The 288,358-nt window shown below is 40.7% G+C and overlaps 10 protein-coding genes across 17 annotated transcripts; 3 read left to right on the top strand and 7 right to left on the bottom strand.

The window, feature by feature from the left end:
• Positions 1-6,218: 6,218 nt before the first annotated feature.
• On the bottom strand, positions 6,219-22,722 carry ntn5 (netrin 5). Its single transcript, XM_079371513.1, has 7 exons — positions 22,606-22,722; positions 15,163-16,619; positions 13,590-13,778; positions 11,987-12,136; positions 9,238-9,288; positions 7,743-7,823; positions 6,219-7,444 (listed from the first exon to the last, which is right to left on the bottom strand). The coding sequence occupies exons 2-7, from the start codon at positions 16,607-16,609 to the stop codon at positions 6,876-6,878; spliced, it is 2,487 nt and encodes an 828-aa protein (XP_079227639.1). The 5' UTR covers positions 16,610-16,619; positions 22,606-22,722; the 3' UTR covers positions 6,219-6,875.
• Positions 22,723-27,332: 4,610 nt separating this feature from the next.
• Positions 27,333-30,001, bottom strand: LOC306841880 (zona pellucida sperm-binding protein 3-like; the record flags this gene model as incomplete). Its single annotated transcript, XM_079371902.1, has 7 exons — positions 27,333-27,525; positions 27,610-27,692; positions 27,784-27,901; positions 28,091-28,262; positions 28,858-28,955; positions 29,319-29,434; positions 29,570-30,001. The coding sequence occupies 7 exons, from the start codon at positions 29,999-30,001 to the stop codon at positions 27,384-27,386; spliced, it is 1,161 nt and encodes a 386-aa protein (XP_079228028.1). The 3' UTR covers positions 27,333-27,383.
• Positions 30,002-30,045: 44 nt separating this feature from the next.
• On the bottom strand, positions 30,046-32,677 carry cnpy4 (canopy FGF signaling regulator 4). The gene is made up of 6 exons (XM_079371903.1): positions 32,483-32,677; positions 32,185-32,311; positions 31,934-32,030; positions 31,670-31,792; positions 31,474-31,591; positions 30,046-30,551 (listed from the first exon to the last, which is right to left on the bottom strand). Exons 1-6 carry the CDS (start codon positions 32,565-32,567, stop codon positions 30,418-30,420), a joined length of 684 nt encoding a protein of 227 aa, XP_079228029.1. The 5' UTR covers positions 32,568-32,677; the 3' UTR covers positions 30,046-30,417.
• Positions 32,678-33,867: 1,190 nt separating this feature from the next.
• On the top strand, positions 33,868-44,818 carry LOC306841551 (calpain-5). 2 transcript variants are annotated; one of them, XM_079371505.1, is made up of 14 exons: positions 33,868-34,194; positions 34,705-35,022; positions 37,231-37,400; positions 39,305-39,436; positions 39,518-39,729; positions 40,874-41,066; positions 41,147-41,337; positions 41,650-41,727; positions 41,996-42,425; positions 42,500-42,622; positions 42,714-42,910; positions 43,195-43,313; positions 43,478-43,614; positions 43,699-44,818. In XM_079371505.1, exons 3-14 carry the CDS (start codon positions 37,236-37,238, stop codon positions 43,873-43,875), a joined length of 2,154 nt encoding a protein of 717 aa, XP_079227631.1. In that variant the 5' UTR covers positions 33,868-34,194; positions 34,705-35,022; positions 37,231-37,235; the 3' UTR covers positions 43,876-44,818. The 2 variants fall into 2 exon arrangements, with proteins under 2 accessions (XP_079227631.1, XP_079227630.1); XM_079371504.1 differs by having other exon boundaries at positions 39,305-39,729.
• Positions 44,819-46,186: 1,368 nt separating this feature from the next.
• LOC306841555 (transmembrane protein 272) lies at positions 46,187-50,016 on the top strand. The gene is made up of 5 exons (XM_079371508.1): positions 46,187-46,501; positions 48,521-48,614; positions 48,710-48,760; positions 48,848-49,054; positions 49,413-50,016. Exons 2-5 carry the CDS (start codon positions 48,551-48,553, stop codon positions 49,619-49,621), a joined length of 531 nt encoding a protein of 176 aa, XP_079227634.1. The 5' UTR covers positions 46,187-46,501; positions 48,521-48,550; the 3' UTR covers positions 49,622-50,016.
• Positions 50,017-61,750: 11,734 nt separating this feature from the next.
• pcolceb (procollagen C-endopeptidase enhancer b) lies at positions 61,751-70,467 on the bottom strand. The gene is made up of 9 exons (XM_079371514.1): positions 70,376-70,467; positions 68,562-68,670; positions 66,726-66,984; positions 66,412-66,536; positions 65,010-65,146; positions 64,197-64,885; positions 64,016-64,096; positions 63,416-63,586; positions 61,751-63,038 (listed from the first exon to the last, which is right to left on the bottom strand). The coding sequence occupies exons 1-9, from the start codon at positions 70,459-70,461 to the stop codon at positions 62,908-62,910; spliced, it is 1,788 nt and encodes a 595-aa protein (XP_079227640.1). The 5' UTR covers positions 70,462-70,467; the 3' UTR covers positions 61,751-62,907.
• A 1,329-nt stretch (positions 70,468-71,796) lies between these two features.
• per1b (period circadian clock 1b) lies at positions 71,797-87,957 on the bottom strand. The gene is made up of 20 exons (XM_079370879.1): positions 87,744-87,957; positions 81,717-82,545; positions 81,360-81,613; positions 81,129-81,250; positions 80,178-80,379; positions 79,884-80,078; positions 79,250-79,328; positions 78,890-78,996; positions 78,625-78,778; positions 78,171-78,447; positions 77,930-78,038; positions 77,637-77,799; positions 77,428-77,540; positions 77,057-77,203; positions 75,966-76,310; positions 74,505-75,328; positions 74,214-74,400; positions 73,800-74,013; positions 73,500-73,650; positions 71,797-73,373 (listed from the first exon to the last, which is right to left on the bottom strand). Exons 2-20 carry the CDS (start codon positions 82,121-82,123, stop codon positions 73,041-73,043), a joined length of 4,383 nt encoding a protein of 1,460 aa, XP_079227005.1. The 5' UTR covers positions 82,124-82,545; positions 87,744-87,957; the 3' UTR covers positions 71,797-73,040.
• Positions 87,958-92,849: 4,892 nt separating this feature from the next.
• Positions 92,850-142,511, top strand: rell1 (RELT like 1). 5 transcript variants are annotated; one of them, XM_079370841.1, is made up of 8 exons: positions 92,852-93,297; positions 100,525-100,737; positions 105,541-105,612; positions 107,778-107,835; positions 112,055-112,303; positions 114,250-114,382; positions 116,482-116,516; positions 142,500-142,511. In XM_079370841.1, the coding sequence occupies exons 1-8, from the start codon at positions 93,273-93,275 to the stop codon at positions 142,501-142,503; spliced, it is 789 nt and encodes a 262-aa protein (XP_079226967.1). In that variant the 5' UTR covers positions 92,852-93,272; the 3' UTR covers positions 142,504-142,511. The 5 variants fall into 5 exon arrangements, with proteins under 5 accessions (XP_079226970.1, XP_079226967.1, XP_079226969.1 ...); XM_079370843.1 differs by having other exon boundaries at positions 116,485-116,516; XM_079370842.1 differs by lacking the exon at positions 142,500-142,511 and adding an exon at positions 116,615-117,398 and having other exon boundaries at positions 116,485-116,529.
• Positions 128,662-150,042, bottom strand: LOC306841148 (uncharacterized protein). Its single transcript, XM_079370845.1, has 3 exons — positions 149,721-150,042; positions 136,098-136,149; positions 128,662-129,477 (listed from the first exon to the last, which is right to left on the bottom strand). The coding sequence occupies exons 2-3, from the start codon at positions 136,127-136,129 to the stop codon at positions 128,733-128,735; spliced, it is 777 nt and encodes a 258-aa protein (XP_079226971.1). The 5' UTR covers positions 136,130-136,149; positions 149,721-150,042; the 3' UTR covers positions 128,662-128,732.
• Positions 150,043-155,220: 5,178 nt separating this feature from the next.
• On the bottom strand, positions 155,221-211,736 carry nwd2 (NACHT and WD repeat domain containing 2). 3 transcript variants are annotated; one of them, XM_079371339.1, is made up of 9 exons: positions 211,230-211,380; positions 210,933-211,050; positions 210,046-210,217; positions 197,877-197,965; positions 185,338-185,454; positions 174,164-174,367; positions 171,348-171,498; positions 168,537-169,126; positions 155,221-162,877 (listed from the first exon to the last, which is right to left on the bottom strand). In XM_079371339.1, the coding sequence occupies exons 3-9, from the start codon at positions 210,194-210,196 to the stop codon at positions 158,981-158,983; spliced, it is 5,199 nt and encodes a 1,732-aa protein (XP_079227465.1). In that variant the 5' UTR covers positions 210,197-210,217; positions 210,933-211,050; positions 211,230-211,380; the 3' UTR covers positions 155,221-158,980. The 3 variants fall into 3 exon arrangements, with proteins under 3 accessions (XP_079227465.1, XP_079227466.1, XP_079227464.1); XM_079371340.1 differs by lacking the exons at positions 210,933-211,050; positions 211,230-211,380 and adding an exon at positions 211,654-211,736; XM_079371338.1 differs by lacking the exon at positions 210,933-211,050.
• Between the last annotated feature and the right edge of the window lie 76,622 nt (positions 211,737-288,358).

Below are 288,358 nucleotides of genomic sequence, written 5' to 3' on the forward strand. Positions count from 1 at the left end.
GGGAGTCTCTTTTCAATCACACCACCTGGGCCGCCTGGGCTAGTGTTACCCCCCAACCTTTTACCCCAAAACACCCCCCCTCCACTCCCCCTCACTCTTTTGATCGCTAATCCTAGACCCTGACTCAGGCTCTGCAGTGCTAATAGACATGGGAACTGTTTAAGGACGCCATAACAACATCCAGAACAAGTCCTAAAACTGAAAAAAAAAAGAAAAAAGGTGAGGGTCGCTGTGGCCCCCCAGTGTCATAAATCACCTGCCCCCTCTAACACGGTGGCTGCCAAAATAAAAGCCCAGCCTGACGACTACAAAGACAGACTGAGGTTCAGACTACAAAGCAGAGGAAGGTCTGAGACATCGCAGACGCTTGTGATGGGAGCAGACGACGGGTCGACACCTGGAGAGGGCGGGAACCTTTTGAACAGGAGAAGTCACACATCTGCACGTATGACGACACTTGTTCCACACAGTCTGTACTCCACACTCACTTTGCAGATTGATCTCTTTGACCAGCTGTAAAAGTCACAGGGAATTTCTTGGCAAAATATTATGTTGGATTTTTCTGTATAAAGCAGTTTTAAAGGTTGTGACAATAACCAATATGGGGCTCCAAATCCATGTTGTCATATACACTCAACAAAAATATAAACGCAACACTTTTGTTTTTGCTCCCATTTGTCATGAGATGGACTCAAAGATCTAAAATTCATTCCAGATACACAATATTACCATTTCTCTCAAACATTGTTCATAAATCTGTCTAAATGTGTGATAGTGAGCACTTTTGCTTTGCTGAGACAATCCATCCCACCTCACAGGTGTGCCACATCAAGATGCTCATCAGACACCATGATTAGTGCATAGGTGTACCTTATACTGCCCACAATAAAAGGCCACTCTGAAATGTGCAGTTTTGTCTCACAGCAAAATGCCACAGATGGCGCAAGCATTGAGGGAGCGTGCAATTGGCATGCTGACAGCAGGAATGTCAACCAGATCTGTTGCTCGGGCATTGAATGTTCATTTCTCCACCATAAGCCGTCTCCAAAGGCGTTTCAGAGAATATGGCAGTACATCCAACCGGCCTCACAACCGCAGACCACGTGTAACCACACCAGCCCAGGACCTCCACATCCAGCAGGTTCACCTCCAAGATCGTCTGAGACCAGCTACTCAGACAGCTGCTGAAACAATTGGTTTGCATAACCAAAGAATTTCTGCACAAACTGTCAGAAACCGTCTCAGGGAAGCTCAACTGCATGCTCGTCGTCCTCATCGGGGTCTTAACCTGACTCCAGATCGTCGCCGTAACAGACTTGAGTGGGCAAATGCTCACATTCGATGGCGTCTGGCATGTTGGAGAGGTGTTCTCTTCACGGATGAATCTCGGTTTACATTGTTCAGGGCAGATGGCAGACAGCGTGTGTGGCGTCGTGTGGGTGAGCGCTTTGCTGATGTCAATGTTGTGGATCGAGTGGCCCATGGTGGTGGTGGGGTTATGGTATGGGCAGGCATCTGTTATGGACGAAGAACACAGGTGCATTTTATTGATGGCATTTTGAATGCACAGAGATACCGTGATGAGATCCTGAGGCCCATTGTTGTGCCATACATCCATGAACATCACCTCATGTTTCAGCAAGATAATGCACGGCCCCATGTTGCAAGGATCTGTACACAATTCTTGGAAGCTGAAAATGTCCCAGTTCTTGCATGGCCAGCATACTCACCGGACATGTCACCCATTGAGCATGTTTGGGATGTGCTTGACCGGCGTATACGACAGCGCGTACCAGTTCCCACTAATATCCAGCAACTTCGCACAGCCATTGAAGAGGAGTGGACCAACATTCCACAGGCCACAATTGACAATCTGATAAACTCTATGCGAAGAAGATGTGTTGCACTGCATGAGGCAAATGGTGGTCACACCAGATACTGACTGGTTCTGAGTCCCCAGACCCTCAATAAAGCAAAAACTGCACATTTCAGGGTGGCCTTTTATTGTGGACAGTCTAAGGTACACCTATGCACTAATCATGGTGTCTGATGAGCATCTTGATGTGGCACACCTGTGAGGTGGGATGGATTATCTCAGCAAAGCAAAAGTGCTCACTATCACACATTTAGACAGATTTATGAACAATGTTTGAGAGAAATGGTAATATTGTGTATCTGGAATGAATTTTAGATCTTTGAGTCCATCTCATGACAAATGGGAGCAAAAACAAAAGTGTTGCGTTTATATTTTTGTTGAGTGTAAAAACCGGGAGCTGATACATTTCCCGAGAAGCAAGAATCCTTCAGGTTAAAATGCTGATGGTAACTGTATGAAGCGTCCTTGGATAGAGTCATTAACTGGGTAAAGAGAGAGAGAGTAGGGACCGACGTGCAGGAAAGGAGCCACCGGTCGGAAATGTCAAAATAAAGAAGTAAGATTGAGAGTTTTTTCTGGAGGAATGAAACTGGGGATTCTTGACGTTTCACTGAGCTGCAGGAAAGGAACATCTTTTCCTTTCCATTCATTTCTTCAGCAAACACTTCTGGTGTGCACATGTTTTGTAGTAGTGCATAAATGTGAGTTAGTGTGTCTGTGTGTGTGTGTCTGTGTGTGTGTGTGTGTCATAGTGTTACTGACCGGAGCTGTGCCATGCTTGATTAGTCCTAATCTAGCTGGGAGTCAGGTTGCTGTGTCGGCGGCGTGTCTGTATGGAAGGCATGCAGGCCGTGGATCACAGGGATTGACCCTCTGCCTCTCAGGTTAACAGAAGCCCTCTGTGTGTGTGTGTGTGTGTGTGTGTGTGTGTGTGTGTGTGTGTGTGTGTGTGTGTGTGTGTCCTGAAACTTGCTGAACTTGGACTTCTCTGGTGTGAAAGAAAGTTTTGGAGTGTCTCCGTTCTTTCTCTTTGCAAAGAGAAATAGATGTAAAACCTTTAGTTTAGAAATAATAATAATGTGTGTGAGAGAGAGAGAAACATTCAATGGAAATCATAGTATCAAGGATATAAATAAGTGTGTGTGTGTGTGTGTGTTTGTGTGTGTTGGGGCCTAGTTGAACTTTGGCTCTGGCTGGACTCACCTCTCATAAAGCGTCCCCCTCAGCAGGTTGTAAACGTAACACCACACACTCACACACACACACACACACACACACACACACACACACACACACACACACACACACACACACACACACACACTGCTGACTCCAAAACCAGAGAAGAAGAAGCTTAAACAGAGAAGTTTGTGTGTTGTCAGTTCAAACTGAACAAAGACACGTATGACGCCCCCCCCCCTCCCCGTCCCCGCTGTAGGCTTAACTTGTCTGTTAGTGTCTGTGTAAGTGTGTGTGATTGGGGAGTTTTAGGATCAAACCCTCATGTCGACAGAGGCTGCACCCAGGAGACGACCGCTGACAGGTGCTTCCTGCAGCTACGCAGCAGGTGCTTCTCAAACACACACACACACACACACACACACACACACACACACACACACACACACACACACATTTACATTGTCTCTTACCCTTCTCATTCTCTCTAATGATACACGTTTGTATCATACATGTGTGAACTTAGCTTCACATGTTAACTGCTGTAGCTGCTATGTTGCTGCTGTTGTCAGAAGTTTCATTTATTTGAATTGTTAAAAAAGTCTTATGCAGGCCTGAAGCTAACATGTATTTATAGTTCCTTTCATGTCTTGATTTCTTCAACTTAAATCACTTTGTGTCTCCCTCTTTCCAAGTTTTCAAACAACATTTCTGAAGGCTTTCAAAGGCTTCTGAAGCTTCAAACACAGAGCATCAACACCGAGAAAAATAATCCAAACTAGATGTTTTGCTAGCATTAAACCTTAAATCTTTATCTTTTGTGGGACACTTTAGAAAAGCAAAGTTTATTTGATCAACTTGTTATTTATTAGCAAATAATTCAATACCCACTCCACTAAGACACAAGTCCTATATTCACTCTCTTTTTATTCTTTTTACTATTTTGGTCCACGCCAACAAGGTAATACTTTAAGCTCATTAGTGGTAAAATGCACCTGCGTGTTCACAATACGGTTCCTACTTTGTCCTTCGTGTTTGAGCTCAACAGGTGACTTGAATTCAATAAATTTAATCAATTTATTTTCAATTGAAGAGCATTAACTTATAACAGACGTCATCTCAAAACACTGCAGAAAGAAAACCTTGATGTTAAGAAACCCAGAGTGTGAGCGAAAGACACTTAAGTCGGCGTTTTTAGCGGTTAATCAGTTTTTGATACTTTGACAAAGAAACATCTATAAGACAGACATGATGTTGACTGATTCATTTATGTTAAAATTGTGTTCTGTTGTGATTAATCTAAAAGACACTTTTTTTAAACCATGAATCACGATGTAAATAAGCGGCCCCAGTTAAGTAGTAATATTAACAAGAAACAAGAAAGTTGTAAAAATTATGACATCTAAATTATTTTATGGAAAAATAAAAACACTCCGAAATGACGAGAATAAAGTTGTTATTTTAGACAATGGTTACCCTATACATTTTACTATGAAGAGGAATATCACACTGAAATAACTGAATACTTAATCTTCTGGCACATCAGCATACATATGAACTCTGAAAAGAGAGCAACATAAAGTGTATTCTGAAAGCAGCCTGAATATTGAAATATTAAAATGACAACTTTTATTCTGGAAATCTCAGATAGCTTTTCCTTATTGTGGCCTCAATACAATTAGTAAATGGACTTGAGCTTGTTTTGTGCTTTTCTAGTATTTCAAAGTGCTTTTAGATCCATTCACACACTGATGGCTGCTATGTAAAGTCACCATCAGAAGTAACAAATCCCTTTCATGCACAACTTTGGGTTAAGTGTCTTGCCCAAGGACACATCAGACATGTAAGCTGGGCTCTTGTAATATAGCCATCAGTAAGGTCCTTTACCTGCTTTTGTAAAGTGTCTTGAGATAACGCCTGTTATGAATTGACGCTATATAAATAAAGATTGATTGATTGATTGATTGATTGACATGTGGCTACAGGAGCTAAAGGAAACGAACCCTCCACCTTTCCATTGAGAGACGACCGACTCTACCGGCCACATAAGCATCTGTTTTTCTCTAAAGTGTTCTGAATGAATGTTTCTGTTAATGAAGAAAACACAAAAGGTCAGATCATGCGTGCTTTTGATGACTATCAAACGTTTCTGTTAAGATGTGCGTCTTCTTCCACATTTAGTTGTTGACTTGATGTTTAATGGTGACCATATATTTTTAGCAAGTCATCACAAATTGGTGACAAAGTGCCGAGTAAAGAGGAGTATAATTAGAGAGTGTCCCTGGGGATTCTTCTAACTTTTTAATCTTGTCAAAAACTAAATATGGAAGTGTCAAGGAAACAACATGTCTTTATCACAACGCATAGTTTCTGTTGAAACAGAAAGGATTTCTCTGAATATACGGAAAGGGTCTGAATGTGTTAGTGAGCTTAAAACCCCCCACAAACATTCTCTCTATGCACGGTGTGCTCAGTCCTAAATAGTCATCAGTCAGCCAGTCTATTTTTCTCTTTTTATTTTCAATCCTAGGCTTCATCAGCAAGTCGAACAACCAATCGCCGAACTGGCTGCGGCCAAAACAACACGGTTGCTCAACAAATAGGAGCGCTCCCATCTGTCCTGATAACCCTACACACACACGCGCACACACACACCTACACACACACACACACACACACACACTTCCAGCACCATTTCCCCTGAGCTATGACGCCACGTCTCCCAAATGGAAACACAAGTCATGACGTTATGTTGGAGTGATGTCTTTAGATCCATATCTGAGGATTCCTGCACGGTTACAAAATGAGGCAGAGGTTAGTTTGGTCTCTGAGCCAGCTGTCCAATGAGGGAGCAGATTATAGATAGTGTCATTTTCCACAAATAATGAACAGTTTAATGTGAGGAGGAGGTAAGTCCACATGTGTTTGAACTGAAGCTGCTTTCACTTGTATCGCAGCTAATGATGATAAATGTAGCCAAAACTCTATGAGAGATGATGAGATGAAAACTTAGAGTCAAGAAAACTAAAAAAGAGAGGAAGTTTTCTTTTTAATTCACATCTGCTTGTGACCACACCAATATTTAAGGTGGTTCAAGTGAAAGAAATGTACATTTGGATGATGACTAAACAACTTCATTACAGCGTCTGTGCTTTAAGTGCTAGTTTCCCATATACGTGAATTACCTTTCATAGCGTTTCAATATAATAACAATTTAAAGGCCAACATTTAAAAACGTATATATGAAAAGTCATATTACGTACTGTAGCTCATGGTAATGTTTGGTTTTAAACAAAAAAGGAGCATCTTATTGTGAAAATACTTTGGTTACTTTTTAGGCAAATATTTGATCAAATATTTATCCTCTTCTTACTTTATAAATCTGTACCTAACATAATTAAATTATATATTTTTTATAGTGTGTGTGAGTGTCGTGAATAAAATATAATAAAACACGATTTTTGATAAAAACCTTTATAGGACAACAAACAATTCAATATTATTTCCAAAGCCTCTTTAGTAGAAAATATTAAAACTCTTAATGTATATATAACAAATAGCCCCAATTTTGTTGGTGGAATTTTTGTATATTATGATTTGCAGTATTTAAGATTTAATCTCCCCCCTAAAAGAAACGGCTATATAAGGAACTTGTGTGTTTCTTCACATTCGCTGTGTCTGCTCCTTGTGGCTGATCATCCTGCTGCCTTCAGTAAAAAGGGAACTGTCCTCCCCTTGTAGTAATTCCCTTTAGATAGAAAGTCTGGAGAGTACGAGGATAAAAACTCTTTTTTGTATGTCTCTTAATAAATTTGGCTTTTCATCCAGGACTTTGAGTGGAGCACACCAGAGCTGGTGTCGTAGTCGAAGGAGATTTAACCACGCTGTCTGTGTGAGAGAGTGTAAGTTGTAAAGTTTGAGTATCATCCACTTCTACAGAGTGTGTGTCCAAACTGGGAGGCTGTGTGTGTGTCTCAGTCAGCAGGTGTGGGGGGATGTACCCAGTCTGGGGCTTTGCCTGCTCCCTGTGATGCTGGTGGTTTTTGGATTTGGGTGGACAGCGGCCTCTCTTATCCTGTCCCCGGAAACCCCTCAGTTTTGGGCTCCAGTGTTCCCGCCACTGGAGGGCCAGGGTGGAGCGGTCCACTACTAGGCGACTCTCCTCAGGGCCCCAACCCCGCTCCCCTTCCTCTGCACCAATCAGGAGGAAGGTTCGGCCCACCTGGAGGGCGGGGCAGCCGCAGCTGAGGTCGCGGTCGGGAACCCAGAGGGACTGGGGGCCCCTGCGAACGCGGGAGTTGGACCCTGTGCGGAAGACTGTTTGAATGGAGATGGAGAACTGCCACCAGGGACCTGAACGCTCCATCCCTCTCACCTGCACCTTCAGCACTGAGGAAAACAAAGAGGTAGCATTTTATACAAAACACAATTTTTAAATAATATTTTTAACATTTGGTATAATAGTTTTATTCTTCAATGTTAATAACATTCGATATATGTGACCATGATTTCCATTTAAATTAAATAACTGTGTACATGCATTGTAAAAAAATATACATAAACAATCAAGTTTTGATATTGATTTAACATTTACATAAAAACAATGAGAAATTAAGGAAAAAAAAGTTTTTGTTTTTTTCATTTTTTTTAAGCTAAGACGCACAAAAAATTAAAACATTATACCTACCAAAGTCCTTGAGACAATACGTCTCCAAGTTCATCCTGACTTTAACCTGAGAAGGCTGGCAGTATGAAACACACTCCTCCGCTGTGGGGGTGGGAGGGGTGGGGTGGGGGGGGGGGGGGGCATCAAATGAGAGTGTATCATTTCATAGCCAGCATATCAGCACATGTCTTTTCCCCTAATTACAATATGGCTGGTTGTATTTGTCATCACAGTATCCTCTGACTAACAGATGACTCGGCTGCAGCAGGTGGGACATTCCTTAAGCTGCCACTAGGAGGGAGTGCTTAGCTGCTTTTGTTTTGACATATGAGTACGCAGAGGTGATACAGTAATGTTTGTTGTACATGAGGTGACATAAATAGAGTTGAAAGAGGCGCTTAGAGCGTTGTATTACATTTGAGCAGGAATAAAGAAACAGTATTAAACAGTCTTGATACAGATTTGACATTTTCATAAAACATTCAAAATACTGAACATGTATTTCGTGTCATAACATTTGTCAAAATATCGATCCATCATTTCTCAAAACTGGTTGTTAACATGTGAGACCTTTCATCATTTGAACAGTAGCACATTTTCTTTTTCTTGTTATTTCACAACAATTCTAAGTTGTCCTGAATATTTCAGATTATATCAGATTTCTGAAGCTCTCACTCATAATATACAAATAAAGGACCTACCCTGATAACACACATTTTCTTTGTGGGGATATCAATTGAATTAACTGTTTTGACACCAAAATCCAGTTTAGAAACATCTGCAAAAACTACCAGAGCTGCTTATTGATTCATATTATCAATCACATAATACAACACATTTTGAGGAACACTTTTGTATGATGATATTATTATCATAATGATCAAAAATGATAGATAAAAACACAAACTTATGGCCAGGGGTGTGCCCATACTTTGTTAACACAGACTTCCCATCAGGGCCACTTATTTATCGACTCATGGTTAAAGGACTCGAGTCGAGCGTTTTACACTGCACATCATTCTATTCCACTCCACCACTGAGCCACAGTCGCCTCGTCTTCTCTATATCCATTAAACATATCTAGGCTTAAGTAACACGAGAAAACAGCAACATGTAAATATGATCCTTTTTTTCGAACATGTAATCATAATTGCCTGTCGTCTTATGCACTATTCTGTTGTTGTTGTTGTTGTTTTTTTTGGCTTGGAAAAAAAGTATGTGTTCAAATAAAGACTTCAATCAGTCAATCAATCCTTTATGCCAATCCAGATTTTTGAGGGGGGCCCAATGACACCCTGTCCACCCCTCTTGACACGCCCCTGCTCATGGTAGAAATGTTCATGTTGTACAACCCTTAGGAAGAGTAAAATCAATAAGTCTATAGTTGTTTTAGATTTAGTAGATTTTTTTTAGATTATGGGGCAAACGATAAAACAACCAAAAGATGAGGTCATTATGATTTGAATGTAATCATAGATAAGTTTACATTTGGATCATCTCTGCTTGATAAGCTTACCTATGCTGTATTGAGGTTGGTACACAGGGGTCGGAGCAACCTCTTGAATTCCTGCAAACATAAACACAGTTTCAGACAGGTAACATGAACACACACGCACACACAAGCGCACACAAGCACACACGCGAGCTGTCAGGTTGTTGCAGATTGAGTGTGTTTGTGTGTGTTATGTGTGCTATGCTTGGATGCCTTTCATTGCATGGTGACATGTCTGCACAGAAGATAAGCAAGTGTCAAAAATGTGTGTGGTCCTTTATTTTATGTGGCCAGAAACACACACACACACACACACACACACACACACACACACACACGGACACAGACTTTACATTTGGTAATTTAATAAGGTTGAAACATCGCTCCTTGAACGGTTTATGTTTAAACATTAAACCCAGTCTAATAAACCTAGCTTGACTCTGTACATGAACATGTCAATGGAAAATTAATAACCTGTTGGTCTGTACCTATATTATCCAGGCCTCTTGTAAAACTGTGTGTGACAGTGCGGCCATATTTTACCAAGCTTCACACTCCGTCCCCCGTCCATGTCCTGTCCTCTCTGACACAACTGGGACAGTGACACCCTACACCCCCCTCCAGCTGACTGTCCCCCTCTTTTAAAACACAGCATGGTGCTGTGTGGTAAATACATAACGTACATCTGAGAAGGTGATGTTTCAAATATAAGGAAACTAGTGCTTATAGTTCTGTAAAATTTTAGTTTTTATTCATTTAGCTTTTTATCTGATAAAATTAATACAAAAAACAAGATTTATCTAGTTAACAGGACACTGTTGGTTTATATCGTAATCTATATAATTTCAGTTTCCATACTCTTGACCTTCAATAATCTTCACAGTGCTACAGGGGAGATGCATTATCTGCTAAAAAGTAAGTCGATGAATTCAGCTAGTCCTTTGTTTTCACTGTTCATAAATACAACAAGTATATCCTAAAATTTGGTGCTTAAGACTTACTAGTAATACCTGTTTTTTTCCATCTATAAAAAGTGGACTGCTTCCTATATACCCATGTGATGTATCAGCATAAAATGTTCACTTAAAAAAGTTAAACTTGATAAAAGTGGATTAAAGTACTGTTAAATATACTTTATTTAATATATTTTATTTTTAATTCATTCATTTTTATCTGCACAGTCACAAATATGGAGAAAGTTGCTACACACTACAGCCTGTCTCTAGATGGACCTTTACAACATATACACATGTACATAAAATACACAATATGTGTTTGTCATTGATATATTACTGTGTATTTTATTTAATACGTCTTGTAAACGCAGCGATAATAACATGTATTACCAGCTAGCTTTTTCTTCATACAGCTCTCTAATTTTACTAACTTAAAAGAAACGTCTGTTTGTTTTTTTCCCCTTAACTTAACTAAAGCTCAATTTTACAACGTAGAATATCCAACTGAATTTCATATTTAAGGATAAAAGCATGCACATTTGATGTTAGCTTTAGCTTAGGCTCGCCATGGCTTTCTTCTCAGCTACCTTTCTTACAATGCTTTGATAACTCTTTTTTACTTTGAATGCTGTTTGATTTGTGCATAAAAAGGCTCAGTGGCAGCTACAGCTTTAAGTTTAGCTTGTCTGCTGTGTGCCTTCTGGTCTGTCTGAAAAGAGGAGTGAAGGAGGGAGGGTGTTAGAGAGGAAGGTGGGGGGTAAGAGATGCTATACATAGCCGGAGATGGTCTGGCAGTAAAAACAAACAAGGTTTTCTTTCACTCAGTCCTTTCACTGGGAGAGTTATGAGTCTGGGCCCTGGGATGGGGGGCGTTGTGAACTGCACAACAGGTGTGAAGCTCGCCACTGCTGTGCTTCCTATGTCACCTGATTGGAGCTTACACAGTGTCAGTGCCTGTGTAGTTGTCGGCACTTGTACGATTAGTTGGGGAAGTGCACGTGGATTAGCGCTCGTGGCTGAGGTTCGGTGCTGGCCAGGGCCAAAGATTGTAGCAGCAAGCCACTTGATATGACTCTGATCCCAGATCAGCTGGTGATGAGGTTTCCTCATAGCAGTCATGCAGCACATCTCCAGGCTGCTATGGAAACCGTCTCTAGGGATGATGAAAACGGGACACGCTGCATGATTAGGCCAAATTAGTCTGGACAGCAGCGGCCCCTTTTGTACTGAGCAACTATTTTATAAAGGCTTAGAGAGCCTGATAGAAGGTTTAATCCAGTAAGGCCGCAAGCAAATCGAGTTTGAAGGAGAAATTAAAGAGGTCACTTTGTCATTAGTGACAACCAACTATTAAAATTAAAAAATAATTTTATTAGGGTGGGCATGCAGAGAATGCAAAGACACATTTTTAAGATTCCTTATCCACATACAAACGTTGTCCAATCTAAACAACACAAGAGGTCACACTAACTTCAAAGACGATCTGATCTAATGTCTCATTGATTAGTCGTACTTTCAAAGACTAAAAAGCTGTTTCCTGATCTGCCCTCTTCACAGTTAATGTTTGGTTAAGTTGTACCTAACCTACATAGATATGTTTATGGAAGACCAATGTCAAGAGAAACCAGCATTGGAAATGTGTCTCCCATTGATTTTCGGTGCCAAGTACTTATGATACCTCTGTCTGTGCATTTTGAAGATGACTGTCACCATTTATTCACCTTGTCAAAAATGTTAAATACCACATGTCCTCATACCTATGATTACAACTGACAGTTTTCGAGATTCAAATTAAAACATAATGTTTGCTGACTTACGTATGCAGGGTCGCAGAGGGGACTTTCCTTGTGTGTATCCTGGGGCACAGCGGTTACACCTCAGGCCGGTCACACCTTCTCGACACAGACACTGACCTGATGTCTGGTTACACCAGCGACCCACTGCTCCCAGAGGATGGCACTGACACGCTGGGAAAAAACCCAAAAAACATAAAGCTACTGATATATTGAAGCGTTTATGGCCACTGGAGATCGCAGAACAAGCTAAAACTTTAAAGGACATTTTATTTTTTTATCTGACACATCAGAAATTATTTGATCTCTGTTTTCTAGGCTGCTAGATACCCCATTATGTCAAAAAGATGATTGCTGTTTTGCCTGTCAGCTGTTTTGTGTAACAGGCTGGTCAGGTACATACAAAAAAGACACAATCATCTGACACAAAGCCAGTATAAAATATTAGCTTAAAAACAGAAAACATTTCATTTTTATGAGCATGAAGTTGTCCTTGCTTGAGGTGAAAAACTAAGTTGGAAATATTATTTCAGCAACTTCTAATGTGACTACTGCACAGAGGACAGACAAGACAATAGACAGGCTTAAGAGGACCATCTATCAGTAAAGCAACCCGGGTTTAATCCCACTTGACAGATTCCATCCCGAGTGTCCTTGAGCAAAGATGTAAGACCTCTATTAACACCATAAAACCTATTTTGTAGCTGTCTTATGAGGGAAACAAAGACAAATTCCTCCACAGAGATATCAACAGAATGCCATATGAAGGTCGACATTACGGTTTACTGACAAGACTAATATATAGCGAGTGTTTCAGGAGTTTGTATTGCAGAAACAAGTCCTGGATTTATTGACATCGTTGTCTCTGTTCCTCTTAGCTCAAAAGCTTTTTAAAAAAAAGATTGTTAGCAGGCATTTATTAATCAAAATGAACATGTTTACTTTTTTTCACCTCAGTGTTAGCTGTATGCCGCAGTGTATTAAGTGAATTTGCTGAGGTTTACATAGTAAAATGTTCTATTTACTCAACTGTCACACAGATGACCAAATGAGAGAAGACAGATAGAAAGGGGAAACTAGACTTTAGCAGCACTGTTCTCACTCTTAAGTAATGTTTAGACATATGCTCACAATGAATCCAAACAACATGAATAATTCGCCTTTAACGGCAAATCCTGTGAAATATAGCAACAATAAATCTTAGCTAGCTGTCTGGTGGAGTGTATTAAATGCGCTTCTGTTTTATGCATAAAAAGTGATACATTGTGGGGATGTCATCTCATACATTTTCATCCCTGCATGCGGGTAAAGCTCAAAGAGTGCCCATTAACTTTGGATATATTAGGACTGTGGTGGAACTTCCACATGAGCATACCGAAGTGTCACAGTCACTTAGGACATGTGACCAGTCAAAGATCAGGGGTCAGGGCGCATGCCAACCGCTGGTAACTGTGGAGATACAGGTGGCTGCGTGGGTTGGTTTTGTGTGTGTTTTTGTGTCGCTAACAGGAATAGCTGTCCACTGTCACAATGTAAGCACCCCATAAACACTTCTGTACGCTCTGACTGAGACACAGAGCAGTCCGACATAAGCACACACACACACACACACACACACACGACTAACGTTGGCAGGCCTTTCGGTGGTTCAGCGGCTTGCTGTGGTCACGGGTGTATCCGTTGTGGCAGTACTGGCAGTGGCGTCCAGCTGTGTGGTGGCGACACTTCTGACACACACCTCCGCTACGACGACCTGACTGCTGAAACACCTCCATGCTGAAGCGACACTTGTTTGAATGGCCGTTACACTCACAGGCTGGACAAGAGAAAGAGAAAAAAGATTTACAGCAGCCCTCGCAAAGTAGAAAGTTTAAGTCATCACACAACATGACACTGAACACTGCCTTTAAACGACCCCTTCCAGTGTTTCTTCTCTTGTCATGATGCATTTGATGCCATGTTTAAAGCACCTTGCTGCTGTATAAATGAACGTTCCTTGCTTTGTTGTGTTTGCAGGAGAAAACACTAAATAAAGCACCTTCATGTGAAGAATCTCTGAGCCACATGACGAAGGGTTCGTGTAGTTACAAAAAGCCAGTAGCATGTTTGTCGGTGCTCTGCATGTTATTGAGGACTAAATGCTGATCTCTCTCAATTTTTTCACCTGGAGCCCAATTTTCCAAAGGTCTTTTCTCTAAAATAAGCAAAAGCCAGTAATTAAAGTCAAGAAAACACAGTTTTAGATAAAGAATTGAGTTTTTTTTAACATGGCTATGAGGGCTGTGAGTTGAGCCAATAACTGAACCTTCATGTTGCTACATAGTGACAGTGGCATGACTTTAAACTTTAAAAAATGATGTGGAAACTTTTATATCAATCCAGAAATTGGCACTTATTTAAAAAATGAATTGTTTACTATTGTTCTAATTAAGATTACTTGGCATGACTCCAAAGGTTACTACTGTTAACTATTTACACTCTCCAGGCTACTTTGCTTACTCTGACAGTAAGATGTAAACTACATATACATGTATTTGCCTTCTCCAGCTCATACAAAAGAATACTACAGAGATGAGCCAAGTATCACAGCCTTTTCATTCGTGAATCATACAATGAAGACACAACCACTTACACATTAATCGAGCTTGTACATAACATTTGTGCATATTTCTTTCATATGACAGTAATAAAATCAAGCCGAAATATACCAGCAGCAATGAGTTTAAACCCACTTAACTAGAAATCTAAAGTGAAAGATTGTTTGATTGGTTGCTGTGGTGCTTGAAAAAGAGAGACCACTCAGCGAGGGTCTATCAAAAGACACAAGTCAAGTAGCATGATGAGAAACACCAGAGTTATGGGGGGCTTTCCCCCAGCTAGAAACAGTCCGGATGTTGTTGTATTTGTAATTTGTCTGAAACACTGCTAAATAATTTTGAAGTACGTACAATACAATATGTGTCGTGATTTATATACATTTTATAACATTAGTTGAGTGTTTAGCAGGAGAACAATGTATGTAAAATGAAATAAATCAAATCAATAGCATAATAATAACATTGATTCCTCAGTTTACATAATGACATGGGTTGCATATATATATATATGCCTTCTTATATGTGTCTTATATGTATAAGCCTTTCCTTATGTGTGAAGCATGTTGAATTGCCTTAATTATAGTTTCCTTCAGTTTAACTCACCCACACATGGGTTGGGGTGCGTGGGTGTAGCTCGATGCCATGGTCTGTCACAATAAAAATCCTCGCACACATCGCAGTCTGGCCCCGCTGTGTGGTGCTCGCACATGCACACTGCTCGGCCTGTGTCGTCACGTCGACACCTGGAAGCGTGTCCGTTGCATTTGCACCTGCCCCCAACTTGCAAGTCCGAGAGGGCCAGAGGAGCTCGGACAGCAGTCAGAAATTCAAAGTGGGGGGCCACTTGCAAATCCCTTGAGCTTTTTTTGGAATTAAGATTATTGTTCCTCCTTTTCCTTAGTTCCCGCCCCTTGTTGCTCCTGCCCCGCCCCTCAACTGACCAATTACAACCTCCATTAGGACAAGGCAGCCAATGATTGTTTTCTTTCTTGCGACCACGCCCTCTGCCTTTCCCACTTTTCCTTGGAGTGGCGAGTATGTCTGTGCTCAAACTATCCCTTCCTTCCTTGCTGGTCACGTTGTGTCCATCTTCATCTTGACCAGAACCTTTGGAATGACCCTTCCCTCCGTGTTTCTCCTCTTTGTTCCTCCCCCTTATCTCAAAGTCTTTTGTCTCCCTATCAAAAAATGCCAGTGTATTTTCTGTGTTTAACTTGTTAATGCCTTTGGGGCTTGCTCTCCACCTCAGAAGCCCAGTATCTCTGTCTTCCTCTGCACCGGCCTGCCATGGTAAGTCTCTTTTATCAGAGTTAACCTCCTTGGCCATTTTAGTCACTTGGTGGAAGACTATGCGGATATCCGTGGCTGTCACCCAGTCCTGGAGTGTATGGCTATGGTCAAAGTCAGGTGACGATGGACGTCCATCCAGGGCGGAGAAGGCTAGAACCATGCCCCCTCTTTGCTTTTGAAGTGGGCGAGGATCTGAGCAGAGGGGCTCTGTCTCCTGGTGCCGACTCTGGGCTACTGTCTGCGAGGGTAGCCCAAAGTTCCCCAGGCAATCGTTAGAGTAGTGCTGCATTGGCCTCCACGTTCGTCCATTGTCCATTGACTTTAAGATGGATATGGAGATTGGGTCCGAAGGCTCACCCTGCTGGCAGAACTGCAAACTTATGTAGGTAATCTCAAAGCGACGTCCAAGAGGAAGCGTAAGGATCCATTCCCCAGTTTCAGGATTCCCATGAGCCGTCCAGCAGGTGAGGTTGTGAGGGTTGTGGAGGTCTGTCAAGGTGGTGATGTTGGCATCATAATCAAGGCCGTGATGCGAGTGGCTGGCATTGACCGGGACTCCATAGGCAGCATTGATGAACTCCGACAGGCAGTGGCGAGGGCGACCGTCCAGTTGATAGCAGGGGTCATGAGGGGAAGTCCAGCTCAACGGGGCGTGGGAAAGGGAAGAGGTGACAAGGGATGGAGGAAGGAAAAGAAGGAGTAAAAGGAAAACAGGGAAGAGAGAGGTGGCGGGGGGAGGGGAAAAGGGTAGGTTCATCATGTCATCCAGCCTGTGGAGGGAAAATGGACAATTTTTTAAGAAAAACCATGGGAGCTTGATCATAAAACAAAAAACCCACAAAGTGATGGATTTATAAGACTTGAATTCAAAGCCAAAAAGAGAGGAAAATCTAAGAGAGACCACCTGTGCCTTTATTGAAAACACACGATACCAATTCACTGCATCCCTTCAACTGCACCTCGTTGGCTTTCAGGGGATGCCAGTAAAGATCTCATCTCATAAAACCGTGATCTGGGATCTCACAGTAGTGTCCGCCACTGGTTTGAATCTTTGACCCTGACAGTTCTTAAGAACATATCCGTCTTAAAACTCCCCTCAACCCAAGAGAAAATGTGGGTGAAGAAGGGCCGCGCACCCAGCGGGTCTGTCTGAAATGACAAAAAACATGCCCGACAGCTGGGGCTAAACCCCGAACTGGACCACATCCATCACATTTATGGCTCTCCCCTTCAAATCACTTTACCACCGGCCAGTGCTGCAGGCAAGCGAGGTGCCTGAGCATGAGTGGATTGAAGTGTTGTTGAGCACAAAAGAGGGTTATGAGAAAAAAAAAGACTGAAGTAAATGAGCGGAGGGAGGGGAATTAGTCTTGAGGATGGTGGCAGATGATTTATAGATCAAAATGTGTGTTCCACTTGAGCCCCTACGCAGATACTTCCGTGGTGAGGACAAATACAGACTTGTGTATATCCGCTGCTCGAACAAATCCCTTCCCGTCTCTTACAACTGGTGATGAGTGTAATTTATTCCTCTGTCAGGATTTGATACGCAAGAGTGTTAATTTTGGCATGTGGACAAAATGAACAATGAGTGTACTCTCTCTGGAACCAGAGGTTTATTGTTTTAACTGCTCAAAAGAAGACCAGATTCACATTACCAAGCAAGCACTTTATTCTCGGTTGGCTTCAACACCTGCTGCTTATACTTTTGAGACTTTCTTGTTTTGTTTCCGTCCATATAGGACTATCATTTTCAAACCACTTTCTCTTTGCTCCTCGGTCTCACTGCCCATCTATCACCTGCCCCCTTCATTCTGTTCTGAGAATATTCTTAACTGCTGCGAGATTGATGATGTCCTAACAAGCGTTTGACACTGACAGCAAAGTCAGCAGGGCTGCATAAACCAAACCCGTAGGAGAAGACGGGGCCGAACGCCTCTGCAACCTCGTCATCTCGCTCAATTAGCCAACCCACGAAATATGAGGCTCCCCTCGGGGACCACACAGCTCTAAGAGGCCTGTGAGCAGGACATGGCATTCCCTCTGCGACCTGCACTACTCCTGACCTCAAAACGCAAAGACAACCTCGAAAGTGGACCAACCAAACCCGGCCGAGGACAAAAGCACAGATCAGGCATATCACGTCACTCTGTTTTTGAAGTGTTGCTGCAGGAAACGCTACGAGCAAACAGTGCATTGATGAGCCGTCTTACTGTGACCCTGGTGCCACAGAGCCACATTCCTGATGTCCAGAATGCCTCGGTTGGTCATTCCTGACGTGTCGAGACATGCCCCATGGGAACCTGAACTCTCTGATAAAAAGCACAACTTATACGTTGATCGAGTGATTAATTAGTTCTTGCGTTTCATAGGGTGTCAGTGTCGTGGCTGTGTAAAAAAAGGGAAGGCAGTGTAAGAGGGATTATGAGGAGGGTAAAGGTCACTGGAGGATTCAGGGACGTGGTGGAAGAATTCATTCTGGTTGGCGAAAGCCAAGCGAGTGTAGAAGGGAGGGGGTTCACAAGAAGGCTTGGTTTAACATTCCCTTGACATACTCCTGCCCTTGTCTTTGTCACATTACATCTCTAATTAAACATCGGTCCATTACAAGCACTTTGATAAATGGATGCCCATCTGAGCGAGGCCCCTGAGGTTTTTAAAGCGCCCCTCAAGGCCAAGCTCAGACTTTGACTTCTTCCGAAACCAGATCATCTGTCTGGCAGCGCCACTGGTAACCCACCGGATATGATTTCAATGTTTTTTCTCTGCTGCTTTCCATAAATTCACACAGCTGGGGTGTCTGAAGAACCTGTTGGAGATGAGGGACCCTTTTAAGTGCCGACTGATGGGAAGAAACTGAAAAAAACTTCAAATTGCGACTATTGAACAAAGACTCCCCCCCCCCCCCAAAAAACCCCAAAAACAAACAAAAAAAACCAGACTGTTTTGAAGAAACCAATCTCCTTTCCTTTCTCCCCAGTAAACCTCAAATTTTGTAACAACTTGGCCGCAATCTCTGTCTTTAAAAAAGCTTATACAGCCAAATAGTGGTAAGATGAGATCAACATCTCCGGCGGGTGATCTTTAGAAGCAGCTATGCTTGGCTGGCAAGGGACTGGAAAAATACTTGCTGACAACCTGGGGGCATGTTTACAGCAGTCGTACAGAGACCAACGCTCATGTTTGTGCTCTGCAGACTCTTTTTATTTTTCCAACCTTACACATATATCCATGTGTTCTTCTTTAAGCTGTATCTTAAGGGAGCATGAATATTGACGTCAGATAGAGAAACCAATGCATTGTTTCTGGACTCAATAAAAGATGTAGCAACATATACATCAACTATAAAGAACTATCCTCACCTCAATAGAAGCTGATGTATTTTATTTTTTTACAACATGAAATTCAAGAAGATTTATTGAAACTTTTTGGCACTGAAGAACAAAACTTTAATAAAGTGAACTTAATGAAGTGCAAATATAAAATAGGAAAAACTTGTTCTCGTCAATATTAACGCCCTCCAAGTCGGTATTTTATTGACTAGTAACATATTTTAAGCGTATGATGGGGATATCAGAAGAAATGTGACTTCATCTGGCAATAAAACAGGAAAAACAATATGTAAAAGACGCCACTTGAGGGAATGCGATCTGTACACGTATGTTTGTAGATATGCTGCACCATGTGGTTTTTGGTTGTTGCTGTTTTTTGTAGCGGATACTTCTATATCTATTTTTGATATACTTTATAGATCGATCACATATTTTCTATTAACTTTTTCAGTGGCTTGTGCACTGTAATAATGCAAGAGGACAGAAAGTCGTAGAATATGATCGAGATGGAAAGTAGTTTGTGTTTTGACCTATAGAATTAAATGTGAGGGCTTTGGTGTTTTTTTTTTACGATCCAAAGAGTACTAGACTTGTACATATTAATGTACATTATAAATCATAGTTTTTTTGTGTCTTTTAATAACACATTTTGTATAAATTATCTATAGTTTTGTGTTACACTTTACTTTTTCAGTGTTTTTCTATACAGTATGTCATTGATTCATTGCAACTTAAAGCTAAAGCTTAAAGCTTTCATTACAAATATTTTGTAAACAAAACTTATTCTGATTCAGTCTTTATTGCAATAAACTTGTTTGTTGTGGTTTAGCAGGACACAAGCTCCTTAAACCATTCAGTGATGAGGACTCTGGTGTGGGTCTCTCTCTCTCTCTACAGCTACCTGTTAACTCTCTTTGTCTGTTCACACTTTAGAGCTGCGGGCCTGTCCGGCTCTGGAGCTGTTCTGGTGAGCAGATGAGCTGGATTTGGCTTGTCTCACACGTTTTAACATTCCTCGTCATGGGCTGCAGCCATGGCCGCCAAGACGGAGGCAAATATTTGAAATTCAAATTGCTTTTCTTCTCTGTGCTGAGTTTTAAAAGCCTAAGTTGTTGTTTTTGCAAATAAACACAGGATGGCAGTTTAAAGGACTGTTTTATATCAGGGTGAAAGTCTTCCAGGGTTCAACATTGCAGCTCTGCTGTAAGACACGGAGCCTTTAAATAAATATGATCAATTATATAAGCTCTCTCTTATAGGCCACATATTTGAAGCTGAACCAAGGCACCTGTTGGCGCATGTTACCACACTGACACCTTTGTTAATTTGCAATTGTCCTCAGCCAGTCAGAAATACAACACTGGAGAGAGGCTACATATGCGGTCTGTAGTCTCTAACTGCATTCCTGCCCGCACAGTTGAAGCCCATGTGTGTGTTATTCCACACGGAGCGGATTCCAGGAGTTCTGTTTTAGGTGTAATAATCTAATTTTAGTGAGGCAGCCCAGGAGGTGAAAGCAACAGACAGCACAAAATGGATTATCACTGCTTGTATCTTTAGCCGAAGGCCTCTATCCTCCACGTTTACGCTTCAAACGAACCAAGAAGGTGCATGAGCGGGGCCCCTAGGGGCCCACTGCACCTCCACAGACACATCGAAGTTGTCTATTTTCCTCATCGTTCCAATTCTGACTTCACTTTTTAAATTCAAAAAACACATGTTACCCACTTCTTGTTTAAAAGCAAGTTTCCTGTCAGCCCCTCCACTCCAGCCCACCCCTCTTTATAACCTCATACAAGTTGGCAGGACGCGCTCCTGCCGCCCCGGCTTCACATGTCGATATTAAAAAACAGATGGAAATGAAATCATTGTGATTCCATGTTAAAGGCACGCCAAAGACAACCTCGGGCATGATGGGAGTAAAAGTGAGGCCTCTGGTTGTAATTGTGTGTTCATTAAATCCTCACAATTATATGCAAACAGGTTAATAAAGTGTATGTGACAAACCCCCCAAAAGAAAGCATTCTGAGTGCAAAAACAACATCAACAACAACAAAAGAAAATGAAGCTGACTTAATATTTGTCAGCTAAATTCATGTTAATATCGATTGTGACATTATAGATTAAGAAAAAAATAAAGCCTGTTTAATTCAGCACCTTAAAGCCCCAGACTGTATAACTGCTCCATTGCATATGTCATTGAAGAAAATTGTATATAGTCTATTAAAGCAAATAAGGTATATTTTATCTTCCGTTAAAGTGCTCTTAGGGGATTTTTAAGCAAACTAATGAATTCAAGATTACAGCCTGCAGAGACACGCACTTTGCGGGGCGTTGCATTCAGTGGAACTGGGATTAATGATTCTCTTGCTTCGGTTCATTAAACACAAATGTTTATCATATTTAGTCTGATTATTCTGGCATTAGCTAACAGCAGAGCCCGGAGGCTGAAAGCCGCAGTGCTGCACAGCTAATTGCGTCTTGTTAGGCAGAAATTGGCCGCAGTCAATGAGCTTTATCTCCCAGAGAGGAACAATAATATTTACAGTGTGAGGCTATCATAGTTTGATCAAACGATAGCGTTCACTTTTTTTTCCTCTTCTGGTGCTTGAATTGTTGTTCTTGTATGTTTGCCATTTAGTGCTGATTTATTTATATATTTTAAGAGCACCTTATGAAGACATTCATATCATGATTCATATTTATTTTTGTCAAAATAGAAGGAAATATTAGCAAAAATCCTGGAAATAAAGAACTTTCATTTATTTTGAATAAGCCACATCATAATGTATGTGAGCTGTCAAGGCGCAACACGCATTAACGATGTGTTTAAAGTGATTGAAATTAAGACTTTAAAGGAAGCCCAGCAGGCTGTATTTGTTGTATATTTTCAGGTGAAATTGTAGCATAATTAATTGAATTAATTTTCTCGAAGTTTTAGAATAATCAATTCATACAACTTAAAGCGAAATAATTATACAAACAAGACTAAACAAAGTCTCAAATAACACTTTATTATCTCTTAGAATTATGCAGTAAAAGCAGGAAAATAAACATTTACTGCTAAATATTTTCTCTAAGTAATAGACTACAGAGTAACCAAAAAGTGCATTTTGGATCACTTCAAGCATTTAGCGGACAATTTAAGAATATTTAAGCAGCATTGTCGGGGAAAACCCGTCAACTTAGTCCATGTAGTGCATTTTATATTTTTAACAAAAACAGATGATGACAGCCCCTCGCGTGCTTTTTTAAGTTGACCTTTCTTTGCCCTTTCAGTAACTGTGATATCATATAGAGAATACAAAGGTTGTGGCTCTGCTTCTCTCCCGCGCGACTTCAGTAAAGATAAAACTTTCGTAAGACTCATTTATCCAGCCTGTGAACATTTAAAAAGAGGAAGACATAAACGACAGCAGCTCACCATGTGCGTCCCAGGGATCCTCCTTCTCCTTACTTCTCCTGTGGTTCCTCCTGATCATGAAGAGAAGCGCAGCAAGTGTCCGGACGTCAGATTCATGCGCGTCTGCGGAGGAGCAGAGACGGGAGACAGACCTACCGAGAGGGGGCAACACACCGGCACTGCACGAGGAGGAGGAGGGGAGATAAATTAACGGGATCAGGTGGGAGGTGCGTCTCTCCATATAGAAACTAAAAGGAGCCAAGTGCATGCTTCTGCCTCGAGGAGTCACATCCTGCTTTACGCAAAGCTGAAAGTAGCTCACATAGGCAGAACGTGTCCATCAGACTCAGCTTTACCACACTGCTTTTTAACACATTTAAAATACATTTTCAGTTCTTGAACCCCACTGGTCCTCTTCTTTCTCTCTTTTCTTTTGTTTAGCTGATCATTTGAGTAAATAAGGTGCATGGATTACTATATTCTCATCTGCTGAAAACACTTACATAAAATAACAAATTGCCTCTATTTTACATTTATGTCTCTCTAAATGTAAACATTGAAAACTATTTTGAGGTCATTTTGTGTTACTTGAGGAACTACTATCTTTTGTTACGTTCACTTGGAAAGTCGCAGTTTAATTATAAATAATTTGCAAAAGTTGTGACAGGAGTTGCTTGTTTTCTAGCCTCTTTTAAAGGAACTGCACCACTTTACTTTTCAATAGTTTGGAGTAAAATTATCTTACTTTCCTACTTGTTGAAAAAGCTAACGTATTTCACTACTAAACAGGATAAAATGAGCCCCCAGCTCAACCACCCAAACCTTTATGTATTTGCACAAGTTTTAATGAGTATGATGCTGCATTGAAATACTGGAAAACTTTTTGAAATTTTTTTTTAAAGTACACAATTTGGCAATACTTCTGTTTTATCCGAAGTATTCTCCATGTACTCTTGTAATAACTTCAATATTTGATTGAAAGAGTTCAGAGTTAAAATTGGCCAATTATCAAGACGTAAACTGTTAAATTGGTAAATGCTAAAATGTCACTGTCACTTTGTCCTGATTGGTTCTTGAAGATACAGTGACATCAGCTTGTTCCAATAAAGCCCCACCCACTTACAATCGTTAAGAAGAGCCTTGACAGAAACATAAACAAAAAAGCAACCAGAACTATTTTAAGTTTGGCAGATGGTATTGTGCTCTTGCAGTAACCTGTTGCTCAGAATAAGAACTTAATAAAAATGTTTTTAAGTTTAGGATCTGGATTCATGTGGTAACACAATACAGTCCTTTGATGGATTTGAAGCAGCATATCATAATTTATCTGACAATAGAGCATTGTGCTGTATTTGTTGTTACAAGCTCTGGAGGAAATTAGACACGCCAGTGACAACACACTTGAGGGGGAAACGTTCCAGAGACAGGTTGATCTGCTCTCAGAGAGGGACTCTTTTCTATAAAGGATGGGGCAGTTTTTTCCCCTTTAAAACAAAACTTTAAAAAATCAAGACTGTGTTAAAAATTTCATGGCTTGTTTTTACACCTTGTAGATCTTCCAAGTTCAGGGTTTATTACAGCTGGCGGACAAATTGAGGGCACGGAGGAGAGCCAGTTGCGATTGTCTTATCTCCTATCTCGTCCATGCCAAGATCTCACTCTCCAGTTTGTTCCAATTATCCCTCAGCGGAATAGGAAAAATGGTTGAAGTTAATTGGCCAGACTGGATCGTTCTCAGATGTGGCCCAAAACTGATACAGATGGAAATATAAGCGAGAGAGGATCAAGGAAGGAGGGAGGGGAAGAGGGCGGGAAGACGCTTGATTGGAGTGGAGGAAACTTTCCCAGAGAAAGCCATAAAACTGATTGATGACTCCCCTCGAGGAATGTTTCCCCAGGTGTGCTTTTGTGAGTGTGTGTGTGAGAGTGAGTGTGTGTTTGTGTCTATTAGCTACAGTGCAGTTAGGCAATGCTTTCCTTGGATGAAGTACAAGTTCAATAAAGTAAATTGAGGGGTGAAACGGCACGTTTATGTGTCAATATTGCACTCTAGCAGCATGAAATAAAAGACGAGAGATTTCACAGAGCTGAGATTAAGTTGGAACTGAATTGGTAAAGTGTCAAGAACTAAAAAAATAAATACAATAAAGCAGATGCTTTGGGATAACAGAAATCATTCCTAAAATAATGAAAGAAGAAAATCTTTAAGTGCTTAAAGCACTTCAGGTGGTCCCTGATTGGTGCTTGTACTGCCAAACTTTGCACCCTCTGGCTTAGGGTGTGCTAAATGATTCAAATAATAACAAACCAAATACCGTGAAGGGATAATTATAGAAGTCAACATTGAGCCATTAAACGTGACAGAATAAGAACACGTTTCACAATACACCGCTTTTTAATTGATTAAATAGACAAGTTTAACAGAGTGCAACAGTATTAAACTGTACTTGGATTACATGATCAGACATGATTGGGAAAATTCAATATAAAACACATTTTTTCTGTAATCTTCCCTTTGTGAAGTAAACAAACACCATGTATTCACTTAAATGTTGGTTTTAGTGAATCTCTTGGTACCACAAATAAGAGGATGCACGGTTCTCTGATGATACAATAAAAGAAAAATACTTACTGCATAAGTCCAGAAGTAGTCCAAGAATATTTATATATTTCTACTCGTTTAATACAAATGTGCCAAAATGAATAAAACAACAGATGCACAAAGCTGTGAAATCACATCTGCATCATCTTTATCTCACCCAGATAAAGTCAGGTTGATGAAATAAAGTTATTGAACAAGTGAGACTAACTCAATCTGTGTTTGAACAAATGAATAACTAAAAAATCCAACCAAGCATTAAGCATGTGACAAAATATAATTTTCCTTTTAGGATCAAAATGTTGGGGAGAATCTTTTCACCAGAGAAAAATAGTGAAAGAGAATGGGCGTACCTCAAAGATCCTTATTAGGTCCCCACAATTTTTCCTCCATATCACTGATATGGTACAGCACTGTCAAATGGTAGAAACATATCAGCAAAAAAGCTAGCATTTGCAAAGCAATATGCTATGGAATATATTACACAGTAGCAATATGCAAAGCAATGAATAAATAAATAAATAAAAAACTCAAACCTCTTATAAGCAGAGTTGGCAAAGTAGCAACATTTTGTCCAAACAATGTTCAACTGACAAAACTCCCAATCAGCTATAATGAATATGAGGAAATCAAGTATGTGAAAGAGCTCTGCATAAGGATTGAGATAAACAAAAAAATCATTCTTTATTTGTACATTACCGTTTTGTTTGGTTTTCTCATAGAAATACTATCGTTTTCCCCAAACTTTAACATTATTTTTTTTTAACATGAACGTTACAACATCATCCAAATAAAGAATATCGACAAATTATAGTGTTTTCAATAGGATCAAAAATTACTGTTTAAAGAAACAAGCCTTAAGGGATAACACATTTCAGATGTAAATTCTCAATCAACTCAGAAATGTATGACACATGTCCTGTACATTTCCCAGGATCAATGTCCACCCAGAGGTGCTGCTTGCCCGACAGGCGAGGTTGGCAACAGCTTGGGCCCAGTGCCCCCAGTGTGAGAATCACCAGTGTCCACCAGTCATGCCCTCTGCTGACCCCAGCTTGCCCTCAGCTGTTCATCTGTATAGATATTTAAGGATTGAATTCTTCCGGATAATAACTTCATGATCCAAAGACCCGCCAAATCTTCACAATCCACATTAAATATATCCTTGTTGCATTGTAACTAAGATGATTTGTTTACATGTTTTTTTTATTAATCTCTTTTGAGAACTCAACAACCTGGAGTGAAGGCTTTGGCTCTCAAAGCTGGTTGGCAAGAGGAACAGAAAGGAAAATGATCTTGGTTGCTATGGATCTATAGTCAGTGTTTTTGTTTGTATTCCAACTTTCCCTCACTTTGTCTCACAAGTGTTGACAGGTGCTGGATGGAGAAAAAGACCTACGTCAACCTGCTGCTACATGTGAGGGTCAAGGATCAAGATTAAAGATTGTCCAGAGAGCTTTACCTTCTGCTGATGATGGTAAAACTTGAGTCATTATCAGGAGGGTGCAGGAAGACGACTAAATGCAAGACATAGTTTAATGAGTTTAAGTTTCATTAGAAACCAGTCAGAGATCAGTTGATGCAAATATTCCAACATCCAGTAGAGTTTCATTACACTGCTGGATTATATAAAGTGTAGACAGATCACTGATGTTACAGATGCAACCGCAGGCAAAAAGAGCAGAAAGCATCAGAAATACGTTCTGTTCTGTGATAAAGACTTATTTTATGGCAACATGTTTTTATCCTTCTCCTATCTCTCCTAATTGTACAATTATCAGTTTTATTTTGAAAATTATATTTTTATTCAATTTCTTTTTGTTTTTCATGTTTGATTTTATCCCATTTTAAAATGCTCTTCATTCAGTTATAAATAGTCATGTGTGTAAATGTAATATAAAAACAAAACAAGCAACACTTCAATATGTTTTCTCACTCGTAGATATTTTTATTTCACTAAATAAATCCATAAAGATTTTGAATCAAAAACATCACTGGACCCAAACTGCTCTCCTTTTGCAGCTCTGCAACACACACACACACACACACACACACACACACACACACACACACACACACACACACACACACACACACACACTTTAAATTGCGTATTTAAAAAAACAACCTTTTGTCCACTGCATATTTGTCTTTATGTTTCACATGTATTTAAATTATTAACTTTTTAGACAATATTCAGTTACACAAACGTTGAACAGGTGTTTGTTGTATTACCAGTCCGACTGAGCTGTGTTTGGCTCCTCAGCGCCCTCTCGTGGTGAGATTTGGCACTGCTGTGGCAGCTCTCACAAACACGGTCATCACCGTCCACTGACCTCCATCTGACAGATACAGAAGATTTTTTTGTCCTTTGTGTTTGAGAGTAAGTTTCTATTTTTTTGTTAGAGGATGGAAATTAAACTGACCTCCCGTTAATAAAAGAACAAGCCTTCTTCAATGGATCAATGTTTGAAATGGGCTCTGCTTCCAGCTGACAGGTTATATAAATCTACAGGACAACAGTATGGTACACTCTCTTTAAGGCATTTCTAAATTACCAACACAAATAAGTTTCAACACTAGTTTAAAAGAGTGCTAACAGTGCGTCTGTGGTCCTGGTGGAAGAGGAACGTGTGGAGTTGAATTTGAAGGACTTTGTCTTGGACTCTGGGCAGGAAACGGGAGCTCGAGTCGTGCAGCTGTGAGTCAGTAAAACATCTGCAAAGAACAGAAACACCCTTATCAGATTTGTCCTCCGCCCGCTGCATTCATTATATCACTGATTCGGGTTCATGTAAGTTACAGGATAAAGAAAGCAGCCGGATTTGTCCTGCTTCCATGTTCACAGGAGTGGTTCTGATTTAGGAGGATTAATTTGAGGAACTGCTGGAGACTTTGAAGACTCACCCGTGGTGGTCTATGAAGGCGTATCTGGGGTAAGAGTTCACCTCAGAGGATAAAGTGGCCACACAGCTGTTTAAAAACAGACGAAGAGGACGACGATGATCGACAGAGGCCTCGATGTTGACCGTTTCACCCAGGAAGTACACCGGTGACCTTCTCTCACCGCTCCAATCATCTGAGGAACCACAACACTGAAACCACTCAAAGCGTGTTCATTCAGAGGAATCGCATGTAGCTCAATGAACAAGGTATGTTTTTAGTTCTATCACATGTATGAATTATAAATTGGATTGTGTTTAACACATTCTATAAGAACGCTCTTATTTTGTATGTATTGATGAAGAGGAGGAGGAAGATGATGACGAACATTTTGAAAATGATTAAAAAGAAAGAAAACACATTTCTGGGGCAGCTGGCTCAGAGTTGTCGTCTCTCACCAAGATGGTTGGGATTTGATCCCCACTACACTTTAGAGCCTCTGCCATCAGTGTGTGAATGTGTATGTGCCCTGTGGTGTAAAAGAGCTTGGTCTAAAGAGAGTAAAAAAAGCTAAGCAAGGCTACACAAGCTAAACAAGGCTACACAAGCTCAAGTCCATTTACCGCTGGTTTTCCTGAATTCAACCTGCAAACAACTCATTACACGACTCCTTTGTCCTCAGTGGTGACTAATTCTGATCCTTCTAATTTTTTTTCAACTATCCCAAACAAGAGCACACTGTAGACTCAGAGGACGATTGCTATTTTTCCACCACAGTGGAACAAACTCCCCTGTCATGAGCCGAAGCTGAAAGTGTAGGTCCAGGTCCTCAGGCTGGCTCAGGGGGCTCCATGTTGGTTTCAGGGCCCCGCTGCTCACCGTGTACCTCCTGCAGGGTGGCGACACAGTGTGAAATGAGACAACATGTATAGAGTTCAAGCACACGGCAGACACTAAAGGAAAATAAACTATCCCAATAAAGCTTTCAAAACATCAGTTAGAAGTGTTGACAACGTATTGACAGTGATAAAAATACTTTTCTCAACCTTGTGTGTAAAATCTTTTGAGGCCTCTAAGTTGCAGTTTTTTAATTATTTAACAACATATTTAAATACAGTGTATACACAGTATGCATGCATTCCTCTCTATTAAATATGTGTATTCAATTATTAAACTGTTTACTTTGGGTTGTAGAACCCACTTCCCCTGCAACCCATCGATTTTAAATATTTTGTTTTGCGTGTGAAAGCACCTTCTGTATTCACAGTGGACTGTAACAGCAGCTCCTTGTTCTTGTAATACGTCGCCAGGTGATGAAGGAGGAGAGTACAGCAGCAGGTTTCTGTACAGCAAGGCACTCTGGGTAAGCTACAGATAAGGCACTGTCAGAATCAAACCAGTAGGTGGCAGCATTTAGCAGCTATGATCCATTTAAGTCCCTTTTATGAAACAAAACATGTTGACTCCATGGTCACACTGATATGTCTGATTTGTCTCACTAACCATCACTTCACTCCCACAATCAGTCAGCAGCGCTCGGATGATGTAATCCCCGTTCCCTGACACTTTCGCTGTGCAGTGACTTTGCACAGAAGCGCCAACAGGTCCAAGTCTCAAGTGCTCGGGCTCCACAGGCGGCTCCGGGTGGAACAGATGAGCTTTCATCACGACCTCGATGCCGTCCTCGTGACATTTCAAAACAAAGGTCTTCTTGAGCCTCTGTTGAGCTGAGGGAGAGTCAGTCTGTTTCAAAGAGCTCTCCTCGAGCGCGGCCAAGTCAGGGAAGGACAGAAAGAGAGGTTTGGTTTGGTAAGTGTAGCACATCATTGTTCCTATAAGAGAAAAGGAAAACAACCCCCAAGCGAGAAGCATTGTGGGCTCCTCTGATAACGTCAGAATGTGGCCGTCAGCAGAATCACACCTGAGATTAATCATTTGTGATTAGACACCTGCAGAAAATAAAACACAAAACTGAGACATGTTGTACAAAAGTATTTTATTCACAAAGATAAAACTGTACATGTTACATTCAGTGGCTGCAGGTTAAAAAAAAATACTGATATGTACCATATAATGCTCAGAGAAGTAACAGCTGTTTAAGTTTACACTGAATATAACACGCTGGTATCTAAATACCAAACAGTGATCCATGTAGTGTTTAAGAAGATCAGACAGTTCAAAATTCATAGAAAATATCACAAGACATAAAAGAACAAACATTTTAAATCCCAATGTAAACGTTGGCACCAAATGTGGTGTCAGTGAAGCGTACGTCTCGTCCAGCTAAAGCTGAGATCGAGGAGGTTTCATTGTCTTCCGATGGTCTGTTAAAAAAAAAAAAAGCTTTCTCCTTAAAGCTCTCCGCCATCGTGAGTCTTTCCTTCCTCCTTATTGGCTCCCTCCGCTCCATCTGTGCTGTCGCTTTCTGCCTGCTGGGCTCCTCCTTTGTTCCCCATGTCTCCTTTCCACACCTCCATCATACATTCTGAAGTAGGGTGAGAAACACAGACACGCACACACACACACACACACACACACACACACAGAGGAGGCGGTTAGAGCTACATTGTTTTTAAGCAGTTTTACAGAAAAACCTTTTATTTAAAAGCCTTTCAAAATAGCGACCATGTTTATGTTCAGGTACCAAGCTGCATGGAAAGTGATGACAGGGATTTTTTTTTAAAAGGTTATCTCGAGGGGGACGGATGGATTTTTCAATTATGGGAGTTTTATGCATTTTTTAGCACTTTTAAATTTAAAAAAATATTCATGTTGTTGCAACAATATCGGATTTGTTTGATGACAAAAGCTTTCTTGAAATGTACATCGTCATTGTGCAAACTCTAAACTATCTCCTTGAATCCAACCTATTGACCTTCTTTCCTTGTTGGACACGCCCCTCACCTCCCTGTTCATTGGTCTAACCAACCATTCTAACCAGCCCACCTTTACAGACATTGGTTTGTAAATGTCTGTCATAGATATGATTGATTATCTGCATGGATTTTTTTTTCTTCATACCTTTATAAATAACTGAATTGAATTTATTAAATCAAATGGCACAATGCAATTTAACATAGTTTCAATACAAATCATTAAAACTGATTGCTATCAATGTGTTTCTTGATGATCCTGATGAAGGCCACAAGTCGAACTACGTCTGTATAATCTGTTAAAAAAGTGTTTCTGGAGATTTTTGTATCTGTGTCGTCTTCCACACATCAAGTCTTTGATGTCAAAAAGATGTACTCTAACATCTTTTGTTCTAGTTGCAGAATGCTGCTCCAGTTAGGCAGGGACAAACATATTACTCATATTTCTATCTTCATTTCTCATGAAATGGTTTTATAGCTAAAATGTTGACTCAGACAAACAGCTGCTATTTAAAAAGAAGCTGCTAGCTGTACCTTGCTCAGAATCATCGAGGACGTGTTTCTGACAGAGGAAGTTCTCCAGCCTCTGGTCCTGATGATGGAAGTACCAGTCCTCCACGACTTCCTCGTACTCCTCCAGCATCGTCTCACACTGAACGACAAACACAAACACATAAACACATGGAAACTGAATGTTTCATTTCATGTAATTAACTGCACGTCCTCCTACCTGTTTTTTCATGTCTGACACCTCCACAGAGGGTTCGTCCCACAGCTCAAACGGCATACCCAGGTCCACTTTCACTCCTTTGTGGACCAGGTTCTTCAGAGTTGACATGGTCTGACTTGTGCCCTGAATTACACACGGTGCAAGGATTAAACAAAGATTGGTCCGCTTTAATCTGGATTCTGAAAACGCAACGAGAGAAAGTATCTCACTTGGGCATAAACCTTCAAACACCTATTTCAGAGAAACCAGACGGATGCACTTCACCTTGGCATATCGGAGGCTGCCAGGTCTCTCTGCATGGACACTATACTGCAGGATACGTTCACAGATGTTGTCCACAGCCTCAGTCAGACGAGTTTCCCTGCATGCAGAGCATGGATGCACACACTGTCAGCTTTTCTAGCAGTAAAAACAGTTACTAGGCATGGGGAAAAAAATATTAAACTCATTAGACCAATAGCAGAAATCCTGCGTGTTAGTATTTATTAAAGTGAAAGTCCACAGACTGCACTCACGAGGTGTTGTATTTGATCTTTCTTCTTCTCTTGCCTGTGTCCAGCACTTCTCCGACCTCCAGCACTTCTTTGGAGCGACCTGTTTTCTCCAGAGCATCCTGCAGCTCCACTGTCAAGAACTTACAGACTGAAACACACATAGAGTTACATAAAACAAACACTTTTTTATATGTTTCTCTGTACGTTTAAGCAGACACTCGAAGTCTCACAGGTATGTAAACAGGATCTATGTTGCGGTTTCGAGTGGATTGTTTTACAGTAATCGTAACAGCTTGCTTGTAAAACTTCTTCGTCCTACCTTCGCACTTATTTGGCAGCCTCTCGTCTTCGAGCGATGAGACGAAGGCGCACACACCAAAGAAAAGGACGATAAAAATGTTCATTTTACAAACGTGTCCTTAAACACACTGGCAAACTTCAAACTTTAAAGCACAGCAGCCACATCGGCATTTTTGAATACGACGGTGCATCTGCGCATGCGCAGTGTATACTTACAGACAAGAATAGTAGAGCGCGGTGGCTGGATCTCAGGGAAGAGTGTCGATAGACGAAAACATTATACAGGTACTGCTCCATTAGAAACATTAACTAATACAATTAGACATAGCTTAGGTATTGTGCAGTTTTTTTGAAAACAAATTGAGGGTTTCTAAATAGTCACCTTGCGACTATATTTGGCTTTTGCGTTCCTTCCATATGTTTTGCGTTTCCATTATAAAGTGTGTCTGAGCCATATAAACACCAACAACATCACCTGATCATTTTTCATTCATATTTCGGTCTATGGTTGTCATGCTGCTTTCTTTCAGCCTCCTTGGGTAACATCAAGCAGAATCCTTTCAGAACGTCTCCACCAGAGTCATACACGAGAAGGAGTTTTGGGGTAACCCCATAATAACACAGCCAGTATCGCTTTTGCATTATCTAATACTTTTCTTGTTTTTGTCCCTCTCCTTAGAGAGAGTATATTGTGAAAGTAAACTTAAATAAACTAATTGATCTAAAAAACATGGAAGAAAGCATTATGGTGCTCTGCTCTCATCTAGACTAGTTCTACCTACCTACCTACCTACCTAACTACCTACCTACCTAACTACCTACCTACCTACCTACCTACCCTCCTACTTACCTACCTACCTACCTACCTACCTACCTACCTACCTACCTACCTACCTACCTACCTACCTACCTACCTACCTACCTACCTACCTACCCTCCTACTTACCTACCTACCTACCTACCTACCTACCTACCTACCTACCTACCTACCTACCTACCTTCCTACCTTCCTCCTACCCACCTACCTACCTACCTACCTACCTACCTACCTACCTACCTACCTACCTACCTACCTACCTACCTACCTACCTAACTACCTACCTACCTACCCTCCTACTTAACTACCTACCTACCTACCTACCTACCTACCTACCTACCTACCTACCTACCTACCTACCTACCTACCTACCTACCTTCCTACCTTCCTCCTACCCACCCACCTACCTACCTACCTACCTACCTACCTACCTACCTACCTACCTACCTACCTTCCTACCTTCCTCCTACCCACCCACCTTCCTACCTACCTACCTACCTACCTACCTACCTACCTACCTACCTACCTACCTACCTACCTACCTTCCTTCCTTCCTACCTTCCAACCTTCCGACCTACCTACCTACCCACCCTCCTACCTACCTACCTACCTAACAAGCTTGAGACCAGGTATATCCCTGCAGGAATGGGGGATAACTATCTTGATGTTTGGCAGTGAGACGGTTAAAATAGAAGCTGCTTGCTTGCCTCTCGGTTTCTCGGGTGTCAGGGGCAACACACTCGACGACAACAGATACTCCAGGAGTGTGTGCAGGAAAAGATAGAGAGGAGAGGGGAAGAGACCACGATGATCAAATGTGAAGCAAATGCTAACATAAGGACAGAGAAGAAAAACACAGAGTGATGCAAGAGGGGGAATGTGCTCAGTCACAAACCAGAAGAGCCCAAGCAGCAGTAAGTGACACACACACACACACACACACACACACACACACAGACACACACACACACACACACAGACACACACACACACACACACACACACATGCTCCCGCAAACACTCACACTCCTAGAAAACACGTTTGTTTATGTCCTCCAGCAGCAGGACCGTCTGTTCAAAGACGTCAGATGACAACGTGTCTGTAATACAAGAGGGACTGCTTAACTGTAGTAATGTATAACTATAGTGTGTGTTATGTCACTGAAGGAGTAGACCGTCTGTCTATTGTCTGTGTGGAAAGAGATCCAGTTACACAGAAGTGTCACCCCGATCCGGTGTGTCACGCCTGTATGCACACACAAACGCATACACACTTGTGCATCAACTCTAGGGACTATTACACACACACACACACACACAGATGAAACATAAGAGATGGTGTGCGGGAGCATGCAGCACTCGCTGCAGCATCAGTTTTCCTGTTAGTGTTTTAAATTTGCTAATTGCAACTTTTTTTCCTTCAGGTCGACTGAAACAAAAATCCAACATGGTTCAGAAATAAGAAGCAGGATGAGACTGATTCAGATCTATTTGGCTGGTTTAGAAGACAGAAGACAAAAGTGTTGGCCGGCTTTTAACAACAACAACAGAAAAACGAAACAGGAGAGAGGTGACACATCGTGCCTTTTTGTTGCAACCCAGCAGGAATGGTTGTCTCTGAAACATTAGGATTCCCTAAATGACCATAGGAGGACAAACAAGGTCCTCGAATCGTTGCCTGAGCAAGAAGAGAAGTTCGATTCCAGGAAACCAAGGAGAGAAACGTCTACACTGACTGCAAGGTAAAGACATTAACTCAGAGTTCAGACTGTAACACTTGTAGACAGTCATGTATCCCAAAATTATGAAGGATAAACAAATCATTAATACTTGTTTTTTAACTCCTGGGACTGCAATAACTTTATGATAAGGTTGCTAATATTTATATCTGATGAGCTGCCTTCAAATCCCTCAAACTGTTGAGCGCACTTTTAATACACACACTAACGCTCAACAAAAATAAACCTGAATGTCAGATGTTTTCATCTAAAATATGTAGTGTATGCATTTTCCCTGTAGTGTAATGCTGTTATTTTCATATTTGTAAAAGCAAAATTAAACAGATTTTGTATGAAGAATTTGTCTGTTTAAATGCAGTAAAGTCAGTTCATAGTTGTTGAGGCAACAGTGGAAGACCCTATTCTTTTCTGAACTGTGAAGCTGCCTTTAATGCATGGACATGGTTTATATTTACACCTTCAGTTCAGTCTGTATAACTCGCATGTGGATGAACCTCAAAAACCCACACATCAGAGACGTCTTTCTTTATTCTGAAACTGAACTAAACCGAATCACAAATGTAAAAAAAATTGAAGCAATTTTTAATAACTGTTAATACGCCCCAAATAATCTAATAATGATGATAATAACACTTTTTATTTGTTTGATGGCGCATTTTAAGTCACCCAAGGTCACCTTAAATTACATAAAAGCATAAAATAAAAACATCACAGAATATTAAACCAAACATTGACATAAAAAAACAGAAAAGACGAGTGTAGTGCCCAGTGACCACTGAGCAGTCAGAGTGAGTATGCCAGTCTGAACAGATGGGTTTTGAGTTTGGATTTGAAGGTTGTAAATGAGATATTCATACAAAGTTCCTGTGTAAAGACGGCGTACAGCTTCATCATATGATGTTGAAGGTATTTATGAGTCATACCTAACGTGTTTCTGCAGCCACTGAGCGGTAATAAGTCAAGAATTTGTTAAACATTTTATTCCTGATGGATGTGTGTTCATGTTTTTTTTTGTTTGTCTGCATAAATCTGATACAAGAAAATCAAAACCTCACTGATAATTGATCACACTGACCATGTGTGCATGGCATCTGCAAACGCAAGCACCTGCACACAGCACGGCCCTGAGATGACCCTGAATACACGCACACACACACGTACACTAACACACACACGTACACTAACACACACACACACACACACACACGTACACTAACACACACACACACACACACACACACACTAATGCGCTCTGAACCTGGCATACTCCTGCTGACACAGAGAAGTCACAGTGCTTCACACACACATCAGACGATATTCACATACACACTCGCTGCTGACTCAGAGAACCCAGCAGGTCATATCACTGATGACTGAAAGGGTACCATTACCTTACACACACACACACACACACACACACACACACACACACACACACACACACACACACACACACACACACACACACGTGTGTAACCCTAGTTGTCTTCAGCAGTTGTACAAAAACTCAACTCATCTGAACTCAGTCTTTATTAGAGACACAAAAACAAAAGAGAAAGTTGATCTGTTGAGTTTGGCTTATGGCTTAGTCTATAACCTATTTTAGGGTAAATATTTTATCTATTATAATGTTGATAACATCATCATAGGTAAGAGAACAACACATGTTTTAAGCGCAAACCCAGAATTTCTAAATACTTTAATTACTGCATTCAGCTCTTTTAGACTCTTTATATTGTCTAAAATAAGTATCAGAAATTAGCTACGCCTTCTACATGTACATATGTGTCCATATTTATGTAAGTCTATCAATTTAGTTCTTTTTATTTTTGAATGGATGACAATTTTCATTGAGCCATGGAGCAATGGCAATAAATATATTATGTTCTATTCTTATGTGTTCTATTCTATTTGTTTATATTCTATTCTGTTCTAATGTGTTCTATTTGTTCTATAAATATTCTGTTCTATTTGTATTCCATTCCATTGTGTGCTTTTCTATTCTATGTGTTCTATTTTTCTATTTGTATTTTATTTCCTATAAATACAATTTGAATTAACAGAAGTTCACTTTTGAAGGCGTCAGCCAAATAGAACAGCTTTGTGACTCTAATCTAGTTTCATAATCAGATAGCAGCAAACATCATGTCAATGCTGAGTGGGCATTCCCCTGTTAGATATTAATGTTTTCCACTTTCTTCTTCTCTCCAGTCACGATGCCTGAACGAGTGCACAGTTTTCAGGGTCAAAACTTCCACAAACTGAGGCGAGCCTGCCTGCGTCGAGGTGCGCTCTTCAAAGACCCTTTGTTCCCCACCACCGCTCAGTCCCTTTTCTATAAGAGGGAGCCCCCGCCAGGTCTGACCTGGAAGAGGCCCAGGGTGAGTCTGTATAAAAGCATAGTCGTATTATACACATTGTCCTCGTTCGCACCACAACAAGTCATTCTAAAAATATACATATTTCCAAGCAAGCTTCTTCTAATGCAGCGGCCCAGCTCAGTATGTTGCATTACCACCAGATTATGTTAATTAAAGCGCCTGCTATTAAAAGTGAGGCATCAGGCAGTGAAACCTTAACCTTCAGTGAGCGGCTGGTGAAGGCTGCTGATGGACCGCTCTATAATTGTGTGTGTTGGTATTCACACAGACTATTTGTAAAGGCAATTTTTTTATAGCCCAGGTGTTTTTAGCACAGTGTTGAGATGGGTGTATCTGTGTGTAAGAATAAAAAAGCAAAGCCAAATGGCTTTGAATGGAGGTTATGAAGACGAGGTCAAAGGTGAGGACAGTTTATTTATTGTCTGAATAGATTTTATGTATGATTAAAAAAAATGTCATTGTAAAGTCAGAAATCAAGATTTTATTGTGGTAGACTCACATAAAAGAGATTACAAAGGAAATCAAAATAGACGTTTTATGTCAAAGCAATTGATTTTTTTTCTGATGTGTTTTCCTCACAAGCACATTCTTCCCTTTTTTGGGAGAGTGTTTTTCTCTCAATTTGATCAGGTTTTTTTTTTTTTTTTGCAATAGCCTTTAAATCTCCAAGTTGGTAACCAAGTTGAAAGGCTTTTTGAATAACCTTTACATTTTAAATACCTTGTCTTTCAGAACAATCACACTCGACAAGTATTATGAAAACCCCATGGACAATCATTATTAACAGCTAATAAAACAGCTAAGCTATTCGTTGGTTCATTAATGTGATTCCAGAAAACTGGACTAAAATGGACAACTTGATAATCCTTTTGACAAAAAAAATGCCAACAAAACATTGAAGATTTTCTATATGACATTTTTACAATATTTAAGGGACTTTAAAAAAAACAACAACAAAAAACAGCCCAAGTCGAAGCTTTCTTTAAAGATATTTAACTTTTTTTATTTTGGTGAAAAAATGAGAAATGAGAGCTTTTTATGTGATTACTTACTGCCAGTTAATTATCTGACTTAGGCCTGAAGGGTTAATGGTTATGAGTGCTATAGATATTTAAAGTGTATATCAACAGGGAGTTGGATGATAGAGAGAGACACACACACACACACACGCACACACATCCACTCCCTCACACACTCTATCCAGGTGGCCTTGTTCTACTTACGAACTTGATATGATCACAAGGCAGGTTTATATCTCTTCTACGGTTGCATTTAACGAGTGAATGGCCACTAAGTGTGTATTTCCCTAAGTGTGTGTGTGTGTGTCCAGCAGCACTTCTTCTATTACGTGAGCCTGTCCAAACGGAGATCAACAAGTCCACACACACAGGATCTGTCTCCTCAGCAGAGCGCTGACACCCTGAATCAGCTTGACTCATAAAATACGCTCTCAATACTAACTGCTGCAGTTATTCACAGTTTATTTAAAGCTGTTTTATTAACAATATTTACACTGCAGAGATTTTTTTTTTACAGCCTGTAGCTAATTGTTTTTGTGAAGTGAACCACTTATTTACTCAACTACTACTCAACTACTCAACTACTACTTTTTCAATTACTACATAAAAAAAAAAATTATATATATATATATATATATTTTTTTTTTTTAATGTTTTTTATTATTATTGATATTTTTTTTTTGTTGGTGGTTTTCCCCTCAAAAATTTCCGTCTTATCTCAGATGTGTTGTCCAACAACCTGTCTTATGTTTTTTTTAAGCGTCTTTCAGCTCATTGTTTCAGATGTTTAAAAGTCAGATGGAAAGAGTTGCTGCCTCAAAGTGGGCCATGAAATATATAAGCACACAATTTATGTATCTTCTTTTTCTCGTGCTTACGCATTAGGAGATCTGTAAGGATCCCCGCCTGTTTGTCGATGGCATCAGTACTCGTGACTTGCACCAGGGCAGTCTGGGTAACTGCTGGATGGTCGCTGCCATTTCCTGCTTAGCGTCAGAGCCGTCCCTGTGGAAGAAGGTGGTGTATTTTTTCCCTTCCTGTTGTCCTTTCTTTCTTCCTTCTTCAGCTCCTTGTATCTTCATGGCTTCATCTCCTCAGGTGATCCCTGGCCACATGGACCAAGAGTGGAATCCAAAGAACCCCAACCTGTACGCAGGGATATTTCATTTCCGCTTCTGGCGACTCGGCAGGTGGATGGACGTCGTTGTGGACGACCGCCTGCCTGTCAGCAGGGATGGAGCGCTGCTCTTCTGCCGCTCAGCTACACCTCGAGAGTTTTGGAGCGCTCTGTTGGAGAAGGCTTACGCAAAGTGAGTCGCCTCGGCAAACACTGAACCTTAAGTGATGGGACTGGAGTCTGATAAAGCTTCTATGAGGATTTGTCTCTGTAAAAACTGAACCTGTTTTTACAAGCAATACTTGATCTCTGTAATCTCCAATCTCATTTCTACTACATATTTGTCATCCTGTGCCATATGTATTATAAAAGAACTAAAACACTGCACTTCCAAGCAGGGACAGAAATGCCCCAAAATTGACACTTTCTACTCTACGTATTACCAAGGTCTCAAAGTTGTAATGATGAAAGATATTTTTATACCCTTCTATAAATCGTGACCTCACCATACTCTTTCCCTAACCTCTAGCACCTAAAGCCTAACCCGAGTTATTCAAGAATCTGCCGCCATGGCTCTCTCCCCTATCAATTTCACCTAATGTGGAATCAATAAAGTTCATCTTATATTATTTCTATCCCTAACCCCCCAAATGTTGGAGGCCCTGTTCCTTTTTAGCAGCCTACAGAGGCTGCAAGTGGTGACAGATAAAAGCAGGGCTGGATTAAAGGCCCCTGATGCATATAGTGATGAAATAGTTTGCAGATCAAAAAAAAAGTGCAGCATAGATATACTGTCTGACTAAACATGTTCAAATATGTGATTTCTTACTTTATTTTTTCGAAGACACCCCATTGTGTACACAGTTGAATACTATTTCTGCATTACATTAGATAGTCTTTCTCATCCTTGTTGTGCATAAGTTTTATTTAAAAATAATAATAATAATAATAATAATAATAATAATAATAATAATGATAAAGGCCCATCTGGTATTGACGCCTGTCAAAAATAAAATCAGGGTCATTTCGTAGACTAAGGTAAATATAAAAGCCTGGGCTGTTAATTGAAGTTGTGGTACTCAAAAACATATCCCTAATTTATTGACCTTTACAAAGACTGTGGTAAGATATTTTTAAAAAACATTCATCATCAGAATGTTGGCCTCGATGTAAACAAATCCACTGTTCTTTAACAGTGAAGTTGTATCCAATTGATAATCTTGCCCAGTGAAAGGGTTTTAAAAACTTCAAATATCATGAAGTTCTACTTTTTCCTTTGGACGAGAAAAGTGGAGAAGCCATTAATCCCTCCGCATGCCTACATGGTTGTTCTTTAGGCTGAACGGTTGCTATGAGGCCCTGGAGGGAGGAAACACTGCGGAGGCTCTGATCGACTTCACTGGAGGGGTTTCGGAGCCCCTGAGTCTGGATCGAGAGGCCCTCACACAGCACTGCGAGCAGAGGAGGGCGTTCTTCCAGACGCTGGCTAAAGCACATGAACGCAAAGCCCTCATCACCTGCTCCATACGGGTAGGATTACGAAAGAAACGCAACAACATGTTAGAAATGTTGCGTCTCAGATCTAATCGAGTATTATTGATACTCTTCAGCCAGCAGAGGGGGAGACTGTGGAGTCAGTGCTGGATTGCGGTCTGGTGAGAGGACACGCCTACGGGATAACAGCTGTGAGAAAAGTGAGGCTCGGGGAGACGCTGAAGAATGGCGAGGTGTCTCGACTCTTCATGGTGCGCATGAGGAACCCATGGGGGACCACAGACTGGACGGGTGCCTGGAGTCAGGGGTGATGGTCTCTCCTCTTCATCTGCTGAGTACATTAAACAGTTTGCAGGAGAAATGGGACTAAAACCTTTTTTTTTTCTGGGGACATTTTCTAAGATTTTACAGCAGTGTTGGATTTTTTTTATTTTTTTTTTACGAGCTGACATCTGCCATTTACATTTTTAAGGAATGAGAAAACTTCCAACATGGACCTTTAAAGTTTTGCAGAAGTTGAAGCATAAAAACTGCTGTTTTTTTTATGACATTTGCAATATGGAGCTTGGCATTATTTCCTGCTAGCTTTGACATCATTGTTCTTGACTGCCCCCTGCAGGTCGCAGCAGTGGCAGCAGATGAGTCGGGCGGAGAGGGAGAAGATGGGTCTCATTGTTCGGGATGTTGGGGAGTTCTGGTATGTTTCTTTAATCTATATTATCCAGTTACTTCCAGTAGAGTAACTGTTTTTTTTCCTGTGGTGTCAGCATACAATTATACATTTTTATGTGATGTGAAAGATTAAAAAGGAAGAAGGAGCCAAACAAAACATTAAATCCAAACCCTTTGAGCTGATTTAACAAATGAAATAAAACAATAGTGTACAAAAAGAAATAGGTGGGGAAAATCTAAACATGATGTTTTTTTTACCCTCTTACCTTTAAATGGTGTCTTCTGCTCCTCAGGATGGATTTCCAGGATTTCTGTCACTACTTCACAGATGTCGTAGTTTGCCGGCTGGTGGAGAGGACTCTACTGTGGCCAAGCTCTCATTGGAGAGAAGTGCGCTGCTACGGGGAGTGGGCTCCTGCTCCGATCTCCTCGAAAAACCTCCAAACTCCTGTCCTCCACGTCAGCCGCCAGCAGAGTTTGGGGAAGAGCGATGCCAAATCTGGAGGGACCAAACAGCGAGGAAACAGAAAAGAGGCCAGACTCGGGGAGAGTCAGCAGCAGGGTGGAAAGAGAGCGAGACGAGGAGGAGACACGGCAGTGGAAAAAGTGCGAGCGGAGGAGGAGGATGCAGGAGAGGAGGTGGGATGGGAGGCACAGGTAGATAGGAGGAGTCGATGTGGGGGATGCATCAACCACAGGGACACTTTCCTGCACAATCCACAGGTAAAACTCAAGAGGAAAATCTTCAGTATTTCAAAGCATGTGGGGGGGGGAAAAGTAAATTTCTTGCTCTGTAGTTCATGTTTGAGGTGAGAGGCAAAGAGGAGGAGATGCTGATCTGTCTGCAGCAGGAGGACAGGAGGATGTGGCGGAAAGATGGAGGAGGAGAAAACCTGCCTATTGGGTTTGAGGTGCTAAAGGTGAGCAGTTTAAAAAAAAAGACAGAAACAACACAAGCAGTTTCCACAGACACGTAAAAACATAAACCACGTCCCGTTTGTTGTGTTTCAGGTGGAGGTGAACCGCAGCAGCAGGGTGCAGTGTGTGGTGGAGCAGGCAGCCAGCTCCATCTACATGGACTCCCGCAGCGTGACGCTGAGGGGGACGCTGGCTCCTGGTGGCTACGTCGTGCTGCCCACCACCTTCCTGCCAGGAACCACCGGACGCTTCCTGCTACGTCTCTTCTCCCATTCATGCATACGACTCAGGTGTGTGTTTAAGCTGACTGATTTTAGATGGCAAAAAAAAACAACATTATGCAGCCATAATGTTGTTGTTTTTTGCCATCTAAAAGGAAAACGTTTTCTTTTTCCATTCATGAATGAAAAGGTCACTGCCTTCTCAAACTAAATACTTTACCAAAGTATCAATATTAAGTGTAATAGGCCCACATACATGAATGATAATGACAAACTGTTTCTAAAGCTCATCGAAATTCAAACCTCTTTTACCTCCTGCTAACTCATTTTGGGATGCTTTTTTTTCTGTGTAGGGAACTAAGGGAGGATTTGCCATCTCCCTCCGTCTTCCATTGTTTTCTACCTCAACCCTCAGTGGTGACCACCGTCCATCTCCGGAGGGCATCTGGAATCAACTATCCCAAACAGTCAGGTGGGGTGGTGCAGCCTAACATCATATCCAATATAACACTGCCATTTTAAGGCGCAATATTTACGAGAGAATTGATTGATGAATATCCACTACCAAGATATGATATTTTTGTTTTTTTTAATTAAAACTTTTTGTGCTGTGTTTAATGCTGTGCTGGTCAACAGCTCCTGATGTTTATGCTGTTGTGCGCTGTGAGAATGACACCATACGAACACGGGTTTTCGAGGCAGAGGGAAACCCTGAATTCAACCTACGAGCAATCTTCTACAGGAGACGCCCAAACACGCACATCTCCATAGAGGTTTGACACATTTATGCTTCCTCTCTTACACAAAAGTCACGTAGAGTCACACAGCCGCTCATTTGCGCGTCTTGTTGTGTGCAGTTATGGAGCCGAGGTCTGCTGTGGGACTCGGTGCTCGGCGGAGCTCGGCTCAAGGCGGCTGAGTCTGAGAAAAGTCGGAGCCACGTGATCGATCTCCGAGGAGGCCGATCACGTTCAGGATGCAGAGGGTGTATTTACGTTGAGACGTCCTCCAGCGCCTGCCTCACAGACTTATGACAACAACACGCAGCCCTCTCAGGGGCTAGCAAAGATACAGGACGGTACAGACACACACACACCCGTGTTCTAAAGATATAAACAACAAATGTGCTGCTTTTTCAAACTAAAACTAGATATGATATATGATATATATCTGCTGGTCAGATACATTGGTGCACATATTTTCTGATATCAGCAGTCAGAAAAAAAATCAGTCAAGCTGCTGCCAAATTACACATTTTGTGTATAATCATTTTAAGTTTCTATCAGGTCTGTTGTTTAATGTATTTACTTAAATTATACTATACTGTACTTTAAATTGTACTTTTCATGATTATTAATGTTACTTGTATGCAAGAGCGTGTCCAGAGGGGTATCCAGGGGTGGCATGGGCCCCTCTTAAAATCTAGCTGGCCACCTCAGGTGCCACCCCTTAACAATGATTGGCTTTTTGGGTTCAATCCCCAGCCCCTGCAGCTACATGTCCAATGTGTCCTTGGGCAAGGCAAGCTGCTCAGCTGAGAATTGGATGGAATTGGTTACTTCTGATGGTCACTTTGCATAGCAGCCTCTACCAGCATCATCTACCATCCATTTACCACTTCTATTTCATAATGGGACAATTTCGACAGTTGGTTGCAAGTCCCTGTGACTTTTGTCATGCATCCTATTTTTGAGTACCTACGTAAAGACTTGCTGCTGCTCCATTGAGTCACTTTTTAAAGTCAAGAAATGATACACTGATCGTGCTATTTATTTGTTTGTTTTTGTACACAAACATCTGGCCACCCTGCATGCAAGTCCAAGCCACTTTTGGGCCTCCCGAGTTCATAAATCTGGACACGCCCCTGCTTGTGTGCTTGAATCTACATGGGCAAAAAATGACACTTGCATTCATTTAAAGAAAAAGTTGTTTGATGTCACTTCTCTTTTTATATTTCATTATCATGACTTCAATAAATATTTGTCAATTCATTCTTTTTTTGGGGGGGGGGGGCTTTTAAATTGTTTTTATAATAATTTTAATATTTCACTCAATTTAACTCTTTCTCTTAATACAGCGTCTTGTACTGTATTTAGATATAAGATACAAGAAAGTATACTTTCAAAGTTTAGGGTTGTGGAAGGGAATGTTTTCCAGAAGGTGATGCCATCACAAATGTTTAATTTTGAGATATGGTGTCGGTCTTAAATTAATATACGCTTAAGACAAGAGCACCAAATATTTACTTTCTTTTACAAAATATTTGTATTCATGGAGTTTCAGAGAACTTTACTGCAATATTATTTCAACTCATACTAATATTGCCACTACGGCTCGTGTCCTTGCTCTTTTTGAATGCAAACTCAACGGCAAATAAAAGACGTGCGGGCTCTTTAAAATGTTATCTCTACTAATTTGAAAGTATTTGTTTATCACGAGCCTGGAGCCTGCTGCTTTTCAAATGAAGGATTATAAACTACCATGACCTGTTTTCAAACTGTAAAACACAGTTACTGTTACTGTGCAACTTTAAACCACAATAAAGACCAGTAGCTCCATTCAAAATCTGTTATTCATCAATTGATTGATTCAATTGATTTGATAAAACAACTTACTGTTTTAAACTGTAACTGTAAGACACCGTTACTGTGTTTTACAGTTATTAAAACTTTAGTTACTAAAACTTTATAGAACTCCAAATTAAAGGGATACTTCACCCATTTACATGAAGCTGTGTATCATTAGAAACATGGTAGTAGTGTTGAATGGTCGTGAGTCCAGCCCTCATTTTGCCCTGAGACGAGAAAAATGTGTTTTTCTTTGCTTGAAAGTTTTCTTCATATAATGCAAAAAACGTCATATTGCATCACATGAATCACATGTTTCTAATGATACACAGCTTCATGTAAATGGGTGAAGTATCCCTTTAAGTTTCTAACTGTTGCGTAGCAGTTAGGTGGGTGTTCATAATTTAGACTCAGAGCCTTTGACACTGTTTAAATTTACAGATTAGATATCGTGTCTCAATGCTGTAACACACTTTAAAATATTCAAATGTGATGCTTGCCTAATCAGTACGTAGCTTTTTTATGACCTACAACTGACTCCATCTGTCAAAGCTTTAGCACTTCTGAGACGAGTCGGTTTCTCTAAAGAAAATGGGTGAAAGCAGACCTGGTCCTCCAAGATCATGTCTTACACGTTATTTGAATTGAGAGATTTATGAAAATGAGGGTTTTAAAGACTTAGTAACTTAAAGACAACTCGAGGAGGTACTTTGACGTACTTGTGTGTACATTCCTGCAACGTTGTGCTCATTTGCATTTCTTTGATAACTTTATTTCCTTTGCAGAATAAAACTAAAATTCAACAGTATAATCAGCATTTGTATCATGTTGTATCATAGTTATTATAAAGCTACATTTGTTAGAATACATTTTTGTTTATGTGGAGGCTATGTAGGTATTAAATAGTACAACTTGAATGGGTCGCTCTACATGTAGTGAGAATTTCGCTTTTGAAACTTTGTGCATTTAAAAAACATTACTTTTCTGCGCATGCGCGCTCGTGGAGAGGTGCGGTTTGGCATCTCCTGAGGGAGCGGCTGACTTGTCAGCAGCTCAGAGTCACAGCAGCAGGAACGAAGACAGAAGATTTCAGGTAAGCGGAGGGGGGTATCTCTCGAAACTGTGACTTTCCATACATCTAATTTCTGTCTGCTGTGGTCACTTTTTGCTGTTTTATTTGTTTAATGAAGCAAAGTTTTTGCGATCAGGTGTTGACTTTACGTCGCGGCTTCAGTGCGGCGGGGCGCGAGCGTCTGTAACTCTGAGCAAGTTAAAGGCGGGGCTGTGATTGCGTGCCATCTCTTTTGGTGTGTTTGGTGTGTATTGTTTGAAATAGTTTCACCCTGTTTATGACTGAGGTTTTATTCACTTTTTTTCATTTAGAAACTTTCTGCTGGTCAAAGAGAAACTCATTTGTCCCTGCTGACCTTTACTTTTTAAGTGACAAACTGCTGCTTTTGTGTTCATCTGTTTCTTGTCTTCTGTATTGATTCATTGTCAATTCTATGTTGTATGCTGATTGCCCTCTAGCATTGATAATAAAAACAACATTGAACCTTCCCTCAGTAGAAAGTTTTTAAAGTTTTTATCCACCTGTGGGTTGTTTTTATTGTCTTAATTGAAACTATTTAATTAAAAAAAAATTAGGCTGTTACACATATTTTGTGTAGGCCTATTTTAATTCTTTCTACATGTCTCTTCTCTGTTTTCTTTTTCTATAAGCTAATGTATTTTCATATTGTTTCTCGTTGCTCTTGTTCCTTTGCAAATTGGTCAAACTGGCTTTGATGGGAATGCAGTCAAACCTCTTTGGAGTGTCCTTACATCACAGTCAATAATAGCAGACTTTTTTTGTGTGTGTGAACAATAAACGTGCCAGTATGTCCCCTGTTTTCTCATATGTTGTCAGGCTGAAGTAACAAATGAATAATCATAATCAGGTTTTATTACCAAGTACATTTACATATACAAGGAATTTGAGTTGGTGTATTGGTGCAAAAACATTTAACATAGGACAGAGTGACACTGTTTAGCCTTTTTAAAACATTCACTGACCCCACTCCTAAAAGCCTCCTCCTTTTCCCGCCTTCACCATCTGGTTTAGCTGTTAACCAGGGCTATAAATGTGTGTAGCATAATAAAGGATATAAGTAATTTGCATTTTAAAGAAGTGCTGTAATCATGAGTCAGTTTTTACTGAGTCAGGCTTAAAGGAAGACGGTTACGGGTCTTGGCCTGGAAGGTGGAATGTAAGTTTTCGAGTTTTTGACTACGTGACTTCACCTGTGGCTTTGGAGAATTGCACGGTGCTATTTTCAGATCACAATTTTTACCTTTTATATCATTATTTGAACATGGAGGCAACTAACATAATTATTTTCATTAAAAGTTCCTCTGCGGACTATTTTATATAAAATCAAGAAGAATAAAAACCTTTTAATGAGCTAAAAGTTTTTGACTGAAAAGAACATTTTGGCATTTTTGCTTAAAACAGCACTTATATCGTTATTGTGCTGTTTTTTTTTTTTTACCCCCTACAGTCTTCTGACTACTCACAGCACTTTTACAACGCATGTCACACGTACACATTCCCACACTGATGGCAGAGGTTTCTATGTCAAGTGACTAACAGCAGTAAGAAAAATGTGATCTTTTAAAATTGGAGGTGTGGAAGCATTTAGGCTTTCCCAAAACAGGAAATGAAAGCGGTGAGAAAATAACAGCCAAGACAAAAACTGTGTGCAAATATGATAAGAAGACAGGGAAGTACACAAAAAGAAGAACCACCATGATGCAGCGTTTAATTGACGGCACAATGAGAAGCTCCAATCACCTCCCCTGGTGGAGAGAAAAAAAAAAGAAAAACAATAAAAGGCCAAACCACACTGAGAAGTGGGTTAGCAGTCCTTAAAGGAATCTGTTTCAGTCTCATTTAGTAAAATAAATCCTGAGAGAATCCTATTGTGAACGCAGTATCGTGAGTTGAGTGAATCGTTACATCCCTATTATTTAAAAAATAAATGAACGAATTTTGAGCTATGATCATGTTTTTTTTTTACCATTTCTTCTTCTTCTTCTTCTTCGTCTTCTTCTTCTTCTTCTTCTTCTTCAGGTTAAAGTCCCTCTACAGTCCTGCTAAACAATGTCGAACAGCAGACTTGTTCAAAATATCCGCAGACCTCCTCAACCTCCAGCACCCATCCTAGGTGAGATTAACTGACACTCAGACTCACACTCACTCACACTCACATGGTTGAAGCTCGATAGACTAAGAAAGTCTCTGTTTTCTTTGTTCTGTCAGGATGTTCAAAGTTGTTTCTCTGTATCATGCCCATCGCTCAGATTGCTATCGGTGAGTGATTGATGCAACATTTACAGACATTTTCAAAAAAACTTTGCTGTGAAATTATAGAACCACAAATGTGATGTTCTCCCTCAGGTGCGATACACCTTCATGACTGTCCGCGGCAGCACTACATCCCCATCTATCTGATCGTGGTGGGGGTCTTCGGCCTGGTGCTGGCTGTGCTGTCATGCCTGCCCTGCGCTCAGGAGCCCAAAGACGGGACCCCGAACCCGCTCACTCGAGTATGCACCGTCTGGAACTCTCTGACCTCCTTCTTCCTCTTTTGCTGGTTTATTGCTGGTAAGTTTGAGCTGCTGCAGCCTGATTGGTCACTCTTAAAAAAAAAAAAAGAGTAAAGTAGAGATTCCCCGATCTACTTTTTTTACACGTTCGGCTACAGATTCTGATATTTTTATTGTCGTAACTAACAGTGTTGTTGTTGTTGTTGGTATTATTTGTAAAGCTACTCAAAGCTGGCGTTGCATTGTGCTGGCGTCACATACAAACAGGAAGCAGCAACAACTGTTGGAGTTTTCAACATTAAATCTTTTAACAGAAAGTGTAAGAGTAGTACTTGTGATAGTGTAGAACTACTCTTTACGTACTTTCTGAAAATATTAACGTTTAAATAACACCATGTGTGTGTTTTTCCCTCCAGGTAATGTGTGGATCTACTCCATCTACCAGCCCAACTACAACAAGAACTCCACAAATATAGATTCCTATTGTAATAAGACTCTCTACCTGTTTGCCTTCTGGACCACCACCCTGGTCTACATCCTGTTCGCCCTCTTTCTGGTCGGCGGGTGCTGCGTCCTCGGCTGCATGTTCCTGTGTGGCCGAGCTGACCCCGACGACGACGTGTAGGGACAGAAAACAATCGAGCCCCACGTGTTGATGCTGAGCCTTTGCTACCTCTGCAGAAGTTTCTCTCGCCGCCTTTCCAGTCTGTGCACGAACACTCATTGTTTACATGTTAGCCAGTAATCAGGCTTTAACTTGATTTATAGTTTAAAGGTCCCATTTATTGTTTGTCTGGTTTTATATGACTTTATTGTGTTTTCTAGATTTCTTGTGTTTAGGCACATCTATTTGCAAAAATTCAATGTCCACAGAAACGCGGCTTCTCCTACCGCCTCCTGTGAGCAGTAGCAATAGCTGCATTAAATGCTCGGCCCAGAGCTCCCCTCCTTGAAAATTTGTGTTGTGACATCACAAGACAAAGACTTCACTGATCCAAGCCCGTTGGCTCGTAACAGCAAGCACAAACGGGAAATATCCGAGAACAAAACCAAACGACGGACCAATTATGAGAGAGCAGATCGGCTGATCAATCAGATCAGACTGTGGGGACCCTCTCTCTCTCTCTCTCTCTCTCTCTCTCTCTCTCTCTCTCTCTCTCTCTCTCTCTCTCTCTCTCTCTCTCTCTCTCTCTCCGTGGGGATTCTAAGCATTAGAAATACAGTCAGATGATAGAGCCAGCATGGAGCGGCAATACATGAAAACGGACACTTTTTTCAAACATTAGTGATTGTGAACGTACTTTAGCAGACACAAATTACAAAATATATGAACCCCATCACAGCATATGGGACCTTTAAGATATAATGTGAAAAATATATATTGTGTGTGAAGTAAATTTAGTTACCACTTATATTTGTGCAGAAAGATACTTTAAAAACATAAAAAATTGATATATGTAATACAATGAAATACAATTAATGCTTATTTAAAGTCAAATACAAAACAGACAATTAAAACATGTAAATATAAAAAAGGTTTTGTTCAGACACTTATTGAACCAATAATAACAAATGCAGACTTTAAAAGATCAATAACTATTTGTGGACTACTTTGTGCACAAGGGGGCGCTAAAATCCACACAAACTAAAATTCCCACAGCTACTATAAAACATCTGTTTGATTTTGAGAATATGAAGCTTCCTGTGTGACAAACACAATGATGGTGCGCTTCTACACTGCCATCATTGAATCCATCCTCTCTCCTCTACTATCACAGTCTGGTACACTGCAGACAGCAAAAGACAGGTGCAGGCTGCAGTGTATCATTCGCTCTGTGTATGTGTAGATGTGTGTGTGTGTGTGTGTGTGTGTGTGTCTGTCTGTTTGTCTGTTTGTGGACGAAGTAGTCCACAAATAGTTCTTGATCATACATCTTTATAATATTTTATAATAATTTATAACAAACTTTGATGTAATGTCCTTAAAATAATAGAAAATGAGGCTCAGTAGTGTGTGGCCTCCACGTGCCTGTATGACCTTCCTACAACGCCTAGGTATGCTCCTGAGGAGGTGGCGGATGGTCTCCTGAGGGTCAGGAGGTCACCCGGATGGAGCGAGACATGTCCCAGATGCGCTCAATTGGATTCAAGTATGGTATGTTATGTATATAAATATATGGTATGTAAGTACATACATGCATGTATATTTATACAGTATATGCACACAAATACCATACACATGGAATATATAAACCTACCATGCATATACACATGGCATAAAATACCATGTGTATATACCATATATAAAGATGCCATGTAGACTTTATTTAATGGTAAAGAAGTATGGTATGGTTATGCATATAAATTTATGGTATGTATGTACATACATGCATATATTAAAAACAACCATACATTTGCGCATGTGGTATATATAAAGATACCATACATATACACATGGTATAATATACCATGTGTATACACCATATATAAAGATGCCATGTACAGTATATTTTGTTATATAAATGGTGTATATATAAATATATGGTACATATGTACATACATGCATATATGTGTATATATACACATACAAACAAACCATACATGTAGACACGGTATAAAATATATAAAGATGCCATGTATACTTTGTTATATAGATTGTATAAAAGTATGGTATGTTATGTATATGTGTGTGTGTGCGTGTATATATATGTGTGTGTATATATGTATACATGTATATACATATATATACACACATATATGTATATATACATATATGTATGTATGTGTATATATGTGTGTGTGTGTGTGTGTATATATACATACATATATATAGTATGTATATATACATGTATACATATATATAAAAAATACCATCCATATACACATGGTATAAAATACCATATGAGTATATACCATATATAAAGATACTGTGTATACTTTGTTATATAAATGGTATATATGTATGGTATGGTTATGTCTATAAATATATGGTATGGAAGTACATGCATGCATTTACATTTATACACATATACATACATATATAGACAAACCATACACATCCATATGGTATAAAATATATGTAGATGCCAAGTACATTTTGTTATATAAATGGTATATGGGTATGGTATGGTTATGTACATAAATATATGGTATGTCTGTACATACATGTGTATATGTGTATTTATACACATACATACATATATAAACAAACCATACATATACATATGGTATAAGATATATGTAGATGCCACGTATATGTCGTTCTATTGATGGTATATAAGTATGGTATGTTATGTATATAAATATATGGTATGTATGTACATACATATGTGTGTTTATATACATAAATAAATACCATACAAATACACATATGGTATATATTAACATACAAGACATATACATAGTATACAATACCATTTGTATATACAAATAAATGGTATGTATGTATGGTATGTTATGTTATGTATATAAATATATGGTATGTAAGCACGTATTTATATACACACCCACATATATATATATATATGCCATACATATACACATATGGTATATATAAACATACCATACATATACACATATGGTATAAATAAACATACCATACATATACACATGGTATAAAATACCAGTGCCCATCTCTTCTCCCTGGCCTTTGACACCGAGTAAGATGAGGATTTTATTTATTTTATGTATTTTACTTATTTTACAGCATACCATGAGTCATGTTTTTATATCTTTTAAATTATTGTGTATTGTGTATTATGTCTTTTATTGCATTTTATTAAAACTTTTTGTTTTATTGTACAGCACTTTGGTCAGCTGTGGTTGTTTGAAAGTGCTTAATTAAAAAAAGTTGGATTGTAAGTGTGGTATGTATATACATACAGGCATATATGTGAAAAATACCATGCATATACACATATATTATATATCAACATACCATACATATACACATGGAATATACCATCTATGAAGATGTATATTTTGTTACATAGATTGTATAGAAGTATGGTATGGTTATGCATATAAATATATGATATGTTTGCACATACATGCATATATGTACATTGATACACATGTGCATACGTATATAAACATACCATACATATACAAACGGTGTAAAATATATGTAGATGCTGCGAACATTTTGTTATATGTATGGTATATACATATGGTGTGTTATGTATATAAATATATGGTACGTATGTACAAACATGCATATATGTATATATATATATATATATGCATATATAAATACCATGCAAATACACATATGGTATATATGGACATACACGACATATACATGTATACAATACCATGTGTATATACAAATAAATAAATGGTATGCAAGTATGGTGCGTTATGTGTATATATGGTATGTAAGCACATAAATGCATATATGTATGTATATATAATACCATACATATACACGTATGGTATGTATAAACATACCATACATATACAAATGGTATTTTATACCATGTGTATACACCATACATAAAGATGCCATGTATACTCTTTTATTTAATGGAATATAAGTATGGTATGGTTATGTATATAAATATATGGTATGTTGCACATACATGCATGTACATTTAAACATACATACCATACATGCACACATGGTATAAATATATATAGATGTCATGTATAATTTGTTATATAAGTATTGTCTGTTATGTATCTGAATACATGGTACGTATGTACATGCATGCATATGTATATATACACATATACATACACACATACAAAACAAACCATACATATACACATGATATAGAATATATAAAGATGCCATGTATATTTTGTTATATAGATTGTATGAAAGCATGGTGTGTTGTGTATAAATATATGTATATACTGTACGTACATACACACACACACACACATACATATATATACACACACACACACACACAATGCCATACATATACACATATAGTATATATAACCATACCACACATACACACATGGTATTAGATACCATATGGTATATACCATATATAAAGATGCCATGTATATTTTGTTACATAGATTGTATAGAAGTATGATATGATTATGCATGTACATACATGCCTATATGTGCATTTATACACAAATATGTACATATATAAACAAACCATACATATACATATGGTATGAAATGTATGTGGATGCCATGTATATTTTGTTATATAAATGGTGTACAGGTGCGGTTTTGTATATAAATATATGGTATGTATGTGCATACATGCATCTATGTATATGTATACACATATACATACTGTGCACACACACGCACACGCACACACGCACACACACACACACACACACACACACACACATATATATATATATATGCACATACACATATATGCATATATATACACGAATTGTGCATATACATATGGTATAAATATATGTAGATGTCGCATATTTTTAAAAATAAATGGTATATAAGTATGGTATGTTATTTATGTAATAAATAAATGGTATGTATGTACAAACATGCATACATATGTGTATGTATACACAAATATAAATACCATACACATATGGTATATATTAACATAGACATGCATACATGTGTATGTACACATATAAATACCTTACAAATACACATATGGTATATATTAACATACCAGAAATATACACAATATTTTATACCATATGAATATACCTTATATATGCCAAATACTTTTTTTATAAATGGTATATATGTATGGTATGTTATGTTTGTACATATATGGTTTGTATGTACATACATGTATATATACACACAGATATTTATAAATACCATACATATACACATATGGTGCATATTTAAACATACCATACATATACACATGGTATAAAATACTATTTGTATATACCATATCTAAAGATGACATGTGTATTTTGTCACAAAAATGGTATATAAGCATGGTATGTTATGTATATAAATATATGATATGTGTGTGCATACATGCGTACATATGTACATTTATACACATATACATAGATATGTAAACAAACCATAGATATGGCATAAAATATGTACAGATGCCATGTATATTTTGTTATATAGATTGTATAAAGGTATGGTATGTTATGTATATGAATATATGGTATGTATATACGTACATGCAAATATATATAAAAATACCATACATATACACATAAAGTATATATAAACATACCATACACACACACACACACACACACACACACACACACACAACCTACCACATGGTATATACCATGTATAAAGATGCCATGTATATTTTGTTACATAGATTGCATAGAAGTATGGTATGGTTATCATATAGATACATGGTATGTATGCACATACATGCATATATGTACATTTATACACATGTACATACATATATAAACAAACCATACATATGGTATGCAATATATGTAGATGCCATTTATATTTTGTTATATAAATGGTATACAGGTATGGTTATGTATAGAAATATATGGTATTTATGTGCATACATGCATATATGTATATTTATACACATATACATACTGTACATATATACACAAACCGTACATATACATATGGTATTAAATATATGTAGATGTTGCATATAGTTTGTTCAATAAATGGTATATAAGTATGGTATGTTATGCATAGAAATAAATAAATGGTATGTATGTACAAACATGCATACATATGTGTGTATAAACATATATAAATACCATAAACATATGGTGTATATTAACATAGCGGACATATACACAATATGGTATACCATGTGAATATACCTTGTATATATATATATTTTCATAAATGGTATAAAAGTATGTTATGTTATGTTATGTTTGTAAATACATGGTTTAAATGTACATACCTGTATATATACACACACATATTTATAAATACCATACATATACACATATGGTGTATATTTAAACATACCATACATATACACACATACCATATGCTAAGGTAAATTTTATACCATATACCATATGGTATAAAATGCCATATGGTATTTTATACCATATGGTTTCTTTATACAAGGTATATACATGGTATTAAATACCATGTGTATATGTCTGGTATGTTAATATACACCATATGTGTATTTGTAAGGTATTTATATGTGTGTATATATACACATGTAATTATGGCTGTACATATACATGGCATCTTTATATATGGTATATACCATATGGTATTTCACACTATGTGTATATACTGCATGTATATATGTATGGTATTTATATATACATATACACACATACATATATATATATGTATGTGTATACATGCCATATATCTATATACATAGCAGACCATATATTTATATACATAACCATGCCTCTATACAATCTATGCAACAATGGCATATTTATATATGATATATACCATGTGGTATTTTATACCGTGTGTTGGTATGTCTACATATATTATATGTGTATATGTTATTTTTTATGTATATATGTATGCATGTATGTATATACATACCATATATACAGCTACACAACACACCATACTTATATACCATTCGTATGAAAAAAATATACATGGTATATGTATGTATGTATATATGTATATATGTATGTGCGTGTGTGTATATATATACACACACACACACACAAACACACGCACATATACATTGTGCATGTATGGTATGTGTTTAAATGTACATGCATTATGTACATACATACCATGTATTTATATACATAGCCATACCACACTTAAATACCTTAAATAACAAAGTATACAAGCATCTTTATGTATGGCATAAAAACATGGTATTTTATACCATGTGTATATGTATGGTATGTTTATATACCATATGTGTATACATAGATGTATTTATGTGCTTACATACCATATATTTATATACATACACCAAACTTACATACCATTTATTTATTTGTATATACACATGGTGTTACGATCTCCTACTGGATCGGACCCAAAAGCACAACTCGCAAACCAGGTTCAAGCAAGTGTCAAATTTAATGAACAAGTAAGTGACAGTGATGGGGAGGGGGTGATGCATCCAGGGATCCCAAAGCTGAGTGTGGCGTGAGTTTCCAATCCCGTGGTGAAGTTCCTCCTGAGTAGTACCAGCAGGCAGTGAGCAGGTAGTGAAGTAACACACATGAATCCAAGAACAACGACGATCTGAAGTGGGGAAGCACAGAGGAGTTAGTAACCCAGCTTAACCAAGCTAGATAAAAATACAAAAGGCCGTGATCCACAAAACACTACTACCACACTGGTAAGACACAACGATCTGGCGCCGAGGCAGAGGAAATCCAGGTTTAAGTCTCTGAGTCACCGATGAACAGTTTTAATCACACTAATAAAACGTTTGTGCATAGACTTGGTGCAGGGTTTCGAGGACGTCTGACACAGAAACATGACGTCTCCATCTTCTGATTCTGATATGATATGTGTATATATACACATATGTATGCATGTTTGTACATACGTACCATGTATTTATATACATAATATACTATATATATATACCATATATATATGTGTGTGTGTGTGTGTGTGTGTGTGTATATATATATATATATATATATATATATATATATATATATATATATATATATATATGTGTGTGTGTGTGTGTGTGTGTGTGTGTGTGTGTGTGTATATATATATATATATATATATATATATATGTGTGTGTGTTTGTATTTGTATGGTATTTATATATGTGTGTGTGTGTGTATGTGTGTGTGTGTGTGTGTGTGTGTGTGTGTGTGTGTGTACGTGAAGGTTTGCGAAGAAATTCTGTAGTACCACATCTTAACCACAAGATGTCACTATATGAACAGGTTGTTTTTTATAGCTTTTCATTCTGAAGCTTTGGTCACAATGTTTTGCCTTCAGTTACCTGAACACCACAGCGTAGGTTTGTAGTCCACTGAGATGTTTTTAAAGACTGTGGACAGAAAAATGTCTAAACTGAAGAAGGCAGTGTAATAACGAGCATTCTTGCCCCTTCATTCTTAAAATCTACACAATTTATTTACTTTAATGTGGCCTCAATACTGTGCTGTATTCCTATGATGCACTGCAGTTATACTTCAGTAATATTAAAATTACACATGAAAGGATGTTCAATGAAAAGTTGCATAATCTGAAGTTGGATTAAAATTGGACAAAAAAAAAATTCAGATTACATAATTTACATAAGCAAAACTAAATTTCTGTTGGGCAGTGGGCCCATCAGAGAATAAACCTTCATAGAGGCAAATAAGGTGGTGAACAAACACATCTGGAATGACCTACACTACACAATACATTAAAAAAGACAGGAAGGAAAGCGGTGTGGAAACTGTAGCTCCAGGAAACTATTGGGTTATTCTCAATGACATGTGTCAGGTTTCACTCAGATTGAAAGAGATAACGGGAAGTTGGTTCAACTCAAATGGGGATTACCAACTAGACATGGGAATGATGTTTTTAAGATTATCTTGTTAATGGTTAGCTTGAAAACATGGAAACTGTAAAACAGAAAAAGAAATACAAAAGAAGAATCCTGTTTGAAGCTAAATATACACAGGTAGTCTTCTTATTACATTTGATATGTTTGGTTCGTGTTACAGTTCAGTGACTGTAACTGGTGTGCCTGTCCTGCTGCAGTTCTAAACTTGACTGCATTCACATCGGTTACAGTAATGTCTGTGTTGTGTTCTGTTGTTGGGAAATAACTCTGATCACAAGATGAAACTGACACGTTATTCTTTGTTGATTGGTAAATGTTTTAGCACTGTCGTTCATTTGCTGCTCTGTGTGCCCCTTGAATTGCACCACAGGGACAAATAAAGTTTTTTGAATTGAATTGAAACTGGTTCCTCATTTTATATGAACTGGGCTGGTTGCATCTGTTAAAAGTCAAAAGAAAACCACCAAAGTGTCTGTAACATGCAGCTTCATTCATCTACTGTTTGTTTCATTTAGCTGCTTGTTGCATTAGCATGCTACTATCTGAGCAAACCAGCGGCATTTGATCAACAGAGGGTTAAATCAACGAACGTCCCTAAAACAATAAAAGATGAGCACTTTATTTTTAACAAGGCTCACGTGCTCTAACAGACAGAGAGAGAGTGAGAAGTGTTGAGAGGGAACTCTGTACAACCAAACTGTGACCACACTACGTGTTTAATCTCATGTCATCAGCTCAGGTCTCACTCACAGGGAGAGAAACAAGGGGAAGTTGTTGAAATGAAATTCAAATAGCTTTTTTATAATTAGTCCGGCCAATAACAAGGGGAAGGTATATGGAGCTGGATCAGTCTCAATCTAAGAATAATGCATCTAGAAGGATTGATAAATATATCTGAGGATTGATATGATCTTTTTTGTTTTGTTGTCATTTAACCTTTATTTAACCAGATTGTTCTGCCTGTCTTGTCGAGATTTCCCTTGGAGAAGAACTTCTTAACCTCAATGGGACCAATCTGTTAATCTGTATGATAGATATTGTAGTGTGTGTATACTGTAGATGAGTGAGTCAAAGTCCACAAAGAAAGAAGCTGCAAGTGGGGAGATGGCTTCCCTCATTGGCAGTCCATGCTGAAAGTGTGTGAGAGAGAGAGCTCTGGGTCTGCAGTGAGCCCGGTGCTCTTCATTGGCCTGATGACCCTCTTCTTCTCCACTCACTCTGCAGGACACACAGACACAGCTCAGAAAATGTGCACACCAATCAGGAGAACCTCAGGGTTGTCACAATGAGAGATGCTGCAAATTGAAGAGTCCATTGACAATGATGACATTTTTTACCTCATATTAAGTGATTGTAAATAAAGAAGCTCTGAATACATGATTCAGTTTGTCTAATAATGAATCAAGTCATCATTTAGCAACACCGCTGTGTAAAGAAAAGGAACAGAACAACAGCAAGAATAAAAAAAAAACAAACAAGACGTTAATGTAGGAAGTTGAGACACACAATCAAAGGAAGGGTTTTTTCCGCATTTGATGCGACACTAACTCTCAGCTGCTACATGACATTAGTTTCCCTTCTAGCCGTGTCAGTGACAAGACGCTGAGGAGCTGCTCACAGTAGGGTGACTATCTGATATTATTCTAAAATCCTATATGTATGAAAATAATTCATTTGCTTAAATTTTACTTTTACTGTATGTGTTTTTTGTGATTAACTGTATTTGATTTTTTTTTTTATGGTCAGATGCTCATACACACAGTCAGAGAGAAAGAATCTTTTACTAATAAACAGTCATCTAACCAAACATTTTGACGACATTATTATGTTGATATGGAAAAGAAAATAAGGAGCACTTCAGAGCAGGCACATATTGTTTCTTCTCTTTGAGCAGAATATGGCGGAGAGTCTTCAACACCCCCGCAGACCTCCTAAACCTCACGCACCAATTTTATGTGAGTCGCAGCAATATGTGAAAGTCATGCACATTTCTGTTCCTTTCAAATGAACTTCACCACATGTAAAAGTCCCCACAGAGTGCATTTAAAACGTTTACCTCTTTGGCTTTACCACAGTTTGTTTCAAGGCGTTTGCATGTGTCCTGCCTTTTGCTCAACTCGTGATAGGTATGATTTTATTCTTTCAAAACACAGGCCGATCAAAAGTGGCAAAAAAGGATAAAACAGAAATGAATGTTGTTGCATCTTGTAGGAGCAATGTACCAGTTTGACTGCCCGGCCCAGCGTTACATTCCAATCTACCTGTTGGGGTCTGGAGTCACCACCCTGCTGCTGGTCGTGCTCAACATCTGTCCCTGCACCGCCGGCTTCGGGGATCACAGCAAAATCTGGAGCTGCTTCTACTCTACCTTCTTCTTCTGCTGGTTCATCGCTGGTAAGATGAAACACTGGAGTATTTGCAAAGTAATGCACAATTAATGCACGTACAGTTGTGCAGTTTAAGATACACAAATTAAGGTGTTTCACTGTGTCACGGTGTCTTTTTCTCTACACCTTCAGTTCTCAAAGTTCAAGGTGCAATGTTTCTTTATTGGAGCCCAGAAAGGTCAAATTTGTTCTTTGAGGCAAATCATGTTGCTCTACGTCTATTGTCTTCTATGTGACATTTCTTTGGAAAACAATGTCCTTGATGGTTTCAGGGGCTGCCAGCTTTAAACAATCCAAAGTATATAGACAAATGTGTAAAGTCCATAATGGCCTGCCAAACCTACATTTGCTCATAAAGCAGTGCATGATCTTTTCCCTAAGTGAGGCGCTGGGTGAGAAAGATTTGGATTAAGTGGCTTGATTATACACGTGTTTTATGGGAGTAAGCTGAATTGAACTGAATGAGAGACATTAAAGAAAGGTTAAACAAAAACTCAAAAAGGTCCAAAGTGTCAGCAAATGCACAATCATGGTAAATCTATTCAACTCCAACAAACAAAGTTGGGGCATTCAGCAAGTCTTACCACAAATCTTCTGGAGTTGGTGGAGACCAAAAAAGAGCCAAAGCAAAATCATAAATGTACTATAAAGGTGATTCTCCTGTCCGCTTGCTAACCCACAACATTGTATGTAAAATGGAGAAGGAATGATATAGGAGCATTTTTTTTCACAGACATTTGAAATGTTATAGCGTTGTGTTTAATTTCGGTGGGAACCAATTGTCTCTTTCAACAGGTAATGTTTGGATTTACTCAATCTACGAACCAAACTACAACAAGACTTCGACCGCCACAACCATCTACTGCAACAAGACCCTCTACCTGTTTGCCTTCTGGACCACCAATGTGAATTACATTTTCTTAGGTCTCCTCCTTCTATCTAGCTGTTGCCAATGCTTTCTGTGTGGTGATGATTAAAAGAAAACAAACTCTAACACACGTGGATTTGTTTAAGGATTTAATGACAGTAAAAATGAGAGTATTGATCTGTGTGTTCATACTGGTCAGGCGTACAATCCCATCACTTCAAACATGAGCATCACATGGGTTTATTGTTATGAATGTTTTTCCCCCCACCTTTCATGATTTACACACAAAATACCAAGGACTAATTACAATTGTATATATACCCTGTTTAAATATATAACATCTGACAACAACTGCCCTGTTCAAACATTAAAAAATGTTGTCAATACCTTTTAGCCTTGTGTGTGTATGTTTAAAATTTCCTGGTAACAAATGAATTATTAGTGGAGCTATTCACAGGTGAATACTTTGGTAGAGTTTGGGGGTGTGGGGTTCAGAGGTTAGGGTTACAGAGTAAACTGCCCTTTAATGACATTTCCCTACTAAACCCCTGAAAGGTAAATAATCTGGTTTTAGGCTTTAATAATCCTGGCTTTTAATGGCGGAAACAATAATTTGCACATACATTTAAAATCAAAACAATTAGCTAAAAGGTGCTGAAATTTCAAATACATTTTTTTTTTCAAAGTTCCCGTTGCAAATCACAGTACTTGGGACAACTGCTCCATTTTTTTAAATAAGAAAGTTGATTATTTAATCCAATATTTATGACAGTGAAAGGTACACTTATGTGAAGTGTACAAGTGAAACAGCATTTCCCTCAAAAACACAGTTCAAAAATAAACTATTTTACTCTCCAATAAAAGATAACTTAAAAAAAAACTTGAAACAAGGAACACAAGTAAAATGAGGGGCCATTAAATCTGTTTTTCTTGTCCATTTCCATTCTGATAGTACCATTCTGTCAAAGAGCCTTTGACTTTGTATTTTGTATCTTAAAACTGGCAGCTATCTTGAGGAATACAGAAATGTAAGGTCAAGTGGTGTTATCAATGCTAAAAATAATCTTAAGTATGTTTATGTTTATTGTGTATTGAGATCCATCTTTAGCACATTATAATTTACATACAAAATATTATATTGAATGCCTGTTAAGTCTTTGTAAGATTTTTCTTACAAAATTTGTGCATTATGGCAACAGTTAAATTTGTATGTAACATAATATTTTTACTTTAAATCTAAAGTAAACTGGCTTACTGGACAGTGATGTCAGCATGATTTTTTGGAGAGGTTGAGTAGTGCTTTCGTGTGGATGGGCTTATAGAGAAGCGTGAAGCTGGAGGGGGTTAGGAAACCACTGCCCTGTGCGTCGACTTTTCCCATCAATACGTAGTTCTTTCCTGAATAAAAGACAACAAAAATAATTTGTCAGAAAACAAGAAATATCACAGTAGATAGATGGCCTTTTGGTTTGATTCCCTCCACTAATACTCCTCTTTAGTTAGGATTTTCTATACTATAATACAGTACATCATTTGGAACACAGCGAAATCACATTATCATGATATACTGTATTCATTTGACACTTACATGATTCCAATTTTTGCTGTTTATATTAATGTAAGATAAAGAATCACATCATCTGCATATAAAGAGTTATTTAATGGCATCTTTAAGGACTTGAAAGGTGATGACTCATTGAGGATGGTACAAGAGTTGAATCGGCTTGTGATGTGAAGAGGCAGATGTCTGTAAATACGGACAGGTTTCCCCATACCTTTGAGTATCCCAGGGCATCTCTTGCAGGTAGAGTTCAGTGTAACAGACATGACGGGCCCTGCTTTGGTGATGTTCAGGCGTCCCGGCTTATAGGCCTTGATCAGGAACACTTCAACTGTGGCTGAGCCCCCAGGACCAGCTGTCACAGACGTAACCTTACCCGTAATGACTGGAAGAAAAGAGAGTTTATCATAAAACTTCTCAAGGTCAACGTGTTTTCAGCTTTTCAAAGTGCATTTCCATCCTCAAGTTGTCATAGAAAATTGCTTATGTTTTTCACTATCTTGTCTCAATACTTTTCTCTAATACTATTTCTTCAAAGTTGTAATGGCACCAAGCTCAATACTCCTACTGTTTATCCCAATATACCAACGCCACAAATTTGCATTTCAACAGTAAATTAAAACTTGAAAATGTGAAATTTCTTTCCAGGTTGTTTAAAAATTAAGTTTAAATTTATGTAGAATTTGAATGGAAAACTTTTCTAAAAAAGGAAAGCAACAAACTAAATGGGTAAAGTGCATGTAGGAAAGACAGAGATGTAAAAATACATGCAGAGGAGATCTGTACAGTCTACAGGGCAGCTGATATGGCTCACCGAAGTCATGAGGGCAGAAGCTAGACTGGAGAGTTCCCGTCCTTTTACAGGGTTGTGTACACAGTGGGTTCAGTGGTAAAGCTGATGCAAAAGCAAATGAAAACATGTTAAGCTCCTCAACCATCTTTTATGATACAGCTGTTCTATTATGCCGTACATACATGGAAGTTTGTCCACTTACGTTTCTTGCTCACATTTGGCTTCTTTGTCACTGTCTTGATAACTTTTGGTTTGGGTGTCACTTTGGGCTTCATCTTTGGTTTGGCTGTTGGTTTGACTCCACTCTTAGATGTCGGCTTTACTGGTTTGACGTTGGGTTTTAATGTGGGCTTGAGCTTTAATGTAGGCTTACGTGTAGGTTTAGCCTTGATGCTTGGTTTCATTGTTGGTTTAATAACCTTAAATTTTGCTGTAGGTTTAGCTCCAGGCTTAGCTGTAGGTTTAGCTACAGGCTTTTTCACAGGTGCTCTGGGTGTGGGTTTGGCTGGTTTTGGTTTTGGTGTGGGTTTGGCTGGTTTTGGTTTTGGTGTGGGTTTGGCTGGTTTTGGTTTTAGTGTGGGTTTGACAATGGGTTTTTTCGGTGGAGGTTTTAGTGGTTTCTTCACCAGTGGTCTTTTGGTTGGTTTAGGGGTAGTTTTAGGCTGAGGGGTAGGTCTAGAGGTGGGAGTTGGTTTGGTTGGTTTTCTTGGCTTCAAAGGGGTATTTTCTGGAAATGTGGTGGTCTGAGGTCCATAGATGAAGTCTCCTCCTTCTGTGGGCGACCGAGTACCACGGGGCACACTGGAGTAGTGGGCCATGAATCCATCTGAGGTCACGCTGAGGTCTGAGACAAACTGGATCAGGAGCTCATTCCCATTCGTCACTATAGTTCTAGGCGTAAAAATGTATGAGTGAAGGAGAAAAAAGATGGTTGAGCTTAGCTAGACTTAAAAAAGGGAAACTCTAAGCAAAATTTTTTTACTTTTCAACACCCATTTCATATCAATTATCTCACCCTGGTACTCTGTCTCCACAGAACTTCCCAATCCGTCGCGAGTTATCCCTTTCACCACCATTAAACAATGCCACATAGTCGTAGCGGCAGTACGTGTCGGGCTCCAGGTCCAGCTTCACAAACTTCACCTCAATCACCTGGAGAAGAGGTGGTAATGAAAACACACACTTTGAATGGTATGATGGGAATGAATGGTGTGAGCTAGTTTATTCCTCATGAATCTAGTGCAGATATACTGAAGGTGGTGATGTTGGTGCAGGAGGAGGAGGGCCAGGTTTCTGAAATACAGAAGGGCATTTACTCTCTCCCTCGCTCTCGCTTCCTTCCCTCTTTCCCAACATTCAATCTATTGGCACACACGAACACCCCTCAGGCACTCAATGAAGCCTTTCATTTGAACTTTGTCACAAGGCTGCCATCATTTTTAAGGAAATACGCACATTACATTAGGGAGGAGAGGGGAACATTTCCTTCTGATGGGCCCCTTCATTAGCCTTACAATTTTTCAATCCTCCTCCCACATCAATTAGTCTTTTGCACTTGGTACATATGTAACTATTTATGTAGAAATATTGTGCGATGTAACCTTTTTTAATTGAGAAAAAAATGAATTAATATACTTTAGCGAAGACAATGTTGCAGGCAAAAGTAAGGTAAACTTATCTGATAGTGGAAAGTCACAAAACCATATCTAACAATTTAAATGACCATTTTTCTTCTTGACCTCAAACCAGTGTTGGCTAATTAACTTCCTAACAGGCCCCAAATTATAATGATTTCAGATGCCTGTATACACACAGAGTTTTGGGGAAAATTTTGCTTTTATAAGTATCCCGCTCACGAAGATAAAACAAGGCTAAATATCTGCCATTGGAGAGGAAATAACATATTAAAAAGTGAGTTCTATATTTGAAATTTGAATATTTTGCTACTGAGCTTAACAAGCCAAGGTTAGCTCATTGTTCCAGCTAGACATTACTTTATGCTCCCGCTATTTCATCTCATGCTTCAACGAATCAACACTATTAACACACAGCAAGGTGGGGGCTAGGTAGCTTAGCTATTTCCTCAGATGACAGGATGGGAAATTATCTGGTTGCTCAAACGAACAGAAAAAAGTAATCATAAGTGTTTGTACCTTATCTTGTACATACTGTACATTTTGTCTTATAGTTGGTTTACTTCTTTACTTTTTAGGTCATTTTCAAACTATTTAAACCAACGTGAGAACACCAACACAACTAAAAACTAACTGAATCAACTACAATTATTTTGATGTTTAAACGTACCATAACCCACCACCCTTCACATTAAAATACTTACATTTGGCTCTGTGAGTCTATAGACACGTGTTGAATGTGTACAACAGAGAAAAGAAACAGCCTTTTTACTGTTTGCTCACATTGCTTGGTTCAACAGAGATGTGCCAGGAGCAGCTGATGCCCGCTGGGTAATTAGAGTTGGGCCAGTTTGGTGTCTTGACGGAGCCCTGTGATTTGATCAGCCTTCCTCCACAGAACTGGTTCTCTGTGGGGGAAAATGAAAGAGACAAAAAAAGTCTTTGGTAATGTTTGCGTTGTATGTTTATGTGGAGGGGGGTTGCAGAATGTGTTTATTTCCAAGAGGGTTGTTTTCGCCTTGGATTTCTTTTTCACAAAACTAAAAAATTATGACAGAGGACCACTAAATAAGGCATCCATGCTTGTTGAATTATACCTTCCATGTGTGGCTTCCCAGCACTGAAAGCAGCTAGAAAACCTCTCCCTCCGGTTGCATCGTCTGACACCATCTCTAACATCATGGTGTTTGAGGTGGAGATAAGAGCGCCGGGTCTGAATGTCCCACAGAAGCGACCCAGCTTCTGGACCAGGCGGGAGTGACCATTGTAGACGTCAAGGTAGTCATATCGACAGGTGGGGTCAGCCTCCACGTCGAAGAGGCGGAATGACAGCATGACCACATGACCCTCTGGGACCTGAAGGGACAAATAGGTGTAAAAAAAGAATAGTAGGGAAAAGTCTTGATAAGACTTTAACTTTAGGAAAAAGGTTTCACAAGAAACCAAAAGTCAATTAAATAATTCTAAAAGCTTTAATCCACGAGGACACCATAAACTAGCTCATTTGGTAATTTAGCATATTTTCTTTGAATTTGTTGTAACTTTTGGTGCTGATTATTGGCTTAATTAGCTAAAGTGAAACAGGTGTGCGTAATTAGCTTGGCAAAGTAGAGAGTAATAAAAGAGTCTGAAAAGTGCGGCAATAAAGCACAGTCAAAAAACATACAGGTAGGAGAGGTGATAGCAGTTAGCTAATATTAGCAAAAATGAATGGTGCTGACATTTTGAATCCTGTTGTCTTGTGTGTCTGTTAGATTGTGTGTCAATTTTAAAGGTTCTGCGTCGGCTCCTGATCGTACATTACAAACTAAATCAACTTTCAGCTATATAGCTATATAGGTGAACAAATGGATGTCATGGAAACATAGCATAAAAAAAGACTGAAGTTGAACCAGGTAATGTAGTCAGACAGCCAAGACCATTATCTCTGACACTCTGTATGTATTTAAAGCTGCATGAATTTGGCTTACTAGTTGGAACCTCCTTTCTAAATATTAATTGTATCTTTTTAATGATCTAATATTCATTTTATTATTTTATCAGTAATTTTATCAGATATTTGGCCAATCTGGTCATACATTTCTTACCCAAAAAAATATTTACAAATGTGTTCTTAATAAAGGTGTCTTGTAAGATGAATAAATAAAAAGATTTAAATCCAAGTCCTGTAGGAAAATCCTTAAGAGCTGCTTTCCACTTCTTGCTGGAAAAATGGCCATGCCCACTTTTGTAAATGTAAAAGTAGCTTTTTTTTTTTTGTTGATTTCAATATCTTGAATACAAGTTAAATAATGTTACACAATGTCAAATGTATATCCCCTTACTATGTAATGCAAAAATAAAAATAGAAATGCAATCAGGGTTGGACAATAGTTGGTTAACAATTTATACTTTTATATACTGTTAATTTATTCTGCCAAACTCCTTCATTGTTTAAATACAGTGTAGGCTACTGGCCCTTAACATTTAAACAATTAGTAATAAATGGATAAATTGACCCCGAACAGGAAAAGCAGGACAGATAAGGATGGATGGAAACCATCATGAACTACTTAGCTTTTTTGAATTTATCCAATAAGAAAAATAGTTGTTCTGGACAAAGAATTCCCATTTTAAACTTACACAGGTGTTTTCACTTATCTTAGCTGGTAAAAGCTCTAATCTTATACGAATCATTACACAAGTTGAATGAACCTTGGGTGCTAATAAGGATGAGAAAGGTGTAATTAGCCCGCCCTAATAGGAGGTGTTTGCGCAGCCACACATAGACTGAGAAAAGGAAATAAGGTCTAAACACCAGCTGTGGAGGTTGACTTTACAAGTGTAGGGGTTTGAATGTTTTTCAAAACTTGCCTAAGACTGATGATATTATGATCATAGCAGTGACACTGAGACAGATGTAATGACATTAAAGTGCGATTAAAGGGACTCACAGTGATGAACCAGGTGCATTTACTGTTGGGTTTGTAGGGACTGGGGAATCCTTCACTGGCCACAATGCCTGAGTCTACAACCAGGTGGCCTCCACACAGGAAGATAGGCCTTCAAAACAAAACAGAAGGAAAATGTCACAACCAGCAGTTTCAATATTTAACTTTGCATGCTTCACCAGAGAAAAACGCAGCTCGTTTTTGCAGCTATACTCATAGAAATACACCAGAGGCCCTGCATACATGCTGCAAACCACAGCGGCACAGTCCGTCTCTGTTCTCTGAGTTTTGGGAGGTTCCCTGTCGGCTCTCCTGGTTTATGTTTTTTCATCAAACTTTAAAGCATGCACACTGTCGCCATACAGTGTGCATGCTGTAAGGTGTCTCTACACTCTTACTGTACCATAAGAAAGCTGCACGTTGATGTAACATTAACTTTACTTTAAGAAAAGAGCACTTTAAATTGCTGGGGGTTTAGTGACATACACACCCACTCTTACACATACAGATAAACACAGATCAAAGCAGGGGCCAGCCTCCACTTCTAATTTCAGTGCTTGTTAACAAAGATGTCTGCTGCTCTGGCATGTGTCAGAAAATAGCTCTGTTGTGCTAGCTTCTATAGCGAGAAAAAGTCCAAAATGAATCATCTTTCTCCTGCTGAGGTAAGTTGTACGTGATCAACAAAACATTTAGCCCCTTACAGTTGTTGTTATGTACTTCAGGCATGTGTTTTGTGTCTGCTGCGGTGCTAAAAGGCCACATTTGGCAAAAAAAATAAAAAATGAAAAAGCCTAGTGGCGGTGCAGTCCCTCCCTTCTGACCCTCCAGGGCTAAACAGCCCACAGGCATGTGTTTGTGTCTCATGTTCAATTTACACCCTGTATATGTGTGTGTTTGAGCAGTGTGTAATTCAGGTTCATAAAGCATCCGGAAAATAATTTATTTTCACCTTTTTTTTTTGTCTCATACCACTAGTGAAATTATAATCAACGTGCAACAATAATAATAATAAAGAAACAAAAAAAAAAGTGAAACATTTTGATTTGTTCTACTTATTGTTCAATCCTTGGTGGTTTTCAGCAACATCAATAATGATCAACATGAAACAAAAAGCCGAAAGTCAAACATTGTGGGAGAAAATGTGATGTGGTTTTCCACAGCGGATAATGATAATAAACATTTTAAAAAACCTCAAGGAATAAAACAAGGCAGATTTTTTTTTTCTGAAATATTGAAGGACTCGTGTTTGTAGCACATTAACAGTTCTTAAAATTACACTTTATGTGATAGGCTGCCACATGAAGAAAGAATCTGCTACAAGACTAACGTAAAATGTGATCACCATCAGAAACACATGATCAGGTGTTTATGATGGACGAGACACTTCTTGCTAATTCAACCAATCAGGTGAAAATCTTAGAACACACCTTCTAACAATCTTAGAAGACTTTGAGTGAAGAGGTAAACAGGGACATTTGTTGCCAGTTTTCACAAAAACCATCATGTGATGACAAGCTACTGTACATGAGCCCAGTTTAATCACTGCATCAAGTACAGCGTACTGTCATTTCGTGTGTTTATGGGGCGCTAACCACATCTTCCTGAAAAACAGCAGCCTTCTAATTCTACTTCACTTTTCTGTAATCATTCTCCTGCAGCCAGGAGATGAAATAACACACAGTCGTTTAAGATGTGGGCTTGAAAACGGGTGGCATGCCACATGTGCAGAATGCTCTTTAGGGAAAAGTATGCACAAAAAGGACATTGAAAGCCATCTTTGAAGTCGTTCTCTCTCACACATACAAGCTGCTTACCTGGTGAAGTTGGTCTCACTCTGCGCTTCGGTCCATCCCAGTGTCAGAATGACAAAAAGGCACACAGTCCACACCCTGTCCTCCATCCTGTTGCACAGATTAGGGAAAGACGAGAGAGAAGAAGAGGAAGGAGGGAGAACGGCACCCAGAGGGGCGGAGAACGATGCAAGGTTCGAGAGGGGAGGAGAAGGGAGAGGTAGGGATGGTGGAGGAGGAGGTGTGTTATGAAGAAGAATTAATGTGACTTTGAGTGGACAAAAAATCTTTTTAACACACAGGCAAAATAACATTACTGTAATTACACTGTAAACTCAGCCACAGCCAAAAGCAATAAGGATATACAGTCCAGTCCAGAGTAGTGTGTGTTCTGTTCTGGCTCTGTGCTGTTGTTGTTGAACATGTCGCGTAATGGAATATATGGAAAATATATGTTTCTGCAGCTGTGTTAATGGACTGCCACTTTTCATTAGCCTCATTAGCATCTAGGCAGCCATATTTGGAGAAGTTGGGCTTTGGTCCACACAGAAAAATCTCAACCAACAGATGTTTTTCTGGAAGATTTTTTTTTTCCATTCTTATCTTGATTAGGATTGATTTTCTTTGACATTCTGTTAACAAAACAAAAAAAACGAGCTGGATTTTAAGCTTGTCATTGAGATGAAGTAAATATCTGTTGAGTATTTCAATTGTTTGTGTTGAATAAACACAAATACTGCGGGTCCACAAGACCCATGAAACACCACACAAAACTTTTAGTGTAGCGCACAGCAGGGCACAATATACAATGACTTGGGCGCACAACTCGCGCTTAAAATAAGAGTTATTATGAAGATTAAATTCCTTTAGATTAAATCATGCTTAAATAAAATTAGTAGCAGGTTAAAGAGTTGAGTTTAAATGTAGGAAAGAATGAAAAATACAGGTTAAAAAAAAAAGACAGAATGGACCAATAAAAGTACATATGAAGGGAAAGAAGTTAGATTCTACTGCGATATGAAACATTTGGCAGACAAAAGTCCTGTCATTATTGTAAAGAAAGCAAGTTTATATACACTGAAGTGACTTAAAACTAGTTAAAATCATTTATTAGGATAAGACATGAAAATGATTGCTGCCACTGTTCATCATGAAGTTCAGTAACGTCAGCTTTCCAGCGTTGTGTTGTCTTAAAAGAGGGCATGCCTTTGTCTTTTTTAGGCTGCGGTGACCACTCGGGGTTAAGGCTGCAGCTGGATAAAAGCAGACTGCGGTTCTGTAAGGAAAGCAGCTGCCCTGATCCACTCTCAGTTCAGCTCATTCCAGAAGTTCTGCGTCTCCACGCCAACTGTTGCAAAACACCCGCTGACGAAAATACGCTGCGCAAAGATGTAATCATAAAACTAACTGCAGGAGAAAATAAAAACGGAGGCAAGATTCCAATGTTAAGTCTTTTAAATTCATTTTATTGTCGTTTTTTGTACAAAGAATTTTCACAAAAATATTAAGAAACTGTTGCAAACACCACTGACAAAGAATAGGATATCACATGACCAGAACAGAGAAAGAGGAAAGAAAGATAGTGTACACTCTCCAAGCTCTCCAGAGAGTTTAGAGAGTCGAGTCCTCCTCTTTCACCATGGGCAACACCAAAGCCATGTCAGCCTCTTCGGGGGGGGGAAATTCTGTCTGCGATTCTTTAAACAGACTTGTTCTTTTCCCACACAACTGCACGTACTAATGCCCGGCCGAGGAGTAACCTTAAAAAGTCCAGGTTGGTCTCCAGGTGACCCCCATGATCATAAACGCACATTGCTCAAGAAAAGCGTGCTCAAGAAACGCCATCTCTTTCAGAGACAGAAGTGATTGTGTTTTTTTTCCTGCTGCAAATTCAAAACGGAAAGATTTCTGTCCTGTTTTTTTTTTTTTTTTTTTTTTTTTTTTTACCTTTTACAGTATTACACATACCTCAGTTTGCAGTGGATAAAGTATAAAAATATATACATCGTTTACAAAATAAAACTTGCTGTACATTTAGACTTGTGAGTCAAAGTTGCTTTTTCCATAGTTCAGAAAAACTTGACTTAAAAAAAAAACGGAGTCTGTGAGTGAGAAAAAGGATCTTTGCTGGAAATCATTCAACAAGACAAGTCACAGGTTAAACTCCCTTCTTTCCTCGTGAGCAGGAGCGATGAGGTCATCGAGGAGGACACTGTGGTGAAGAACATCCATCTTTAAGTAAAGGCGCCTTTTATGCAACACATTCCCCTTTGTCCTCTCTGACCATTTTCAATAAATATTTCAGGAGCTACAAGAGCAGCTGAAGAGAAACAAAAAAGGGAAAAAATAACTTGCTGAAAACGCTTGTGCGTGTCCTGTGGCTTCCAAGGCGTCTCGTACGACTGGCCTGGTGTCCCGCCGTTATCACTTCACGGAGAACGAACGCGGCCAAGTGTCCGACCTGACCCGTCGTTCATGGAAGTTTTCTTACTGAATATGCACCTTTAACTTTTCACATCTTACAAGTGTAACGATGTCCTCGATATGTAAAGGTCTTGGAAGGTGCATATTTGACACCCGGCACCCTGTGTAGTGCTGCACGGGTGCCGGAAGGTTGTGGAAGGTGCATTTTACCTGCATATCAGCAGCGAAAAATTCATGATAGTACTCTTGATCTTTGGCAACCAACTCAGTGAGTCATGTGAGATTCAGGCTGTTGTGCCCCTGCGTTTTCCCCAACTTCAGCTGAGCACGCTCTCTGCTCCTCCGCCGGCATTTCCTGGTTGCTATCAAGTGTTTTTGTGTCCTTCTGCTCCACTAATTCTTCCTCCTCCTCTTCTTCTTCTTGATCCACATCATCAGGATGAGCTTCGTCCATGGCTGTCTCGCAGAGGTTTTTCTTCCCTTTGCTCGAGTCCACATCCTGACCTTTCAGCACGCTGCACAGCTCCATCTCGTGGATCTCTACGTCGAACGGAGCCACGGCAGGCACAGTGGGGGGAGACTTGCAGCCTGCACAGCCCTGAGAGAGAGAGAGAGAGCGAGAGAGAGAGAGAGAGAGAGAGAGAGAAAAGATAATTATTAACTTTTAAATTCTGTGTGTCGTTTGATTCATGCTTTATTAATGTAGCCAAATAAAATGACTCACAGAGATGTTGATGGCTCGGGGCAGGCGTCCTGTGCGGATCCAGGGGTGCACCTGGCTCAGCTCCCTCTTCTGCTCCTCGGTGAAACGAGGCTGGTGCTTTTGCATGCTCCTCAGGGCCTCGCGGTCCTCTCGCAGCACTGTCTCCATGTCCCTGGGAGGCAAAACATACAGGACATTTGTTCATTTCGGCTCGTCCGCTCGCTGTTAAATGTAAAGTGTTAGGAGGGGCGCATTTAAGACGGTCTGTAAAGTAACAGTAGTGCTGCTTTTTTATGGTCACATTTATGCCCAGTGTTGTACCTGACAGGCAGCTGGTACGTCATCATCACTTTGTCATCAGTGTTTGCCAACAGGAGCCAGATGGGGTCCTGCAGGACGCACTTGATAAACTGCTCCTCGCCACCGTCTCCTCCGCCACTGCTGCTGCCCCCTGCTGTCTGTTTACGGGAGTGATCGTTCTCCGATGAGTCGATGCTGCCAAAGTACTTGCTGGTGTGGCTGCCCTGACTGCTGCCTGGAAGCACGAGGATGTCAAAGTCGAGTTAGGTAGAAATCAAAAATCTATGAGTTCAAAGTAAGTACAGTAAAGTTCATCCTCACTGCTGCTTTAAAAAGAAAAACTCCCTAGCACAAGATCCTTTCTAACTACATTCCTTTGAGACTTCAATCTCGTTACATTGAGTGATTTCAGTCCCTACAGATTCATGTACTTACTGGTGCCGCTGGTTCCCGAGGAGCTGCAGCCATTGGACCCGGACCCTGAACCAGAGGACCTGGTTCCTGAGGATCCTGAACCAGAGGCAGCTGAGCCGGTGCCGGAGCGGGAGTCTTCATGTAACAGCATGTCGAGCAGGTCGCTGGAGGTCGACATGGCGTCTTGGTTGGACTCATTAGTTTCACCCTAATGAGGAGAAAAAAAAATATATATTTTTTTTTAAGTTCTATCGTTTCTTTTATTTTGAAAAAGTAATCTTAACATCCATGTCTGAATTTCTGGGCACTTACATTCTCCTTGGAGGTCTCATCAGAGCTTCCCTGATTGGCTGAGCTTTGGAGCGGCTGCGTTGCACCGCCTTGCGCAGAAGGCGCGACTTGCTGTGATGCAGCAAGAGCCGTGGCGACCTCTAACCGGTTGCTCGGCGACTCCTCCAGCTGCAGGAGGTTTAGCGGCGAGGAGCATCGGGACTGGAAGAGAGGGGACTCTGCACCCTCGCGCTCGGCTGGTGCCTGACTGTACGACTGAGGGGTGCTGCTGCGGGAGGGGGCGCAGGGGGTCGGGATTTGGACGTGGACGGGGTTGGAAATGGCGGCAGGGGCGTTGATTGGGAACGGGAAGTTTGGGTTGTAGAAGTGTCCGGGTGTGGGGACTGCTTGGGAGATCGGAGCTCCCATCTGGGGGAACATGTAGTTGGGCAGCACCAGGGCCATCATCGGTGGCACCATCTGGGCGGGGGGGACCATCTGAGGGGGAGGGACCATCTGAGGGGGAGGGAAACGTGAGGGATCGGGGATGGGGACAGTCTGAGGGAAGGGCTGCGTGAGTGGGGGGAACATCGGGTAGATGGGAAGCATTCCTGGAGGGAAGGGGGCAGAGGGAATGCTGGCCTGGGAGCCCACAGACGGCCAGGAGGAAGAGTTAGTTGGGGGTCCCAGGGGCATGTTCAGGGGGAGGGGGGCTGCGCCGACTCTGTTGTCCTGCTGGCTTCCACTACGGCCCATAGAGCTGTGCTGGTCTGAAGACTCCTGGTGCCTCAGCCTTTTACCGCCGCGCCCACGTCTGTGACCCGTGCTGCTGCCTGCGGCCGGGTAATCTCGGGAACAACGCACTCCTGGGAGAAAAACAAAGGGAGACTTTGTTACATTTAGAAATGTGTACAACCAATTTCAAACTCTCTGACCATACAGAGCCAGGCCTAAAACCAGCAGATCTATTCTTCAGCTGGCTAAAGAAAACTTTATTTATATAGCAATTCAACAACAAGGCAAAAGTGCTTCATACAAGACATCAAAAACATCACGGCAGAGGAAAGAAAAGATTTAAATTAAAATGTAAAAATCACTGAAATTATTAAAACGAAGATTTGCTCAAGTAAAAATAATTCAAATAAAATTAATTGAATTAAGAATTTAAAAAGAATTAAAAAGCGACTGTGCAAGTGACAGACTGAGTGAAAGACTTAAATCTTTATCAAAGTTGCTCAAGTTGATTGGGAGATTATTTTCTGCAGTAACAAAAATGCAAGAGTGAAAGTTTTGCTCATTTCTGTTTTGTTGTCAGAATTCCGACTCAGGAAATGACATCATTGCCCAGTTTGAAAACTTTACAGCATGACTGGAATCAAAATAGTTTCACTGATTTGAAATGTTTTGACAAAATGCTTTTGGTTTTCTTGCCGTTTAACTTTCTGCTCTGCATGTTGAATAATAAGACTCGTGGCATGGCGCGTGTGAGCGGTGTGTTTGTACCTCGTGACAGAGGGTTGGCAGCCGCGGTGTGGCATCGAAGGCCCGAAGACGTCTGATCGAACACTCGCAGCTTGCTGAGGTCTTTGAAGCGGTCGAGGAACGCCTGCTCCTCCTGCTGCGTGTGGGCGGACAACACCTCTTTGGTCAGACCCATCCGCCCTCCTCCTCCGCTGCTCCCGCCGCCGCCGCCACTTCTCCAGCTGTCTCTCTCCGGCTGGCCGGTTTGAGGGAGGGGCGAGGCGTGGGGAGGGGGAGGGGGAGGCGGCGTAACGGCCGGGCGAGCCGGCGTGGTGGTGCAGGGAGCGAGCTGCGGGGAAGTCGTGGGAGCTTCCTCCATGACGATGTCTGAGACGGGAGAAGAAGAAACACACAGAGCAGTTTTAGAACGCTGCGTGGCAACTTTCTGAAAGAGGAAAATTAAAAAAAATAAATTGAAAAAAAAAGGAGAATTATCTTTCTGCTTCTTCTGAGAAATGAAAAGTTAACACTCATTGATGCTTCATCCTTACTCTATCTGCTAACATCACTGGCATAGAGCTGCTCATTTTAGCCCGTAGGTTTAGATAGAGCTATGTTAGTTTACAGAATAGAAGAGTCTTTAGTCTAACGTGAAACTACATGTTCTCATTGAACATTAAGAAAAAAAAACATCTTAAAGTAAGAGACAAAAAGAGAGGAAACATACACGAGGTAAAAGAAATAAAACAACGAGACGGCAAGAATTTTTTATAAAAAGCAAGCAGAGAGAATAAGGATAAAACAAATGAAAGCATAAAACAGGTTACCTTCAATCTGCAGTTTAATCATGCCGCTACACGTTTCTGAAAGATAATTCTTAAGACTTTTTAAGATGTAAATACCAAATCTGAGCTTTGTGTTTGCAAAGAAAATCAAGGTAGTACCATGAAAAACAGCATCAAGGTGGTTTTGATCAACAAAAGAGAAAGTTCCCGGAGGGGAAAAAATAAAATAAAATCTGGGCAGATGTTTTTAACTTTTCAAAGATTCAAGGACATCATGTTCACAGAAACAAGGCTGCTGAGCGGCACGCTGGAGGGTTCAGAGAGTGTTGAGTGTGAAGGGGTCCCCACCTGACTCAGGAGGCTTCTTGTCTCCCACATGCACGATGGTGCTGCTGAAGCTACACTGCGAAGGGTCTGAGGCTACGCTCTCTGCCTTTGTGGCCATGGTCAGGTGGGGCAGAGGAGGTGGTTCGCCTATGAGGCTAACTGAACCACCTGGAGAGACACGAGTGTGACAGGGTCAGTTTGAGTCAGTGGAATCGTCTGGACGAGCACAGACAAACACAAGCATGCTTATCGGTGTCCAGACATTCCATATTCAGTGACAAGAACAAGTCACAGCATTTTTGTGGGTAAATACAACAACACAGAATGATGAAATTAACATGCAACATTTTCCACTTCAACAAGTTATTTAAGGAAATAAGAAATAAAAGTACCTTTGCTGTTGCATCCTGCGTCCTTCTGTCTGTCCTCGTCAGAGGTGGAGGTGCAGGAGGACGAGCCGCACTTTCTTTTAACCGTGTTCGGAATGTTACAACTGTCCAAGTACCTGCACGGAGAGGAGAAAGGGAGTGGGATGAGTGACTATGAAAGTTAATGTGCGAGTCCTTAGAGAGGGGGGGGCTTGTTCTGCTCGAGCGCAGACCTTATGATGCTGTCCAGGCAGTTGATCTGCTGGTAGGAGTATCCGGCGGGAGGATCCTTGCGAACGAGCGCGGCGGGGACCGGAGCTTTGGCAGGTTTGGTCAGATCGTCGATCAAACTGCCGATCGGATCCCTGGGGATGCACGCTCGGACGCCTGCTGCACCTGGACGAGGAACGAAGGGGAGGATATCAAACAACGGAACATTTCCATGACTGGTTTTCCCAATCTGCTCTGTGGGCACCGTGACCCCGATTCATGCCTTGTTTTTGTTTGACTCGTGTCTCTGATTTACCTCCATTCAGGTTTTTTCGTGGCAGTGGTCGGTTACGGGACTCGATAAACATTTGCTGTCCGTTCGTCTTCACCATGTGAACATCTTTGCAGATCTGCTGGAATGTCATCTGAAGAAAATAAAAACAGCACATTTTTACACATGACAGTCTGAAGAATCTGGCACATTGTACCAAATCAGGACAACCTCCCCCCCCCCCTCCATCACTGGCCATTTAAACAGGTTTCACATGTAGACTCACTGGTTTGTGAAGCACCACGGCGGCAGCGGCCTCCTTCATGGCGGGTCCGTTGCTGTCGCTGGACGAGGCGGCGGAGGCGCTGAGGTGCTGCTGATGAGAGTGTCGGGAGCCTCTGGAGCCGCTGGAGCCCAGAGAGCTGTAGCCCTGAGAGCCGCCGCTGTGCACCGGCTGCACCAGAATCCGGTGGATCTGCTCGCTCAGCTGCACCACGTCGGGCGTGGTGACCCGACTCTCGCAGCTCTGCGGCATCGTGAACACGTCTTCGTTCAGAGGGCTCCTGGAAAATATGGAACAGCTGGTGTAAAGACCAAGACTGGAACAGAGATTTAAATCATCCTGATCCAAATAGTTTGAACATTTGAAATGAACACAGCGTCTCCGGCGCCTGGAACTTCAAACTTTCTCATCTAGCTTGAAATGTTTTTTTCTGAGAAGACAAATAACTCGATCTTACGTTCTGACTTTGTGCCGTCCGACAATGAACGCCACTTTGCGGCTCCAGGGGTTGACGAAGGAAGACCAGCTGGTGTCGATGGTCAGGTACTCGCCGCTGCGGGCGCACATCCTCAGGGCCGAGTATTCAAACGGCTGCCCTGCAAACTGAAAGACTGAAGGCGGGCGACAGAGGGGGGAACGTTTAAAGGAGCTCATAGAAAATAAAGACAGATGCTTTCATGCAAACAACACTAAAGCAGATATGAAGTGATGCACTGACTCACTTTTTTCATGAATGGCTACCATCATGGGCCTGTCGTCAGGGTGGATGTAGAGCAGGGTTGGTGTTCCCACCAAGTCCTGAGGCAGGTATCCTAACAGAGGAACCGCCCTGAAAATACAAGATTACACACTGTTAGACATGAACAGACTAGTACGGAAGCCCGAAGTGGACATAAACTGAAAATGTTGTTGCTGCAATGATATCGTCATTTATGTTTACATTCTATCTTAACTTAAAAAGTGAATGAAATCAAGAAAAATGGCTGATTACGCCGAACTCTGTCACAGTAATTATTTGATCATTTTGAAAAACACGTTTTCCCCCCCAAGAAGGCAGCACAGCAGTGGCTCAGCTCACTGACCTCTCGTCGACCTCCTGGAAGAGGCAGCTGGGCGTGTGACTGGTGGTGAAGATCCTCTTGTCTGGAGGGATGCGAGGAGCTGAGGGACAGATTGGAGAGTGGTGTTCAGAGGACGGGCCGAAAATGCAGAATCTGCACTAAAGATTTGGGACGCAGTTTGGAGAGTTCGGGAGAGTTCTGAGACTCACTCTTTGATTTCTGCACATACTAATCGAGTCATGAGCGTGTTGACCGCCTTCAGAATGATCGAATGACAAGGTAGGAACACCAGCGCTCGTCTGGACTGAACAGAGCTTTATGATTAAGGAAGAATCTAATCTTGATAGTCAAGGGCATCAGATGAGATTTCAAAGAGTAACTGTGCGCTGTTGTCACTTTATCAGAAACCTGCTGTATCTGTAAAGCCGGGGTTACTGTGACATAACTGTGACATAACTGCTGCACAGCCACAACGTGTCCTTTTGTTCTGTAAAACAATCTAAATCTGTTCTCTCTCTGTGTTCCCCTTTTCTTCATTGTGGTTGAAAAACGTTTGACACTTTGCTTCTATGCGTGGAATCATCAAAGACACTCCCCCTCTCCTCTTCTACTGCTCACATGCTGTGAACGCTGTACGGATGGGAAGGACGGGTACCTTCATATCCAGAGTGGACTCTCTCTGCAATGAGCAGGCAGCACGGCTGAGGCTCGGCGATGTCAGAGTCTTTGATGGTGAGCTGGTACGGCGTGAGGCGGAAAGGGTAGTAACGCATCTCCCGGCCCTGCGCCTTGTCTGCGCTGATCCGACAGAACATCGACTTCTCCTGGGTGCAGTCTGCTGGAGAGGAGGCTGGAAAAGGGACCGGAGACGGGACGTGTGAAAAAAACGGCTTCTGGTTTTCTGCTACACCACACTTCTCCCCCTTTCCCTAACTTCCGATCTGCTTACCAGAGCCGATGCAGGAGGCCCAGGGTGGCAGGCGGCAGGGCGCCGTGCCGCTGTAGAAGGTGCTGACGTCCTGAGGGGCTAAAAGCTCGGAGAACATTTTCCCCTGGAGACACTCCGGTTTACAGCGCAGCAGAGAGGAGCCCTGAGGTGATACGTACACCACCTTGCCTGACAAGAAGGACACTGCCATGGTGAAAGTGTCCTAAAGAGAGAGAGAGAGAAAAGAGGAGATGAGATAATGAGATTTTGAGTTTGGTGGCTAAATGAACTGATTAAAGCGAATCACAAAACTCGCTTCTTTGGAATCGAGCAGAATCTAAAGCTGTTTCCACCGAGAAGTTCGGATCGGTTAGTCTCGGTACGGCGCGCATTTTGTGACTAATCCGGGAAAGATTCCCAAATAACCGATCCGTACCCTCCTACTTTTTGGGACCCTTCCGTTGGGGTGCCGAGAATGTCGAGCCAACCCGAAAAAGGTGGAGCTAAACACTGCAGTCCATTGATTGGTCGAAAGAATCGTCACTTCCTGTGTGACATGCAGACAAAACTCTGCCATGTTTAAACCATTGACTGTAAACACACAGCTGATCGTTTACTTCTGTTTTTCTCCTCGCCGTTTGTGTCACGTTTTTCTCCTTTGTTGAACGTATTAGTTAGCGGTTAGCTGCTATTACGTAGCGGCTATCGGCATCCAGCTTACCAAATAGGGCACGGGTGGCTATGGAAACACAAACGGGATCAGGCTTAATCGAACAGAACCAAACCAAACCGATCTGTACCGGATTGCTGTGTGGAAATGGGCCTTAATTCCTCCACATTTTTCACTTTAACCAAGTAGAGAAGTATGCTGCGGCCTCTTATTACAAACACTGAACCACCACTGGTTGCTTTGATTTACTGCACTGGGCTGATCATACTCTCTCCTGCTCACCATTGATGGTGTAAACTTACGGTGTTTTTCAGTGTGTATTCTGAGGTGATGTTGTCAAGCTCCTCAATAGTGAAGGCAGACAAGTCCAGACTGCAGCCATGACACTCCTCCACACTCCACTGATGGTAGAACTCCTTGTTAGCTGGAATGGAATAAAAAAAAAAAAAAACAGTCAAGAGGGTGAATGGAGCTAAAAGATAAAAGTGGCACCACGCACAGAGCGCAGAAGGATAAAGTTCTCACGGTCTCACCTCGCACTTGTTTAACGCACTGCAGGGCGTATTTGAGAGCGTTCAGGGTGCTGGAGTGACCCTTGGTGGTGCGCTCGCTCGGCAGGCGCAGCTTCAGCTCCTTGATGGCCTTCATGAGCTCCTTCTGGGTCTGGACCCGCGCCGACTGGTTGCTGCTGCAGCCAGAGGTGGAGGGGGGGTCCTGCTCGGAGCCGGTGGACAACAGGCTGTAGGCCAGGGAGCCACTGGGGGGGGAGAGGCTCTGGGAGTTCGAGCTGTGGGAGAAGAAAGGAGGGTAGAGTGAAGAGACTGACCGGGCTCGCTCTTTTCTTAAAGACAAAAAAATAAAAATAAAAAATAAAAAAAGTCTTCACTCACCTCTTGTTGCTTGATGTCGTTTCTAACATCATCCCCGAGTCCTTCCCGTTCGAGCTGTTGGAGCTTCGCGTTGACTGCCGCCCGCGTGACCCATTCTCCCTCTCCATGCCGCCCTCGCTCTCTCTTTCTCCGGAGTCGTTCCCGCTCGAGAGTCCGTCTGTGTCGTCCGAATTGGCCCCCCTGCAGTGTCCGGATGAACTCCCCGATCCCGACCCCCTGCTGGGAGACGAGTCGCGCCTGGCTTTGCCGCCTTGCTCCTGAATCGTCGCATTGGCGCCGCTCTGGCCGCCGGCTTTCTGAGAGTTCAGCTCTTCGGACTCGGCGTCCTGCTCGTTATCTTTCTCCTCAGCCCTCGCCACTCGCCCTCGAGTGCTGCTGCTGGGCGTTTTAGAGTTGTCATAACTCATAATAAGGTAGGATGAGGCTGGTGCAGCTTAATCAAGATGTCAGCCGGGGGGGAAACAGGAAGAGTGAGTTTAAGTGGGACTACTATGTATACCTGGATGAATCATAGTTGCCGTTTGTTAAAAAAAAAATTAAGCAGAGAAATTCATTGTTTCTCGCTTAAAAAAAACTAAGAAATAAGTCCAGGCTCTCCGCCTGTAGGTAAGGGATTGAAAAGATTTTCAGACGGCTAAATGACCAAAAAGCAGTTTTCTCGAGGGAAGAAGTGTCACTAAAAGATGAATTTCTGCTTATGAAACAGCCTTGGCGTGAGTGCCTCCAACAGATGGGACGAGAGAGAGAGATGGTGAGAGAGACGGCCTCGCTCTGCGTGCGCTCTTCTCGCCTCTTTTGGAATGTGTCGCTCCCGACGGTTAAAGGCCACCTGAACAGTCAGAAAAAGGAGAGAAATGGCGTTAGCTGCAGGACTACAAAATATGTCGTCGTATCTCCCTGCAGCTAAAAGAAATGCTTATCATCAGTTTATCATGTTGGCCTTCGAGGACTCAAAACATGGCCATGAATCGTTTTCATTGACTCGTGAATGTCTCTACTTCCAGCTGGTCGCCTGTCACCCAGATTACCAAAAGGGAACAACCGGCCCGATCTTACAGGAACACAGAATAATCTCTCATTTAAATGCAACAAGTGCGTATGTATGCCTCCAAATATAGAGCAGCTGAACCTGTGCTGAGGCCAAATTAACACGGACATTTGTTGGTCGTCATGGCTTAGTCCACTTTAACTCAGGTGGTGGCGGCGGCGACAAACAGAACAGCAGGAGGGTTGTTTCGAAAATTACAGTTTGCTTGTGAATGGCGGTTTATATCTGGCCTTCACCTACGCAAGTGAAAGTCCCCCGTCTATTTGTGTCCCGTATGAGGGAGACGTCCCGTAATCATTTAATCCGTGCAGACGCAACCAAAGTCGTCAAATCCTTTTAAACGTATCCTCCTGGCTGCCCTGCAACCCCACCTGCCTGGCGTTGTGCTGTGATGCGTTTAGGGGCCGAATTTGTTCAGGACATTTACAATTAGGTACTGAGGGCTCAGACAAATGTAGGCTTTTTGTGACGCATTAACAAGGTAACGGCTAATAACAAAGGGAGGGGGAACTAACTGAAACAAATGTCACAGCCGCAGGGAGTTTAGAAAGTTCCATTTCAGGTTGACGCTGCTTCCATACATGCAACTAGAGAGCCTTCATGTAACGCTCATCAACAGTCTGTTTGGTTCGATGGATGATGCACACTCGCACATGTCAAGCTTGCGTGTTGTTTTTTTCGCCGGACCAGACGGGAGCCGGAGTAATAATGATATGGAAATATGTAAGCAGGACTTGAGTGGGCGTCGAGGCAGCCTGGCAACCATGCATACTTCCACAGGTGATGGTAAGACACACGTCTGTGGGTAGAGGTGGCAGTTGGGGATGCATGTTCAGGCTACTCAAATACCTACCCACTTGCGAAAGCTTACTGTAGCGGCTAACTTGTGAAACATTGAATGTCCAAAATCCACGGCTTCTACAGCCGATCGCCTTTAAAATAAAATAAAAAGGCACACAATTAACCTTGGGGGATAACACACACACACAGGGTTTTTTTGAATCCATGAATGTGAGGTAACAGTGCACGCCAATGAGCTGCTCTGACGCCCACCTGCTCCGATTATGAACAGCAAATGCACACCTCGAGAGTTGACGGCCCACTAGTAAACACTGCTGCGGTTTGTCTAAAAAAAGAAAAGCCGCCATTCTAGCAGTGTATTAAGTACAGTACAATAAATCCAAGGTTGATGTTGTTTAAGGACAGCTGTGAATGAAAATACAATATGTGCAAACTTGAACTTTATGTACATTTCCCTTCTTTTGTCCCTCCTGATATTTCAAACGCACAAAAAAGTAAAATGTTTGGTCTTGGAAGGAAAAATAAGGCTGCTTGGTTAAAAATCAAAGTGATCATTGATACAGGCCTTGTGCATTAAAATACAATGAAAACATGCATCTGTGTCTTTAAAATACAAAGCACAACATTTCCCTTGGTGGAGGGAATCTAAAGTGACTATACATTAAAAGCAATGCAATACAAATGTTAATTTTATATGCCATCATACAGGTCTATAATATCATTATAGTTTTGCAGAGAGTAGTTCTGACAGAGAAGCTCTGCGTGTACAGTCACTTTGAAATACTCAATAACAATAGGACAAAAGGACACTCCTTATTCAGAACAATGACCCGAAACAGACTCGAGCTAACCTGAAACACTGCTGCAGAGTACAGTCAAGAGGCTGCGGGACACTGTGGCGTGGCTCCGTGCGTGACCATGTGAGCCCGTCTCCGCCTGTCAAACCGCTTAATCACAACGCCCCGTATCAAAACGCTATTTCAATTTATGACCAAAAAAAACACGTTTAAAATAAAAGTGAGTATAGTTTTAATCCTTTTGACGTCTCTGGACTTCGTATAGATTAAAAACCCGCTGCACGGTTTGCCGTTGTCCGGTGTTTGAGAGTAAGCGCAGCGCGTCTCGGTGCCGCCCCTCTCCTGTCCACATACTGCACGTGTACGCAGCAGTGCTTTCTTTGAGCCTCGCTGGCCGCTGATTGGTCGGAGCGCTCGACCAATGAGAGCAAGCGTCATGTAGAGGATTGCCTGCCTATGCCTGCGACAGACTTTCTGGCTGACAGAAAGTGTGTCAGAAAACTGCTCTCAGATCAGACTCGAGGTTTGTCCTTTTCAACAGGGAATAGTGGGTGAAGCGCGCGAGCTGATCCAGGAACAGTGCGTGTGAAAAGGCGAGGGGAGTGTACACGGTGTACATTTATAGGACAATGAGACACGCGCATTGCATGAGTTTGATAGGAGGGGGAAAAAACTGTTCACACCAGAGGCATTTTTTATCTTTATAGAAGGAGTAATTACATAATAGGGAATTAAGTTACTAAAATATTGTATTGTACGACATATCTGCGCACATTAGATTCTGCCTATATTTCACCTTCATGAAAAAAACAAGGCATCGGCCTCCTTAGGATGCCACCAAACTAAGTTAATTCTTATACAAACGTTGTAGAAATGAGCAGTAGAACTGTTTTTGGAGTTCTTGAAATAAGGTTCATGAGATCAAATCTTCTGCTCATTTCAGTAACAAAATCTTGCAGGTTGTAAAAAAAATAATAATAATTTTAACTGTCCAGAACCCAGGTGTCTGTAAGGAATCGGTGCAGGTACACTATGTGCAGCTGTACCCTTCATGATATTCCTGAACCATCTGATTAAAATAGTCCATCTGGATCATTGTAACAGTGTGACGGTTGATACTAAAACATGGATCAAGCTCTGCAGCCTGGATGTTCATTCAGACCGACATTTGTGTCCACACCACAAGCAGATCTTTAAAAATGACTGGTACCACCTTATTTTCAAGTTGCCATTTCAGACAGAATCTGCCACAAATGAGTAACATAAGCTGTCATTGGCTGAGACATTTGAGTGACAATGACAGAGCGGATGGCTTCTTTAACATTTGGCAATAACATACACAAACTACAGTGTGTTCTGTGACACTTATTTAGTGAGAACTGTCTCAGTATTATGAAAATAATGAGAATAATTTCTACATTCAGAAACTATAAAAAGTATCCGTAACACAACATGCGTTTCCCCACTGCAGATCAATAAAGAATAATCTTATATTATGAGTAAGAGTTTCCAAGTAAACGGAACAGTAGAATCTGAGTTTGTATTCATTAAAGTCTCTAAATCCTCTAACTACATGTAGCACTACTGTGGCTCTAAGTAATGTAGTTATCATTTGTCCAAATTTCCCCATTGGGGATCAATAAAGTAATATCCTATCCTGTATACAGCCAGCTTTGCCTTAATATATAATTAAAGAAAAAAAACCTATCCTGGCTTCAGCTTTGTACTTTTTTTATTTCCTTCTCAATAATAGAATTTGTAAAACTTTGCCAACACAATTTAAAAAAAAAATCCAACAGATTACAAATCCATGGGCAATGAACCCACAGATCTAGAAAAAAACTAAACAAGTGTTGTATTTTCTGCAGGGCTTTTTACAGATTGTTTTATTCAGGTCTAAGAACGCAGAAGGAGCAGCTACTCCCTACTCTCCTTTAAATGTTCTTCCCTTGTTCTGCTTTTCACCATTTGGGGACAAACTAATTGAGATGAAGAGCATCATAGTCCATGACTCAGCAGGTAAATAGCTCATTCTTAAGTAGTGGCATATAAATGTGTATTCCTCTTCTCTGCAGTGATGACTCAGTCCCCTGGATACATGTGATGATGAGGTTTGTGACACCTCTGCCATGCCTGTAATCTCACCTCACCTCTAAGTATTTGTGTCAAAAACGACAAGCTGGGCTGCCTTGGACAGAATCTGGAAGACTCGTCCCCATGTTGTTCATACATACGAGTCTCTCTGCTTATTAACAAGTCACACATTAAATGAGCGATTACTTATTTACTACCACATGAATACTTTTGAGCTTGAGATGTTCGTGTGCATTTAGTAGAGGAGTGGTGGCGGCTTGAGAAGCAGTAAAAAATGCTTCATTGATTTTTCCCCTCATGTTGTACTGGACATCACAGGGATTGCAAGTATGGATGCCACCTTGTAATTTTTCTGGGTGTGGGGGGGGGGGGGGGGGGGGGGGGGGGAAGGGCATTCAAAGTGGTCTGCAAACAAACGCACAAGCATAGAAGCCACAAGAGAGCAGCTGATTTAGGAGGGGAGAAATCTGGGATACAACAAGCAGCAGCAGGAAACATGCATATGTGTGGACTGTAACAGCTGCCAATCATGGATCAGCATCTGCTGATTGTTCATTTTCTTCAAGTCGGGTATCTGAAGTATTTTTTAATGGAGCTTCTAGTTGAGCAAAATTGAGTCAAGTAGTGTTTAAACAGATTACACGGTGAGTCCGCCATGATGCATAGGATGAGTGTGGGGCTGCAGGCTGTACAGAGGACACATTTTCACTAATACACGACCTGCTATTCCAGATATTAACCCGTGAAATAATGCCATGCTTTCATTATAGTTCGAACAAGTGGTTAATTCTTTGGTATTTAACCTCTGGAGTTCACAAACACAACATGTAGACTACAGTACATCATGAACCTAAACCTGCACGTTGCAGCCTTACTATAGCTTGTGCAATGTCCATTTTTTTATGGCCAATCTTCAACTCGAAAGTCCACAGAGCTGCTTTAACAATAAAACAATAGAGTTTCAATAATACTTCAGTCAGTATGCGGTGTTTACTTCCTCCAAAGCCATGTTTAATAAATAAACCTCATGTTTGTGTTATGTACAACACCCAATGAGTAAACATGGAACACAAATGTCCTCTTTAACTTTCGGGAATTACTCGAAAGTGTTTATCTCGTCTCCTGTAATACTGCTGTTTTTCTAGGGACTTTAAAATGATTTAATTGTTAAATCAAAAGCTTTCCACAGTTTTGACTCTAGTTCAATGATAGCCTGAGGTTCGTTAGCATGCTAACTAACATTAAACAGAAATAAACACGACAACAAACCAAACCCAACAAGCTTACCTTCAATATGATTCAAGTTGACAGAAGCTTTGATATTTCGCGATAAAATAGCTAAAGTCCAAAGAAAAAACAGCATAGAATCCGGCAGCGTCGACTGTCTTTGCTGAATGGTCTGTACTGATACCTCAACGTTTCTGTTCCTCCTCAGTACAAGTTTACACGCAGGGATACACGTGCCAGTGTACGGTCTGGCAAGTAACGTTGAAACACTTACTCCCATTGGACAGGACAGGCTATCGTCCCCGCCTTAACAAAGTTGAATGCGTTTTGATTGGCTGAAAGAGGCGGGGCTTGGTGCACGGGGCTCTGAAATCACGTTGTGGAGTGTCTGGTCCTGAGTTCTTTTTCATATGTACTAGAACACAAAGGGGCGTGGCCTGCTCCCACACTTGTTGTGGCATATTTGGATCTACCGCAAACTTTGTAATAGCACCGCAATGATATTGCTTTTGGAATAGCTGCCGTTTCTTTGTTATTTATTTTTATCTCGATTTACTCTTAAACGAAACAAATACATATTTTAAAACGTGATCAGCATCACAATGAAACTCATATGACTTACAAGAAACAACAACTATTCTAGTTAACACAAGTTTTTAATAAAATGAGGGCTGGACTCACAACCATTCAACACTGCTACCATGTTTCTAATGATACAAAGCTTCATGCAAATGGGTGAAGTATCCCTTTTAAGGTTAGAGCTTGGTTTAACGTCAAAGACAATGAAGGGGTTTATTAGGGGCCATGCCTTGAGACTGTGAAAGATAACAATTCGGTATTGAAGTAAAATCAGACCCTCAGGATACATTGGGAGATAAGAAGTCACCCCTACAGTGAAGCGTAACCTTTGACGTTATATGTCCTGAGGAACCACAGGGCCTGCAGGAATGTAGGAGAAGATGCTTATCTGAATTGTTGATTAAAGCCCAAGTAAGATCGTAAAATGTTCTGATGTTGCTTTGACCAATGCTGTATAAATACTAGTGTCTTTGTTCATGGGGGTTCACAATTGGCTGGTGACTCTCTCAATTTCTGCTGCGCGTTTATTTCGTGCCTCCGGCTGTGAAAGTCTCATGCATGCACAGTTCAACGTGCTCCCTGTACGGTGACGTCACCTGATGTTCTTCCCCTCTCTGAAGGCACGTGGCAGACGGGGTGGTTCAGTCCCAGTAAACAGTGCAGATGTAGGGCACATGCCGGTGAGAACATTGGCGTTATTACCATAATAACACAGTTGTCTATTTTAAAAGTAGATTCATTGTACCTGAATACACCTAAATATGAACAAAGCGGAGTTTTAAATTTCAACATTGGAAACATAGCCCAGCATCGATTACAGTAAAGGACAAATATCTGGTTTTGAGGTGATTTGACAATACATGTGCGGTTGTAATTATAAAAAAATTAATAATAAAGAACATTAATATGTGTTCTGATGTGCACTGGATAACACGTAAACATCGTTGTTAACTATGTAAGTGAAAGGTAAGACACATTTCTATGAAGCCACAGTCCTGTTGTTTACAAAATCAACTTAAATGATCTTCTACTTTCTTCTTCAGTCAGTGGTTTACTTGGTCATTTTGCCATTGGTTGGTTTCACTTGGCTTGTATGAGCTTCTTTTTTGGGAGAAAAAAAAACAGCTGTGAAAAAAAAAATCCCAGCAATAGATCTCTCTGCAGCTATGGAGTTTTAGAACACTGAACCTTAATGATTATGGTGTACAAAAGGCATACACAGCACACCCTGTCTGGATGTTTTGTTTTTGTTTTCGTTATCTTTGCAATAAAGTGTTGGATTTATATTGCTGCTGCTTTAAAGATATGTTTCCATCTGACTGGTTGGATATGATTTTGGATTTACAGCATTTCATTGGCTAAGCGGCACTCAGCCGTCTGGCCAATAGTGTGGTGTGTGTGTTTGGCACCAGCTACTGGCAGGTGCTTGTGTCCAAATCTTTTGCAGATAAGAACATTTTTACTGCATTGACTTGCTTACCAGTTTATTGTGCTAAGAACATTTGAGTGTGTCACCACATTTAGCCAATTCTACACACACTAATTGAAATGTGTCTATGTGAAGATAAACTTGATGCAAAACTGTAGAGGAAATTGTTGTAGTTAAACATGAGCCGTCTAAAAATTAGAATCCAATAACAAAACATCCCTTAAAAAATAGAAGGGGAGAAATTATGTTAAGGTTAAGAGGTTAAGAAAGCTCTGAACAGTGCCTACTTTGGATGCATGAAGTTCAGAGGATTAATACATTTGCTTGAAAAAATGTGCACATGGGAGTGCCTGCTTGAACAGTGTGGGGAATGTGGACGTGCAGATTTAAATGTTAGTAGTCTCAAATGTGTCCACAAGATGGTAGCATTTCTTAACATTATTTACACTAATGTGACTCAAGAAGAAGAAGATAGCCTCAACTGCCCAACCTCAGTTACAGAGTACACACCATAGACTGTAAATAATACACCTAAGAGGCCTATAATGAGGTCCCTTTTAAAGTCCCCTAGACAGAGGTGGGAGTATTGCTGTCGTTTTGAGTTTGCTTTTTTGATTTTCTCCCCTTAGAGTTGAGGGGCCCATAATGATTAATGGGCTTATAGTACTTATTTGGACCCTGATATTGACATGATACTGAGCCCTTCAACTTTGCATCATGAAGAGTAACAGTGACTTCACAGAAGCTCACATAGAGGCTGCTAAATCTTGTTTGGGGGGTTTGTGGTATACAGAGGGGAGGGGGACAGCGGGTGTGTATTGTAACTAATGTCTTGTGTCCTGCCTGTCTGTATACTGCGACTGGATGCCTTGAATTTCCCTCGGGATCAATAAAGTATCTATCTATCTATCTATCATCTAATTGCGCACACAAGATAAAACCTTGGGAACAATTAAATTACTGTGTATTGTGAGCACACGATACCTTTTGCATGCAAGCTTAAGGGGCTCCGTACAACTAACAAATAGAATAAGTGTTTTTTCTTTAAACTGAATTCAGAGCCAAACATTTTTCATATTATTTAGAAGTAGACCATGTGGCATAAGTGTAGTTTCAGTTAACACTTACACATACTGTGGTATCATGAATTTTGTTCCTATTCTGATATTGGTGCAGAATGGGCTATGTCTCAATTATTGGCTTCATTAGCCAAGCCTGCTAAAATCTAGTTAAAGAAATGAAAGTGTAACTATCTGGAAAAAAGGAGCTGTATAAAATACATATTTATAGACTATTTGTGCATATTATTGTTTTATTGGTTTTTCTTAGTTAGGGTTTATTGTTTATATTTAATGTTATGTTCTTTTACATAGAGAGCACAGTTCACAGTTTGCTTGTGTGTGTCAGCATACATGGCCAATAAAGTTTATTCTGATATGAATCAGTGCTTGGTCCGATTTTATTTACATTATATATGCTTCCTCTAGGTAGTATTATGAGAAAACACTCCATGAACTTTCATTGCTATGCAGACGATACTCAGCTCTACATAGCAATGAAGCCAGAAGACGCCAACCAGCTTCGTAAACTAGAAGCCTGCGTCAAGGACATCAGGACCTGGATGACCAGAAACTTCTTACTGCTCAACTCAGACAAGACTGAAGTTATAGTGATTGGTCCTAAGAACCTTAGAGAGACTTTCTCTGCCGATATGACGGCCCTTAGTAGTATTAGTGTAGCCTCTAGTACCACTGTTAGGAACCTAGGAGTTCTGTTTGATCAGGATATGTCCTTTGATTCCTACATTAAACAAATTTCAAGGACAGCTTATTTTCACCTTCGTAATATCTCTAAGATCAGACAGATCCTGTCACAAAATGATGCTGAAAAATTAGTTCATGCATTTGTTACCTCCAGGTTGGATTACTGTAATTCTATTTTAGCAGGGTGCTATGGTAAATCTCTAAAGACCCTCCAACTCGTCCAAAACGCTGCAGCTCGTGTTCTTACTAGAACGAGGAAAAGGGACCACATTACTCCTGTATTGGCTTCTCTCCATTGGCTCCCTATAAAATCTAGAATAGAATTTAAAATCCTTCTGCTCACCTACAAAGCTCTAAACGGTCAGGCACCATCGTATCTTAAAGAGTTAATTGTACCGTACTATCCATCAAGAACATTACGTTCCCAGAATGCAGGCCTGCTCGTGGTGCCTATAGTCTCTAAAAGTACTATGGGAGGTAGAGCCTTTAGTTATCAGGCACCGCTCCTTTGGAATCGTCTACCAGTCGGGGTCCGGGAGGCAGACACACTAGGTACTTTTAAGAATAGACTTAAAACTTTTCTTTTTGATAAATCTTATAGTTAGGGCTGGCTTAGGACCAGCTCATAGTTATCCTACTATAGGCTTAGACTACCGGGGGAACTGGCACCAGGATCTCTTATCTCTCTCTCCCTCTTTCTCTCCCAGCTTTCTCACCTTATAATAATAAGATATGTCTATAGTGACAAGCAGTAGCTTGTCACTATCTTTGTATTCTAACCTCTCCTTTTGAGCTCTCTTAGGTTCCTTGAGCTCTCTTAGGTTCCTTGGGACTGTTGGTGAGGATGGCCTGCCCAAACAACCCCCCCCCTCCCCCTCCCCCTGAGGATGGCCTGCCCAGACCCCCCCCACCCCCCCCAACCTATCCCATCCTATTCTTCTTTCTGCATCTTGTCCCATCTCCCCCATCCCATTTTCAAGCCCAGCACAGTTTAGCAGATGGCTGTTCCGTCATGGGCCCGGGTCTGCTGAAGATTTCTGCCTGTTAAAAGGAAGTTTTTTCTTGCCACGCCATGACGGATTAAGCTGGGCTCTTGTAACATAGCCATAAGTAAGGTCCTTTACCTGCTTTTTGTAAACATAACAATGAGCATGGTCTTGTTACCTGCCCTTTTGTTAATGTTAACAGACAAACAGTAAGGTCCTTTACCTGCTTTTGTAAAGTGTCTTGAGATAACGCCTGTTATGAATTGACGCTATATAAATAAAGATTGATTGATTGATTGATTGATACTCCTTGGACCCCATGTGCAGATTTTATTTTTTTAACAGGATAAATCACTGTTGAGCTCGTGTGTCTGCTTAAGTGTTTTACGTTAAAAGTTGATTCTTAATCAATCAGACAACTTGAGTGGTAATGTAGGCTTTTGTTTGCGTTTTGTTTACTAAAACAAACGCGGTCGAAACCGCCCTTTCTTGCGAAGCCATCGAATGCGGAAGTGGGTGTCAGTGCACCATCTCTCTTCGCTCTCTGATTAACACGACGAATGCGGAAGTTGCAGTCAGGGTAGCCAATTTACTCTCTTCCTGGTTTGGCTACTGCTCTCTGTCGGAGGGAGTAGGTAGCTTACTACTTTAAGGACAGGGCGTATCCTCTTTTGGAGAATTAGGAAATGCGTTGGTGTTTGTAAGAAGAAGAAGAAGTCCCTCCTTTATTTTAGTTTGACTCCGCTCACTGCTGACCGTCTCCGGTAATTCAGCAGCCGCCTGTCAGACTCATCATCCCGGATCCGCCGACCAACCACGGTCCGGTCCGTCAATGGCTAATCAAACATCCGACTCTCGTAAGTTTTCTTTTTCTTTTTTTAACATCTGTACAGTGAAAACTAAACATGTTGTACTTCTACAAAGACAAACTCGTTCACCCTTATCTCCCTGAACCTCCTCCTCGGAAAAAAATGTATTTTTCTAAACGAGTGCAGTTGATGTAAAATCTTCAACTTTATAACAACATAAAGAAGGAGGAGGGACTCCTCACAATGTTTAGAACAAAGGAAATCCATGCTCAACATGTGTAAAATGATAGATAGATAGATAGATAGATAGATACTTTATTGATCCCGAGGGAAATTCTCGTTACAGTACTATCTAATGCAAACTTAAACTATATAGCGAAGTGTACTTATTATTTTAAAGGAGACACATTTAACACTAATTACAAAATCCATCAATCAATCACTCAATCAATCAAATCAATCTATATTTATATAGCTTCAATTCATAACAGGCGTTATCTCAAGACACTTTACAAAAGCAGGTAAAGGACCTTACTGTTTGTCTGTTAACATTAACAAAAGAGCAGGTAACAAGACCATGCTCATCGTTATGTTTACAAAAAGCAGGTAAAGGACCTTACTGATGGCTATATTACAAGAGCCCAGCTTAATCCGTCATCGCGTGGCAAGAAAAAACTTCCTTTTAACAGGCAGAAATCTTCATCTATCAATGACTTGTTGTTCTGTGTTAAACGACCCAAACTTAACCCCCAAAACCTTACACCCCTAAAGTCATCACTAGTTTCTGTTTCTGCAGGAGTCTGCAGTGTTTCGATGAAGCAGCTGAACTGTAATTAGACATGATCACGTGTTTACAGTTAAAGTTGTTGCATGTTTTAAAACACTGAGATCCATTCACCTGTCAAAGAAGAGTCCTGTGTGTGTGTGTCTCCGCTTCAGTGAATACTTGAGTCAGTGTACGCTCATGATGACTGGGGTTTTCTTCGTAACCTTTGGAAACACTGTGTCTGGTTCCAGTTTTCCACCGAGACATCCAGAGAAGGCCACGGCTGCGTCCTCCTCGCGTCTGTTTCATGGCACACATTCACTGGGTAGAGTCACTGAGTGATGCAGATGAGAAACAGAATCAGCAGTTGTGTCTGTGAGCGTTCGCGCCATGCAGCAAGATCAGCTTCATTTACAGTTTGAGGAATGCATCGTGTTTTCAGCCACAGTGGTTCCCAACCCTACTGTCAAGACACCAAGAAAGGTCAGACCTTAAACGTGAACAGTCGGAAAAATATAAAGTTGAACTTTCCCTTTTCTTGTAGTTTCAAGATACTTTACCCACATACCCTCGAGCAGTTTTCACATCTGCTCTCCTGAAAATATGTAGATCATTACAGTGGGGGGGGGAAGACTTGACGTAAATAAAATGAGTGTATAGCAGCTTTATATCAACGCTGCGTGTAGTTTAATGGAATCACAATTTGGACAAAAGAGGAGGACAGAAAACGTCCTGCACATTGATTACGAGCACGGAGACGGTGACGGTCGCATGCATGCATACAGTGTGTGCACTGGCTCCAGTCACAGGATGTAAATGTCACTTCTTCCCTCCCATTGGCTCGAGATGAATTCTCCTGAGAATATCCTGCTGCGTCCTCGCGTCCGCTCAACTCGTCGGCGTGCTGCAGAAACAATCAAAATTCTCGGCGTCTGGCGTGAGAAACTCCAGGAGACGCCCCACGTACAGCTCCTCCTGGAAATATCTGGAGTTTTCTGGCATGTGCGAAAGCCCCTGTATGAAACGCTAATGAATAATGAGTAGCTGGAACTTTTTTCATTTCATTTTTGTTTTTTTTAAACCACTTTTCAATGTAGCATTTCAAAGAAGACATTTAAAACAGCCACAGAATCAACAGTTCTGGCTCCACATCACTCAAGTATTGATGAGTTTACATAAAAGATGAAGTGTATTACTCATCTGTTGCTACATTATTGAAGCTGACGCAGTAGGAAGGTCCTTTATTGCTGTGTCTTGGGGTCATTATGAGCAGCTATTCTTGCCTCACACGGAGCGAGAGCAGAAACTGTGTTATGATTGATGGACAGGAGCATTGATTTGAAGTTTCCAATTAATTTCTTGAAAAAACCCCCCCCAAAAAAACCGGCAAGATAAATCAAATTTTAAACAGGCTGACTTTCAATTTGACACAGATGTTGTCTTTTAAATATTGCCGCTCTTTTTTTTTTTCTTGGATCACTTGTTGGAGTCTGGGCTCCAGAATGCAGTTACGCAACACAACAAGTGCACGCTTGTTATCTTTGCAGAGCTGTTTAAAGACGGAGGTAACAAGTGAGCATTACATGCTGCCCGACACCTCGCCACTCCTGTTCATCACAGCAACTTGAAGCAGTGACTGTAAGAGGTTTCACAGCCGCTTACGTGCTGTACGAGCTCATATTGATATTTGGCCGGGGGTTTGAAAAAGCAGGGCTGCTGTTATTTAAACGTGGTGAGTTTGGGTCAGTGGGGATCAGATTTGCTTTTTCAGCTGCTCATGATTCCTTACATAAGAGGAAATGGGCGAACGACAGACCGCCTTTTAACCTAGCATTGAGCTGCAGGCTGTACATCCCTGCACTGATGTGTTACTGTCATACAATGTTTTGTGTTTGTTGCCTCTTTCTCTACAGTTTAGAACATATTATTTTTTGGGGGGGGCTTTGTGTGCCTTTATTGGAGAGATAGGACAGAAATCAGAGAGAGAGAGAGAGAGTCGAACCCGAGTCACCCAGCGCCCCCCAAGGTTAGAGCATATCCTTGACAGCAGTGTGTTACATCTTTACAGATTCTCAGATTGTATAGAATTTATTTATTTTTTTTGTCATTCCTGAGCACCAATCCAATGGATGAAAAAGAGAACAGAAACACACTTCTGTTTCCTGACTATTCTCTGTGTTCAGTGAGCTCAAAACAAAAAAACTACTTCTTTATATAGATTCAGAACATTTTCATGACATTTTGGAGCAGTACAGCGACACTATTCCACCCGAGAAGAAAGACTCGATGATGTCATTATTACATATGAACGATGCCTCGTATGAACTTTACAAACCAAATAAGTCTGAATAGAAATACAGCGCAAATGCTCCAAATGAATGAGGTATAACATGAACTGTAATTCAAGTGTCTGCCTTTTTTGTCCTACATACATTAGTTTTCAGTAGAGTACATAGCTTTCTTTTTAAATGTGACCAAAACAAGCATGTTCATGACATTCTTATCATGTATACACATGAGAGCCCGACCGATTCATCAGCCAGCCGATTACATCAGCCCCCCTTAGCGTATCCACTGACTATCGTATCGCGTTATTTTATTGAGGATGTACGCTGATATAACGAGAAATATTCACCTGACAAATAGCGTTTACAGTGATGTTAGTGTTTATTGTATTCCAGACCGTGCTGTATGGATTACCAACCAACAATTCTGTTTGAATTCTCGAACCCAAAACAGCTGAAGCTCCAGTCCCACCCTGGAACATGTTACCCCAAGGTCCCACAGAGTCTCAATGTAGATACAACTTAGCTAATGACTTGCGCTAACGACGCACACTAACAACTCAAGCTAACTACTCAAGCTAACGACTTGACCTAACCACTCAAGCTAACTACTCGAGCTAACCATTCGCGCTAACCACTCAAGCTAACTACTCGAGCTAACCACTCTCGCATGATGAGTCATCCTTGAACATTAGCATGCTAATGATCCACGGAGGCTTACAGCTCCGTCTTAGTTTAAAACTGAAGACGCTTTTTGGAGGAGAGGTGAAACGTCTTCAAGATCTTCAACCAAGTCCAGTTTGCCGTCGGATGAAGCTTCGAATATTGCACAAAGTTATCGCACAAGGCAGGCCCGAGAAACTCTTCTGTCCAGTTGACAAATACTCTTTATCTTCGATCTTCCATTGAGTCTTTCTAACATTTTGGCGTCTTTTGTGTTCTAAAGATTTTCACTGAGATAGACATTGTTGTATGAAGGGAAGCCGAGGTTATTGACTCGCCAAACAGAGGTGAACATAAAGACGTGGAACAGTTCCCACATCCTCTCTCTGCTTCCTAATATGAGTCTGAAGACGAGAGTGATGTGGTTACAAATAGAGATGGATCCAGTTACAGACGGAGTTTAGCCACCAGTTAAAGACAAACGGCTAAAAGACCTGATGTCCATCTATGAACACTTAAGCAAAGAAGTGATTCAGAAACCGTGAAACGATGTGGAAAGAAAGACGAAACTATGTGTCCTTTAATGACAAAATGTGCTTTCTGGTCTCATGCAGTCTTTTGCTGATATCAGCAGGCAAAGACATCCTCTTTTCTGACGTCCCCTTTGACACTGTTATGTTGTTGTGTTGTAATTTGATCTAGTTGTTTGCAAAGATCGGACCAACACAACGTTCAAGATTTGAGCAGTTGTCAATGGATATGCCTTTAATAATGGCGAACATATTTTCTACCATGAATTGAAGCGCAGAGGTCCAACAATGGGGGATTGAAACTATCTCTTTTTGTTCTTCAGTTATAACTCTCCCTGCTTTTTTCCCCCCAGAGAATGATTTCACATCATTTCCAAAGAGCGTCCGTGTAACAGAACCTTCAGAACAGACGGAGTAAATCCCCCCCCCCCAAAATAACTGCAGGAAATTAAATCAGTAATGCTGACCTGTTCCGCCCGGGCTCTGCTCCAGCGGACGATTCAGCTGAAGGATTTCACAGGACAGACAGAAAAACACTTTGGCCGGTACTGCAAGGGGGAAAACCCCCTGGAGTGTTAGTCGTGATTGTTAAGGTGCTTGGCCGAGAGCCAATCATCTTGTCCGATGTTTACCTGCTACAGTCCTGAGGACAGCTGCAGTGTAAGACTTGATTTGTCCTCCGATGGGAGAATCTCATCTGACCTCGCCACAAGTCTGACAATCTAGAGAATCAGGAGTCTCTACCACAGGATGTAATGTACACTTTGCATATATTTCTTACGCCCAGGTTCCGTTTTCATAAGCCCCCTCTTTATACAAGCACATCACTCCTGAATGCTTTCTTTGCTCGAGGATGTTTTCACGGTACTGTCTCGCTGGTCTTCCTTGTGTTAACCCAAACATCCTCATTTTTTGGCATCCTTTTTTTTTTTTCCTTTCAGCCTGCTCAAATGTTCCGCTAAAAAAATGTAAAATGATTCAGTGCCGAAATGTTTTGTCCCCACCCCCAAATGTTCATGGTGTTCATGTCCTGAAATTAAACTGTCGGGAGTTCACGTGTGAGTGGGGGCGGGGCTATAATCAAATCTTGACACCAGATGAAAATAAATTCTTCTCTTCAACAGCTCATCGTCAGCAGACTTTTTCCATCACTGTCACAAAAAACCCTTTTTATTAAGATTGATGCTTTGCTGATTTTGAACTGTATTTCCTGTGTTAGGTATGAAGAGTTAACACAGCCTGCAGATGTTGCAGATGTTAGAGATTTTCCAGCACTAGTATGATCAATTAAGGTTTCAACTATTCAGCTATAGCCATACCTCTTTAAGGGAAGTGTGTCAGATATTATTCTGATCACCAAGACATTCACGACTAATCTCTAAAATCCCCCTCGCGTCTCTAATTTACTGGTTTGACGGTAAAGAGGGGCATGATGGGAAGGCGTCGGTGTGTTGGGTCTGCAGCAGCAGTCGTTCACAGGACGCTCAGCAGGCAGACAATGCTCTCTGTCAGTGTGTTTTCAGTCTGCTGCTGCACCAGAGCACCGGGACAATGAGCGAGCACAGACGCCTGTTTGCATGAAGAAGAGGCACATGTGAGGTATGCAGACGCTCAAACACTGAGCTGGAGGGCGGGGGGGGGGGGGGGGGGGGGGGTTATTTACATGGAGGGGGGGTTTATTTATATGGAGCAAAGCGTTTGATAAAAGGCTCAGAGTCATCTTCTTTTCTGTTCTCAGCAGCACAAACTAAGAGAATGAGAAACTTTGTTTCTACCAAACTGATTGATTTAGTGTCCACTTGACTGGATTCTGTACATGTGTGTGCATGGAGTTTACTGCCCTCTTTCAGGGATGGTAAAGACGACCTTGAACCGTGTGTGTGTGTGTGTGTGTGTGTGTGTGTAAGAGACACACACACACTGATGTGAGCAGGAGAAGAGACAAAAGCTCCGTTGTGTGTTGAGCTGGAATGTCTCACGTGGCGCTCAAACAGCGGAGCCAGGAGGTCACAGTCCGCCCTTTGACCTTTCGACCTCTTCACTCTCAAGAAAAAGGATCAAAAATGTCGTTTAACCAAATCAGAACAGGTCAATTTTCAAGCCTCTTTTTTTTTTTCTTTTCTCTTTGAAGTCATGTATAATTCCCTTTATTTTGTCATGACGATGGTTAATGTTCCTCTTAAATGTGAAGATCCTTTTACCGCTCTTTGTGGTTTAGTATAATAAAATGAACGATATGAGAAGACTGTTACTCCTTTTTCTGTCCCCTCAGAAAAAAACAATCTTTGGCTCTTCAAATGAGGACTTGTGGCTCAGTTGTCCGGACGGTCGTGGATTGATGTCTGATGTGTCCATAAGCATGATCAGTTACTTCTGATGGACTTTTTATACAGCAGCCTCTGCCATCAGAGGAAACACTCAAGCTATTAACCGAGAGTTTACATGAAGATAAGAACCAAAAAGAAAACGAGCTCAGGCCTCCAAAATGTGTCTTTACTTGTTTGAATTAGTCGTGAGGATCCGTTTGCCGAGCTCATGGTCTGCACTTAGCACCTTTCCTGACGAGTGTTGTGGCACCCTAATGAGTCTGAAGTCCGTTGTGTGTGTGTGTTATGGGCAGATGGGAGTGGGAGAGGGAACCTCGAGTTGTAAAGTGTGTTTGCTCTTCTTTCTGCCATCAGACAACAAGATAACCAAGCAGCCTCCGCACCGTCCTTCATTCATGTCGTACTTTCTTTGCCGTTGCCTTTTCACACACAGCTTCTGAGATTAAATAAGCTGTTAGGGGGGTGGGTGGGTGGGTGGGGGGGCACCTTGTGTTGACAGAGACATCAGCAGACTCATGATCCAGAGAGAAGAAATCTCTGTCATGTTGCAGCTGATGCGATTTTAATCCCCTCAGCTGCTCGCCGAGGGGGATCCGGTTGCAGTCAAGGGCATTCAAAACATCCAGTGTTTCTGTTTTCCGTTGCAATAATAATCAATAATCAAATGAATGATTTTTTTTTTTTCTTCAAATGTATCATTCCAGCGAGTCCGACAGAAAAAGGCGAGGGGGACTCCGACAGCTCCGACCCGAACATCGCGTTCGTCCTGTTGCCCGTTTTCTTCCTGCTGGGCCTGCTCGGGGTCATCATCTGCCACGTGCTGAAGAGGAAGGGCTACCGCTGCACCACCGAGGCCAGCGATGAGGAGGAGGAGGAGTGTGTGGAGGAGGACGAGAAGGACCTGGAGCGGGGAGGAGGTGAGGACGTCTTTGGTGTTGAAATGCGATCTGACGCGGCAGAGCGTAAGACGGCGTGTCATTGTGTTTGTGCCAGCTTAACGCGACTGTTGCATCTACGTGAGGCATCCGTCATCTGTACACAGAACACACCTTAGACTGTTGCTCAACACATTGTTTTAATATGAGGAGATGGAAAAGAGATTAGAGAACATAAAGGACGGAAATGACAATAGGTTGACGAAAGAGAAGAAGTAACGTAACCTTTTAAAAACGTGCTTTACAAGGGCTACAAATAAAAACAAGACAAGCTTTTTGTGCTGTTAGTGGAGAGACAAGATAGTGGATCAGGTTGGAAATGAGAGAGAGAGAGAGGGGGGGGGATGACATGCGAGAAAGGAGCCACCGTTCTGGTTCGAACCCGGGCTGCAGCCTCTGTACATGGGGTGCACGAATTAACCACTTGCCCACCCCGAAATGTTGAACTTAAATGAAATGTCTTTTAAAAGTGGCCAATGACATAACAATAATTCTCTCTTATAATTTGAAGCGTCTCCACCTGGTGTTTTAACCTATTCCAAGACAACAAGACAGATTCAATCAGAGGTCACTCTAAAGACGATGTAAATGCTACAGCTCTCTGCATTCTGACCGTCTGACTGATCAATCAGCCAGCCGATGATATCGGCCAATATTAGCTTATCCAGGGACTTGCGGCATGGGCTAATTTTATGGCAGATATGCGCCGATGTTTCTTGATTTATTCCCCCATCAAAAATGATTTCATTTGCGTTTCATGACACTTTCTGGCTGTCACCAGCAGAGGGCGCTATATAGGCGCTATATGGCGCTATATGGGCTACAACAAGTGTTATCACTTATCACAACAAGTGTTATCACTTGTTGTAGTGTCAAACTGACGCACGTACATACACAGTTACTTTCTAGTTGTGTGACCATCTTGTGTTTGATAACTGCATTTGAGTGATCAACACATTCAGAAATTAGGTGATAGAAAGATATCGGCCGATAGATTGGTGTCAGATTTTTAAAAATATTAATATCAATTTCGGTATGGGCCCGACAAAAAAACACATCCTCAAAGAGTGTCTTCTTTTCTTTTTTTTTTTAACAGTCTTACTCTCCAGGTTTTGTTTGAGAACCCTGAAATCAGCTAGCATAGCATTTTCTAGTTCCTCAGTCACCTTGTTAGTGTGTCATTGGTTGAGGTCTGTGGTTTACATGAGCCTGTTCCCCCAGCCTCAGCCAATAGCAGCATTACTAGGAGCTGGTACATACTGTACGTGCACCACTATAAAGAAATAGAAGTAAGGCTATGCATAAAGATTGGTCAATATTTCAAGAGAGAATTAAACGAGGGTAGAAGATAGCTAGCTTGACGTGACTGCATCAACATGGCGTAAAAAAGCTTTTTTTAAACCTACAATAAATTCACTTTGTTTGTGTTGGTTGCAAACACTCTTCGAGCCCTATCAAGGATTTGATTGTCCTCAACTTTTCTCCCTCTTTGTTTTTCACAGCAGCTCAGGATTCCAAAAAATTCCAATCCAATCAAACATTAACTCGTGGTCAGTATCTGACCTCACTCTCGTCACTCAATCACACTGTGTGTGCTGTTAAGCTTCACTAAATGGAAAACACATGCAGAGGAAGTTGTTTTCCAAGTCAGCCTGCGTGAAGATCTCCTGTCATGTGACAGTGAATCTCAAGGTCCATTCACTTCTGTGTTCTCACCTGCCCTCTAACAGTCATAGTCCTGAACTAAATTCCTGAACTTATTGAATAAGCTGGATGCCAGGTACTGAAGGGGCTGACAGATCAGATAAAAAAAAAATACACCAGTGTGATACCTAACCGTTCCAAGGCCGCTCATAGTGTAATGTTACTGATTCAAGCTGACTTGAAGTGATGTCTATCACTTCAGCCCTTCTAGGCCAGAAATCGTGTAAACCACATGTCGATAGCCGCGTCAGCTACATAATAGCAACACATGATAGCAGCTAATAGCTAACGACTACCCCACAAATAAATTCAACAAGGACGAAACTGGCATGTGGCTCTTTGATACAAAATACAATCAAGCTTTGTTTCAGAGAAGACCAGTCATTTGGGGATCTTTCCTGGCTTTAGTCGTTGGAAACGCCAATGTCAAATGTGTGCCGTACAGAGACGAACCAATACTGAACCGCTTGGTTTGCCTGGAGTAGTGCTGCAGTACTCGAAATCGATCTCGGTCTCAAAACCACTTTTTCAAGGTCTCTGTCTCGTTTCGGAATCAGAAGTATTTTGACTTGGTCTAAGACGAGGTGGATTTTAAATCAAGACCACCACTGACAGGTTACATTACTGGGACTGGAAGGAAATCACCCCTTTCTTAAAGAACAAATAACTTCAATCCAGTTGTAATTAGATTTTTATTGAATTAGCTCAACCTTGTGAGTGACACACAAGTTGATGATTTTTCATTGATATTTATGGTCTGGTCGTGTCTCAGTCTTGAAGCGCTCTGGTCTTGGGTAAATCTTGAATAGACTGGTCTTGACTATATCCCTAGCCAGGAGGCTAACCTTTTCACTGGGCCTTTTTGGGTCCAGGCCTGCACAGGCCTGCACACAAGTAATATGTTACTTCTTTTTTTCTTAAACAAAAACCTGTGCATGTAAGATTCATTGGATGAAAAATCTGAAAGAAAATCTCTGAAATATTGACAACTTAGCATTTGATTAGCTTCATTAGCGTCGCAGTCTTTTCTTCTTTAACAGTCTCCTTTATTTTTAAGGAATGGAGGCCCTGTGGAAACCAGGAAGAAGCATCGCTCATGCTGTGACTCAACTTCAGGCGTGTTATGTAATAGGAATCCTCCAGTTTAATTCCCCTTGGCTCACAATGATAACTGCTGACGTTGACGTATTGGCATCTTCTGTGAGCATTTTTGCTTCATGCGTTGCAGTCAAGGGAAGGTACAGAAGGGAGGATGTTGAAGCATAGTTCATAAGAGTGCATTATTTCCTATGGTGACCAAAGCCCCTCTGTTACATCCTTTATCAACCCAAGCTGTAAAGTGCAACAGGTTTTTGAAAATTACAGACATAAATCCAGATTCTCTTTTGAGTGTGAGCTCTCTGCCAAGCAGCACAATGGCCACGAGTGCTCCGGGGTTTTTCCCTCGCTGACTCTGTCAACAGGGCCCAACCCTCTCTCTCTCTCTCTCTCTCATAAAGGACAACAAAAGAGCAGGGTATAAAAAAAAACAAACCCTGAAACTTTGCTTGTGTATTCTAGTGAGCTCGCTCATTCAGTCGATCCATGCTCCTCTTGTTTCAGAGAGATCAGGTTTCCTTGTTTCTTTCTCGGTCTGCTGCTGTCACTGCGAGCAGCTCACACTCGCACACAGCCAGAGCATCCGGTAAATTCTGCCAGGTTTTAACTTCATCAGTGGTGAGAAGAGAAATTGGGGCGCACACAGGAAGCTCGAATAATTGCCTCTGAGGGGAACTGCGTTCTGTTTTGTATACAGCATCTTTTCATTGGTTCTAACCAAGCTGCAACTTCTGGACTTAAAATATGAAGCCAATGAGGAAGTGAAGAATCCTGCAGTTGGTTGAGTGTTCGCTTAAAGCTGGCTGCAGGAACATTGGATGACACATACACACAGCAATCAAAAAGGCTGTTTTACAGCATAAATAAACATGTTTACAGCCTGGTACAAACAATGAAATATTGAATAATATTGTCATCATGGGCACACACTGTAAACATCCCATACTTGAATTTCCCTCGGGATCAATAAAGTATCTATCTATCTATCTATCTATCTATCTATCTATCTATCTACACCCCCTGTTTACATGAAAGGGACTATTAGCACCCCCCAGTGGCCAAAACTATAAGGTCTTCAAACAAAAGATTATTTTATCATATTTCAACATGAAGAACTCTTATATAACAATATTCACAGTAGAAGAAATGCATGACTTTAATTGGTCTGCATAATGCTGTGTTTAAGTTTCAGTTTTTAGATGTATTGTTGGCATTCCTGCTCCATATGAACCTGTATATCCACAGGACTCTTTTTGTTGTTGGTGTTGTCCTGATTATTAAAGGAGCATGGTGCACTTTTTGGCCTTTATGTGCCTTTAGCTTAGAGAAAGGACGGTGGATAGAGTCAGAAACTGGAAGAGAGAGAGCGTGGAAGGACATGCAGGAAAAAGAGCCAGATCGGATTTGAACCCGGGCCGTCCGCTTGGACGAGCATTAACCTCAGTGAGGCTAATGGCGCCCCCCTATGATGCATTATTAAACTCCTTTTTTTAATTGAACTTATAGTAGATCCTCTTGGTTTTGCTATTGTTGTATCTCCTAGCCGAGTTTCATACCAGATTAATCATCATAATAATGATTCTTTTTTTAAGTGTGTGGCACTTTTCAAGACGGGAACACAATGTGCCTTCCAGAAACGACTTCAAAGAAACAATCACGCCGGATAAACCAGCACCACGTAGAGGGGCTGTAGTTGTCGTCACAGCTGCCGTGGGTTCGCCTCGGACCTCATTCCCCCCATCTTCTCTCTCTCCTCCCAACGTCCCCTTTCTCTCCTCAGCTGTCTTCACCAATAAAGACAAAAAATGGCCCAAAGACACAACTTGACAGATGTTGATAAAAAAACAATACAATGAAGAGATAAAATGAAGTTTTATCTTGCACACCAGAAGAGCCTCTAAGCTGCAGTCTAAACAAAGACTTAAAGACTTTCTTGTGACACTTTTAAGAGTCTGGATCAAAGTGTTTCTGTTTGTCTCGCAGACCTGAACAACACTTTCAGTGACAACGACGACACGTTGGGACAGATCGTTCACTACATCATGAAGAATGAAGGTAAGCGTCCAACGTCGTTGAACCCAAATCTCACAACAAATCTGAGCTTTTCTCACTTTTTTTTTCTTCATTAACAACCTGTTACCTGCATCTTTTATAGATGTCTTTATATGCCTGCGATACACTTCTACAAAACTCTAAAAAACCCTATTTAACGCAGTCTGTCCTTCATTTAAGCCGTGCCTTTAATACCCCCTCTCTCTAAAGAAGTTATTGATGCTGGAAGTCTTGGACAGGTTCTTTGTTACTGTACACACTATTCAGGAAGGAAGTGTGCGTGTTTCTTTGTAGCAGGCGCGGTGTGTGATTGTGCACACGGGAAACAGGAATCTGAAGTTCACCTTCAGGACAAACCTGAATGACTTCAAGAGACGACTGCAGCTGATGATGTCATGGTTTTCCACTGAATATTTTCTACTTCATTAGAAAGGCTGGAACAGGCAGGTTTATTTGTGAAACACTTTATTATCAGGGTGCTTTTAATATGTGAAGGTACCTAACTTTAGTATTTAAGGAAAACAAGTTGCTTGGATATTTTAATGGAAAATTGTGCGACTCCAGTAGATGTCGCCCTTGAGCACCAGCATGAAACCAAAACAACCCGAGCTGCATTGTTGTGTTAGCAGGCTAATGGTAGCGCTGTTTAGTTAGCTTGTAACTCCACATTACATGTAAATTTACACAAAATGACCGTGATGTAAAAACGCTGATGTGACGTTCAAATAAGAAGTGAGTACATAATGTTCTTCTTTTCTCTCGTCCCTCACTGAAACAACTTTTATACGTCCATGTAAACACAGTGTAGACTCAGACAGAAGGACTCACACAATGAGTGAGACACTCATTATGAACAGTCATAACTCACAGAGACACTTTTAGAGGACATTCTGGATTTCAGCTCTATTTATATGTCAAAAGTTGCTCATTCAGACTTTAATGTTGAAATAGAAATTGCAGTTTTTTTATGAATTTATCTATTCTCATGTGAAATCATGTCATGCAGGTTCAATGTTGAGTTTAATTTCAGGCTGACAACAGTTTTCTGTCACCTGGGAGGGATTTATAACAGTTCTGTTCATTGAAGGTGCAAAGTCCTGATCTGTGATGATAGGAGTTTAGAGACTGAACATTGTTATGTTCTTGTAGAGAAACATGTGTCTTGAATAATTTATCCAGCACAAAAGAAAGAAGACAAGAAGATGAAGGAGAAGAGAAAGGGGAATAGACAGTTGTTCTGTAGAAGATTAAACTCAGTTGCTGCTCTCTTGTCGGCTGTTCAGGAAAAAGCGAGTTCTTCATCTCGTTTATTTTACGAGACATAAGGACAAACAAACCGTGGTACAGAGGACTCGGCTTGTGACTACCAGTTTCCATCCACAGTAATGACTCACACTTCAACTCAAAGTCTGGTTTAATTCCAACCCTCATCCCCTCCTGAAAAGACTCGTGAACCTCACGTAGCATCAACGTTTGTAGACTTGGAGTCCCTTAAATCGTGACTCACCCCCACAGGGTCACTCAGATGAGTCGACGTGGCTCTGGATTGCTACTTTAAGGATAAACAATCGTATAGGATAATTATGGTGCAGCCTCTACAATACTTCACCCAGACAAAATGTACACACACTTTACAATCTGGCTCCTTTAAAACATCTAGTTCCTTTGCTTTGATGGAAATAAGTTTCACTTTTGGACTAAAAAAAGAAATAATCAGTCTTCTGGGTTTTCTTGTCACAGTCCTTGTTGTTCCTGATGTTGATATGAGGGGGATACAGGTCTGCACCACCTCCTTCATCTGCTGCACCCTCAAGTGCAACTCAGGGAACTCTGTCTCTGTGTACAGGTCCGACTTCATCGTCTTCGTCAAAAATCATGACCGTTACATTTTCTGAGTCATACTCAGAAAGTTCTTTTTGCTTCCAAATGATTTTTTTTTCTGTTATTTTAATCATCCTCGAAGGTTGTTATGTGCATGTGACGTTTAATTGTGTTAACAGTTAATCCGTTGTCGCTGTCTTCCAATGAGCGCTCTGCTTTTGAAGTCACTGAAGCGTTGCTGTCGCTAATTCCTAACCCTTCTTTTATCTCTCCCTCCTTCTGCTCCTTTCTTTTATCCGTAGAAGTGTTTAACTCTCTCTCTCTCTCTCTCTCTCTCTCATTTTCAGCGAACTCCGACGCCCTGAAAGCCATGGTTAATGAAAACAGCATCGACTCTACTGATGGGTAAGTGTCCCTTTCTTAACCAGCAGATGGCAGCATAAGCCTCCATGAAAGCTTGTTAGCGTCACTACAGACAGAGACGAGAGTTATCCAGAGCAAGAGATGAGCATTGAAGGCATTTAGGCCAAAGTTCTCCTCTTAATTGGCATGTTTGATTGAGAACAAGCAGCTGGGGACATTAATCACTGTGCTGTGGTATTAAGGCAAGGCAAGCATCAAACACATTAAAAGAGGACATTTAAAATGCATTAAAACTAAAAATCAAAGAGAAGAACAAATAAAAGCAGCTAAACAAGCTAAAATATAAAAGCAATATAATAAATATTGCTTCTCCATGTTTGGTTCTGAATCCCGGGGACAGAAAGCAAACCTGTCCTAGACAAAAGCGTTCTGGATGGATCGTCAATAATCAGAAGGTCACCGATGCAGCGGTTCTTTAACTTTCATAACCACCTCAGAAAGAAATGTGGCTCTCCAAGTACCACCAAAGTAGCGCAGGGCTTTTTAACTTTCTGTACAGTTTTATACATGACTTTACTCCTGATGTGAATGCTATTTATTATTGACTTCCATACCAAGCACCCTGAGGAAATTCTTTCTGCCACTCTAAAAGAAACCAAACTTGATGTACCTTGAGTCATATTTCTTCCATCACAGCTTTATTTCCAAAACATCAATACAGCAGAGACTCCACAAGAGGGAGTCTGTACCAGTGTGAGGCCCTAAACCATTCAGTGCTTTATAAACCAGAAGCAGTGTTTTACAGTCTGTTCTCTGGTTGACTGGTAGCCGGTTAAAAGACCTCAGAACTGGGGGCATTTGGTGCTCAGATGTTGGTGTGTTTCATGTTTGATGTCTTAGTCAGAAGAATGCTTATGTAACTTTGATTGTACTTAAAAAGAGGCAGAACCATTAACAAAACTGCTGGTAATAATATGTTAGTTCTACTGCGGTACCCTTCTGTGAAATCTACTTCAAATAAAATGGTATCTCTATTTATTACAATTATACATTTCTCAACTTACTTAAAACACTTGGACTCACATTCTCTATTCTGTAAAATATATTACATATATAATATAAAAAAATCAACAATAAAAAGTGTTTGATTATTTCCGTACCTTACACTAACTTCTGGAAATAATACTGACACACCTGTTAGCTTTAGCTTTACTCTAAGCATGTTGTTCTCTAAACTGCTGAACAATGTTTATATAAAGAACTTTTTGGCACTATTTAAGATATTTAATCCTGTACAATTAATGATTCAGCCAGAGACGGGAAATAAACTAACTTGTGGCGCTAAAAATAGCTTAGTTAGCTTGTTTGCTTGCTAAGGCTGAATCATCATTTTAGAGTTTATTTTACATCAAAACTAGCTACCAAATGTGTTGAAACCAAATGTACTACTGAAGGGTTGTTGTAAGTGAAGAAATCTTGAAAGGGAATAGCAGCTTTTACTAAGCTAACTGTCAACAGCTAACTTTTAGTTGCTAGTTGCAGCACTTGCACGGATATTTTGCGAGCATGAAATCTGAGGTCCTTTAAATTGAGTTAAGTGTCTTTTTATTCACACTTTAGCAAACACACACATCAAACAACCTTTCATCCTAACAACAGGAGCCAGCGGTATAAGCTAAGATTAGCCGTCCTCACTGGGCTGTGATAGATCAAAGGACAGGGAGTCTGGGAGATGGACAGATTGGAGGAGGAGGTGCTCGTGACAGGAGACGAGTGTGAGCAAATCAAGTTAGCACTGTATGTATGTCTCTCTCTCTCTCTCTCTCTCTCCCCAGTCTCCTGTTCTGGGAGGAAAGAAAGGGGGAGATAAAGAAGGAAAGAAACTGTAGATAAAGACAAGCTTTTGAGGTTTTCTGCTCAGTCACACCGAAAATGCACACATTTCCCCAGCGTCACTTTCATGTGTTTAGCTTCCTCAGTTCTGTGTCCAGATCTCTCATTTTTCCCCACATATTTCTCACTAGAATTTTTGCTCATTTAGTTGCTCTGTAGTATTCACTCTTCCTTCCTTTCTCTCTCTCTATCCAGCCAGGTTGGGCAGTCTGCCATCAGATTACTTAGAGAAGGTGGAGTAGGGGGGCAGAGGGGTAATTTATGGGAGACTTAAAGGGGTGAGACAGACAGGGAAAGAAAGAAGGAGGGAGGGATGGAGGGGAAAAAGAGAAGACGGATGGAGAGAGTGACTGTAGTGTGTCCAGGCCTCGCTATCTCTCCCTCCAGATTTGGTACTTAACTCGCCTCAGTGCTGCTCTCCTCGTCAGTACTCCAGTCCTCCACCTCTTCTTCTCCATCCCTGTCCTTTATTCCCCTTTCCCTCTGTCCACAAGATGCACACATCACTTCATCTCCCCTTTGCCATGTCTGTTTTCCTGCTGTTGCTTCTGCTCATGTTTGAAACCCGGCTGCTGAAACCTCACACTGTAAATGAGGAAAATACATTTTAATCTAGTCTCTCAGGTTTTAATCTAATGCATATAGCCTTAGTTTACACTGAGGTTTCTAAGTGATCTGCGGGTTATATTTATCAAAACATTGTTACCATTTCCTTACGAAATATTTTACTGTGTGGTTTAAATACTTTTAGGGTTAACTGGAATGTTCTAGTAATTACAGGAAAAAGGAGGAACCAATCTAAAAATGAACCTCTGTCAGAACCACAGATGGCAATATATCTGTGTCCTTTTTTTAAATTTGGCTCGTTCCTCACGGGGCAGATAAAGTGCAAGGACCTTCAACTAAAACTTTAGCAGGCTTAATTTATATAAACCAGGATGCAATGGCTGTGAAACTCTTTATTTCAGGTCCTCAGAGATATGAGATATCAGGATCATTATGGTTCTCATTTTATCACCCAACCCTCTGACATTGATATAGTATATACAAATAGAGGCTTTTAAATCTACATTTTGTGCTTTTTTTTACTCTTGTGTATGACAGTAACTTTGTCAATCATCATCAATCTGTCACAGGGCTGATTTGCCTGATCTGTAGTTTCCATAAAAATGCAAATGTTAATGCAAAGGAGGCTTTTTCATTTCAGTTTGTTTCCTGAGTATTGAGTCCTGCTGTTACATACTCCCTGAACATCTGTGGTCATTATTGGCTTTAGGCCTAAATAAAATTACATTTTAGATAGATAGATAGATACTTTATTGATCCCAAGGGAAATTCAAGGCTTCAATTTTAAAGGCTGGATTGCTCAAAATGAAAACAAATTGTGTATTATCTCATGTGTCAGACATCAACACTAATAATATTAGAATAGAATAATTTGACTGTATCTATTTTACTTTTAAAGCTTCTGGTTTTATGTTGAGTAAACGTGACGTAAAATGTGACGTTCTTGTAATCTGAGTTAAGATACCATTAAAAGCCTCCCCAGCAGAGGGCAGGCTTTCATTGCATAACACTTGTGCTCTAAATTTAGGAATGAAATTTGCAATCATTGCATAAAACCTTTTTACAGTTAGTGTCTGCTGATGCTGTGGCCCCACGACGCAGAGGACACGCCACAGACCTACTGTAACTCATTAATGCAGTTTATCCCTCGACACACGCTCGCACGCACACACACACACACACACACACACACACACACACACACACACACACACACACACACACACACACACACACACACACACACACACACACACACACACACACACACACACACACACACACACACACACACACACACACACACACACACACACACACACACACACACACACACACACACACACACACACACACAAACACACGCTGTTTATTAAATGTTTATGTCAGGGCGCAGAGACTCTGTTTACTCCACCTGTGTGTCGACAATGCTCTCCTGGGTCATAAAACATTCACACACTCTCCCCCTAAAAACAGAAACACACTTCAGAGAACTGTAAACACTGTTAAAAAAAAAAAAAAAAAAAAAAAAAAAAAGTGTTGAGAAACTTTATTTTGTCTTGTTGAGATATTCAGTGTGTCACTGATGTCTCACTCCTTTTCATTTCTCTGGTATCTTTTATTGTGCTGACCTATAAAGCATTTCTTTCTTCTTTCATGACTACTTTTCATAAATACTCCATTCAGAAGTCTTCCTGATCCCTCGTTGACATCATAACGCTTTGGGATATATTTAAATAATTACAGAATCAAGAGGAAGTCAAATCTGAATCAAAACAACCCTTTGATTTCTGTCTTTCAGTCCTCCTTTAACCCCAACCTCTCCCGGCACCCCGACCCCTCCGTTGACTCCCATATCCCCGGGCGCACCTCCAGGAGCCGCCAAGCACACCTGCAACCACCTGCACACCATCGGCGGGCTGGGCGGCCACAAGAACATCTGCACACGCTGCAGCCAGAAGAAGTGGCCGCTGATGAGGCGGCCGTCTGGACGCAAGACTGAGCAGCGCCGCAGCCAGTGTGGAGAGGTCACAGTGCTGTCTGTCGGCAGGTGGGCAGGTGTGTGTGTGTGTGTGTGTGTGTGTGTGTGTGTGTGTGTGTGTGTGTGTGTGTGTGTGTGTGTGTGTGTGTGTGTGTGTGTGTGTGTGTGTGTGTGTGTGTGTGTGTGTGTGTGTGTGTGTGTGTGTGTGTGTGTGTGTGTGTGTGTGTGTGTGTGTGTGTGTGTGTGTGTGTTCGACTGGGAAAAAAAAAAAAAATAGATTCAAAAGAAAAGACAGGTAAATTCCAAACAATTTCCCACAGAAGCAAATAAGCACTACCGCTTTGAAACACTGACTCAGCAAATCATTGTGTGAAAATCAACAATTAATCCCAAAGGCTACGATGGATCTGCACTTTGACACCAAGCTAAGTGACCTGGAAACACCACAGGTGAACAGTCAGGATGTGAAGCCTGGGTACAAAAAACACACACGGCTCATTCAGAGCGTTGAGAAGTTTCAGTGGTTAACTGGCGTTTTCGGGAACCAATTGCTGCCGTTAATAATTACACAAAGCAGCACACAGCGATCAGCTCTCTAACACAGGGGTGTTTGGAGCCGTTGTTGAACATTTTTATTAATACAGCACAAATGTTACGCCGTTGTGTCAATCACATAACAATTCAAGTTTACCAGCGTGTACTGAAGATAGGTACGTATACATGTTAATAAGCTCCTCGATTTTACTTTATCCTGGGAAAATATTCAAACTCAGGCTGAGTGTGATGGAGTGAAACACAAGGAGACTATAGGAGAGCTCCGTCCTCTTCATGTGACTGCTCAACAAAATCAGGACAGCTGCTGGGTTCCTTTATGAAATGATTTAAAAAAAAAACCAAAAAAAAACCAAACGTGCCGTTTAACTTTTTCTGCTCAAACCCTGAAGAATCGATGCAGTCGAGTGTCAGCTCATCGCCTTCACAAAAGGAGCAGGAAAGCGGCGTTTGTGCTTGAGGAGTGTTTGACAGCGTGTGGGATGACTCGGCGTGTGTTGGGTGCGCAAATATTTTTGGTACTTGCTCCGTCTGACACGTTGTTTGAAAACATGCGATAATGTGAATCGCAGCACTCCACTGCTGTGTATTTCTGTATTCACAAACTCATTCAGTGTATGCCTCTTTCTGTCAAGACCTTAGATGGCTTTTTCACAATCAATAAACTCTTTTTTCAGCCAGATGAAAAAGCTTTTATTTTGAAAGAGAGGAACCACAAAAAAAAAAAAAAAAAACTGCATTAAAAGTAAGTTACACACTCACTGAAGAGGACAATCATTTTCTGTGGACTTCGCCACTTTAGGTAGAAACATAATTACTGAATAACATTCCCATTGAATCGCTACAGTATAGCTTTATACAAATCGAGACTTTTCTGTCCATTTGTTTAGTAACAATGATCTTTTCTCAGTTTTGCAACGAGGATTAAAATCCACAGTAAGATGTCTGTGATCATTAAATGAACGAGAACCTTTCTCAGTCCTCCTCCTCCTCATCCTAAACGTCCCAGAAGAGACTGCTTTCATTTTCAAACCCAGATGAACGCACAGGGTCAGCATGAACTGGATACGAATATTCATTCGCTGATTTAATTAAAGCTGATCGAGTTTGTGTGTGTGTGTGTGTGTGTGTGTGTGTGTGTGTGTGTGTGTGTGTGTGTGTGTGTGTGTGTGTGTGTGTGCATGGCAGGAGGAGAGAGGTGTAAACGTCAGGTGAAAGTCATAGTTGTTTGGGTTTTTTTAGTAGAAAAAAAAGAAGCTAAAAGGACATGGCAAGACATTTTCTCTCTCTTTTTTTTTTTTCTTGACCAAGAAAAAAACCCCAAAAGATTCCCACTGGGTTTCTTTTTTTAAAAGGTGTCTTAAAAGCACTCAACAGTAAACACCGTCTTTGATGTGTTTTTAATTATGTTTTCATTATCCAACTGCACTTAACCAGAACTCTGTTCATCATTGTTTTCTCAGGTTCAGGGTGACAAAGACTGAAAAACCAACAAGGGAGAGGCGCACTCTGCTAATAACAGACTCTAACGGCAGCGTTCCTACGTCTCCTGTGGAGGCGGAGCCAAAGAGCCGGACCACGTCAGAGTCCCAGCAGGTCTGTATCCTGGAAACGTCTTGATCTGTATCCCTCTTTGTCTCCCATCAGGCTGCTCCCTGCTGACACCGGAGGTTAAACAAGTGTGTGTATAAATAAACACGAGTGATGTGCGTGTGTGTGTGCGTGTGCGTGTGCGTGTGTGTGTGTGTGTGTGTGTGTGCTCGCCTTGTCTTTCTGTTTGTGGGGCTTTATGTCTTTGATGAATAACATTTTGTTCAGCAGGCCAATTTATAGCATTGCATGGTCAAAAGAATATTACAAGTTGTACTGAGCTCGGTAACAGCTCTTCCTTCAGGCTTTAAACTTGAGATAAACACAAGTTACTTGGGTCCATGAAGCAGAATTAATCTGAATCCTCGCTTCTTTCGATAAGTCTGGCTCATCTAAATGAGAGTTTTGTTCCATCAACATAGCTTATATGAGTCCTCGCTTAGTTACCGTGGCAACTTATGCTGGTGAACAGGTCTGCTTCGGACTAGACCGTTCCAGCAGGTAAGTTTCCGCACTCGCGTCACTCAGGTTGAGTTATATTTATGATAAAAGATCATGAAACTCAAGTCTCAGCTTTGTTCAAAATCAATTAAAAAGCCAAATAAATAATTGTCATCTCACAAGGACCCTTCCTACTCTGTCTCTGATTGGCTGGTGAAACAAGAGACACAGGCACACTGACCAATAGATAGAGAGATGCCAATAGAGCATGATGCGGGCCTACAGTCGCCTACTTAAATTATAAATAAACAGAATGGGGGGAAAAAAGAAAACCCGCTATTTTTCCTGCCTCCATTGCATCTCCTTTCATTTTTTAATCTTAGAAATATTATGACAGTAAAATTAACATTTCATCCTAAATACTTGACCACTGTGGATTTTGATATTTATTATGACACAAATACACATTAGTAGGGCTTGTTAACAACCTAAAGACTTTGTCATTTGTTGTCTGTTTCCTGTTGTATTTTAAACGTACATATAAAGACTAGACATCATACAGTCACATAGCACTCAACTGCTTTTGTATGGACTCATGATCTGTTTTAAAGACACTGCCTCTTGTTGGACACTTCTTGTTGAATAATATATTACCACACATACCACGCATAAAGTATGCACAGACTCAATGTTAATGTGCACCTCCTCCATTCACACTGCTGTACCTTTCCATGCACACTGCTACTTGGATGCTTCGATTTCCCTCAGGATTAATTATGTATTGAAATAATTAAATGAAGTATCCATCCAACTATAATATGTAAGTTCAGACAAAGATGTTTCAATTAAATATCAAAGATCACAGAATAACAAAGTCAAATACACATGAACCTGAAACTAGCATAACTCACTCGGACATTTAGTCTCATGGTATTTTCTCCCTGGCTTATTATTACGACGGAGTATGAGGGTCATTTTAAAGAAATGAAGAGATTAAACAATTTGAGATTAAACTCGTATATTTAAAAGAATAAAGTCATAAAAAAAAATAAAGTCACTAGTTTGATCTCAAAATGTTAGCTTTTGTTTTTCTTTGTTATTTTCAGTTTTTTTTTTTTTTTAATTCTTGGCACAGCTCAATCAGCAGGGCTAGTTCAGCTGAACGGCGCTCTAACTCTCCCCTCTGCGTGAGTCATTTCATCATCTTTTCGGTCATCCATTCATTTGGGCTTCTTGTAAACCTCGAGTGCGAGACTATGCAAGTCTTTCTTGAGTCAGCCCTGACTAACTAAGGCTGGATGGCGTTCATAGAACAACTTGAGGTTTAACTAGGAGATGCTGTTATTGTCAGTCTGACTTTTTCAGGTGAGCCTGGCTTTCTTTAGCTACGTTGATGGAATACCCCCCCCACCCCCCCACCCCAAGTCCTGGAGCTGATTGTTAATTTCAGAGATCAGAGGCTTAGCGTGCCTCAACCGAGTCAGCCTCATAACCAAATTTGTTTTAGGGTGGAGAGACATTAACTTCCTGATTCATTGATTGTTCAAAGACAGGATCTATTTTTGGCCTTAACACATCCGTGTTTGTTTCATGTCTAACAGCTCAAGTGTTGTCTTTTAGCTTTCCAACATGAAAGGATTCAACTCAGGTTATTTTGTTCTCAGCAGGGGCAGACAGAAGACTCAGCCAAAGAGAAACGGTAAAAAATAAAGGTAAAGTGTCAGTTTTTAATCACTTATTTAAACAAGTTTTCCCATTTTTGCACGTGTTTTACATATAACGTCTCTTTTAATTCAGGCATTCCAAACAAAAGGAGAAAGAAAACATCTGGACACTAATTTAAACCCACACATTCAAACATCAGCCCAGGAGGAGAACCAGCGACTTCCCCTCTGTTGTCCAGCTCCAAAGTGCTGCAGCTGCTGATGAGGGTGTCGGTGGCAAACGTGACATTCAGAGTCACACAGACCAGATGGACGAATACTCTCCATGTCCTTCAGTAATACATATTTAGTAGTGCCTTGCTCAAAGGGCGGTAAAGCAGGGCGATGCTGCTGAACAAAGATGTGTGTACATTAGACTCCGTTTGTGGAGGCTGTGCACATCATTATTGATTAACCTACACCTACAAGAAACCAGTTTAACCAGTATGAGATTTAATATTAGGTTTGTTATTCCCAACCAGGAAGAAGGAACAGCCTGATTACAGAACCAGGAAGTAGACCGGAGCGTCAATACGTGACAAGCACCGTCTCCTGTCACATGAACATGTGAACATGATGTCAGCGTTGTAGCGACGCACGTTTTCAGGTCAATGTGTCTTCAGATCTTACCTCTTGTGAAGAGAGTGGGAGAAGAAAACAAGCTCATAATTCAGCCCATAGACTGTATTTAACATGAATTATTATTCACAGTCTATGTAAAGGTTGCTCACTCAGTGTTTTCTCTTAAAGGGACAGTGTTATTTTGTCCATCCCAGCCCACGGGCCTTTTTGTGTTTTAACTTGTCCCGTGTTATAGAGGCATGAAAGAATCTGTCAACGTGTGATTTTTCTTTGTCTTTCAGTGTCTGCAAACAAAATATTTACTTAATTTTTCAGCGTATATATTTTTCCCCTTAAACACCCAGCAGTGAAGAGGAGTGGCAAAGGATTGTATATGAACTATTTTACTTTCAATGTGTTCTCCATCAATCAAACAATGTAATACTGTACATTCAAAAAGGGATTGAAATACCTAAAAAGAGCCTCACCGATTAATCGGCCAGCTGATACATTGGCAGATTTTAGGATATCCAGGTATAAGCTTATATTATTGCAAATAAAATTAACTTACCAATGCAAAAAGAAAATTATTTGAGTATTGTTAAAAAATCCGATATCTGATTATTTTTTTTTTCTCCCTAATTTCGTCATCGGCTCTAAAAAAACTCATATCTGTTGGGCAAGACTTTCATTTAAATTCAGGTGTTGGAAATATAGTTGCTTGTGTCAGAGGCTCATTAAGGAAACTTTTCTCTGGATGCATTGTGGAAAATGTTGGAATTGTTTGAGCTAAAAATGAAAAGTCAGTCAACTCAAGCTTTTAAAACAAACTCTCACGAGTCTAAGTAGGCCGAGAAATGTTTTTTGGGTTCAAACGTGATCATGTTAGACATCTTTTTTATTGTGCCTCGTTTTTATAACAGACACTGTTTTGAAAGTAAAGACATGGGATGGTTTGCCGTTTTTATTGTTGTGTAATGAAAGAAATAAGCAAATAAAGATGACTAAAAAAAAACAAATGACTCCATAAATAGTCAACTGTACTATATTCATTTATTCACATACAGTGTGTAGCATAAGACTTGAGTACATTACAGTGATTAAAGCCAGTGTCTATCACTAATCCGCTTCCCTTCAGACTGAAACATCCGTCTTCATATTTGCTCATTCTCATTTCCTTCTTCCATCTCTTCCCTAATGAAAAGATGATTTGTCTTCTTCATCTTGAGGAGGTAGTCCTGACGACCTCGGGCTCTCTATTATATTATTTCCAGATAATGGAGATGAGGCTGAGATGGAGCTGTGTTTTTTTTTTTCCAGCTGAATGTGCAACACCGAGGATTAACAACTCTTGACTTTTTGTTTCCTCTTGACCTTCTCCTTCTTATCTGGTTATAATAAAAAAAAGATACACAAGTTTCCGTCCTTCGAGGGAGCACTGACGATGTTCACTGAGCCGCCATTTCTTTCTGACCTCATGCTTAAATACATGGTGTTTTTGCTGGCTGCAAAACTAGAAATGGTTAAAAGGTAAGTTATTAATCATAATCTAGTTTGATCAGCATCAAAAAGAAATTAATCTGGCAAAACATTTGGCAATATTTGAGTAAAAAAACCCATCACGTTTGATTAGCTATTATCTACATCAGAAAACGGCTAGGATGTGACTGAAATCTTATAATACTTCACCTGTTGTCAAATTACTGTGAACAAGAACATTAAACACGTTTTCAGAGTAACTCACGGCTGCCGTCGTTTCACTTCACAGTGCTAGAGGGAGAATTGACTTTCTGAGTGTTGACAGAGGCAGCAGAACATTTACATGCAGTGGAAAAGAAACCCTGTCACACCCCACCCATGGCTGTCTGCACACAAACACAAGGTCACAGGATAACTTCAGGGTGTTAAACCTGTCTGATAGATTTGGTTGTCAGTGCAGAACATAGCTGGTGCAAATATTGACTCCAGTTGCACGTAGGAGTGTTTACTTTAGCTCTAAACTCAGAATTAAAAGAACACACGAGGATGAGGTTGTTTCCAGTGTTGTTTAAAGGTTTCTCTCAAAAATAAAAGAGACAGAAAATTCCACATGGAAATCATGTATGCACATACAATTCTGTGTGGATGACATAAATCTCAATTCTATCTGTTTTGCATGACTTCAAAAGCAGTAAATTTATCTTGGGCGCTGAATTATTCAGGCCTCCAGACGACAAGGATCCCATGATGCTGCCAGGCTAAGTGCCCTACATCTTATCTTTGGCTCCGGCTATCAGCCAAGAGGACGGAGTTCTAGTTTAGGGCTGGTGGTTTTTTTAGAGAAATATTTTGGACGAGAGGGAGGAGGTCGAATCAATGTTTAACAGCTTTGAAGCAGTATCAGGTCCAGTGACCTTCTGAAATGGCTCACTGCCCCCTTTAAAAAAAACTGTAATGGTGGACATGGAGAGGCAACAACTTTTACTAGTTTGTAACCAGAGTTAAAGCAGCACTCTCCAACTTCGGACAGTAAAAAATAGGAATGAATTATTTCTCAAAATTATGTTGAACGAATTAGCAATGAAACATCTGATTGATGCACGCTAAAACCACTAAGCACAACAGAAGCTCAAGATGAGACATTTCAATCAATGAACTAGCCCCCGTGCTAAGACAGAAGCTAACATTTTAAAGACAAAGTACTTTAACATAAAAAAAAAAAACAGTCTAACCAGGATTAACCTGGTTAGCAAGGTTAATCCTTTCATGAGGTGATTGTGATTCAAGCTAGCAAAAACTAAATCTGTAGAAGATTTGCAACGAGTAATTCAGACAAAAATGGATCAGGAAAATGCATTACTGAGATAACAGATCAAATTAGAAACACAGCCTTATTCCAAAGACAATAGTGTTTGCCCCTGAAGGCCAGCACACAGTTTGAAGACAATAAGACGCTGCCTGTTTAATGCTAAGCATATTCAGCGATTATTGGTACGTTAGCTTTTTTCTTAGCTTACTTGGCTAGTTTATTGACTTGCATGTCTAAACTGAAGCTTCTTGGGAGCTAGATTGTTTTTGCTCTCAACACTGTACAGGAAGCATTCTTGCTTTAAGCTAAAACGTTCGGTGAATTCAAAATCTATTTTGGGGTCTTCATTTGACATTCTACGGTGTAAAATGCCATTTTATGTAGATAATTAACAAGTGCTAAGAGCCTGTTGTTGATGTTAGAGGAAACTTCAACAGATTGGTTAGAAAGCTTCTGACCCCTGAAATCAGTCCGTGTAGTATTAACAGAAGCAAGAAAAGAAAACCCCCGTTAGCTTCAGACATTCAGAACAGAACAGTTAGCGTGAATGACCTAGAATCTTCAGAACAAAACCTCCTCTACGTCCCTCTGAGGCAAGGAAGTGCATTTGTTTGTGTGTGCCTCAATTAATGGTGACATCATTAACGCCAACAGAGCCTGGAGAAAAACAAACAAGCGTTGCACACGCATCACCTCGGGAACTGTACAGCAGGGTGCCTAATGGACCTAATAAAAACAACATGAAGGAATCTGACACACAAGCACTCTTTGTTTGCTACACTCCATCTAAATGCAACACACAGCAGGTTGTGGCACAAATTAGCTTATTGCTAATCTACTTTTGGGCCATTATCTCGGGGCAGGTGAAGTAAATTGATTTCCGCGTGTTACAGGGATGAGTCAAGAGAATCAGTGAAGGAGAGAGAGAAGAAAATGGAAAATAAGGGAGTCAATGGACTGGTGACAATGTTTAGAATGTATGAAAGCATTCATTTCTATAATTTATCATGAATCTCTCACACAATCAGTCTTTTATCTGAATAAGATGATTGATCTGACTTTAATTCTGTGAATAAATTAATGATTTGGGGATAGGTGTGAAAAATACTGCTTTTATTTTAAAAACATGAAATATGGATAGATTTAAAGCAAATGAAGTAGACATGTGTTCATTCAAAGGTTTCTTAACTGTTCTTCTCATGATCCACATGTACATTTCATAAACATGTATGCAGGTTTCATTTATAAAAAATGTACTGTAGCTTCAAGAAAATGTTTAATCAGAGTCTCCCAAGAGAGTTCTTTGGGGACTATTTTCAGTTTTGGAGGAGTTTTGGGAGGACAAATTAAATTTTAAGCAGACAAGATGGATTAGATGGGAATAAACTATTACGTTAACAGTTTGCTCATTAATGTGTTTTAAGTGGTCATTGCTGCTAGCTGGGAGTCACAAGAAAACAGGTAGGTATTGATGTTTGACAATGGTCATCCAGTGGAAATTTTTGGGGTCCACCGAAGTGTACTGAACATTTTAGCATGAACGCTAACTTCCAGGTTGTGTAATGTTTGTTTTGTTTTCATTTCAGGAAATGAACCGTATTTTAACACTGAAAATTAAACATAAATTGTCACTTTATGAAGCGCCTCCAAAACACTTTCTTCGTATTATTTACTGAGCCATTGTGAAGTTCACATCTGAGTTGGAAGGTAAATAAGATGAGGCAGGCTAATGATGCCCCTTTCACACTAAATGAATCCGATGAAGTAGGAACACACCTACTGAACAGTAAGCCCTAAGTAAGCCTCTGTCAGATTATATAGGTACTGCATAGCAGCAGCAGCTCCCAGAGACTAAATACAAGGGGCAATCAAACACAGGTGAGACAAGCGACACAGGTGAAGAAAATTGAGGGCAATCAAAATTGGAGGGAAACAGGACAGGAGCAACTCATGACACACCTGGTCCTGTTTTCAGTAATGTGGTTCTCTGTTGGATTTTGTATTGGCGAATTTATATGTTTTAGTGCTTTAGAAATGAAGTTGGTGAACCAACCAGAAACCAATGTGAAGCCAAGTACCGAGAGCACAAGGAAGATATTTCTTAGAAGTCTGCATGTTGTGTTTGACATCATGTATGTATTCACAAGAAAAAATGTGTTAACCCCAGCTTTTTGCCTTAAAATCTTGACTTTTTTTTTGGAGAAATGCACGACTTGTTATATATATATATATATCTTTACCAAAATAAAGCTCCAGCTGTGAACTAAATCACGATCCATCTTTCTGTGAATCCTTGAACTGATTGAAGGATCAAAGTAATCTGGTGACGCACGAGCTGAGCTCAGCTCTGTTGTTTCAGCGCTAAACGACGCACTGATGAAAAGATGACTCACTGGTTTGTTGAAGGAGAAACTCGACAAAGACGCCTGTTGTCATCACGCTGCACGGACACAAGGAAATGTTCTTCTCTCATCCCTCGCACACAAACATTCAGAAGTTCATAAAGAAAATCGCTCATTCTGTACAGGCTTCTGACAGCTTATAGGCGTACAAACCAAACATTAATAATTGCCTAAGTTTGGTTTAGGGAGTTTAAAAAAAAAAAAATGCGGTTTGCTCCTTTAGGAAACAAAACGTCAGTGCAGAAGAATAAGCTTGTTTGTTTTCAAGCTTGTGATTTCACCTGCTGACTAAAACAGCCACCAGCTCTTTCCATTAGTAATGCTGATCATCAAAAGTTAAAACAGCCCCCCTTGAGAAAGCCACAAACCATCTCTTTCAGTGACTCGTGTGTAGTTTTTGCCTCGGTTCTGCCCGAAGGCTGGTATACTCTTTAGCCATTATGTAACATCAGGCAAATCCAGTTTAAAGCTGTATCAGTGTGACTTTTGAAAGTAGCTCTGTACAGAACATGTGGAAGGATTTCATGAAAAGTATCCCTCCAGTCAAACATAGATTTTTAACATTACAAACTTAAAGGAACAATATGTTGAATTTTATTTGAATTTCTACACTAAAATATTTTAAGTGATCAAAAATGTACTAAACCACGTTATGCACATTACTTCAAACAGTTCCAGCAGTTATCAAAGCCAAGGAAGTCTATCATTTTATAGATGTAACCAGACTTGTCTTGTCGTGGTGGCTGCCATGACACAACTGTGATTGAAACATCGCTTCCTGCAGTTTGATGAGGGTCGGCTTGAGGCTGGCTGCATAAGCACAAGAAGTCACTTACACACCCAATGATGTTTTTACAGCAGAAATTAACATGCGCTTACAGCCTGGTCAAAAAACTAAATGGGTCTGACTAGCTCATATACAGAGGATGAACTATTTATAACTCATCTGTTTTGATTTAATGAAAGATTGGCATTATTCACAATAAGGCACATTGCTGACCTTGTGGTAATGTAATGGTTTGAAAAGAAACTGGGCCCATATTCACAAACATTCCTCTCAGAGAGCTCCTAACTTAGCTTAAAAAATACTAGCAAGATACTTAGTTTAAGAGTGATTTAGAAACATTCTTAAGAGCAACTCTGGGCAAGAAACAGAGGAGACAAACTTTTATCTTAGTGAGGACGAGTGGTATGAAACATTATTTCAAAAGCTGTGATTGGTATATGTGTATATATATATATATCAGCGGTAGTGCACATATATATGTATATATATGTATATATATATATATATGTGTGTGTGTGTGTATATATATATACACACACACATATATGTATGTATATATATATATACACATATATATACATATATATGTATATATATATATATATACATACATATATATGTGTATATATATATATATATATACATATATATGTGCACTACCGCTGATATATATATATAAAAGTATATATGAGAAATACAGTCCAACATTGTGTAATTATAAACGCTATGAAATTATCGTCTGTGTGATAATTTGTAAGACTAAACCTAACCTAACCTAACTAGCCTACAAGACGTTTGAAACCACATGCCCACTTCACCTGCTGATCGTTAGGTCATCAGGAACAGAGCCTTAATTAGTGATTGGATGCACCTCAACACTTTGTACTGAAAAAATCTGAGTTGATTTAAAAAGTCTGGACAAACCTTTTTTGTCTGTTCTGACCAACTATGAGTTAAAAACACTCTTCATGTAGTGTTTAATACAAATTTTATCCTCAAATTAACTACTGTTAAAAGTCCTCCTTACTATTCCCAACTGTTTTACACCTTAGGAGCTCTTTTAAGGGCTAAGACACTTTTTGAATAATGTTCACCTTTAAGGATCTAGTCTGAACTTTGGGGGGAAATTCTGATTTTAATAATTTTGTCACTCGGAGGAACGCTTGAATATGTGACTTCTTGAATACGAGCACTGAACGGGCCAAGTGTTTTTTTTATTTTGGGGGGGGGGGGGGGCGGGGGTGGTGTCACTCATCATGCTAATATCTACGTCCTCCTTAACTGGGGTATAACCCACAGTTAAGTTACAATACTAATGCACTAGGTGCACAGATGGGCCAGTGGTTCATTTGCACACCATGTACAGACATGGTGTGCTTTAGTACTCCATCCATGTGTACTGGGTTCAAATCCAAACTGTAGCTCCTCTTTTGCACAGTCCATTATCCAATCAAATGAAGGTAAAGAGTCCACCCAGTAAAATAATGTTGTTTTTTCTAAATATCCAAAGTAAATAAACCTAAACCATGTCTTCCAAACAAAGTAAACTAAAACCAAGTTTTGGCCCTTAAGAGAACACTACAAATGACAGGTCCATGGCATAATTACAGGAGACAGAGAAAGGAAGTAAGACAGATAGAAGGGGAGTCGGTTTGATGGATAGTTTAATGTCCAAAGAAAAGCTATTCTTGTATCATCGACTCCACCTCCTTCACTAAGAGACTCTGAGACAGACACTTTAACAGCCTTTCCTACTGTGACGAGTCCAGTCAGATTGCTGTAGAAGGTTTCCAAGGAGCACTGTGTTATGTGTTGTGTATGTAAGTGTGTCTTCCACGAGCAAAAAAAAAAGCCCAGAGGAGCTCATTAGAGAGGCCACGGGGCCCGAGATGCTGTCTACGGAGCTTCTTACTCCTAAAATGGCGAGAGTTGAAGAAGGAAAGTCCCACAGCGCTCACACTCGTCAACGAAGCGGGAGGAAGAACTCGTAAACAAGTATCAACACCTTCAGGATCACAGAACCTTTCAAAAGTCCATTCTCCCTTTGGACACTTAAAACAGTTACTAGGTAGCATACATATAAAAAAGTAAGTAACATCCAGGCTATTTTAACTAAGCTATACAATCCCTGACAAAAGTCTTGTCGCTTATCCATTCTGTAGAAACAATAGCTTATAACCTGACTTTTAATTCATCAATTGGTTTTCAGAAAAGCCTCAAATGAAAGCTCAAACACTCCCAAATTATGTTTAATGTACTCAAATAAATTTGCTTCACTGAAGAAAGATTGATCATTTCATGAACACAGGAAGGTCCGCCTACAGAGAGTAATGTGAAAATTGAGGAAATCATTCACTTCAAATACAAAAACATGTTGCACAACATCAGTGAATTAAGTACTGTGAGATCCATATCTAATATCTTGTGTGACTGCTATGAGCTTGAAGGACTGCATCCACGCGGTTCGACAATGATTCATACAGTTTATTGATGATGTCATCAGGATTAGCAAAGAAAGCAGTCTTTTGTGCCCCCCCAGAGTTCATCAGGATTCTTTGGTTTCGTCTTCCATGCTTCCTCTTTCATTCTACCCCAGACGTGCTCGATGATGTTCATGTCTGGTGACTGAGCCGGCCAGTCCTGGAGCACCTCGATCTTCTTCGCCTTCAGGAACTTTGATGTAGAGATGGAAGTGTGTGATGGAGCGCCATCCTGCTGCAAAATTTGTTTTAGCTTTCATATGAGGCATTTCTCAAACCAATTGATGAATTAAAAGACAGGTTATAAACTAAGTTTCTACAAAATGGACACGACTTTTGTCAGGGACTGGACTATGACATGTTTGAAAGCAAAACCTTTGAAAAGCCTTGGAGTCCAAAGTAACCTCTGAGAAGGTCACTGTTGGGAGTCGACTAAGTAGCATTGTCACAAACACCAAATCAGTCTGTAGTTTCATTACCAAACAAGCTAACTGACCTCTCAGCCTTTTATGACTTTACTGCAGTTGGCTTTGGTATTGGGATTTGGCTGTTAGTGACTAGCCTACAAGTAGCTGTCAACGATCAAAAGCTACACATAAAGAAGGGCTGGCAACTCACGCAATTGGAGCAAATCTCACTCGCCACTTGTGCATTTTAACTGTTTTTTTTTTTTTTTTTTACCAAGTCAGCCTTTGGCAGTGAGGCTGAGAGTACATCATCGACTTTTTGATGCTAAAGCCCCGTTTCCACCAAGCGCTTCAGTTCTGTTCATCTCGGTACGGCACACGTTTTGTGGCATTTCCATGGATTAAAGCCAGGAAAGATCCCCACATGACTGACCTGTACTGTCCTAGTTTTTGGTACCCTTCTGTTGGGGTGCCAAGTATATTGATATGACCCTAAATGGTGGCGATAAAAACAGCAGTCCGTTTATTGGTCAAAAAATTTACCAAACATCTGCAAACACAACCCCGCCTTGTTTAAAAACCCAATCGATTTGTTTATTTGGCTGTGTTTCTCCTCTCGCCACACACAGCCTTCTCTTCAACAAAACTTGATTGTTTTTTTGTAACAAAGAGCTATTGGCTCGGCTTACACGCCGCCAACCAAATATGGCACGGTTGGACGTGAAAGCGTACACAGGATCAGGCTTAACCGAACCAAAACATACCAAACTGCACTGATCCATACCGGACCGTTTGGTGGAAACGGGGCTTAAGATGGTAAATTACGGCCCTGTCATACCAAGGAGATCATCTGCCGTTGGTCCGAGTTGCACTGCCGAGGAGTCTTCGTCGTTCTGGTTTTTGCGGTGTGTCCAGCTCCGTCGCTACACGTCAGCCCCCGCTGGCCGTTTGTCAGCTGATTCGACATGATGAATTGCTCGGTCAACGTCGGCACAGTTGGTGAGAGGAGTCGCTCTGATTGGCTGTTCAGCTAAGCGAATCGCTGTCTGAGAAAAAAAACGGAAATGACGAAATCAAATAAAGGACTTCAGTCAATGTCAACTGTTTATCAGACATTATTCTCGATTAGAAGTGCCAATATTACGAGTGGTGAGTGACAGTAGTGTAAAAACTTGTACTTCTTGTATCATACTGCCACTCCCGCACGCGCACAAGTACGTGGTAATTGGCCGTCGGCTGTAGTCCTCCCGTTGTGTTCAAGTGAAACTTTTTTTGGCCAAGACAAAATGCGTCTGCCTTTGAAGCCTCTTTTTTTTTTGCCGTCTGCTTGGTTTCTCAGAGCCTTTAAACAGACTGCCTGTGAACACACCAGTCATCATTATCATCAGTGAATCAAGAGTTCACAGACCTGCATGAAGCAACATGCTTTTCTCTACTCTGAGCTGCTAAAGGCTAACCGGCTAATAATAGCCACAATGTGTATATTTACATTTTTAAAAATCCCAGTCAGAGTTTCCATGTATTAAAGTACATTCCTTTATTTTACATTAAAAACACATGATATTGAGTAGTAATGATTTGGCAAGCAAACAAAGAGTGAAAGGAGGGCAGCAGTGAAAGTTCATGTAGCAAAACAGCTTATTTAGCATTGAAACACTTCTGAGCTTTTTCAGCCTCAATTAGTTCGTTGTTAGGCACATAAACAAGCTGCAGATTGAACTAATGTCACAGGCAACAGCAGTAACATGAAAGCTGACCTATAAAAAAAAGAGAGGAAAACGTGATCTATTAGGGTGAACTGATGCCCCCCCCCCCCTCGTGTGTTGGACTCTGAGGGGTTTGACATTTGCTGGATTTTTAAAGCAGAAAGTTCAGCTCAGGTAAAAAAAACAACGACAGAAGCTAAAGCGTTATCAGAGAAATGTATGATTCTCCTATTTTCTTTGGTAAGCTGCTTAAGACTTCAAAGTGTGCATAGCTCTTCTGATATGCTACAATATAACAAAAGGTCTCACAGTGACGCTGTGCATTGATTTACGTTGTGAATTGACAGCGAACCAAACGAGGGGTGAACTTATCCTTCTAAAATAGCGTCTCCTTTTGCTTGATTCGTGCAAAACAGATGACACAATCAGATATAAATAAAGCATGCCTCCTCAGAAACTGATGAACCCAGCTGCTCAAAACTGACACTCAAAACTCTCACAATCAACCGAAAATGATGCGAGTCGATGCCAATATAAATAAAAAGGGAGAACAAAAACAGAACATGGGAAGGGTATCAAAATGTGACCTGTCTTCAAAGTGAAACATGGGCAAAATTCCTGAAGAAAAACAGCAAGCAATGGCGAGGACATAGACAACAACTCTATGCTAGCCTTCAAAATGAGGCAAAAAAGCTGACAAAAGGTAATTGTGGATCGACACCTGTAACCGGGCAGTGTGGACTGTGGAGTGTCAGACAGTTTTAAAAGAGCTAACAGGCTAATTTGGCTGCTGGTGATAGTCACAGTCTACACAATCGTGTCTCTTTATTCGTGATTTTTTTTTTCAAACCTGGCAGCTTTTGGTAAGTTGCCTCCTTCACGAGGCCGACTTGATCTTCTGTCAGTGTGAGCAGAATACAAAAATGTTCAAATGAAATCTGTTCCTTCTGTCTTGTAAACAGTTTTCCTTCATTAGTTCCACGTTCTTATAAAAAAAAAAAAATCATGGTTTCTTGCAGGAGGCGTGGGAAAGTCTTGAGGGGTTTCGAACGCTCTGTCAAGTAGCGTTCAGGTCGCTCTGTCACTCGCACTCCTCGCCTGCAGTCGCGGCCTCCAAAGCAGCGAGAGCCTCGGCCACCATCGAGTCCGTGATGCTGTCTACGCATTCTTCCTCGTTCCTGCCCTCGTCCTCGTCCTCGCTCTTCATCACAGAGATCCCGCTCTCCACGGTGGAAACATCTGGAGTCTTTGGCGGTCTGCGCTCGTCCCTGGTGTCTGCCGAGGACAGGCTGGTGTTGCTGGTGTGGATGTCCACTGACAGGATGCTACCTTCGTCCCCCGTGTCACAGGGGTACTCCGGCGTTCCTCCGACACCCTCGTCTACCTCGTCTGCCGATGGGATTCCACTGTCAATCGTGATGGAGCTGTCCCACCCGTTCTTTGTCTGATGGTGTCCTGGCTCACCGTAGCTCCTCTGGTTCTCCTCGATGTTCGGGTAAACGGGCACCTGGCTCGGGCCTCGCTCCTCGATCATCCACCCCGGATCAGGTTGGATGATGTAAACCTCTGCAGGCTGAGCGCTCCCCTGTCTATCCTTCGCAGACGAAGGTGCGGCGTGCAGTCTGTGGTTGACGTGGTTGTTGTCGGCCTCGAGTCTCAGCGTGCTGTCGGTGGACTTGCTGTAACTCGGGTTGTGGATGCCCTGCTTCTGTTTGTTGTGCTCGTTGCCAGGGCCTCCGCCTGAGAAGCGGTGAGGATGGTAGAGCATGCTGTCAGCGGAGTCCAGCTTCCTCCCATCCACCGCCACAGAGGGGTCGTAGATGTAGCTGCAAGAGAGACACAAATACTCAGTCAAATTCTTAATACTATTCCTGTTTTTAGCATCCATATAGATATTCCAAAAGTGCCCAGAATGATGATCCTTTGAGTCTAAATTTTCTAGTCATCATTGAATAAAAAAAATATACTTCTGCAGATTCTGTATGAAAATTCAGTCCTGTTATAAAACCCTCGTCTGTAAAACATTTAAGATCTAATTAATGTCTCTATGAAGACGTCTGCATTCGATGTCTGAAGTCAGATGGGACAACTGAATTGGTGTCGATGTTTGTCAGTGTATTGATGAACTTTGGGAAGAGCTAGGCTAGCTGTTTCTCCTCACTTCCTGCCTTTATGCTAAGCTAGTTGACTTAGTTGTCTTAATAGCTGATGCACACATATAAGAGATTTTTTTTATTAAGCTTAATCTTGGAGAGAAAAAAAAAACCCAAGGAAATCTGTACTTGGATGCTAGCTAAAGGAATGTGATGCTAAAGATTCAACTCAAACTTGTATTCCAATAGCAGGAAGCTAATAACACTAGATTACCCATAAATCATTTAGATTTAAAATTCCCAGAGATGTGACGCTTCCTGCTGAGCTGAGCTCACCTCATTAAGACGATAGTCACAGGGAACATTTAAGGTTTGTTTCATTGGATATATGGTCTGCTCTCTTTAGCTTAATGAAGCTTTTATTGTGCAAATTATAGTCCACACAGATTTGACTTCCTCGTTGGACGATAGAAGTCGATAAAGGTCTGAGACTAATCAACACTCATTTCAGCTCTACACCTTAAGCAGCCCCTTGTCGGCTGTAATGACCGCCTGATCCTCCACTTTGGGGGATTTTTCGACGTTATCAAACACCTAGACGTGTAGCAGGAGCATCGGCAGGGGGGCTTTTATTCTGCAGGCAGCTGTCAGACATCTCCTGCTGCGAGAGCCTCATGTTTTCATCACCTGTCTCTTCCTTCCTCTTTCATTTGGATTTCTCCTCCACCCTGTAACTCTCCAGGAGCCTCCGTATCAAACTTCCTCCTTGTCCTCGACTTCCTCTCAGCGTCCGTGCAACACAGTCCCCTAATCTGCGATCCTTTTGCTCTCGACTGCTTCTTGATTTGAGTGTTTCCCCTCGAGCTTTTTTCCCATCTTTTGTCTCACTCCCGCCTCCTCTGTCTTTAACTTGTCCTCTAGTTTTCTTTTCTTTTTCATCCTCTTCTGGCTTGACTTCACACTGCTCAGACTTACGCAGATAACTTTCACATGTATTGATTTATTCTGGTGAGCAGACATACACACAAACAGCTCTCTCCTACGCGTTTATGGCGACAATCTAACACACACAGACGGTCACCCTCTGACTTGAGCACCTCTCTCTCAGCCTGCCTCCCTCCCACTGTTTCCCTGCACAGTGGAAAGGCGAGAAAATGAATGTTTTCAATTTTTCTAACTCCTGGGCAGCGCTGATGCTGTGTCCTGGCTGCCAAGGTCAAATTTAAGCTTTCAGAAAAAGCCAGACACAGAGGAGGTGTGTGTGTTTTTTTTTCTCCGAAGGTCAGTGACTCATAAAGGTGGACAAAAGTGAAAATGAAACTATATTTTTATCGTCAACAGGAGGCATGCTTCCATATCAGGGCACTCAGTCTAGTGTGAGGAATCGGATAGCTTGCTACAATTTTTCTGTTATTTTCCCCCTGAGAGACGAATCTGACAAAAGGCAGCAAAAATGTCTCTGATTTTTGGAGCACTGAGGGAAAAAAAAAAAAAAAAAAAAGACAAATTGAGTGCTTTAACAGCTGCTGAGTCAGAGAAAGAGAGAAGCCACAGATTGGTAGTGTTAAGCTGTTTAAAAAATCAAAACAGAAACTTTGCATGCAAGTGGAATAAGTTGATTCGAAGGAGTTCCTCTGTCGGGATTCTCTCATTGTTCTGTTTTTTGAAATGTATTTATTTATTTGAGAGCTTTGTGGGGTTTTCTTTTTCTAGGAAGCTTCTTCCTCCTTTAAGACGTTAATTCTTTGCATACAGTTTTACCCTCCCTTTGCCGGACACCATGTTTTGCACTCTCTGCATCAGGTTCAGTTGCTGATTGTGCTTATTGCATTGCACAGGTTTAAACTGGCAACATTAGCTTCAAATAGAATTCAAGTTGCAGCGGTGCCTTTGGCTGTTGGGAGATGTTCCCGTCATGACATCACAAAGGGCAGTAACCCCTCCCCCAGGTGGGTGACGCCCCCACAGCTAGTTGTTTGTTGCCTTCTTCCAATAAACAATAGGACATGGTGCAAGAAAGCCAGAGCAACCCAAGCGCTTCCAGAGAGGGGCGGGGTCAAACACAGCTTATTTGCATTTAAAGCTACAGGCACAGAAACAGCCTGTTCTGACCAGGGCTGAAATAGAGGATAATACAGATACAAATACAGGATCAGAGTGGATTTATTACAAGAAACTTGGCAAGACATGTTTTTGGGAAGCTCTGAGACTTATTTCAACTTGTTGAAAAGGAGGAGAATAAAAGGGAATATTGATTATTTTTTGTATTTTTACAGAACATAGTACAGCTTCAGTTGCACAAGCAGGCCACATGAAGAACAAAACATGAATTTATAAATGAGCTGCCCCTTTAGTCTAAATGTATTGTCTACATTGTCTCTCTGTCATTTCTTAGACACTGAATGCTCTTAAAATGTTTCGATTTGTGAAGGAGAAGATTAATATCATATCCCAGTTTTCTAATTAAATAACTTAGTTTAGCTTGTTGGGAAATGTGTGTCAGCTGACCTGAAACTAAAACTGCTCTGTTGACCCAGTAACCTACAAGCCCACCCTGCCAGACCCCAAACGACACTAAGCCCAGAAATGTGACACTCCAGACAATTAGGGAGGTATGTGTGTGTCACAAGCATTCATATGTGTGATATGGGAAAGAAAAGGGGGGGGGGGGGGGGGATTACAACTCTTGGTATGCGAGTCACAGCGTGCCCTTTCATTAATCTCCAATCAAAATCTTGTTTTCCTCCCCGATTCCGTCTCCTCCTGTGTCCTCGAGAAGCGGAGGGCCGGCGAGCCCTGACAACAACACTGTGTCGGCCTTTAATGAAAAGACAGACCCGCAGAGAAATACAGTAACCAAGGGTGATGGCTATTGGCATATTGACTCCCACGTGAGGTTGAGAGTGCAGACATATTATAAACGGATCTCTCAGTATCTGCATGAAACAAGACAAGAAATCATTAATGTGGCCGGGGAAACATTAGACCTGACACGGTGGAGCTGCAGGTAAGAAATCTAAGGCGAGAGGTTAGGATAGGATAGGATATTACTTTGTTGGAAATTCAGGCGTTACAGCAGCAGCAGTGCAGAATCAAAACAAGTCAAAAACCGAGTTAAAAATAATAACATAAACATAAATACAATTCCAGGTAGTAAGGGGGGGGGGGGATATATACAGAGGACTATAGTGCGGTGGACTCAACAGGATAATACTGTGTAGTGAATAGCATGTTAAAGTGACCGGTGAAGAATTTAAAGTGACATTTGTGATCAAACGGTTAAGTAACCAGTATTTATAGTTATAAGTTATAAGTATAATAAATATAGTGCAGTTTGTATAGATATATAGTTATGAGAATATAGGAGTATAATGTAATAAAGTAATATATAATATAGATAGTATAGATATAACATAATAAAAAAATAGAGGGTGAGAGGAGTTATCCAGGATGGATATGATTTTGTCCTTCATCCTCCTCTCAGCCACTGTCTCCAGAGTCTCCAGTTCTAGGCCAACGACAGAGCGGGCCTTCTTGACCAGTTTATTAATCCTGTTTGCCACACCAGTCTTGATGCCACCCCACCAGCACACCGCAGCAAAGAAAAGTGTGCTGGCCACCACAGACTGGTAGAAGGTCTTGAGGAGTCTGTTGCAGACACTGAAAGACTCCTCAGGAAGAACAGCCTGCTCTGTCCTTTCCTGAAGATGGCGTCAGTGTTGTGGGACCAGTCCAGCTTATTGTTAATGTGAACCCCAAGGTACTTGTAAGAGTCCACCCTCTCCACTTCCTCCCCCTGAATGATGACTGGGACAGGGGGGCACCTCTTCCTCCTGTAGTCGGCGACCACCTCCTTTGTCTTGGCGATGTTGAGCTTCAGATGGTTGTTGTTGCACCATGTGACGAAGCTCTCGATCAGACCTCTGTACTCCACCTTGTTGCCGTCAGTGATGCGGCCCACGATGGAGGACTCGTCAGAAAACTTTTGGAGATGGCAGGAACCAGAGTTAAACCTGAAGTCTGAGGTGAAGAGAGTGAACAAAAAGGGTGCCAGAACAGTTCCTTGGGGTACTCCAGTGTTGCCTGTCACCACATCAGAGACAAAGCCGTCCACTTGGACGTACTGTGGTCGGCCAGTGAGGTAGTTAAAGATCCAGGCTGTGGTGTCGGGGTGCAGATGAATATCCAGCAGTTTTTCCCTCAGGAGGCTGGGCTGGATGCTGTTAAAAGCACTGGAGAAGTCAAAGAACATGACTCTCACAGTGCTTCCCTGCTTCTCCAGGTGTGACAGGGCTTTATGGGTCAGGAAGGTGATGGCACCCTCCACGCCGATGTGCCGCTGATAAGCAAACTGCAGTGGATCTAGGAAAGCAGTGAGCAGGGTCTTTAGGTACTGGAGAACCAGCCTCTCAAATGTCTTCATGACATGTGACGTGAGTGCCACAGGCCTGTAGTCATTAAGAGTGCTGGGACGACCTGTCTTAGGGACTGGGACAATGCAGGAGGTCTTCCACAGGTCAGGCACCAACATCAGCCTGAGGGAGAGGTTGAAGAGGTGCCGAAAGATTCCTGCCAGCTGCCCAGCACACACCTTGAGGATCCTGGGGCTGATCTGGTCAACTGGCTTTTGTTATGCAGAGCTTGGAGAGCTGTCGTTGTACCTGGCTCGTAGTAAGAGTGAGAGTGGTGGGGAGCCAAGTCTCCAGCAGAGGTGCGAATGGCAGTTGGAGTGATGGGTGAAGACCCAGACCCACTGTCTGAGCTCACCGGTGTGGGAGTTGAGTCAAACCTATTGAAAAATAGGTTCAGCTCAGCAGCAAAAACTGGTGTCCTTCAGCTTTGGACACAGGCTTGCTGCAACCCGTCATCTGCTTCATGCCATTCCACACCTCCTTTGAATTGTTCTGACCCATCTTAGCCTCAATCTTCTCCTTGTAGCTGTTCTTGGCCTCCTTCAGCTTCTTCTTTAGAGTCTTTTGGACAGCCCTGAGCTCCTCCCGGTCTCTAGCCATGAAGGCCCTCTTCTTGCTGTTAAGAAGATGTCTGTGATGTCTTTATTTATCCATGGTTTGTTATTGGAGAAGCAGCGAACCTTTTTAGTAGGGACTATGGTATCCTCACAAAACCGGATATAGTCTGTAATGCAGTGAGTGAGTCCTTCAACGTCATCACCATGTTCCTCCTGAAACAGTTCCCAGTCTGTGACATTAAAACACTCCTGCAGGGCCTCCTCTGTGTCTTTAGACCAAACCTTCACAGTCCTTGTTCTGGCCACCTGTTGTTTCACCATGGGCCTGTAGGTGGTATCAAGGTGAATGAGGTTGTGGTCCGATTCCCCGAGGGGTGGGAGTGAAGAAGAGCTGTATGCTCCCTTCACGTTGGCATACAGCAGGTCTATGGTTTTATTCCCTCTTGTAGCAGTTTACTGGTTGTTACTGTCATTGGTAGAGCCAGATAAGAGGTTTAAGCTAACTGAGGGGCAAGCTAACGCGAACACTCAAGACAAATGAAGCATTTGGCTGCGTACGAACGTTGAATCAGCACTCACTAGTTAAGTGAATGTTAAAGACGTCTACCTCCTCACAATACTGAAGCTGTGTTCACGCCGAGAGGGAAGTTAACGTTTGCGTTGCGTTGTTCGTGTACATTTTAAAGTGATTGGTGAAGGTGGGGTCAGGTTTAAAGCGAGTATCCACCCCTCCTTTTATAAGCACGTCATTAACGCCTTGATTTATTAAATTGGCAAGAGATTTCAGCAACCAACCACTGATGAGTTTAAGTTGTAAACATTGAGTCACATGGAGGCTGCACTCTGGTTTAGTACAGCAGGTAAACAGGATATTCTTTTGATTGAAGCGCTTTTAAACATACAATAGCTTTGGAGAAGACGTCATCTTTTCTTACTGCTTTCATTGAGAGCCCCCTAGTGGCCGTATTTACATACTGTGCGTTTAATGGATTAAATCTTGCTGCTCTGTTGAAAGATTTGAGAATTCTAGAAATTTAGTGACAAGCGGATGTGGTTGTGTGCAGTGGAGTCAACGCCTTTGGGAAGTCAAGAAATCTAAACCCTGATTGGCTGTAGTAAAGCGATGCAGTGTCAAGCGAATCAGTAGATCAACTCTACATTTTGAACTCACACGAGTACACAGTGTAAATTTAGTGCACATTCAAATCCCCCCTGCTTCCCTGAACATGTGGGAAGAGTCGTCACCATGCTAGCAGCTTTGAGAGGAAACAACAAATTAAAAAAAAAAGACAAATGACTACAACAAGTCATCGAGGACTGTAACAGAAAGGGAGCACAACGTAACGAAGGAGGAAAGGACTGCAGAGTGAGGAACAGTTCTCACCTTTTTATCATCCTGCAGCATTGGCACCCCATTTGGCTCGCTGTGTGGTGAACTGTGGACGAGACATTCAAAGAGGTCAAACTCTGATCACACACACTGAAACACTTGAAAACATGCATGTATCACTTTCAGGCGGCGACGTTGTCCAATCAGTGTCTCTGACACGCTCATCAAGGAAAGGTTAAAGTTTCACAGATACTTTGCCAGAGTCCGAGGCCGCCATCGATCGACACCTCTGACATGTGAGCGCTTTTTAAACGGGAGCTTCTCTTGAAGGTTTCAGCTCATCAGTCAAGTTTTCTTGCTTCGCCCTTGGTCTCTCCTGTTTGGACACGAGGATGAAAATCGTGTCTGCCTGAAGCGACGATAAAGATGTTTTTGCCATCCATCACTGCTGTTTGTTTGTGTGTGTGTGTGTGTGTGTGTGTGTGTGTGTGTGACCTTTTCTCTCCTGGTGGTGTGTTTCTCTTGGCTTTGGCATTTCATTGCTGAGGTAAATAATTAATCACCGAGTCCTGAATGGGTTTGTCTGTGAGTGGAGGAGAAAAGAGAGCGACAAAGGTATAGAGGACACACAATCTCTTTGTGGAGTAAAAAAAGAAGGATGTGTGCCCACGAGACAGAAACCTCTTCTATTCTTAACCGTAACTTTCTGACCCCGCAGGTTCTACCTTTACTTCCAAGCTGCAACTTTTAGCACAAGGAGAAAAATGCAAGAGCTCGGCTACAGATCCAACTTCTTCGACTATTTTCTTGCCTCAAATATCCATGAAAACATTTCAAAGCTTGACTTCTATACCGAAGCTCAAACGTATCCTCTAAGGATGTTGACCTTTATTAATGTGTCAGTTTAGAACTACTGTCATTTCTACCTCACTTCTGTGCCAGTCATGTGCAAGTTTACACGAAAATATATTTTTTGAAGAACAGATCCTCTTAAAAGTGTGAGTCTACAAGTGAAGGAAACGAGGAGTCTTAGTATTTCACTTCATGTATTACTGTAATATTGTTTTTATTCTATAAAACGGATGAAGTCGTTCATCGATGATGTTGAAGTAGAAAATTGATTTAAAGTAGTCAACAGATGGGGGCGCTGGTGACACAGTGTACAGAGGGTTTGGTCTTTCAGGCGGGCAGCCCGGGTTTGAATCCGACCTGTAGCTCCTAAAGCCCCTAAGTTGTGGATGGAGTTCTACGTTTGTTCATTTGTTAAAAGTTCCATTTTAGATTTTCTGCAGCTGTCGATAAAAAAAAATCCTCCGTCTTTTGAACCTGAGAATTTCCGTTAGTCCTGCAGCAGTTAAGGTGAGAAACACATCTCTACAAAGTCATGAAGGACAGTCCTCAGAGACGTTCTAGAGAGTTCTCTAAACGATGAACAAGGGAACAACAAATATATTCTTCATGTGCCGTACTCTTCCCGTCAGCAGTGATTAAAACAAGCAGACCTCTCGTCTTTGAGTGCTCTCTCTCCTCTCCTAAGAAACGATCTCTTCACGATTTGTCCGCGTTCTTCACGTGTTCGGACAAATTAAACCGCCACTTTACAAAAAAGAAGGCGTTAGTGCCACGCCGAGTGCAATCCAGAGTGACACGCAGGTTACACACCTGATTGCACACCCACCAGCTGAGCTGAAGTGTCCCTTATCTTGCAGGAGGGCAGCAATGGAGGAGGTAATTTCCCAGCGGGCATCGGGAACTGTCTTGTTAATGAAGCGCTCGGCTCTATCAGCTGGTTTTCACAATCAGCAGTCACACTGGAGCAGGTCAATAGTCCTCAGACGAGCTTCGACTCAGGTTCATTTCTGCCTCCTCTCTGACTTTTTCTTGTGCATCAGCCTTTTAAAAATGAATTCATTCATATATATATAATATATTTTATTAATCCCAGAGGGGGACTTTTTTTTTTTACTGCGCTTCTCACACACGAACATGCATTAATGGAGAGATGTCCGAGTGCTGCCCCCACTGGAAGCGCCCTTGCTCAAGGGCACCTTGAAACCAACGTCTTTATTTTTGGTCTGCATTGGACTTGAACCAGCGACCCTCCAACCCTCCGGTCCCCACCCAAGTCTCTACAGACTGAGCTACCCAAATGCCTTCATTCATTGCCTCCCGCATTATATTTAACCCATATCTCGGTGATGCGTCTGCTGCTTGTCATACCCCGGGTACTTCCTGTTTCAGAAACCCACATCCTGCATTCCTCCACCAGCACCTCCACAGAGAACATGGAGGTGGTCATGACTGTGCACATTTATTTCCTATATTGTTAAATAAAATGTGTTTTCAATCTTTAGTGACGTCTTCACACTGGATCCTTTTCTGGATCGTCAACGCAGCAAAGTGCACCCATGATCCGCTGAACACAAGTCACGCGAGAACTACGAGATCACGCGTGAATAAAGAAACTTTTCAATCATGTTGTTGAATCAACAAATCCACCATCGTGTGTATTCTACAATCACATATTTTCACCTAAAAAAAACAGTTAGCCTTTAAGAATGATATTAATACATTTAAAATATCAGTGAAACATTGTCCAGCTGAAAAAGCAATCACATCACATCCAGCCAATATTTCAAAAAGGCTTCAGAAGACAGAAAACCTCTGAGAAGCTGGAGTGAAACTTACAGTGATCACCTTACTGAGAGCTTGAGAAGTTCCATTTGTTTGACTCTCCACATATATTTATTTAAACGAGCTGAAATGTGTCTGTCGTTGATCTGATCAAACAAACTTCAACAGCAAGCTGCTCTCGTTTCTGTCTCTCTTCAGACGTGCTGCTTTGTGCTCCTGTTTGGCTCCTTCAAACGTCTGAAATATGAAAAGCTTTAAACTGAAGGGATTTTGTCTTCTGTATTCTGTAATCTCTTCTGCTTCAGTATTATGTACATTGAGGTTGATAGTGAAGAGAACAAACGTCAACATGCAGAAAAACTACCTCCCCAGACATGGTAATAATCCGTTTAAGTGACGACGATGTGATAAATATAACTCTCTGCATGTGGAGAAGAATCCCTCTTCAGCCTGCTTCATTATCTTCAGAGTGAAATCCTACTGGTTGGAAGTCTTTATGAAGATGGGGCTCACTGACGGTGAGTAAAAAGAAGTTCTTGCTCAGGAGGAGAAAAAAAAGAAAAGTGTTGGATTTATTCACCAAGAATGAAGAAAAGAGCAAAAAATATATATAAACAAGAATATAAAGGCACAAAATGAAAAAAAAACAGACTTGAAAGAAAACAGCCAGGTTTCCCCCAGACTTAAGCCGAGTCTGATTTTAAGCTTCTCTTGGCCCCGCCCCTATTTGGGGAAAAAGCTGGTGTCAAAAAGTCCATAAAGTGCAAAACAGCACCGTCTTTCATTAAATACACCTGATTGGTTTAACTAATATCAGAAACATTGGGTGCTGTTTTCATGGAGGAGATGTTACTATATGACGGTGACTATTAATCCGCGGCTGTTGTGAAGCTGCACATTTCAATGACATCACGGCGGCCGGTGACTCAGCGAGTCGTGTGAGAAAGTGAGAGCACTATACAGTCCACTACATATACAGTAGGTCACTGTATAGGAGGTAGGGAGTAGGGAATGATTGAGTGATTTGTGACGCAGCCGGTCAACACAGCAACATGAAGTTACATCATTAAAAAGACTTCAGGCAACTCTGTATGAAGGGCGGCATGTTTTCGGTTCCTGGCCAAAAAAAAAAAATCCTGTTCAATCAGACAATAGACAGGCAGGCTAATGGTTGGCTGACTCTGTCGGAAAAAGGAGGCCTTCCACCAGCATGGAGTTGGGTTGCAGATTTGCAAGGCAAAAAAAAAAGTGTGTGTGGGTTGTTCTGACTGTGTCGTTGTACGTGTTAGCCGACAAATCTGCAGCTGGTCGGCAGGAAGGAGCACACTCAAAGTCTGAGGGGAGAGAGAGTCCTGCAGAGGAGCGAGCCAATGAAATCACCTAAAGCCAAGATAACTAAGAGACGTTACAAGTCCAAGACAGCTACCGCTGAGAGGCTGCCGAAAGAAAATGACGGAGCAAACATGAGTGACGTGCAGGCTCCGATGAGTCTGCACGTGTTTGCAGAGTAAACAGTTGAAGACAAAGAAACTTTTTTTCAAATCCCCTCATCACGCTTTGTCAGTGATTAATCGATGTCACAGTTCTTCTTGCTCCCAAACACAAATCCAAACGTCGACTTTTTATCCTGTGATGCCAACGAGGAGCTGAAAATGTTCCTCCAAACGGGGCTCTGGGGACTAAAGTAGTTCACAGTTTGTGCGGTGCAGAATCAATTAAAAAAAAAAAAAAAGGGGGGGAGGGTTCCAAAACTTACTCGAACTATATAAAAGTTCCTGTGGTCCAGAAAGCAGAGCGGTCCTCAAACATCCTCTGAAGCTTCCTGCAGGCTTTGTGGATACAGCCGAGGACTAAGATTGACATCAGAAAACTCAAACTGACCAATCACGTCGTTCCCTGGAGACTCTCCAGAGTTGTAATGAGATCACGGATTCAATCTAAGCATCAAATCACTACCATTCATTCAGATATCGGCCTTTGTTGGCTGGCAGTAACAGTGCTTTATCTGCTCAATGTGCCGTTCAATATTTTATATATTGCTCCAGATTTTTTTTTTTTACGACTGAGAAGATCGGAGGACGATTACTGAAGGGCAGAGATATTTCAGTGCCTGCAGCTTTGGCTGGACTCCAATTTTTTTTTTTTTTGGGGGGGGGGGGGGGGGGTGAGTTTCCCTGAGAGGAAATTGAAGCATTTCATCTTGGAGACACAGGTGTAATAAAAGTGAGATTGCTCTAGAGTGTCCCCTGAATGAGGAGGGGAATTGAAATCCAGGGGAAACCTGAGGAAGTGGCAGTCAGAGTTATTTCAGAACGATGGCGTCGGGGTGGGTAAATGTTATCGAGAAAGATATTCTCTCTGTGAACAGAGCCTGGGTGGAGTTTGAAAAGCAGAGCGATGTGGGTGCAACCCAAGGTTTGGCTTCACGTGGGAAGAGGGCGACGCGTGTGGATGAAGGAGGTTCTTTATGTGGGAGCTTTGGCAGAACTGCACATTGCAGTAGAAAAGGGGGAAAGCTTGCGTGGAGGTACCTAGGCTAGGCTAACGGCTAACAAATCAGCTCGCCCAACCATTTTCCTGACTAAGGTAAAGATTCGTGGGCAACAGGTTTTTTAACATAACTGCTACGAGCTGCCCAGTACAATGTGAGTGACTGCTGTGTTTTTGTTTATATATATATATATATATATATATATATATATATATATATATATATATAAAGAGGTCTAATGATGCATGCCATTTACCTCGGAACTGGGAAGTCGGAGCTGGGAATGACGTCACACCCGAGTTGAGCGTGTTCCACTTGCAAGTCAGAAAAGCAACACGGGAACTTCCAGGAGTACTTTAACTAATTCCAGAGGATAACAACACACTATGTCCACAGAGAGAACTGTCACGATACTACTGGGGTGTTTGATTTCATCACACAAAAACAATAACAAGGGGCTAATAAACACTACAGTTGCAGCTTCAATGTAGCAGCCATGTTGGATTCTAACTCGGACAGCTCCGACTTTCTGACTAGAATAGGACTTCAAGTGGCGTTCCAGTAGACGCTTCTTAGTGGGAACTTGGGAATTCCCACTTCCCATTTCAACTGGAAGGCAGCATAATATTTGAGAAAATGTAAATCATTCCCCTTTTTGACAGTTCTTTAACAGCGTTTTAAACACTTTCACTGAATTGCCCCATAAATGTGTCGTATGGTGGGACATTTAAGAGTTGTAGATAAAAAATAAACAGCTAGCCGTCAAATAGCATCAAACAGTGTTTGCTTGAAAGATCATTATGTTCCCACAAATGTTATTTTATTTGAAATATGAAAAATAACTATTTCCTCAGCATGATCTCTTGGACCTGTGTGATTTTTTTTTCCAGTCAAATTGTCTCTTAGTGAGTGGTTTAAGAGTAGAAGTGAAGAGCAGACAGCACACCCAGAAGCTTTTCAGGATGGCGATCATAGTCACGCAGAGCTCGAGACTGTACTTCCAAAACATGTTGACTTTCCAAAAAGAGGACACAACATTCTTTTGGTTTACAGCATACACAAAGAAGAACAGAAGGCTTCCCCTCCCCCCGTCCGACTCTCTGACCACATTACTGTTACGCTTGAACCAGCATACAGACCCAAAATGAAGCTCACCAAACCGGTTCAGAGGCAGAGTTTTTTGGCCAGAGGGGGCCAGCACTTCACTCAAAGACTGAAAGCACACATTAGGAGACGTGGAAATGGTACTTCATAGACTTCTCAAAGTGCTTTTACACTGCAGGTCACACTTGCCCATTCACACACTGATGATAGAGTTATGAATTGACGCTATAAAAATAAAGATTGATTGATTGATAGAGGTTGCTATGTAGCTAGACCATCAGATGTAACAAATCCCATTCATACGCTGCTGGTTAAGTGTCTTGCCCAAGGGCACATCATCAGAGGCGCTGCTTATCAACAAGCAAGGCAGGTGACTGCTTGGGACTCCAGGCTTGGGACCCCAGGCCAGTAGGGGGCCTCCCATAAGAGCATATAATTATCATTATACCTGCTTCAATACCTTGTCACCCTTAATCTCATGAATTCATTTGTAAGGCCAGTCATGTCCTTCATTAAATCCATCCTCCCCACAATCCTAGGCACGTTCCGGTTTGCATACCAAGCCAACTGGTCCACTGAGGATGACTTCTGCGATCCACCCAGCCCTCACCCACCTGAACACCAAAGACTCGTATGTGAGAATGCTAAACCGACTGGGCCTCAACCACTCCGGATGAACATCTCAAGCGCCATCACACGAAGCTCCCTGCTCCCAGGCCCACAAAGTTTCAGCACCAATGAAAGTGTAAAGATTGCGATTGTCATCCCAAACAACAATGACATAAGGATCTGAGCCATCTGAGCAAGTGGTGCAGAGGTTACCATCTCATTGCTGCCACACCTGTTGGTTTGCAGTGATAACCTGTTCCATATCTGTCAAACCGAGGGGTGTCCAAAACTGCCGTGTGTGCCGCGAGGAGAAATAAACAATCGGCTGTGTATCTAAACACAGCGGGGTTTTGCTTACCGTTGTCACACGGGAAGTGACGATTCTTTTGACCAATGAAAGGACTGCTGTGTTTAGCTCCACCTTTTAGGGTCGGCTAGATATTCTTGGCACCCCAACGGAAGGGTCCCAAAAAGTGGGACGGTGCGGGTCGGTTATTTGGGAATCTTTCCCGGGATTAGTCTATGGAAACGCCGCAAAATGTGTGCCGTACCGAGACGAACCAAACCGGACCGCTCGGTGGAAACGGGGCTATAGTGTGTTTAATGTGTGATGATACCGTAGGAACTTGTGGTCATTTTAGGATTGAATTCAGTATCTAACAGGCTTTATCCTTTAAAAAACTGAGATTTTTCCCATAGATCACTTGGAACTAAATTTACGCAGGCAGCAAAAAGAAAAAAAGCCTTCAAGACTTCTGAGTTCAACATATAAATCCAAATCACACCGTGGTTGGTACTAAGGAACTGTAGACATGAAGGTATGCTGTCGTTTGTTTCTAGAGCTTTTTCAGAAGGGTTGGCCTCATACACAATCCAGCTAGTACTGTAACTATTATCCTCTGATCAACAGGTGGCACTAACATGCAAGACAGAAGTAGAAAGATGTAAACTGTCACAAACCAAATCTAAAGTTTTAAAAGGTGAACAACGAAGACTTTGACACTCCAATAACAGAGAGGAAGTTGCTCGTTATTTTTTCACTCTGTACTTTCATCAACAGCTCGTCCCTCTTTGTCCCACATCTGCTACCAGTTGTTCTTGTTCTGTCCTTGATGATTGAGATCTATCCATCCGTTGTTGTATATTGGCTGAGGGTTTGAGTTGCTGGTATAAACACTGTACATACCAACGCTATCAAACTAAATACAGGTCGATGAGCTTCACAGACAAAAACAAAGAGCTTGAGTCATGGTGGAGGCTTGGCTGATGGTTCACAAAAATCTGTCTAATATTCTGTACTGACAATAACTGAATGCACATTCACAGAGCTGTTGCCTTAAGGTGTACGTATGAGTCAACTTTTGAACAAAGGAGTCGAGTCTTTTACAGATGAAACCTCCAGGTGCAACGCAGCTCGGTCACCTGATAGAGTGTAATACAAGTTGATTTATGTAAACCATGTGTTCAAATATAAAGTCATGATTTATATCCTAGCAACCTGTGTGTGTGTGTGTGTGTGTGTGTGTGTGTGTGTGTGTGTGCAGAGGGACAGATGAAGTTCCTGTGGGTTACAGGGGAAGGATGTGGTGAAAGAAAAGTGGGCTAACAGGTCTGTTGTCGCCCATCGTTGGTGTCCAAAGTGTTTGTTTTCTGTTTGTTTTGTTGTCATTTGGTCGATTAATGAACTTTATCGTCTCTGATGGAGAAAACCCTCTGTCAGGGGTAGGGAGTGAGAATGTGTGTGTGATTTCAGAGAGATGTTCACAGATCTGATTTGGTGATTTGTAAAGACAACAAATAAATACAATGGAACAACAAACAGCTGTTTGAAAAAAACATGATTTTTTCCCTCCTTTTTTTCGGAGGCTTCATTCTTTTCTGACTCTTATGAATCACTTGGCTCAATAAAAACTTCAGATGACATTATAAAGCCGTGTGTGCGTGTGTGTGGGGTGTGTGTGTGTGTGTGTGTGTTTATGTGTATTAGAATGATGGCCTTGGGCTGCAGTCTGATATATAAACAAGCCCTGTTCCCTCTCTCTCTTTTTTTTTTTTACCCAGCAGCCCGCACTATCAATACGCTCCCCTCCTGGCTGGCAGAGCAAACAGACCAGCTGCTGTTTCCCTCCCATGATCCTGACCCATGAGCTCCCAATCGCACTTTAGCAGGTAAACAAGAGCTGGAAGAGCTAGTGCACTTTAAATGGTAAATGGACTTGAGCTTGTATAGTATTTAGACTACTCAAAGCACTTTCTACAATGCATGTCACACCTACACATTCACACCCTGATGACTGGTTGCTAACTAATAATACAAAGTCATCATATAAATACAACAATATTCTAATAATCCTGACGCAGCAGAGGAGCTATTTGGGGTTAGGTGTCCTACATGAGAACACATCGAACGTGTTGTTCGGAGAGCTGGAGATCGAACCCTTGACCTTCTGGTTGAGGGACGACAAATCTACCAACTGATCCACAGCTGCCCCCATGTCGCCCTGGCCTTTAGACGATGTTGACACAGAGATGTGGTGGTGGATAAATGGCGGTAAATTACCTCTTCCTGTTGTGTTGAATCAGACATAGCTTCAAATATGGACATTAACTAGAAACTTGGCATTTAAGCATGTTAAATTGATGACCTAATTAATGAATGTATCATATTAATATATGATTTATGATTATTGATTGTCCAAACTGCTTAAGTCCTTCAACTATTCATATGATAATTTGAAATATTTTTTGAAACTGGGACTATAAGACCTCGAGAAAAATATCAAACAGGCTCATTTACAAGTCAGCGTGTCTTTGTTTTTGTTTGTTGACCCTTGGAGGAAACGGACCCCGCAGTCAGGCAAGTCTACAAAATGTATGAGGCAGATCTCAGATCATCCTTTTATAAACGTGACTGGATATCGTTTTCCCCACGTGTATCACGACCTCGGGCGGTTTCGTGTCAGACTGCACGTCTCAGCCACTTCAACTTTTTAGGATCACAGTTTGTCCAACAACACATCCTTTCATTTACAAACACTATTTTCCAGTCCAGGCATCAATTTCATGGACGACCCTCTTCAGGATTTTTAACCCTTTGAATGCCACTTTGATTACACAATTCTTTTTTTTCTTCTTCTATAAACATCCGCCAAATTATTGAATGTTTGGTCGTTTTTAACACGGATAAAGTTGTTTGATAGATTTATGCAGAAAAAAAAATACTCAAAGCCACGGCCCTCATTTATATGCACCAGCGCCATTGGTCCAGCTTATGCTTCGAGTGTGGGCTCGTGCATGCATGGTGACGTCTTTTCTAACTTTCTTTTTCACAGCACACCAGTTATTAATTCCTGTCAGGACCTAAACGCCAATTTTAACCCAAATCTTACAACAACAACATAAAAAGTGGATTTGGAGAACATTTTCTACCCTGCCTTTAAGAGGAGAGTGAAACAAATTCACAGTGTTCTATTTGATCGATTACAAAAATGAAAATTTGCATTCCTAAATTTGATAAGAGAGAGACTTTCTGACAAAGAATGGTGCCTTATGTGCGAACACATGCCAAATAGATGGCTAGATCAAGAAAGATAAACAAAGATGTCCATAATGATGTGTGAAGGTTAGGAAACAGGATGAACACGTTAGTAGGGCTGTCATGTGGAGGTTTTGGTTTCCAATGAAAACGATGAAGCTACACTTCTGGAACTGATATGGTGTCGGCCAAATTCAGATTACATAATTTACATAAGCAAAACTACATTTCTGTTGGGCAGTGGGCCCCTCAGAGAATAAACCTTCATAGAGGCAAATAAGGTGGTGAACAAACACATCTGGAATGACCTACACAAACACAACAATGGACATCATGTTCCTCACACCTTCACAGCGCCTGGGACGCTCTGTACCTCCTGCAGAGTTTCTCCCCATCAGGGCGCATGGTGCCATAGTGATGAGGGAAAATGGTAGGAGGTGTTGTGGGCTCAGCATACACCAGTGTGTCGGTGTAGGCATGTATGCAGAGCCAGTCGTTTACTTATTGTCCCATGTTTGTCTTATTGCACCGAGGTACGGGGCCGACACGTGTACGACTTAAACTAAACCTCTGGATGTGTTCCAGAGAAGAGTGATCACTCTTAGAAACAAGGTGAACATTTATCAGCTCACACACAGAGTAAGGTCGCTCTTCTGGAAAGTGTCTCCAGATAACGTTTGTTTGGTTGGCGCTCTGCAAGTATAAGAAGCCGAGATGGATGATGGATGAAGACGTACGGAAGTTGTTTCGATCTAATGAGGACGATAACAGACGGGGGATTTCAGACGTCCATTCACACGCACATTACAACAAGATGTGTAAACGTCGTGGGAAAGGATGGTAAATGATGGTATTTGATTGATTCTGAAGGTTCTGCTGATTTTATTTTTGAGCTGTGAAGGAAAAAGAAAACAGCGGGGCGATCTATCCAGTGAAAGGGCGGGAACCCTTTGGGTGTCTCGCGATTCCATTTCGATACTTCGGGGTCACGATTCGATTCAGGATCTGTTTTTACGTTCAAAAAGATTCTTGATTCAACGTCTGCTTTTGAACGAGTACATACTTCGGGCTCTGCTCCAGACTGGCTGAATTTCTTTTGCTGCTCCATTTGGCGTTCTACTGACTTAAAGAGCTAGCATTAGCACTTAGCATGATACGGTTTTTTGGAAAGTTCTCTTCTTCCTGTTCACGGTCAGCACACGTTGTGAGGAAGTATTTCATGCTATGTGTCATGAGTGTTGGGATCATACACTTAAATGAGCCAGTAAAACAAATAGAAATATCGACAGCAGAGTTTGTTTTCGTGGCGTTTTCCTGTTCACATCCTGTTTGAGTCGAGTCATGCAGACTGGCTGCGCCCCACAGCAAATATGATTTGCATACATTTAAAATGTTTGTATTATCTAATAGGCGGGAAAATGGGCGGAGTCTGCTTTGGCTTCTCATCCTGCGTAGGTAAACTGGTTATGACTGCAAACCTCACCTGTCTGCAGCTAACAAAACACAGGTCAGAAATCCATCATGGAGGTTTAAGCGACACGTTGATGTATGATGGCTGCTGACAGCGGGACAGACATGAACGGGCTTTCAGCTCAGGGAAAATCGTCCTGGAGAACACAGAGTTCACCGAGTCCGCATGTTAGATGTGCAAACATGGCTCAAGGCCGTGAACATGAGTTGTGCATAACTGATTCGAGACCCCTCCTCCTCCTCTTCATCCCAACAAAGAACAAATGTCCCCGACGTCAGCCCATCCACTCACTCATTAACTTCACCTGCACATGTGATGTGTTCAGGGACCGGAGGAAATGTTTTTAATCCCAGTCCAATTCTGTGTATAAAACAGAACGCCTAAACGGGCTTCAATAGAAGATCAACTGATAATAATTATAAGGCAACTCTTCAGATCATATTTAGAGTTAGAGCTGGGAAATTCATCCAAAGTTACAGTCATTCAGAACCTCTAACCAAAGTCATCTTGGTCATGTTGATTATTTCGATTATTTTTAGGCTGGAGTCACGCGATGACTCGTCCAATCCATGACATGGAAGCAGTGTCCATCAGATGGACACATTTTGTCTTTAGGGAGGACAAAACACTGCAGGAAAAACCGTTTGCAAGAAATGCAAGTTATTTATTTTCTTCCGTTTTAGAGAAGTTCATTCATACTTAAAAACTAAAATGTGTCGTTTCCAATTCAAGCAATGCTTTGTTTTCTATTTGAAATATTTAATAAATAACCACAAACATAGCTTAACAACTTTCCTTAAAAAAAACATCCCAATTTTAAAAGTTGAGCATATTTACAGAAGAGACCAGTGAACTATGACGGCAAAAAACTCCCCCCAAAAAAACCCGAAACAATCCTTCATTTATCGTCATCGAGGTGAAATGTTTAATTATTCGAGATATTAATTTGAGGTCATATCACCCATCCCCATTTAGAGTCACTTCCTTATAATAGCTTTTTCAATGTGAAGATTTGTTGACTTTCTTTGTCTTGGTTGAACTAAATGATGACGGGACATTTTGATTTACAATAATTTGAGATAGTACTGATAAAACGCCACTTACTTATAGAGCTGATTTTAAGGAATTCATCTCTAATGGGAGCAAAACAATTGCAAGAATGTAAAAGGTAAACAGTGCGAGTATCATTTTAATATCTGTGATCGGTTGTCTCTATAAGAATAAAAAAATACATTACTTACTCACTACTTACATTACTCAAACCAGGAAGTATTAAAGATGCAAAACAAAATGTAAACACTCTAACGTAATAACAACCCTATATAACAAACATTATTTTGAAAGTATAAAGATGCTCTGTTTTCAACAGTAATGCCAATGTTTACAGTTCATACACAATCCTGTATGTATTCATAGTAAAAGGTAAGGTGAATAGGCTTTGCAGTGCAGCAGGTGCAACAGGTGTTCACTCATATCTCAGTGTAACATTCACATTTCCTCCTCTTTTTTTTTTTTTTTTACCTTTACCTATACAGATACATTCAGGATGATTTTAAGCGGGACAAATAAAGCATGCATCATCATGGCTTCACGAGGCTTCGGTGTGAAATATTTAAAGTTAAAGTCTTTTGAAAGCGGGTCGTCGCCATATGGCTGACATCACCAGCCGCCGTCCACCTGTTGTTGTAAACAACCGTCGAAGTTGCTTCACCTTATTTTAACATTGCACCAAACACATTTAGAGCGCTACTTCGCGTCAGTTTAAAGCCGTGTTTTTCCACACTAACAAGGAACAAAATGCAGCAACAGTGATAAAATGTTGTTTCAACCTACCTGTTGCGCTAAGCGAAGGTGTGGCACTTTGCCTCAGGTATCAAAAAGGCACGGATAACTTCAGCTGTCATTTAAGTTGTTCACTTCCGGTCCTTTACTGAGCAAAAACATTAATGAATCAGGTGAAAAATAAAAGGCTTTCCCAACGTCTTCAGCTTGATGTGACTTTTTGTCTTTGGTTTGAAAAGTTGTGGTGAATCGTTGACAAGAGTTCCCCCACCTCGGTGACTCCACAGTCCCATGTCTCCTGTTTGAACAGCCGGTTGCTGATGGTTAGTTACTGTGGGAGACTATGAGACAGTTGTCAATATTACACAATGAGAAACATCCGTTTCCTGTCACTACTTTCAAAGTAAAACTAAACTCAGTCTTGTTTAAAGGAAAGTAATCAATCATGGTTTATAAAACTGTTCGCGTAGAGGGGTTTTAATTACTCTAAGTTATGAAGTCCTAAAAGTTTAAAAATAAGTTAAAACTCAATTAATTAAAGAACCTTTTTATTCGAAATAAAAGATGGGCCTTCTTCTAATTGTCTTTCATTGCTTCATACATAAGTGCATTAACATGTCATGTGATGGATGGGTACTTTTTTGTTTAAAAAAAAAAAGAAACCTTTGATGATGTCACAGAAATTTTTAGTGTAAGATGTAGGCTTAAAACCATTTTTCCAGTTATTCAAAAATGTCTGTTTGCATTTCAACATGTCCATTCCAAAGTTTACCAGACTTTTCTTCTTTAACCCCATTGACACCTATTGTCGCGAATTTGCATCAAACTGCTTCTGCTCCAAATGCAGCCAAAATAGTGTCCGTATTCCTCCACTGCTGGTTGATGCACTTTCAATACATATCTAGGAACCTTTTGCAAGCATTAGTTTGTCACAGGACCAGTCGGAGACAGAACAAATTTTTTTTTGATGCGCTATGTATGTGCTATTTTTATGTAATATCTATTTTATATGCTGCTTTTAAATAAACTTTTTGCTTAATTTAGCATATACTTGAAAGCAGAAACATAAAAAAAAAAGTTTTACTACTTGGAAACAAATTCAGGCGTCAATGGGTTAATGATCGTCTATAGGAAAGATGCTTTTTGGTGTGCAAGGGGAATTTTCACTGATATAGCTTACCACAAGTGACTACTGGGCCAAAACAAAGCAATACTGATTCCAAGAACTTTACTTGGATATTATTAAAGGGATACTTCACCCATTTGCATGAAGCGGTGTATCATTAGAAACATGGTAGTAATGTTGAATGGTTGTGAGTCCAGCCCTCATTTTGCCCTGATATAAGAAAAAAATGTTTTTCTTTGCCTGGAAGTTTTCTTCATGTGATGCAATATGACGCTTTTTGCATCACATGAAGAAAACTTTCAAGCAAAGAAAAACATTTTTCTCGTCTCAGGGCAAAATGAGGGCTGGACTCACAACCATTCAACACTACTACCATGTTCTAATGATACACAGCTTCATGTAAATGGGTGAAGTATCCCTTTAAGGAGCAAAGCTGGTACACTGTTTTGTCTTACTTTCATAAATCAGTGTTTTGCTGAGGTAGTTGGGGATCTCTGACATAGACTGTGGATCAGAACCACATAGTATAAATATTAATGGACGAAGCCTGAGTGATATCACTTCTCTGTTACTGCAGGGGGCTCCGGAGGCTGCTGCCATTGAGAAGAAAAACTCTCAATACATTCGCCACTGAAAAACTCCTATACAAGAGTCTGAGACTCACATGCTCCTAAACAACACATATTCAGAGGAAAGGGATAACATTTAACAATATTGATTCTTAATTGCCTTAAATAAATTGATTCAATAGTTACTTACATTATCATTGATAATTTAATAAAATACATCATCAGACTTTAACATCCCTGACTTCCTGTTTGAACCTTGCAACCTGTTGTACAGCTTGACTCAGCTTAACCTGACCGGCCTCCTCACATTGACTATGTTGATCATATGACTTGGATGTGATTAGAGAGGGGTCACCCCTCAGCACTTGCTTTTCCCTTAAGAAAACGTCATTCTAGTTCAAGATAAGGAAAAAGTATATACAATTAATTTTGAAAATGAGTCCCTAAACTTTTACACTGAATGTACAAGTTGTTTCCACATGTTTTTGCGGTAACAAATTATACGTATTCATATACATAGACTTTTTTTTTTTTTTTTTAAACAGCGCAGACAGGCCTGTTTTTTTTTTTGTTTTTTTTTAAATTTTTTAATTTTTCACAGATAAACAGAATTACTCTGCCATTATGACACACCACTGAAGAACCGGTTAAGTGTATACGGACACACAAGTAAGTTTGTCCTTGGAGGGGTCGGATACATAAATCAACAGTGCATTAAATAGAGGATGTACTATCTATCTATAACATGACGAATATGTGACAAGTGCAAAATAAAGCTCTTCCAGACTTTTTCAAAGTTATGGTCGGTGGTGCCTCATAACTGCCTTACAACTTTATCAGTCACCCTATTGTCTGTGCCTCCTCCCTCCTCTTTTCTTTTCCAAGCTTCTTAAAATGACCTGAAACCCCTCCCCCCAAAAAACAGTGACTCAGAATAAAGATGTGTTCATATTTAAAATACACTGAACCACAACTCCATGATCTGCACCTTGTTTTTTTGTTTGGGTTAAACAACAAGTTATATGAATTAGTGTACTTCAGAAGTGGTAATTCAGTTTTTTTCAACCTTTAGATAAAGCTGGAGTCTCTACCTCAAGCTTACAGTCTTTATGCTAAGCTAAGCTAATCATGTTCTTGCTGTAGCTAACTCTATAAATTGAATCCCGTAAATAGTTAAGGTAAAGCCAAGTGATGTTGTCCTTTTTTAAGCTTAGCATCAAGATTTGAACTGGGAGAAGCCGTCTACAACAGCCAGTGTTGCTATAATGCAAACTTTGTTATTCATTTAGGTTATTGAGCATTGGAGATGCTAGCTTTTCTCTTCCTCCATTTTCAATGCTTTGGTCAAGCTACATAAACTCTGGCTTGAGCGTAATATTTATAAACGTAAGATTGGCATCAATCTTCTCTTCCTGATCTGTACTAGATTAAAAAAAAGGGAATTTACAACATTTTGAATGGTTCCACAAATAAAAAGAATGAGCTTCAGCCAGGTGATGGAAGAGTTAGCATAGCATTAAGACTGGAAATAAGGACCTAATAAGGCCATAGCCACAAAAATCTGATCCTTTGTATTCTAACTATGGCTTTAAAAGAAGTTTGAGTTGAGTTTTAGAGACGCTAACAGGACTAAGCCTTCATAAAATGTTTCCTCTCTGCTTTGTTTTTTGTTGTTATGCTAAGCAAGCTCAAGTAGTAGACATTTCCACAATTGTAATGGTAGAAATGGAAAATAGAAAATTCAAATTTCCTTTTTGAGATCTGAAAGTATGTTATCGCTGATATGTTTTCTTTAACGTTGTGGCAAACAGTCCCCCCCCCCCCCCCATCTTATGATAACTGTATATTCTCATTTTAAGCACTCATCAACAGCAGTTCAATGGATTATTTGGTTAGATTCTTTTTTGCTGGGGCTCCTTTGGTAGAGTTTGTTATCTCTCAGGTTGTGGGTTCGATTACCGGTTCCTGCAGTCACGCGTCTGATGTTTCCTTGGACAAGACACTTTAAGATGAATGGGATTAGTTACTTCTGATGGACACTTTACATAGCAAACTCTGCCATTAGTGTGTAAATGAGAATGTGAGCTCTGCAATGTAATGGCGCCTGGATGAGTCCAAAGACCATTTACCAGTTTTCTGCTGTTCCAGGGTTCAGGGTTTTACATTAACCTTGCAGAAAACAAAAACAACAACAAAACCCTCAGCTTGCCGAGTTTACAGGAAAACACCCACTTTGTCCTTTTGACCTCTTCTGAAACAACAAGAAATAATGAGAATATTTTTCTTGGGTGTGCATGACCTTGGCCTAAATCTTTTTCTTTGACACCTTTGACGCTCTCAAGACTCTTCATACCAAGGCCATGACTTTGAATATTTGGCTTTTGCATTAGCTGTGACGTGTGATTTGACAAAAAGATAAATGGACTTTGGTCTGTACTGAGTCATTGCTGGACTGGTGGCTTTAACTCGTCTTGAATCATTGTCAAAAATCAAAAGAGAAAGAAACCGCTTGTGGGTGAAGGATGAATCACTGGACTTAACATTTTGTGCAGCAGCTTTAAATTGCATTTTCTTTCACCATATTTTCTTTTCTCTTTGGTCCTCCTCTTATATCAATCAGACGCAAACAGCTCTTTAAATATCCCAAACAGCATATTCTTCTGTTCACCTGAAATCAAATAGAGCACTGGCGAAACCATCCTGTATCAGTGTTTAGCTCCTCCCAGCATGCTTCAAAAGAATTAGGTCAGGGCTTGATGGAAGATATATCCCAAAACTGGGGATCTTGCATTGAGAACATTTGGGCAACATGGGGAAAGAACACAAGATAAAAGAGACTTTCTTAAAGCTGTTGTGTTTCAGTGCCTGGATTCGTTATAACTTACTTCACAGATAAAGAACTGCAATTTTTAAATGTACTCTTTATCTTTAAGCGACCAGAAATTTATGTGAATTCCCTGCGCAAACAACCAATATTTGGTTAAAGGCTTTTGGTAAGTCAAACAACCAGAGTAGGATCTTTTGAGCTTATCCTGAGCAGGGTTTTACTTAAATTTCAGCTGCCAGTAAGGTTAAAGTATTTGGATGCGGCTGGGTTATCTGCCCTGCCAGAGAGGAAAACAGGGGGGAGGTGGAGTGGGGGAATATGTGCGAGTCAAAGGCTTCCCCATCGCTGAAAATCCAGGTTACAGATGAAAAAAATCCTTGATGACAAAAGAGGGCCATGGTTTAAAGAGTATACACAGCTGACAATGAAGTGGCTATTTTCAGGCTGTGTAAATAATTGTCGTCATACTGTTCCTACTGTAGGACACACAACCTACACACACACACACACACACACACATGCACGCTGTGTTACCTGTGGAGACCTCCTGTTCAACAAACAAGCTGTGTAATTATATGCCTACAGGTGGAATGTGCTAGCGATAGCCGAGCCCTTGTTGTCATAAGGACTGGAAGCAGCAGCAGCAGCAGCAGCAGCAGCAGCCCCATTAGCCAACAGACATGAGCTCACTGCCATTACAATGAGAGGTGTGGCAATGCCTGATGTTTCCGTGGAGACAGCACACACACACACACGCACGCACGCACACGCACGCATGTAAACATACAGATAGGCTCAGAGTGACACCGCTGGGAAATTAAACTGGTAGCCCAAAGCAACGCAGCTTTTATTGGCCAATCACAGCTGGATTCTGGATGTGATTGCTTTGCAACATTGTGTGTGAGTGTGTGTGTGTGTGTGCGTTTGTTTGGCGCAGGGCGGTTAACAGGTGCACTTGCACATGCATCACCTAATTATAATGACAATGTCAGCCTCTGTTGGCGAAATATTCACTTCGCTTGTCTGGCATTCAACATGAAGTGCAGAGGAGCAATTACTGGGCTATCAAATCATTTTACAGCTTTGTTGCATATATACAATATGTACGTGTGTGTGTGTGTACTGCTGTTCGACTCGTCAGCCTGAAGAATAACCTGTTTCATCTCTGCAACCGGACTTACAGCTACCAGTAAGCCAGTGTTGCGCTAATTTTAGCAAATTAAAAACCTATTCTTGTCACTCATTGTCTTCTTTACAAAAGGCAGCAAGTAAAAGCAGAAAGATCACAAAGGCTTGAAACAACATCTGAACCCAGAGAAAAAGTCTGAGGCGTGTGAACTGGAGGCAAAAAGTGAACCATTTTATTACACTAAAATGTTTCATACAAACAATGCATACACACTAGTTTCATATTGCTTCAGACGTAAGTTTCTTTTTCTGTTTTCCAGTTAAACAACTCTGTAACAAAATGTAAGTACAACATTTATGAAAATATAAATCTCTAAACAGGTCAGTCCTGACAATACAAAGAATACCATAGAAACATTCATTATACCAGTAAGTCAACTATGAGTTGCAAACATGTAAGTTATTAAAGTCATTCAAGTTACTGAACATACAATAATATCATTTACTGGTTTCCATATGGACACATTCAAATATATTCTTAAATTGGCATTCCAATATATTTCATGAGGACTTTTTTTTTACTTTTTAGCAAAGATAGCACATTGTCTCTATCATAAACAAAATCACAGTCCAACACTAGAACAATTTGGTAACAATATAATTACAGTACAAGCCTCAAAAACAAATGAGACAGTCAACATAATCCAACACAAACTATAACTGGGACTTTGGTAATTACACAATATAGTATTCTTTTCAATTTGGAAACTCTTCCGTTGGAGGGAAATCAAGTATTTTTAAAGCTTGATGCTGCTACCCGGTTTGAAATTATTAAGGGCCATTTATCTGGACTCTTCAAAACTAGTATACATACAATAAGATGGAATAGCCCTTAAAAGTATATGTCAAAGTGTAAGTATGGTTATCAATCATGCCTGATAGATGATTGGTCTCTTCAAAGCGCAGAAAAATTGTGTTTTGAGTTGTACAAACATGCTTTAAAAGAATCAATCGAGATATCCACAAGGTACATCCAATAGATTTAGTCATATAACCTTAGTTTAACAGATCTCAACAGCTTTATTTTAGCCTGTATAGTGTTACCAGAGTTGTATTTTTATGGGCTCATTAGAGGGTCAAAAAGATTGAGTGCTTGAGAAAATGATGTGGTTGTATGTCATTCTTTCGAATCTGTAACTGAACATCTAATATGCAAACTTAACATCCTTTAATATCTTTTCATCTGGGTAGATCAGCAGTGTACATAACAGCAGATTAATTATTTTTAATTGTCTTTGTTGACGAATATGTTGCCGGTCTGTACTCTCCTGCATTACACAGATGAAAAGACCCTATAGGATATTAAAGGCAGGGTTGGTAATTTTTGAAAACTAGTATGGTCGTGAAAGTAGCATTCCCTCAGTGCTCCGTCTACACCCACCCCTCCCCTCAGTGTTGCCTCAAAAGCCACTCCCCTCATTAACATGCTTGAGCGCCATTGGTCCAGAAGCGGACCTCTGCTCCTCGCTTGTATGTCTCATTTAGCGGTAAGTTAACACTAAACTTTATCATTATACATAAAAAGGACTATTTTACTACTCACAACAACCAACGTCAAACTCAGAGTATAAACTCTGTCATTTGTGACACATTTTGAGTATGGGCTTGTGCATGCAAGGGGTAGACAACGAGCTAGGAGACAGGGAGTTATAATGATTGGTTCTGAAAGTGGTTACTTCATGGCAGACATTGGTTAAAGTTTTTACATGCTTTCAACCGCTTCAGATCACACATTTTCTTTGTTCATTTCTTTTTATCAGCGCGAGTTATTAATTCCTGTCAGGACCTAAACACAATTCCAACCAAAATCTTCAAAAGTGTGTCTGGAAAAAAATAGCTAACCCTGCCTTTAAGTGTGCACACTTTTAAACTCTTTTGTAAGTTTTTTCTTTTTTTTTTTTTTGTGGTTGTGCACTTTAAGAGTTTTAACTGATTGAGTGTGCTCCTTCTTCTATGGTTAAAACTTGTCTTTGTAGAGTAAAGGTATAGTTTTAGAAAATGGTGCCAAGTAATCCCCACAGGGAGATGACTTATTTTAACTTCCTTATGAATACTTAACTGCAGATTTGAATCAAAGTATCAATATACATTACATTTGAACTGTAACTTTTGCTGATGAATTTGGCTTTAAATTAGGAAAACATTCGTACTAAACAATGTTTTTGTAGATCCCTATAGTGAATTCAATTTGTTCTACATCTTTTTGAAAGTCAACTAAAATCTCTACCTACACATTCACAAACTTGATTCATGCATGCATTCTTTCTGCATGAGCAGATTCATAACCAAAGATTTTAAAATAATTTCCTCATATTATTCAACAAGCACCAATTCTGACTGACCCTCATTAGATTCCATGTATTTCTTGTCTCTGCCATCAGTTTTTATATTGACTTCAGGTGTATGAAGAGAGCCTTAAGCAATTATGTGAATTAGCAAGTACCAGGTTGGCCTTGTGTATTTTTGTTGGCAAATCCTATTTTAAGACAGCTCTAGATCACTTTTTCTTGTATACAATGTTTCATATAAATAAATCTAACAATTTGTCATAAAACCACTCATAAAGTGCTTCCTTCTACAGTCTAAATCTCTAAGTATATCCAACACATAGTTTCTGTGAAACACTTGGCTAATCACTTTTTTTTCTACTGAAACATTTGAACAAACTCCACTAAACCTAAAGCAAGTACACTGTTTAAGGCGTGAATGTGTATGGTGCTATGCTACACTGTATGCTCAATAGTGGTGTTTCCCTTAACACAAACAGCACACAAACTGATGGAACTGCAAGTAAATTCACATCAAATTCTCGTAAACTGTTTCTAGACGTTTCTACAGCTATCATTACAAAGAGCAATGCCATCTATCTCCCATGGTGTTGACTGGTTTTCACTACATTTACTGTTCTGATGTAACACCAATGCAAGTATTATGTAACTGTATGTATACTGTGTTTACAAATTCCCTGCTTTTTCATATATCTTGTAATCTGCACATAAAGAACATTTTAAATTCCAGGCACTCACTTTGATTGCATTAAGCACAACATAACATTTTTAAGGAGTTGCACAAATTGCAGCAGCCAAAAAGGGATATGTACATATGTTCATAGTTCTTCCTTTTTGTACAGTACTGACTGATTTTGAAACAAACATAAATATACTCTCTTTTTTAAGGAAAACATTATGACTTAATGTGCACAATGAAAATAAAAATGTGTACAATGAAAGTGGCTAAGATCACTGGAATGGCTTTGAAAATGTTCCACCAAGACATTTGAATAACTTTTGTTCTTCAAATGCAAAAGGACACATAATGGCAAACTAATACCTCACAGAATTTACATTTTCCTTTTTTAAAATGTTTTTTTTCTAACAGTCTTTGTGTGTAAAACAAAAAGAAACTATCATAAGTTGGAAGTAAGGAATACATCAATTGAGTGCAGCGTTCAAATGGTCGGCCCATTAACTACCCAGAGGGCTGACATCTGCAGCTGAATCACGTGGCTGTAAACAAGAATCAACTGCAAACCCAGAGATTCTAAACTTTGTCGCCTGTCCTACCCGCTTGTTCTAACTCGACCCACTTCTGGTCCTTTTAATCACTGCAGCAGTTCAGTCTTTTTTGTTGGTGTGGTTGACTCACCTTCACCAGAGTCAGACACATTTATTGGACTGTCCCTGGAGAAGACTTCTGTTGACTCCCTCCAAATGCAGTCGGCTACGGTCTTAAAGGAATGGTTGCCACATTTGGGACGCACTTTCTGAGAAGCGTTGTTAACAATCTGTCGGCTGTTGGAGGTGGCTATCTTTATCTTGAGGGCAGCATCCACGCGGTCCACTACTGTGTATGTTCCAATGCTTCCATCCTCAAAGCCAATGATGATGTTCAGTGCTCGCTGGGAAAGACACAAGAAGGTGGGTGTCTTGTACAGAGAGCATGTACCGATGCTTTTACCATCTGCAAGGCGCATTACTATCAGATTAGACACAACACCAGCATCATCGTCTTCATCACAGTTCCGAAAACAGACATAAACTAGATAACGTCCATCTCTTGATAATTTTTGGCGCCATATTATACCAGCAGCATTAACAAGTCTCAGTTTCCCACTGTGAAGATCAAGGACATTTATATTCTCATCACCTTTCGAGACGATTCCTAGTTTCCCATTGGGTGAGATCTGGAAGTCCTCTAGATTTTTGAGGAAGTTGGTCGGCAGCTGGACTCTCCGACAGACTGACTCATCTGCCACACTCCAAATGATAACAGTCTCTGTTGATGTGATGAAGACGACACAGTCAGGGATGTCAGGAATGAGCTTAAAGTTGACAATGGTGATGCCATCATCACAAACAAATTTCTTGGAAACGCTGCCTGACCACAGGCTGACAGCAAGGAGCTTGTTTTTAGAGGTTCCCACTAGAAAAGTGTTTGCTGTGGTTATCAGTGCATTTTGTAGGGTGACTAAAATGTTGCAGACTTTGTGCCCAGTACCAAGCCTCCAGACCCTCGAAGCATTCTGTTCACATAGGGACACCACAAACTGGTCGTTGTGGGTGATTAGCAGCTGTGATATTTTTTGTCCATTGATGCGGAAGATGTTTTCTCCAGTTGTGGTTTGCCAGATGTACTGACTGGACTTGTCATCCGAAGTAACCATGAGATCCCCTGAGGAGCTAAGGACACAGTTCTCCACTATGCCTTCATGCTTAAAGACAGTCTCAATAAAGCCAGTTCCAAAGTTCCACTTGTGGACGGCCTCTGAGCCATCCATAGTAAACACATAATCTTCTCTCCCTGACAGCTGCAAGGTCTGGATCTTCTTGCCTGTTTTGTCAATATTAGACATTGCAGTGATGATATCAATGTCCCATACAGACAGCACTCCACTGCTGGCAACAGAAAGAAGCATATTGTGGTGGACAGATTTGATGAGTTTGACGATAGCCCCTGAGATCTCAATCAGGCTTGCCATGCACTGTCCGCTGTCCCTCCTCCAGACAAAGATGGAGGAGGTGTTTTCCATGGATGCCACAATGCTTTGTCCATTCTTTGAGAGAACAGCAGCCACAAAACGTTCAGTACGTTTGGCTTTGAACTTCTCTAACATTTTCCATAATTTTGTGTCCAGAACCTCAATACTCCTAGCCTTGCAGATGAGAATGGACCGCTGATCTTCAGACAACTCAATGCCGACCACCTCACTGTCATCCCCTCTACAATCGTAGTCCTCCATCAACCGTGGGTTGGTGATCTCTTTGGTGTTCCATACGGACAAACTTCCTTCGTTGTCAATCATCACCATTTGGTGAAGGGTGTCCAGAACTAGAATGGACTTGACAAATCCCCCAGAAAACTCAGAGGTCACAGTGGACAACTTATCCCCATTTCCGAGGTGAAAGATGGACGCAGTGTTGAGGTACTGGCCACAAAAGGCATACATTCCATCTGGAGAGCACTGGACACAAGTAACCTCATACCAGCAATGGAACTGGTAGAGAGGCCAACCGTAGAGTAGGTCAATGACATTGACATCTTTGCTGGCCTCAAGCCATGCCAAGGCATGATGGGTGGACAAAGTAAAGCCATTGATAAAAGCTACTCCACCAGCAACCCCACTGTGCTTGGACCCCTTGATTTCAACCTCAGATAAAAGGCAGGACTTGTGATTATCATAGATAAGTAGTGTGTTTTTGGTTGTGGCCACAACCAGATACTTTTCATCAGTTGTTAGCCTAATTCCTAGCACAACAGATCTTGCTGTGTCGATCTGCCTCAGAAGCTGTCTACTCTCTACATCCCAGGTACTAACAGATCCATCTTCCAATGCTACAAGGACTATGTTTGGGGCTAAAGTTGGCAAGACCTCCACAATCTGCATGTAGCTAGAGCACAGAGGAAGCCTCTCTGGACTGTAGGTGACATCCATAGAAGAGTGGAGAGGCACAATGGAGCAGTACTTTGGGCCATCTTTATCACACTCCAACAGAAGGTGTCTGAGCTTGGGGAGGGAGGTGACAACTGGCAAAAGCCTTTGCTGCAGTTCTGCGGAGAGAGATGCAGGGTTTTTCAGCACTTTAACCTTGATGCTGCGGAGAGTAGTGGCCAGAAACTTCAATTCTTTTTCTTGGGTGTAGCTGTAAGCAAGGTCAATATCTGTTAAAGCCTTTTCAAACTGGCCAATCTTGATCATTGTGTAAAGCCAGCTGAAGTTCATGATGACACCGAACATGAGGTCATCAGTGCGCCCACTTCTGGTAAGGTGGTACACCAGCTCTGTCATCTTCCTGTGGTTGACAAAGAAAATATCTGGCTCCAAAAGGTTGCACTGGAACACCCAAGGCTGCTCAGGAGTTTGTCGGTCATAGGAGTACTTGTCAGAGGATGCTTTTTCGTGTGACTGCTGATTGTGGGGGTTTTTATGATGCGATATATTCAGTGAAGTGAAATGGTTGTTATCGTAAGTGAAGATCTTCTTCCTTCCTCCTGACCATGCCCCCAGGAAGTACTCGGCAAGAAGGCTGTGCATTTGATGGACATCTTCTTCATTGCTAAGATACAGCTTCTGAGCAATCAAATGCAGGTGTCTGTTGGCCCAAACCATCAAGGTGACATTGCGTACTTGACGTTCCACCAAATAACCATAAAGCTCCTCTTTGAGCCTTGCAACCAAATCACAAGATATTCGCAAAGGATTTTTGAGGTAAGTTGCCACAATAACATCACCTAGAACTATATTATCAAGGGACAGAATGTCTTCAAGCTCAACCTCTGTTAGCCCAGCCTTGGCCATTGTGATGTAACCTAACGCTCTGAAGACAAATCGTTGGCCTAACTTGTTTTCCACTGAGTAAAAAAGCTGTTCTATGCTTTCATGTACTGTGGAGCACAGGGACCTGTCATCCACATCTTTGTGAGACCTCCAATTAACTACTTCTCTGTAGATGAGGTTAACAAACATGGGCAACGTACACTTGGCAAGTGCCTCATTTACATAGATCTGTTGGCCTGAGGTGACCTTTCTCTTCACATCAAGCAACTGCTGTTTTAACGTTTGACTGCAGACCTTACGGTCCCTCTGAGATAATTCCACATACTGCCCCTCATCATGGATGAGGTGTCGAAGCTTCTGAAGGATGCCGTGTTTATTGGGCAACGTTGAGACTACGATTCGGACTGTCCGAGGCAGGTGTATGGGAAGCCACCAAAGCTTACGAACTTCATCTGAGTCTGAGAGCTGTTCAAGGGCATCGAGAACAATTACCAAGGGTCTATGGAAAGAAGATTCCCCCAGAAGATTAATTAGCAGCTCCTTCATCTCCTGGATCTTGTTAGGCAAAAAGTGAATCAGGCAGCGGTAGTTTAGTGCAATCTGTTCACAAATGCTCTGGAGGAGGGTGCGTAGGTCTGTGGATAGATGACTGGAGCCAATAAAACGGACAATGACCACTGGATCTGTTTCAGGTCCCATCTCTGTCTGCAACCATGTGTAGGCCTAAAAAACACAACATTGAGAGTTGATTGTTAGAATATGAAGGGTACATTATTTAAAGTAGGGTTCATGGTACAAACACACAGTAAGCTAGAGTGCAAATTAAATCAAATCAGAATCAGAAAGAGACATTTTTCTTACTTTTTGAAAACATTTTTTTCTGAGTGAAATCAGAAAAAAAGTAATTGTTACATTGTTAAAGGAACCGTCTTATAACCAGGATAATCACATCTCCAGAGTGATAGCAGAGAAATCTAATCCTTATTTTAACCATTTGAGACAAGACTCATTAGCACACCAGAAAAACTTTTTTCCCCCTTTTTCTTTAACAACAGTGTGTATGTGTTACATTGCAACTGTAAGCCAAGATGTTAATTTTGAAGATAGTTTTAGAGCATTTTCAGTCAGTGACACACATTTAAAGAATTCTGTGAACCTCTCCCACTCTTTTGAGGCTTTTTTGTAACATTGATTCCATTCAAGAATTCATAAATTACAATGGGTTCCTAGGAGACATCAAGACGATATTTGACATTTTTTGGGCAACAGTGGCTGCGCATACTTGTGTGTGTGTTGGGTGGGGTTGAGTGGGGGGTGGTAGTATCTATCAGGGGGGTATTTAATGTTTTAAATTCCGTGATTAACAGGGACCAATTCAGTAATTAGCAAAACAGAAATGGTATCATATCTGCCTGCTGGTTTTTCTTGGACTTCACAAGCATAAATCTCAACAGAGTATCTGATGACTCATTTCTGTGCTTGGACTGGTGAAACTGTTCAGATGCAAGATCTTCACAGACTTTCAAACAGAAACGAGTTGTAAATCTTAGATTTGTTTCCAACCTGCTTTGACTTCTCTGTGCATCATCTCACTTTGTATGCATTCATCACCCAGGTATCAGCTGGCAGCTGCGTGTGACTGTATTTCACAAACCTTTTGGTGACGTACCAGCCTGTTGAAGACTTTAGTTGTAAACTTTGCCAAACAAACTTCTATGAACAACTCTGTGTGCCTTCTAAAAATGGAGATATAGTACCTGAATGCACCAGAGCCAGTGCACAGATACAAACACACACACACATCCGCTAGCTAAACAGCATATATGTTACATTTTCAAAGCATGCACAAAACTTTTTATTCACAGAAAGAGTTCACTTTTTGTCTCCAAAGTTAAAGTTTCTGATGAGAAAATACAGATATTGAAATTATGAAGCTACATGACAGACTGTTTTAACTCAAATTTGTAAAAGCACTTTGCGTCTTTCTAAATCAAAAGGAGTTGCTGCTTTAATTATTGTTATTTAGATTGATGGAGGTGCTTTTTGATTTATTAGTGCTGTTAAAATACAGCATTTGAGTCATGGCAAGCTGAGGAGTGAAAAAGTTACTTTATAAAATTGTCCTCTTTTTGTCCATCCCAAAAAAAATCTGATCCAAATCCGTGATCCAATCCTGATATAAATTAGTGATTCATGGTATCACTAAGTGATATATGCAAACTGTGCCCAGAAGCCATTGCACTGTTAGGAAGTAATTACATAGTGCGGTTTTTATGCATTCAAAGAATTGCAACTAGAGTAATTCAACATCTGATATATTGGTTATACTTGTAACAAAACTCCAAAGTATTTAATGTCACAAAGTGAAGGTCAACGCTCATAATGAAATAATCCCTTTATCTCTTTGACATAATTCTTCTCCTTGCCATTTTGTGATATTAAGCTAACACCTTTCAGTGTGAGTACGCACTTGTGAGATGTGCAAACAATGACAGACAGATCTCTATGCAATACAAAGCTCTGCCTGGAGTTCCATAAATGTGAGACACTTTGACCTGGATTCCTCTTGGATCAGTGCTTTGAATTATGTATCAAACATATCATATAAATTCAGTGGGATGAATTTCAACTATGTTCTTACCTTTTCTAACCTCACTGAGGAGGCCTGTTCAGTAGTTTCAGTTTGTGTATGGACTTTAAAGGAAAACATTATATCAACTGAATTAGGGTCCTTTTCAGATGAATGAAAAAAAAAAAAAAAACGATTTAAAAGTGCCAATTTCTTAACATCTTTTCTGCCTGACATCATTTAAAACCATATTTCATGGCCTGCAGATTAAGAACGACATCTATGATCAACTATTTAAAAAGGATACATTATTTAGTCTGTTTTAAGCTTTTGTTTTTTGCAACAAATAAGCTGCTGTTTCTACTTACTGCATAGCACTACAAACAAAGCACAGATCAGGCAGCACCACAGGACACCTGTGTTCCAGCAGATCCAGTCGTCTGAACTCAGAAGTCAAGTCAGCAATGCTCTCGGGTATCAGGCAAACCAAACCAAACAGCTCAGGTGTGAATTATACCCTGCAGCCTTGAGCATAGAGAAATAACAAAGAAGCTTCAGAACACTGAACACTTCATCCTGCAACCCTTGTAGTCTGGCTTATGTCTAATAACAACCTTCTATCAGAGGTTTGGATTTCAAATTACAATTTTTGGTTAAACTTGCTGTAAAAAGAAAAATAATCCATAAAGCCCCGTTTCCCCTAAGCGGTTCAGTTCGGTCTGCCTCTGTACAGAACGCATTTTGTGACGTTTCCATCGGATAAAGCTGGGAAGGATCCCCAAATTACCATACCATCCTACTTTTTGGGACCCTTCTGTTGGGGTGCAAAGTACAGTATATCGATCTGACCCCAAAAGGGGAAGCTAAACACTGCAGTCATGTCAATGACAAAGAAGATCAACTGCTGGATGTCTTCCATCGTTAGTTTGGTTCACTATGTTGCATTGTTCTACTTTTGTTGAATTGATTAGCGGGGCAGCTCTTAGCTGCTATGATGTGACGCTATTACGTAGCTGACAAGAGCGCTTACCAAATAGGGCATGGGTGGCTGTGGAAACACAAACAGGACGTGATGCATCAGTTGGCTAATCTAAGTTGGTTTTATTTGATTTGATTAGTAAGTTATACAATTAATACAATCATTTTAGCCAAACAGGCATTTTTTGCAGGCCTTTTTAATGTACAAACTATGGATAAAAGCTAAGGTTCAAATTCCAGTAAAAACAACTGATGAATTGAGACAGCTGGTGTTCCCTTTTTTCTCTTTCCAAAACCTTGTTTCCACTTGAGGAAACAGAATCAGCATGCTAGAAGGACGCTTTGAAAACATCCACCTGGCACTGGAAAAAAACATGAAAGGTGTTTGATTAGCTTATGGCACGGAAATCAGGGCATGATTGGAAAAAGCAGGTAAAATCCCCTGATGGAAACGATAGAGACACTGGAGTGAGTCATTTCTTGCAGAGTTTGTTGAAATTTGTTGATATGTAAACATTGACTAAAGATTCATGAAACACATTAAGTCACTTTTTCCTCCTGGAACCATCTCCATGTTTGCCGACACACACCCTCTCCCCTCATCCAATCCATGACTGTGTAGATGTATCTAGAGTTGTTCTCCTGCTGTTATCTTTTAATTTCATTCTTAACTTTTAATTTGACATCGCCAACTGTTCCATCAAACTGACAATTTAGGCTTTTTTCTTTATTTATCTTTATGTGATGTTTATGTTGTTATGGTAACCCTTCTATTTCATACACGATGTGCTGCTTGTCAACAAACCAGGCAGGCAACTGCTTGGGCCCCGAGGCCAGTTGGGGACTCCCTGGGGCCGATCTTTTAACAACAATAGCTCAAAGTTTGCAATGACAGTAGGAAACCTCCCTAAGGGGGAGGGGCACTCACTCATAGAACAGTAAATGACTGAATGGTGCTCGTCTAGTCCTAAATATGACAGAGAGACACTTTAACAAAAACTTCTGCTAAATGTTTTTGTTGCTATCAGATTTATAACATAATGAGCATGAACTCTATTTGGAGGGCCCCCCTAGTGAATTAATGCTTTGGGTCCAAACAGACTCCTGAATGGTGACTGTATAGACCTGTCACTGACCTGAGATGAATAAATGATCATATTAGTGTGACAGTTGTTGCAAAGGCTGGACAGGAGGGGTGGATCTGTGGGTGTGCACTGGTGTGATCCAGACAGATGGTGCGCACACAACCACGAGAATAATGTGCATGTACACAAAAACACCGTTCTGCGTTACAAATTAAAATACAGAAAAACAAACAAACAAAAAAAAACCCTCAACGGATGTTAACACATGAAAGCAGAACACGCGCACACCTATGAAGGCGTATGCAGATGCGTACACACGTGACTTAGCAGGGAATGAAAAGACGAGCATGGCCGTGGTCATTTGGGCAGACACACAGATGGTCAAGCAAACGTTTGATGAGAAGAGATGAACAGTTGCACGCCCACTCGTACTCTGTTGTCCAAAGACAGACACATGCTCAGATCAGAGAGACAGATGAGCTCAAGCAGGATGACAAGGAGCAGCAGAAGTGAGACACCATTATTTAAAAATGATCACATCTGTTTCGATCCCAGTATCTTTTATTGGAACAACCTTATACTGACACCTGTGTATTATTATTAATATTTAAGCATCTGAACCAGTATGGATATTGGAATTGAAGGCTCTTTTCAGATCAGATGTTCTTAGCCTGGAATAAAATCAAACTCTTTTTTATCAAACATATTAACCCTTTTAAAACAGCAGACTAAACAATAAAAGCGCATGCTAACAGAGTATTATAGTAGCTGTTGATACACTAAATTGGGAAGTTGCTTACAAACTAACATATTACATGTATTCAAAGCATAGCTCAAAACCTATTTGTTTTTTTTTCTTTTAAAATAAATAAATCTAAAATTGATACAAAATGCTTTTTCCCCAGTGTTTTTTATGTCCTTTTTGTTTTCAGTGCTATTATGTGTCTCTGATCTTTTATGCCTCGTCTGCTGAGGCTGTTTTAAACTTGCTATACATAACATAATTACCTTAATTAAAAAAAAAGGTGTCTCTCAGACAGGGGCTGACTTGGATTGCCATTGTTGTTGTTGATTGGTCATTGTTGCTTAAAATAAGAAAGAACCCTGTTTTTTTTTTTTTTTTTTTTGGTCGACCTCCATGGGTCCTCCTTATGTCACTGGGCCCCAGAAAGCTTTCCCCATCACCCGCTCTTATGGACGGCCTTGGCTGCTGCTCATTTTAGCTTAGATTTTGCATTTGTAGTTTCACTTGTAATTCCACTTGCTTCCAAAATCAAACTGACAGGAAAACTAAATAAAGCTACTTCCTCCTAAAGAATTGTTTCTCTTTTATGCTCCTCGGCACGACACAAGTGAGAATAGTCCAACAACTCTCCTGATGTAAGTTTTTTTCCTTTCAGGATTTAGTTTGGCTCTTTTTATGTCAAGGCGAGAAAGAGACTTAGGATTCTCACGCAGGAAAGGAGCCACAGGTCGGCTTTGAACCCGGGACGCTCACACTCAAGGACTTTAGCCTCTGTACATGACCAAGCCCACTAACCACGATGCTATTGGCTCCCCTTCTACGTAAGTAAATGATTCCAAGATTTATTTACGTTTCCTCTGACTGTCAGTCAAACTAAGAGAGAAAGTTATTTTGATACCTTCACTGAGCCAGACAATCCCCTCACGTCCATTTTTAATTAGCACTTCACAGCTGTTACTCAGTGTGCGCCAGAGAACTCTGTTTGATATCGCTCCTCTGTCTCACCTGTTTTGCCACCTCTGAAAGCAGCAGCGTCTTCCCTGTGCACGGCCCCCCATACACCACCAGAGGGCTCGTTCTGCCGCCTTTAGAGGGCATGAGATACTCTTGAATGTAATCCAACGACTCGGTCTTGAACTCGAAGAGTGCTGCGTAGCTTTTACACAGCGACAGGTGCTGCAGGATCTCGTCGTAGAGCGGGTCGGTCTCCGTGTCGAAGTTCTGCTGCACCGTGGCCTGGATGATATCCACCATGTCCTCGTAGAACTGTTTGCACAGACCCTCCACGTAGTTGCTCTCCACTTCCTGCGAGTAGCCGAGCTTCATGTCGCAGTGCGTGACGGATGAGTAGACGCGCAGGTTGGAGGCAGCGACGACGGTGGGGATGAACTCGTCCCGGACCTTCAGAAGGCGTTCGTAGGCTTCCTGGTTGCGCATGACACGGTCGCCGCTCACCACGATGTCCATGTAGCGGGTCATCTCAGGGATTTTGGCGAAGCGGTCGAAGTTGGAGATCTTGCGAATATAGCAGACGCATTTCCTGAGAAAGGCTGGAGTTTGTTTCCCAAGAGCGAAGTCGAGTTCATCCTCCAAGGCTGAAAAAAAAAAAAATACAGTTTTGTCATTTCCTTTATGATGCTTCATAAGTCCTTGCTAAAATTCTCTATTTGTAAAAACTTCAAAGCTAAAGAAAAGTAGTGACCTAAATGTGATAAGGACCACAGCTGGGTTATTATCTCCAACATGCAGAGATAAATGTCTATCAAACGTAGGATTTGCATTTGGCTGGACAGATTTTAGAAGCCCTTTAGCCTCCGATTACACAGATTTCTCCTGAGCCTCATTTAAAGCAGAAATAAAGTTGATAAAAATCTCATAAGCCAGCACCGCTGAGCTGTATCAGCGGCTGACTGGAACTCTGCCAGTATCTCCTGTGTAGTTTTGCTCACATGCTTACTGTAGCAGCTTAATTAGGAAGGGGGGAGAAAAGTGTGAAAGGAAAGTTCCAAGAGAAGAAACAACTTTCTCAATGCACTTCAAATGTGAACATTTAGAGAGCACAAGCTTTTCCAAATGAATATGTGGACGTTTATCAGCAGTAAAAGAGAAATAAAGAGTCAAAGGCTCGTCAATGCGCCACAATTCTATTTCTCTACCTTCAAAATAAAAGGATAGATTTCATACTATTTGCAAGGGGAAAGTGAAATGAACAGAGCAGAGAAGCTAATATTTCTCGGGTGCAGTGTGGGCAGTGAGCGTCCACGGCTGCGTGGTATCTGAAGCTCACATTCTGTCAGGACACGCTGTTATCTTTTTTTTGTGAAGATATACTAAATATTTTGACGACACTCATATATGTCCATACTATCTGCTTTATAAGAACAGAGCCACAACTCTTCAGACTACGACTTGTCATGATGTGTCTCTATCCTCTCCTGCAATGACAGGCTGAGAAATCATAAAGAGATGTCTTTAAAAAGTCGCCCAGCGCTGTCAAAACATTTCATTAATAAGTCAACAGGCAAGGCAGACAACTGCTTGGGGCCCTAGACCAGTGAAGGGCACCTAAGGGATTCACAACAAAAGCGGTGACCCAAAATGTGCACATTTTGCAATGACAGTTGGAGACCTCCGGAAGGGGGCCCCATCAGAAAGGCACTTACTCTTGTTGCCCTGTTAAGCGTTGCCAACTTCATGTGAAAACTGAAGTTTGTCAATGACAGTCAAAAAAAAAAAAAAAAAAAAGAAGAAAGAAAGATGAAGAGGAGTAATCTGTCAACAGGAGAGAAAAAGAAACAGGAAGAGAGAGGAAGAGGAGGAACAATGCGGCTTCACTGGTTCCAATGACGGATAGCGTCTCAACTATTTCTATTCATTTTGAGAGCAGGAGACGGAGCCACTCAATGGTCTATTCTATGCAAATGAGTACAACAACCGCCCGGACTAACGTTTATCCAATCAGGTGCTTTCATTGAGGCGACTTCACCTATTGCGTATCCTAAAGAAAAAACAAGGGAATGCAAAATAAAAACATATGCCAACCGCCGTAAAACAGGTATACGCCGATAAAGATCCTCGATATCGTCCGAGCCTGAAACAGTGCAGTCGTACGGTAAGCGCGGGGACAGTGGCAGACGTGATGGGGATGAATGCTGGTTGGAGGGCCACCACTTGACTTTTGCCCAGAGCCCCAACAGACTCTAGAATCGCCACTGTATGAAGCACAATGAGTTCAACAATTAACGGGGGGAACTTGTTAAAATAGCATCTTTTTTGTGTTTGATTTGATATAAGAGAGCTACGCTTGAACAATTCAGGAAACAGCACGCTTCTCAAGAACCATGGTGAAAAAGAATGTGAATTTCAAAGGCTTTCTTGAATTTCCCTCGGGATCAATAAAGTATCTATCTATCTATCTATCTATCTATCTATCTATCATGACGTAGGACATACAGTTGCTTGAGTTGCTTGATAATCTGCAAAATTGTCACTTGTTGAAAAGTCACTTTGAAAATCTCTTTAAAAGGTGTTTTCTTTTTACCTGACTTTGCAACACTGTGAGGGGAACATACAGTGTGATCGATCATTCACTGTCACCCGCTGAGCTGAGTCTGACAGATCCTGATTGCATCTCATTTCTTGGTATCAATTTTGTAACGAGATGATGCCCTAAACAACAGTTGGCGTGAAACGGTTTTCTCATGAAGGTTAAAGCGCCGTACAAGCTCAAGCCCATTTAGCATTGGCCAAGTCCGTTTACATCTTATAACCGGAAAAGAAGTTATCAAACGGACAAAGGACAAAAAAAAAACGAACCAGAGCAGAGAAATTTCTTGGCTTGAGGGCTCTTCATGGTCCCTTTCTCCTGAAGCTGCAGCACGGCTGTCCTGAAGATCCTCTTGATCTCCTCCGACACGTTCCTCCAGGCCTTGTCGTTCTTCGTCTTGGCTGCGCTGCTCGACTCCATCTGAGAGGGAGACGGGAGGGCAGCGAGAGGGCAGTCTGAGTTTACAGTTAAGATGAAGGGCTGTCAATGTACACCGAAGGAATCTCGACGAAGAGAGAATATTAGTCTGTGTTTAATCTTGGACACATTCATTTAAAATGCCTAATGTTGGCTGAATGGCTCAAATCTCTCTTTCAAATATTTACAGGAATGACTCACTGTGGTAGATTCTGCTGTATGATGGAGACTGTGAGAGATTCTTAAAATATGAAACATCCAAATCTGAATTTCTCATAGGCCAAATCAAAGTTTAAAAACAACTTCAAGGCCACATCATCATGACATCTATGAAAAAAACATTGCCAGATACACAACCAGTCAAAAGTCTGGAAACACCTGATTGAAATGCATTTTATCATCTCAAAGACATTTTCATCCAAAGGCTAATGCCTTCATGTTTGACATGTGTTTCCTATATCCTATAGAAATAGTGAAGTTTGTACCTTCGTTGGCATGCATTTCTTTTCAAAACAAAAATTAAATTCAATGTTTATTTTCTATTGTTTTAATATCTTCTATTCTAAAATGTGGAAAAAAGTAAAAATAAAAAAGAAGTCTTCTATTAAAAGGTGTGCTCTAGATACAGCTTAAAGTAGCTGTATTATAATAATATGTATTATACTGTATTATAGATAATACTGTTACTGTTGTTTGACTGATAGTATATATACTACCTTTATACAACAGTTAGTATGGACAATAATCTGATTGGATAAGAGGCGTTCCATCAGCGCTTATATCGAGTATAACAGCACTGTGACTTTTAACTGCATGTATCACTCTTCTGTTCTGTTATTGCCAATTAGAGCAAACAGTATCTGTCCTGATTGTTCAACTACAAAGGCCCCCATGGTCAACGCACTCTTATTCCATTAGTCGAGGTCGGTTTGTTTTAATGCAATGACTGCAGGAACATGTTACACATATGACATATTACCGTAAATTCCGGACTATAAGCCGCTACTTTTTTCTCACACTTCGAGCACTGCGGCTTCTACTCCGGTGCGGCTAATGCATGGATTTTTCTTGGGGGACAATGAGCTTCTGCCGCAAAAACATTTGACTTCGTCACGTCGGATCTTAATATCAGTCATTTTGCGCTTCATGCACGCACCCTCATCATGGAAAACACACGGAGAAATACATATGATGCAGTTTTCAAGTTAAAGGCGATCGACCTGGCTGTCAAAGAAGCTAACAGAGCTGCTGCACGTTAAGATGACACTGACAGCGACAACAGAGACTGAGGAAGTGAGTAATGAAGTCATTCTGAGGCAGTGAATGGATGGACTTTTTCTTGTGAAATATATTACGGTCATCTTTTTCATCAGCCGTGTTACAGACACCGTCGGCTAGGCTTCGTATTGTAACGGTTCATGTTGTAAAGTCAGTAGTTGATAATGTGTTCATAATTCCGATTATGTGGAGAGTCAGTGAATGCACCAGCGAGAACGTGTTGAGTGGCTGTATGAGAGAACGCTGGGGGAGAGAGTTGGATTGTTACGGCAAGTTATGTGTTGCTCTCTGCTGTAAACGGCGTGGTCACGGCCGACAGTGATCGGGTTATTAAAAGTTATTTTTTGAACGCTCTCGTCTTCCTTTAACGTCCGTACGGACGCTACAGTATTTGCGGATGTTACCGGTAGCCTACGTCTGTGTAAATAGCTCTTGTTATAGCGTGGACACCTGCGGCTTATAATCAAGTGCGGCTTATATATGTACAAATACATGTATTTACTTATTTTTAGCCGGTGCGGCTTATATCCAGGTGCGCTCAATAGTACGGAATTTACGGTACTTCAATCAACAAAACAACATTTTGTGCAGTTTTCCCCACTGTTTAAGATGTAATATGCAGAATTTTTAAAATATCTACATTTCCATAGACTTCCAACAGTTATCAAAGCCAGAGCAATCCTTTATTTTATTGTCACGTGTTGGTTGCCATGCAAAAGCTGCTATAACAGAGTTTATTGCTGCCATGGAAACACTGGAAGTGATGTCACAGACCGCTGCATAAGGAAGTGGGAATAGCGACAGAAAGCTGCAGTAAAATTAGTTTTCGTCAGTGGTTGGGGTTGTGAGTAGAAGAGAGAATCACTCCCATGATTCCCCGCCAGCCTTGACGTGATATATATATATATATATATAGATGGACGCCGTGAGAATATTTCCAAGACCAAATGATCTGGTGTTACTGTTTTTTTAGTACAAGAGCACCGTCTCTTGTGAAATATCACTTAAATATAAACTTCTATGTACAAGTAAAGAACGTGCATTTCATTCATTTGATGTAGAAGAAACTGAAGAAACCTTTTATGGGGAACTTTTGAATTGTGATTTGGAAAATGGTTCAGCACATCATTTCAGAAGTACTTAAATACGTCTGCCTCAGATAAGGCAGCAGTGTTCAAAAACTCAAATCAAAGATGCATTTCTATTCTGTGTGCACACCTTTTATGTTTCTGGAGGAGAATTCATTAACTATAAAGCTCAAGGACGAGAATCCATTTAAGGTACATTCAAAATGTCCATTTAGTTTCATGTTTATGCGTAAATCCATACTTACGGACCACAAACAATTTCTCTTAAAAAACTTCAATGGCAGCATGTCTGCTGGACTCACAGAGTTCTGGTAGTTCTTAAGCATCTGGGCTTTGGGTTTGAGGTAGTATGCGGGTGGCACTGAGTTTTCATCCCTGCAGTACCACTCCTCCAAGATGTGTGTGTCCAGCCCCGCCTCCACAGCTGCATCCAAGATCATCTCAAATTCGGCAGACTCCACCTCCCCCGGCACTCGGATGCTGCCATACTTTTCTCCCACCAGACCCTGAAGGGGGTGACAGATAGAAGGAAGGATAACGGGGAGGGAAAGTAGAAAAAGACAGAGACAGGAAATATGATTCAGCATGATCCGAAAAACAAGTGCAACAATCTCTTTGGATTAGTGGCATGGGGTGAAGTCATGATACAAACAGTGAGACTTCTTTCAGGCAATTCAAACCACATGTTTAACTGTGGTGTAGTGCAGACATCCACCAGTCCATTTTTTCTTACAGGAGAAATGTATATTTATGTTCTGTAATGCATTCTGAGGGCTCTCCCTTGCGTGAAAATCATTTAAAATCACAGCCACAGACAGGAGAAGCCGCGCTTCTGTGGACTCTCCGAGTAAATATAAAGGAACATTTGCACCACTCCTCCCACAGAGAAAGATTAACATTTATGGTAAGTGTTGCAAATAACTTTGAATACAAAGGTGAGAAAAACTCAAGAGTGTTCATAGAGAATGCCATCTGCCCACCATATGTCAAACACTACCAAATATAACTTTCATTATGCGTCATAATTAAAGAGAATTTAAAGCATTAATTGCTAGACGTAGATGACTTTGTTGTTAAGCCCTTGTATTTCCTTAGTCAATAGAGAAAGTTGATGCTGTCGAATCGCACTCCTCCTAAAGTCTGTGTACTTTCAGAAAGCAAAGAAGCAAAATAAAGGTACCCTGACTTAATTGGAACATGGTCCCTGCAGTGGAAACACACTGTGTACCCCCCTCAAGCCCCCAGTCCCTTTCGAAAGTTCCAGTGGTGTGGAGTACCGACAAAGTCCTTCTGACAACCTTCTAAAATCCCTTCCCTACATTCTAGGCCCCTAACAGGGCCCTTTTTAAGGGGATAAAATGAAGTCACATTGGCTTCAGTTGGGATCTGGTCCCTGCATTAGAAACCAAGAAGAACCTTCTTCAAAGTCCCTGCTTTGGAAACACAAATAAGTATCTCCTGAGGACCTGAGTTCCTGGTGAAAGTTGGTGGAACGCTACTAAGTACAGACACAAGTCTCAGTCACGTGAGTTTTGGCGTTGGGATCGGACTGAGCACCACCTAAAATTCCTTTAGTATCAGAAAGTACTGTAAGGGACCTTTTTTTATTTTATTTTATTTTTACGTTGTTTCGACTTAGCTTGAAACTGGTGCCTGAAGCTGAAACTCCAAAATCCTCCAAAAGTCAAACTTCTGTTTCTAACCCAGAAACATTCCCAAGGGACTGTCTCTGGTAACACCTATGAGTGCCTCCTAAAGTCGCCAGTTCCTGTAAAGTTCCTGAAGTGGAAACTCATCTTCTATCCACCTCTTTCAATCTACCGAAACATTTGAATTGCTCCCATTTGTTCCTTTATACATTTCAGCCTCTGTGTGTCACATAACAATCGTATAAATACTAAATTACCCTGAGAGTTTCTCAAAGCCAGCGGCCGTCTTCTTCTTAATCATTTATTGTTTTCAGTGAGAAGAAGCTGATTCGTTCTGCTGTGGCACAGTGAACACTTGAATGACACACTGTTATGTAAAACAGGCAGCCTTGTCCAAATTTCCTAATGCCCCGTAATCAGTGGCATTAATGAAACGAGCAGATTTGCTTGAAATGTGGAACAGATGGGACCTTTTTGAATGAAAGGAAATTAAAACATCATGAAATTGTGGCACATACTGTAAATCTCAGGAACAGAATCTAAGACAGAAAAATGAAAGTTTTATGCGTGCCATCATCATCATTGGCTTTATAAGCCTATATCGATAATAACGTCCGACAATAGTTTTAGTCAACCAGAACAATCTGCATAATTGGGCATCATCAAATTAAAAAGTGGCCTTTTCATCCCAGCATTATCTCCCACTCCACATGGTGCATCTACTCTCAGCTCCAAAGACTCCTCACTCTTCCTCTTGGCGTCTATTCACACTCGCGTTGAGTGGCAGCTGATTCAATACCATCGGAAATGATTAGGGCCATTTCCTGGCGCTCTCCTTCATGTGCCCTTAAACTCAAAATTGAGTACAATAGGAGCAAAAAAAACCCAGAAAGAAACCACAGGAAATCCTCCACTCGAAGACCAGCTGATCTTCACTCCATGTGTTGTAACGCTCGTGCAGCTGAAGCCCCGGGGCGAAGACGCAGAGCGAGTGGGGGAATGTGAACTCCGATGAGCAGGAAAACTACGCTGGGTTTTTAGCCCACAGCAATGACGCTTCAAAGCCGTTCCATGTTGGACTCCTCGCTTCCTTGGCATTCGCTTTGGGAACAGATGAAGGGAACAAACAGAATCAGACGATGGCACGTGGCGAGGACTATAGGAGCGGCCTACTCTCTAAACCCATGAACGCCTGACGCCTTTCGGTGGATTCGTTTGCGGTCCTGCAGTTTTGGTTTCATTTTGCAGCTCCTTCTTCATCTTCAGCGTGTACAGTGTCAGTTGCTTTGGGGGAGGAGGTGCCATTTTCAAGGTCGGGTATTGGATCCAAACCCTTTATGTGAATTATACAGTAGATGACCGACTTAACTAAATATATACTGGACAAAAGAGAAAAATAAAAGCATGAAAAACATTACAAAATATTTTGAAATCCCCTCAATAGGAAAGTATTTGGCAATAAAGCAAAATGAATCATGAAACTGATGCTACTGCAACTAAAGAAAAGAAAAAGATCGCAATTTCCAAGCACATTCATAAAATATTAAATCCTGAAAAGATCTTCAGTATAGGAGTCAAGCATATTACACAAGTAAAGGAAGAAAAAAAACTAATTGACAGCCCACCTATTAACTGACCAAAATCATCAAGTTTCAAACACAGTGCCTCTGGGTAAGCAGTTCTGGGTGAAATTATTACTTTTGTTTACAAGATTTTTGGAACAAACAAGATACTTGTAAATAACCTTGGGAAAGTTCAAGTTTCTTGTCATGCTAAATTTATAGTTAAGGGTCCTCGAATTGTGTCTTTTTTTTGGTTCATTCTTTTCCACGTTTGAATGCAGAGATTAAAAGAAATGTGAAACAGCCTTGAAGCTAATTCTTAGATCTTTGAAAGCCTGTGACAGGATCGATTCTCGATGCACTGGGGCATCCCTGCAGGTCACCTCATCCTTCTCTTTCAGCAGACTCCTATGAGTCACCGTGCTGCAGTGAGGTGGGCTAGACTAAAGCAACGCTGAGAGAGGGACACACCGCATAGTGACTGTGAGACTCTCCAAGTTGCTGACAAAGTCTCTATCAGCTCGCCTTGCGGTGGTTACCCTGGATGAAGGAAGTGGGTGACTGACTGTGTGTGGAAAGAGATTAGGAGAAAACCCAATGAGGTTTTTCACCAAAATCACAAACACGTACGCAAACACATCAATCCCCTCCAATTCTGTCGATGTTAGCAATAGTAAAGAGTGAGGGTACAGGATGGATGTAACTCCAGTTTTAGTCGCACTCCTCTTCCTCCCTCCCTCCTCCCTAGTTGTCATCCTTGGGAAGGTTTTTTTTTTTTGTACTCTGGCTAAGTGCACTTTATCTGATGAGCTGGTTGGGAGCGGCGACTAAGATATTGTGCACAGCTACAGTACGAATCAACAAATCAATCACTCGCGCAGTCAATCAATCAATGAAACATACTGTTCTGATAGTTGCTGCATAAGCTTTGGTGCTGCAGAGGCAGAAATGGCTCTGAAAAAACAGAAGAGAAACATTTGATCATTTTAATTTAAAGGGGTTCCCTGGGCCGCAGTGTTGAACTGAGGTGCACAGCAATATCGTCCTACTGAGGTAACAGCAGTCACAGGATGGATGAAAGACATGGGAATTTGAGGAAAATGCTGTTATTATTATTAACAATGCACATGAAACACCAAATGAAACAGTGAACAAGTCCTTAAAGTATCATACTCACTAAGAAAACACTAATCAGTCTTATTCCCTTTGAATTAAACGCCAATGCTGGTGCCCAAAAAACTATTAAAAGCACGACTGAATTAGGACCCAACCAATATGGGATTTTTGGAGCTGATAATAATATACCGATATACCGACCTATACTGTACGTATTTCTTTCTTCGAACTCTTTCAATCTTTCGAGATAGATGGATATAGAGCTCCAAAATGTCCAGTGTTTATCCCTAAATTGCAGTTATCAAACACTTAGGATATAAAGGAAAGGATATATAATGACGACAAGATGATGTCGTCATTATATATACTGTACTAATGTACGTGCATCACTTGCTTGACCGTGTGGAGGGTGATAATGCTTGTTGTAATCCATAAAACACACTATACTGTAATGCAATAATACTCTGATGAAATGCTGTTAAAATTCATGTGAATTTGAAAGCAGCCGATACTGATAATCGCTGGATATGCTAATATCGTGCCGATATTATCAGCTGGCCGATCAGTCGGTCGGGTTCTTGATTGAATACGCATGTATTACTTGGTGACAGCTATTTTGAACTCTGGAGTTCACACATTACCTTTTCAATTCGTCCCGACCCCTCAGATGACATCATCAATTATCTTCTCATCTACTCCATTCTTCACATTCTAATCAGCTCCTTCATCCCATCAACCTCAGACGACATCCTCTCCTAACACCTCCTCCATCAGTGTCTGGACTCCATCAGGGGAGAGATCTTCCTGCCGCTCAGGCCAGACATGTTCAATCACCCTGTCTGCCTTTAGAGTTCAAGTGCCAAAGATTCACCGACAATCACTCCATATTATGTGCAATAAATATTTATCTTTGAGTCATTTACTTCTCCCACTTGGTTGAACTTTGTTCATCCCCACACATCCGCTGAATAGTTCCTATGAAGTATTCATATTGATATTATTCTGACAAGATTTCTTTCACATGCTCGTTTGATGTTGTGAAAATTAAATCGTAGACAAGGAGGTCCAAAGCAAGTTAAAGGGTTTTTTTTGCATCCTTATAAATAATAATAAACGGCGATTCTGGAGTCTTGTGGGACACGAAGGGAAAATCAATTTGGAGCCCCTCCTACCAGTGTTCATGTAATGTCTGCCAGTTTGCCTCTCTTTTTTTCTGTTTCATTTTTCCCCTCATATAAACAGTTAACTCCTGATCATTTCACTTTGTTGACTTTCATTGACAAACTTTTCAAAGCAAAAATGCATGCCAAGCTTAGCAAGACAACGAGAGTGAGTGCTGTCAGATAGGGCCCCAAGAGGGAGGTTTCCTACAGTTGGTGTGAAATTTGAACATTTTGGGTCACTGCTTTGGTTTAAGTTTGTGAGTCCTTCAGGGGCCCCCAACGGTCTGGAGCCCCAAGCAGTTGCCTACCTTGCCTGTGCTTGTGCTTGCAACGACGAGCCAATGGGCTTGGATCGGTGACGTCTCGGTCTTGTGATGTCACTCCACACATTTTCAACGAGGGGGGGAGATGGACTGAGCTTTACATGCGGCTATTGCTACTGCTAACAGGAGGAGGTGGAAGAAGCCACGTTTCCGCGGACTTTGCACTTTTTGCACACGTGTGTCTAAACATGCACAAGACACCTGGAAAACACACTAAACATATTATGTGGGACTTTTAAAGGACAATCAGTGGAGTAAGGTCAACTGAAGAAGAATAAAACAAATAAGGACTGAAAGTTGAGTATTTGCAAATGTTTACATTTATAAGTAGTGTCTCTAAGAACTGAGGATTAAGGATCTCTTCTGCTCAGTTGTTGCATGATTTCTGTTTTTGGAGATTCCAGGCTCGGGTCATTTTTCTTAGTGTATCAGATTTCACTTCAGCGAAGAGTTAAAGCAGCCAGCGTGGGATATCGTGTTAGCTGTTACATCATTTAAGCTGAATGGTGTAGAATATAAGAGCCTCAAATATCCTCTTGGATGAAGTAAACCTACAGCTCAACCAACAGGGTTTCTTTTTTTCTTTTTTTTTGAAGGGCTGAAAAACAGGATGACCGGCTCGTTTGCGTCCTTGAGGCATTTATCAACTTTCCTTGTTTCTTCCATGTGGGAATTTGAGACTGCAAGAGAGCAGAGGAGGAGAAGAAGAAGAAGAAGAAGAAGAAGAAGAAGAAGGAGAAGAAAAAAACAGACGTAGCTCATTGTCATGCTTAATCTCCGGGTCAATGACACCATCACCATGCCAACCCCGGCCATTGCCATGGAAACCGGCTTTATTGCATCGACATGTTAGAGGGAAGCCCCCTCCCCACTTCCTCAGCCAAGTGTAGTGAATTGGTGGTGGTGTTGGTGGTGGTGGGTGTGTGTGTGTGTGTGTGTGTGTGTGTGTGTGTGTGTGTTTAACAGCACTGCACTGCCACCTGTCTTGCGTTCAGCTGTGCCCTTTGAAAGACACTCGCTGAAATTGATTCCTGCTCATAAAAGACAGACCAACGCGTCCAATAAAAACACGGTTATATGAGGATTCACTCCTGTCTCATGAACTCAGACAACTCTGCATCTTCATGCTTACATGTCTGCTAAAACACTTTTTCACCTTTCGCACCTGTGAGTCCACAAATTCATTTCGCAAAATGATGTGAAAAATAATGAAAATGAGTGAAATGTAAATGCAATTCCCTTCACACGGGAGCATGCTGTTTGATAAAGGTGAACAAGGTGAGATGTAATGTAGGTGTGAAAAGAAATAGGAAGAGGTCTCCAGTTGTTGCGCGAATCGTGAAACACACCTACACTACGCCTGTCAATCCGGTGTGCCGTTTCTCAGGAAGCTAACGTCGCCTACTTCAACCTCCCATCCTCTCCCCGTTTCTCCCCTCCTCTTCTCGTCCCGCAGCTTTTCCCTGCGTCTTTTGTTTGCAGCCTCATGAACAATCGATGTGGAGGCAGTTTTTCAGGCTCTTGGACAGTTGTTGTGGGGCTCATCTGCTCTGTTCACGTTAGCGTGTGTCTGTCTGTGTTTGCAGGAGGTGACTCAAACATTTAAGGTGAGCGCCTTAATGGTTGAACGTGATGATAATGGTTTGTCGATCTGATCTTTGATCTCCTATACAAGCAGTGGTGGTATGTCAATCACTGTACAACAGAAAACAGATATAGCAGAGCAAACATTGCCCAGCATATTCCATTTAGATATCCTGAATTAGGCCTTTACAAAAGCTTTTCAAAGTATTCAGACACTTATTTTTATAAAGTTGTCTGTTTCGGTTTAAACATCATTTTAAATATTGCTGCTCACAAATTTACAGTGAAAGCTGTATGGTGTAAACAAACCAATATAAATGTGAATATCAGAGGAATGTTCATTTTTATTTCTCTGGAATCGGTGAAACACCTCTGCTGTATTTGTTAATTGACTGATAAGACTGATAAGACTCACCACGAGGGCAAAACGCTGCCAGAACAGTGACTCGCAGGAAGAAGAGGGATTTCCCCCCTTTCTCTCATCTGTGACTTGGACTGTGACCTTCAAGTCCCTCTGCATCCCCGATGGGCCAGAGATGGAACGGCACATTTACGATTAGAGGAGCTATAATACAGCAGCCAGGGCTCCAAAATAAAAGCTGTCCAAATTCAGAATCAACTTTAAGACACACCATACAGAAGCAGTGATTTTAAAAAAAAAGGTCAAATGTTAAGAATTAGGAAATAAAACGATCACACTCAAACTCACAGACACACTCTAAAGACCTACTCTACGTTGTTGCAAAAAACAACAAGAGCCTAAATTCTGTTGACGTTTCACTCATCCACACACATTTATCTAGGTCTACCACCCTGTGAAAATAAACTGTGGTACTCCGGAGATAGCCCACACAACCCAGAACTGTCATAACTGGGGATCCGAGCCCCTGATCAAAGGACCCTGTTGCTCGCGCTGCAGCTCCGAGCTCCCCGAGAGCTAGAAACGGGGCCGATCAGAGTGTGGCAACAACGGGAAGCCCGACTACAGGGACCCTGGCAGCTGGCTCTGACCACGCTGTGGAGATTTTGTCAGGCTAAAATCCTTCCACTACACAGGAGAATACACTTCTAAAGATTCAACCGTCCAGATGGGGAGGACTTAACATCTCCGCTCATAATCGTGGAGGTGTGTAAAGAGCATGCATCACCCTGATTTATCCCGACAGATCTCTGTTTCACAACACAGAGAATGCCTCAGGTCAAGATGCTCTGTTTGTGTGTGCACCTGTGTGAGAAACCGTCAGAGAAAGAGAATGTCAGAGGGAACGAAGACCTGTGTGTGTGTGTGTGTGTGTGTGTGTGTGTGTGTGTGTGTGTGTGTTCTTGCAGTGTGCTGTGTTGTTTTGCTAGGGGGTTAGCCGGGGTTAAGGCGGTGAAATTGCAGCACAGACAGGGGGCGATGGCGCTGGGAGGAATGAATGAAATAAGCGTGGGATGTACAACACAGAGCCAGCAGCACAAAAGGGGGGGAGGGGGCGATGTAGTTTTTATCCAGTTTACAGCCTAATTTCACATGCCTCAACAGGCTTTAGAGGCGATAAGCTAACTTTAGCAAATTGTCCATAAAGGGAGTCAACAGAAAACTTGAATCTGAAAGTTAGCAGTTAAGATTGAACAGGTCAGAAAATTGTTTGAAGACAGACATGACTGCAAATTTTAAGCAAACTGGAAATAAAATGAGCGTTTACTGTGAGACTTTATAACTTATATATATATATATATATATATAGCTTCTAGCATGTCATATTTTCATCATAAAAAATGTAATAGAGCTAATAACTCATTAGCTAGCTGCCATAAAACAGTCCATGCTAGCATTCAACTAATTCCAAATATAAATTAAAGTTAGCTTTAAATGTACGCATGTCTTATCGTATCACACTGTTGAACACATGTGTTAGCATTATTTACGTTTTTAAGCTTAAAACCAATAAATGAAAATAGTAATAAAAATATATTTTTCAGTGCTTAAGTCAATGTTGTAACCTTTGATTGAGCAAAAGGTCCTGAATATATTTCAAAATAAAAGCAGGGCTAAATTTAAACAGCAAGAACTCTCAGTTTAAAAAAGTTCAAAATTAAACAAAAAAATAAATAAAAAGATGAACAAATTTTAAATACGAAATAATGGAATTTTCAACATGTGATTAAAAATTTGATTATTTGCAATTAACTAATGAAATATAGCGATTATATTGTGAAACCATTTGATAGTCCTTACTATAATAAAACTAAATTACAATTCTAATTTGTATTAAAAGTTGAACTTAAGGCTCATGATACGCAGTCTCTAATAGTGTCTGATTTGCTTCTTTCTATGATTAGTTGAGAAAACAACAACAAAACAAAAAAACCTAATAAGGAGTCCCAATATTTAAATCGAAAGCCATTTCCAATAAACAGTGCATGATGAGGGTCATCAGATCAGAAGAGAATTGTAACATCCAAGCCCGAAAAAAAACCCTGAAACAGCAAAGGGAGTCGGCTAAATTCTTCAGGTTCTTGGAGCTGTCAGAAGAGACTTCTTTAAACAAGTGGTTTACTGTCTGTATGGAAGCATCACTCCTCTTGGAAATAAACCAGAATAAATCATTAAGATCTGCTGATGATATTCAGTGAAAATAATGCTTTTGTGTGCCTGTTTGCCTGACAAAGAAAGAGAACAACAACTCTGAGATGAGGAATCATTGCATGCCAGGTTGTAAGAGAAGAAAAAATAAACAGAACACAGACTGGTAGTAAAGGAGATTACGCTCCCCGGAGACCTGTGCTCCTGTCCTACCCATAATGCATTACGTCTCCCTGCGATCTTTCACCTCAATTCCAACCTCTAGAAACAGATCTGTTCCATTTGAATAATTCCCCATCAATTTTTCCTCCTGTCGTCTTCCTCTCCTTCGCTCTCTCTCTTCAATCCAGGCTTCATCCTTTATTCTCTTTTAGTATGTGGCCCAAAATTATCTCCTGAAGATCGCTTAAATGTCAGCCGTAATTACAAATCGTGACAGTCTTCATATAACTCATTCACAGATGTGTATTTTTAGCTTCTTGGTAATTCTAACATCGGTGCGCCCAGGACACTTTCTATGAAAATGTTTGCACTCAAAACAAAAATAAAGAAGGGATGACGTTATTTGAACTCAAACAAACTCAAACCACTATAATCAACAACTCTGCTTGTATCAACAATACTCTACAAGACTCTTATTTCAGAGTCAGTTTTCAACTGCTAAATTTAAAAATGACGCTTCTTGTCCTTTTATTTAAGCACACGTCTAGTCCTATGCCAGTTCATGGAGAGAAATGTGAAACTTCCTCTGTGTACACACATGATGCCAGTAAAGCCCATACTGGTATAAAGTCGTGGAGCGAGGGAGCGAGATATGTCGGAGAAGAGAATCAGAGACTGTCCTAACATGAGGTTCTGCTTCTTTTTTTCGAGTGTGGACAAACTGCGTTTAGAACTTGGACGCGCAGATTCATGTCGGGATTTTTATAGCGATGTCAAAACGCAAAATAAAAGAAGAAGAAGAAGAAGATAAAGTTATTGTCATTGTACAAGTACAACGAAATGCTGTTAGAACAATCCAGTGCAACAGATCCTGTGTCAAAGTATTAAAAGATAATATAAAAAGAAATTGTACAAATATACAAACACTATAACCACATTTACAAATAACCAAAATTACACTATAACCATATTAAAGTGAAGAAATCACCCTGAGTTCGACTAAAGAGTCAAAATTGAACACAATGTCTTTAACACAGCTGACAGAGGCTCAAAACATCCCCAAATCTTGCATTCAATATTAGACGATCAACAATCCGCTTTGCTGGTTTACATCTGGTGGTAGAGAAACGAAGGCAGAAAACAATTGATCCGAGCTACATCTCCAGCTACTGAACAGTTGACCAGCATTGCAGAGCTGCATTAATACAAGTACTTGAGTGATTCTGGTGCTGAGAAAACTGGGGTGACAACGTTTCACTGGATAGTCTGCCCATATTGTACATCGCTGTCCGTGACATCTTTTACATTTCGAAGTATCCTGTGAGGTGTGCAAAAAAAACCCACTTACGACAAAACAAGGCCCCGCTGACGTCTTCAGACATTCCTCCAGCAGCTTCATTCTGAGTCTCTGCAGCTCTGGACTGTCCCACTCCTCCGGGTCAACGCCCCAGTACAGGTCCACCACCTGGATACACACAGAGCAGGGACAAAGAGGGTTGTTATTGTGTTGAAATGTACAAAAAAAACAAAAAAAACCGAATCAAATGTATTCATCATGGCACATTTATAAGGAAAGCTTTCCACTATATTCTTGTTATAAACGCTCCTCTTGTTGTTTGTGAAATATTTTTACATCTATGAAAAAAAGTAATAATAAAAAGCACATCCCAGAGTGTGTACCTGCTATAGCTTCCTGTCAAAATCTTGGTTTAATGAGGGGTATTGCAGTTGCTCAGAGAGCTCTGAAATACATTATTAGCAACTGCAAAACAACTTTATTTTACTGTTATTGCTAGAAACATGTTGTGTATCTTTTATGAAAAAAAAAAGCATGGTGGTAAGTTACAGGGAATCCAACATAATGAACTTAGTGCTGTATTTAAGGCAATTTGAGGCAAACTGATGCCAGGTTTTGGGCTCAACAAATCCGAAAAGTACAATTAAACAAAAGCTAAATGAGGATAAGCAGGCTTACGCTGTAAACTCTCACTTGAACACACACACACACACATACACACACACACAAACACACCTGCTCTGTTTCTGGGAAACCCAGTACACCACTAAGTATTACAGCCCAGCAGGGACAAGCGACTGAGCACACACACACACACACACACACACACACGCACACACAGAGGGGGGTCTCCCTCAACGTGTTCATCACAACTTCTGGCAGCACAGGCAGTTTGAACAGTAAACACGCCGCAGGGGGAGTCTCCCACCGGAGGAGAGAGAAGTAAAGCAGCGCCTGTAAATGTACAGTATGTGTGTGCGGATCAGTGTGGTCCACAACACACTGCTGCTGCCGGCGTCTGTTTGGAAAAGAAACAGTCCGATCTCCAGTTTCTCTGTCTGTAGTCTGCTGCTGAGGCTGGGGCCTAAACTACAGCCAACAGGAAACTTTATATTTCTGTTGTGATGACTGGCCTGGGGCACTTTTTTTTTCTGCTGCCTGTTCTCTAGGTTTGTGTATTTTTGACTTCTCATTAGGAAGATCATTTGCTGGTGGTGCATTTCTTCATCTTTCTGCAGTACTTTTTTCACTTGCAGCACGATTCCATTGTTGGTTCTCTTTTGGGCATAATGTCCCTGTTGTTGAATTTGCATTCTTTCTGAATGAATTTCCACCCGTTTCTCTTACCTGAAATCTCTTCGGCGTTTTCAATGTGTTTTGTTAGCAACTGTTTAACGCAGCGATGGATGTGAAGCATCAAACAAAGCCTGAAATGCATGATGGGTATCAGGTAGTGAGCTATTCAATGCAGCAGATTGATAACCAAGTGGAAACCTCCGGTGTTGAAAAGTGAAGCTGATGCAGAAGTTGCTAAATCCTGCGGTCCGTTGAGTCACTGCTTGAAGCTGGCCACACAGACCCGATAAAACAGAAGAGCATGAATTAGACAAGCTGGTTGGAAAAACTAAATAGGTCTGATTAGCTCATGGTTCGGTCAGCACACACTTTTTGGTAACTTATCTGTTTTTATTTTATGAACCAAGCGTCATACACAGACCCCTGCAGTAACAGATGGGTGACATCAGTCAGCCTCCGCCAATAATATTTACAATCTATAATGATAACATAGGAAGCCAATAGCAAAAAGCAACATTATCTTAGCTTAGCACGTTAGCTACAGCAGAATGAAATGTTTGTTTTAGATGGGGAAGCACATGCAGAGGCTAAGCTAGCCAAGTTGCTGCTAATGAAAAATCAGGCTAAACTTGAAACGATGTGACGCTTAGCTCGTCGGAACTCAAACAAGAGAGTCTGAAAAAGACAAATCGACTGTGTAAAACCTTTTAAGTAAAAAAACAGTTTGTTGTTAAAATCTAGTTTTTATTATTATTATTTTTTTTTTTTTTAATTTTAACACGAAAGAGTCCAAAGAAATCTTTTTATTCCGGATAATTTTTTACTTATTTTTAGATTGATTGATTTGGTATTTGTTCATTTTTTGCTTGCCGTCTCACTGTTTAAAAAAGAAAAGTTGTATCCTGATTTTTCTTTGCATGTACTGTATATGTTCAGTTTTAACCTGAACCAGGCCTTACAGTATTTATAGCGTCATCCATCATCTATACCAATTTTCCCGATCCCAGCTGTCATTGGGCGAGAGGCGGGGTTACACTCTGCACTGTTCACCAATCAATCACAGGACTGACATTTCGAGACGGACAACCAGCCACACTCACACCTACAAGCAATTAATAGTCACCAATTAACCTAACAAGCATGCCCACACACGTAACCTCCACACTGGGAGACTCCTGTAAATTCCTCCTCACGGTGAGGCAACAGCGTTAACCGCTGTACCACTGCACAGCCTCAATCATATCAGCTGTATATTAATAACCCATGCAGCCTTACTCTATTTTGTTTTGCACGCTTTGTGAAATTCAGGTATTAGCATCAGTATCTAGAGGGACAAAACAGTATTAAAATGTTTTTTTCTACTTGCTGGATTCTTTTGCTCTTCCTCCCTGATTGCAGTGCCTCTCGGGCTACAAAGGAGAGGTGGAGCAGCAGGAGGGGGAGGAGGGGGTGAAGCCAAAGTGCCGCTATCTCCCTTCATGCTCGGCTGCTCGGCAGACCAGCTCGCTCTGATGAGTTTCGTCCAGAACCCGATGACTGACACATCCGCAGTGTGGCAGAGAGCAGAGTGACGGCAGCCTCTGCATTACAGAGAGCGTGTGGGGACTCGAGTTTGCTAGTGTGGGAGACATTCGCCTCTCCTGTCACTGGTGGAAGCCGCAGGAGGGTGGAGATACACCTCGGCTCATCTGCCTGATTGTTGCTGTGCACCTGTGTGACTGAAGTGTGTGTGTGTGTTTGTGTGTGTGTGTGTGTGTGTGTGTGTGTGTGTGTGTGTGTGTGTGTGTGTGTGTGTGTGTGTGTGTGTGTGTGTGTGTGTGTGTGTGTGTGTGTGTGTGTGTGTGTGTGTGTGTGTGTGTGTGTGTGTGTGTGTGTGTGTGTGTGTGTGTGTGTGTGTGTGTGTGTGTGTGTGGGGGGGAGCCGGTGTTCAAACAGCTGCAGATTGCTTACGGAGCCCTTATGATGAACATTTTCGTCATCAGTAATTCCAAAACATACCTTCTGTCCTGAGCCGTCTTTGGAAAAAAAAAAAGTCTTATTGACCTCATTAAAAAGTGAGTGAGGACTTTAACAGTGTTCCATTAGGTTGGTTCATCTTTTCATTAATTGCTGAGTGATGTCATGTGATAAGGGATGACCAAACAGCTTGGCAGGCACCTTGGTTGTTTATGTTCTTCTCCTTCAAATGAATTTAGACTGGATTGTCGTGCTCTCATTAACCAGGCATGACTTAAACACACAGTATGGAAATTCCAGCACCAGGGTGGCTCTGAATCAAAACAAAACCGAGGCTGTCGGGGAATCATGGGAGAGATCCCCCCATTGAAAACCAACTCCAAATCGACCATAGTTAATACAAATGGACGAAACCGACCTGATGAGGAGAATACACTTAGAGAAGACGTATCCAGGGTTTTGTACATTTCACAGCAGCACATACAGCAACATTACAACTGCGCGAGTAGCAGTTCCCTCTTCCTTATGCGGCAATCTTTGTTGCAACATCTGGTGTTTCCATAGCAACGGTTAACATGTGTCCGTCATGGCGGCCCCCAAAGTCACAAGATGTTACAGCTAGAAAACCAAAGATTTCTCTGGCTTTGATAACTGTTGACAACATTACAGGTAATCGAAGTAGTAAACGCAGAAAATATACATAACTTTGATCTTTTTTTAAATTTAATTTAAACATTTTAGTGTAAAAATGTCACTTCCTTTCTGCTCATACCACACCCAGTTGTCCCTGCTGAAAATAGCCAAAGCTGGGGGAGCGACTGTTCCTCATTCGGACTTTTTCTGAATAATATGCCTGAAGGCTTATTAATTATAAAACTTGACAACTTCTTTCAAACAGATCGACTAATTCTACAGTTCTAAAAAAAGAACTGAAAGAAAAGATAAACGAGTCCAAAAGTGTGGGCTGAGCCACTAAAGGCTTTTACTTTGAAAACTCTCCTGCTCACTCGAACATGAATAGCATCCCTCATGTTGTTGTTGTGGAAAACTCACATCAGTCACAGCGTATCAGTGTCTCTAATCTGCTCCCAGCATGCGACGCACACGCGTGGGAGACTGATCGTTTCTGTTGACAAGGACCGCGCAGAGGGGATGTGATGAGCCACACACACACACACACACACACACACACACACACACACACACACACACACACACACACACACACACACACACACACACACACACACACACACACACACACACACACACACACACACACACACACACACACACACACACACACACACACACACACACACACACACACTATTTGGGTTAGGACTGGGCTTCGGCAGGTGATGGCGAGTATTCACAGTAATCAAAAACTTAACAAAGACATTAGACATTAAATTTTCCCAATCCCTGGCTGGAATTTGGAGGGAATGGTTGAAAGACGAAGGCGGAGAAAGGAAGGCGGAGGTCGAGGAATGTTTATCCAAAATAGGCAAGGATGCATGTGTGAAGTTTAGAGGGAAAAAAGTTTGGCGGGGGATTAGTGGCGACGAGTTTGCTAATGAACAGTCGACTCCTGTGGGACAAGGACTCTTTCAACATTCTTTTCCTTCCTGCCAAATTCTCCTTTCCTGATTACTCGCCCTCCCCCTTTCTCTCTCTCTCTCTCTTTTTTCCCCCAAACTATAAAAGCATGGGGTGCCTTTTGCTTACGTAACATCCGAAGCCGCTTCCACTAAGCGGCTTTCTAACGCCCTTGGAAGGCATTTGCTCATGGCGGGTCAAGTGCAGGGAAGCCTGTTTTTTAATTTATTGGATATGAGACTATTAAACTTTTGGATTACGCCCAAGATGCCCGAGAAGGAAAGGGCATGAAATCAGGCGAGGAAAAGGGCAGAAAAAACCCCCCCCACCAAGATGAAGAAAGACTCTCAAGGCAGGAAAGAAGAGTAAAAATAGATGCACAGTCAACATGAATGTATCTTAAGCTCTGTAGTGCGGGCAGCTCATCAAGAACATGAAGTCAGTCTCACAGAACGTTTGATGAAAACATCTTTGTCAGTGCAGATTTTAGACGCAAATCCATTACAGACTGTCACACTTCTGAACACAAATGTTTGAAGTACAGGTGGATTAAAGGGAGATTACGTCTCCAATGTTTGATCCTCTGACGCTTGCTTCCTTCTTAAAGTCTTCCCGCTATAAGGGGTCACTTTGTGAGTCGAATAGACTGGATTCAACTTGTCAATGATGAGTGAAATTTAAAGTCCATCACAAAATCCATCAGCCCGGGAGTGGTAGGGTAATTATGGTACAGTGTTTCGACGTCGCAGCTCAACCGTAGCAAGTTCAGGTGAAGAGGTGATCAAAGTCGTGAGGTACTGAGGTCATGTGACTCATGGTGATGGGATGAGACGGCAGCAGAGGAGGAGGAGGAGGAGGAGGAGGAGGAGGAGGAGGAGCCAGCCTTTTCTACAAAAAGCTCAACCAGTAGTTTCTCTATGTGATTGATACCCGTCACTGCTACAGTAATAAGACTTGATAAGATTTGATTTCTGATTATCTCATCTCTGTGGGGTCAGTTGGCACGCCGACGTGTTTCTGCAGAGTATAAATGAAAAGATAAAGACATTTTAAAAAAGCAGTCCCAGATCAGGATGGTGAATGGAGATGATGGCCCGCTGCCAACAAGGGAAAGAAAAAACACAGGCTGATATCAGCACCAGAAGGAGAAACATGGCAGCCAGGTAAACAGATGGAAGCGTGACGAATAACTCTGTGTTTTCAAACTGTTTTATCCAATTTAAACCTGCCAAAAACACACAACAAATATCGTAGGTTAAACCTGAAAGATCCAATATTTCTTATGCATGATTAATTGTGAACGGATTCAGTTTTTTGCTTTAAAAGGTTTAAGTGACTGACAATATAAGAGCTGACAAAGTTAAAATGACAGCCATATCTATCCTTCTTCTGAAGTGCGAGCACAATAGCAGCGTGAATAGACTTTTTTTTTTTCTTTTTAATTATCCTGAAATGTCGACTCACCCGCAGTTCGCTCCGCGAGCAGTGGGTTTGAAAAGACGTGAGTGACAGCCGCTGAACACAATCTCACAGCCGTAGCCGAGAAACTTTTACTTTAATTGCGCCGTGCGTGTGCGCGCATGAGTGCGTGTGTGTGTGTGTGTGTGTGTGTGTGTGTGTGTGTGTGTCTGATGGACAGTGAGTTTGGCAGCCAAAGAGAGGTCCGACCACATTATTAACTAAGCAGCTTCAAGTAACCCTAAGACTCAGTTTATCTGCTGCTTTGTGAGCGCGGCCGTGAAGCATCGTAACAAGCTGAATTTATGAGTTGAGATGCATGATGGGTAAAGACAATCGAATTGGAAGTACTGTTGAGGGTTCAGAATGTACACCACTTTAAAAACTGGACTGAATCTTTGGACTGAAACGGGTTGTTAAGGATTGAAAGTCATCCCCTTATGATGATGACGTTTACACCATCTCTGTCTCTCTGTTGTCAGCCATGTTTCAAACAGAGCTGTTAAATAAAAACCTGCAATTTGGAAGCTTGCACAGTGATATTTGTATCCTGGAGATTATTATATGCAATTGATGAATAAAGCTTTGGAAGATTAAAAAAATAAAAAAATAAAAAGTAGTCCATGTTGACTCTGAAATCATTTTCGGAAACAGAAGTGCTCTTCTTTTTCTGGCAGGGTCTTCGCCAGTCACGCTTCCCTCCGTCATCCCTCTGCAATCATTCCACCTAACTGCGCAGCTGACACCAAATAGACATAGACGATTAATCTGAGGGGGGGGGGGGAGTTGAAGGCGAGATGAAAGCCACATCTGGACGAGCGAATGGTTTGAATCTCAAGCACCGCAAGTCAGTGAATTGACAGGAGGGACGTCGAACAGCTGACCTGTCTCGCCTTCACTCGCGCGGCCGGAAATGTTAAGAACAAATGAAAAGTAATTAGGAAAATGTTGTAAATAGGCTGAGTGTTGTTTATGTGCGGGACGCACTGCAGAGGGCGGCTCGTTTGGATGCAGAGATAAATGGGAACAAGTGAATCGCCATCACGTAGGAATAAGATCACATGTATGTGTGAATTAAGCTCATGATTTTAGATATGATTAATCAAATATTAAAAGTGGGAGAGCATTAATCATGTGATTAATCATGTATCATGTGTTCATATGTACTTCATTCCTTCATTCCCTCTTTTTTGTTTGCATGCTGACGTAATGCTGCAGGGACATTCACTTTTTTTTAATACGTTTCCTTCTTTACGATGTGTTGTATCGCGGATGCAAATTACATGAATGGCGAAAATTGGGCTTATCGTCCAGCCCTGAGCTGCTGGAAATGACTCATTCTATACTGTATTTGCAGAGGGACATTATAAATGAGACAGTGTCGCATTGGAAGCAGGCTGTATTTTTTAATTTCAACACAAGCTAAATAGTGGCGGGGGAAATAATCGATTCCAAGATGCATCGCGATGATTTGATGAAAGATTCTGCATCGATGAAGGAACGCCGATTATTAACACAACGGACAGGCCAACCACCGGTTCCGGGGGCTACTGCTACGTACTGTAGGTGCGTGCAAAGTGTTTATTCGAGGTCGAACATGGGAGAGCATCTGCAGCTGAGAAACTAATTTTGAGTATGATGTCATTTAGTCTTATCAGGAGGATATGATATTTTTATAAAGGGGCAGCTGTTTGTTTAAATTCACCTGAATTTGTATTGATGGGTAAAAATGCACCATGTTTATAGATCCAAAATTGAGAAACATCACAATGCACTGAGAATTGTTTGGTAACACGTGATCTGTATTGGTTCGATGTTTTGTGAAAAAGGAACTGAAACCAACATTTATTACAATTCAATGAAGGAGAACAATTCTGAATGGAAACAAGAAACCTAGAAAAAAAAAGACCCTGAATAGAACCCAGAACAGCTGCATGTTGGTGAGAAAAAGAAGAAGAAAAGAACAGGCAGCCATGAGCCTGTCTTGGGTCTGAAAACACTTTGCTCCAAACATGATGATAAACTACTCACATATCCTTTCAGATATTCAAGCCAAGATGTCTTCGACACCAACACAGCACCCGAGATCCCGGCAACACACACACACACACACACACACACACAACAGAAATATAGTCTATCAATATGGAGAAGTGCCCGACACAAGGTTTCTTCATCTGATCCCTGATCTTCTTTTCTATCTTTCATATCCCTACTCCGTGTCCTGGCTCCGTGTCTGTATTCTGCCATTTTTAAAAAGCGAGCACACAAACGGGTGATGAAAGAGAGAAACAGAGAGAGAGAGAGAGAGAGAGCAGTAAACACGGGGGGGATAGAAATGATATAAAAAAGGATCACAGAGCCCTGATCCCCCTCTCTCCCGCTCGCCTGACTGAATGAGGACGTAGCCCTCGGCCCCTGGGCTGGATATCCTCCTCCCTCTGTCCCTCTACCCCCCCCCCCCCCCCCCCCCCCCCCCCTCTGTCTCCGGCGATCCCTTTCCATCCTCCTATGGGAACATTCTGGATTGGAAACTGAGTCAAGTGATGAGGGACCGCGGAGAATCGGGGTTTCATCAGCTTGGCATATGTGTGTCAGTGTGTTCTACTCTGTGTGTGTGTGTGTGTGTGTGTGTGTGTGTGTGAACGAGGGGGGGGGATCACACATAAATAACAAATCAAAGCTACTCGACAACCAAGCTAATAGGCAGAAAACTTGAACTTGTGCTTTTAGGAAAGGTGCCAGTTCTCCCTTTAAGTGGGTGAGGATGGTGAGTGTGTGAGGGGAGAAGAGGAGGAGGAGGAGGAGGAGGAGGGAGAGACGAGTAAGTGAGTCATAGTATTAACTCCCAGGGCCTCCTGCATAATCATTTCAGCTCACGCTTCGTCACAGCGAGCTGAATCACCAGACAGACACGTGGCCACAGGAACCCGAGCCAAAACGTCTCTGCCAGGCTGCTCCTGCTTTATCCGCCACTTCTCTGACACACACACACACACACACACACACACACACACACACACACACTTCAGTTCATCCTGTGGATTCTCTGACCCTTTGACTTTGTACCATTGATGCTGTCATGTAAACAAATGCAAATGGGCTTTGAGATGCGTGTGCATGTGACTAAAGAGTGAGTCCATTTGGACAGGAAGTCTGTGAGGAAAGTGTCTATAAAGGGGATTTACATTGATTTAGATCTATTGACTGAATGGCCAATGATTCATCTTCCTCTTCAGTGTCTGGCTTGATTTCGCCTGGCAGAAGACACCATTTCATCATATTTGCTAAACAACAGGGAGCCAGATGAACACTGTTTGATGCCTACATACGACCAGTCGAGTTGCAGCTCACACCTTAAAGTGTTTGGGACTGTTGTCTGGACCAAATAATCTGAAGAAAACACTATTTTAAAGCCATTTCACAAAACATACAGTGACTCTCCTAAAAAGGGAATAAAAAGGAGAGGTTTGAACCGCGAGTGGAGATCGTCCAGCTATCCATCACAGACGATTTAAAAACCCAACAAAGAAAGATGCATTCGAACAGGTGCAGGGCGTCACTTACAGTATAGGATACTTACATCCTCTTTAAATAAATGGGACCAATAGGGGCTCACTGTTATCTTGACCTTTGACAACCAAAACTTAATGAACTGACTCTGAAATCTGAGTGGACGTTTTTCTCTCCAGCTGATCCTGAGATATTCCTTTAACAAGATTCAATCACGACTTACAGCTAGAACAGATTCTTCTTCTTTTTCTTTTTTTTTTTATTACCAGGGCTCTATGATTTGACCTTTGACCCTTTCAGCAAAAATGTCATCATTGAACTATTTCTGTAGAAAATATGTCGTAGTGCATAAGTCCTAGAGTCTAGGGCAATAAGCTTTTTTTTAAGTGATCCAACAACTTTGACCTTTGACCTTTAATTACCAAATTCTTATCACTTTGTCCTTTAGTAGAGATGGACACCTTTACCAAATTAAGATATAGTCCAGCCTGTAAGATATCATGTTGAAAAAGTGGGAGGATAGATGTACAACCCAAAGACATGAAGCACCCAACATACCAACTATCGCAAGTGTAGAGTCCTGTTAAACAAAGGGCTGAACAACTAAACAATGACGTTTTACAGGATGGCTTTATAAAAATAAAAAAAAAACACAAAAAATTTTCAGAAACACTGAGCATTGTGTTATTGAAGATGTTTTTTTTTTTTTTTTTTTTAACTCTGTACCAACCATACGCAACAAGGACAAACCAAAGCTGGACAACATCCATCCATCCACTATCTGCACTGCTTCTCTCTAATAGGGTCACAGGGGGTGGAAAATACCCCAAACTGTTGCTGGGCGACAGCAAACATTCAACTTGTTTGCAGCTAAAAAAAGGAAAATTAATCAGACTACGAACGACTGGGGCCAATAGAAATATCAGTGTAAGAAAGAGAAAAAGTCTACATCCCTCTAACGCAGTTATCAAACACTTGTGGAAAGTATATGCCGTTTAACAAAGACAAGATGCTCACTCAACTGGAACTTAACTGCACAATTAGGTCCATCAGCGCTTGACACTTTGGAGAGCGATGAAGCTTGTTGTAATCCATTATACACATTGTGCTGGTAAAACAGTACAGCTGGTGTGACCGCTGAAATCATGCTATTTGACTGGTGACTTAATCTAGTAGTAGATACTTGATATACTTATATCGGCAGGCCAATTATTCAGTTGGGCTCTAATTTTATTTATTTAAACTTTTAAATATTGAAAACCTTCATTACATAAGCGCCTCCACATCTCTTTTATGGAGTTTTTTTGTTTTCGGGCTTTTTCGAGCCTTTATTGTAGAGTGGAAAGTGTACGGGTCGGAGGAGGGAGAGACATGTGGGGGGGTCCGCCACAGGCCGGACGCGACACGCCGCCCGCGCGAGGACTATAGCCTCAATACATGAGGACACGTGCAGTGCCACTGCGCCACCGCCGCCCCCACCACATCTCTTTTATGACTTGTTGTTCAAGACACGTTGTTGTTGTTACACAGCACAAAAACCAACAAGTCCTCCAACCTATACGACCGTAGAGTTCGTCTGTCACGTAATACGACCCTTAGGAGCGTTTCCTAAATTAGCGCCCCTACCACTGCTTGATGCGCTTACCAAGGTAAGTGGTAATTAAGTAATCTTTTGGGGGAAAAGTTAGCTAGCTTGGACTTGGATTAAGCGCGTCTGGCATTAATATTTCCATTTTTTTTTAAGTTAGGACCGTCGATAATCGAAGGGGAGCGCTGCTTGTTCAGGGCGGTGTTAGGGTTAGGGGTCAAACGTCATTCGATGACGAACACACATTCACAAGATCAAAGTTATTTATACGTCCGCTAGAAGTCGCTTGACTCTAAAATGTAAATCTGGGTCGTAATTTGACACTTGCACAAACGACTAGGTGGAGGACAGGCTGACAGAAACACACATTTACATTTACTTAATGATAAACAGCAACATTTGGTTTTGATCATGTCATGCTTGTTAATGACAGCTTAAACTTGTGGAAAGTGCACAAGGTTGGGCTTCTTCAAAGTTTGTCTTTGTACTTTGTCAACAATTCATACTAATCAGACTCTCTTAACATCTTAACAATACTGAACCCTGTTAACAGCTGGATTCTTGTGCTTGTTTTTACAGATTTCAGATGGGTAGATGTGCTTGGAGCTGTTTCTGATCCTAACACTCTCAGTGTGAAATCAGAATTAGCGTCTTTCCAAAACAATTCAGGGGTCACGACTCCCCTCGTCGGCTAACAAAATCCCTGCATATCCTTCCAGGAACAATCTGTGTCAGAGATCTCCCCCACACTCGAGGGCTCTCCTGGATTTGTTAAGCAAACAAACCTGATAGCAATCTCTCCCTGTACACCGATGCTGATTTGCATTGCAAATGATCTCGATCAGCGGACACCGCGGGGGAGAATGCTACGATTTTTTTTGTCCTACAACAACAAAGGGAAAGCCCTCGCATCACACCTCCTTATCCACAGCCAGATTGGAACCGGTCTGCGCTGACGGAAGTCTTATCTCTGCTGGCCTTCTGTCTGCTTGAAGCGACAGGGACCTCTGCACACAGCGCCCGGGGGGGCCGCCAAACGCTGACGGCTGTGTAAGCCATAATGTACAGTACAATCACAGGCTCTTTATAGTCCATACTGACAATGTAGAGCAGTTGAAGTAACATACAGAAAGGGAATGAGGAAAAGGAAAGATAGAAAACAGAGAATTTAGCCAATTACCTGGAACTCAATGCCATAGTTCTCCCTGCAGAAGTCCCGTAGTTTAGGGTAGACGTGTTCTTTCAGTGCGTTCCTCTCCGCCTCTGTGTCTGGTAACCAAACAAAGAGAAACATCATTGGTGTTAGACAAACGTAATTAAATACAATGTAAAGCATTTGTGTCCAGGCACAAGCGAAGACATCATTCAGCATCCTTTTTTTTCTCCACTTGATACGATTGTAAAGAAATGAACTCCATATCACTGTGATTCCTCCGCGTTAAAGGAGATCTATTTTATTAACTTTCACCATTTATTATGTCAGTCTGGGACTCCTTTTGAGTAGCGGTGTGAGATGTGTTGCTCAAAGGCCTCCTTATTTATCATATCAATCAGCATCAATAAAAACCCTAATTTCAGCCTCTGCCCGTAACAGTTCATTTTAAGCTACTGTCTCTTTAAGACTCCCCACATGCACACTTTCCACCGATTGGCTAGCTCTGTTTGCAGTAGAATATAATAGGATAATAAAGTTGGAAAAATAAGGAAAAATACGACTCATTTTTCAACATCTCTGCATTCAGACCAAAGTGAAGATTAAACTAGAGAACAACTGAAGCTGTTAAATTCCTAAAGCTGCAAAACTGCTTCCCCTTTTAAACATTTTAAAACCTGATTGTAAGAGTAATAGCAATCTAAATGGCATGTTTAAAAACCCTTGATTTTGCTTTTGAAAATTAAATAATTTTGGCTTTTATTGTGAAATTATTTCTGTCCTTAACAGTACGCCATCTGCTGTTTGAATTCAACATTGCTTTTATTTTGCAATAAAGTAAGATAAGCTGGATTGATTGACAATAAATTAACAATAAATTAATATTGCATTTGACTCGTCAGCAGAGCTTTCTGAGGGTGCAGTCACACTGGCCATCCATACCGTGCCTTACCTATCTATCTACTCTGGTCACAATAAAAACAAAGCCTTTGACACGAAAATCAACATTTAAAAGGAGGACATGCTGGCTGACTGCTTTGTTAACAGAGAAGGCAGCCCTTCAACAGAGCCTGTTTCCTTATCTTCTGATGATACAGTAAGGTCATTCAGTCAATATCTTACACATTGGGGCGTTTAAAAAAAAATTGTTGCCTTGTCATTTGAGTCGCAGATCAATAAATAAGCCTGCATGTGTATCATTTTTAAGCACATAAAATCTTGAATAACCTAGAAGAGCTGCTGCTGCTGACACACTGTTGAAGAATGCAGGATTGTCCAGCATCACACTGGCAGTGATCATATTGGACAGTCAGAGTGTCGCACACACACACTGAGCGCCCACGGCTTGTTGTTGTGTCCCACTTTCTCTCTCTCTCTCTCTCTCCTCTCTTTCTCTCCTCTCTTTCTCACTGTCTTCCAAATGGTTACTGTAATGTATTCGGACAGGCCCGGCCTCTTCCTCCCCTCACTTCCTCTGACGGATGGACAGCTTTAAAAACAGAACATAACCGGCAGAGAAAACCTTTTTTGTTACCAAGACTCTGAACATGTGAACACGCATATGCAAACACCCTTATGGTGTCCGTTGGCAAAGAAAAACCCCTAACACATCTAGTCTGACGTATCTTCTTCTCTACATCTATCTTTAGTAAGGCTCTGAGCGGTTATCGTGCGTGTATCCGCTCACAGCTACGCGGTCAAAATGTCAAATCAAAAGCGAACGGCGGTAATAGTATGCAAATGAAATAAATGGCAGTTGCTGGATCAGTGGAGCCCTCATTTCATTCCATCAGAGAGACATAACAGGACTATAAATGTGAAATATATCTCCCAGGTGACATCCTAAAAGCTGAAATAGCAGCGTTTATGGAATTTAAACCCGTTTGGTAAGCAGTGAAAAATAGCAGATACCCAAAACTGTGTTCTTCTTCTCTCTCTCTTTTTTTTTGTTGTGGGATGATGATGAGTTATGGCAGCCGAGCGTATGTGTGTGTGTCTCTACTGTGTGCGCACCCACATGCAAAGAAAAACAAAGCCTGGATGTTACATTCGCCCTCTATCTCACTGCGTTTGTCCCTCCCTCCAATTTTCCAATCTGTTCATTTCAACAGTGCAGACCAATCTATCTAGGCCTTTTCAAAAACGTCCTGTCAGCTGTCCTTTTCTGCCTTCCTTCTGCATCCTTTAGTGACAGTGAAAGTTTGACAGTTTCTTTTTTTAGTTTCAGTTGTTTTGTTCAGTTTTAAGTTAAACCGTCCAAACAAACATGTCATCATATCATGCTCATTAACATTTACTTTCACTCTCTGAAGATGATGACACGATTTTTCGTCAAAGAAAAACAGATTTTTTTTTTTATCTCTGCCTGATGTCTGAGAATACTCTCAGTTCAGCCTCAGCCTGATAGAAGCGGTTTCAGGTACTGTGTCCCCCTTCCTTCCAAGGCCACTGTCTTCTGTTTTGCCAGTTCTCTGGAGCCTCACAAACTTTGGCGTGCCCTTTTTCCACTGTGCCCCTGGTATAGGACCATATAAGGAGATCTGTGATTTTGTGATGTCATAAAATGACCATGATAAAAAATTGATCGGATAACCCTCAAATGACCCTGATGCTAAAGTGTAAAGAAAATGCACTTCCTTGAGTTCCTCCTGCTGCAAAAGCTGGGTATCCCTGATAGATCCCATATTAAAATGTCTATTTGTACAGGAGACATAAACGTGTTTACAGGCTTAGTAAAATTTAAAATAGTTTTGGTCTCACAACCAATTTATAATTCACAAAAACGCTTTTATTTGACTGAAATGCCGATCTAGATACCTGAGCACATCTGGTACTGACACCCCACCTCTTTGCCTTGTTACTAGGTTGATCGAAAGTTAAGTGAAGACTGAGACAGCATTTTAAAATGGCAAATGCCATCAGAAACCAATGGGTGACGTCACTAAGACGAGTCCATGTTTATATAAGTGAGCTTTGAAGCCTGCGTGATTACTCCGACAGACATTCACTCACTGATTTGAAATTTTGCCCATGTTTAATCCAAATATCCAAGATAGCAACACGACAGTATGTCTGCAAATATTTAGTGGCATAACAGAGTGACACTGAAAAGAACATACCTCATTTTTACAGTTTTCTGGCCCTTTTAAAATAATCTCTTGATCACAAGCCAAAAGGCTAAGCTGCAATCACTCATAACAGTAGAAAGAAAGCTACCCTGACATTGTCTAAGACAGCGGTCACTCTCCAGCTGCCCCCTCTTCGAGTCTCATCAACCTGACTCAATCACTCCGCTCTCATCAAGCGACACACACTGACACTCCAGAGACACTCAGTATGCAAACCTGCACACACATCTCTGATTAAAAGAGAGAGAGAGTGTGAGGACACATTACAAGTGTCGCAGCAAATGGAACAACGCTGTGACATAATGGACATCCTCGTTGACATGGGGATCATAGTCGAAGAAGTGGAATTACTGATCTGTCTTAAAGGCTAAATTAATCTCGAAATGCCTTAAAACTTAGTTTTCTCTAGTTGCCAGAAGGGGGAGACATGTTTGCAAAAAACATCTGATTTTCTATTTCATCTATTTAAAAAAATAAAAAATTAAGATTTTATTTGGGTCGCAAAATAAATTTGCAATTTCACTTAGCCTTTAAGATTTACATTTGCAGTACACATTTGAGCCACATGAGGCGCCATAACTCTACCACACTCCCGTTTTCTGCCTTAACAATCAAGTCATCGTGAGCGCTAAAGTTAGCAACAGGAAATGGATACTTGGCTAATTAAAAAGAAAGAACCAGCTAAAAAACTGTGTTTGCCAACCTGTCCCAGCATATGAGTAGGTGTAAGCCAGCCCCTGCTTTACAAACAATGGCCAAAGACCTAGCTAAAGAGCAGACTGCAGCTAATGTTAGCCAAAATATGGCTGACGGTCACATTCAACCCACCGATGACGGCGCAAGTGGAAGGGTCAAGGTGACGAAAATGGTCAGGAATGTTAATTTATGCAGAAATGTGCTTCTCTCACAATTATAAGACCTGTGAATTGGGTCGCGATGGTTTGTCATTTTCAAAAACTAGATCACCAGAAAAATTTTGGGAAAAACTGTTCAAGAGGTTTTGATGCCCCATGTACAGAATCTATAGTCTTCACCGTGGGTTTGAATCCGAATCCATGTTTAGGCACCACCACATAAGCCTTAAGCAATGGCAAAAATGCCCCAAAAAAACTATGACTGGGTTTATCAGCTGTATAAGATATCTGGATACCTGGATAAAAATCCGAGGACAGAACATCCAATGGACGTCCTTGTGTCACAATGGACACATTCAACATGGAACAGGCAGCGATGGGGACTCCTCCGTCTCCCTGACAGAATCCTGAATGATGTTTGATTAAGCTTCCATAACAGAGGTTTCCCCCAGAACAAGTGTTAACATAAAAATGTACGAGAACAAGTTCATTGGGTAACATCTGTGCAAGCAGCTGCTGCCTGAAAAGCCAACAGTGGGATGTTTAGGGTGTGTGTCATAAAATATTCACATTTTTTTGTTTATACACACTTCACATTTCACTGATTATAGAAAAAAAGGATGACTGATTCTTCAGACTGCTTTTTGTGAGCTCAGTCTGTAGGGACTTGGGTTGGGAACCGGAGGGTCGCCGGTTCAAGTCCCGGCACGGACCAAGTCCGGAAACTGGTCTGGTAACTGGAGAGGTGCCAGTCCATTTCCTGAGCACTGCCAAGGTGCCCCTGAGCAAGGCACCGAACCCCAAAACTGCTCTGGAGCGCTCGCTGTGGGCAGCCCCCTCACTCTGAGACCTCTCCATTAATGCATGTCACTAGAGCCCTGTTTGTGCATGAGTGTGTATCTCGGCCTATGTGTGTGTTAGACAGAGTGTAAACCGAATTTCCCCTCGTGGGATTAATAAAGTGTAAATTATTATTATTATTATTATTTCTGGATTCAAATCTCTTTCCTTCAGACAGATTGTCAGAGCAATCAGATGCTAAAATCAGATCAGATGCTTATATTAAACCTGTTCATGTATTGCTGTGGTTGGAGATGACGATAAATAAAGTACAGTTTTCAACTTCACTAAATAACTTACTGCTGCTGAGTTCTGATTCCTGACAACTCTTTGGTGAGGAGCACAAGCAGTCATTTTATGAAAGGTAGGGACAAACGTTCAAAAATCTCGACTGACATTTCTAACAGTCTGGAACAAATTGGCAACTAATGAGGTAGCTCCAAGGTTTTTCCCTTTGAAATGTCAGATTTGTTTGTAAAGCAAGACAGAGCACGGTATTAAGGACCCCGCTCTCAGCACAACAGAGTTTAAAAAAATGGCAATGTTTGTGGTGAATTTGTTCGTGTGCAATTTTCTGTCAAATTCTCTTTTGTGTTGGGAGCCAAAGGTCGGATTCGAACTTTGGCTGTCCACCTGAAGGACCGTGGGCTTCTGCACCACAAAGTTGCACTTGCCAAACTTAAATGATCAAAGTCATACTGGGCTGGAGTACTCAATCAGTGGAATATTAAAGAAAAGTTAAAACATCGAATAATAAAGAAATACAAACGCAGGATACAGGTTGAAGTTTCAGGCCCAGGTTTGTTGTGCGTCTGAAGGCATGTATGTTCAGGGACTAGCACATAACCTTCCAGAAAGTCCGGAGTTTTGTCACAGAATGACATTACAAAATATACAGGCTAAATGGACTTTAGCTTGTAGCCTATAGCGCTTTTCAAGTCTCCTGACTGCTCAAAGCACTTTACAATGCAGCTCACACCTACACATTCACACACTGATGGTAGAGCCTGCTAAGTGACAATTAGAAGTAACTAATTACATTCATACAGATTCACAAGCCCCCCCGGCGAAGCAGGGGACCCTGACGGGATTTAAGTGTTTTGCCCAAGGACACATCGGAAATGTGACTCCAGGAGCTGGGGATTGAACCCCTGACTACACAAGAAATGATGGTGGGGGGCCCGCCAAAGTCAAACTCTCCTGGTAGCTTTTTAGCTCCATTTTTTTTCCCTTTGAATAAAGTTTGTTTAGTTCAGAAAATACAGCATAGAATTGTTTCACTTCTCCAAACTTACCTCACAAACCTACATAGCGCAGCTTTAAATTAATTTCTAAGCCCATAATAAGACACACGCCTATTATTATTATGAAGCTCCATGTACACAAGCGCTTCTTGCTTTTCTGCGTTGAAGCATCATATCATAGACTCCTCATATCAAAACTATACATTTGCTGTTTTATGTAGTGCGATACATTTTGACAAACCATGTCACATTTGTTTTTATACTGCTTCACTGGGAACGTCAGAGCCTCAGCATCATACTTATAATCCCCAGTTTTGTCCATCGAATCTTGGAAGCTGTCTGCTGTCAGGATGACAAATCTATCTGCTAAATATTTCAATTCTGCCCGTGTCCTTGATGTGGTGGCATCTTCTGAACAAATGAAGAGACTTTGTATTATACTCAAGGAGAACTTAAGTGTGGGAGAGGTGTTAAATATTCATGTGAGTGTTGAAGTGAAGTAGCTATTCATCACAATGAAATATATTCTAAATACAGGAAAACTACAGTTACAGAAAAGAAGACTTCTCCTTCCATGAAGTTCACAGATAAATATACTAGTCGATTCACAAAAATATACAGTTATGAATCAGAGTTTAGCAACACTTGCAGCATGACCACATATAATTCTATCTACCAATTATGGTTTGAAAGTCAACAAAACGATACTCTGAAGCCTTCAAATGTTAGATGGGGGCAACAGCAGGTCTTTACCAATAAACCATTAAGGATCTGCAAACATCTGACTCATTAGCTTAAGCATTAGCATAAGCAAAGGTGCCATGAGGTTTTAGCGGGCACAGCGGCATGAATCATCCAGTTAACACCTCATATTCATATTCTGTTGTGGTTTTGGATTGCTTTGTGCCAAAGTCAAAAAAAAAAAAAGTAACATTATATTCACCCCACACCCTTAAAACTTTTTGATTTTCTGTAATGTGTGAAAAGAGGAATATACTTGTGAACATTTTAACAATATTTTTTAAACATTCCTGGACCGTGGGAGGAAGTCGGAGTAGCCGCAGGGAAACTTTACACAGAACATTTTCACACCGGCCACTGCACCACCATACAGCTGACTTACATCTGTGCCAGCAAAAAGATAGTTTGGCTACCGAAAGTTTGTAATTGGTGGCCATTATGGCGAGTATTTAAAATATGAAACACTATCCCAGTGGGGCCAGCAAAAAACATACTTTGGCTATTGTGTGTTCTGGCTTGGTGACCATGAGGACTAGAACTTAAAATATTAAACACTTTCCCTCTTGAGCCACCAAAAACATACTTTAACTACCAATTGTTTGGGCTTGGTGGCCATTATGGCTAGCTTGAATTATAAAAACTATCCCTCTTTCAATGAAGCCAAAAAAATAAATAAAAAGGTTCCCAAAATAAATATATCTTCCAAGAGGGGATGAAATTTAACATTTAATATCTGTTTATTTCAACCTCAATTATGAGTATCAGGCCCACAAACTGTCCCCCATTGAAGTCCTTGATGTGCTCATAAAATAAAATTCCCATTAGTTCGAAACCACTTGCAAACCACACTAGTTTTCTGGAGGTTAATTGCACTGGTAATAACTGTGTAATTTTACGCAGGTGTGTCTAGCTGGCTGCTCGCTATAACCATTGCCATTCCCCGGTGAAATGTTTTTACAGTGTGTTCCATAAAATGGCTCAAACACCGAGGGAGTTAAGCCGAGAGTGAGAGGGCAACTGCTGAATTTGTCAGAACGACATCCTAAGGGGAGGAAAAACGCTCCACAGCACTCTGGGAAAAAAAAAAAAAACTCAGAGAGAGGTCAATAAAAAAGCTGCTTGTGCCAAAAACCAGAAAGACTTGAGCTTCCTCATGACACTCGAGGGGCAAGAAATAAGCTCTGAGCACGTGCCTTAAACTGCCACAATGCCGCAGAACGGACTCGCCCAAAATAAAAATTGGCACTGAGAAGCAATTTGTTAAACGAAAGCCAGCCTTGACACAGCCGTTACCGACTGTCATCTCTCCCTTAGTCCTTTCTGCTTCCTTTGTTCCTTTACCAGACTTCATTCAAAAAAAGTGCCGATATAAAGAGAGACAATAATTTTTAAGGAAACACACCAGAATCCCCCATTTGTTCTCTGTCAACCAGAATCCATTAAAAAAAAACTGCCTATTTAAGGGAAGACATCACGTAAAAACAAAACCACGTAATTCCTAAAATCTGAGATTAAAACCTACAACACAAATAAAAATAGAACACTGGGAATAATTGTGGAGTGATAAGTAATGTAATTAGCGGTCTCTGCGGTGGTATACTATAGCCTTGATGATGCTGCGTTGGAGGGTAAGATGATTTTTATGCGTCACATCCCTAAGGCCTCGTGCTTTTATCAACTTTAAACGGCTTAAGTGATAGCTCACATACAAATAGCAAATAACCTCTGCCAGAGCCCCTCAGGAGGCGACTACAGCAAGGTAATGGAGTTGTCTTGATATGCTTATAAGAACATCCACACACACACAAATGCACAACAGTACACACAGCCGTATTGACAGACGAGACAGGCTGCATAATGCACACAAAAATAAATCACGTTAGCCCTTCTCTTGTTTGTTGCAGCCGTCTGTTTACTGGCAAAGAACAGATAGCGAGGGTTTTTCTTTTTTTTTTTTTTGTAATTGGTCAACTGTGGCCTCACACATACAAAACATACACGAGTAAACACACAGATCCCTCCACCTGAGCCAAGGAGTGATTCATTGACATCATAGAGGAAGGATTTAAGTCTACTTAAATTTGTTGTTTGGCTCACATTTTGGCAACACTTCGAAGAAACCCTTCTATAGTCTGAGCTGGTGTTACTAGAGCCCCTAGTGGTACTTTTGAAAACTACACGGATCGACATTGTCAGTCATTAGTCAGTGAGGCACCTTTTCTGAAACAACTATGACTGTGGCAAAAAAACAAAAAAACATTCACACCTAAATGTCCAAGAACCCGACAGATCTGCAGATAATATTATCCAATATTAGCTTATCTAGCGACTATCGGTATCTGCTAATTTTATCGCAGATGTGTGCCAATCTTACTAAATTTACTCACCAGTCAAATAGCATTTAATTTCAGTGTGATTGTATTACACTAGCAGTTTTTTTCAGCAGAGTGTGTTTCATGGATGACAACACGTCACTTTCCAGATTGTCAAGACGTGATGCACTTACAGGACATGCAGAGTTACTTTACAGTTAAGTGACTATCTTATCTTCCTTATACATCTTTTCCACAAGTGTTTGATAACTGCATTTGAGTAAACAACGCAACAAATGTGTAAATGCACATCTACGTACCTATCAATACAGATTTCTTAGATCTCAGAAAGATATCGGCCAATATATCGGTTGGGCCCTAAATTTGACGTTTATTTGCTACCTTGTTTATCTTTACATGAGCAAGTTTTATGGAGTAAAGTACAAAAATCTAGAAATGGATTCCTTGTGGATATAATATCCACGTCATGAAGTGTTTGTGTGGTTACAAGGTTGTTGTTCAGTAAACCAGACACAGGGAAGCTCTGTACTGCCCTAATTAAAAGGGTTTTACATAGCTATAAAAAACCCTGTGTACTGCTTAGTGGTTAGAGTGTACTTAGAGAAAACACCATCTCTCTATAACACATCATTATGAACACTGTAGTGTATACAGTAGTACAGTAGGATCCAAATACAGTGACGAAAGAAGTGCAATACTGTTCTATATCAATACTAAAATTGTTCTTTTTGAGACGAACGAACAGCAAAGGTCCACGAGTGCAAACATGCCGTTTGAAATGCATAGCAGTTGTGTGTGGCTTTTGAATGAGGCCATTCGGGGTCGGTGTGTGTTCAGCAGAGCCGACGTTAGAACCAGGGAGCACATCAAACTCCTGTCACTGTGGGTGAAAGCAGAGAGAGGTCCCACATTCACACAGAGACGAACAAAAGTGCTCTTTATTGTACAGCTGTGATGATCACTGCAGACATGTTGTGTAGTGTCTGGTAACACAAACACTGAGTGATCTCCAAAGTGATTTACTATTTTACAGAGCACTCAGTAGGAAGATCGTCTGAATGGGTGATGTCTAAATCCACGAGGGCCATGTTATTAATTGATGTCTTAGTTTGATAATGTATACAGTAAATGCACAGTATGCACGGTGAATGCTATGGTAAAAGTGTATGGATAGCCCCCTCTAGTGAACATGGAGAAACAGGCTCTGCAGCAACAATAAGGGCAGACCAGGGTCACAGAATAAAACTGCATGTGCACTATAAATCAGATAGCAGGGATTACCGAACACACAAAGTTTGCAGGTATTTTTTTGAAGTCTGAATCCGTTTTTTTTAGTGAAAAACAGCTGCAGCTGTAATATTGACATCAGTAAACTCATTTAATTGTCCAATAATTGACAGAGTGGGAGTGTCAAGACGTAGTGGAAGGTTAGGTACACGTTTGTCATAAAGTGGCCTGAAGGATTAATTACATACAGCACAAATGTCATAAATATAAGGAATGTAAAATCTAATTCTGATGTGATGAAATGGAGTCAAAGTAGCAGGGAAACATCAGGGGGCTTCTGTTTGAGACAAAAAAAAGAAGCTGCGTTTCCACTGAAGGAACTTTCCCCCATGGATGAGGAACTTTTTCACTCCAGGGACTAGGGTCTAAATAAACTCCTGGGCATTATTTAAACCCCCCAGAACAAAAGCCCCTTCTCTTTGGCTATTACTGCCTTAAAGTACAGAGAGATTTTTTTATTGCAGCACTGAGCATTTTGATTGGTCTTGTCTTCACATCATAAACCACAAACGCCCTAAAAAGGTGGACAGCAGGCTTTGCGTTAATGCGTTGAAAAAGAGTTATGCTGCTCGAGCAATTTTTACTGATTGAGAAAATGTTCTCAGCTTCAGTCTCAACTCCAACAATGACGGGTTCAATCAAAACCTCTTCTCTACGGGTCTTTAAACTTGGTATTATGGATGGTGACACAAGCAACAATGAGAAGGAGGAACCTTTTCCACGAAAAAGCTCCTGGGACCAAAAGTTCCTGTGTTGTTTGTGTGTGGTGGAAACGCAGTTTCAGAGCACTGGATGTTAAGCTTCACCTTCTTTACCCAGGCTTAAACCTGGCTTCACTGAAAGCAACGCCTCACAATTAGCCCTTATCACAGCTTTGATATACTTTGTCCATTTGCGCCAACGGTGTGAAAAAGCTTTTCGGAAGTGCCCGCCTCATCATTTTTCGTTCTATGAGTACATCGGAGCGGTAAATTCCTGCTGTTGCGGGATGGCGTGAATGACTGAGTCAGCTACAGGTGGTTTAACAACGCCAGACTTTTTTTCTTTATCGTATATTGCGAGCCATAAGAGAGTGATAATAAGATGTTTATTCCATCCACAGCAATTTCATCCACTATAAAGCAGGCGAATGACAGTGAAGTGTCACAAAGGAAACTTCCTCGTCTTTTAATCCTTGCATGCCCTCCTTCTCTCTCACCCTCTCATAGCTTACTCTACTTCCTTTGCCATGTTTACTCCACTTTTACTGAGCCTATTTTTACCCCCCTCACCCAGAGGGTATATTCAAATACGGAGCTGCAACTGGGTGTCTCCCTCACCACCCCGACTGTCTCACACTCTCCTCACACCATGCACTCAGTGTCAAAAAAACGAATCTGTTGTTCGAGTGTGTTACGAGAATAACTCAGGCAACAATTCTCATATTCAACGACATATCAGTGACCCCGTTTGATCTGACTCAGATATATTACTCAGGTGTTTGATAAGGTAAAGTTGGTTTTTTTAAATGCCACTTACTTTTCATTTAAAGTAGATCAATACAGAATGACAGGTTTTAAGTGGCTCAGTGTCATGTCAAGATGGACATGATTTGAAGCCAAATACAAGGATCAGCTTCAAATACTACAAGAAAAAGCATAATTGCTATGGATACAATATGCTCTATTCTTACAGCAGAACAAGAGTGTGCCTACTATATTTGAGGGTCTGCAGGCTTGTAGAGAGTATGCAGGACGGGGAAAGAGAAGAGGGGGAGGGATGCTTCTTACCGTCGGGGTTGGAACAGATGAAGACCCGGACGCTGCGGCCGGTGGGGACGCTGTTCGGCGGCAGCGCGTTGATGTTGCCGCTGATGGCTGCCCTGCGCATCGCCGACTCCCGCGGGCAGGGCTGCCTGCTCCCCACTCCCGACGGCCACATGGGGGGCGACTTCCAGCGTGGCTGTATCCCCGAACAAATCCGCACACATACGCAGACACACACACACACACACAGGAAAGGCAGAGAGAAGGGGTAATGTTAACGTGGCCAGGAGCGCACATGCGGGCACGTGAACAGACAGTGCATGCTTGCGCTCAGATTCTCTTGATTCATCCACACATGGTGCGTTGAACGAGGCGAAGGCAAAAAGGGTTTTTATTCAATTCTAACTTTGGGCACATTTCTGGCACTGACTTTGTCCCTGCGGACAAAATGCCTCCTGAACCTGAGCCATTCCTCCAGTCCAAATGCTTTATTTTCATTTTTCTGCAACGGTGACTTTAAAAAAATGCAATTGCTTAGTATTATTACATAAATAATATACATATCCAATTGCAGGAATTACAATAATTTGAAGAGTGACAAAAGTCCGCTTTGCCTTTCTCATAACGCCCATGTTAAACATCAATCAAGTCCGAATGGATCAACAAAATGTTCTCCAAACACAAGAATGAGATATTGAATGTGTTTGTGATTGCATTCGTGATGTAGGGATATAATAATAGGACATTACGCACAGCCTACTACCGTCATGGTGCATGCGTAATTTGTATAGTACATGTCCTTGGACGCATTCATGAATTTTCATGCCACTGTGGGACAAAACAGACGAAACAGAACGAGACGACACAAAAGTCGAACAGACGAGCAAGCCAAGCATCAGTCGTATTCCCACCCAGGAGAAGATGCTTGTCAAGGCGAATAACCGCTAAGAAAGGTTATTCCGCCTGGAGCTGATGTCAAGTCGCTGGTTTTCCGGAGTTCCTGAAATCTTTGTTTCAAAGCCGGAAAAACTAAGGGAAAAGACGACAAAAGGCAGGGCAAAGTTGGGGTAGTCCACTAACGACTACTAAATAAAATCCTCTGATAACAAGACAACTAAACACCAGTGAGGCGACGCATCCACAGATAGGACTTGACTACGAGGGATGCCGGAGACCGGCACAACAACAGGACACTTCTTGTTGCTCACATTCATTCGCTTCATTTCGAGGCTTTCGAAAAGATCCAAGCGTCGAGGACGGTAAACGGAAGATAAAAACGCCCATCAGAGTCGATGTGGCTGATAGGCGACATCGAGAGACGGTGAAGCGGACGCCGTGTGTCGGAGCGCTCCCCTCGGCATCCTGCTGTCTCTGCGAGCCGACTGAGCTCTGAGAGATGGAGAAGTGTGAAGCTCGGGGAAATTAAAACACCACCACCGGCTGGCTTTTTCAAAATAAAACACTCCCTCTCACAGGCTTAACGATGCTGCGTTCTCCCCATTAGGCTACGGAAAGTTTAAAGTGAAAATGACGATAGTATTTGAACAGAAATTATCAAAATGAAGCTTCTAAACGAATAAAATCATAATTGTGTGTGTGGTTTTTTAAAATCGCTCAGCACCTTGTACTCACCTAGCTTGTCCCAATGGTGTTCACGCCTTTACATTGAAAGATAAGTATCCAATTCCAGATTTCTCAGTCTTTTTCAGTGAAACTTGACTGAGGTGACTGGAGGAGCTCTTTCTTTATTTCTCCCCCTCTCTGTCTCTCTCTCTCCTTCCTCAGTTGGGCAAACTGGTGCTTTCTGTGTCACTGTTTATTGCACTGGACAGCAAAGTCAGCAATGATGTGTGTTAAAGGTAGAGTCAGTCACTTTTTCCTAAAACAAATGCAATGCTGCTTAATCATCACACAAGCTGCCATACATTTGTAGTAACTATAGTGATTTAGTTTGCTGAGAGTCTGTCCTCTGCCTGGAACTTGATCTTTTGTTTTGGTTTACCTGGGACATTTCTGGGCAATTCAGTCATTGGACTTGATTCAAACTGGAAATTATGATGGACGTGGGGTCGTGGACATAGCACCGAAGAAGAAAAAAATATCCCCACAGTGAGGGTAGACCTGAAGCAAATAAAGCTCGCAAAAATAGGTTGAACCTTGGGTTGGTTTTACCAGCCAATGCATAGTTTTGTCTGCTTTCTGTTAAACAGATTGGTGCCAAACACAGACGGATAGCTTGTGCGAGTGTGCTGTAGCTCACAGTGTAGGTACAAGCACTACATGTAGGCCTACACACTACTCAAGAGTGCAATGAGCTCAGGAGGAGGGTCCAAGTTTACATCTTTTGTTTACAAGCTGCAACAAACAACTGACTATACCTTTATTTCCATTTTCACTTTAACCTGTCACACAAAGGACTTAGTAGCGCTAAGTTAATGATTATATCATTCAGCTGTAAAGTTTACAATTATTTAATGGTAGGCTAACTGCCATTTGCCTTACACTCAGTCGCAAAAGTCACATAAGGTGTACATGGCAAATGATAAAATAGGTTGACATTTTTACAATGATAAGCTAAACTATTGTTTTGCTTTGTGATGCTAATAATAGAAGTGACTGAAACGTAGGCCGTGTCGGAGGCAAGGCTAGCTTAAAGTTCTTTCCTGATGATTCGGCTCATTTTCTTCCTCAAGAGTTTAGGACATTAATACCTACTGCATAATTAACAGACAATTAACAAAAAATGTTTTAGCATTCCTTTTTAAGTCAAACTGTAAATGTGTGCTAGCTTAAATGACACTTTGAGCTAGCTTAACTTGCTAGGAATGTACTGTAAATGTTGAATTTAGCAATTTTTCCCAGTTTTCTTTCACAACATGTAGACATTGCTGAAGTAGGTTAAATTAGCCTTTTTTTGTAGATGTACCTCGCTGAGTAGGCTACATATTTACCAAAGTTAAACATATGCTCTTTTTTCTGCAAAAACTTAAGAAGCTTAAACTTAAATTATAAAAAAAATGTAACATTAGACGTTAGGTAAACTCGAAGTTCCTACTCTAAAATTTTTTCCGTACTTGCTTTCACACAGGCTATAATTGCTAATTGAAATTTACCTGGAACTGTTGTCACCCGTTTTCCATTTAAACACATTCAGCGAGCTTAAATCAAAAGCAAAACAGTAAAATTAGGTTTACAGTATGCTTTAAATTTTTGGGGATTTTGACTTTTTTGAATTAATTATATCTTCCTAATATGTATTGTGGACTACTTATTTTAGAAAAAAAGCTGCTGGATGTCCTTTGCTGAGGATTGGGGTTGAAGCAGCAGCTGCCCTGTGTGAATGAAGGGGGGGTTGAATTAATTGCCTTATCGATAAATGTACCTCTGCTCTGCAGCCTCTGGTTATTCACGCTGGAAGTTTAAGTGCATTGGATTTGTACTAAACGGAATTGATTACTGTGCTGTTCTTGTGAGGGGGAAATGCTGAACCATATATTTCCACCCCCTCTCAGTCTCAGTGTTTAGTGGGCAGCAGCGAGCATTTCTCTGAATCTGATGAAGAGTGTGTCAGTAGCCTGAACCTTAAGTTCATCCCACTGCACTAATGCTTTAAGTTATGATCATATAAAAGATGCATCAAGTGTTTGAACGCGTAAGGCCCTTGGCTGATGTTTCATATGAGAGCTTTGGCAATACCGATGAAGAGAATCACTTTCAATTCGTCTCAGAACTTGTGCATTTTTAAGGCCATGTCTCTCATTTCTAACCTGAAAGGTTCCTAATTTAAAGGTAAGAAATAGGTAAAGGTCAAGCTTTTAAAATATATTATGGTATAGACAGAAATAAGTGGGGAGAGGCTGACAAATACAGTAGTAAGACACCATGTTCTCATTGTTCCAAATCAATACACACACCACGAATGACAGCTGACTAGCAAGAAGCTGTACAAGAAGCTACAAATCTTTCCCTCGATTGCACATTTCATTCATTACATTCAGGCAGTTTCTGCACTAAATGCACATTTATATTCACATAACACAGACTTAATCCCAGCACATTTTATAGTCTAGGGAGAACATTACCATGACTGCAAATGCCAAATTTAACACATCATTTACGTAAGATAAAATAAGCACTAGATGACTTACTGTTCTGCTGCAGGTCTCAGGGATGATTCTAGTGCTCTGAAGGCTCACACCGACCCATTTAAGGCAGCCTGCGGGGCCACCAGCCCAAACCAGAGCAAAACTCAGACTGGGAAAAAGCTTAAGTTCAGCGCCGGGGACCGGATCCTTGTTCCCAACAGTGTTGTGACCTTTCTTTACTTGATTGTTCCGCTCCAGCTCATAATCCCCAGTCAGTTAATCATGAGTGCACCTGCACTGGATTAATGCACCGCAGTCATTCGAAAGGATGCACTTTACATAGCTTGTTGGCATGATGTGATGTGGCAGCAAAAAGGGTGTTTTTGCATGTGCGAGCAGGGGTGTTGTTTCTGGGCCATGTGAACATTACCCGTGGGCTCCTATAAAAGTAGAATCTGTGGCATGTTTTAGGGCCCTTCCCCCCCTGAAACCATTTAGCAGCCTTCATCAGTTTGGTGCCCCTAGTGTGAGTAAACACCTTCGGGTGAGTGTTTGTGCATTCAAGCATGTTAACAGTAATTGCAAGTTGTTGGGTTTATTGGCATGTACACATGTGCTGGTGTTAGTGCCCCCCAAACTCCTGGACCCCTCCCAGGGACGATGAGTCACAGTTTTGATGAGATGAAATGTGTCACCTGTAAAACACACAGATACAAAGGACAGACTCACTAGCTGCTCACTTGGAAAACTACCGCATAGACATTTTATGTTCACACATCTCAGACTTTAAAAATGGCTGGTGGTTTCATTAAAACAGCTGGACTGGAATGAAGGTTGTGGGAGTCAGCTGGGAATCTATTTCTGTGGCCTCCAAATTGGTACCACTACATTAACTCCTTAATTGCACAACCCACTCTCAACTGAATTTCGACTGTTAGCTGACTAAGAGATCAAGGTCCTCCACCTACACATGGTGGTGTACAGTTCTTAGCTGTGTGTCACTGATGTGAAATGTTAACTATGACAAAGTCCCAATCATGTTTCCATTTAAAAGGAAATAGTTTTGTGTTTTAAATGTCCTTTTGTCCATTTGGGTGCTAGTGGTGCAGCGGTCTTATGTCCTGTCTACGGAGTCTGTAGTCCTCTGTACCAAACGACCTGTAGCTCCTTTCCAGTATGTCTGTCTCCACTCTCTCTCCTTGATGTCAGTCTCTTTCCACTATCCTGTCTATCCTATAATGGCACAAAAAATTCTGTCATCCATCCATCTATTGATTTTCTTCCACTTATCCAAAGTCAGGTCGCGGTGGTAGCAGGCGAATGATGTCAACTCAGGCTTCCCTCACTCACTCCAGCAATGTTTTCCAGCTCCTCCTGGGGGATTCTGAGCTATTCCCAGGCAAAATGAGATAATAAATCTACCCAGCAAACGCTGGGTATCCTCCCAGTTGGACGTGGTCGGAAAACCTCTAAATTTTGTCATGCGTCATATTAAAAAGTCGTTGTAGCTGTAAAACGTATTTAGGGAATGATTTAAAAAATCCATTCAGGTTCATATGTGAAAAGCAAATTGGCGTAAGAATGAACAAAAATGCAATTAGCTAGGGTAATACACAATGAATGGTAAATACAATGTAGGGGCAATATTGGCCAGGTGGTTGGAGGCTGCGGCCTGCAGGGTGGATAGCCCGGGTTCGGGTCCGACCTGTGGCTCCATTCCTGCATGTCATTCCCCACTCCGCCAGACTTTCTTGGGATTTCTGATGCTATCCAATGTCCTGTCTCTCCAATAAAAGGCACAGAAAAGTCCAAATAGGATACATGTTAGCTAACTTAAATACAATGTAAAAGTTAAGGTTTGGTAGTATTTTGGGTAACCTAAACTTTGGACCCAATTTAGGTGCTAAAAAAAGTGAAAGCAACTATTGTATTCCCTATGGTAAATATAAATGAAACATATGACAGACAGCATGGCTAAAAACATGAGCCTGGTGGACAGAGTGTGCCACACTTGATCCATACTGAGTATATGATCTTCATTCAACACTCAGACCCCACTTTACTCTGGCGGTTATTTCCACAGAGCTTTGACTGTATTCAAATTGGCTCTAACATCACTGATTGTCTGTGTAATCAAAGGTCGCTTCAAACTATCACGGCCATGACACCTCCGCACCTCGCCTCACATTTTCCTGGAAAGAAAGTGCCCGTTTTTATCGTTTCATTTACATGTGCAGGTTTGTCACCAGTGTATGAATAATTGGGTAATTTCCTGATTTCTTGACTTCAATTTCAAGCTTGTGTGAGGAACAGATGCTGCTTAGCAATTTATTTATGCAAAGCAGATTAACTTTGGCACCTTGCAAATCTCTGGGTTTATTCATGAGTGGAAAAAAAAAATCAGACGATAAACAATAGCAGATCTTGTTGCTTTGATTGTTTTGTGCAAATGTTTCGACCACTTTTAGCATTGGGTGTTTTTCCCTTCCTTTTTGTTTCTCCACCACATTCCCCACAGACAACGTTTACCTTCACACATCCCATTACCGCACTCCCATAACAAAAGCCTGGAGATACCCCGGATATAACTGAATAAAAACCTAGCAGTGAAGGCTTAGTGGGACTCAGACATAATCCTGCTATTAGCCAAGACAGGATTCCAATCAGAGCTCGACAACAACATTTTCTCTTACTCTCGCTCTCTTTCACCAGAAACACGAGGTATTAAGATGTGACAAGGCAACCTCCTAACCCCCCGGACGAGATCAGCACATCACACACCTGGATTTAAAAACAAACAGGTGTCAGTAACTCAAGTCTGGATAGTTGTGGAGGAAAATACTATATGTTATTAATGGAATCATTGGGCACAATGATGCAGTGGACCAAGATATTGAAACGATGGTTAAATGATAAAGTGGACAATGTTACTTTATGCAGGTAATTACTTTCACTGTTTTAATTCAATTTAAATATAAAAAAAAAAAAATAGGGGGGCAAATAGGCCAGAATCCTTCTTGGTAAACATTTGAATAATCTATTCATTGTTCTAGTCAGGTCACCAATGTTCGAGTCAAATCAGAATCACAGATGAAGAATCCAAGCTAGGTCCCAGTAGAATCCCTGTCTCCAGAGTTCGAGTGTTTCAGGTTGAGTCCGAGCTATAAGCTTCAGTTCAGTTCTCCACTAGAGCACCTCAAGTTCTTTAACAACGTAAAACACTTCTTTGCATTTATCTCGTCTTCATGTTGATACTGTACGGCTTCAATTGTTAAAACACAAATGATTATTGAGTTGTTATGAATTATGTTGCGAGATTTGCAGATAATTTCTTTTGCTGCATAAATATCTTCTTAAACTTAACTTTAAACAATTAGAGAAGCTGTTACAGCAGCTGTAAATGTTCGGTGATGTCACTGCAGCAAACAAAAGCAAAGCTCTGACATAGCGCTGATGGAACTCAGACAAGTAGGAACACTGATTTGCTCTTATATTTGGAGCTCGACTGAGTGTTTAGTGCCTTTTGATTCATTCATTAACTTAGGACTCTGACGACCCTCTAGGCTAGTCTGGTATTAAAATTATTCATGAGGCTTCAGCGCTGTGCATCGAGCCCACCTCTACAAAAGTAGAGACATATCGTTTCTGCGGCGGGGGGATCACTTTTATGAAGGATAAGAGTTATTTGTAGTGAGGGGTGTGTCTGTTTTGACTGACAGATGGGTGTATTGTAGCACTTTGTCAGGAGATTTAAGACCCGCCTCCACTCAGCGTCTTTGCCTGTTACGAGGTTGACCGAAAGCTAGCTTGAGAAAGCATTTCCAAAATGGCGGCCTCCGCGATGGGCTTTAAAACTCCAATTCAGAGACCTGTGGATCACTGAGACTACGTCCATTTGTCATGTATGAGAAAAACCAAGCACAGCAACCAAGTGCAGAAAAGAAAACTATTATTTAAACAAAACCCCCCCAAAAAACTTACTTCAAAATGTCCAACAAAAATCCATGATAAAAATGCAGAGAGCCCAGAAGAATCACAGGAGAAAATCTGACATACACCGACGTTCAACAATGTACTGACAGCAAGAGGGAAGGAACACTGATTCTAAATAGACACTGGGGTTATCAGACACAGGCGAGACTAACGATACAGAAACACTGTGGACTACAAAATAACACAGGAAACACTGAAGACAAGACTCGGGAAATGCGCACAGTGAAAAGAGAAACACAAGGATAAGAAATTACAAAACAAAACAGAAAACACGAAAAACTTCAACCAGAAAAAAACAACATGGAATTTAATTCTTAAGACTGAAATTGCAAAAATATTAAGCGAAACAGGAATCTTAACATTATTTTTTTGACAGTCTATGGAACATTTTAATCACCCCAAACTAATGAGGAGGCTTTCAGGGATTTTAACAGTCTTTAAGTATTTCGTGGAAAAGTAGAGCATAAGACAAATTAAATCTTTAGACCCAGTGATGGCGGTAGAGCTGCAGGAGCTAAATTGAGTTAAAATGAAGACTAGCTTTTCTTGAATAATTACTTCTGATTATTTTAGAAATTAATCAGTTTAGTCTCAGTGTTTGCCGTTGAGGTATTCTTGACACACTTACCTCCTGCTGCTCAATCATCTGAAGTCAATTTTAAAAGATTATCAGCAAAAAAATGTAAAATATTCCAGAATCGGAGCCAGATTCAAACAGACTTTTACACAACATGTACAACTCTCCTCCTACTCCTCTTGCTAACTTCCCTCAGAGTGTGAATCCTCCACCACAACAAGCACCAGCCAAGACACTGCAGTTATATTTGGTTTCTGGCCCTGTGAGATGCATTTATGGGCAACCTTTGTGCCAAGCCAAAAGCCCAGGTGAGGACCACAAAGTTATTTAAATCTATTTATAAAAGACGCCGACATGTTTCGTTGCTAACCAATTAGACGTTTTCTTTGTACTCCAACTGTGACTGTTGGTGCATAATTGATTTGAATCTATGTTGTCACTTTCTTGATGTAGGTGGGAGTGAAGGTGAAGTGATTGCACTCGACACTTAAACACAAAAATACACAAGCACACAGCACAAACATGCTTTTGATTGTTATATAATGAACGTTCACACAGATTTATACAAGTATGTCGACAAACACCAACACAAGAAACGCCCACATTCAAGACGGGATCTGATTCAAAAGTTAAATTTAGGGTTTTTTTTTTTTGTTTTTTTGTTTTTTAATGCTTGAATGGAAATCAACACTCCAGATCTATCCAAAGCGTTTTGGCTCAATATTCAGTACAAGAGAACTTCTGTACTTTCTTCCTGCTCACTGCCTCACAATCATTGCTTCCAGGTTCACTGAGTTTAAACATTAGTAAGTAAACATACTTCTTAACATTTTTGAAGTGCAAACATGTCATTGTGATCTGAGTCAATTAGTTTCTGCATACAGGCCTCATTCTTTTGAAATACATTGGCTCTAATGTATACCCTTCAAATGATTAAACGGTTTTTAGCATAATGTATTTTGTTTTGTTTTTTTCTGATTAAAACCACTTGTATCAAATCACAATTTTCGATAAAATAATAAATTACTGTATATGTAGGGACCTTGGTTGGAAACTGAATGGTGGCCCGTTCAAGTCCTGGTGCGCACCAACACTGGAAATTGGAAACTGCAGAGACACCCTTTGCAAGGCATGTGATGCCCTTAAGCACGGCACCTCTATATATTTTAAAACTGTATTCTCAATTTTAGTGTTTGGTAGGAAAACTTTTTTCCATGAACAATCTGCTTTGTTGCATGTGGCCCAAACAATCTGCACCTGTTAGTTTGATGGAAAAACAGCGGAAGATCAATCAACCCTTAAACAATGATCATAGTCCATCAATAACTCTATTTAGATTGTAAAACATCAAATATCAACCTGCTCTCTTTAGATTTCAAAAGCTCTTCCTGGGGTGTCATTCACAAAAAAGACACCAGCAAGTCTTGACATTTAAAAACAGCTGATTCAATTATTCAATAATAAGAAATAAGTAAAAATAGATTGGTGATTAGAAGGTCAGGTGTTACATCTTTAAACCACAGTTAGGGCTGCCAGTATGCATTAATGGAGTAATGCAATCTACTGTCCCTACTTTATTTCAAAATAAAAGCAGAGGTGAATTTAGTAAACTGTTTAATGTTTAAATGCAACATTTAAACATTAATTAAAATACTATTACTTGGGATTAACTATTGAAATGTAGCAATTAATCATGATTAAAAAATCACAGGACTGGATTATTGGAGGCCAGTGAGTCATGTTGTATAGATTATGTTATCCTTTAAAAAAAACACTAACACTGAACCTGTCTCCTACCTCTAAGTCATATATGTTTCAGAGCACACTACTATAGCAGTGCAGCATTTATTTTTTAATAGAAAATCTTAAATTCAAGATCATAAAGTGTTTTGCTTTCCATTCATTGATTAGCAGATTGAGACTCTGGTAAGAATGTTATTTCATTTTAATATGGACTTCATGGTTGTTGTTTTTTTAATAAATCGGATGAATTATTGCAAATCAACATTTACTAAAGTGCCTTTCGACTACTTCATTCTGAGTCGAACACAATCACCAGTGAGACATTCCAAAAGATAAGCAATGTTGTGTTTTTAGTTTTTTTGCTCCCCTCGGCTTTGCTGTGGACATGTTAAACAAATACTCAGCGTTTATGTTTCAGTATATTTCTCTCTGTGCACTAAAGATGTGACAAAACTGCCTGCATACCACAGTTTTAACCATTAGATCCATGACAGCAGTGCTAATTGGGCCTTTTCCTCTCCTTTGTTCCTCCGAGTATGCGTCAGAGACTATTGAAGAAACAGACAGAAAGGAAGGCTAGCTTCCACTCTTTTGCCTCATTAGATCCCACTTCACCGAGTTGTTATCCAGAGCGGACAAGCTGCCATCCCTCTACCGCGTCATACTCGCAGAATCAGTCTCAATAAGCGAAGGTGTTCCAAGCGAAAGAGCTTCAAACACAAAACAACTGCATGTGAGGCGACCAGCATGAAATGTATCATAAATAATGTAAATGAAAATTGTAGCTGTTGTGTTCGGCTGCCGAGTGTCACGAAGACAGTAACGGAGAGAGAAGCTCAGCAGTTCAGACATCCAGCTATCTTCTTTGTCTTTCATTAACATTGTTTTTTGTGCTGCTTTTTAACCCTCATATAAAATCCTATGTATGCATCTTCATGTTTCCTGTCATGTCAACTCTAATCAGCAGCTGTCGACAGTTTAACACAATCACTTTTGTCAAGTGCTGCATTATTGATGTGCAAAAATAGCAGCTGCTTTAACATGTTCAGTAAGGGCTTCAATTTGCATACATTTGCTTCAGGAGTCATGAAGCATAAAGACACAGGAAATGATGTCGCCCAAAAACTGGAAGAGTAATTAGGAGAAGCACTTGGGGATGAAATGATGCATCATGGTGATGGATAGAAATCGTTAATTCAAATGTTAAAGACAAATCAAGGTTTCATATCTTTACACCTTTCAGACTTTGATGTTTTGTTTCGTGAGCACAACTTGTGACACGCATCACAATTTCAATCAGTTCATCTAGTTTCCCCTCCTGCCGTTGAAAAAAAAAAAAAAAAAAAAAAAAAGGAAAATCAGCTCATTGCACTTGAAAAGGAACAAAGGAATAATGGCAACTCTTTTCTTATTTTAGTGCAGCGCTCACGGAGCAGAAGTATGACTGCATGGCTGTGACCTATTGTCACATTCATCTAAAGATGACCGGTTGCCGACTAATTTTCCACTCTTGTCTCACGCGATTAATTTGATGTCAGGACAGAATATATGACCCTCCATCTGCCGATAATTACTCATGTCAGCTGCTGTTACAATGACATTGAAAAGGAAAGTTTGGGTTTTATGGCGCTAATGTCTCCCAGTGAATCTTTAAACAGTGGCCCCCAATATCCCAAAACAATACTGGATAAATTACATGCTGAGATCATCAACAATTTTCAAAAGCTGAGTCCTCATAAGCCCAGGGGTGCTTGGGTGGCTTGGTTTTTCTTGCACCGTGACCTTTTGTTTACGATAGAAAAGCAGACTTAGAGGTCAGAACGGACACCTAGCTGAGGGAGCGTCGCCCACTTGGGGGAGGGGTTACTGCCCTTTGTGATGTCATGGAGGGAACAATCTGCGAACCACCTGTTTGAGCACACAAGCATGGAAAAGATGGACTTTTCTCATAATTGTCTTTATCTCTCCCCCCTGAATCACTGCGGCCCCGGGTATGTAAATTGCAACGGTGTTTCTGCTCTGAAATGGTGCGAAACATCCCCACTGGTAAGGCCATGTAAACTCACGCTGCGGCTGTGCTGCTAGTTGTTCTTCTCTGTGTTCAATTAAGGCTTGCAGTAGATCAGTAGGCGTTGCACACTGGTGTTATACTGCACTTTAAGCTTCTTATTTAAAAGTCGGATTGACAAACAGTTACACATAAGGTAAGCATCACTTAGAAACAATGATAAACCAAATAAAAATACATTTGTCTTGAATGTATGTTTAAGTGATTGCCTTAGTAAAACAACACTTTGAAGTCTGGTTGATCACAGCTCTATCAGCTGTCTGTTCGGTCCTCTGGCTTTCTGGCACGTTTTGACATTTTGTTCATATAACTGCACACACTCCCAAAGTAAGAGACCAGCACTACAGGCTGCTAAAACCTCGTTTTTTTTTTTACATATCATTTCTTACTAGCACTTATTTAGAACTGCATTGCATGTAAAAGGTCCTGTTGACCGCTCCAATCATTTTGAGTAAGTCGAGTAGCCGTTGTATCTGTACTCTTAAAAATGAAATACGCTTGCAATGCGTAAAATAAATGAAAAGTCAATTAAAAATATATAACTGTCCCTTTCAACATCTGTTTCACACAACTGCAAAAGCTGTTGTAAACAATGTAAACAACATGGTTAAATTTTTTTAGCTTTGACTTAACACCGAAAGCAGTGAGCTCACAGCAGCTGCAGTGCCCACAACTGTAGATTTACAGTAAGGACTGTATACATGCTGATATGTCAACAACAAGAGAATCCCACAATATTACAGAAAGTCATGAAATCTATTATCTTATAGAAAAGAATTTTGCTGCAGCGTTCAAACAGGTTAAAGTCAGTGTTACTCGTGGTGGTCGATTCACACCGCCTCATATATAATGTATGTAGGAGGCTCATATAGATTGTGATTGACAGTTGTGTCTTCTGCCATTGCTTTTGCTCAGACGTAATGACTGAATCTTTCACTTTTAGGGCTATTCAAAGAAAGTGAGCTGTTTAATCAGTGATGTTCAGAGTATCAAAGACATCTGGGGGATAAATCTCTTCAGTGACAGATCCACCTGTTTGTTGTTGGAGGGACGGCTGCACAGCAGAAGCCTTCAGCGTTCATGCATCAGAAACCCCATCCCCCCGCACTCAAATTAGTCCCTGCAAAGGTAGCAGTAATATGTCAGAAATAAACAGATGGTTGGAGAAAAAGGTAAGTGTTCATAATGCTTGAGATCAACTATTCATCGACTGACGATAAAATGATTCATAAAGCCCGACTGATTCAACGGCTAGCCGATAATATTGGCCGATATAAACTATTGGTATCAGCCAATTTTATTTCACATATGGGAAGATATTACTACATTTATTCACTAGTCAAATAGAATTTCACTTTCAAGCTCTCAACAGCAGAGTCCACTATATCGATTACAATAAGCATTATCAACCTGACCTTCTTGTCTTCATGATATATCTTTTGATCAAGTCTTTGATAACTAATAAAGGTTTTTTTCTCTTCCTAATATTGATATCAGTGTCGGCCCACAAAATGCAATATTGGTCAGGCCCTAATGGTTTTACTTTTTTCTTTGTTACTTCTACTTTTCTCCCGATAAAAAAAGACGTTTGATTTCCTTTTTTTAGTCTTACTCCAAAAGAAAACCAAGGTTTTAATGACATGGTAGTTTTTTGAATTTTGCAAGTTTTCAATTTATAAATATTGATTATTACAGGGCAATCTTAATTACTCCCATTTGATATCAATGATTTAGTGTGACGAGATCCAGCTGGGGTTTGAAAGAGATGATCTTGGTTTATTGTGAGAAGAGACAACCAAATAATTAAAATTCCCCTCATGGACAATCGCATCAGACTGATAGAGGTGGTCACATGTGGGACTCGTAATTTCCCTCTTGTTGTCGGTAAACATCCCTATTCATGTTATTCCTCAACAATCCGCTGGTTGAAGGGCCAGGGCAGAAGAAGCATCTGATTTATTTGCATCCTGCAGGAATTCAAATTAGTGTCAAAGGTCACAAAAACACAAAGAAGCACAGTGTGTACTATTTCCAGCTGCAGGCTTGCAGAGCTTTACACTGAATCCTTAAAAATGGTGAATATTAAAAAAAGATGGATGTTTAATTTTGTATGCTTCTTGTGGAATTTGTGGGCTGCATCAACAGCAGCTAGGCCATGTACTGAATGTTGAAACCATGTTATACAACCTACCTTCCATTCTAATCACCATTCACATTGCTTGTGTCCACAATGTCTGAAAAATTTATCTTACAACTGCCAACTCGCTGCTCAAAGCATCCTGGGATACCTATGCTAATGTAGCTAGCAACACCACTTCTTAGCATCTTTATATAAAAATCATCCACACAAAAAAACAGTGATTAACCGTTTAGAAAATAAACTTTGTTGAGTGTTACCTGAAATTCAAGAAGAAAAAGACGTAGCTAAACTGTTGTATTTCTCAAGTACAGGAAACTGTGTGTGTGTGAGTGTTCGGAGCTGTTCAGTAAAATCCTGAAAAAACATGCCTACTTACTCAAGTATTTGAGGGCCGTGTGTGCGCACGCCGAGTCCACAAGCAAGAAGATAACCAGACACAGGGGATGCCAGAGAAAAGGAGCATGGAAAGATACTTGACTCTGATAAGACTCGCAAACTTTTTGTTTCTTTAAATGTACCAAAGTTCGTGGTTCCAAGCTTTGCCTTCGTATTGGCTGATTATTTCATGCAGTTCTACAAGCAGTCAAAACGTGCAGTTGAAGTTAAATTGCATCTGATCTATTCTTCATCTTGATTTATTTTTGGGGGATTTTGTGCCTTTATTGGAGAGATAGGAGAGTAGATAGAAATGGAAATCAGGGAGTAAAAATGGGGATAGACATGCAGGAAAGGAGCTGCATGGATTGAGGACTATAGCCTCCATAATGGACATGCGTACTAACCACTGCACCACCAGTGCCCCATAGTGTTTACATATTTAACCAATGGTGGAAATCCCTTTGTATAATTTCACATTATGTCAAGTACTGTAGCATGTGACTGAGTATCTGAAGCTTCAAGCACCAGGTGAGTAGTGTTCTCATTGCCCCAGGTAGACAAAGCCTTCCATAAGTACGTCAATCACTCTCATTTACCGCACAGGAGCTGTAAACACAAGCAATAATGACTGGAGAGGAAAAAGAGAGAATAAAAACCACTTTGAAAGGTAGTTCGCTTTGATGTAACTGCACTTCAAAGATTCTCTCGGGTGCGTGTCCCTCCACTGTACTTCGGCTCGCGCTCAAAACTGACAGGAAGTCTTCCCCCTTTTGCCTTTCACATCTGTTCTCTTCTTCTCTAGTTTAAAGCTTCGACAATTTTTTCCGTCTTCATGCTGTGTTGCAACATCAGAAACCTTCATAGCAACGGCAAGACAATTTTTGTGAAGTATGTCGAAGGGGATTGCGGTCTGATCCTCAGTCCTTCCCTGTCGGTCCCGACTGGATCTGTTTGTTGGATTTAGTTCCATCTTTACTATTCTGTCTTTTGACACAAATCAAAGTCATGGAAGGGATAGAACTGTACAATCTTTTTATGGAGTATACAATCAGTGAAAATGAGTGGTTTTCTATGTAGATGCACAATTCTGCAAGTTCTCGTACAGGAACAATTATTCGTGCAATTCCTCGTGTATATAAAAGTGAATCACAAATGTCAAATCTCTTGATTAATAATCTATCAGCCAGCTGTAGTGCAGATGATACATATGAATGTGTGTGTGTGGGGCACAGAATAATGCATGCCATCCTGTAGTTTTGAATGATCAAAAGCATTTTTCGTTCCGATCAGAGGAACGCAATGACAACTTCCTTTCCTGTAACACTAAAAATTCCCCACAGTGAATTCGTGAAGCGTTTGATCAGTAACGCCGCACTCCAAGAAGCGATAAATAATGGAAGTGTACATTCAGGGAGCTCATAAAAGGACTTTATTTTTCATATCTCTCTTGTGTCTTTCATTTCTCCCATGGTATCATTTGAATGACGGGAATTTACTCAGAAAAAGCGTTATCACTATCCACATGCACAGGGTATATTATTTTGAAACTCTGTCCTCTCACATCAGTCTTTATGTTATAAAGAGCACTTCCTGAAAGAGGAAAGCCAAAGTAAGGTTTGATTTCCACAGAGGTTGCATACTTATTACTTATCATTAAGCTAGCACAGACGATTCTGTTTTAATAACCAGCCTCACACCGTTGACATCTCACTTAAAGAGCCTCTAATTAAAGTCCATATATCAGACTCCACATGTGGGTCTGATTCATTGCTGTCAAAGAGCACCACAGAGACACGACAGAGCATCATTTCCAGCACAATCCCACACGTCTATTAACGGGAATCCTCAACTGTTGGCTCACCTGTCTACTGTAGCCACAGAGGCGAAGTGGAGCTGCACAATGGAGATGTAAACGTCTCTCAGGCTGTCAGGCAGAGACGGCTAATTGTGCAGGAGAAACAGATGGTGCGTAAAAGCTTTGACAAAAAAGGAGAAGATTTCAGTTCAGTTTGAGAGCCAGTTGAAGTTGCCATTAAAGTGAAAGAGAAAGGGAGACGTGAGGGAGTGAGGTAGCTTCAGTCAGAGGAGGATCTCTTTGGTGCACGGCCAGGTTGGGAGTTGTTTTTTTTTTTTTTTGAAAGGCCTGTGTGGCTCATTGAAGGGCTCTTTGGGGCTGACTTTCAAATCATGCCTGATGAACGTGAAAGTAAGGTTTGGGAGGCAAGTGGAGCACATTGAGAGCAGAATCATGTTGAAGTGTCAGCGACTCGTCGCTGCAAGTAGAAAAAGTAAAGCGAGGACACATGGGAAGGGTAAAAGAAAGAGAAAATGGGCATAAGAATGATTTGTGAGGCAGCACAATGAGGTCTTGTTTCCATCTTTGTGCTCCCATTTACTCAAGGCAGGACCACCAAGGCGGAATGCTAAGCTAATGAGCTCCCGCAGGATAGCGCCACTTTGGCATTCAGACAGATTACTCTCGAGCAACTCTCTGATTACCAGCTGGCTTAGCGAGTCTAGCCTTAGTTTAACTTAGCTTAGCTTGCCAAATCCCTCAGCAGATCATATGCCTTCAGAACAGTTTGCCCACTCCACTTTTCTGAATTATATATAAACACATCTCTTCTCCCTTCCTCTCTTTAAATATTGCATAATCTACCAGTCTCAGTCAACACTGGCCTTACTGTATGTGCCTATAAAACTGCGTCTGTATTGTAGGCCGATGTGTATTTCCTGCTCCTACACCATTTGCTGGAAGAAAAGTAGCATGGGTACACAGCTGGAAAATATCTTTCATTTAATTTTGCTTCTCTGCTCTGTTGTCTGCCAAAGTATTAATCACTCTGAGCACACCTGCCTTTGTGAACTCAGGCACAAGCAAACAAGCGCCAAAACACACAAAACACACACACACACACACACACACACACACACACACACACACACACACACACACACACACACACACACACACACACACACACACACACACACACACACACACACACACACACACACACACACATACACACACACACGGCTATACTTTTACAAAGACAGCCCTTTTGTAATTATCTGTACTTTGCTTCCAAAAACAGGCACAATCATTTGGGTGGCGATTAATTAGAAAGCATTAGTGGGCTTAAGAAAACTAACGGAGGGATACTGAATACACCTTGTAAATAATTGTCCAAAAAAAGGAGTTTGAAAGAAAACCTTAACACATAGAAATCCCGAATACAGAGATTTTGTGCCTCCACCATCTAATGCAGTGTTAAAGTTTAAGTCAATGTCAGCCACACACTATTATCTACTCTAACAATAATTCATAATTCGTTCGTATGAATAAGAGTATTAGAGTGACGTCATTTCCAGAAAGCCTACACATAATAGTGAAAGAGTCATCAGTGGTGATATACTAATATCACATCCATCAAAACAATTGATCCTATCCAAATGTAACAGCTCTTCAATAGTTGTATGGAATTTTATTTTCATTTTATTGTGTCTTAAAATTCGCAAATTGTATAAGCAAATAAAGTCATCTTGACATTGGTTGAATGCTGCTGTTAACTGATATCACTTAGCTAGCAGCTAACAGCTTTCAATGACTGTATAGGCAAGGCAAGTTAATTTATAAGTTAAAAGGCAATTCAAAGTGTTGAAACTGTAGCTAACATTACTGTAAACTAGCTTACATCCTTAGCTTGGAATTAACATGTTTCCTACATGCATAGGCCTATAGCCTGTTAATCAAATGGAAAAGTTAGCCTATTTGAATTTAGAGATTAGTTAAAAATCCATAACCAGCTTTCTACCTTTAAGTGTAAATTTGCTGGATTAAAATTGTATTTCTGCGAGCTCCTTATTTGGTAACTTTCGGTCTCAATATTTTACAATATTTTGTGGGTTCAGGTTGCGGCAAACTGCTAGTGGTAGAACAGCGCTATTGCGGATATACTGCATCCATCATCTTTCAGTTTTGATTTCTGCCTCGACTGTATGTGGAGGTGATCATTTGTATAACGTCAAGACGCACAACCTTGCAAAGCGTGTTTCAAATTTGTTCTGGGGGTGCTTGAAAAATCTCTTTCATGGTCCAAGAAGGACCCGCCTTTTAAGATGCCTTTATTGCTAGCTAGCCTAGAGCTACCATTCACACAGTTGAGAAATTTGAGCTAAATCAACACTGACTGAAAGAATGTGCTTAAATGGCTTCAAGAAGAAGTTTATCACTGTCTAAAAACATTTGATTCTAGTTTTTAAGTATGATACAGTGTTACCCATCAATCTCATAGATTTATACTGCTACGCATCTGGGTGTTATTTTAAAGTGAATATCTTGTCCTTGCTGCGTGTTGGAGGAAACTCTGCTGTGTTCAGACAACAGAGAGGAGCGGTGAGGAGCATCTGGAGCAGAAGGATGAGTTATCAAGGCGAGTCAAGCTAAAACTCAGGGCTGCTCTCAAACACAGCAAATGAAGACGGATTCCACAGGGACATGGCTGTGTGTGTGTGTGTGTGTGTGTGTGTGTGTGTCCAGTGGAGATAAAGATGAAACTTCTTATGAACCTGTCAACATGATAGAGTGTTTGTATGTGTGTAGACATGCGGAGCACAAATATGAACAAGTTTACTGTGTTGTATAGGGTGAAATGGTGGGTTCTCAAAAGTCATTAGGTTTCTGCATTTTCTGTGTGTGTGTGTGTGTGTGTGTGTGTGTGTGTGTGTGTGTGTGTGTGTGTGTGTGTGTGTGTGTGTGTGTTTCTGCCTTTCAACATTATATTTGTTTAAATTTAAGGGTTGAAGTTGACTACAGAGCCGCAATTTTTCTCTGTCACTGTAGTATGGCGGGTTGAAGAGTCCGATGTTTTTGCTGAGACTCATTTGGATTAAATTGATAAGAAGGCTATTAGCTGCCGCTTCAGCCCGTTGCCATGACAACAGGTCTTCCATGGAGGAAGGCAAGGGAGCATTAGGTATCTCTCTTGGGAGACAGATCCGTTTTTATTATGCTTTACATTTTTGCTGTTTTCACATGTAAGCTGTTATTTGAAAAATAAGAAAATCCGCTCAAACTGTCAAATCCATCACATGTAATTAATACAACTGTGTTGAAGCTTTACCATGTGCAGCAGCGCGTGCATCCCCAACTGAGTGTTACCCAACATCTGGACCTGCCACTCACTGCATCTTCTGGGCTTAGGCAACATCTGTACATGCCACTAGCCATTGGATGGCTGAATGAACATCTGCCTGTTGTAATGTGCCGTATGATTGGCAGAGGGTGCAATCGGGGAGGCCTTCACGGCTTGAATTTAAAAACCGCTTGTATTGCTTTAAAATGGCTGCGATGCAAACTTAAAGGTCAGGGATACTGGTTGCTTCAATGTTGTGCAAAATGGAGAATATGTATGATGCCTGCGTGGGAGGTAGTGAAACAGTGAATAACTATTCCATAAATGTGCCCTTGAGCAATGGAAAGGAAGCTGATTTTACATAGCACTTTGTTGCTTATGAGTGTAGAGTCTCAGTAACTGTATGGGAATTGTAAAATGGGCTGTATTTACCTTGAAGAATAATGTCTAACAACTGCAGACATCCTTTTATTTTTAATGTTGTAGCAAAAGGCCACAACTGTTGGAATTTCTTGAACATGAATATGGTATGGAAAATAAAGGTCCATTTATAACACAAATGCATTGAGGCACAAATGCTAGGTTGGCAGTCTTTTCAAGAAAAATGTTCCTTCTATCACCGAAGATAATATTTGCATTTTCTATGATTTCAGTGGAGCCGAATCACCTTGTACCATTTCACTCCCCTAAACAATGATTGCCCCATCAATCATAAGGTAACAGGTAGCTATCGGCAGAGCAGGCCCGTCAAGCATGGGTTTTCCCTTCATGTCAACTCTGTGTGCAAAGGAGTCTAAAGAGTGCAATTGTCTTTATCGGTAAGTCTTTTAAACAAAAGAGGAAAGGCGTAACAAAGCATGTGTTCGACAGAGTTTATATTCATTAGTTTGGTTAGAACAAGTTTTGAATGTATTTAGCAATTTAACAGTTTTATTACAAAGCATGACACTGATATGTTGCATGAAGAGTATTTCGCTATTGCTAATTGGTTGCACAAAACCCCACAGCAACATAGGAACCAGTTTAAATTCCAGTGTTTTTGACACAATTGCTTGAAGCCATTTCAGCTTTTTTGTTAACAATTTTAAGTCGGAGATTAATCTTATTTCAGGTGGTGATGTGTTTCAGAGTTTACCGCCTTTGATAAAGAAAGCTGATTGACCAAATGTAGAACTACACTCTTGTGTCTTAGTTTCCATTCACTGTGCTTCTTACCCCGTGTCCTTCCTGTCTTTGAACATGTCTGGAGAGAGGTTCAGGGGCCAGCAGTACATCAGAGTCAGTGGTTAGATTCCTGTGGGAAACAGAAGTCAGTGTTACTCCTTTGTTAAAAAGGTGACTTCCTTTAATTTGATCTAGCTTTGGAAAGGTATGATGTTTTTTAACAGCTAATGATGTAGAATGTATTCATGAAACAGTCTCTAACTTGCAGACTAAAAGAGCCTGTTAAACCTCACAAAAAGTGTATTGTTGAACAGGTAAAAGGAAGAATGGAGACATTTGTAAGAAGACTCTACATTTATGTAGAGACTGGTTTAGAAAAGAGATAAAACAAAACAACACACATGTTCTAAAATGCCAATTTTACAGCAGAAATAAACCTGTTTAACTGCCTGGTCCAAATACAACTTTGGTCTGAAAAGCTTATTTCCTTATCGGCACACACTGTACATGGGGGAACATTTTTGATAACTCATCCATTCTGATGATGTTAGGCTTTGGGGTTATTTATAGTTTGGGTTTGCGGCTGATCTGACTGATAGATGGGCATGTTGTAGCTGTTTTTCTTGAGGATTAAGGCGTACCTTAACTCCATCTCTTTGCTTGTTTATCAAAAGTTAGTTTGAGGTGAAGTTATCTGAGAGGACAAGAGTGGGGAGACTGAGTGGGAATACCATGGGGCGGAGGAGCCTTGGGTTGGACTTGCAAGCCTCCGAACATGGGGCACCTCCTAACCACTGTAGGCCATTGTCTCTATGTCAGCATTTCCAACAACTTGGCCTTAAAATAAAGCTTCAAAAACCAATAGGTGAAGTGTATTCAGTGTATCCCTCTGAGTTTCCATCTGCTGTTCCAAAACACACACCTGGTTAAACTTCTGCTAAAGTCATACTCTTGCCTGACTGGTTTAATTGTGAAGGAGACAAGTATTCTTGGGCGCAAAAAACAATTTCATGCAGAGTTTTACTGCTTGGCAAAAACCTCCCAGTTCTAGATCCCCCTCACAGCTGGAGCCTGTAGATGTAGGAGGCAAGCAATTATTTCTGATTTTGAGAACACACAGTTGTTTGTGTCCACTGTTTTGGCCAGTTTCAGCATCAACATGTGTGCACACAGTCAAAAAATGCACACTCTTTATCTTCACTTCCTCTTTCACGCCTTAGTAACTTTTGGAGTGCGCTCAAATTAATCAGCGTTTTAATGGAAGCAGTTTAAATATTCAAAATAGCAAGTTGTTCAATACATCTTCAGATAAACACTTTATTTCCTCTTAGCTGAAAGCATTAAACACACGTTCTATCACACGTAATATTTAAGAAAACATTTTATTAAAGGCAATTTAATATTTCATTCAAATCCAGTATTTGATTTAGCTAAAATTCTGTTTAGCAGATTGTCACAGTACAGAAAGATTCTTTTTAGATATATGAACCCCAAAAAGGGCTTAATATGGGACCTTTAACATAAATCTCTTTAGACTCAAGACAAACCTGGACCTGAAAAGTTCCACCTATAGGCTATCCTATCATTAAACTTTTACAGGTTTCTATTAATGAGCTGACCGCCTAAGACTCCCAATTTAAAGAGAGGACAAGTTGCAGTTTTGAGGGATTTATTTCTCAAACAAAGCAATGGTTTCTGTATCAACAACATTTGTGATATAATCTAATCACCATACTTGAGAAAAACAATAATCAGTATCAAATTAATATTTACTTTAAAAAGATGTAATCTTAAGCCCGCAAATCAGACACAAAGTGTCCAAGATGATGGTTTATTGTCTCGCCGTAAGAATATACATTATAGTATGGTATTTATTGGAGGACCACATTCTGAAAGTAAAAACTTAACTTTTGTGTTTGAAGATAAAGCTACCAGAAAATAATCAGGTTAGAAGCTACAGCAACATGTATGGAGGCTCACTCATCAAAAGGCTTGTTTCTTGATTTGTATTCTCTGCTAGCTCACACAGGAGGATGCACATTTGCATACTAAAGATGGGTTGATGTCGTACATCCTAATTCACTATTTAACAGTTTGTGGTGATAATTAAAGAAAGGTTGTTTAAGGAAATTGCTTTAAAAAATGCAGACAATTAATTTGGACAAATCAGTCTCCAACAAGTTCATTTTAAAAGAAAATGTGAATGTAAGAGAAACACAGACCTTAAGATTTATGTGCTCAAACTGTAAGACCTGATTGTCAGGCACGACCTGAGAGATCACGCTGTACGAGTGATGTCGGAAATAAGTGTTCTAAAACTTTAACAAACTCCAGCCGGCGAAAGAAGAAAGAAGTGGTTGTATGATATAGAAAAGTTCTTAGAATCGTAGATGGATAAAATGTTTCATAAAAGTACTGCCCCGATGAGCTGTCGTCCTATGTACCATAACCTAAAAAAAAAAAGAAAGAAACGCCGGCATAAATGTATGTTGAATATTCACAGTAATAATACAGGCTGTATAAAACTCCAAACACATGGAAAACACAACTTGTAAATTAAATACAGACATCATTTGTTGGTTGTAATTCACAAGCCTCCAAAAGTCATCCAACACTATAAATGAAGCTGTTATGTTCATGTTGTTGATTTAGACTTAAAAACGTTTGGGAGAAACCTGAAAGCGAGCTGAAACCTACAAAGACAACACATATAGATTGTTTTTATCAACTTTCACGCACACATTGGTATTTGACAACAGGCTCTTCATTACATATCCCTACAATTACATAAAGCAAGCAACGACTCTATAAAAGGGTTGGGGTTTTTTTTATTTGTTTTTTTTTCAAGTGAAAATTGGAGGACATTTAAAAGTAGCCACAGTGCTAATCACTGTAACCACCATGTCCCCTGAAGATGACGTGCAGGTGACGTCATCTTTTTAAATAAACCTTATTACAGCTGACATTTCAGCCTTGGAAAAACATGAAGACATCTTCTTCAGTGGCTCTTGAGGTTTGTCTTCAGATGCGGAGGCACCCTCCTCCACAGGTTCCAGCTGCAGTGTTTGTTCAGCTGGAGATCCCACAGGTCCTGAAGGTTCAGGTGTTCCCACAGATACATCAGGGACGTTGACCTCCATGCACAGCTCATCTTGAGTCTCCTCATGGCTGGCTCCCTTTCTTCTTGGAAGCACATAGTCCTCTGTTTTAGCCTTAAAGCTCCATGTTTTGTGAGATGAGAAGGGTGATCTGTGTTTTCAGCCCCTCCACCTCTTGACATTGGATGCTTTCGTTCTCCGTCAAGAGCTGCTGTAGTCCACTGATCTCCTGCTCCATCTTGGAGGACAATTTTTTCAGTCTTCAAATTCCAGATTATAACCTGGTTCTCTGCAATTGTATTGTACAGAGCTTTGTTTTCCGTTTCAAGATGACGGTTTTCAGTCTGCTGCTGGAGCTCAGCTGTGAACTTCTCTTGGCTGGCTTGAAAAGCCTCTTGTAGCTTCTTGTGCTCTTCTTCGATGGCTTTGTGATTGCTGAGCCGACTCTTAAGGTCTTCCAGGAACTTAATGTCCTTCCCAAAAAAGCAACCTGCTGCAGGACAGCAATCTCCTCTGTGGCCTTCTGACAAAGGGCTTCCCGCTCAGCTCTCAAGGTCCAAATCAGCTGCTGGTCTTTGGACACTTCTTCTGCATGAGCCTGACTTTGTTGTCTGTTCTCACGCCAAAGGGTTTCCACCATCTGATTGGCAGTGAGCATGTCAGCGTCATACTTGAACTCATTGTGAGAGACTTTGAGATGTTCTACTTCTGCTTGAAGGACATTGTTTTTCTCCTTTCCCCTGTTGATGTACATTTCTTTGAGGGCTTTCTGCTTTGCAAGGTGTACCTTCGTCTCCTGCAGTTCTTGGCTGATCAGGACTCTTTCATTCCTCTCCTTGCAGCAGAGTTGCCTCTCTCTCTCTCCAACAGTTCAGTGAGCTGCCCCACATCTATTTTTGCTTAGGTGCCCCAACAAATGGCCATAGTAGCCTTGCTCTAAAAATCACAATTGCAGCCCTGTTGAAACATCTGAAACCAGCTTGAAGTGCATTAGTGCAGAGAATTAGAGGTAACATATTACGATTATATTGTAGTTGTTCGTGACTCCTGCCAGATGCGTTTATGACGTAATCGTCAAAATTTTAGATCCTAAATATCAAACATGAAATAAATCGGGGCTAACCAGACGGTTGCCGAGCATAGGTAAAAATCAATAGGAAAGCATAACTTTTCCCCAATTAAAATATGGAAAAACTACTTCTCATTTTGGGAAGAGTCACGAAAGTTTGGAATGAAAGTTTCACTTCATGCAAAAAAAGCTTTATACCTTTTTAGCAACATGTAAGGCACTGATCTGCTGACCTTGCTGCTGTTGATGTACAGTATATGTTGAATTTGCAGTGCTGTCTTTTGGTTCTGCTTTTGCAGCGATGCCAGCTGTCATTCCCAGTACTCAGTCATTTGATGAGGCTGTGAGGTGCCCGCCTGTCAAATAAACCATGACCGCTGCAACCTGTCATACAGCTCTTTCTCCCTTTTTCCCAGTTTAACGTTACGCTGCGTTGAGAACCCTGTCACTCTAAGAGAAACCCTACACACAAGCACACACAAAGATAAAACACACACACAGCGCTGCCTCAGCTAACAGCAGCCTGTCTGTTGTGATTGATGGCACTATCAGAGAGTAGTGCTGGTTACAGAGTGAGGCTTCATGTATGTACTCTGGCTGTTAGCATCATGATGTATGGGCAATAATAATACCCATTTTCACACTGAGCATGATGCCTATTTAAAGATGCATTGGTGCTGTAAACAAACATCGCAGAGCAAATAAGCTGAATATCGAAAGTGATCCCTCTCATGTTACCATGCTGATGCATCGTAATTATTCATGTGCTACTTTAAATATGGCTCCTCTTTGAGACTCATCTGAGCTCATAGCTAATTCTAAATGAAGATCTGGAGACATCCAAGAATAGCTTTGCAATAAATCAGAAGTGTGTGCTGTACATGTGTGTAAGTGTGTGTGCTGTGAGGTTTCTGATAACTGTAGAAAGCTATTATTTAAAGCCTAAGATTGAAGAAGGGCCGTCGAGTGAGCAAACACTTGTGTGTATGGCAGTGTTTGAACATTTTTATACTTGTTTTTTGTTTATTATATTTAAATGATTCATACTGGCACAATAAAGGCATGGGTAGACATTTGCACTTGAAATTTGACAACACAGTCCAATGGGTAAGAAAACGTTCACTATCTTGATTTGTTTCACTTGTTTAAAAAGGCTTGGCTTGAATTTCGATACAGACTATTAATTTTAACAGCGAGCAGTTATTAAGCAAATTATCATATTATACTTTTGTACGTCAGCAAATTAAACCTCAATGTTCTCATAACTATTGAAATATTTAGGTCCTAACTTTAGAGGGTGGGGTGCTCTTACTGTTCTTCATGTGGGTTAGCTATTTTTAGATACAGAATAGCAGTGTTTCTGTGTTTCTTATAGTGAAGTGTGTAACTGTGCTAATATTTGCTTATTAGCAGCAAACACAAAGTCTCTGTGTTGTTTGATGGAGCTGTGATTGTGTGAACGGGTTGGCCGACTTCTCTCCCTACGTATACAAGCTGTTAAAGGCTAGAAAAAAGAAGAATAACAGCCTGCTCACTGCTTATCACAAGCGTGTTTTAGATAAAGGTCATTCCAAATCAAATTATACACAATATTAAACTATGAGCTAACTAAAGTTTGCTAACATTAGCCCGCTAACACAACAATAAGGCCACAGGCAATTGCAGATTGAGCCCAGGACAATTTTGTTTGCCACTTGTTCTAAAGTCCGTCTTGCAAATCTCGCGGCGAGGTGTGTCGCTTGAGGAAAGCGGAGGCTTTTAGGATGGTGTAGGTGGAGTCAAACAGCAGTTGTTCTTGTTTAATGCTGTTGCACAATTAGCCATAGGATTCATCTTGTGGAAAACACAATTCTATGTTAGATGGGAAACCATCCAGAATATTACAAGAGGACAATGTAAATGCAATATCTCCTCTGGTGACCATCAATATCTGTACAAATTTGTTATCCAAATCCATTCACATGTTATTAAAATATTTCAGTCTGGACCACAGTGCATGGTGTAGATATTCTTTGAACATGTTTTGCCCCCAATTAGACAAGCCCCTTACAAGAAAACAAGCAATTAAATATAAATCTAACCTGACATAGTATAGCAAACAGAGGCTAAAAGAAGCTCTGAATGGTTTTGATGTCCTCCTCCTCCTCCTCTGTTAATGCGACACCAATGTCAACTCATATTTAGTTCAATAGCAATTTAATAACAGGACAGCTGTTTTCTTCAGTTCGAAGAAAATGAAATGACAGAAAAATTGTTGCTTACCCTTTTATCATCCAGCCCTACAGGAACCAAGCAGAGTGATTGGTGCAGACTCACAGGCTCCAGGATGTACGGATATACTGTAGTTAAACACAGGCAGACACACAAAAAGGAGACGGCTTTAAAATGATATATTTCTTTGCGTTTCCTTGTTAAAATGTGGTCAGGTGTGTTGGTCTGTTTGTCTGAATGACCAGCAAACACCAGCGAACAGTTTGCCCATGACATCTCTGAAGGAAAGCGTTCAAAGGGTGTGAAGAAACAGGTTCAGGGTGACTGTGGAGTGTGTTGGGATCGTGGAAATTTGTGCAAAGGACGAAAAAAAGGCCTCCGTATGAACTGTCAGATTGTGTGCGTTTGCGATGGGTTTAAATGTCTTTAAGGTACGCTTAATTGAATTTTGAGAACATCTTTTAAAATTGTTGCCATTCCTTTCTATAGTACCCCTGTTAAGGAGGTGCAAGCTTTGATAGCGTTGAAGCTTCTGTGAAAGCAAGGTAAATGGACTGCGGTTTTCTTTTCCCTTTTTTGTGAAAAAATAATCATTCAAGAATAAAGTTTCTTTTTTTTCTGTTTGTTGACTTTGGGATACATTTCTTTACCTTTGTCAGACTTTCAAAGGATTATGCGCTCCTTTACTACTATGCTACATCCCCTTGCTTGGTATTGATAGCTATGTCAATTATCAGTGGTGCCAAAGTGCTCTGATATTATCACAACGATCAGAGCTATTGATATACCTGTGGAATGGATTGCATTCATGGTGTATGTGTGTGGGAGAATAAAAGAGATACGTCGGTGTGTGGCGGTCCTATGTTGGACAGTGTATGGAAGTGTAGAAAGTCGGAGAGCTGGAGCTGAGGTGGGTTAAAAGCCTATTGACAGAGCACTACGCCAGGCCCACCTGTCAATCATGTCAGCTGTGCGCCTAACTATGAATAACATATTGTTCATCAATCAAAACAGACGCCTTTCACACCCCGTACAGTGTTTTCCCATGAGAATAATTGCGAATCAGACCCATTTGGGGTTTTGTACCAGGCTGTAAACATGTTCATCTCTACTGTAAAAACTATATTTTTTTTAATGTGCTGTATATGGGACTCCTGTAGGCAACCTCAAGCGGACAGAATTTTTGCACTTCTACATTGACTTAAATTTCCAACATTGGAGGTTGCAATGTGATGTATACACACATTTCACTCTACTCCCTCACAAGTGGGTGCCACATTTAAGACAGGGTACTTGTAAAAATCCTCACAAAGTATTACCAATGCCCTCCTAGAGCTCTAAATGCTCTGTGAGTAATAAACATCACACTCTCAATATAATATAATAATAATAATAATACTACATTTTATTTGTAAAGGACTTCACATTTTTAAAATCTCAAAGTGCTACAGAGTTTAAAAGAATAAAATTGTAGTTAAAAACACAAAACATAAAAAGCAAAAAAAAAGTTACTTTTCTAAAAAGATGAGTTTTTAGGCTTTTTTAAAAAAAAGCAGCTGTAGCCTGTGGGGCCTTCAGGTGCTCCGGGAGAGCGTTCCACATTCTTGGGGCAGCAGCAGAAAAAGGACTATTGCCCATGGTGCGGAGCTTGGTCCTCGGTGTTTCGAGGGTGTGTGTGGATAATTATATTTAATTATATACAGTTCTTAAATATCATAGTAGAGGGACAGAATTGCTTGTTATAGCAATTACATGGCTGAAAATTAATGGGAGGAAATCATGTTTGGCAATGAGCCCAACAACATCTATAAAAAAACAAGAAGCATAATAATCCATGGCCTCTCACTGATCATTACATAATTAAGTGTTATTAAATTCTTTGATACAGTTCCTCGTCGGTTTCATTCTCAATGTGACCACTTCTATCAAAAAGGGCAATGCAGAAAATTGGTACGCACAGATGCACTTTTCACCCCAGCCAGCTATATTCTTCACCTCATATAAAATTTAACCAGAGCTGTGTTTGGACATTTGTTCTCAATATCTAATGTCTGCGGATTTTCCAGCTGCTGTAGGAAAGAGTCCTTTAGAAAGTCTCAACGCTGACTGCTGCCGACTTCCAGGGCAGAGAAATCAGCCAGCAGCAGCACCCACAGTTTATCTCAGCTGCGCTCTGGCTGTTTCTTCCAAAGTGCTGCAGAGGGAGCTCATTTGTCCTCTCAGTGAATTAGTGTTTTCAGTTTCTAACCCAATCCTTTCAATACGGGGCGGAGAAAACATGCCAAAATTGTGATTATTTTTTAAAAACTTTTTTTTAAAAACTTTGTCTATAATGCATCAGCCCACATTTTCTTGTCCATTTCCAGATGTTAGATATTATTAACCCTGAATTGCCCCCTCCCCAGCTGCGTCTATGCGGGTCGCTGCTCTGTCGGTCGACTGCTTGGTGCTTCTCTGTGCCTTTGAATAAATAAAGTTAAAAAAAAAAGAAGAAGCTATTTTTAATACTTCAAAGAATTGGTCTGACATTCTTTGACAGATCACTGCTGTTAAGAGTAATTCACCTTTACTAAGAAAAGCAGACAGTTTGCAGGGGTGCAGATCTCATCACAAAATCTTAAAGAACTGACTGTCATACCAACCCCCCTTGATTTGATGTCAGTCCGTTGACTGTGGGAGAGAAGAGAAAGAAGAGGATAATAACTGAGGAAAGGGTTCGACGACACAAAGACTGCAGGTGATAACAGAGAAATCTTCAAAACAGAAGGTGGCAAGTAAAGTAATATGTGCAGAGATAGGCAAGTCATAGTCAACTCTTTAGTCTTTGATTGCAGCCGGGAGCCCAAGACATCTCTTACGCCTTTAGTAAACAATAATGAAGTCAAACAGATGAAAATACACGTAGATCTCCCTATGAATGTTGAGCTATAGGGCTTATAACTACAACACATACAGACTTATGTAACTCAGCATAAGAGGGGGAAAACTGCTATTGTTAGATATGCTGCAACAACTGGAGGAGTTGGAGTAAAACTGTTCTGATCGCAGTAGGTCCCAATCAAAAGTATGGTGGACTCCCATAGTTATCAATCTATGAAAGAAAAACTCCCACTGTGTGCTGCTTGAGAAAAATGGGTTGAGGATAGGGACTCAGAGCCACAGCAGACCTGAAGGTGCATCAGTACAAATGAATCCATGCGTGTCTGGCCCCAGACCCACTTTAAGTTCAGGGACACTCCTCGGCAATCAGCAGTCTCTAAATAAACAGTGGACCCTCTGTGGTCCTCAGCCTATAACAAAACAAATACCAAGGTGGTTCGCAATTTCACAAAAGACACATTTTTAGAAAGACACACATGCAGGGGAAAAAAAATTCATACGAAAGCTCACAAGTGTATACGAAAGTAATGTGTGTGTGTTAAGGGCCGACTTGCACACATATCTTTACACACAGACGAGCTCGCACTTTGTCAGCAGTGGGCAGGAGTCCAGCTGCGAGGCGCCCTGCAAATCGCTGGTGATTACAGCGGTTTCATAAAATTTAGTGGAGGAGAGAGGAAAGAAAGAGGGGCAGACAGAAAAAGGAAGGCAATCAATAAATCCTGAGCACAGTGTTGAAGAAACTGACTTTCTAATCCATTTCTCTTCATCCGTCTGTGGTTTGTGTTTGGATCTGGCAGGGCTTTGCTGGGCATGGATGGAGTCAAACATATTTGCTGATAGATGACATTGTTGAGACGCCATTTCATGATACAGAAGATGAAGAGGAATCTGATCAATATGACCGTTCCAGGCATTGTGTCTGTGACCTATAGCTCTCGTAAAAGGCCTGACCAACGAACTGGAAGCGGGCACCCTATAGAAATGTAAGGGACTATATATTTTTTTATTATTCTGGATGTCTTGTTAAAAAGAATCACAATTTTAAAGGCTTTAATGCGGCAACAAAACTCCGCCATGGGCATGCACATCCGATCTGGTGAATGAGCTTTTTGCGTTTTCGAAGATGAATTTAGCTAAATGGGTTCATAGCATAAATACAAGCAGCACACTGTTAAGTGACAATAATGTGATAATATGAAAAAGCGCACCTTACAACACAATCAAATACAAACAAAACCAAAATAAGCTCAGCCTACAAAAGGAAGTAACTGCAGACAATGTTCCCAGCAGATACTGACCAAAGAGACACAGCAGAGGTCAGACACACTGAAACACAGCATCAGCATAACTGAGCAACTCAATTGCTGATTCGATATAGGATCTGTGAAACATAGTCATAAGAGATCTATCAACATTAATTTGGCCATTTTACGGAGGCAGAAGAGCTGTTGCTGGCTTTTCTTGCAAATCACTTCAGTGTTGGGATGAAAGCACAGCTCATCATCGATCACATATAAATACTGATATGACTGGACCACTTCCACTACTGTTCTCTTAATGGTAGTGATGTGAGAAACTGGGAGCTTGCACCTGAAGTCTATGATCATGTCTTTAGTCTGAGACATGTTCAATTGCAGGGAGCCTCTGTTGCTATAAAGTCATCTACGACAGGATTGGACATTCCCATTAGCATGGAGGAGTTATCAGCAAATTTGAGGATATGTTTGTTGTCATGCTGGCTGTGGCAATCATGGGTGTGTAAAATGTAAAGCAGTGACAGGACGCACTCATGAATTGAACATGGAGAAGATGACATCTCTTCAGACAACAAACCATTCATCCTGACTCTGAGTTCTGCTGGTTAAAAAGAGAAAAAAAAATATCAAGGGATCCAGCCCACGAGGTTAAAATCTAAGTTAACATTTTTCAAAAGCGTGTCAACTAAACTGTGAGGGAGAATTGTGTTAAAAGTGGACGAGAAATCAACCAATAAAGTCTGTGCACACGTTTTAGAACCTTCAAGATGTCTGAATATCGGGTTCAACACAGTGGCAGTGGCATCCTCTACACCTCGCTTGGCTCCGTAAACAACTCTCCGTTTTTCACGAGTTCTTTTTTTCATCAACTTTTGAAAACACTTCTCTCTCTAAGGAGATCAGAGCAACTGGAAATCATGTAGAACCTTAGGGTGATTATGTTTGGCAACAGGAATAACTATAGACTGTTTCCTGTTGAGTACTGCTAGCAAAGACTGACCATTCAAGCCAACGTAGCAATATCTTAAAAAGCACAAGGTTTGGAAGATGTTCAATAAGTTTATATATCAAAATAACAATGATAGATCCATCTATTGAAGAATTAAACTAAAGACTATCAACATACAGCAGGTGTAGACGACAAATAGTAATTTCTTTTATCTGCTTTTTGGTTGACTTGTAAACAGCTTAAACAGATTTTTTTTAAATCAATTAAACAAACAAAAAGTTCTTAAATTAACTTGAGGTTTTAAAAAAAAAAGCTAAGCTAACCGGGGACTAAATCCGTCTTGAGATCGACTGTAAATATAAACAAAACCTGAGTCTGTTACTGCAGCGGTTCGTCTGCATTAACAGACGTCCTTTCTCAGAATACCTTACAGTCAACCTAGCGGGGAGCTAAGAGCTGGAGCTGGAGCAGGAGGTGGGTTTTAGGCCTCCGACGAAACTGCGAGACAGCGCACACCTCACGCACATCAGGTCAGTCTCAGGCCTCATGCATTATTGTTCACAAAATCAAAAGGGATGTGTCATTAAAAAATAACCCCCTGTACATTCTGTAGCCATCACAACAACAATTAAACAGACCTTTAACTGTTTTTGTACCAGGCTGTTCATTTTTTGGGAATTTTTGAATGTAGTGTGTATGTGACTTCAAGGGATCTTCAATCATAGAATAGGGATCATAGAACCAGCCTCAAGCGGGCACTTGCTGAATTGCAGGATTTTGCACTTCCGTTTTTCCATTTCCATTTTTAAAACACCAAGGCTGGTTGGTGCGTAGGCTAAGATAATGTGAAATACTGAGGCGCAAAAGTTTTTAATCAAAGTCAAACCTCATTTTCATTTCAATTTACACCTTCCAAAGTCATGCAGAGCCCAGCGGATGCCCGAAGGAATCTTCCCGTCTCATTCTCTTCCCCTCGATGCTAACGCTCTCGTCTCTTGATCTCTCAATAACTCCAATCTCTCCGACCAATTTCTAAAAGAGACTCGCGAAGAAGCTCCAGCGGAGCAGAGGGAAAACCGCCTTCAAGTAAAGGGAACGTCACGCTGTCATGAATGTGAAGCGAGATTTCTGCTCATCACAGCTGGGCTTGTTTGACACATTGTCATTTATGTTAAAGCCAGGAGATGACAGCAAAAAAAAAAAAAATTATATATATATATATATATATATATATATATCAAAGGCCATCAGTTCACATTTTTCGCTGGGTCTTTACTTTTTCTGCTGTGTGCACAATCTCTTTTTTTTCTGCTTTCACTTTCTCTTTGTCCTTGTCGCTTTGATTACTTATCTGCCTTGTCTTAATCTCGATCTCTCTTTGTTGTGTACATGGTCACAGGATTCAGCTGGTTTCTCGTTGGGCTAATGTCCACTGTTTCCACACATTTCTTGCTTCCCTTTCCCACTTTTCTCTCTTTGCCTTCAGAAGCAGAGATAGACGCACACGCGGTGTTTAAGAGCTCTGTGCGTTTTCTTACTGTTCTGTATGTGTAGACGTGTGTGTTTCCCGGAGCGTCTGCACTGAGGCAGGGTGGGGCGGAGCTGTATGTAACTAGTTATTGATCTGACACACGCATGCAACGCACACACCATGACCCGTGCTTTGCTGAAGGAAGGCAGTCTGACCCGAGATCAGATCAGACACAGATTCCGCCCCCTCCTGAGATGAACACGCCTTTGATTTCCTGCGAAGCATGTGTGTGTGGAGGTGTGTGTGTCGACTACGACGTGTGCGTGGGAGTAAAGGGACCAAGAGGGATAATGATGGCTGGTGGCTGTGTCCCACATATGTATTTGTATCAAGGTGTGTGTAGGCAAACACACAAAGCACACAGTATGAACAAATACCGATGCACTGACCTTTCTGCGCCAAAAAACGGGTAGCTTTAGCGATATTGGACAATTAGCCAGTCTGGCAACTGACTACATGGTCAATAAATCACTGGCCCTGATGAATAACAATACAGTCCCTGTTTCAAGAAAATGTGGTCAAATTCAGTAACAGTTTGTCCTTTCAACATGACATTAAGTAACTGTTGTGCAACTTAAAACCAGAGGGTCACCAGTTCAAGTATTTGTGTTGATCAAAAACTTCCCAAGTACTGCGCAATGTGCCCTTGAGCAAAACACCAAACCCTCAACAGATCTGGCAGCTCCTTGTGTAGCAGCCTCATCTCTTCACCAATGCATGTCCGTAAGTCTTATGTGTGAGAAACATTCCTTTCAATAACAGTATAAGAGTGTACAGCATGTACAAATAAAAAAAATTAAAAAAGTCATGTTTTCATTGATAACATTACATATGAATGCAAAGACATTTAAAAGTGTGTCTAATATTATGTAACACAAGCAGGAGCTGTAGCCATTTTGGATGTAGCTCTGGTTAATGAGCCTGCTCTCTCTCAGCTCTACCACCTGGTTGTAACCAAGCACAGTGAACTGATAGTATCTTAGAAATGTACGGTTAGGCAATATTTTAATCTTGAAAATGGATGGAAGATGGAAAAGCATCTCAGCTGTGTTGGCCTAAACAGCAATATTGACCAGTGAGATGCGTAACCACGATGAACGGGGATGATTGGAGGGCAAAACGCTGGCAGTGCTAACAACGCCACCCCACCTGCAAATTAAATCACCTTGTTTACAGACACTTTGAAATTACTTAAGAGGAAAATAAATCGCCATGGCACTTCACTAATCTTGGATTGAAAAAAAGAGTTGATCAATACAGTACTTTCTTTGTGGTCTTTACTTGTACCAACAACAGCTGCAGTGAATGTATGCAGATTTGTATGATGTCGATTTGATTAATGGAAACCAATATTCACTCTACATTTTTGGTCTACACAGTAATAGATACTAGGCTTTACTATGTTCACAAGCTAGCTAAGTGCGTCTGTTTGAATGTTTAACATGTTCCCCATATTTAGTGTTGTTGTTGTTTTGTGATGTCCAGTGTACAAACATCGTTCTAAGACATAAGATTATTACATACATACACACATACAATCTTTGAGAAGAAAAAAAAAAAGTTTGGTCATGATAACAAAAAGAAAAAAGGTAAATCATGAAAATATTCTTTTCTTATAATTGAAGGCTCTTGTTTTAGTTTCTATAATTGGATCACTGAATCATGTTTCTCCTCCTTCGTTAGAATTATTTTGGCAGTTTTTAATTTCTCCTTTCATCCCTTCATTTGGCTCGTCTTGACCTTGAACCAGACTCCTTATACTGCACACTTTCCACTCCGCTTGCAAAGCTATCATAAACAATCCTCAACTGCTAATTATGCGCTGACAACAGCGCACCATAAGTCAGAGGCGAGCTAATGAATTCCCACAGATTCTGTGTGTGTGGTAGAAACGGAGAAAGCAGCCTTGTTTTTGCTCCAACACTCCTTCTGTATTTAACATGTATTGTGCTTAGCCTCACATGGAGAATGGTGGAGAATGGTGGAGAATAAATGAGCGATCATTGCAGAGACAGCATGCAGTGATTTGTGTCTTGAATGAGGAGAATAGATGACGGGTGCTATAGTCCATGAAATAGAGATCATTAAACAAAGAACACATTTAATTGGGATTGCTACACTTACAAGAATTGTTAAATATTTAATGAGCAGCGTAATTTATACACAAGAACACATTTCACTGAACATTTACTCGAGCTACAACAACAGCTCTTGTGAAGTACCACAGGTTGTACTAAGTGTTATAGACGCAGTGAAGTTCCATTTTACTCATTTACTAGTTTAAGGAAGCAGTGATTTAATCGAAGCAAAACTCCTTAATTTCCTTCAATGACCATAGGGAGGTAGAGTGTAAAGTGAGGCGCTACAGAGAAAAGCTAGCTGCTTTTAAATGTGACTTAATTCATATTTATGCATTGAATCCTTGCATCCTTGTGTCTACAGTGAAGCCTTAGGTGGTCTTCTTCAGCGTGTGCATTTATAAAACTCTTATGTGCTACTCAGTTGATAGGACATCCAAAACACCAGCTAACAGCATGATCACTATGCCAATCTTCCCATCCATTTGTCTACAACAAAAAAATGGCCACTGAGGGGATTATGTTGCAGCGGTTTAGACTGTAACTGAAATCACTGCAACACAGACATTATGAAGCTTCACTGTTTCCATAGACAATGAAACTGGCAGTCAAATTTTAAGTTTTCACTTTATGTAGAAGTAAACGGGCGGCCAGCTAAAAGTTTGAAATTTGAAACATGCTTCTTACATTTTTTATAAGCACATTTTATTTGATGAATGTCGCTCTAATATATATTACTCCTTATTTAAGGAGTACCGATGTCGGTATAGCCTAAAAGCTGATAAAGCTGCTAGGCTATTTTCTATACATTTCTGATATAGCAATTTGAAGTGCTAATGTTGGCAAATGTTTATTGTTTTATTTCAAGGACAGTGGATAGAGCAGGGAACTGAGGCAAGAGAGGGGGGAATAAAATGCAGCAGAGCACCAAAGATCAAAATTAAGGCTTATAGATTTTCAACATTCAATATATCAGCTAAGCTATTTGTAGCCCTGAAGCAACTGATGTATTTGTTTTGCCAGCAATTCGAAATTTGACGAGGGTATGACACTAGAACGAACAATAAGGCATTATCAAAGATACGACAACAGACGTTTCATGGCAGAAATTCAAATGATTCTTGAGCAATTTCAGGTTCTTGCCCCAAGGACACCCACCTTGACTTAATGCGACTGCATGAGCTTAGGATCAAACCCACAAGCTTCTGATTGACAGACGCCCAACTTGACCACTGAGCCCCAATTTCATACAAGGGCCAATAAACTGTGTATTTGCACCATCAAACCATGCATTGTAATATTCCACATCAGGTATTCATACTGCCTCGTGGTTTGGTTTGATGCATATTGCAGCGTGTGAAGGGGTAGATGGGTATTGTGTGTCTATGCTAATGGAGAGTAGATCATAAAAATAGAGCTGTTGCAGTGCAAAGGCTGTCTCATACAATGATTTATTCAGATTAGATATAAGTGAAAACACTGGGGCCATATGAGCGTTTGCAGCACAGATTTCACATGCGACTAGCCTCTTTTTATGCTAGGTGCCTTTACCAAGATATACGATACAGACGACTGCATTTATCTGTTTTCTTCAGTGTGTGTGCCCGTCAGGACAGAATTCAGCAGACGTACAAAGAAAATACTGAGCATTGCTGCATGTTGAAATGAAGAAAAGGGCAGTCATCATTTTTTATGGTCTTGTTTAGACAACAATTGCTTCCAGGTCGAGCCTCCCTGACTGACTGTGTAACAATCCAGTGACATTTCTGCAAATGTCATCAAACATAGATATTTTTAAGACACTGGGCTTTTAAAAACAGCAGTCACTTAGATCTTAAACGCATGAAAATGCTTCTGGATGCCATTCTTCTCTTCCTTTTCTTTGTCTCATTTACTTGTCTCTTTCTGGATTTGAATCCCTTTTTTCCCCGCTCACTAGTTTTTATTATTCCTCTTAAATTCCCATCCTTCTTCAGGTCTCCGACCGACAACCTTTCCTCCCTCTCTCCTACAGCTCTTGACATGAGTGAAGAGGCCCGCTGAGATAAAACACAATGTCAGAGCATGCCTCAGCTCTCTCTGCTGAGTGGGAAAATTGACTGGGATTGTCTGTGGCAGTCCCCACTCGCAGCAGTCTGTGGCCCGTGATGCTTAAAGTGCTGTGCTAATTAGTTTTCTCTCCATCCCTACCTCTAAAACACACACACACGCGCACACACAAACTCTCGCAATAATCTCTGTCTTTCTCTTGTGCTGCCTTGCTTCTTTGCCTTGCCCTATCTATTATGTAACATTTGTGTGGAAAGCGCGGATGCACCTTCTCAGGGGTTTTCTGTGCGTGGCTTCGCATGTCACACGAGCAAATGTCCCTTTCTATATTTGCCTAAGCAGCACATGAAGGCAGCTGTGGGTGCAAAGGCCAGCACAGCAGAAAGACACAACGAGATAACACATGACAGGGTGCAGTACTTGTTGGAAGGGGACTTAATGCTAAAGCAAGTGTGAACCTGCTATTCCTGCCTATTTGGTGACCCATAATGTCCTTCAGGGCTTCAGCTGCACACCAATTACACAAGAACAATAGAAGACAGAAAAGGTTTATCGTATGAAATTCACACACAAAAAAAAAAAAAAGAATAGTCTGACACTTTAAATGGTTTTCAGCTCACTACAACAAGATGTAAACTCAGCACTGATGTATCAAAGATGCTAAAGCTAGCGTAGTGTCAGTCCTCATTGAGCTACAGGAGCTAACCCAAAGTTCACACATAGATTAATACAATGCTAACTTTTGAACTAATAGTTCATTTAGTCATCCTTTTCTTTGGTTGGTCACTATAGCCTCCAAATGTATCGCCTTCCCTTATTCATCCTTCATTGCAAGTTTTGCCCAGATAGTAGGCTAGTAGACAAAAAGGCACCTATGCTAAAGTTTTGTATAAAATAGCATTGCATTAGGAGATTCTGTATCCAAAACACTCAGTGGTCAAACAGATTTAAATTGCAGTGTTTTGGATCAATACATGCATAATGCCTCTAAGGTCATTATGAGGCTGTAATGTACTTGTCGTTTAATACCTCATGAAGCTGACCGTTAAACACTTCCCATGCATACAGAATGAGAACATTAACATAATGATTGAGATAACTTGAAGGCATGTATCAATGTATTAAAACATGTAAACTAAATGTCACCCTGATTATATTTTGCATTTTAAATACAGAAAACTACTTCATAGCCAAGGGTGAGTTCCAACACATGCAGATAAATTAATAATGCTACCTCCATTTTTAAGTATGTAGACATTCACCCTGAAGATCCTTATTTGAAAAGTAATTCTAGATTGAAAACTTATGTAAAATCAAGAGGAACCCACTAAAAAATAATCACTAAACAAAAGTGAACGTAACAGAATTCATTTTGACAGGGTGCCAACCTTCGCAAAACCAAACCAATTGGCAGGCAGCCATCTGCTTGAAAATCAATGAAAACGTAACAATGCATTTACAGTATGTGGGCCTATAATAATTATACTTTGCAATTTTTGGAAAGAATTGAAAAGGTAAAATAAATAGTTTTTTTATTTCTGAAAGTTGTGAAAGCCGTAGAGGGGTATTTCTTGCCGTGAGGGCCGCCACGAGAGACATGAGATCTTTATAATTTATTGTCGTGGTAACACCTGATGTTACGTCAAAGACGGCTACATAAGGAAGTGAGAATTGCTGCTGAAAGCTGGCGTACTGTTGCAGTGTGTGCTGCTGTGATAAAAACATCTTATTTTTTCTTGGACACATCGTCAGTGAACACATTCTTCTCCTCAGCTGTGTTTCACTCATTTGTTTTGACTATGGTCAACTTGGAGTTTGTTTACGTCTGGGGTGCCATTCCATGATTACCAACAGCCTCAAACTCATCTTTTGTTATTGTTTTGAATGAAAGACCCCTCGTGGCAGAATTAACATACTGTGCATTTAAAGACACCAGGAGGGTTGATAACAATGTTCTCAGAACATAACACTGAGATACAATTACCTTCTAACTGTAGGCAAATACATCAAGAAGTAAACGCTTCCCCTGTCAAAAAACAGCAGAAATCAACTTTAATTCACTTAGACTTGAAATTTGGCACATTTCTAAAAGAAAACAAAATAAAGTGGTAAGCCCATTAGACAGTATTGAACTGTGACGGTCGGTACAGATAGCTAGACTATCATTATTTATTTGGCTATATATTATGTTGTCCATTTGAGCAATGTATTAAAAGTTCACAGAAAGACTTTGATGGAACAAATACACAAAGTTAAAAGGTATAATATGCAAAATTCAGTTTTTACAATAGAAATAATTCAATTGAATTCAATCAGTATGTAAATATATTATTGAAAAGGGACTTCCTAAAAAGAGGATGTATTCATGTTGTGTTTGCCGCTGTCGCACGTAAAATTACGATTCTTTTGACCACCCCACGGACTATTTAGCTCCTATATTTGGCATCTTGATAGAAGGGTACCAAAAAGAAGGACGGTACGGGTCGGTAATTTGGGAATCTTTCCTGGCTTTAGTCTATGGAAACACCACAAAACGGTGCCGAGACGAACTGAAATTAACCGCTTGTTGGAAACAGGGCTTGAGACAGTGTCCATGCAAGACTTGAAATGAAGGAGCACAAATAACCTTTATAAACCAAAGAAAATACCTTTTTTGGCCTAAAAAGACACACATGCATTTCATGATGGAATCTTGTATTTGTATGTTTATTAGCATTCATCTGCGACTCTCTCTGCCTCACAGAACCTAAAAAGGAGGAAGAAGTGTGGATGGGAGCTGAGGAATGAAGACCAATTATCTGGAGAGAACAATTGTTGTTCTCCAAAAGTCACATAGGAAGCCTTCTAACTTTTTAAATTGTCCTTTTTCTGACCAAGCTAACAAGCACAGGAACAAAAGCTGTCTGAGCTTCGAAGTGGCTTGCAACATTTATGAGCAAGCGAACAAGCTCAGGAATTAGAGTTGTCTGAGCTCATACTTTGCTAGCACAGTAAAATTAGTGAGTCGTTCTGGCATGCTATCAGCTAGCTAACATGTCAGCAGTTAGCTGCTCCACTTACTCTTCGTCTCTACAAACACTTAAGAGCGGAGGATATTTTTGCATGAATCATTAATTAAGCTGTAAATAGTTGACATACAAGAAGCCTATAAAATCATCAAGCACACCTGAAAAGCAACACCATGGAAACCAGTTTGATAGAGAATAAAATCATTTTATTTAATTATTGAAAAGGAAACACAGCCTTCCATGTTGGACCAGAATGGGCAAAACTACAATTACCCCGTTAACCCTTCTACACATGCCGCTTGATCCTCTGAAAGCATTTCCCGCCTGTAATCACACCCAAATCTCCAAAGAGCAAGCTGACACATTTTCCTGACACCCCCCCCCCCCCAACCCCCTTCTTTCTCTTTCTTTCTTGCTGCAAACACACACTTGCCGCTGCGTCAAAGCACTCTGCGTGAACAGGCAGATTGCTGCGAGAGCTAATGAATTGTGCTGTCAGGGAAGTAACAGATTTATTTACATCGAGAAACGGATATCTCTTCCAGCCAATCCTGGGGAGCTGAGCTGGTTTTCTCAATAGGGCTTCTATTGGATCAGGCACGGGGGTGAAAAGAAGAACTCACAAACAAGGAGAAATATCCAGTTTAACGTATGGGGTTGGACAGTGGGCTGTTACACTGCAGCACTGGAAATTTGAGAGGAAATATTATTGCCAGGGGCAGGGGGAGTGGAGGAGGAAGTTGAAGGGTATCAGTTGAAAATCCACTTTAAAAGGTGTTGCACTGTATTGGAACACACACACACATTCTGGCACGCACACACACAGCCTTGGAGTCCAGTAGGGGGATAACATATCTTGATTACGTGGCCTTCAATGATGTAGAAAGTGGAAAGTAATTGTACAAAAAAAAAGGCAACAAACACACACCACCTGTCTTTTATATCACTCGTAATTCTCTGACTAGCTTTAGCGTTTAATACAGTAATTAGCTCAGTGGTTGGTCCCTTCAAAATATGAATCTGTAGGCAGGCTACACCTCTTGCATTTTTTTCTGGTTGGTGTCTCCTTGCTAATGGTTTTGTTGTTGCATTAAAGTAAGGTGGTGTTGCAGGTGGAGCACAAAGAAAGCTTACTGCTTCAGTCAACATCAGTCAGTGCACACTGCGTTCTGTCAGCAGTACAGTGCCGTCCAAAAGAACTGCTCCATTGGTGCCGTTTATAGAGCGTGAGCAAAGCCATGAGCAGCTGTAACGTCAGGACAAACAAGATCACAAGAGGACAACAAGATCACGTGGGAATTAAGAGGAAAAACATGCAAACAACATGTTGCTTTGTCTTTCCATTCATTTGTTGTTCGTTTGGTGCCCGTTTCGCCAAGAAACACTTTTTTAATAAAAACACAGAACATGGAGTATAGTTTAAAGAAGATACGAGTGGGGGTGGTTGGTACACGCGCCCCATGTGTGGGGGCTGTGGCAGTCTGGCAGACACTCTGGGTTCAGATCTGCCCCCCGTGGCTTTATTTCAGCCTCTTTCCCCCGATCTCTCGCCCCTTGATTTCCAACATTGCCCTATCTCACCAATAAAGGCCCAAAAATACATCTGAAAAATAAAATGAAAACAAAGAACCGTCGGCATCAAGGGGATTTCATTGCCAGTCGGCCATGCTCATGCCTGTCACAAAGTGTTTAATGAAAACTGCCACTTACACAAACACAATACACAAGCCAGCAAACAGAAGGACCAGAAATCCAGGTACTGTGACAGAGAGTGGGAGCAGGTAAAAAATGAAACAGCAGCCAGGGGAGGGATTATCTGTTTCTCATCTCTCTCTTTCTCGAAATCTCAATCCGTCTTTTGAGGTGTTTCTAACATATCTTTTTCTCTTCCTGTGGTTCTTCGTCACAAGGATTTCAGGTGTTTGTGTGCGAATGAAAATAAAAGAAAGTCAACTATGAGTCATGGTTAACAGCATTTTCTTCGTCGTTTTTTTTTACGCCTTATGCGATGGTGTGGTCGTTTTGTTTTTTTAATCTCACGAAGGTGCAGCTCGGTGATGATCAGGGTGAAATGTAGCATGGTGTAAAATTAAACCATTACAACATAGTGGGAACAGTGTTGGAGAGGGCAGGAAAGGACAAGCCTCTGGCGGTGTGTGCGTGTGTCTGTGTGTTGTATGCGAGTGTGTGTTCTGGGATGTTATCAGTCATGTCGGCTGCCGGCCACAGATGAGGTCATTAAGCCCTTTAGCAAGGCAGATTTCATCCCTCCTGTCTGCTTCTGTTAATAAATCTCCTCAGATGCTCTCATTTTGTGGTCAGTTGTGTGTGCACGCAAACCACGGGACTTGGTGCATCAGTTGTGTTGATATACGTGCGCACATCTGTATGCGTGGGGAATCCCTCCTCGTGTGTGTGTGTGTGTGTGTGTGTGGTATGAGTCATGTGTGTGTTTATGAGGCGAGGACTTTGTCTGATTGTGTTTCGCTGAAGCGGCCTGTGGAGAATCTGTGCAGCCATTCCTGTCTCGATATGGTGATTTGTGTTGTGTTTGTTTGTGTGTAAATCAGCATGGAGTCTCGCATTGTTTGCAAATGGCATAAAACACTCAGTAGGCATCTATACAGAGGGACGGAATTAGCATGGATTATTTATGGCTAGCTATTTTGTCCCCTCCCATCATTAGTGTTAGCTAAAATACATTGTTCTCTCTGCGAGAATGCATTTATTACATGACCCAAGGGAAGAAGGAGTGGTAATTACAAAAAATGGTTTTCAACAGCCATATTGGTTTTCATTTCATCTGTCCCATTGAAGGTGGGTCATTGAGATAGCTCAAATCAGATTCTGAAATATTGGCAATTTTTTTTTTTGGCAGCAGAGCTGGGATGATTGAATTTATGTTTGACACGAATGAAATGACATCAGCAGAAATTCGATGGTTTATCAGCCCACTGAATTGTTGGTGCGATTGAACTCCTGTTGCAAAAGGCTCACTGGAGCCTTGTGGGAGCAACTCTGACGTCAACTTCTACACATTGCGTTTACTTTTTTAAAATATTCCTATACGTTAAACATTAGTTTCAGCTTTTTTTTGTATATAAATAATGTAAATCAAATGAAAAAAAGATGATAACATATCTAATTATTGTCCTTTCTTGTAAGTCTGCATCCTGTGTAAAAAGTGTGATATTCTGCAGGCATAACCTGCAGCAGGAGTTCAGAGAATTAGAGATGAAAAGCCTCCTCAATAAGGACTAAGTGCTGTATCTCAAAAAGCTGTCAGGCCAAATGAATGAACTCCAATGACTCGGCAGCAACTTGGGGAGGAGAGGAGTGGCGGCATAGAGGGAGTGCTGATAAGACGAGAGAGGGAAAGAGAAAGAAAGAGAGCGACAGTAAGCAGAAAAAAAAAAGTCTGAAAACGTTCACTCTCGTTCTCAACATGTCACCTCGACTCTTTTCCCTCCCTCTCCTCTCACGTGTTGGCTTTCATCTTTCCCACCTTCTCTCCTGCTTGACTCATTGCTTCTATCAGTACGTCATTAAGTCTCATTTGCTCCCTACAACTTGTTCTGAAGAGCGTCCGTGAGGTTTGTTTTGTTTGTTCGAGAACATGGATGGTTGTTTTTGTTTCGTTCTCCCTATTTGTCAAAGAAAAGCACAACATCTTTTTTTAAAAAGCGTACAGTCAAGTGGCTCATCAAGTAGATGTATATGGTGGGTTTACAGTGGGAGCACAGCAAAGCAAGTGACAAGAAGGTGGGAAGATTGGACGTTTTTCTTTGTTTTATCAGTCAATTTCCTCAATGAAAAAAGCATGAAGAACAGCAGGGTGCACAACCCAGTAAACTCATTATTCCCACACATATCTGATTACGTATCCGCATGAAATTTACATGAAGATGAAAATGAACAATTGGTATTTCTATCTCACCTTTGAATATAAAAGAAGTCTTTCAGTGCTTCTGCATTTCATCTCCAAATCAAACCAATCACACCTTATAAAAAAAAAAAAAAAAAAATCATCCACGCGTTCATCATCCTAGACTTAATTATTGTAACTCCATCCCATGCTGGCATTAACCATAAACCCCTCTCCAGCCTCTAGCTGGATCAGCATGCAGGACCTACTGTACTGTAGGCATCTACAGTACATCTACTGTTCCCTCGGGATCAATAAAGCATCTATTTATCTATCTTACTTGCTTTTACAGACAACGTCATACCAACTAATTAGTTTTAGGATTGATTTGATTTGTTTGGACTTGACTTATTACATTTAAAGTGCACATGGGTCTGGCTCCAAGTTACAACGGTGAACTGTTGACCCCCTATGAGCCGGCCCGCAGCCTCACATCCTCAGTTGGGGGCTTCTAGGTCTTTCCAAAGTCAAGGCTTAACAGTTAGCATATGAAGTGTATTATACTTGCGACACAGTGTGATATGAACAATTATGTGAATTGTAACTGTGCTGCTAAAATGTGAACTTTTGGTAAAGCAGTTTGTGTTCTTAAAGAAGAGCTTGGTTGAACATTAAAGAATCTGAAGAGGTGATTAGGGGTAATTACTGAGGAATGTGAAGGATAATAATTTGGTATTGATAGGTTCTAAGTCATGAGTAAAACAGATGATGACCCTTAGGATACACAGGAGGACATAAGAAGTCATCCCCACAGTGAATTGTAACCTTTGAGGTCATATGTCCTGAGGAAACACGAGGAGGGCATGATGTAGGATAAGATGCTGACCTGAATGACATCAGTTGACCTAAGCCCAAATAAGGGCGTAAATGTTCTGATGTGGCTTGACAAGTCTCTTTCTCTGTTCCGAGAGGGATCACAATTGGCTGGCGACTCTCCCAGTAACCATGGCTAACCTGGATTGATGCCGTTTCTTGACTTAAAAACTTCAAGCAAGTCAGTGTCAGCGGCGATTTCTTCATCATCTGCACATCATCATGACAGACGGAGAAAGTACACATACTTTCACCATCAGGGCCACTCGACTTCGGAACGACCTCCCTGGCAGAGTCAGTCTTTTAAATCTCTTCTTAAAGCCCACTTGCATAGATTTGCTTATCCATCATATTAAATGTATTCAACTTTTCACTTGTTATTTGATCTTTTAACGACTGTGTTTCACTATAATCCTCAAATAGACGTGTCATAAGCTGGATAAGGTTAAGTGAGCATATCGCTGGTGTCCTTTTTAAACATCGCTGTCTCTCCCACCAGTTCATTCATGCCATTTCGTGCAACCCTCCATCACCCCATCACCAACAAGCCTTGCACAGTTTCATTACCTTCTTCATCCCATCAGCTTCAAATCACAGCATCAGCCAGCGTCGGGTCGACCCCAGTCTTCGCAGTTTAGTCAGACTCGTCACCCCATCAGTCTCAGATGACACCATCAACCATCTTCTCATCATCCCTGCTCTTCACAGGTCACACAGCTTCTTCATCCCGTTCGCCCAGACGACATTATCCGATAACGCCTCCACCCCACGGTGGGAGAGATCTTGCTGCCGTGTACCTGGAGAGTTAAAATTATTATTATTCAATATCATGTAAGTACAAAACATAGCTTTGATTCATTTAGTTGTCTCTCCTGATAAAAATTGCATCACCTCTTCATAACACACAAAGTTCACGTAAGAACTTAATAGCTTATGTTGTCACTAACAGTCAAGTCAACTGGTGTGTTTTTAATTGAATGTTCCCTCGACTTACATTGGTGAAAATGTCCAAGGAAAGAAGCAGAGTTGTGATGCGTTTCCTCTGTGAACTTCAAACCCAATGTATTTGTTTCCCATCTCAAACAATCCCTTAGTTGCTTGTTCCGATTTTAAACCTTCAAACATAAAAAGACAAACATGTAAATTAACTAAAGTCTCAAACATGTTATATCAAATCAATCTTAAATTCATCCTGCATCATTACTTTCCTTTTCCCCATTTTAACACCAAATGGGTTTAAACTGAATTTAAGTTCATATAACTAAATGAATCTGAATTTTAATACTTCTCGTTCTTTATCGTTTGTTTACAATTTAAACAAATCAGTTACAGTAGTTTGATATTAATTGCCATTAAACCCTTCTAATTTAATGTGAACACTACACTAACAACAGAAAGCATCACCATGAAATAAACCTAAATTAAGTACATGTGAACATTCAAAACAGATAATTAAAAAACAACACAGCATACTTATGATATAGCTCTCCTGTGTTCCCTTCATTGAACTCAGTCTAAAAGTGTCTCACCTAACTCCTGCTCTCAAATACACCACTGACACTCCTGTTTGTCAATTAAGTAAAATTAGCCTTTTGCACACCAGGCTCCAGTGAGCTAACTCACTACTTGCATCAAACCTAGGTGCTGCCCTCTATTGAGCAAAACTAAAGCCAATAAGGCTAACTGTGCAGAGAACTACACATATGTGTAATGACTCATTAAAACCACAAAATACACATTTAGGTCTAAACCAGTAAAAATGTAGAATTAAACATTTTTATCCATTATTGCTTGTCTTTCAACACAGAAATTTGATAGAAAAAGGAACTTTTCATTTTATTAAAATAAGATATTAGATAAAATTATGAAATAATTTAATGTTAGTTATGAGATATTCAGATGAATAATGTTAAATCAAGTCAGTTATGATGTGGAACAATTCAATTTAAAACAAGTGAATAAGTCAATCTTGTTAAAGATATGTAGTTATGAGTAGACATGTTTGCATTGTTAAAAATGTTTCACTCTCTTCATGCGTTCCACGTCTTGCACTATAGATTCAGCATTCATAATTGTGTCCTGTATTAGAGGGTCGGTTGGCCTTCTCTTTAAGAGCAGCACTACAAATAATGGTTTGTAAATAGTTTCAAAGCCTTTATTGGAAAACTTTCACCTTACATAACAGACCAGTATCAGTGGAATTTGGGACACCTACGCAACCCATTCTGATTGGTTCATACTTAAAGTCCCTCAAGCTCTCACTGAGCTCCATCAAACTGCATTCTCTTTTAATGCCCCAAATTCACTGAACGCCCTCCAGCAGTCTAAAGATTGGAGTTCCTCCTACCATGACAGAAGCGACATGTTTATCGTTACATTGGAAACACCTGATAAGAAAGCGGTAATTGCTACTGAAAGCTGCAGTACTGTTGCTGTGATAAAAAAAAAATCATGTATATTGGTCGTATATTGGTATACACATGTATATCATGTGTATATATATTATAATTGGATGTATGAGAATCACTCCCATGATTCCTAGCTTCTGTTGTTGTTTTGGTTCTGAGCCCCACATACAGTATTGTGTTTAACTCTGACGCTGCACTAGACTTCCATTATACTTTCATTTTCACATCATAACATTAAGCCCGTCTCAAATCTCAAAAAAATTGCCTCCTTCATTTGCTGCATCAGAAAGAGAGAACATGATCTCACTCAGGGGAGGAATGTTTCACATATTCGTTAGCAGGAACATGTTTTAAAACTGGAAAATGAAGGGAGAAAAAAAACCCCGATGTAGATTAAAATTTTTTGTAGCGTGGCTTATACTGTCAGTCCCGTTGCAGAGACACGCAGGAAGAGAGAGAGAAGAAAAAAAACTCACAAATGGGACTGTAATCCTTGACGCACAGAGCAGGAGAGCGAGAAATACATTAACGCCTGGGAGAAAAAAAAAAGTGTCTTCAAACTCTGGCTGCTTACACTTAGGCTCATTAACTGTGTGCACTGTGTGTCTGTGTGCAACGTTTTTTTTTGATCACACATTTTAATTGGATTTAGAGTAAATTATGAAACAGTCGGTGCTCATGTTTAAAACATTTAACCACACTTTAATGATGATGTGTTTTCTGGCTGCTCAGATGTACAAATAAAGTGAAATGCCGCGTGTCATGTCCTTCTCTGTCTCTCTAATGAGCTGTAGGACAATGTGTGAGTGTGTATGTGTATGTGTTGAGGATGCAGGGAAGACACTATTCTGTCAGAATTTAACCGATCATTCTCGTAACACTTTTTTTCTTAACTTTTTTTTTTTGGCATGGTAAAGTTCAGTTTTTTCAAAAAAGAAAAAGAATTCACATTCCATGTCCACAAAGGAGACTGGAGATGAAACATATTAAGTAATTGATGGACTCAAAAAAAAGGTATTTCATAAAAACAATATATTAGTAAAAGGGGAAAAAAACTATTTTGACTACATTCCCTATTATAAAAACTGACTAGCTGCCAGTTTCATTTACTCCTATTATTCTTTCCTTCATTATTTTTTATGAATTGCAGGAAATTCATTTTGCTGGAGTTAAATTATTCCTGCTTTGAAAAAAATTCTGTAGGTTTGCAATTTGTAATCTGCTTGATGAACTATTGTTACAACAATAAAAGAAATGGTTGTCTGTTTCCTGAAAGGCTTAATACCCAAAACCTCTGACATTCTAGCAAAAAAAATGTCAAGTAAGCAATAAATACAGAATCCTCAACACTTTTTAGTTCAACAGACACGTTGCTTTTAAGATGATTATTTTTTTTGGGGGGGGGTTGCAATATGAGCTTTCCAGGTTATTTAGTCATTCATAATCACACCTAACAATCCAAATCTAGACACTCTCTCTCAGTAAGAACTCCATCTGCATTATAAACAGCTCAACCTTTTCATCCTTTTGCTGATGATCAAACCAGATCTTAAGCTTGACTTTGTTTCTCTTTCTGTGCTTCCTGCAAGAGTTTGTAAGTCCTCCAAACTAAAATATAGCATGAAAAAAGAAATAACTTTAAACTTCACTTGTCATTAATACAACAATTAAACAGTTAAGGCCCCATAACTGAACGTTGCACCTTTCACATTAAATGTTCATATACTTGGGTGTGTTATTATAAAATTGCACATGTTGTCTTACACCATATGCATGTACTTTTGAAATGAGAAGCTTGTGATCTCGTAACAAACATTTTCTAAATCAATTAATACCCCAATTATGTCTCACTTTTACTGCTGCAGTGATTTGTTTCAGTTATTTTCTGTTGACAAATTGCTTCATAGTCCCACTGACTCTCACTTAGTGATTTATTCTCTTTAATAGAATAATTTCATGTATGAGCAGAACATTTTCAAGCACTTTTGAAAAGTATTATATCAAACACCAAATTGCTTCTTTTTTTGCTAAAACTTGCTTTACGTGGAAATTGCTTGCTCCCAGTTTGGCTTTTGTCTGGATAAACTTCCCTCTATTTTTACCAGTATGCTGACAGTTAATATAAGGGCTTTCAGCACCATGGCCAGCGACAGCCAAAGAAAGTTCATTTCTACAGTATGTACGTTTTTATCACCTAATGGCTCTCCCAAGAAATGAACAAGCCACAGTGATCATGATACATGAATGCCTACAATACATTGACATTTTTTTCACAAAACAGGTCGACCATGTCGAATGTCAAGCTTGACTTCAAAGGTTTGCATAAAGTATTCAAATGAATAAAGTTATCAGTTATAGCTTCTATAGTAATGATAATGTATTCTTGAACCTCTTATAGGCTGACAGCTAATCCCTGCAGGTTCATTGACTTTGCATGTTTTTATTTCTTTCCACTTCTACACTTATCTATTTTTTCCCCCATACATTTAAGCAGCAGACCCATGCATTACCTTTACTTTAATAAACACACTGCATGCAACCTACATCTTATCAAACAAAAAACATTTAGCTGCTAAAAAGTTTAGAATGACTACTGGATCCACATTTGGCCAGAATCAAAACACAGAATAAATGCTAATGAATGCTAATTGTTTTAATTCTAATTCATTAAATTTTTTCTTGACAGAATGTTTGAGAAGCTTAGCACCATTGATTAAAAAAGGTCAGTATATGATTAAATATGAGTCTTTCATTGGATTCATCCAAAAAAAAGACGTGGAGAAAAGAGCCAGAAACATCAGCACTAAGCAAACAATCAAAGGAGCTGATTCAACATGGACAGGAAGTTGACCACATGTCCAAAAAACACACAAGATTCTCCTCATTGTTAGGTCTTACCGTTCCTTTGGCAAGTCTTTGTCTCAAAGACACAATGCACTTGTATTTAGCAGGATCTCAGGGATTGCATAATCACCTGTAATGACCCGCACCTGCGTGCCACTCAGCACAGCTGCTGCTCATCAGCATTGTCTCAGCGAGCTCCAAAGAGACAGAGGACAGTTAAAGGTGAGCATCTGCGGAGCAGGGATTGTTCCAGCTTGCACAGTTCTTTTGATTCTTGACGACATTGTCCCCCAGAGGATGAATAAACACAGCCAAGGTGACCGCACTGCTCAAACATGTCCCCTTCATCGCATTCAACGAGTCTGGACTCTGTGCTATCCCTCGCTCTTGATCACTACACCTTTGTGCACCTAAAGCATTCCTCTGGTTTCCTCTTGCACTTTTGTTTGCATACAGATAAGAGTTATAATGAGTACTGCAAATCTCTCCCATCACACACAGGGCTTTACTTTCAGCGAGGCTTTCGACTTTTAAAAGCTGTTGATTGTGATGAATTAGATTTGAATGGATTAATCAACCCACCCCCCCCCCCCCCAAAGCAAACACAACCAAAACTTAATACAAATGAATATACGATACATCTACATTTCACACTAGTTTGAAAACACTAAAAGCAAACACTCCTTCCCCAACCTTCTCTCTCCATCAATCCGGACCAAGCACTGAACCCGGGGGCCAATGACACTTTTTTTTTCCAAAGCTGCCCCCTCCCTCTGGAACTCTCTACTCAGACACATGTTTTTGTTCCCTTCGACTTGTTTTGTCTGAATGTAACTCAACACGCAAAATGTCTTTGAGTGTTTTGTTAAGCGCCATATAACTAAAATGTATTATTATGATTTTAAAAATCTGGCAATCTCTCACAGTCTTCACATGCTGTTTCAACGTGGTCATAGGAAGCACTTTCTCCAGAAACCTGAGCTTTACATCACTGTCACGACCAAGCTTTTAAGGCCTGACAAAAACATGAAAAATGTGTGGTTTTTAACTAAACTTTGTAGACATTTAATACAAAAATACCCAAATTATTAGTCATTTTCAAAGAGTGAGTTGTGTTTGTCAGTAAATCAGTGTGCCAGCTGTTGTTTGAGGATTGTGAGGCATGTTGTATGGTGTGAGACTTAACCAACGTCAGCAAACTACAACAAGACATTGTGACAAGAGCAGCTGTGGTGACCCTGGGAGTCAATGAGACAATTAGAAGTTGACAGCTGGATACAAGACTGAACATGATGTGTGATTGTCATAAAAAATTGTGATTTCTTCTTCTGTAAGCACCTGACAAACAATCTTTCTATGAAATGAAAAAAAAACAAAAAAAACAAACAAGACAAACAAACCACCCATCAGGTAAGATTCACCGTACAAACATAACAAGATAAATGGAGACAATGATGCATGCTGCACAATGGGAACGACATAATCCTTCCTCCTGTTTCCTCCATACAGCGACACCTTGAATCACAAACGGCACATTTGAAACATACTGTGTGTTCAAACTTTCAGGTTCTAAGTAAAGACCAAACTTTAAAAAGCAGACTCATACGTTTTTGTACAGTGAAGTATTGTCCATTGATTTGTCTTTGTGCTCATAAACCTCAGAAACAATAGGCTTAAAATTAAACAATGACTCAGGGGAAAGTTTTAAAATCTTTAAGATCATCATTTTTCAAACCCAGCGAATTCACCACAAAACCTGTTCCCCATTCCCTTTCAAGATGATCTTTTAATCATCAAAAGTAAGACAGAGGTGTAGCTTTTACAAGCACCACATGCTGAGATACATGATGAGGGACTCCTGTACATAAGAATCATAATATCCATTGAAAGTGATGGTGTCTCTTCCTGCCATAATAATACTAGTTGCTCTCAGCTAGTAAGGCTGAAGGGACTGAAGGATTTGGAACCAAAGACTTGCCAGTTTAAATCCTTAAGCTGACAAAACCTGGAGCTTTTTTTTTTAGTAAGGCACCAAATTCCACCAAGATCAATACCTTCCTTTGTTTGTATTTGAGCCTGTGTGTGTTACGCACATCCTAATAACAGAGCCTAAAAGTAGTTTCCCCCTTTGGGGTTAATGAAGTATATTTTCTTCTTCATCTAAACTGGGAACTTAGCATTCATGGCTAACTAGCTAGCTCTCTGTCGTAGCATTCGTGTTTCAGAAAAATGCACCAAAGACAGTAAATGTGAATGAAGAGGGCTTTTGAAAGATGGTCGCCTCAACATAATACCAGGCGGTCTCATTTTTTAACGTCATAGATTTCAGTTTGGTTTTGACTAGTTAGGAACATTTTTGTTTGGTCATGTTACATTAACTGTTAAAAAGGGAATACTGTATGAACCCTGTTTAAAAGGAGTTTTGCAAGGGAAAAAGAAAGGTCATGATACATTCCATCAACTCTAGCCAAGCTTGACTTGACTTGTGATATTTTAACCAGATTTTTCGAATCCCTTTAATGTTAAATAATAATGAATGACAGCTTGACATTTAGCCTTACACATAAATCAGTCAATGCTGTGTATTTGTTTCCTTTTCTAACAATATATCATACTTTTAACCCTCAAGTTGACATATAAGATTGTTTTGCAGAGTTGTAGATTTATAATATAAGAGTTTAGTGTTTGCATTAAACTAATGTCACAGTATATACGATGGACAGCTGCAAATTCAGACAAATAAGCATGCTGTTTTTGCTAAATTGGGAATTCTTTGTCTGCATCTACAGTATATTAAAATGAAGACAATAGTAATAGTGTTTAAAATGGGTACTTAAGTCTTTAAATTCTAAACATAAAGATCTGTTTTGCCCCACCCCCTTCTCCCCATAGTTTATTCGCCCATGGGTTGACAGGTCACAGACACTGAAGCTTCAGTGTTTAGCCAGCTCTCGGTCATGTAACCTTTCTACCTTCTAACCTCTTTCCATATTTCAAAACCATCTCCAAAATGTATCCTAATTCTACAACTTTTCTGCTCATGGAGCTATTTAAAAAAATGGCGAAGCTTTTTAGGTCAGGTAAAATCAGTTATATTTGAACCAGTTTGCTTACTGGCTTCCATCGCTGCGACACCCGGTTTGCTGTGATAAATGGTGTCATGTCATGTTTGGTTTTGGAACCAATAGGCGTCCAAAACAGCTGTGTTCAGGTGCCTTAAAACTTCCTACCTATACTCTGGTCAAAACAAAAACAAATACAGACTATACTGGACTGGAATTCAAACTTAGAAGGAGGACATACTGGCTGTGGCATTGTTTTTAGAGAAGCCAGCAAAGGGCAACAGTAGCTCTCTCTCTCTCTCTCTCTCTCTCTCTCTCCCTCTCTCCCCAATTTCTGACTCCATTCACTGTCATATCTGTAAATAAAGGCATAAAAAGCCCCCCCCAAAAAACTTTAAAAAAGAAAAGCCAGGACTAAAATATAGCATATTTCCTTAATGTCTGATGATAGAGTAAGGTCATTAAATTATTTAATTAAGTGGATAGCTCACATATTTCTCCTTTTATATAACGTTCTTGAGAATGTGAAGGCAGAACCCAAATGATTAAGCTTCTAGTAGTGTCCCAGTGTGTCTCTTCCAGCTGACTGCCTTAAAAAGCAGGCCTACACACAGACACACATCATTTCTTTTATTCCTTCCTTCTGCACAAGCATTTTGCCCGGTGAGAATCATTACAGGTTCCTGCGTTGGCATAAATCACCCCTCATCGACCGCGCCGCTCACAGATTCATTTGAAATTGCAGCTAGTCCGTATTGAATGAGGCGGACGCAGACAAAAACATGTCATACTCAATCCTGTTTCTATGATGGACTTTTCCGGACCATAGGAGAGCCTCTTGTCAAGATTATTTCCAATCATGGTGGAGCATTTATTATTGTCGACCTCTTATCTCTCCCTCCCTTTCAGATAAAGACAGGGGTGGAGAATCAACGGGTGACCTCCGTTCAAAGCCTTCACTGGGGCTTCACTGACAAGCACAGATTTTGCAGTTATGACATTTGATGCATGTGTCTCTTCTGATCGACGCCAGTTCAAAAGTAAAAAGAAATCATAGTGTTTATTGCAATCATAGCATTTCTGCTTTTTTGCCTCTTTTCACTCCTTTTTCTTTCTCATCTCTTTTCATCTCCCTTTTTTTTATGACAATTCACAGAGTCAAGCTTCAGATGAACTGCTTCCATTCATTAACAAATCCAATATTTTTAAGCTGAGTGGATTCCCATTATTTATTTCCGGAGACTGAACTCTGCCTTGCATTCATTTAATTTTCCCATGTATGAAATAACATCCTGCCTAACGCAGCCAAGCCATTATGCCTAGTTTTGCTGTGGCACGATAAGTGGATGTATAAGGAACAATGATTAAATGATCACGGCAGCCTTCCTCCCACTCCCTCATTAAGGGTTTCCCTTCCTCCTCTCTAATACAATCACACAAGGACCTTTCAACTACAACACAGGGTTGGGATTTCCCATTGATTGTTTGAAAATAAGAGTGAAAGGCACCGTGTTTTCTAAGAACAGTGCTGTAAAGAATTGACATAATTGGCAAGGATGTCTGCAGGGTTTTTGATAGTCCTGGTATTTAAAAAAAAAAAGCCTGCTTTTGTTTACAGCTTAGCTGTTACTGTCTATTGACAAAACAACTCGTTCTCATATTTCTTAGTCCTGACTGTTGCTCATGATGCCATTTGGTATTCCATATCCATTGTAAGGAAACATTTAGTCTAGTTAACAGGGAAAAGGAGTTCAAACAATACAAGCCTGGCAATTCAAAACCTACAAGCTAAGACCAGTAGAAAATAAAATAGCATGAAATCAATCAATCTTTATTTAGTTGTATAGCGTCAATTCATAACAGATGTTATCTCGAGACACTTTACAAAAAGCAGGTAAAGGACCTTACTGTTTGTCTGTTAACATTAACAAAAGAGCAGGTAACAAGACCATGCTCATCGTTATGTTTACATAAAGCAGGTAAAGGACCTTACTTATTGCTATATTACAAGAGCCCAGCTTAATCCGTCATAGCGTGGCAAGAAAAAAACTTCCTTTTAACAGGCAGAAAGCTTCAGCAGACCCGGGCTCATGACGGAACAGCCATCTGCTAAGCCAATACAGGAGTAATGTGGTCCCTTTTCCTGGTTCTAGTCAGAACACGAGCTGCAGCATTTTGGACTAGCTGAAGGGTCTCTAGAGATTTACCATAGCACCCTGCTAAAATAGAATTACAGTAATCCAATCTGGAGGTAACAAATGCATGAACTAGTTTTTCAGCATCATTTTGTGACAGGATCTGCCTGATCTTAGAGATATTACGAAGGTGAAAATAAGCTGTCCGTGAAATTTGTTTAATGTAGGAGTCAAAGGACATATCCTGATCAAACAGAACTCCTAGGTTCCTAACAGTGGTACTAGAGGCTACGCTGATACTACTAAGGGCTGTTATATAGGCAGAGAAAGTCTCTCTAAGGTTCTTAGGTCCAATCACTATAACTTCAGTCTTGTCCGAATTGAGCAGCAAGAAGTTTCTGGTCATCCAGGACCTAATGTCCTTGAGGCAGGCTTCTAATTTAAGAAGATGATTGGTGTCTACTGGCTTCATTGCTATGTAGAGCTGAGTATCGTCTGCATAGCAATGAATGTTTATGGAGTGTTTTCTCATAATACTACCTAGAGGAAGCATATACTGTATAATCAGACACTATCACTACAGTATAGTACAATATTGCATACTGCAGTTGCCATTTAGTGCATTGGCTCTGTCTCTATCACTGTAATGTTTGCATTTGAAGGTTGATTACATCACAGTGGTGCATCAGCAGCTGTTCCATTTCAAAAGCTTTTTTGTAAACCTTTATATTGATTGAGAGTCACACAGTACCATTTGAAATTGGCATAGCGTTCAAGGAACTATCATGAGTTGATAAAGAAAAATCACATCCAGCCATATTCATTGTTGTAATCTCACATTTGAACTAATGGTCAGCCAGCTGGCGCTAAATTTGGACTTGTCTTTGCACAATATAAAAGTATTTGGAAGGCAAAATTTCTGTATGTGTAAATGTTAGATAGACTTAAGCTGTTGGGTCTTCTGAATACTCAAAGAGCCTTTTATACCGCATGTCACACCTACCCATTCAATGGTAGAACCTGCTATATAAAGTCAGCATCAGAAGTAACTGTACACACATTCACCGACCAATGAAGAAGTGGGGGCGAGTGTCAGTAATATGTGGTACATGAGTAAACACCTGAAGTGTGAACAAGATATTTATCATTTGGACACTTTCAAGTGATCAGGAATTTCTGGTAGAAAACACTGATTTATCTACTGATGATGAAAATGGCACAAAAAAGAAAATGTCCTTTAAACTGTCAAGAAAACCAACCGGATTTCTCAATGGATAAACTGGCGTTCTCAGTCAGTGTCAGCTCCTTTTGGGTTGTGGTTGCATATTAAAGCCCATCATGTCTCATCTCCTACTGCCCCTTATTGCATGCAGATTTGTCATTAACCTTTAGCCCAATTAAAATCCTTAATCTCACAAGGCTGGAGGCAAAGCAAACCCCAAGATGAGCTCCTTCTCTCTGAGATACTGACTTGCTCCTCCGAGACTCAAACCATAGAAGTTGTGAATTTATAATACCCATTGATTTCTAAACAGTCGGACTGAGGAAAATCCGTTGCTTTTTCCTCATCACATGTTCTGTCCTGACATTCCTCATCTGAGTTCACTTTTAAACAGACGATGGGCCCTGCACATTGCATGTATATGAACTCAGCTATTTGTACTCACTTTCGATTATAGCTTATCTTACAAGCTATAATTTCAAAGGATAAGCTGAATGTTTTTTTTTTCTCAATGAGGTGCTCATACATCAGTGTCAGACAGGTAGTCATTCTATCTCTGAAAAAATAAATAATGAGGTGACTCTTGAGGGTAATCTTGAGTGAGTTTGAGAAATGCACCCATCAATACGTCCCCTCTACTATCAGGAAATAAATTCTCTGAGAAGAGTTTCCCGAACAACTGCAGCTCTTAAACTGTTAGTTTCCCACAAATCTTGTTGTAAACTCCATTATCGGACTTTAAGACACATTTCTGATTAACAGCAAAACGTGTATTAAACCCAGCATTCAGCTTTATACAAGTATTCAAGCCACTAATTGTGCACACTTCTCAGGCTTACTGAGGCGTACAACATTGGGAAAGTCTAATTATCTTGTTTTAAGTGCAAATTTGAAACTCTGAAACGTCAACAATGAAACCCGAAATGTGGGGATTGTTTCGAGTCTGTGAGACAAGCTCTTACAGAAAATGTATTTCAGTGAGGAATTTGGATTTTTTTTCCAATTTACAAGGCAATTTTTCGATTGAAGTTCCACCATTTCAATTTTTGGTTGGAGTTACGCCTGGGGACAATTATTTCTTGAAGCTGCAGTGATTCACATGCACTGTTTCTGTCCATTGGCACTGTTTTTCTAAGCTGGTAGAATACATTTTCAGCTCTTAGAGGGCAATAGCACCATTAGCATTAGCTGTTTGTTTTTTTTTTGTTAGTATCTGTGCTCGAAAGGCTCTCAGTTGAAAAAAAGGGACAGCATTGCTGCACGAGTCAGTGTTACTTCGCCGACCAATCAGAATCAAATAGGGTAGGACTAAACAGCTTTGTGAACAAAAACGGCAGAGAATAATTATTTGATCTTTATTTCCAATAAGTCAATGTGAAGGGGAGAGCTGTTTACCTGGCCAAGTTCTAGTGTGTGTTTTTTGTTGTTGTATGGTGATTCCCCCCTCACATGTAAATGCATATCACTGTCAAAGAGATGCGTGCTGACAGCCGGAGAGAATATGTGCGAGAGGAAGAGAAAGCAGGTGTGAGGATGCAGTGGGAGGATGTCAACACAGGGCTGTAAATGCAAAGGAGACAGGCGTTTTCTGGATTTCTTCACTTATGTGACACCTTTAAGCTTTTGCAGATTCTGCTTACACCAAGCTTTTTTTTTTCCTAATCCTTGAAAAATTAGCTGAACACATTTAGAGAACATTTAGAGAGAAATAACAAAGCTGGTGTGTTTTTTGTGTGAAATATTTATGACTCTCAGTGGCTCCCATGGTTCTTGGCTGCTGGTTGAGAAATGTCTGGATTTATTCTATTCTAGGGTGAGTGTAGACATCTCCGACTTGTCAAGATAACTGGACCTGTTTCTGCTAATGAGCAGCTGGGACCAGCCAGCCACATCCATCTCCTCTGCTGGTTGACTGGATGTCTTCACTCGCCTGCAGGATCCTATTATGTTCAGGTATTATTCCAAATAGTCTGACAATCACTGAGAGTTGTCAAACTCAGACTCCACAGAATACTGGATACCTTATTAGAGATTCAAAAATGCAGTAAAAAATTAAATCATAAATCACAGCAGGATGTGAACCCCTTTGGTCCACCCATCTGCGACTGACTGTCTCTCCTTTGGGGAAAATGGACCTGAATGCCTCCAGTCTGACTAAGCTGTTGATATCGATCTGGCCATTGTGTCTCTTAAAGGGATACTTCACGGATTTGCATGAAGCTTTGTATCATTAGAAACATGGTAGTAGTGTTGAATGGTCGTGAATCCAGCCCTCATTTTGCCCTGAGACGAGAAAAATATGTTTTTCTTCATGTTTCTAATGATACACAGCTTCATGTAAATGGGTGAAGTATCCCTTTAAGAAACATTTATCGTGTTGCATAATTTCATATTTCAAAAGCTTATTCACAGACGCGTTGAAACAGTAACAACATGCCGTATTTGTCTTTACATACATTTATTTTCCAGACATTATTAATGATCTGGCTCTTAAGGCACATTCACACATACTCCGTGTGCACCGCAGTTCGTCGTACGTCGGGGATAGTCGCCACTCTTGTCAATCATCGTGTTCACACAGTGAGCGTTGCTGTCCGTCTCTGGAGCGTGCCACCAGCGTCACCATGAGCTGCTCTGTTTCAGATACGCTGCAAGTCTATTTTCAACTGAGTGCGCTGTAGACACGCGTCAAAATGGTCAGAATATCACAACACAGATAGGAAGTCAGACAATAAAACGTACTGAGTATCCATTTCAATTTCAAAATAAAACACAATATTCAGACTTGTTATCATATTTTCCTCACTTTATCAACGCAACGCCAAAACAAGCGGCATACAAACAGAAATTCTTAATGTTAGAAAGAGAAAGATTCGTGTTGTCTGCACTTTTATCTGTTTTCATATTTCCTCATGATCTTGTAGTACTTCCATGATGTGTGTACAGCTGATAACGGGTGTGCTTTACTGCACTGACGATCCAGAAACAAAACTGTCCAACAGAACAAAACTGTGGCACACATGGAGTATGTGTGAATACTAATTCAGGTGTCATCGGTTCAGATCAAGGTTGCTACTAGCTTGTTAAGCTAGTGTTAGCTGTTCAAGAGACAGATGTTTTCCAAAATGGAGTAACATGGACAGTTATTATCAGCTATTTTGCTTAAATGCAACAGAAGGTTTCCAAGGCTGTTGATTTTTTTTTTTTGTATTGTTTGTTTTTATGTTAGTATTTTAATGGTTCAGGAGAAACATTGGCGGTGAACCCATTTAGCAGAAACTCAGTAGCCACGTTGAGTCACAGGAAACACTCACAGACTGAACAACTAACAATGAACTGACAACAAGGGGGAAGGAACGCTGAGGCTAAATAGACACAAGGTAATTAAACACAGGTGAGACAAACGACACAGCTGAAGACAATCAGGGCAATCAGGACTGGAGCGAAAACAAACAAGAAACACTAAGGACTAGAACTACAATGAATCCAGAAACACAGAGACAAAACTTGAGTTTTAAAAATCAATTGAAGACTACAGGCAGCAGCCAGTAAGCTTACCTTATTAAAAGGACTGAAACTAGAGGGGAAAACAATTTGTCCTAACCCAATATTATTTTTTTCTATTTAGTTTGTTGAATATGTATAAAATATTACATTTCAATATGTTGCCGTGCTTCTCAGCATGGGGCAGTTACTTTATTTGACTCATTCTCAACAATTTTGAGTCAATACATTGCACAAAAAAAACTGGGGCCTGCTCACAGCTATATTTAATGCTATTTTTTAATGGCTTAACAGTGCTCAATACACATGCTGCATAATTTTATTTAACTACAACTTAACATTGTTTAATGACTTCTTGTGGGGTTTACTGAATTAAAAAGAGGTTGTGCTATTTTTTCAATAAGTAGGACCGTAGGATGACAACCTGACACTATTTGAAAATCACACACATGCCATTAACAGCTTGTACATGAACATTTGTCAGTCGTACTGTATGGTCTGCCACCAACAATATCACTAATCATGTCTTTAAATATCCCAAGTTGCCGACAAGTAGATATGTGGGAGTGAGTCATGGGTGCTGCCATTGGCCCCCCTACCCTGCCCTCTCTGTCTGGCAGCGATGACTAAGATGATTCTACTCAACGTATGACACACCCACACACGCATTTCCACACATATTGGAGCTGCGAGGAAATCCTCATGCATCAAGTAGGGTATTCTTTTGGCTCTTAACGGCAGGATATAAATAAAACCCCTCTATTTGAATTTAATATCTCTGTTTTTAAGATTTAATCTTGAATTTGCAGAGCAATAATTAGTCTTTTTAATATTAGTGAAATTGGAATGAGGAAAAGGTGCGTAATAAACTCCTCTGATGAGCCAGGATTAAAATGCATTTAATTGGATGATCTTAAACCCTTAGGAGGAAGTTCTTATCTGTTGCATTCACTGATGTTGTTTTTTTCTGTTGTGTGTAAGAAGTAGCATCATCTTTAGCAGGAAAATCCTTTTTGTATTTCAACAAGATTGATTCAATCTGCCCTTTAGTTTGTGACATTACATTAAAACGGAACATAACTCCCCCTGCACTTTATGGGCATGCTTGCACACACAACAACACAGTCCATCCACACAAACCCCAAGAGAAGCAGCTGGAGCTAGTTAATTGAGAGCGCTAAATTCAAATGCAATCCTTATCTTTTTTTAGCTGTGGTATGAATATGTATACATCATAAAGAAGAATAAAAAGCTTGCCTAGACTCATTTGGATTCATATATGCACCTGTTAGCGTCTGTTGGGTGGGAAAGGGGCCGTGATTTCTGAAAGGAGGGGGCTGAAAGAAAGGAGAACTAACAAAGAGAGCTGAAAATGGCTTGCTATTCAAATAAAGAACACTGAAGGAGGAGGATGCTGTGCGTTTGAGCAAACAGCTTCATCCAGGGTCTAAATTATCAAAATAACTGATTCAAGAAGAAGTGTAGGGAGAAATTGAGGAAAAACATCTGCTCTCTTGGAGAAGTTTTGACCCAAATCGATACATACTTCATCATTTCTTGCAAACGCACTTGTCCCCGTCCTTGGTACTCAGCTGTCCAGGGCGCGGCAGACGGCAGAATTGTGAATGCTTGCTGTTCCTCTCTCTGCCCTGGCCTGGTGTTCGCTGCTTGCAACTGCTGAGAGCCGAGCAGGGATGGCAAGTGTTGACAGGAGTCGCACCTGAAGGGGTTTTATCAGCGTCGCTTTCCAGCTGCTCGCCGCGCTGCTTAATCAACGCAGGCATGAGAAAAGAGACAGGGAAGGCAAAACAAAATATCATTTGTTTGTAAACATTGAGGGAAGAGGTTTTATAAATGATTGCTGTCCTCCCAAAATAAACACAAACTTGATTAGCAGTTGGCCATTTGGCATTAACAAAAATTATAAAGACATACAAAGTTCAAAACAACAAAAGTGGCATTAGTTGGATTACCGGTACTCACTCTTGAAAAACAAGCAATAGGCTATAGGGAAAAATCTTTGCAGCTAATTAGGTTTTAGCTAGCTAAGTAATTGTAAAGGGGAACGTAGACAACACAAGTAGTAAGTTAGTCATTTACAACCCTATTAAAGGTACATACTGTGGCATTGAATATATTTAACTCCTAAAAACAGATAAATAAGCACACCAAAAACTAACATTGGTAGCTGTTATCTGTTAGCAGGCTAATTAGCTGCAAGGGAGATGCTAAAAAACAAAAACTCTTGAGCCATAACCACACCAAATCACCATTAGTTTAATGAGTTCTGTTTTTTTATCTAGCCTACTAATAAACATGTGCATTTGTAAACATAAATAAATCTAACTGTAGTAGCTTCTAACAACCAAACTAATTAACCAGCGTTTATTCCTCGAAGCAGCAAAGCTAATTAGCCTAGCCGCAGCCACGCTTAGCCAGTTAGTTGGAAGGCTCAAATGTTTGCAGCAGTGTATTTCAGACAGGACCTCATCTTTTTGAGATGTCACAAGGCTGTGGGAAATGGAGAATAATTATTGCAGCCTTATTGATTGAGTGACCGAATGAGATGGAGAAGGCAGACTGAGAAAATGAGGGGGAAGGAGACACCGGTGGAAAAATATTAGAGAGAGCGGGAGGAGGTGAAGGAAAGAGGACGGATGAGGGGGGGCAGACAGGAGGAATGGCTTTAGCTTGCTGTATCAGGAACTATATGTCAGCACAGTCTGCTTTAAAGCCATCAGCTAACAAAATGTTCTCCCTTCTTTAAATGTCAAATTTTGCTGGATCACTTTATATCTTCTTCAATTTGTCACTTGAACTTCTCCCAAAATCGAAACAGAACAGTATTAGAACCATCATTTCTACTGGAAAATCTTTAGGGGTTTTTATCCCATGAAAGGGAAACCATTTCCAGGCAGGGGTCTTTGGGTTTGTTTTTAATAACAAATGGCCAACTTAAAGTCTGAGGACAACAAAAGTAAACAGACAAGTGAGTCGTAAAGTATTAAAGTTACGTAAACCGAGATTATGAACCTAAATGAAAGCTAATGTTGCTTGCTAACATCTGTTTGCTAAAATGTTAGCTAAACTAGCCTCGTTTGGCTCAAAAGGTGTATTTAAGAACTCCCTTTTAATAAAATGTCATATTTTGCCACATGTAGCAGTGCATGCGAAATAATTGGCATGCTAAAATAATTTGGGCTGCATTTCATTGGCGGTGTTATATTATCCCTGCATTACAGAATACAGCTTGTTAGATGACAGTTTTGCTGGCTAAACCAAAAAATGACTAATGCTGATCGTGCATCAAGCCCTTGCATCCCTTTAGCTAAAAAAACATAAATACTGTGTTTTTTAAAACGTGTAGCTGCACCCGATTTATAGAAAAAAAGGCAATTGTCCTGTAAACCAAAACCCACAAAAAGTTTCTAATTCAATCTATGATCATGTACATAACATTAACTCTCTTTATAAGTTACCTTACATTTTTTTAGATTTTGTCATTTGAGTTTTTAACATTTTCTTTTATTCTGTGTAAAGTCTGTGGGGTTAGCTCTAAGATTTATTACGGCATAAATTTCAAACCAATAATAATAAAAGATACAAGCCTGTCTGGGACAATCAAGTGCAACAAAACTACTCTGCCGCTGCTTGTGTTTGCTTTTCCTGACTGCACCTAGCAATACTCAATGAACGTGGGCGAATTTTGATTGACATATGTGAGCTGCAATGCCCACACAGTCCTGATTAATGGTCTACCCTGAAAAAAAGCTGTTTCATAATAGTAACATGTTTATCATAAATTTGATTTAAAAATGATAAACCCATACAGGTTTCCAGAGGCTTCAAAGTGGTTTCAATTCAGTATTTCTAATGTTGTTAAGTTAGAAAAGTATAATATAAATGGATGGATCCATGAAAACCCTTCAGCTAAGGGCAATTCTTACAATTGCCAAGAAGCAATGTGTTGCATCAACTCTAAATGCATGTTAGTATGTATGTACACATACGGCTATGCAGCGTCTTACACTTTAAAGCCTTCTTTAATGTGTAGCTGCACCACATTAGTTTAATTGATTTCTCTGGCAGACAGAGCAGTGTTGTTGCTCACAGGGAGACTTCTTTATTTTATTCCCCTGTTTCTCTTTTCTCTTCAGCACGATGATTTATTTGTCCTGGGGTTAGAGGCGTCACTGCCTTCACAGGCGTGTCCTCTCCCAATCAGTCACAGCTCGGTCCAAAGCTCTAAGCTGTCTGACATGCTTTCTCTTACGACAGGCCTCATGAAGGTAAACGTGTGCGTTTGTGTGTAAATTAAGTCAGAGTTAAAATTTGTTTACAAGGTATTGCCTGTGCCCGTGCGTGTGTAGATTCTTGTGTGAAAAAAATAGTACAGGTTGCAAAATGCCAGCGTTTCTTGCTTTATAATTGAAGCTGTTTTCCCCTTTGCAGGCAGATTGTTAAGACTAATGTGTTTATCTCATAGCACGGCTGTCACATCACGCAACCGAAAAGCATGCTGGGACACAGACGGAAGTAGCCGTCATGACAGCTTATTCCAAACAAACATGCAAAAATACTGTGGTATGATGCTTTTACATAACCACAAGGGGGGGAGAAAAGAATGCAGACATGGTGTTTATCTCTTAATTAGGCTCTGTTGTAAATGTGTGTGTGTGTGTGTGTGTGTGTGTGTGTGTGTGTGTGTGTGTGTGTGTGTGTGTGTGTGTGTGTGTAACTCATTTCCCTTGTCAGAAACTCAAAAGGAATGAGCAATGAAAGGGAGGGCAAGAGATTTCCTATCTTGCTGTAGATGCATCGGCACTAAAAGTGCTGGAATTCTGTGACAATAACTTTAGAAAATTCTAATGAGTGTGGCCCTGCCAACGCTGGGCTTTGGTCGCTTTCTTCACCCTTTTATGCTCACGGTAGCATGCAGAAATAATGACGCACGAATACTGAGGGTGGGGGGGGAAGTACAGGGGATTCTGAAAGGTGTTTTGAAGCACAAGCGACAGAGAAAATAGGGCTAATTTAAATTGCCAGATGAGATTGGATTCTATTGTGTGGTCGGCGTTTTGCTAATGGGTGGCAGTCAAAGGAAAAGCTGAGGGAAGGATAAGAGAGGGAGAAAAAATCGGGAGGAAAGCCTTGATGTGCAGAGCTTATTAGGGCAGGGCTGCTGAATTGGACTTGATCACTGGGGGATTCTTCGGCAAAGCCAATATATCAGCTGGCTTCCTCGCTGAAATACTGCAATGTGACTTTCCTGCATATGCGGGTACACAAATGCACACTCATACATTCACAAAATGACATACTCACGAGGATTTATTTTGAGTTCCCACACAGATTCAATCCAGATAAACACACACACACACACACACACACACACACACACACACACACACACACACACACGCACACACATCCACTCAGTCAGAAGATTGCATGGTTTCCTCTTCAGCTCAGGGAAAGTGACGTGTGGGTGGGGGACCCAACTGGGCTCTAAATTAGCCCAGCAGAGCTCCTTCCTTCATCTCCGCTTACTAAGCAGAGACAACAATTTATGCATAGCTTTCTTTCAGTGCAATATGTCACACCAACTGGCATCCAATCCAACTTTGTTGTCTTAGTCTGCTTTGCCGAGCGTGAATCTATAACTTTCTAAGCTTTAAACACAATTTTCAAGGACAGCTAACGATGTAGTGACATCCTGCTTTGTTTGAATAATTTCAAGGTTTATATGTAGTTTGTAAAAGTACAGGTAGAAAAGAACATTTTATATCTGAGGCAACTGGAAGAACCATTTGAAAGGATTTCTAATACATAATATCATTGCAAAACAACAAATGATAGTTGTGAGATTTTTATTTTTAGATTATCTGTGACTTGTAAAAAAATTGCTCATTAAGGTGGAAAAGGACTTGTGATAATTCAAGTTTCTGGTAATTGACACAACCAACCACCACAAACAACCAGTACGTTGGATTCTTACTGCCAATGGGAGTCAGCCATGTTTTTTGCCCTTTCAGTCATATGTTAGCAATTATTTGGCTACCTTCAAATGGACCAACACTCACCAAAAAGCCACTACAAGACCTTTCGGATTTGCAGCATTTCATGTTGATTCCCTTTATTTCACAGTTTGCATCTGCCAAGTTTGAATTGGGCAAGTCATTTTCCCTTGCTTCACAAAAATATCACCCTTTCCATGACTAAAGCCTGATGCATGGTCTTTTTATCTGTTACAGCAGCCGTTATGTCAAATTGGTGATGTCAACACAGTGCCACCTGAATTATCATAATGATTGATGTGATGACGTTGGAAGCCAGTTCTAGCCTAGGAGCTGGGCTAGACAAGACCTGGAAAAACCTCATACTCCCATCTCGAATCGTCAATGTCTTAACTCTATATAAAACATCAATTTCCCCACACCCTCCCCCATCATCCGACAACCTTATCAACTCCTTCCTCTCGTTCTTCCAATCAGAAATTGACTCCATCTACAACTCCATATCCGCTTTCCCCAGTTCCAGTTTCTCCTCCCTCTGCTCCTCTTATCACCTCTCTTCAAATGTCTTCCCATCTCAAGCTGATCTCTCAAAAATCATCTCTACCGTGAAATCCTCCACGTGCTTTTTAGACCTCATCCCATCCTCCCTGGTTAAACACTGCCTGCCGACCATCTCCCCAGTTATCCCTTGAATTGTAAACTCCTCTCTTAGCTCTTCCATTGTCCCTCTGTCTCTCAACCTGGCTGCCATTACACCCATCCTCACAAAACCTGCACTCAACCGTGATGAAATCAAGAACTTTCAGCCCATTTCCAACCTCCCTTTCCTCTCTAAGATCCTTGAACGTGCTGTTGCCACCCAAATCATTTTCATTAATAACTGCTCCTCCTCAACTGCCTCACTGTCCCTTCCATTTAAATCTCCATATATGTAAGCATCTGAATTCTGTTAGTCAGAATGTTCCCCAGTACAGTTTTAACAATATCATCCAACATTGTTGCACCAACACACCAACTGTATGATAATAACATGAACAATACAACTATATGGCAACGATAGACGCTAACAGGACGCTCCGCAATAATTTCAATTAAAGTAGACTTGAGCAGCTGTTTTGGTGTCAGCAGTCAACAAAACTTTAATCATAATTCCTAACCTCCTGATGCAATAATGGGCGACACATGGAGCTTTGAAGGCAACATGCTGTTGATGAGGAAGAAAAAGGGAGAGGACGTCATTTTCCTTTTTTCATTCTGTCTCTTGCTCTTTTCCCTCTGTCTTGTATGTGTGCAACAAAGCATCCTTTAATCACTCTGACTTTGAGCACAAGCCCTTAATGGATCCCAGGGGTTGGTAAAGCAGCAATCTACACAAATTCCTTTTGTCCGGCGGTTGAAAGTGGCACAATTTTAAAAAGGAATTTTTTGCTTAGGTATCACATGTGGTAATGAATGAAGAATGACGAAATACTACATCGTGATAAGAAACAAGAGTAGACTATAGATTTTTGGTAGCATGGCTACTACTATTACTACTGAATTTCTTAGCCCATATTTATACTGTTAAAGGGTTATAAAGGTTTTGAAGCAAAGTTGTAAGTAACATAATGTGACTGTTACTTACCCTTAATTTCCACTCTCTGTCAGAGCCACGTGTTTGCTCTGTCGGACGGCAAGAACAGAGCGTAGTGGCACCGATGGCACGCTCAGTCTCTAGACGGCAGTGCTCCCTGAGGAAACAAAATGATAGACTAGAGTGGCAGCGAACTATGACGAGTGGGGGTTAAGGGGTGATTTTGTTGGATGGTGGACAAGATCACTATTTGGATTACTTCTCTTACAATCATTCAATGATAGCTTGTTAGAACCTTTTTAACATATTTTTTATTATAAACAATGATACTTTATAAACTTTCTCTTTTTCCAAGTAATCTAAAACCTTATTTCTACTATAATCTCATTGCAACTTTGCATGAATCTGCCATGGCATTGTTTGAACGCAACTCTCATTAGAACTCGCTGGGTGAACATGGCAGAGTTTGTTTTGACCTGGGACTAACTTTCCCAAATCATGAAGCAAAAGACAATGGCTCCAAGCATTTTCAGTCAAACTTAGCCATGCCATGCAGAGGAAATGAGACAAACATTTGCCTTAACTTCAACACAGAACAACTGATTTCTTATCGACTTTGGGGCAGTGAAACTCATAAGATTTTTAACACGTAGTAGCACAATAGCGTCTTCAAAGTAGATACAGCAGACAAAGCATAATTTACTTTATTTAAGAAATGTGCTTCTGGTTCACCAGAACACACAAACCCTTCCACCACGTTAAGGTGGCAATCTTGGAGCCCTACCCTTTAAAAGGTGTTTTGTAACATCTGCTGCCGCGACCCGACCTGGATTGATGGAGGATCATCAACCCGTCATCATTGGTGGATTTTAGTCAAAAAATTTTAGTCAACCAACTCGTAATAAAAGCTTGGCATCTTTAGCCACTAAATGATACTTCGGGTGAACTTCTAACTTTTCCTTTTGTAAATTTGATCCAGAGTACAGATCTTTTCCTCTTGTTTCTGCATCAAGTTGTTCAGAAACAAGTTGACAGATAAGCCATTGTAAACATGTAATCATTAATTATAGTTGCTTTAATAATTGAGGTGGAAGTTCTGAAAGCAGTGATATTGAAAAGCAAATGCTCTCTTTTGTCATCCGAATTAGTCATTAGCAGGTTTTTGTTCACAATGAATTCACGGAGTGATGAAAAATGCCAAAATGAGTCTCTTTTCATTGTTCTAAATCACATCCTTTCATAACAATAAGATGGCAAAAAGAGAGAGAACACTCCCCTTCGACAGAAGCCACATTGTGTTTGGCCATTCATTGGGACAATTTAATCATTGGAAGAATACATCAAGTTTCATCAGATGACTTCATTTAGGGTGAGTGAATTGACACAAAAAGAGTGACTAAGGCAGTTTTTTATTGAGAAACTGCACCAAATGAGGCATTCTCCCAGCAGTGAACTAAAAATGTCTTCACATCCAGTGAAAGCCCAGTGGGTGCTGTCATGGGTCCTCTGAGTTGTTCTGCTACTTACTGTCAATGGCTCAGCTCAAGGATTTGTCTCTGAGTGACATCATCAACTGTCGTTTTTCCATTGCTTGTACCCGCTACAGTGAAAGTAAGCTGTCCAAAAGTATTAGCTTAAATAAATGGGTTGTTTTACACTCAGCAAGATACAAAAACTGATGATCCTTCATCCTTACTCATAAATATCTATGAATTACTGACAAACATAAATAAATGTTTCTGAATTATCAACACTGAAATAGCAACACTCTTGGGGAAAATGCTTGTAAATAAGCAAGACCACAAACAATGCAACACTGACTTTCAACACAACCCGACGATGCCAGAAATATCTATCCCTTGACACAGCTGCCGCACTACAGGGTGCTGCCTCTGACATGTGCCAATCTGACTTGTTTACACTGGTTAATTGCTTAAAGGCACTTCCTCCAGACACAGCGCACCCATCATTGCAACAAGAGACTATGATTATATGGTCCTTGTTTGTGCGGCTGTAAAAAACACAGGGCTCAGACAGAGAAAGAGGCAATGCAGAGCCCACTAATTATGCCTGTGTGTGAATTCAAGCAATGGACATTTCCCCTTTAACCACAAGCTAGCTTATCGCTGACATGTAGGAACAAAAGTACTACCGTTTTTCTAGTTAATCATAGTAGTGATTATAGTTATTTACCAGTATTCAGGATGAAAATCTGCTTTATAAATTGAGTTAACACGCATTTTGGTGAGAAACCATTACTTGTTGCTGGCATGGTTTGTTAGCATTCCTGTTTGCCAGCACCCTCGAGGGAAATACAGTACTTCCACTGTGAGCTTCCAGGCCTGGTTGTCATCACAAATATAGTCCAAAAATGCCCCTGAGCTTTGTTAAACTCACATTATTTTTCCTAAAATAAGGTTCAGAAAGGTTAAAATGTCAGTCACAACCAGTGGGGAAAGGTAGCAGTAAGTCATAGCCAAGCTATCTGATTCAGATAGTCATACATCTACGCTTATAGCTTTTTTTTTGTGCTCACGTCATCCAATTATGGCGCTAAATATACCATCACCATCTTGGGGAACATGTAATGAGGTATAATGGGGAAAAAAGGAGTAAATTAGTCATTTGGGAAGAAGTAGAGTAACGTTGGGATGCTAAATTGAAGGTCAACTAGCTTGATAAGCTGTAATATTTCGCTCTCCAACTGTTATTGAATGTCCCACAAGCTCAATTTCAACTCAGCTAATTCTGAACTAAATTGCCTCTTAGAAGTTTTGTTAATTACTTCCACAACTGTTTTTCAGCTAAGTGAATGTCCTCCAATCACGCACATTGTTGTGGCTAATAGAACAACGCCTCATTGACTGTTTGCTAATCTGCTCATAAGAGAAACTATAGGATAAGCAATTCCTTCAGTGGGAGCAATTTTCACGTGGTTTTAACATCCACAGTGTTAATAGCGTCCTGGGCTATTCTTGCTAAAGGCTCAGGGTACACCCTGAATTGTTCGCAAATCAATCACAGGGATGACATATAGAGAAAGACAACCAGGCACACTCACAATCACACCTACGGACAATTTAGGCCTTGTTTACATTGCACGTCCAAATCTGCACACATTTTTTGTTTGTTTGTTTTTTGGCCAATCTGGACACAAAGAGCCACATGAGATCCGATTTTTCTAAATCTGATTCAAACCACATACGCAGGTGGTTTCGAAAGCGATTCAATCAGATTCCTACAGATCCGACTCAGTTTGAATGCCTTGATCCTAACCCTAACCCTAACCCTTCTGCGTCACACGCAACGCAACACCATCGAAAAATAACGACGACTTAGATCCAACAAGCCAGAAGTTCAGTCAAGGCGCATTATACAAACTAGTCTAAGCTTTGATCGGTGAAAGAAAACAGCAATAATAAAAACTAACATGGAGCAAAACAACAGGGACAGACTGCTCCACAAGACTGTTTGCGTCTGAAATAGACACACTTTTCTGTCACCATTTTGCTGTTGTATTTCCTGGGCGTAACCTGTTACCATTGAGATCAATGTCAATTTGACCATGTCAATATGGATGGGCAAATTGCATCTGGTCACTTGCAATTTGTAATGTGGACAGTCAGCCATTCAAGACTCTAATTTTTAATGAAGTCACTTTAATGAAGTTTCGCAGTTTAACATCAGATTGCAGGTTGTTCCAAGCAAAAGGAGCAGAAAACCTAAGAGCTTCTTTACCATGTCAGTTCTTATTGCAAGCAATAAATGTTGCATATTATTCAACATTTATAACATTTATTGTAAAAAAAACCAAAAAACATCCATTATTCCATGTGGGTGGACTCTATTAATGATAGATATAAAATATGTGCCACTTTATCTTAATGTAAAGTATAATATAGTTGTGCCTTAGGGGGTCATTATAAAATCCAAGATGATGTGCTAATCTTTGGGGCGCAGTGTGTGTAGGGATCGACCACATTGAGATGCAAAGCTGCAATGGAAAGCGCCTCTTTGCCTCTCCAGATGACGCTGGAGCTTTCCTGTTTGACACAGGATTAATAACAACAATGCAGAGATTTATTTGCTGGCGTAAAGCTTGAAGTCTCTCTTGCTTCCTGTCTCTTCAGTGGCTTTAATATTCGCCTAATTCCTGCACACTAGCACAGCATTCAGACAGGAGATACGAAGAATGTGAGCGCACATTGTAACCTTTTTGAAGTCATTCTTTGCCTCAAGGTCTTTTGATGTCAGGCCTCTGTGCGTGGAAATGGTCTTCATTTGATTCACACAGAAAAACAATTCTTCCAACGTGAAATAGGCATTCCTCTGATAGGGAACACAATCTTATTGAGATGCATCCTTGTGGACTAATAAAGCAACGCTTGCAGAGACTTTTTTTTTAAGCTTTTAAGAGCAGGCCACCACTGCTTCTGTTTTGCCTTTGCACAGCTTAATCGAATCTGCCAAGAAAACAACAGATGAAAGCTTGTCTTCGGCATTTCCTTTCTGTGTGTGTATGTAGCTCTGTCTCTGCTTTTCTGTATGTGTGTGAGCGTGCATCCGTATCAATCCATCCAATCTCCGAGCTGAGCAGCCTCTTGAGAAGTGCTGTGGTGGCTCAATTAGTGAAGCAACCAGCAAATTAAGAAGCCTCTTTTCCTTCCTTCCTCATCACTTTAATTTTGTTGTTTTCCTCTCATACTTTTTAAGAGAAAGACAAATTTGGCGTAATGCACATATTTAAACTGTTATATATCTGAAGAGTCAAACATACACAACAACACCTTTTGCCCTCAACTATCTACAACATTATACTGTGTCTGCTCAGAATATGTTGTGTGAAGTTGGAAGCCAGAGGAGCCAATTAGAGCTCACAAAAAACATCCAGGGCCCCTTTTGTTTCTTCTCCACAACAACAAATATCCAGCTTCTTCACTCAGCACCTGCCACGTTAAAAAAACCCAATCAGAATCCAAGAATTTGTTTGCCAAATATGATCGTTTTTACTTCTTTCCTTGTTTGCAGGCTCATGATTGGCTGCAGTCTCATGATCTCTCTCATCATCTGGGCTTTTCAGTCATCGTGGATACAGAAGTGTCTTCTTCTATATCGCAGCAAACCTCTACATGCTGCTTTTTTAAATAGATTTATGACTATCGCGCAGCAAGTGCAAATCTCATCATCATCTCATTCATCTTTTGGCATATACACCTATTTGCTTTCTTCTTGAGAGTTAGATGACAGCATTGATACAATACATGCCTATGTGTAATGCCATGAAAGAAAGTTAGCTGAGTTAGCCAATGTCTTAACAAGCATTTTATGGTCTCATTATTGCCCCTGCCCCCTCCCCCAAAAAAAGCTATTACAAAAGTCCCAATAAAGAGCCAGTGTTTGGTTTGTTCATTCTGGGCCACTGTAGAAACATTATGATGCAACGAGGCAGACTAAACAGGCAAGGTTTCTCTGTCTCTGTGTCTTTCGAAGCTAATGAGTATTATTTATATCCAGGTGATGTACTAATAAAAGTATACTTGTGAACATTCTTTTTCACTTTCACTAACAGCTCTGACAATGGTTCTTGGATATTATTTAAAATGGTTTTGATGATTTTGTTTGAAAACAACAATTTTTCTATACTGATTAGAGCTCTGAAGAACAGTCAGTGTTGTGCTTTGCCTGTCAGCACCTGTGTTCGATTCTAAAAGGTTTTTGTTTGCACTAATTAACATTTTTTTGTCTTTTCTAGATCCTTGCTTGTGTTGTCTTTACTCTCAGAGGTATATAACTAAAAAGTGTCTGCTTAGTGAATAGTAGAATTGTGTTGACCTCTGCTAATAGTGACAATGATTGGACACATTGGACCAATAAAAGATGGGAAAAAAATCGAAATCCATACAGTGAAGTTTTTCATGGTTGGAATGGTGTCTGGATCTAATTTCTCCATCAGTGACCTCGCTGGCTGATTCAGTCTGTCTTTCACGTTCATGGCTTTATTGGGTGAGTCCATCTCCTGCACGTTCACAGTTTCACGTCTGACAACGGTTTCTGGAAGCTGCACCTCTGTGTGTGCCTGGATTGAAGTAGGGATGTGAGGCGCTGGATTTCTCTGTGTGATTTTTCATCAGATTTGAGCCGCTTACAGCACTCCCACATTTACCCTCGTGAACGAATAAAACAAACTCCGACCGCTCGCTCACCCTTGCAGCTCTCTGTCCAGCAATCAGCGCGGGCGTACATGAACAGCGGTGGAAAATGAGAGAAACCGCCCGGCATCTTCATGAGCGATATCAGGTCAATCAAGCCCTCGGTAAGCGAAACACTGTAGTGTGCAGCTCAATAAGCGCCTGTTGGCCTCAGGGGCAGCTTACTAAATGAAAGAGGATATTGGGGAGATTGTTTAGTATTATCATCGTTCATCATCACTCCTCAGTTGGCCGTAACAACATGGTGCTTGGTTATTTCTCTCCCCATGTGGAAGACAAGCAGCTGCCACTGATAAAGATATATGAGCTGATTTGAGAGATTGACAGAGGGGGGAAAATGATATTTTATAATGGAAGTGAATGGGAAAAAGATGAATTTGTGAGGGGGAAAAAAGCTTGTTGGTGAGTTTCTGTTTTCTCACATTGCCATCCAATGTCTATTTACAGTGTTAGTCAATGGATTAGTTATGGTTCCTCTTTGCTGATTGAGCCAAAATAAGGGCTTTGGGTAAATAAAAACTTGTGAAAAGGGAAGATATTGGTTTGGTTATGCCTGGACACCCTTGAGGCAGAAGAAAAGAGTTTCAAGGATTAAGCTGAACGCAATCCGATACCATCAAAATAATCGCCTCCTGTTTGGTAGATTTTATAGTCTCCATGTTAAAAAATGCAATGAAAGAAGAAAAAAAAAATGGCGTCACTCGAATGTAGCTATTCACTAATATACTAATACATACTCACAAGGATTTTGAGGGGCAGCAGCAGCAGTTTCCCTTCACCATTTTTTTTTCTACTAATGTGGTAGAAAGGGTAGGAAACGTCAAAGTGGCATTCTTGCTCTACTCCACAACTCCACCAGTTTATTCCCCCTTTGCATAGTCCAGGAGAACCAGATATTCTTATACAGCTGGTATAATATGGGACCTTTTAAGCGGCTCAGATTGATTTTTTATTTTTTTTTGCAAGATTCATTTTTTGGGCTCTTTGTGCCTTCATTGGAGAGATGAATAGAGGAAGAAGTCAGATAGAAAAGGAAAGGAGTCACAGGACAGATTTATACCTGGGCCGTCCACTTGGAGGATTAAAGCCTCCGTATATCAGGTGCACACACTAACCACTGCTCCACCAGCACCCTGCTGAGATTAAGTGCTGAGATTGCCTTACACCAAATGACGAAATCACGAGTGTGACCCGACTCAAGCAAAACGCTCATGATGTAATTCAGACTTTTGAAATGGGTCTGTGAATTTGACTTGCTTCAAATGTTGCTTGGTGTAAAGCGAGCTAACTCCCCTTGACAGGCACACATTTTCATCTTTTTGACTTCTGATTTAGTATGTGAAAAAAAAAAAGATGAATTTCCTCCTTAACTGATTCATATCGGACCTTTGAGATGTCACGTCTGTTTGTGATGATGTCAGACTTTAAGCTGGGGGAAAATGACATCATGACAGAAAAGGACCCCACAGTCATTGACATCATCACATCCCTGAGTGATGTCACTGGAGCGAGGTCATACGGTCATTCTTTGCTGCGCTTTAAATAGCCCGCTGTCTTCCTTATCTCTCCCCCCCCCGACTCACGACACCCTGTCATTCTCTCCTCCGCTCATTTGTCCCTTTTGCCTTCTACCCTCAACATTTTTTTTCTCTCCAATTGCTTGACAATACAGCAGCAGCTTATCTCACTCCCTCTCTCTCTCTCTCTCTCTCTCTCTCTCTCTCTCTCTCTCTCCTATTTGTCTGTCTTACTTTAACTTCCCCCCGTTCTCCCACATCTTTTAGCAAAAGGGGGGAGTTGTAAAGCAGGGGGTCTGTACGGTTACATTGCAGGCTCTTTGCTAGATTAATTTTCTGGGGCTGTGGCCTGCATGGCGCTGCTTACTATACGCAGTGAAAGTCACTCAGGGATTAACGGCAGGCAGAAAGGCAACGGCCCCCACCCACTTGCTGCCTCTGCAGAAACAGATCCCCCCCCCCCCTCCTTCTCCTCTCTCCCTTCCAAACCTAACCTCCATCTCGCTTTCCTCTCTCTCACTCAAAACCACTTTCTCCACTTCTCTATCCCAACCTTCTTTCTTTGCTCCCTTTCCATCCCATCAACCCCCTCCGTAGTTAATTACTGTAATGGGCCAGCTGTCCTTGGGGGGCAGTTGGAGGGCAGGGGGTGGAACCAGAGGAGATGCTGTATGGTTCAGCTCTGTCATGCTTCTTACCTCCAGCACTGACACACAAATAACTGTACACCGTTTCAAAGATTCAGACACATGGTCATATGTTCAGTAGACCTATTTCTAGTTACACATAAGAGACACGGACAACTTGCATAAAAAACTACATTCTTACATCAGGTTATCAGAAATATGAATCTGACCTCATCACAATTTTTCTGTCTGCATATTAAAGTTGCAATCCTTAAACCTCTTATTAAATGGGGCACCAGATGGCCTAGAGGTTATGTCACATGTCCCTTGTACAGAACCTCTTGTCCTCATCTCTGCGGCTGTGGGTCTGAAACCAACCTCAGCCACTTTGCGGCATGTCATCCCTCACTCTCTACTCTCAACATTTCCTGTCTCTCTCTCGAAACCTGTCCTATCCAATAAAGGAGGATATCCTGCTGCATCTCACATCAGCTCACTTGGACTAGCTGCAAATAAAATACTATGGGTCTGGCAGGAGAATCTCCAGGTCGTCTAAGTGAAAAATGTGGCAAGGTACTTTTTTGAATGTCAATACTTTAAATGCCCGCAATGCCAAAAAAATAAAAAAATAAAATAAAATAATCCCTCCCGGTTGTGTGGTATGGTTAAAGTGCTTATGCCTAGTTCTGAACAACCATACTCTAAAACAAGTCAGCAAATAACAAAATGTTATTTTCTCTTTCAAAAAATTTGTAGCAAAAATGTTTAATGTTTATTTTACAAACTTTTTTTAACCCCTAAAGGAAAGTCTGATTTTCACTTTGTTATTGAGAGACATGCTGCTCCTCACACACACACAGGCCTGAAATACATGCATGCACAAACAGGACTCGCAGATATGCATTAGTGGAGAGACGTTACTCTTGGGGCACGTCAGTAGCAAAGGGTACCTCAGCAGTACACTTCTTGGGAAGTGGGCTGACACCCCTCCAGCTATCAAATAGCAGCCTAACTTCCATATTTTGGTCCGCACCAGAACTTAAATGGTGACCCTCCAGTTCCCA

Source organism: Symphodus melops (assembly GCF_947650265.1).
Source record: "Symphodus melops genome assembly, chromosome: 20".
NCBI lineage: Eukaryota > Metazoa > Chordata > Actinopteri > Labriformes > Labridae > Symphodus > Symphodus melops.

What these genes read in the sequence shown, in the direction of transcription:
- nwd2 (XM_079371338.1), bottom strand. An exon ending in ACTATGGCATTGAGTTCCAG is followed by an intron (nt 185,455 to 197,876) that starts GTAATTGGCTAA and finishes GTGTGTATCCAG; the next exon opens with GTGGTGGACCTGTACTGGGG. An exon ending in CAAGAAATTTCTCTGCTCTG is followed by an intron (nt 169,127 to 171,347) that starts GTTCGTTTTTTT and finishes TTTTTTTTTCAG; the next exon opens with CCTTGGAGGATGAACTCGAC.
- LOC306841555 (XM_079371508.1), top strand. Translation starts at nt 48,551, where the DNA reads ATGTCGAACAGCAGACTTGTTCAAAATATCCGCAGACCTCCTCAACCT. An exon ending in ACCTCCAGCACCCATCCTAG is followed by an intron (nt 48,615 to 48,709) that starts GTGAGATTAACT and finishes TTGTTCTGTCAG; the next exon opens with GATGTTCAAAGTTGTTTCTC. An exon ending in CTTTTGCTGGTTTATTGCTG is followed by an intron (nt 49,055 to 49,412) that starts GTAAGTTTGAGC and finishes TTTTCCCTCCAG; the next exon opens with GTAATGTGTGGATCTACTCC.
- pcolceb (XM_079371514.1), bottom strand. Translation starts at nt 70,461, where the DNA reads ATGGAGGACAGGGTGTGGACTGTGTGCCTTTTTGTCATTCTGACACTG. An exon ending in TCTCTGTTGAACCAAGCAAT is followed by an intron (nt 65,147 to 66,411) that starts GTGAGCAAACAG and finishes CCTCTTCTCCAG; the next exon opens with GTGATTGAGGTGAAGTTTGT. An exon ending in ATGCCCTGGGATACTCAAAG is followed by an intron (nt 63,039 to 63,415) that starts GTATGGGGAAAC and finishes TCTTTTATTCAG; the next exon opens with GAAAGAACTACGTATTGATG.
- ntn5 (XM_079371513.1), bottom strand. Translation starts at nt 16,609, where the DNA reads ATGATGAACCTACCCTTTTCCCCTCCCCCCGCCACCTCTCTCTTCCCT. An exon ending in CCCTCTGCGACCCTGCATAC is followed by an intron (nt 9,289 to 11,986) that starts GTAAGTCAGCAA and finishes TTATGTTTGCAG; the next exon opens with GAATTCAAGAGGTTGCTCCG. An exon ending in CCAACCTCAATACAGCATAG is followed by an intron (nt 7,824 to 9,237) that starts GTAAGCTTATCA and finishes CCACCCCCACAG; the next exon opens with CGGAGGAGTGTGTTTCATAC.
- rell1 (XM_079370841.1), top strand. Translation starts at nt 93,273, where the DNA reads ATGGCTAATCAAACATCCGACTCTC. An exon ending in GGACCTGGAGCGGGGAGGAG is followed by an intron (nt 100,738 to 105,540) that starts GTGAGGACGTCT and finishes TTTGTCTCGCAG; the next exon opens with ACCTGAACAACACTTTCAGT. An exon ending in CCACGTCAGAGTCCCAGCAG is followed by an intron (nt 114,383 to 116,481) that starts GTCTGTATCCTG and finishes TTTTGTTCTCAG; the next exon opens with CAGGGGCAGACAGAAGACTC.
- cnpy4 (XM_079371903.1), bottom strand. Translation starts at nt 32,567, where the DNA reads ATGAACATTTTTATCGTCCTTTTCTTTGGTGTGTGCGCCTTCGTCTCA. An exon ending in GCAGCCTCCGATATGCCAAG is followed by an intron (nt 31,793 to 31,933) that starts GTGAAGTGCATC and finishes TGTGTAATTCAG; the next exon opens with GGCACAAGTCAGACCATGTC. An exon ending in CCTCGATGATTCTGAGCAAG is followed by an intron (nt 30,552 to 31,473) that starts GTACAGCTAGCA and finishes ACCCTACTTCAG; the next exon opens with AATGTATGATGGAGGTGTGG.
- LOC306841551 (XM_079371504.1), top strand. Translation starts at nt 37,236, where the DNA reads ATGCCTGAACGAGTGCACAGTTTTCAGGGTCAAAACTTCCACAAACTG. An exon ending in TGACCTGGAAGAGGCCCAGG is followed by an intron (nt 37,401 to 39,304) that starts GTGAGTCTGTAT and finishes CTTACGCATTAG; the next exon opens with GAGATCTGTAAGGATCCCCG. An exon ending in TTGGAGAAGGCTTACGCAAA is followed by an intron (nt 39,730 to 40,873) that starts GTGAGTCGCCTC and finishes GTTGTTCTTTAG; the next exon opens with GCTGAACGGTTGCTATGAGG.
- per1b (XM_079370879.1), bottom strand. Translation starts at nt 82,123, where the DNA reads ATGAGTTATGACAACTCTAAAACGCCCAGCAGCAGCACTCGAGGGCGA. An exon ending in ACGAAAAAACCTGAATGGAG is followed by an intron (nt 77,800 to 77,929) that starts GTAAATCAGAGA and finishes TTCCTCGTCCAG; the next exon opens with GTGCAGCAGGCGTCCGAGCG. An exon ending in CTCGGGAACCAGCGGCACCA is followed by an intron (nt 74,014 to 74,213) that starts GTAAGTACATGA and finishes TCGTGCTTCCAG; the next exon opens with GCAGCAGTCAGGGCAGCCAC.
- LOC306841148 (XM_079370845.1), bottom strand. Translation starts at nt 136,129, where the DNA reads ATGGGGTGCCAATGCTGCAGGATGATAAAAAG. An exon ending in TGCTGCAGGATGATAAAAAG is followed by an intron (nt 129,478 to 136,097) that starts GTGAGAACTGTT and finishes TCTCTCTTGCAG; the next exon opens with CTACATCTACGACCCCTCTG.